Source organism: Conger conger, chromosome 1, assembly GCF_963514075.1.
Source record: "Conger conger chromosome 1, fConCon1.1, whole genome shotgun sequence".
NCBI classification, from domain to species: domain Eukaryota; kingdom Metazoa; phylum Chordata; class Actinopteri; order Anguilliformes; family Congridae; genus Conger; species Conger conger.
Genome location: NC_083760.1, coordinates 27,824,299 through 28,112,656, shown reverse-complemented (window position 1 = coordinate 28,112,656; position 288,358 = coordinate 27,824,299). Strand labels below are relative to the sequence as shown.

Below are 288,358 nucleotides of genomic sequence, written 5' to 3'. Positions count from 1 at the left end.
AAGCTTTTGTAGAGAAGAACACATTGCCAACTGCAAAACCATGGAGGTGGCTCTATTATGCTTTGGGGTTGTGTGGCAGTTGGGGGCACAGGTAATATTGCTTGAGTGGAAGGAAGAGTGGATTCCACCAAATATCAATAGATTCTACAGGCTAATGTTCAAAGGTCAGCCCAAACATTACAGTTGAAGACAGGTTGGGTATTCCAGCAAGACAATGACCCAAAGCATACCTTTGAAATCAACCATGAAGTACCTCCATGAAAGATGGTTGAAGGTTTTGGAATGGCCACCACATGCCCCAGACTTGAATATTATTGAGAATATGTGAAGAGATCTCAAACATTCCATACAGTCAAGGAGGCCAAAGAATATTTCTGAGCTAGTGTTTTGGCAGGAGGAATGAGGAAAAATTTTAAAGCGAGATTTGAAAGACCCTTAGCTGGCTACAGGAAGTGTTTACAAACTGTTTTTGTTGCCTGAGTAGGAGTTACAAAGTACTAACTGATAGGGTTCCCAAACCTTTGCACAGGATCTTTTCCTATTTGTGTTATTATGAAACTGTAAAAAATGAAGTAATCTTGTCACGTTTAACGCTGTACCGTTTAGAGGTCATATATGTTCACTTACATATTATTTGTAAAAGGTTTTCTGACCAGGGGGCCCACATTTTTGCACACTACTGTATAATGTGAACCAATTGGTTACTAAATGGGAGGGGAGGGGCGGGTAAAAGACACTCATTTCCCCATTCCCCTGTCTTGTCAGACTAAATCAAATGATGACGGAATGGGACCTGTTTAGTACATACAGCTCCTAAACGATTCTTTGTCACATGGATATAAATAATGTAGTGTGGATTGTTCTGTCAGGGCTAATCTGACAGCTTGGGGAAGCAGTCATTTATCTGATGGCGCAGTTTCAGTGAGAGTGATCGATCCTTGACGAGGAAGAGAAGAGATAGAAAAAAGACTGTCTCTGTGTGAAAGAAGATTCCTCCATCTTCAGCAGACAAGGCTTCTTATAGAAGCATCTCTCCCCCCCACTAACATCTCCCTTTCTGTATGCACAATACTGTATTTAAGAAGTATCTACTTAAAAGATGTTTCCACGCGTGTTGTTTCTATTGTACAATTCATTGGCATTCCGGAAGTTTCCACTTTTGTGCTAATGGAAGGTGTGTGATGTCAGAATTGTGCCTAAAGACCATTTTTCCCTATTTCTTAAATAAAAACACCAGCCTTAAAATTACATTGATTAAACTTTAATTTATGAATGAAAAATATTTTGTGTAAAACTTCTGTGCTCTGTTGACCTCTGCAGGTACTTCACTGGGGCAGAAATTGTTGTAGTATGCTTAAAATGTCTGCTTTACGAGTCAAGAGTAAATTGCACAAGAACCAAATTATCAAACAGATGAAACTGTTAAGGGACAGTATTAAGCAGCTTGAAAATCATTTCAGTACTCACCTGTAAATGGAAAGACACCTCTTTCATTGGACTCTCAAAAACATTTAGTTAAGCACTCTCTGTGCATCTTTCCAAGCCATGCGGGTCAATTTATTTCTGCACTGTGCTCTCCATGCCAGTGTTTTTTTTTCCCTATCATGATTTTCTTTTTTTACTTTTACCAGCCAATAGAGGGCTGAGAACATGGGGGCAGTCATATCCATCCAGAGGTGGCCTTGAATGCCTTTGTCATTATAAGCATGTCATTTAAAATGAATTCCTCCTGTCCTCAATAACTGAGCCTTTACCTTGTTATAGTGTACTCCCCCAGGCCCCCTCCCCACTACAACCACAAACACACACACATACACAGACAAAATTAAAAAAACATATGTTTTGCCAGTGCCACATCACCCTGAAGAAAATGTATGGGAGCACAACATGTTACAGTGTCCTTGAATTGCTGTACAGAAGAGCATCTTGTTTTCCGGTCTTATTAGCCACCATTTGATATCACTGGAGAAGTATCAATCCAACAACACAGAAGGATAGAAGGACAGAATGTCTATCTTTGTTACCTTTTCAGTGTATTCTCCACACTTGGTCCAATTGTCAGCAAGTTAACCAATTAGCAGGATTTATTTTTTCATTTTATGGTGTCTATAGGCATGGTGTCTATACACGGTGTCTATTGGCAAACAGTATATAGCTACAATAGAATGTATGATGGAATGGAAGACTGTACTGTAATTGTTAAAGTAAACCTTCATTTCGCAACAAGGTTGACACTAAAGTGAACAGGAATGGTGTATTCTGAAAGAAGTAAATGAGAGTTGACCTTTTCATCAGGCAACCCAATTACAATGACCTCTGGGTCAAGAATCTTGTACCATGCATAACTTAAAATGTTGATGTCTGTAAATCATGTCATGTCTATTGTATGGCATTGTTTCAATAAGGAAAACTATACTTGAATCCACATGACAAATTCAAATAGTTTACAATCCCTTTAAAGGTTCTCGCTCCTGTGTTTGCATGCAAAAAGTATCCCATTCCCAACCCTGCCTCTCCATTGCTGATGACCTTGAGCCGTGATAGCAATGAGCTAATAAACCACAGTCTAATATGAAATCTAAAATATCAGCTTTAGTGGTCGCTTTCCACACGGGCCATTCTGCTAGCTATTTAACTGACATTACTTGTGTTTGTATTTAGTTAACGAACTTAGTGAAACATTAGCTAGTGGTGATACTCGCTTCTAGAGTTTACTCAGAATGGTGTGAAAAACAAAAAACATCCAGTGAGCAACATTTCTTCGGATGGAAACACCTTGTTGATGAGAGAGGTTGTGGTGAGCAGAAAAGCAGCTCAGAGATTCTTTTCTGCTGCAAGAACAGAAGACTGAGGTTGCAGTGGACACAGTGAGGCATAGAGGTCAGAATTTGGTGCCAACAGAATGAATCCATGGACCAAACCACCCAACTTTGGACCCATTAACACCAATCAATCATTGCTTGAATGCCACAGCCTATTTTGGTGTTGTTGCTGACCATGTGCATGGTCCACAATGTACCCATTTTCCAATGGCTAATTCCAGCATTATAATGCACCATGTCACAAAGCAAAAGTCATCTCAAACTGGTTTCATGAATATGATAATGAGTTCAATGTGGATGTGGCAGAACACGAGTTGCAAAGCATGAATGGGCAGTTGATAAATCAGCAGAAATTGCGTGATGCAATCATGTCAACATGGAACAGAATCTCAGGAATGTTTTCAACATCTTGTGGAATCCATGTGGAATTGAGGCTGTTTTAAGAACAGAAGGAGGCCCTCCCCAGTATTAGTATAGCGTTCCGAATAAAGTGCTCTGTGAGTGTGTATTTGTGCACAAACTTGATGTCAAGTTGTGTACAATATTTGGTTAAGATATTGACAAGCATTCAGATTCCCAATTTGTTTTCCCAAAACTGCACCCAGATGTCCTCAAGTGTCGCCAAATCTCTCCAAATGCAAAACAGCTGCATATATTTTTGTCCAGCCACATGATCAGAAAAACTTATTTTTCTGATCATTAAAACAGATTTTTTTGATACAAAATGTAAAGAAAATTAACCTTCACATGAAAGCAAAGAAAATTAACATTTTATTCACATACTATATGAGGGTATATTTGTATAAAGCATGTACAAAAAAGCTATCCAAACAAGTTTACTCACCCTAATGCTTCCTAACCAACTTGCATAATTTCAAATATTGTTTTCTCAAAAATGGCTGAACAGATTATGAAATAAACTTTGTCGTAGCTTCATAACCAGGTTGGATATTTGGTTCCATAAATCTGTCTGTATCGAATAATTTGTAAAACAAACGTATATTTCTACCAAAGCGGAAATACGTCGGCCAACGTGCAATAAAAGTGAACTTGAAAAAAAACAACAGGTTTGTTCATGCCTTTTATTGTCTAAGTCTATGGCGAGGTAAGGGTTGTAAACCGTGAGCTTGGCGAGGGGGAGGCTGGAGCTTTATTTCCCTGTCTTGCAAATAAGAGGCTAATAAGCATCTAAACTACTGTTCTAGCTAGCAGAGGGTCTTTTCAACAATCTGGCATTGCCATTCTGTGGTTTAATTACGTTACAGTTTATATCATTATAGAAATAGGAAGGAAACAATAATTTGGGACGTTGATGAGTCAACTACAAGGGGGCAGCGTTCATAGGGTTATTGCAAATAAAAATGATCAGAATCGCAATGAACAGTTCCAACAGGAATATTTTATGTAGAGATACTGTAATGCAACACTCACAAGGTGGAGTGAAAGTGTTGTCTTCATTAATTATTTCTTCATACTTTTGTAAGCCTTTTCCATTGTTTAGCACACCTTGATCACAACCTTAATATCTAAATGATTATTACGAGAAACAATGTTCCAAGAGCATATCAATTGGCCTTAAGGAAAACAGTATTGATGGCTTCTAAAATTCAGGATTATTCTATTTATTAATGAAAGATCAGAAGTCTGCAGTATATTGTTCTGTACTACATCAAATAAATAGCATTTTGTTTAAAATCTTTCTGATTAAAACCATTGATCAGACCCCAACATACACATTTTACATGAAGAGATTTGAGAGCAATGAGAAGTACTGCACAACTAGATAGTCAGAGGTCATCATACAACGTGACCAATTATGGGATAATTGTACACATTTTTCCAGCTTACTTATCATCCAGAATCTTTTATTTTTTATATTTACATATGTCCAATGGAAATTCACTTTATAGAGTAAATAAAATGTAATAAAAATAGAAAAGTAAAAAGAAGAGACATTGTCAACAGGGTTCTTGCTTAAATGTCGCATAAGTGTGATATTTGATCAATTGTTTCATTGGCCTCTGCAAAAAAATGAAAACGAAAAAACCCTGACAAATATCATCCCTAACATTAAAATGGCCCTATTGTCATTATGGACGGAGAGATTAAATTCGCCTCATCAAAGCCAAGTATGACAGGTGACTCAATAGGTTGATGGCAAGCGCAGAGCCAAGAAGATTAGCGGGGCACTGATATCATTATTTCTGCCTATCTGGGATTCAGCAGGGAGGCAATTGTAATTTCTGGTCTTATTAGTCCTCAGTCGCTGCAGAAAAACCAGGCGATAAAGCTCCCAGTGACAGGCGAGCATTCCCGGCACCAAGTGCTGTCACGGTGACACTTACAAAATGCCAGCGTGCCTCTGTCCTCGTAATTCTCGCTAATAGAGGTTAAAACACGTTACCAAGAGGTCCTCATCAATGATCAGAACATTCCACAAATTTGCATGTTTTTAGTGAAAGTCGAATGGAAAATGCTGGTGTGCACATCTAGCAATCCTTCCACCCTCAGCTATCTCTATTCCAAAAACGTTCTCTGACGAAGACGGGCCCAGACACACACCTGGGCCGGACACACACAGAGACCGACCCGTCCACCTGAAAACTGTGGTTGCTACACCAAGGGGTGGGCCCTGTCTCTGCTCCATGGTCAGTAAGCCCAGAACTGTTTGAGACTGAGCAGACACTGCCTAGTCTTAATCACGTTAATGTTTGCGCATGTCTGTTTCTTATGAGGGATGTAAACAATGTTGGAAAATTAAGCCCTCCTTCTCAGCGTAAAGCGGTGCGTGGATCAGACCGGAATGCCGTCCGCTCCGTAACCTCGGATGGGGGGAAGAGGGAAAGCGGAGAGAAGATCTCAATATTTGAGCACCAGACACCTGAATACTCCCCAGGGGGCTTCCGACCAAAAACGACAGGCTGTGAATTTAAATATTCCCCAGGAAGAATGGCGATATCTGTGGCTCTATTTGGAAACATTGGTCCCTAATTACTGCTCATTTATAGACCAAACATCAGCTTATCACCAGGACTGTCCTTGACAGCTAAATCATCTCTTTCTGGGTGCCAAGTGACCATCACCATGACAATAATATGATTTATTGTGTTTTCCAGTCATGGCTTAATAGTTCTATAGGCAAGTCGAATGATAACCATCATATTACTAGGGGTACATATTTGCCATTTTTTAAAAGCAATCCAGCGTCATGAATGAGAGTATTAAAATAATAACATCAATCACAATCATGAGACCTAATGTGTGAAGGCAATTTTTTTTCATGCTTACAGTATTGTGACACCCACAATGGTGCAATGGAGGATTGAGAGATGAGATGAGAGTGGGATTTGTCATGAAATTATGGGCAGGGGATCATGGGTAATCTTCCTTTAATTTTTTTTATTTTTATAGTTGGCTTCACATTATCAGTCTGTCCCACAGAAAACAGCACGTTATGGAAAAGATTAGCCAAAGCCTGCTTCCTTTTTGCTGTCTTTTTTTACTCTTTTGTAGGCACTCTCAGCTGTTTATTGTCGGATGAGATAAGTGTAACATATTGGCCCACCAAGCTTTCCAGAGCACAAGTAAAAATCACTGGGAAGGTTAAAGACGATGCTTCATGAAACCAAAAGGGGGCGGAGTTAATGCACGCCTTTGGTAGCTAACCGAGTCAAACCCGTTATTTCGGTTCGTTGTGCAGAACCGAGACCTTTGAACAAAGCAACTAGCTGATGGCTCATTGTGTGACAGATTCACCAGGTATGAGGTGAATGAAACCTTAGCTTCCCATCACTACTGCTAGGCATCCTACCTTCTCACAGGCGCCACAATTATCAGTGCACTTTCCATTTTGCCGTTCTCCCCGGAGACGGCAAAGCAGACCGAGGCCCACACATAATATTATATTAAATGGGACAAAAAAAGAAAAAAAAAATCAATACACAATGCAAATGAAAGGCAGGAGAAGTAGCCACTCAATATGCATATTTTCTGTCAAGTACACTTTCTGACCTGTGGAACGGAATCCGCCGTTCAATTCAGCGCTTTTGAAAATAACAGCTGAGCTCCAGTTATTAGATCCCCATCCCTCCTCTATGTTGTCGCTGCCGCTCACAATGGCCGGGCAGAGGAAGGGGTCCTTTATATCTCCCCCCCCACCTCTCCGTCAAGTCCCCCCCCCAAGCCCCGAGATCAAGGAAGTCCATCTATGAACCGGCCAGAATTTATTGCATACCTGCTTCTCGGAAGATAGAGATACATATAAATATCATTCAACACCATCTGTGGTTGTTATTGGGTCAGCGTACGACACTGTGAAAACATTTCTTTAAAAAAATTTAAAAATTTCAAACAAGGCTGAGTCATCGGGAATGCAGATTGGCTCTTTAGTCCTCTTTTTTGCCTTTGTATTTCGAGATTAGTCACTGAATGGTGAGTGCCTAGAATCAAATAGATGTCTAAAAAGATGAAAAAGAATACAGTTTGTCAAAAGTGGTTCTGAATGGCTCTCTCTTGTGGGCCTTTTGCAATGGCCATGGCCTTGCATATGGTCAGCGGGATTTAGGCTAATACGCAGTTAGCACACCGGCTGCACTTACATGATCAACCAGTGCAGGTGCTATTTCACAGTGAGGTGGAAAATACCCAGCCAATCAGAACCCTCTTTCCATGTACATACCATAGGCAAATGTGCAAGTGTGGCAAGTCAATGCACAGACAGCCTGTGCTTTGGCTAGATTCACAACACAGGAACCCGGCTGTTGGGTTTTGTATTACTGTAAATGTGCAGAATAAAGCATCCACCATTTTAAATTGGCCTTGCTCAGTTCTGCGGAACCATTATACCTGCCTAGAATACAATACATTAACTACTCTGGTTTCTCCCTCAGGGGCCTTAAATGTACACTCTATTAAATACGATCACTGTAATTGATGTTATTTCTTAGCCGCATCCGTCTGCCCACTGGAAAGTTGAATAATTGCTTAATTGAATAATTGATTCTATTAATCCGCAAAACTGTGAGGGGACCAACCCGTCCCATGTAAGGGGCAGGTAATGGGAGGGGAGGGGGTGATTTTACATAATGGTAGAAAACGGCACATTAGAGAGGAGCTGAATTTAAACAAATGCTGGCTGTAATATGAGCCACATACTTTATGGGGCATGTGTGTTTTGCACTTTGGGGAACTTGTGTGTGTGTGCATTTGCGTGTGTGTGTGTGTGTAATAAAATTATTATTATTTAGACGCTATACCATCATCCAAGTCACTGGTTGGCAGAATATAAACAATCCCAATGCAGGATTTTATAGTATTATTATTATTATCGCTATGTGACTTACTTTGCATATATCTAGAGTGATATACACAACTTACCGTTTTGCATACATTATCCGTTTATACAGCAGGATATTTACCGAAGCCAAGCAGCATAAGTATCTTGCTCAGTGGTGTAGCAGTGTCCCGTTCGGGATTTTAACGTGCAAACTTTAGGCTACAAGCCCAGTTTCCTTACTTTCCATACACTGTCCCAAAATTTAAGCTGACGCTAACGTGCTAACGGAGCGACGGGAGGGGACCGCTGAGGTCGTGTTTCGCTGTCCTCGAGTCAACGGATCCGGGGGTGCTTGAACACCCGGGAGGGAGAGAGAGGAAGAAGGGGGGATGGAGACAGGAGGGGGTGGCGCAGAGAGAAACGGAGATGGGGGGACAGTAGTGGGGGACGGGGGGGCAGAGAAAAAGAGATAAAGCTGTGTAGAGCGATCGGGAGACATTGAAAGGGGAAGGGAGAGAGAGAGAGGGACCTCACGGGAGGTTCAGAGGAGCTGCCCATTGCTAGAGCTGATCCTGTCACTCTCCTTCCCCTCTTGTTATTTATCGCTCCATTCTGCAAAATCAGAATGACAATATCCAACCGGATCCGCTCAGCCTGGGAAAATAAATAAATAAATACAAAATCCAATTTTGTGCAGTTTGGCATCTAAATAATGATGTCAAGCCCACCAAAAATGACCTGAGAGATGCCCTGGGCACTCGTGGTCCACAGATGTAATGGTTCAAATTCTGTAATGACTGTCCATGGCCAAGCTTTGTGTTTGTGTGTGTGTATGTGTGTGCGTCTGTGTGTGCATACTTGTGTGTGTGCGTGTGTGTGTTTGCATCCTTGCATGTGTGTGAGTGTGTGTGTTTGTATGTTTGTGTGTGCATCCTTGCGTGTGTGTGTGTGTGTCTGTGAGAGAGCGATAGAGACCAAGAGAGAGGCAATAACAAAACGCTGCAGAACGCTACAGAGTGACTATCCTGGCCGTTTCTGTATTGTTTTGTTTTTGCCTGAAAGGGAGTTGACCTGAATTTGAGGTAAGTGGGCGGGGCCTCTGTAGGTCACTGTCACACAAGTCGCTGGCGGGGGGAGGAGTCAGGGTGTGCGAAAAATGACGATTGGCAGTAAACAAGAACTGGACACACCTATGCAGGAAGCACGGTGTCAGTGTGTTTTCCGACACAGAAGACCGTTTCTCCGGCAGGGTCATTGTCCATTCACGCTGCCTGGGCCCTTAAAGAGTCATATCCTGCCTTGTTTTGGCTAAAGAACACTTTCCCTCTGTATGGGCCTCGTCACTCCCCTTCCAGCGCTCACAATAGGGGGCCTTAAGCTGCCGCTGTGGATGCGCAAAGCCGTCTGCCCCGGAGGCTGCAGAGAGGACCACCAGCACACTTGGCCACGGCGGCCCGTAATCAGCCCGAAACAAAAGCACATTGAGCCCCCCGCCCTCACCCAACCGCCCTCCCCCACCCGCCCCCCGGCCACCCCAGAACCCCAAACGCCTGGTCCTGCACAGCGACCTCCAAGGTACCAACACCCACAAGGCACCAGGCCACTTCCTGTGGGCCCTTTTTCACCCCCAACACACTTACTTGTTCTTGCCTGGTTTTCCTGCTTGGAGATGGATGCTTTTGAGCTGAGTTAACTTTGAAAGGCTTGTGTTTGTGAGTGGGGGGGGTGGAGGGGGGGGGGTTATGCAAGTGCGCGCTCCCCTACAATAAGCCCTTTTGTTGTCGATACTTACTTTTGTTTGTTTACGGTTTTATCTATTTTTTTTCACGCCTTCCGCAATGGATGATGGCCAAGGTCTCAGGGCAGCCGCCCCCCAGCTTGCCTGATCTGAGTCACAGCCTCTACGCACCCCACCCACCCCTCGCCCAGTGCAGATTTTGTCTTTGTTTGGCAGCCGCTAATAGGATTAAATTGGTTACTAGCTCTATCACAGAGAGTTCCAAACCATCCCTATATTTCTACATCTCATGGGGCTCCGCCATTGTTACGTTTTTTTTTCTCTTCTTCCTTTTCCCTCCGGCTTTCGTTGTTTCGGCCAACCTCGGGCCCTGAGACGGGTAGGGTGGGGTGGTGTTTTGGGGGTTGGGGGGGGTGCAGGTGGGGGTTGGGTCGTCTACCCTCCCCGAAAATCCCAGGATTATGTCAGGGCTCATTACAATGTACACAAAAGGCCAAAGGGATCAGTCGGAGCCCCAAACAGAGCAGTTAAGTCAAACAGGGGTGGGCGAAAAAGGGGACTCTCGCTTCGCCCTGACGTCGATTACTCTTTGTGCGTTCCTGCGACTTCCCCGCCACGCACGTCGCCGGGGTTAAGGGCCGTCCTCGCGTGAAGCCGAGCTCGCCCACGGCCGACGCCACGGCCCAGAGCCGGATCCCGGAGACCCATGCGGTGCATAAAATAACACCTTTGGGCTTCCGCTTGTTTTTCTTGAGCAGGTGGCTATTAACTGAAGGATGCTAAAGGTTACCTTGCCTGCAGCTTGCCATTTCCTTGATCGTCGTGAGCGCGGTATCCCGTCAGAGAGATAGGAGAAATTACTGGAGACCGCAGGAGTGGGAGAAGATTCAAACAGCATGGGGGAGGGAGGCGACTGTGAGGAAGGGGGTGAATGTTGCACGTTACCTGAGCGCCTCCGCATTTCAATTCCGAATAAGACCTACGGTGAAGAAGGAAGCCAATGAGAAGATAACGCGGGCAGAACAATACCGCTAAGACCAAGGTAATTGCGGGCCAGCGGTAATTCCCTCTAGTGCGCGATGGAAAGGTTAAGCCAATTTGGCGGGTTTGTCAGGGTCCCGCCAGAATTTTGCACACAGGAACGAATCCTTCTAGAATCATCTAGACTGAAGCAAAAAAAAAAAGAAAACAATAGGATAGTTTGAAAAAGCAGCAGCGCCAGTGATGCTATTCGCTATTCAAAAGTCATTAGAATACAGTACACGCCCGGTAGGGAGAGAGAAGAGGGGAGGGGAGGGGTGGTCACCGCAGTGTGACCCTCGAGTGTTGAAAAACACGAGGAGCTTGTCCGTGATTGATGTTTGTGCTAATTTCAATGGGCACTCAGGAGCTGGGATGTGGTGAAAACACACATTTAGCACTGCCATGTGTACACGTACGTGCCAGGCAATATCAGAGGTAGTTCCAGTCACATTAACAAGAAGATAGCTTTATAAATGTGCATGTATAGATATATATAACGACAAACTCACACAAACTCTACAAACTATATGTAGCTGCAAACTCACCCATACTCTGATGAGACATATTTGACCTCGGAAGGATGGAGGGAAAGACCAGTTTGTTTGTTCATCCTGCCAGTGGGTCCATAAACAACCCATAGTTTTGACAAAGCTCAAATTCCATGCACAGCCTGTATGTGATGCTAATGCATAAGGAGATGCTAATAACAGCAATTTAAAAATGCAATACCGGACTAGACTTTTGCTTGAGCCAACAGAAGACATGGTGTTGTAATAATGTATAATGCGGGGTTTATTCAGATTGTTTCCTGTAGTAGTTTCAATAGGCCACACCGTTCATACCATTCGTAAAAGACCCAAACAAAATATTAGCTCCACAAACAATTTCATATGCAGCAGGCCTATGTTTATCTATCTGGTCTGGACATATAAAATCATTTCACAAAAATAGCTTTTTTTAAAGAATTGTCCCCTCTTTTCTGGGAATGTGTTCATAAATATTATAGGAAATTCTTATTTTAGCAAAGCCAAGATAGGCAGTCTACATTTCCATAGCTTTAAATAATGTCAATCCAGGCAGCCCCTGGATTGAAGCCGATGAGCCGGCAGGCACAATTTCTTCTTTGCCTACAGTCTGATAATTTTCACAGCTATTGGCAACTTGGGAATTTTTTGCAGCCTTATCACTTGGGCTCAGCGAACTTCACTCCTACTAATCGGGCCTGGAATCACTCATTCAAGGATTGCGGGATCAGGGTTTTTTTTTCCCTGGCTAGTGACAGCTGTCTGCTCCGGCATTAGCAATGCAGATGAGCGAGCCTAATAGGTTAATGCGGAACACACAAAAATTAGGTTTAATCCCCAAGCGAAATAATCTAGCGTTTTCGAATTCCTTGATGTCGGGATAGAGACGTCGCCTGTGACTCAATTAGGTGTAATGCAGATCAAAGCAAATTTACCTTCTGCCTGAGCCGGTCCCCACGGTTTATTTTATTTATTTTTTGTTCCCCTACAGTGAGAGCAGCAACGTGGCAGATCAGCTGCCCCTGTCACACGGCAGGCAGAACCCAGGGCAGTAATGACATCCACCTGACAGTGCCTGCGTGCTTGTTTATTTCCTTTACTTACTCGCTGTTCAGGTTCTGTCAGCGCATACACACACACACACACACACACACACACACACACTTGTTTTTGCTACCCAGTGAGGACACACACACATACACACACACACACACACGCATACTTGTTTTTGCTACCCGGTGAGGACACACACACACGCACACTTGGTTTTGTTACCCGGTGAGGATACACACACATACACACACACGCGCGCCCGCATTATAAAAACACATCAGCGGAACCTGCGGAGGGCTGATAACTCTGGGAGACGGGCGAGCGGCCTCCGTCGCAGCGGCTGTGTTTTCTGCCTAATTGGAACTAAGTGGCGCCCGCGTGCGGAGGCAAATATAGGCTATGGAAATATTCATATGCATGTGTTTCGAATTTGGGCATATCTCCTATTTAAATATAAATTGAACTGGGACCGCTCCGGTCCAGCCCTAATGTGGAAGCCGATGTTGGATATCTTACATTGGATATCCTGATTATTGTAATTCCGCCAACCCCCCTAACACTTTCTATTTTAAAATGTTGCCCTTTCTGTCCTGACAAAAACGTAGAGAACACATGCATTACGTGCGTGAGTGTGTGTGTGTGTGTGGGGGGGGGGGGGGGGGGGGGGTTGAGGTAAATCAGCCCATAACATGTGAGAAATTTGTATGTTTTATTGAATAAACTATCCTGTCTGGGTACATTGTAAAGATTGACTTGTCACTAGCTTCCACCACCAGATTTGGAGATTTGGTCAACATCATTGGACAGTGGCGCGTCCATTATCATTGTATAACTTTGCTGAAATCAGCAAGGATTGAAAATATTTTTTCAAATTATGTTGTTTGAAGGTAGTGTTCTTGTGATTTTGTCAGATTGCAAATGTGTACTTGTCCTACAGAAAAATATATAATTTGTGATCTGGTCCTATTCACAAAATAAGTGGAAAATCATGGCTTGAGAGCAAAAAAAAACAAACACTGACATATTGTAACTGCAACGTTGTTATTCCCAGCAACCAAATCACTGCCTTACACAGCCTTAATGCACCATTGTAAAAATCTGAAATTATGATCTGTGCAAGCTGGATTGTGCCTTCCCAGAACTAAGCAATGAACTTGCATACTCTAAAAAAGCGAGAACTTCTAATAAAGCAGTGTTTTGGATAAGTAGGCTACCGTTTCAACAAAACAATTACACCTTATCCCAAACAAAAATCAATTTAAAAAAAATAAGGGGGGGAGGGGGGGAGCAAGCTAAATAATCAGCCAAATTCAGCCATCGGTCTTGGAGTGGGAAATGTAAAAACAGCAATTAAATGTGTTAGCATATGCATACTTTTTGCATCATATTGGGGCATCTGTGGCATTAGGCTCGGCACATTTTATGTAAAATGGAGGCCGGGAAATGAATGTGCAATCTACCTCTGCGTTTCCATCATTAGAGCATAACAACTCCAATACTGTGGCTCTATGCCGGTGTAAATGGAAGAGGAAGAATTTGTGTGCCCTCGGTTGCCAAATTAATTCTTGTCTTGACATCTTAATTCTCAGTTCTTGTGTGTGGTCAAATCAGCCTACTATAGAAAAGCAATCAAGCAATTATTCCTAAATTATATTTGCCCAACACACACTGATTGGTTATTCTTTTTCTTATTGGGTAAGCTCATTAATTCTGAGCAGCTTGCTTGTTATGCCTCTGCTATTACTCCTTTCTCCCCCCTCTCACCACCCCCCTTTTTTTGCTCCCTCTTGCTCTGTCTTTCTCTCTCTCTCCTTCAGCCTATCTTCCAGCACCAGACTGCTGATGTTTCAAGATGACACGAAACTAAGAAAAGCTCCATGATCTATGGCATTGTCTATTCCACCAATTACTATTCACATTTCTGATTAACTTTGATGTGAACCTAATGAGATAAGGCCAGTTATCAAGGCGGTCCCTGATAGCAGTCTCGTTCATTTACCGTTTTGGCATCGACGAGTGACACAAACTAATGAGAAGGTGTCCGCCGGTAAACCGAAGTTAAGAAAAGTATCAGAGCCGTCTATCAGACATCGTCAAGCCATCAGTCCTTTTCTGAGAACGTTCGCCGCGAGTCGCAGAGGCACTTCACGCGGCTACAGCACTCACATATGCTCGCAGTAAAAGAAGCCACCAAGTTATGAAGGCGATAAGTGAGTTAGCACTTTTCCTCTACGTCTTTTCGCTTAACAGCTACTCCAGGGGTTTTAACGGCTATGCTAATTGCCGGGGTGTCGCGCGGGTTTGAGGAGTTGGGAAGGAACGCCCCTTCCCCCTAGCTGAAAGCATAAAATTGTTTATGCTTCGCATCTGGCTTTGTCCTAAGCTACATTTGCTGCTACAGCAGTAGCAAAACAAGCACACTAATACGTAGCCTATGTCGAGAAACGGTCGTTATGTGAACAATAGCAGGGATGGTTCTATATGCGCCAGAGATATAAGCCTGAAAAGCTCAGTGTACTGCAGGAGTCTACAGCTGCAATGATCCGACAACCTCACGTGGAACACAGTATCTGAGCAGACATTTTGTAGCAGTTGCTGTGGAGGACGCACTTAATCCAATAAACATAGCAGTTTTAACGAAATTATTTTGTCGTTTGTATATATTCCTTCATAGCCTAATTGCTTTTCATAATTTTGCAATATTAAATAAGTGAAAGCCTGATTGAACCAAGTTTAATTAAGTATGCTAAGTGTATGACATTAATGCACATGTTCTGCAAATAGGTGTATTTATTACATTTTCCCATGGGTATATTGGAACACACTAATGATTTTAATTACTCAACAGCATTTGATAATTAAATTATATGTCTTGTGGTTACATATGTATAAGTTGAACATGTTGTCATGATTTATCGATTACTATTATACATGGACTAGAACTCCTTAATATCTAAGGTATGGGTTTTACCTTAATTATAAATAAACTGTAACTGAAAGAGTGAACAAATCTGTTTTCATTACAGCATTAAATTAGACTGGAATTTGTAAATTACATGCCTTTGTTCACTACCAATCAGTTCAGTTTTACAGTTTTTAAAATCACAAAAATGAATTAATTATTGATGCACATTTTGTAATATCAATTTGCATTAAAATTACATCATTACAACAGTGTATCTGTATATGCGTACACACGTATACATATGTGTGTATGTAAGTGTGTGTGTGCACTGAAACGGAAGGAGTATGTGTGTGCGGTGGATTTCTCTGCTCTGACATTTCAAATAGACCGGTTGCAACAGGCCTTTTGATTTTTGGAGTATAAAAGTAAATAATATTTGTACATCTAACACATACTCGAGGCAAATGAGCAGCTCCTGAATGTATCTCTCTGAGCTGCTGGAGAGCTCTACAGACTTTAAAGCACGACTCCAATTAAGCCCAGCCTCATCTGGAGACGGGGAAGAGCTGAAAAGCTGAACACATAAGATAATGCGGTCGTGCAAACGAGCAGCTTTTTCTCAACAACAACAAAACTCAGAATAAAAAAATCTTGATAACTGAAAAATAGAAGGAAGGAAGGAGAAAGAAAAGTTAAATCAAAGAAAAGCAAGGAAGCTATGCTCCTTTGAAACCAATTAACCAAATGTGTGTCCTTTTTCCTTATGCTACATTATAGGGAATTGAGAGGAAGAAAGAAGAGTTACCAATGTATGGGACAAAGCAATGACCTCCTGGTTCTCTCAGTAGAGTGAGCTTAGAGAAGAGATTGACGGTGGTCCTCTAAATTAAATTCTGGCAGCCAGTTTACAAAATGCTTATCATAATCTGCAGATGGTGGCTGCCAATATATTTCCTTTTTCTAAAAATATATTTTGTATCTTTTTAAATTCAACAGAAATTTTAAACAATAATCCCCCCTCCACCACACACATACACAAATGAATTTGTCTGAGCTAATTTCACTCAGTGCTCTCTCAAGGCTAGTGACACCAGGGCTTCAGTTGAGTGTCAGACCCACGCTTGGTCTCTCTCTCTCTCTCTCTCTCTCTCTCTCTCTCTCTCTCTCTGTCTGTCTTTCTCTCTTTCCCTCTCTTTCTGTCTTTCTCTCCATCTCCTCCCAAAAATGGCCTCAGATGCCCATCAGACTCAGTCCACCTGAACCCACAATGGCAACAAATACCTGACCGATTGAAGAAAGCGTATTTGCTATTGGCATTCTTTGTACATTTCCACAGTCATTCACAAACAGAAAAACCAAGAGCTGTGTTGTTCAGTCTCCATCAATCAAGACAAATGATGACAATGAGCACCCATGGCCATACTTGAAATAAATGTTTGGCATTCTCCAAATGACAGATTGATATCCTACTTTTTACCATTTATCTCCAAAGGTTAGCTTATGAAATATTAGCTTTTAGGGACTCACCATCAAACCTTAAAAAATGGATTGTGGTAAATAGCCAGTACTGTTATTTTGTTAACTAGCAAACATTAGGAGCACAAATACAGTTATCTGCTCATTGAGGAAGCTGAATGGTGCTCCTCATATTAGCTCCTAGAGCATACTAAGTATCCGGTAGTAGTGGCTCCCATCTTAAGTCAAATTGACCTCTCTACTTTGACATAAGTAACTTTGGGAAAGATACTTGATGTAATATATGCAGTCATAGATTTTACCAGCTATTTACCAAATAATATGAAGGGCTTTTGTGCAATTGTTTAGTGCTTTGTGCTAAGGGCTTGTGTTCAGAGCCAGCACAGGCGATGACCAAATATTCATACAAGGAGTATCTGGAGTGGAGGGAAGCTATAGACACTAGGAAGCAAGAAGTTCATCTGGGGACTATTGCCACCGCATCATATCGACCGACTGCACCCGGAGCAGCGGTTCTGATCCACTCGCCCATGACTCAACCGGTGAGCATAAACACTGCAGCGTGTTATCGCCGCGTTTATGTCGGGTGGGTGGGTGCGCAGGCAAGGGGAGAACTACCTTCACTACCTCAGGACAATTGACTTTTTCAGGGTTAGTTAGAGTCCAATTTACAGCCACTTTACGGTTTTAGTTATTATCCCTGAGTACACAGGGAGGGAAAATCATGAAATCGTTGAAGATCAGATGGAGTGGGAACTCTATCGCGCAATCAGCTTTGTGTACCTGCCAGTGACTTTAGACACTCGTTCCGCTTTGTCCACTGCTGAAAAGAGGACAAAGAACAGGGCGCAATAGCCTTTCGATTTTGACAAATACAGAAATATATTATTAGCACAAATATTTGGATTATACGATAACGCAAAGAAAACACAATGTAACAATGACAAAAAAAGCAGAATTGTGTTTTTACACCAGAGCTGCATCTGTCTCCTGGCCTTTTCGTCTGTTGACTGTGGCAACGGTTCCCCCGGCGAACAATCCCCGAGCCAACGCGAAAAAAAAAAGAGTCGGCTTGAAACGATCGAGATTGGCACCCTCTTCAAGCGTGCCAAGCAATCGCAGGATGGCAAAGAGAGGGAAGGGAGAAAAGAAAAAGGGAAAAAAGCAGAGGGTCTCGCAGCTGTCCTCGCAGAGAAATAAACGACTTCCGGGCCCCTGTGGAAGGACGCGGGGCCGTGAAAGGGGCCCCATTGTGCACCCCCCGAAAAATACACACAATATCGTACAGCACTTATTTGTGTCAACTTCTTTTTTTCTTCTTGTGTGTGACAACAGGGATGTTTTTTTCCCCCCCGTAAGATTCAAAGAAGTGAAAAGGCCCACCATGCCAGATTTGTGGAGGGAACGGCTCCAGCCCCTCAGTCGAAGCACTCCACATGCCGCGGCGGTCGGGCGAGGCGCTGAAAGCCGGCTCCCATTCTAACAGTCAGCGCACCAATTCATTAACATTCTATTCTGCCCGACAATGGCAGCTGGAGAGTCTCTGACCCCTCCAATTCTTACATCAAGGTCAGTAACTAAGAAAATAAAATATGCATTCCATCCCTGGGCCCGGCGCACAATGTTGTGTCCCCCCCCCCCGCGATATCCCTGAAGCAAGGCAATATTTTCCCCTCTTTCAGCATTGAATACATTCAGCATGTTCTCAATTGGAGCACTTCTGAAAGAAAGGGCTATGTTTTAAAGTGAAATTATTATTTTGATCTTATAATATGAAAGGCAATTTCATCTTAAGGACGAGCGTTTTGTGCGGTGTTGGCAGCCTTCTTCAAGTGACCCTGATGAATTGTGAATTTGTTAAAGGAGTAACTCGTGTTCCTATCCTCTCTCTCCTCCTCCCTTGAAGCCGGGCTGTGTGAGGATTTCTCTCAATAGCACAACATTGTGGGCCCACTACAATCGGTGGTCTGGTTCGCATGGCAACCAAACCCCAGGCTAAGTCATCGGAACCACACATGCACACATACAAATGTGTACGTGAATATACGCTCAGACGCATGCACACACGTACCTTATACACGTGTGCTCGTACAAGATGCAGACGCAGAGTAGCATCAGTCCCAGCTACAAGCGGTAAGGGCCCGGATGACAAAAGCAGCCATGTCATGAACACCCCCCCCCCCCTTCAGTCGAGCATGTGTGGGGCAGACACAAAGCCTAATTAAAATACATACAGCGTGGAGCACAGCTTTAGTGGGTGTGAATGATGGTCCATCAAGATGTTGTTACGACGCCCTAGCCCCACCCACCCCTCTACACCCCCCCAGGACAGTGAGATGGCAGGCTCTTTTCACGGCCTCGGGAGTCTGCTTGCTGCGGGGGTCAACGATAATCCTTGGGGAGTTTTCCCACATTGTGCCTCAGGAGCTGGGAGGTCAAACAGTTTGAAAAGCCAGGGCTTAGTTACACATCTATTAGCAAAAGGCCTGTTTTACATTTTTTGAGGGGCCTGAGGTTTCGGCTGGCTGCTCTTTATGTGGTGCAGTAGAACCTCAGAGGTACAAATCACAAGAGTTGTGAACTGTTGGATCAAACGAAGGGGTATGGAACATGAACACCTTATTACACCTTATGAAGTTCCTTAATGTAAAGTGTAATGTAATGTAAAAGTCAAAGCATTAAACAAAATGAGTCTCTGTAAATTTATCGAAATACAGCAGACAGTGAGGCATGTCATTGTTAAAGAATAGGCTGCTATTTGTTCGAAAGTCAATAGAGTTTCATATAAAGAAGAATGAGCACAAAATCAAATAGTCAAGAAAAGTGCCCAAAGATAGCAGGTCACTGTAAATGAGATTAATTGTTTGGAAAGCCGTCAAAAAAAAAGTTCTAATCAGACCCTGATTGCCACTGGTTTGATTATTCACAACAAACTGACAGTAGCCTACTTCAAAATAAAGCAACCATCAACACCACCCTCCTTGAAAACAATAGTGCTATGTATTTTATATCACAGAAAGAATCAACCATTGCTAGCTATATAGACAATTCATTCTATATGTATCAAGTACTTTTCTTTGTCAATATTTGACCGGGATAATTAGCTGGATAATTATTCTGTAATTCAGTGTATGCTGCTTAATATGACACAGCGACTCTTTAATATTGGGGCGTCATAGTAAATTGGGAGCCAACTCCGCAATCTAAATCCGTAAGTCATCAGGAGCCGAGTTAAAAAAAGTTTTAAAAAGTTAAAATAAAATTTGAACCAACAAACAATAAAAATTTCAATTTGCTACTGAATCACTTACAGTACAGATATTCCGTTCGTGTTGTGTTTGTATATTCAAGGTTCTCATGTACCAGTAGAATGGGCATGGATGTACGATGGGGGGTACATGCCAAGTGTCGTGGTCTACACTGAAGAGGGAAACATTAATTATCATCAACTGGTTTGATTTACCATCCTTACCAAGATCTTACTGGCTCCTTGTCCAAGTAGAAAGGTTGTTAAACATCACAATGCAGCAGATCATCTGCAAAATGCAACAAATAATATTTTAAAAATCAAAATAGTCACACAAATCTTACTTTGAGGTATTGTGTTTGTAGTCGTATATTTTTTGAGCATGTATTTACTATTCAAAACCAGCCACTTAAAATGCTGCATATCCATGTTGTTACTGTCAATCTTAATTTTGACTGATGTCTGACTCCTGGCATTAAAGGCAGTGTGTGCTCGTGAGTGCAGGGCCCACACTAGATGAGAGGTGAACCCAGCTCCTCTAATTACAACAGTGCTTTGCCAGGTTCATCGCACGGGCCACAGAATGGCAGTTTATTACTTCATTCCAAGTTTCAAATGCTTAAGATAATGACCAGTTAGTAATTGGTGCTTATACCATAAATCGATTTATGCTGAATATAATTGCTGCAATTATGGTTTTATATAATCCTTCAAATTAGCATTTCCATCTCTCTTTATTTTGCACATTTTCACAGAGATTGCGACGTTATGGAATTGTAGAATTCAGTCCATCTCAATAAAGTGGCAGTACCAGGTACAGTAACATTGTTGACCAGTCACTAATTGGTGCATTACCCAGGTGGGTGCTACACCTGAGGTGAGCGTCCCCCTTCACTGTGAGGCAGAACCCCTCCTCTACAGTTTGTACTCACTGAGAAATTACCCATTTTAAACTTTTCTACTTGTTTGCCAGTTCCAGAGGTGAATTTTTTCTTTGAAACTCTACAAGGCCAGCATCCCAGAGTTATCATCTCACTGTTGCAGAAACGAATGTTTGTCGGGTACTGTACTGATGCACTTGTCCTCTGGGCCTTCCACTTCTCTTCCTGTCCTGGTTAGCTCCCTTCTCTCTCTTCTAGCCAGTTTGCTATCTTCTTTCAAGACAGTAGTGCACACCTTTGTATGAAATCTTCAGTTTCTTGGCAATCTCACGAATGGAACAGCTTTATTCTCTCAAAACAGCAATTGACTGACAGGTTTCTAGAGAAAGCGGTTTCTTTTTGCCCATTTTTAAAACAAAATTGAACTTTAGAAATATCAGAGTGCTAGATAGTGTAGCAACTGAAAAAAAGATATAAGATATGGATGAGGTAACACAGTGAGTTGTTAGTACACTGGAGTACTGGCGGCTGAAGATGAAAATGGTGATTTGCAATCATATGTAAAGATTTAATTAGACACGGTTATTTCAAACAGTAATATTAATTTGTAACATTCTAAATGTCTTGGCTGCATTTTCTTTGTTCAATTTAATGCTACCTAGTCGACTAAAAGTCTAAATTTCTTTCAAAAACATACACATTTCTCAGTGATTCCAAACTTTTGAACAGTAGTCTAAGTGTTGTGTTTGTATGTCAAAATGTCATTGTTACAGCAAAAGAGCAAAACAACCAGGAAAGGAAATTCAATAGTGCAGTGCCGCAATGCCTTTTTTCAAGCTCAGCTGCTGACTTGCAGAACATCTTGGGCCCCTGGCCGCATCTCCAAAGGCCTATAGTATGTTCTGGGACCCTCCGTAAAAGAGCTTGTTGTATCACAGGGGCAGGGTGGGAGGCCTTCAACTGAGAGGGAGCTGGGTCAAAGGCCGGGCAGTAACACCCCCCCCCCCCCCCCAAACACTCCCATATCACAACCGTGTGACAGCCTCTCCTCTGCGTTTATTTGAACTGTCCCTCCCAATTAGCACTAATAACTGCCTCAGTAAGGACGAGCAAACAGAGTGTATTCAATCCCCCCACCTCCAACCTCCACACGTCTAACAGCCCATGAAAATCCTGAGAGCACAACCTTGCTAATACATAGAGAAAGCCAAATGCATCTTGTTCTGAGCAAACAAGTGCTGGCAAAGAGGCAAAGGAAGCGTATTACAAGGCAATTTATTCTTTGCACTTTTTCCACATGAAAGAATGAAAGGGGCTATAGTGATCTGGCAGGTGTAAATTGCTGTGCCTGTTTAGAGTGAGAGCTAATGACACAAAGATATGTGAGGGTGGTGTACTGTATGTAGTCATAACACCAAATATGATTTTTACCATTATATGCAGTATATGCAGTGAGCTCCATAAGTCATGGGACAAAGACATGTTTTGTCTGGAATACAGATTTGGCTTTGTACTCCACAATTTTAGAATTGTATGAACATAATTTGCATGTAGTTAAGAAAAAAATATAGGGCAAACCTTAGACTTATCAAAATCAACAGTTTGTAACATCATTAAGGCAAAAGAGAGCTCTGGTGAACTCAGAAATCATAACGGGACTGGTAGGCCAAGGAAGACCTCTACAGACACCTGTCCGACAGATCAGAAACACTATTCAGAAGTCAGGTGTGGGTACGTCAGTGACTACTGTCCGCAAAAGACTTCACAAACAGAACAAACAGGCTACACTACAAGTTGGAGAACACTAGTTAGCTGCAAGACAGCATGTGCAGGTTACAGTTGGCTAAGAAGTAGCAAAAAGTGCCTGCAGATTTATGGAAAAAGTTTGACAGGTTGACATGTATGAGTGATGGCAAGCGCAAAGTGTGGAGGCTAAAAGGAATTACCTTAGAACCAAAGTACCCCCCTCATCTGTGAAACATACTGGTGGTAGTGTTATAGTTTGGGGATGTATTTCTGCCACAGGGGCTGGCTGACTTGCCTTCATTGATAAAGTTACTGCTGATAGCAGCACAAGAATGAATTCTGAAGTGTACATAAGTATCTTATCTGCTCAAGTTCAATCAAATGCCTCCAAACCAATTGGATGTTGTCTCATCCCACAGCAAGGCAATGATCCCAAACATACACCAGTGCTCACTCTCTTCATAATAACATTCCAAACAGTTTGTTTCAGTAAGCCTATTGTTGAGCCTATGTCTCTGAGTTTTTTTCCTCTTTTTACTCCAAATGGTTTCAATATATGCTCCTCACGTTGATAAGTGCAATATTAGATCCCAAAAGAAAAGAATCAAGACTAGATACTGAAAACTTTCTTATACCTGCACCAAGGAAGCGATTGAATATACCTGAGTAATCAGAAACAGCTCAGAAGCCAACTGTCCAATTACTTTTGTCCCGTAAAATGGAGGGACTTGTATAAAAAGGGATTTCATTCATACACAGGATTGCCCAATATTGCCTCAAATTAAATATGACAGTCTGCACTGTAACTTCATATGAATTACTTAATTTCAAATCCAATGTGCTGGAGTACAGAGCCAAAACAGCAGAACGGTCTAAATACTTACAGACTGAACTGTAGTTTACCTATCACCTACCCCACAATAGCCTTGTTACATGTGGACATACATCCACTGAAAATATTTTTTTGTTTAGGTCATGCTCAATAAAGGTTTTGACATTTATAAATACAAACTATCTTATAACCAAAGGTATAGCGTAATTTGTCATAATACATAATGAATAAACATTAGGTTTATAGTTATCAAATGTCAAGGGTTTCGGATGAATTAATTTGTACGCATGCTGCATTTTATTCATTGTTAGCACATTAACATAACAAACACCTTTAACATCTCTACTGTTAGAATATCCAATGGGCAGAGGCTGTAGTGGTCTACGGTCCATCAACTGTTATTATTTTAAATGGATTAACATTTAGTCTGTACTCTGTATAATAATTTCACACTCGAACAAAAACTACAACACATATCATCAAAATGGATTAAAAAAAAACTGTATAATTGACTTTGACGTTAACGTGAACCACAAGAGCCATTTTAAACGGTCTAATCTTGCATCATCCCAGGATTTAACAGATTATAAAAGGCAATATTTCAGTCAAAGAAATAAATGTCTGAAAGACAGCAAGAACTTATGCAGGAAGCTACAGTCTGCCCAAAAGAGCCCCAGTCTGGCTCATGTTTTTTGTTCTTTTTTTCATTTCTCCGCTCCCCCTTCCACTGTCCCACCCCCCACCCACCACCATGTCTCTTGTGTTGAATGCAGAGGGGGGATTAAAGGCAGATTTTTTTGTATTATTATTTTTTTTAAATGTGGCTCCGAAGATTAGGCCCCCTTGCCAAAACACTGTGGAAACACTTAATTGATTTCCTTTTTGACTGTTTACCTCTCCGGCAAGCCTCTTAGAGCAACAACAACAACAGAGGCCTCGCCTTGCCGCCAACAGTCCTGCCAAGTGCCTCATTAGTATTCTGAGCAGTGGCATTTGCCAGCCTGTGCGTTGCCTTGGTGACGCTGCCCACACAAGTAATGATAAATGGGGCTTTCAGACCCCCCCCCCCCCCCAACCCCCACCCGCCCGCCCCCGCCCATTCCTCCTCCTCCTCGAAATCGAGCAGGGAGTGGGGAGTTCCTGGCCAGTCCCCCAGAGGTGTGGCATGGTGTGGTGTGGACTGTAAGGGGCGAGGTGTCCATAGGGGCTTTTTTTGGACAGCGGGGGGGGGCCTTTGGTGTATTCAGGAGGAGAGGAAATGCGGGGAGAAGGGCTTCAGTTCTGGACGGCCTTCCCGGGACCTCACAGCAGACGAATGGCAGCGCATTGAAGCGGTGCTTCCATTCTCTCGGGCCTTGGCTTCCACGTGTGGAATTGTTACAAAATTCAATTTTGTCTTTTTCAGAGATGTTACAAACACTAGATTTGGGCTTTGCTGCAAGTAACCATATTCCAGCAATTCAATATTTTTCTCCTTTATTCTGGGTTTAAATGAACAAGACATGGGAGTGAAAGCGAAGGTGTAATTTACATGTACAAATTCGGATCATAATTATCACAGCTGAAACACAAAATTATAGGAATTCTGTAAGGAAGATGAATACAAATAACAAGTTGCTCTAAACCCACACACAGCATTTCTCTCAAGCTATGATAATTGTATTTTTCCTCGATCTAAAACATTTGACATCGGAACATTTTGTAAAATTAAAAAAATCATTTTGATCAACCTAACAAATTAAATCGAAAATGTTGCATAACATGAACAAATTGCTGTTTCCCCTTTCAGTGTGGAGAAAAACCTCTATAAATATGAAAATGAGGGTGTGTCTCATATCAATCCTATAAATAGCACTGCATAAATAGTGCACTAGTCCAATCAATTTCCAAGATTCAATGTCAATTGTCATTAAAAACAAATTTAATCAAAGCATATTAACTACATAATTTTTTTTATGCTTTTCTAAAGATTTTTTGGTTAATTGTATTAATTAATTAAGTATTGTCCATCTCAAACCATGTATCAGATCTGCTTGTATTCTGTTGTCAAAGGGTGTTTTTATCAACAGAATAATAGGCATTTTAAGGACAAGCCATTTATCTGGCCCAAAGCTTGTATATAGATGTGAGTCTGGAATTGGAAGATACATTCTCAACCAAGCAATTGCACGTCATCCTTGTTAAACAAAGTAAGCAGCATTATGCTCGCATTAGAGCGTACAGCCACACTGCAAGTCGAGTGCTTGGTCGAATTGGCATTCGAAAGCACTTTATGAAAACTGAGAAAATAATACTCCAAAACAGGTTATCTTTATTTGCTATAGAGATCCATCACTTGGAAGCACAAGGAGCACTTGTTGTGGAAATTGTGCCACTTTAAGTTTAATGACTTTATCTTTCCCAATTGTTTTAGTTTAATGACTAAATCTGTGTGTGTGTGTGTCACGCTTATGCACGGTTGACTTTGGGGAACAGGATATTTGCTAATTTTATGTGCTGACTTAATTTTGTGTATGCAAATTCAACTGACAGCCATCGGAATTGTACTTTGTTTTTCTGAATCACATACATATTGAATTAATAAAAAATGTTATGGAATCAAATAAAAGTACTCTATGGGCAGTCAAAAAGAATATCAGGTAGGAGTATATTTTCAAAAATCAGTTTCTGTCAGAAATGTTGCTGATAGGCTACAAGGCTACAAAAAAAATGTTTAGTTAACTTTGTAAATGGCTGCTCTATAAAAAGAATAGATTTGACCTTCCAGAATCAAGCCTGTTTACCCATCTCAAGGACACTACAAGGCAAGATACAATGGGAAAACCGAACAGTTGACAATGGTCCATTGCTATTACATACACTTTTATTGGCGTATATTATTCACACTGGGGAATCAGCGAGGCAGTGGTTGCATCACAGTGAGGTAGTGGCTTGCATAGCAGATTGTGGCAGGTTTTGTTGCAGTTTCTACACTAGTGTCGTATGCCCTGCCCCTGGTGCATGGCAATTTTCATGCACAGGTACCTAAACACTACAGTATCAGAACTTTGTTTCCTAGACTGATATCAAGAAAGAGACAGATGGTGAGAGAGAGAGAGTGAGAGAGAGAGAGAGAGAGGTCAATGGCACACACTCACGGCCTGATGTTGCAAGATGAGAAGGGGATCAAAAATCCCACAACTGCGTAACCTCTCAATCGCCAAGGGCCTGAGTAAATATTTCAGCAAAAATTTGAAATTGGGGCAAAGGGAGGGGGAAAAGAAAAAAAACTAAAGGAAGGGGGAAATCTGATCTGAAGAGAAAACATATTAGGCCAACAGGATTTAACGGTCACTCATTTAAAATTTAGTCACAGCCCCATTGTCAGCAAACAGACTGGAGAGAATGTCAAATAGCCCCAGTTCTCAATTCAGTTCTCTAATAATGTTGGAGGAGATAAATCCTAATTATAATTTTTTGCCTTTGTAAATGGTCAAATAAGGAAAAAAGGTTATGCAGAGTCCTGCGCTTCATTAGGGAAATAACCACAGGCAGCTGCTAAAGGTCCTTCTTCATGACTAAGGTATCTGGATCTCGCACACATAGTGAAAAACCCAGCACTAAGCCACAGAAATTCAGATGGACAATACCTGCCTTTGGGGCAACAAAGAATATACTCAATAAACATATAATTCTTGAAATGAATATGTTTATTGAAATAAAATGCATTTTAAAACGTTTATTAGCAAGTGGAGGTCACTTAAATACCTAGGCAAATCCCCAAAACCACTGCTAAATTCACATGGCCACTCATGGTAGGCTACACATTTCTCATATTTCCTTTTAGGTTAACAAATATTTTTGGTTTGTTTTATAATTAATTAATTATATCAAATATATCATCTAATATAAAAAAATAACTGACAAAATGACGTAGATAATTAGCTCATGTTAAATAGTCATCCGTTGCTTCATCTTGGTTTTCTTTTTGTAAGGTCATCTTGTCATTGGCATTTAAATGCAGTTTAGAATTTAGGATTTGGTTATTAGGTCTACATTCTGTCATTTTAAAATGGTGTTGAATGCTGAATGATTTTGAATTCGCTTTTTAGTCGGAGAAAAGTGTGATTTGCATGCAGAAACATATTATTATGTCCAGGGAATTATAAAACGGGGAAATATTGTTGATTCAATGCAAGAAGATAAAGGCAAGACTAGTAGTTCTTTGGAAAATGCGGTCCAAAGAAACAATCTCTTTCGGAACAGATGACGGGGGGGGGGAGGCTCCACAGGTGTGTAAACAAGATGTGTTCGTTGTGAGAAGAGAGAGAAAAAAAAACGTTTGAGCAGCTCTACAGCCGAAGTATTAATCATTCTCCACCTTGTCACTCGAGCCTTTGTTCGCTTCGGCTGCAGAACTTGGTACTATTTCCCTGAATGGAGTAACGGCGGCCCGGCGCTGCAGCGATTGCGAGACACGGTCTTTTAGGTCAGAGTGGCGCGGTAATTCCCGGCTGTTTGGAGTTATCAAGCCCCTTGTCTTCTAATATTTCCGAGGGTAGCTCCAGCAATTCTGAGGGCTCCAATTCCGTTCATCTCCACCTTGAAGGGGCGGCTGTCGTTTTAACTACGCACATGAGTACGCAATGCCGTCTCACGCGCCTGCGTCGTCTTTGTTCCCCACCCCCTGGAAAACCAAGTGCAAGCCCTTTTTTGCTGAAATACTAAGATGATAGGGGCATGTTTTTACTACTGCGTTTCCAAAATATTCTCCAAACATTATCCAAATTTTATCCTTTGAGTTTTGGAGAAAAAATCGATACTACAGCATACACAACAATATTCCATGCGGCAGTATCGATTCCTGTACGTGTTGTTAAAAAGGTCACAAAGGCACTAGTAAGGAAACATCCGAACACATGTAAACAGTGTATGCTACATGGTAATAATCTGCCACTCATTTGGCAACTGAATATGTTTTATTCTTGTAACAACACTGTGAAGCAATAATATTAAATTGTTTTTGATCACACATTTGACAATGCATACAGGTTTTGTGAGCTATTTACTATTCAGGTTTATGAGACACATTAGTTTTACTCATTTGTTATTATCATTAATAGTAGGCCACTCATCTTCAAGAGAATGGGACATTAACCATTTCACATAGAATTGGTACTGGTTCATTTGATTTTATATGAATTGGGATTCATATTCGTGTCAATTCCAACTTATTTGTTAAATCTTGGAGTCATTAAACATGCCATTTACTAGTAAGAGGCAAATACAAACAAAAAAACATTTATATTTTGTAACAGAAATTTAGCAAAATATGCTTAAAAGATACACACACGTCCATATCTGTGTGTGTGTTGCTAAAATTCGCCCAGTTGCTGTGTATGATTGCACAGTGTACATTTTAATGGTCAGTTTGGAGTCCTGTATATAATATATTTTGAGATTAAGTTCTGAGTCCCCCTTTCTGTTGTCTGTGAAGTTTCCTGCAGGCACCAAGATGATACATGCCACCAACTGGAATCTTTGTAAAGATATGTAGTCTTTGTCTGTCTGAGTGATTGTACTTTACGATGTATTATTGCTGTTGCAATCATGATTTCACAAGTGCATGTCATTATTTAGCTAATCCTAAAATCGTTTTATATAGAGATCTATGTGTGTGTAAAAAAAAAAGTAATTGTTTATATCTTATGTGAAAGCTATCTCTAGATTACAGCTGCAAAAATAAAGCCTTGAAAAATGACATGTTTTATATAAAATAAAAATAATTATAAATCTTTTTTTTTCTAAATAAACATTCATGGAATTTTGCATCTTTAAAATAACCCTATATATTTCCAGTACAAGATTCCACTGCTATTTCTTTTAAAACTTAACTGTCCCTGCCAAAATGAATCAAGTACCTCTATTTACAAATTTTAGTTACATTGCACTGGCTAAAAACTGCTCCCTAGTGCCTGCAAGAATACATTACAGAAAAATAGGTGGTCTGAACACATCTGTCTATAAGCTTCCATGCTGAGTTTTATTTGTATTTAGACAAGAGGACACAATAATGGCAGGGTGGGAAAAGGACTATGTGGCGAAGAGGAGTGGGGGGGGTGGGGGGGGTTGCGTATGCTAGTGTGTGTTAGCGAGCGTGCGTGTGAATGCGTGTGTTTATATGTGATTGTGGCTGTGTACGTACGTCTGAATAAGTATACGTCTCTCTTTGTGTGTCTGTGTATGCATATTCTTCATAGTGCTTGTATGTTGGCATGCATCTGTGTATGAGCGTGTGTTCTGTGTATGTGTGTCTGTGTGTGTACACTGCCGCTCCTGTTTCCCCCACACTTTAGCATCCCAGGTTAAACCAAACACAAAAAACAAAGGCCTTCATATTTGCGCTTGCATGTCAAGGATTACTTGTTCCATTCAATGTCCTCCCCCATTATCTGCTTATCACTTTCTGCGCTCTTTAATCTCTTTCTTGTTTCTGCTCAATGGCTTCCTCTCACTGTCTCTCCCCTCCGCAAATGTACCCTTTCTCTCCCTCTATTTTTTAACACTTACAAAACTGAAAAGGCTTGGCCCGGACCAGGCCACCTGGAAGAACCAATGGGGCTTTCTCTCTTCGCTGGTTCCCTGCCAGTTGCCAGCTGTAGCATTGTGAGCGGCCCGGCCCTAGTTAATTCCATGCATGGCGATTGTAGCCGGGTTCTGTTTACAACCACCTCCTACTCCTCCTGGGTTCCCACTTCAATTGTTCCGGGCTTCCCTTCTTTAATACTGTTTTGCAAGTTATTAAGCCCTGGAAGTCCATTAATCACAGTTCACGGCTTGCGTAAGCCCACACAACGAAGGACCGAGGAGGGGGAAGGGAGGACACGCTCGTCCTGCTGAATGAGCTTAGGCGGTGGTCCATTCAGATCCCTAACGAGATCATTACCGCTAACTAAATACAAACCTGACCCCGCGACCTGCTGGGAAATTACGTAGGGCCCCCGGTGCAGGACATTAATATGCCGGCCCAACCCCCCCCCCACACACACACACACACACCAAACCCCAAACCACCCCCACCCCCACTCGCCTGCTCCTGTTTCACCATCCCCCACCTCGCCCTTCTCACCAATAGACAGAAAACTAAACCAGCCATCAAAAGGGCCCTAATCACTGCTCTGATTGTGGTAAACCAAGCCTGACAGACATTTTCACGGGGGCCCTCAATGGTCGCATCAGTGCCACCCCCGTAGCCAGTGGTTGTCTCCTCGCCAGCCCCCCCCCCCCACACACCACCCCCCCCTCCCCAAGCCAATAAGCAGGAGAGACCCCCAGGCTTTTCAGATTACTCGACACAGTGTGTCCACTTTTCCCCCAAGACCACCTGGTAAGCTCATTTTAATACAACACCAGTTCAGACTCTCCCTCTCCTCCCTCCTTCCTCCCGCTAATTCCGCTTCTCAAGCCAAGGCACCGCCGTGAATCAGGCATAATCCAGTGACCCGGGGCCCGGCATTCCTGGTTAACACTCCTCGGAAGAGGCTGGATTTGGAGGGGATTACACGGTTCAGGTTTTTTTTCTGTCTGGTGGGCACCTGCAACAGGGGTAGCGCGAGAGGATGGAAAAAGCGGCGGTTGAAGGTGAAGGAACGATTTTACCATTTTTGTTTTCGTTCACCGGGGTTACGCGATGGCCTCGGTTAATCCCTGTACCTGCGTGTCCGGAGTTTACTGATGCAAGCCAGTCCTGTGCCCCTCCCCTTCTGTCTGTGAACGGGACGGGTGAGATTTAGGGTGGGGCTGTGTTGGGGGTGTGTGTGTGTGTGTGTGTGTGTGTATGGAGTGGGGGGTTAGGGGTGGTGTGTGGATGCAGCATAGCAACCACTGCAATCTCCCTTCAGCTCATGTTAAGATGTTTCACTTTCAGCATCTCAAGTGTTGCCACTTCAGTGGTTGGAGCTTAGCTGTTGAACAGGAGGTGTGTGTGTATGTGTGTGTGTGAGGGGGGGGATTCTTGAAAGCCAAATATCCATGCTAAACAAATAAAACTTCAACATCACACGGTAGATCTTGTTGTTTGTTTTTTTTAATTTTCAACTTTTCTGCTTCCATTTATTTTTCTGTTTTTGACAAGTACCCTCAGAGCCAGTACTTCTTGGGTTGGCAAGCAGTTCACCTACAAGTTTTATAATGCATGTTTTTTATTTTGTTGATTTATTTATTTTCTGCATGCACCCGTTGGAGCTTAGCTATTGTGTTTAATTGTTTTTTCTTTCTTTTTTTGTAAATGTATTGTGTTTTCAAATGGAGAGCGTTTAAGCTGTGCCTAGCATGTGGCCGTGCACATTTTAGATTAGGAGAAGCACAGCAGTCTAATCCTTGATAAGATCTCTCTCCACAGTTGATGTGAAATGGAGATGTAGTGACAGTCGCACTTAAATTAAATGGAAATCTTAATTTACCTGGATCACATCTCAAACTGTGGAGGGGGGAAACGTGGGGGGGGGGGGGTTGGGGGGGCGCTTCGTACTCTGACTGAAGGTATTGTCATTCCTATGCCTGAATTCTACTGTTGTTCAAGCAGCGACACTCCCATAATAACACTTAAAAAATTGTGGCTGGCAGAATAATACAAAAATGTTAAATTAGTCATTTTTACGTATACGGATTGAAATTCCTTTGTATTAACTGCTCAATCTATTGTCCCTGTCAGGTAAGAGAATAGACAGCTTTTTTCGTGTGCAGAACAGACAATTTAAAAAAACGAAACAGTCATAAGTATGCTTCTCCTGTACTTCACCCACCTTCACCTCATGCGCAGGCGTATGCACACACACACACACACACACTCACACACACACAGGTATACACACACACACACACAAGGCGCACGCTGGAGTGTTGGTTGAAAGCAGTGGTGATTGCTGCTCTATTCTGACCAATTGTTATCTCATCATGAGTCTCTCTGTCATAACGAGTGATTTTAACCCAGCTTCCAGCTCAGAGCTGCCCCCACACTGAGTCACAGGTCAGACAGGCATGGGGGTAAACAAAAACCTTTGCGAGCATTTAACGTTTGAAGTGTACAATAATTAACTCTCAATAACTACCAAGCACTCTCTGCCATCCGCCCGAGCCCAACAAACCTCGATTCCCAGACAAATAAATATGCGTGAATCAAACTCTGCTAGTACAAAGAAATAAATAAGGCAACAGAATTTGCTAGAAAGGTTGTTGGAAGAGTGATGTGTTGTGCAACAGGACTCCTCCACTAGACAGTGGTGAAGAGAACCACATTTTACCTGTCTTACAAAACATGTAGAAACGCTCAGTATTTACATATAAAGAGTTTTTTAACCACCAGCACAGGAAGTACAACCTTGAAAGAAAATGGACAGTGGAAGAAAGGTTTCTATGATAATAAATAGGCTTCTGTGGTAAGACTCAAATATGGCTTCTAATGTAACATGTTCCCCAGAACCTTGGTTTTCAAGTGTTTTTCTTTCTACTGTTTATTGTACTACCCTTGAGAAATGAGTGGATAAATGTATTGGGGAAAACACAATCAGATCAACATAAAACAGACATGCATTTGTATACTGCCCAACAGTTTAAGGCCATACATTATTTCCATAACTTTATGGTGCATGGGTATAGGCTGTGTCATTTCATAATGTAGACCCGCTGTGTTCTGAACAGAACATGGGGAAGAAGCCACTTCCACCATAAGTTCAATGTCCATCAATGGTAGTTTTTCCGCTGAGGAATGTGCTTTATAATTTGGGTTGCTTGTTGGCTATTCCGACATTAAAACAGTTGGATTCACATGGATTGGACCAATAATTATCAAGAAAACAACAAATAACTACAAAACTTCCCTGTGTTCGGAAGACCGTGTTTGCTCACGATGTTCCGATCACCGATTCATGATGTTCCAAACAGCACCTGAAGCACAACTACTACAGTTTTGGTTCTGATGCTGGCCACCATCAGAACCTGCACAGCCACAGATTACAGGGCACATTGTAATACTAAGAGTTTTATTTGGAAGTGTCCCTAACAGCCACCAGCCAATGCATGCTTATAGTTTGCAGTTAGTGTTTATGTACACCATCCCTGTTCACACAGGCCTAGCTTTGCTGAGGTCTTTTAGGTATTATGTAAACACAGTAAATACAGCTCTGTCTGAATTCCCCGGTCAAGAAAAGTTCCTGGTGTCTCTCCAATTCCACTGCTTTTTTGAGAGTATTGGAAAAAAAATCCCCACGGGGTCTCATTTAGCATCCCGCAATATTTAACATCCATTTTGTGGAGACCTCATTCTAAAATAATATACTTTTTTTCCTTCCTCCTCCAAGGTGATGGAAGATGGCGGATTATTGGAGAAGTATTAACAATGTTTGTCAGCAAAGTTTTCTCATAGAAAAACTAAGAATGTGATCTCAGTATACACCATCTTTAATCCTTCACTGACTGGTATTGTTATTAACATATAGCTCTACTGTAGACTTATTTATGAATTGACAACTCTTACCTTGCATCTATAAGTTAATAACAACTATGATTTAATAACTAGCAATCAACCTAGTGATAAGCAGGATGTTTTTCCAATATTATTTAATTTTATGTCGGTTTGCTAATCAATGCATATCATTTCTAGTAGCCCACTATTTACGTCCTCTCTTGCATGCAGTTTGATTTTGTTCTGGTCCTTTATTAAAAAAATGAAACAAAACAATACTATTGACATTCCCACATTATTGTTTAGCAATAATAAAGAAGTGGATTTTTGTTTTAAAGACCACATTTTCCCATCAGTAATAATGACAATAAGGTGCTATTGTATATTATTCCTCTAGTCAGTCTTTTTGTCATGTCGCTGAATATCTGTGGTATTTCAGTTCTTATTTAATTTACATAAGGGTATGGAACATGGAAGGTGGGTTTGCACAATGTACATGTTTAAAACAGCAGTTTAGATGCTTATCAGCCTCTTATTTGCAAAGCAGGGCAATAAACCACCAGTCTCCCCCTCACCACTGTCACAGTTTACAACCCTGATCTCACCACAGACTCAGACAATAAAAGGCATATTCTTTTTTTTTTTAAGATATTTTTTTGGCCTTTTTCAGCTTTATTGGACAGTATATAGTACAGAGAGACAGGAAGAATGGGAGCGAGAGAGAGGGGAAGACATGCGACAAATGTCAGGCAGTCGGATTGAAACCACCGACGTCGCGGCTCGCAATGAGCATGCGGTCAGTGCTCTACAGGCTGCGCCACCAAGACACCCATAAAAGGCATATTCTAACAATCCTTGATACCATTTCTCTACTTCAAAAAATTATGTTCCAATACAAACAAAAACAAAAATATGCAATTCAGAAGTTTTTCTTTTTCCCAGCAGTTTTTTTTGCATGTCCGGCAGACATAGTATTTCCATTTTGGTAGAAATATAAGTTTGTTTTTACCGATTATTCGATAGACATATTTATGGAACCAAATATCCCACCTGGTTATGAAACCACTACCGTTGTCTAACTGACATTGTAGTTTATTTAGTAATTGCTTCAGCCGTTTTTGAGAAAACTCTATTTTTGTTGGGGCTATACCTAAGCTAATGTAGCCTTGAACTGCTTCTTGGTGTTGCGTAAATGCATTACTCGGTTATTTCAGTACCAGATTTATGTAAAACATGGTATACCACTTGTACAAGGTTTCCTACCTTTTCCAACAAGGTATAACGTGTTATATTCAGGTGACTGACAGTTTAGGAATATTGCTGCGTTCGTAACCTGTAACGTTAATTGTACTGGCTAATGGGGCTAGCAGGGCTTTGGTTTACCTAATTCTGAAATAAAGTTCAATTTTAAATGTGATACAGCTTGGTTAGAGAGCTTTAGGGTGAGTAATCCTTTTTGGAGAGCTTTTTAGACACTTTGGGCATGCTTTATAAAAATATACTCTCATATAGATTTATAATATAAATATAAATATAATATAATATATATATCATATAAATTTTATTAACATTTTGTACAAATTCTTTTTGGTTTTAATAGATAAATAAGCTTTTCTGATCATTCATGTGTCTGGTAGACAAAAAGATATGCAGTGTATTGTATTTGGAGAGATTTGGGGACACTTGAGGACATCTGGACACAGTTTTTTTTTTTTTGGAGGAGGAGGGGGCATAAGCAGTCCCACCTAAATGTTTTTGTGAATCGTGCCTGATTCACCTCGACTTAACTTTCCCCATGATCTCACCAAAATGGTTTCAAATCTCCTTAATGGTCTTGCAACAGAAACCACCGCCCCCCAAAATCCCAAAGCAGTCCCTAAATATTAATGAAATACTGAGCCGATAACCCGCAAAACTGATGATATTACCGTCGACCTGCATTCACCCCATATTTTATTTCACACCGAAGCCTAATTCGGCTTTGGGCGGCTTCGTCGCGGGGGCACAGGGTTCGCGGGTCGTCGAGGCGAAGCCGGCAGGTGTCAGAGGAAGTTTGACACGGCGCGAGCTGTATCCTGATATCCACCGAATGTTTATGCTTATGAGGCCGTACACGGCCAGCCCTGCTCTCCGGGTTATGTTGTATTCAGTGGCCCCCTCCTTGGTTTACCCGGCTGCCCCCTCCTGCCACCCTGCCGGCGGGTCGGTGCGGGCAACACGATCCTCTGGGAGCCAAGGGAGTGGAGGAGAAGGAGAAGGAGGTGGAGGAGGAGGGGGGACGGGGGGGTGCGCTAGTCTAATCAGACTAATCCCGACCGCTGTCGCTCTCCAGGTGAGTGCATCTCGCTAGTCGAGGGCTAAATGAAGCGGAAAGGGTGGAGTGTTTGTTTTCCTGCTCTTTTCTTTTTCTTTCCCTTTCTTCCTCCCTCTTCTTTCTTCTCCCTCCTTCCCGGGATCGTCGTCGGAGCCGACGCCGAATTGACGGGGAAGTTTTAATTTAACGCTCCCTCCAAGCATGCAGGATGTCAACAGGAGCCCCCGGAGAGGGAAAGGAGAAGGCGAGGAGAGGTGAGCTCTTGCAGAAAATGACCCTTATAGTCTGATTGTCTTTCTTTTTTTCTGCCCCTGGAACCACAAGGGGAGAACTATAAAGACCGAGAGAGATGGGGGTGAGAGCTAATGCACTCCCTTGCCACCAATCTCCAGACCCCCCACCCCCTCCAACCAATGCCCCATCAATTAATTTACCTGGACATGCTAACAGAATCACCTGCAACGCTCACTTGCCTGTTTTCGATCCCAATGGACAACGACAGGCCCCAGTCACCCCCCCCCCCCCCCCCACCTTCTCCTATGCCCCCTCCACCCTCGCCTTTTAGCCCGGTGATTAATTTGACGGGTCCTGAGACGGCTCGGTGCTTTATTTGGTGAAACTTAAACAAAAAGACAGGGCTCTCAAAAGATTACAGCAGCGCATTAATGACAGAATGAACCATGAAATTGCTTTTTTCCCCACCTGCAGTTTCTCTGACACCACAGCAGTGGCTGCCCGTCGCCCGGGTAGAAGAGGGTAGGGGGGGTCGCAGTGTACATTAGTGTTACATCACTGGCAGAAAACAAAAACAACCTGCTCCAGAGGGCGGAGCCAGCCCGTAGCTTCGGTCAGCTGACCAGAGAGGCCTTGAGCTTATGAAGGGGACTGACACGTTTTGCAGCTTTCACACATGACTCCTTAGGAAAAGGACAGAGGCTCATTTAAAGAATGACCGAATAACAAGGTTACCCTCTGTTCGAGCTTGTGAAGCGTCTCTGCTTACGGCAATTAATTGATTCAAAGGTGCGTTTTGAGGGTCACTGTCTGAATAGGTCTTGTGTGTCCTGATTTTTACAGCAATTGCCTCCAGAAAAAAAAATCAATAATTTAAGAGTGTAGCGTCTATGTCATGCAAATCTGAGTCACACAACTCTTGAACTCACTTACTGAGACCAAACTCATTCGAATGGGCCTTTTGTCCTTACGAGCAGAAAAAGTGGAAGTATTTTCCATTTAAAAATTATTCCTTTCTTCTGAAAAATGCAAGCATCAAAGCTATACTCTACATCACTTTTTCAGAATATTTTTTTTAAATTAGGCAGCTATTTTTCCTTTTTTAATTTTATTCCCTCTTCAAATTCTGTGAATATAAAGAGAAGAGAGTTTTCTTTCTCCCGTTCTCTGTCAGCACCCTCAGCATCAAGGCTGAGATGAAAGATCATGGATGCTAACTTTAGATACCATGGAGTGAAATTTGAGTGATTAAAGGGTTCTGGTCTGTTGGTCACTGGTCTGGCTCAAGCTACACCATTCCAGACCTGGTCACATACATAATTATTTGGATTCAAATACTTTTCTGTGCTCGCTTGATCTTGCCTGGTGCAATTGAGCCAATCGAGGACTATAAAGAGGGGTTTGCACATTTTGAGAACATTTCATAGGTTCCAATACACCAGCGGTGTATGAAGCTCTGTAAAGCCTATAAGAAAAGTATTTGAATCCAAAACCATTACGTATTTGACCCCAGTCTGTGACGATTCACCTCGCACAGAGAATGGTATTACCATCAGAAAGACATCGGCAAGCAAATATAAATAACAATACTCCAATTGCTACGGTGACCAAACAGTTTCCAATATTTCAAAACCATTCAGTGGTTTTGATCCTGATTATGTATTTTTACACAAATATAAACAGTGAAATACAGTGTAAAATATAATGTACTCTCAGCAAGGGCAAGCAAGGCTGATGACAAGCTGGCTGTTCATTTTAGTGCCCAAAACTTTTTCCTTTTTTTTCTCCCTTCCCCTGTCTTCATTTTGATTGACAGGGGGTTTCTACGTAGGGCTTCAGCAAAAAGCACAGGAGGCCTCAGCGTAACGCTATTATCCCCTGTGAAGGGGAGGGGGGTTTGGGGGGGTAGCGTGGTGGGGTGTGGGGGGAGGTTAAATCCCTGGAGATGTATCCAGGCAGCCAGAGTCGCAGCGGGAGGCTAATAGACTCTGCTTCAGGACACCTTCGAGCCAAGGGGCCGTCATGTCAAGGCTCCGGCTTCTTCAAAGCCATTAAGGATCACATGCCACAATTTCACACTACAGCGGGGGCCGCCAATTTCCACCGCGCACCCGTCAGAGACCAGGACGAGTTAGCCGCCGCTGACATTTACGGTAGGGGCAACAAGTGATTAAGCAGGGCCAAGGTCAACCCGGCGTAGCATGACCGAACCAACCAGCCATTGGTATATTCGAACCTACGGTGAGATACTCAGTTTGAGGTGCAGGACTGCAGACAACTACCCTGACACTGACACACGTATAGACGCACACACACCAACGCCGCAATGTATGCATATGCATTGAGCATTTTTTGGGGGGTACTGTAGTGCTGGTGGGGTGAGGGTTGTTATCGAGCTGTGTCCTGCAGCAGCGAATTTTCCAATGCCCCACTTCAGGTTGAAGACATCTTGCTGTCAATTTTTTTCTCCGGCACTTCAACGTAATTCTCTCTCTCACTATTTCTCTCTCTCTCTCTCTTCTCACCGTCTCTCTCTCACACTATTTCTCTCTCTCTCTACCCCCTCTCTCTATCGGTGACTGCAGTATGGAAGGCTGAATTGTGTGTTATTACCCAGCTGGAGACAATATCATTACCGCATATTTGCTGTCAAGGGTCTGCAAAGAATTGTGCTGTCTTGGGCCTCAGTGATCTAAAATCCTCACACGGCACTCTGGAATTACCCTCTCCCCCGTCAGGGAGAGTCAAACGCTGGCAGTTAGCGAGACGAGTGAACAAAGAGGCCAAATTTACTCCCCTGGCTCTGAACTGCGGCAACTCATTTCCGGCAGAAATCACCCAGAGCGGGGGGCTTACAAGACCCATTCACAAGACATATGAACGTGCAGCATAACCTTTGGAAGGGTTTTCACATTCGATGTGCTGCATTTAGCGCTTTTTATTCACCCCTGTTAAAAGTGAGTGTTGCAATTAATATATAAGTGAACAAATGACGATCTGGTCCACATTTTAACCTGGTCCACATTTAAGTTAAATGCATTAAAAATGTATGATTGTTATTCATTTGCATTTAATACAGATTCTAAATAATGCAAATGAACATGGCACATGTAACAGTTTGGTCATCCTGTCAGTACTAAGTTACACCTCCTTTAGAACATATAATCTATAGTGTCTTGTAAGCCCACATGGGCCGGGCATAGTAATATTTATGACACAACAATACAAATTTCATTAATTAATTCATTCATTCATTCCAACAGTATCCAACATTTTCTTCTAGCCAGCCAACTGCTGTTAGTCTTTCTGTTATTGTTTTCTGTTCTAGCTTTCTAGCGTAACTCTTCTAGCTCAGAACTATTCTCTATGACCTTGCATACACCCACATTTGTGATCATTCCGTAGATTTTCTAAAATATTAAAATCTGAGAACAGAGCCATTCCAAATTCTTGATTTTTATTTCTTGTAAAGAACTTCAAGTTTGATTTTAACACGCTTCGGAACATTCCATACCTTCAGTTTTGAGAAGGCAAACCGAACGCACGGGTTACAGAGCTGAGGGCACAGATTGGCAAACTGAGAGCGTGGTTTGTTTCAAAACATGCTGTAGCTTGAGCTGGTGAAACCATGTCGAACCGGGAGCTGGTCTGAACTGGTCAACCAGCTAAACCATGACAAACTGGGAGCTGGTCTGAACTGATGAACCGGCCACCAGCCGTTTCAAAACCAAGCTTGAGCTGTTTTTTTCAGCAGGGAATACATGGGAAAGGAGGAAATGGAGGGGAGGAGAAATCCAGAAACTACAGCATTATGTAATTACTAACATGTCCAAAAAGAGTTGTGGTCTTTCTTGTGAAATTAAATTATCATTACATTTAAAGATAAATACATATAAGACACAAGTAAAGAATTTAGCAAGAAATCATTCATAGGACTCTAACCGGCAAAACTCCTTTCTGCAAAATATTTTCAAATTCAAACATGTTTATTTCGTGTGTCTGCCACGCTAACCGCAAGGACCAAAATTTTGATCGTTCTCCAGACAGCACACCCTCTAAGGATGAGAAAAGAAAGAATGAAATTGTTCAGAAGCCGGTTTTCACTTCGGTTGTGAAGGGTCGCACTCAAGAGATGGGACGTGTGCGGAGCAGTGTGATGAAGCACCGCATCAGTGAAATGAGGTCTCTCCTTTCTACAGCAAGGTGGCAAGGGGTGGTTAAACATTTTCTCCTCTGCTAGGTGGCTTTAAATTAAAAGCATATTGAGATATATCTTCGGTGTCAGCTCACATCTGTGTGGATGCATTTTGCATTGGAAAAGTTTCAAAATCATTCACACTCATGAGTTTCAATATTGCTTTGATATCACACATGGTGAAAAGACTTCTGTCAGGTTCGATATATTTCTGAATGGTAAGTATTGAATTTGTTTTCCTGGTGAGGGCGGGGGGTAATTTTAGCAAGGGATATTGTGTCTGCATTAAAAGTGGAACTGTGTACACAGTCAACTTAATTTATCTTTGGCAATACCACAAAAATGGCTGGGCTATCCACTTCTCTTCAGAGCTGTAGACATTTTGTAAGGCCGTCTTTACAATAAATTGCAAAGCTATCATTTTCATTTAACAAGTGCGTACGGCCCTGAAACAAGGATTCGGGGGAAACGTTTTTTGATGCGTGCTGAATATAGCCCTCTATTTTCTTTTCAGAAAGCTAGTTGCTTATAGAAGGCGATATTTCACAGAATATGAGCTCAGGCAATTGAACATCAAATGAGTGGAGAGAATGAGCCGTGCTTTGCTCTGGAGTCAGTTGAAAGTAATGCAAAATAAAAACCCATCTGATTTCACTTGCATGAGTCTGTATGCTTGCTTTAACAAACTACTGGCGCTATCTGGCATAACAGAGCACCGACTTGGAAAAGGCGGCCATAACTGAAGACTCTTTCGAGACTGACTTAGCATGGCAACAAGGGCATGCTAAGTCAGCTAAGGCGATGAGTTTTTTTGTGTGGCTGGGGGCTATACTAAAACAGCAGATATGGCCACTGCCATTCCGGTTTCAGTCGACAAACGCCAACTTTTTTTGCGCAATCACAAAACTCAGCCTTTTCCAAGCTCAACCTTTGCCCTGATGTATGCGACCTTTCTCCATACACGGCACAGACGGAACGCTTGCTGACTGGCCCACCCTCTTTGCCACCCACTCAACGAACAGTGTCATACATAAGTCTGCCAATGGACACAACCTTCACAGTATCCTTTTTGTCATACCTGTCGGTGTTTGCTTGTGGCTCGTATGCTATCAACAGTAAAGTTTGGATAAAGAACAGAAGTGATCTCACTGCCAGCCCACCACTTATTTTAACTATGTGCAATAGTTTTTTCTTTTACTTTTTCTCTCAGTCTTCAATTAACTAGTTGTTCCGTCTCAATGCCCTTCAGCAAATTATATTAATAAGGCAAACTGTAGTCACATTTATTTCCCAACTTGGCCAGTAGACGACTTGCCAATACGGCAATGTGTCTACAGCCCAATAATGATATACCATCAAAATGACAAACCTTTCACCTTTATGGTTATAACTTTTTCCGGTGTTAGTGTGTAAACATTTGGGGGAAAAAACTGTAATAACGTGATACATTAAGCTTAGAATCCAGCAAATATATACCTGCACTAAGGAAGTTATTCAACACACCTTACTAATCAGAAACACGTTAAAGACAAACTGTCTGGTTACCACTAAAATGCGGGGGCAATGTATAAAACAGAGGTAATTCTGCACAGATCACCCAATATTAAATGAAGTTAAAGGTAACACTGCAGTTTAACCTAATATTCATTGTCTCATTTCAAATACAATGTGCTGAATTAAAGCCAAAAGAACAAAAATTGTACCACTGTCCAAATAATTATGGACTGCACTGTATATACATTATACAGCAAGTAAGTGATCACTGAGTGTTTTATACATTCAGTGACCATTTTAGGTAGACCTGTACACTGGATGTTAATGTAATATTTAATCAGCCAATCATGTGGCAGCAACTAAATGGATAAAAGCATGCAGATGTGGTCAAGAGGTTCAGCTGTTTTTCAGACCAAATGTCAGAATGGGGAAGAAATGTGATCTATGTGACTTTGACCGTGGAATGATTGTTGGTACCAGACAGTGTGGTTTGAGTGTCTCAGAAATTGCTGATTTCCTGGGATTTTCACGCACACTAGTCTTGAAGTTTGAGAGTTTGCAGAGAATGGTGTGAAAAATCAAAAACATCCAGTGAGCAGAAGCTCTGCAGACAGAAACACTTGTTAATGAGAGAGGTCAGAGGAGAATGGCCAGACTGGTCGAAGTTGACAGGAAGGTGACAGTAACACCAATAACCACACAATACAAGAGTGGTATGCAGAAGAGCATCTCTGAACACACAATGCGTTAAGCCTCTAAGTGGATAGGCTACAGCAGCCGAAGATTTATAAGTTGAAAAAATATGTCTAATAAATACCTAATAAAGTGCTCACTGAGTGTATTCTCCACCAATGTGCTGATATGAAGTGGTTTTTGAAATCACATTAACCCAATTTTAATAGGATTTCAGATAGATAACATAACAAATTAATGTTTTCTTTTCAAGTCTATGCGCTAAACGGGAGGTCTACAGACTGATTCCAGCTCCCTCCTCACTGCTTTCTTTTTTTTTAATCGCGATGAAACGATAACTGATTAACAGTAGCTATCTGATCCTGTTGCATACTAAGAAATCATTTGAGAGGATATGATTAGCTGAACAATGACACAAGAACCCACTTTATTGGAGCAGTCCAGCTTTTGTGACAGAAAAAAAAAAACTAAGTAAAGAAATAATGAGTTGGAAGTGGCGCAGAGACAGGAGATACAAGGAATGACTAAAAACTGCCCTTATGGATCCCAAACGGTGGAATTTTTCAAAAAGGGCACAGAAGTGCACAGTGTGTCCGTTCTGACCACAGTAGCCCATTTATATGCGATTACCATTTTATTATTATGGGTAATTTGGATCTAGGGGATGAGGGAATAGGATGTGTTGCTCCAAGACGAATAACTTTTTTCTGGACTGGTTACAAGCACCATTAAGCCCATTAAAACAACCTCCACCCATCGGTCCCCAAAAACAAAAGTGTCTTTCTGACCATCAATGGACGCCACTTAGAAGAAACAATGGCCTGTCGAGCCCCACCAGTTTTCTCTGTAATGAACACCGAAAATCAATGAATGGTCCTGACAGCTTTGTTTTTGTACTTTGATGCCAACAAAAGCCACCATGCGCACCCCCCTCCCCCTACCTCCATACTAGCCATGCTAGCCAGAGCTTCTCCTATGCAGGCAAACAGGTGCCACCGACTTCTGTGTGCAGGTGTTTTCACTGGCAGGGCCTCAATCTGTCCGGGGCTGCATTAATCTATGACGTCACCGACAAAAAACGTTTGTGGGGGTCTTTCCGAAGTCAGACCCCCAGAATCCCCCCCCCCCCCCCCAAAACCAGACACACACTCACTCCACACCCCCTTTCTTGTTGTTTCTAATAATAGGTGTGGTGGAGGGGGGGTGTAATGTGGAGTGTATGTGTGTGGTTTTCGTGGTGGGGTGGAGGATTGCGGGGTTCTCAAAGCTGTTCCGTTTTCACCGAGTGAACAGAAAATTCAAGGATACTGCGGAATGGGACCCCGAAAGGACCGCTCCTGGGCAAAGGGCTACGTCTGCGTGGATTACACCGCCTCGCAATAGGGAGAGAAGAAGAGAGAGCGAGCCAATCTGGGGGAAAAACGGCTGGCATGTTAAACAAGCGGGCCGTGAGAAATCAAACACCACGATCAATAACACGCTCTGCTGTGAGGGGCTCACTCGCAAACAGACTGCAAAAAAAAAAAGAAGAAAAACCCACAGTGAAATTCCATCCCATCCAGCACACGCTCTGCAAAAACACATAAACATTTTTTAATCTCCTCGCAGATACTGTTAGAGATGAAGGACCTTGTTTGGTAATTTAGTTTTTTTGAAATGCAAAAAATACTTCGAAAACTTGAGCCACTTAAAGCTACGAACGGTTTTAAAAAGACCTACGAAAAGGAAAGGCATATGGGTTGTTGTTTTCTTTTTTCCTTTTCCTCCCGGTTGTGAGTAAAAGCACGAGAAATTCTAAGAGCAGTGTTGAGCATTTTAATCTGGACTTTTTGAGATAAGATAGAATGGAAGATCAGTTGGTTCACTGTGCTGGCAGGTCTCAGTGCCTCATCTTCCTCGCTGAGTATCGCTGTGAAGCAGACGCCGTCCTGTCCCATGACTTCATTTCCGTGCGCACCATTGTCTCCGGTGTCTTTCACGGGTGATGCAAAGAGGCTATTTAACCCCACGTGCCGCAGGAGGAAGAAGGTTCTCAGGAAATATCTAAATGGGATTCTCAGCTATTTCAATAGATAAATCTCAGGGAATCTCCAGTGGAAACATTTGATATCCCATCAGCCCCATAACTGAAGATAACACACTGAGCTGGCATGGTAATAGACATTCTATGGTTTCCCCATGCAGGTGTTTAGATATAATAATACCGCAAAAATGCCTTCTGAATATAAGGAAGTCATGCTAGTATCTGAAATGGTGTAATTCCGAAAATACTTAAGACCACTGGCACTGCAGTCTATATCATGTACGATAACATTTGCTATCTAATTTCTGAGAAATTAGGCATATTTTTTTCCAGCAAAACCTACTTTGGTTTCTTGTTTTTCATCATCATCCTTTTCTTCATACTATTACAACATCCTATTGTTTTATTGGTTTCACGTTGTCAATGACAATTTTGTAGATACAAAAACATTGTCGCATTGCCTCTGTGACATATGCACAGGTTCCGTAACAACTGTCCTTCTCCTTCAAAGGCTGTGTTTCATCAACACCCATGTCTACAATTACTCCATAAGCACAGAACGTAATCTCAAACTCCTGACTTTATCTTTAGGCTTAACTCTGTTGTGGTGCCTACCAAAAACAAAACAGACTGAACAGCAGTAGCTCAGATCATATAAAAATGATTACCATTTATATATGGCCTTTATCCAAAGTGTGGCACAACTGATGCATTCACACACACACAGGCGATTGGCTGCCATGCAAGGCTCGGCTCCTGAGCCAATGTTGCCCCATAGAATGTCGCCCCATACAATGCAGTTGGCAATAATATATGGCAGACTTAGGTGTCCTCAGATTTTTTTCCACTCCCAGATGCAAATTTTTTTTTCATGTTTGATTTGACAAAAGTGGACTACTTTTCCACCAGTCAGGTAAGCCCAGTACCCACTTTTTAAGGGGAGAAGCATTACCAAGTACCCTCAACCTGAATCGGCAGACATGAATCCAACAACAAAGATGATTCATTGTGGAGTGTATTACATTTTTTATTCTTCAGTTTTTGGAGGCTCTTTTAAAAAAACAAACTATTGTCTCAATGTCATTTCGGCCATGGCTCACTTTAGTAGGGTGGGTTGGTTACGGTTACCATGCCAACTCATCGACAAGAAAGTGTCTTGTTACCATGAAGCACAAAAAAAGCAAAGAAAAAAAGAATAGCTAAATAAATAAACATTTGTGCACTTTTTATACAGCAGGCAGCAGTGGGGGGTAGGGTGGTGGGTGGCGCATGGGGTGGTGCCTCTGGCATTGGGGGGGGGGGGGGTGGCGGTTAGGGGAGATGACAGCAGACCTCACTGAGGCCTACCAATCACCCCATTCACCGCCTGCTGCTACACAGCTCATACTGTCAGTTCCCAGTTTAAAGAAAACCTTATGTGGCTTCAAAGATCTTTTCAAAGCCCTAATCCTAATAGGTCGAGGTTTGTTCTGTCACATCAAACAGCAGAAAGGACATACTGGGAATAATGTGCGGCGGACTGGCAGAGATTCTTACGGAAGAAGATTGGCAGAGGATTTGCGGTACGGGGAGGAGTGGTAAAAAAAGGAAAATATGAGCGGCAGAAACGCCTGCTGCAACAGATATGAAACGGGTCTGCTCCACGCCGTTCAAAAGCTTGACATTTCCCCAAAGTTGTTTTTTCCTTTTTTTTCAACACAAGAACTTCTTTTATTCCCTCCTCATCCATTTGTGTTTGTACTGCCAGCTTGTCCAGAGTGGAAAATGCGAGAGTGTCACTCTCGCGGATTCATTGACTCGGCTGGATGTGAAAATTTCAGGATTTCAGAAAATTCTAAAAGGCTGGTCCAGGAAGCAGAATGGGGAATAGTTATTTCCCAATGCCTGTTTCTGAATAGTATCATTGAATCATTGTGCATAGCCTATATGCATAATATTCGAATCTGTGAATGTTGTGGTAGGTCTGTCTGAGCCTGTGTAGTGCATTTAAGGGGTAATGCCCCCACAATATATATATGTGTGAAATAATCATTAAATACACCATCCAATTGCCTCCTACGACCAGGCAATTCATTTTTTGTAGGGGACATAGTATCTGGTCCAACATGTCATAAGTAAATCTACAGCGCTGAAACCTAAACGACAAGGAACATTCAATACAAATGATTAAAAATAAAGAATATTTTTGAAAATATTTTCACTGCAACATGTTTTATGTTAGAATACTTCTTTGTTTATTCTCTCAGCCAGGTATCAAGAGGTTACATAAACAAGTTTAGGCCCATCCAGTTTGCCCCCTTGTGGTTGAGTCGTCAATGTCCCAAATTATAGTTGCTTTCCGACTTCTAAGATAGTAAAAACATCAATGTAATAAAAACCAGAAGATGCCGATGCCCAATGCACCGCTAGTGAGAACACCAGTTTAGATGCTTATCAGCCTCTTGGCTATAGACATTCTATGGTTTCCCCATGCAGGTGTTTAGATATAATAATATAATTATTTGCAGAACAAGGCAATAAAACTCCAGCTTCCCCCATGCCATGCTCACGGTTTACAACCTCCACCTTGCCACAGACTCAGACAACACAAGGCATATTGTAATAATCCTTGATACCATTTCTCTACATCAAAAACTTGTGCTCCAATATAAGAACAAAAATATACAATTCAGAAGTAGCAAAATATTTTTCCTGGGACTATACCTACACTAGGCTCGTCTTGAACGTCTTGAACTACTTGTTTCTGTTGCATAAATACATTGCTTGGTCATTTCAGTACTGAGGATATGCACGGTAGCCTGCTCTTTTCAAAAATAACTGATGGTGATAGGAGTGATTCATGATGGGTCAAACCTACAACTGCTGCTTTTGGCCATTCCAATGCTAAGAAAAACATCAATGTAAACATAATTATTCTTGAATACAACACAAATCATAGATGCTCCATAACTGCTCCATGGTATGACCTGTTCATCCAAGTCCTTGATACTAATCGAAAAATATTTAGTTTGAATATAACATTTAAATCCTTGTCAAAGAAATAACCTCTCTTCATGCACATATGCAAATATGCCATGTACCTTACAACCCGCTTACAATGCTCTTCAATTTTTGTTGACCTTTGAATGCAGATTAATTGAAGAAGAGTGTTCATGACAACATACATCTCTGTGACATAAGAAAATACTTACAGTACAAGTAATTTTGCAAACGCAAATGTGGCTATTATTCATTTTATCAGTGATTAGTCTACAACACACCCTTTTAACCTCATCAACGAGTCTCTCGCAAACTGCTTTACCTGCAAATTACTGACAAAGACAGAGGAAAACGGAATAATAACACCTTTGCATTCACAATTAGACCATGAGACACCAGACCAGCACCAGAAACCCAGAGAGTAACAGGTCTATATGGTCTGTTCAGCAACACAATCATTTCTATAATTTAGTGTGGATAATGGAACACCGGAGAGCAATCGGAAATGCTAATTAAACGATCGACTGATTGAAGGGAACGCCCACACCCCGAACCCCCCCCAACCACCACCACCTCCCCCTCCCACCCCCTACTCCCTGTCCCAATCTTGGAGCCGTCTCCATATCTCCCTCTTGGTCTTCATGTTTTTTTGTTTACTTTTTTTTGCCACTGCAAATTCTCGGAGAGTGTGAAAGGGGGCCGGGGGGACCGTGTCGGGGCATAACGGCAAAGCCCATCGCCACATGGCTGAAATGTCAACGGTGTATATTTATTCCACACACCCCCCCCCACCGCCACCGCCACCTCCAGACATTTTATCGGAGGCTCATGCGTCTCTGACGCGTTCCACCTGACTGATACAATCAAGGGACATAAAGATCTCGCCCGTTCGCCAACACTGCACAAGTGGCCTTGCTAATTAGCCGCCCATGGGAACCTGGCCATTGATTTCCTGTCAGCATGTTGCTCCAGGAAGGCCTTTGCTGTTTGTCTTTGAAATGTTAGCGGTGGGGTGGGGGGGGGGGCGTTGATAACAGCGAGGAGACAGGTCAGAGGCTGGCGGGGGGGAACCATCCAGAGACTAAAACACCAGTCAAAACAAGTCAGCGCAACACCCTGGGAGGGAGGCAAAGGGGTCAGAAGAAGAAGCGGAGCGAAGACCTGGGGAGAGAAAAAATGTTGCTAGATATCCCCGGCCATTTGCATTCGTGTGAAGCCGCCAGCAGAGTTAACTGTCTGTCACAGCTGATGGCAGACATTAAATTTGTGTGTCGTTCTGTTTAGTGTGAACTTTCTTGGGCGCTGGAGGTTTTGGCCCCCTGCGGACCCATGTAAAATCCCCACGGTGCTAGTTATGTCCACATTCCTCTGCCCCCTATAGATTTACTCTGGACCAAAAGCCCAAACAGCGTAGACCCAGGCAGGCAGTCTTGCAGAACCCGGCTAATGATCCCCCAGTCCTCAACCCACAGTCAGGGTTTTCTTTACCTTTAGCTAGATTAGACTTGTTTCTTTTCACTCTCAAGAATGATGTGTTGACAACAACGCATAACAAAAAAGTGTTATATCCAACATGGTTTGTGATAAAAGGTATCCCATTGTAACATTAATTGCATGTAACACAAAAGTAGTAACTTCGAAACAGAATGTGTTGAAGGTAACATGAAAGTCGTGAGACAAACAGTGTTGGATATTAACACATTCTGTTTGAGAGTGCAACTTTTCTGTGGTTTCATGCTGATATTGGCAATCAACATTCAAAATTAGGTTTCTTTCACACATATCCATTAATGAATTCATGGCTATTACTGTGGAAAAGCTTAACATTAAACATACAGATATATATACGAAAATATGTATTAGGCCTTTTTTATAGTAATGTATGCACATTTGCTGAAGTTATGTGAATTTGTGTTGGTCAAGTCACCCTGTAACTGTGGAACTGGAAAAAAACAACATGAAACTTATGTATGTTAATTATTTATATCAGATTAGAGAGTCCTGATGCTGAGGCCCTACATCCAAGGAGCCCTTATAGAATTTAATCTTACCATTCACAGTACACATATATCCACAGAATTGCAAGCAGTTCTTAGAGATTGCATAGAAGCAAAGAGCTTACATTAAAACACATTTTAAGCGATAATGCATTTCCAGCGAGGTCCTCATTTCAGGCTTCACTCATCCTTCAGGTGTACTATATTAATAAATATTATTTTAACTATTGAAATAACAAATGTTAAATAAGTACGAGAAGCTTGGATGAGTCCAATGGCTCTATACAGGTGTCCCCTTCAATAGCATGTATAGCATGAATAACGTGAATGACACCTGCAACACCTCTTCCGAGGCATGTGCTTCACCCCACAACTACACCAACCGCTCACTTTCTATACAACAGATTCCACAATGTTTTCACTGCTCTAATCACCTTTCACGTTAAAGCATGTCTAAAACCTTCATGACCAAGGTAAAAACTCTCTTCCCCCACACCTCCAGACTGAATTTGTCAAACATTTTGAATATTCAGTTTTCTAAAATGGCTTTGTGTTAAATATAAAAGAAAGAAAGATATGAAAGAAGGAAGCTGGCCCGTAGAACTTGTAATGGATGCAGAGGTGTGCTTATATGAATTCCAATGAGGTGACCTGTCTTTGAACTTTTCAAATGGTTGCCATTTGTCATTGACGAGGACAAGATGGAGACGACAACAAGGACGGCGATTCAGAGCCTCCAGCTCCCAGGTCATTGATCCAGGCAAGAGTATGTTTAAATAGAGTATTGTGTGTCAAGCACCGACATGTTGAAAAATCACAATTGGTGTGTTTTTTGAGAAATGTAATGTAAAATAAAGCTTTGAAATGCAAGGCCGGAAACAGGAGTGATGTATCTTTAAATATGAGGACATTCTTTTGTGTGTGTGTGTGTGTGTGTGTGTGCGTGTGTTGCTCTCTCTCACTGAATATCATATTAATTAATTCAGTATTTTTGGCCTTAACTGATGTGGAAACCATTTGGTGGTGGCTTTAAAAGATGCCAGATTCTCATTCAGACGGCAATTTTCAATCTAAATGAACTTAATTAAAGCAAAGAAATTTCAATTAGACATCCCCTCGCTTGTCGCTAAAGTGTCAGTCCACAACTTAAATTGGAATCAGATTACGAAGCGCGGAGTGCTGAAGAACTATTTTCAACATCGCTTGTATCATACATTTAAGATACAGCCCCCTGCTATGCACACAGCTAAAAATACCTTTTTAACTTTGCGTTAATGGTTTAATTCTCTTCTGCTTATTAATTTCACTGCAGATTATCTCCTCAGATACAAGACGGTGTTGGTGCTGCTTTAATGAAGTGTTTGCCGCTTCTCCTAAAGTATCCCACATAAAGCTGAGCCCATATAATGCTTATGTTTTAATTGCCACAGTGTATTCTCCATTAACCCAGCTGAACAATTTTAAGATGGATCTGTTGGTAACATGAAAAAAAGACAAAAGAGTAATGTGATGATATTTGCTGTCTAATCAATGAAATTCTACATCAAAGGTAAACACTGAATTATATGTGAATTGCTAAATCGCTATTGACAACTAAGCATTGTACTGTATGTTGAGATTAGCCTGTCAATTTAGGTTGAAAATGATTTAAGATTTACAAGTAACATATAAAACATTAACATTTCCAGAGAAAAAGTACCCTTCACACTTGGAATGGTTACAGGCTATTGGTAAGTATAATGGATGATGATGCTAATACTGATTTCAAAACAGCACACACACACACAAGTGCAGATAGAGGGAGCGAGAGAGTGAGAGAGTGAGAGTGTGAGAGTGTTTGAGTGAGAGAGAGAGAGAGAGAGAGAGAGAGAGAGAGAGAGAGAGAGAGAGAGAGAGAGAGACTTTGACATTGAACATTGAATAAACCTTTAGTTGATGGATCTGGATGGAGTGATTTAACCTTACTACTCCAAAGTTGATGGTTTGGTTTCTAATAGATTTTTTTTTTAATTGCTAAACCAGTTGGTACTGTAACCTGTTTCAAACAAAAATATTTGTTTGTTATATTCATCTTTAGTAGTTTACTAGTCTGGCAGTAATCACAAAGTCCTCCCAAGATGTGATTATTTTTCATTTACATTTTTTTCGTGCACTGATGCGGTATTGTATTTTGTTTTCAAAGGCCGTTTCATGTGTTTCATCGCATGACTTCATTTACAGAACATGTTTCACCTTCAAATCCTAACCGCAGACCTCCCTCTTGCTCGTTTTCACCTGAGATTTAGGCCTACGTTACATATCATCAGCCAAAGCAATTAGGTTTTTTTATGTCGCTTTATTCCATGCTTGGATAACAGTAAGTTCAAAATGTATTTAGATGCTGGCTTTAAATTACATTATAAATGGTACGCAAAGGAGATTTTTTAAAAGACAGGCAACCAGATAATCTCTTGCTTTAGTCTGCATACGTGTAATTTCTTGAAGTAAAATTGGTTACACCGAACGCATCGAAAATAAGTAAAATCCGTCTGCAATTTCCAGACAGACTAGCCTCAAGCTAATGCTGCATATGATTCTCTGTCCATGATAGTCTCTGTCATTCATAATATGTTTAAATTGCATTTGAAGCTTGCGGAAAATGTTAACGTGTTATTATTATTGTAACCTCATATAGCTCATTAGAATAAAACAGCCCGTATTGTCGATACAAGCTAATTAAGTGCACTGGATACAATGAGTATAATAGGCATACACAGAGAGCCTACTATACTGTGTATTTTTATACATCACATTATTTACAAGAAGTTAAATGTAGATTTAGTAGTCAGTCTACTGCAAGAACAAAAAGGGCAGGCCTGCTGTTTATCATGTCTTCTAAAAGAGACACAAACCATATGCCTGTTTTTTCTTTCTTTCTTTGATCCTAAATAATGCTTAAACATATGTTCCAGAATTCTCTTCAAGCCTAAGGGTATATTATTAATATTCAACATATGTTGACTTAAAATTTGCCTGCCACTGTCCCCTACACCTTAATAAAGTTTAATGGGACACATTAGGTGTTAATGGCCCTTACATGTACAAAAAGGAAAGCCATAACCACACAAGCAGAGAAGTCAAGTATTTCCAAGCTCTTTATAAGAACAGTTTAGAGAAGACGAGTGCTTTTCAAATCTTGGACTGAATTCAGTCAGGTCTTTCTCGTGGATACGTGCATTTGTTGGGTTATACCGCCACCTTCTGTTTGAAGAATCGGTAGAATTAACAGAATCGAGTTGTATCCCTCTTTCAAATAGCCTACTTAAAATGTATTTATGTCTTTTATGTTTTTATGTGATTTTTCAATACCATTTCGATCTGGAGTCATTCACTCCGCTGTAAAATCAAACAACAAGGCCGTTTTTTTTTTAAAACCGAGATACCGTCTTCTCAGTAAAAATGATGAGATACAGCCTACATAATACCCACTTTTTCTATGCATTCATGTTTTTGGGGTCAAGGTTTTCTGTATTCGAGAGGAATATCCTGGTATGGACATCAGCAGGCCTAAATGACAAATCTAAATATCAATCGCAAGTAACTTACTCAAAATAGGCTAATCAAATACTCTGAACATCGAAATGTTTATCTTTCATCCGTGAATTCGTAAAAACATAAAAGGAAAACAGCTACCACTGCCAGCGCCAACACGCACGAAGAATTGAACCAGCAGGTGTAAGAGGTTGAGATACATATTAGATCCTTGCGTCGTTGTTGCTAAGCTAGATGTTATCCTGGTGACAAGCAATAACCTCCACTTCAAGGGTTTTTTCAAAGAGAAGATGGTGATGACGGGATAATTGGGTGGGCTGTACGGGAAGTGCCCAGAAACTGTATTTCTCCCACGTGCAAGCTATCTGTTTATTCAACTCGCATAACAACAGGATAATTGAGCAAACAGGGTTTTTCCCAAACAAGCGTGGTGCAGAAGGAGCAGTGTCCACTTCAGGCGAATGAGGAACTCTTCCTTCGCGCTGGCTCGACTGGATCAAACCGACGTCTGATTTCATTCTTACTCCCTGCGACCTCTTCGCTAGTTTGACTCCCTATTCTCGCCCACCTATTCACAGTTTAAATTGTGGAACCTTGAAACACGAAAATTGTCTCCATGAAAGCGCATTGTCCTCACCGAGAGCCAGTGCTTCTTGGTCGCAACGACCTCCGGGAAAAATTCTCTCTGCTCACAGAAAGAAAGGCCTAGTACTCCAGCTGATGCTCGAGCGTTTACCTTCCACCTTTGGATGCGACGTTTAACACGATACAACTCGTTTTCCAATGCTTTGTTGCAAGCGAGGTTGGAACGATGAATGAATGTACAAGAACGGTGAACCATCACGTCACATATAGACTAGGGCTTTATTCTCGAGACTCATATACTATATGCCCCGTCTGCTAATAGATCAATGGAAATCAAATAATCTCAGGTCTGTGACCCACTCTGTGTGTCATATATATTGTAGCCTACATATCCATCAGAAGTAAAGAAGCCACGGGGAGAATGAATCTGTGTTTACTATTGTATAGCTGATACACTTTTAAAATCCTGATAATAAAATTAGTCAGTAGCACTTGGCGTCTTCGTTTTTAGCCATGTCCAGTTATTCTTTATCATCCTATTTCTTTTTTTCTTGGAGGTTACAATAAAATTATTTCCCACATGATAATAAAAACTGACAAGAAAATAAAAGCGGCCTTCATTTTTTTATACTGACATAACTGTTTTGGACCAGTGGTGGTTGTTTGAGAACATATATTTATATTTTGTGGGCTTGTGTGGTTTCATCTGATTTTATTTCTGCATATTTGTGTGGCATTTCACCCAACTACAAAGGACAAATAAATGAAAACAATGTATTTCCACAAATAGCATAAGCACTTGAAGTGATGGTTCGAAAACAACCAGAGGGAAAAGACGCCACCCGTTGGTTGTTTCGATGATGTTACGTGTTGCCTCGGGTTGGACAAAATGCATTGCTGTAGATAATACAATGCAGTTTAAAAGTGGCTGTGTATCAAATATAATATCATTATTTCAACCATTTGATTTTACAGAGGTCATCCATTAATATAACCAATGCCTATGGAGACCTTAACAGAATTAGCATTTGTGAAGAAACACAGACGTGGACACACTACACTGTCACCTCGAATCACAGAGGTAGGCTGTACATGTTGAAAAAACCTTATGCTTATGTATTTTGTATTTGACTGAATTGTGTGTTTACCTTTCGCGACTTCAGTTGACATTACTGTCCCTTTCCTCCGCCCTGCACTTTCACAATTCCAATGGACTCATATTCGATCACAGTTTGGATGTGGCTGTTTTGGTAAGCCTAGTGAACTTTCAGTTTTTATATGGTAGGCCTAAGTTAATAGCCTAGTGAGCCACATTTTAATTTGATGACTACTGTTGTCCCCCAATCGTTTAATTTCCCGCAAATTCTAATTTCAGGAGAAATCGCCAGAGAAAGCACCCAGTGGGGGAAAAGGCGCCACCTGTTGGCCATTTCAGTCGCCTTAGGTTCTTACAATTTACTCGTTATTTGGCAGCCGCTTTCAGTCGAAGGGATTTATAAAAGTGAAAAACAATATGCTAATAATTAATTGTTCAGTTTAAAAGTCAGTGTGAGGATAGAGAAGTTCCAGAGGCTTACTTAAAAATCCGATAACAATGAACAATAATGTTACACGAAATTGTTCATTTAGTTCTGCATCCTTAATTCATATTAACAACGAGTTAATGCCACTTCATATAGGAATGAAGAAAAAACAGTTAATATATTTGTTAATGGCTAACTAATTATACGTTTATCCTGTGGCTTGCTAATGTACAGATATTCATATAACCAATACATTATAAAAGTTGACGCTTAATCACTGTATTTTGTACACCATGAATTCATGATTAACAACAGCATTAGTTAATGCTAAAACATGTAACCGTATTTTAAAGGGTGACCAAAAACCGTAAATCCATCTCCCCCATATTTGCTGACTATGTGAGTATGATGACACCAAATCGGAACATGTTTTGTTGATTCCAACTGCAAATCTTTGTCTGACAGATTGAACTTCTCTGCAGGGCGTCCTAAAATGGACCCCATCCAAGTGTGATTGAGTTTGAACCAACCATTCCTCATCTGAAGCAAATATAATTAGAATGGCTGAACCAGGATTTATTCTGGTTCCAGATCACTATGATCATCCTGAACCTTCACAGCAGTACTTCCCAAACTATAGAGCGTTACCCAGGGGTATGTATGTTGCACTGTAACTTGCTGCATACAGTAAACTACACCTTATGCAAACTGTACATAGGAAAGCATATTTAAGCCCACATACATTGCTAAAGACATTTACACTAATCAGACAATACACTGAATGGGCAAACACACATGCACGGTGTTTAGCATGGTGCATAAGTTAAGTCATCATCACTATATTTGAACTTGTCTTAGGTGACAATTTAATAATAGTGGGTCACACACAAAGTGGGTCTTGGGTGTTCAATGTTTGGTAAGACTTTTCTCTACAGTACGATTCATCCACTGGCTTTTCATTGAACTCCATAATAATACGGCTAGGCCCAATATTATATATGTATCTGAGCCAAGTCCAATGTCTCTCAAGGCAGCCTTATGCATCGCATCTCTTTAACAGCCTCGATTGAATGCAAATGAGGAAAAGTTCTATACACTTTGTGGAAAGTTTAAGATGAAATTTCAGTGTTGCCTTCCCCGCCCCCGTTTTTAAAAACCTATGTGCATCTCTTCCAGTTCAACAGGTTTAACATAATTAATCCGTGTAATTTCTTCAAACAACAACTTCCCCCCTCAGAGCCTCAGCGCATTTCTTGTTTCAAAGTGGAAATTCGTTTCACTTTTTTCATTTTCCCTTTCTCTTTTTTATCGCATACTGAAATGCTAATTTGCCCATATGCTAATTATCTCAGAAATCAATTAAAACCAACAGGAAGCTGAACACCTCTTAATGCAGCCTAACCTTTAGTTCACTTTAACTGTGGGAGGCCTTTCTGCCATAAAATGAGATTTCTTTATCGCTCAGTAAAAGCTTCCAGTTAACAGGCCGAATGAATGGCAGGAAGAGGGAGTGTTACAGCCAAGGAAAATTGGGAGCTGTGACCTCTTGCCCTCTGCCCATGTTTGCCCAATGGAATGCTGGGATAGACACAAGGCAACAGTGGAGCCTACAGTCAGAGTGCAGGAAACTGGCAGGCTCCATTTCTTTGCTGGACACTTTGCCAATGCTTCTTGTGCATCTGTGTGTGTGTGTGTGTGTGTATGTGTGTGTGTGTGTGTGTGTGTGTGTGTGAGAGACTCTGTGCTTTCTAAATGCATTCATCCCCTTGAAATTGTCCTGTTGCATATAAAAAATATAATGCTCTGAAAAACAATTCCCTTTCACCAACACAATAAATATGACACATTTATGGTTCAAAATGTTCAAATTCAGACTTAATTGTGCTCCTAGGAAGGTGTAAAGCTTATTCAGACTTTATATCTTTCTCCAGCTTTTTACATCTTAAAAACATCTTCTACAGGCAGCTCCTTGGCCTTGGATCTGATCTGCTGTTCCAGTTGTGATCATTCACAAAGTTGGTGACATTTATTCTGCAATAATGTAATTGAACACAGGTGGGGTTTTAATCAGTATGGACTTATTTAATCGACTTAGTTTGTTCTCTTAGGAAAATGGAATACATCTGGCCTAATTTATGTTGTTAATTCAAAGGGGGTGAATACTTATAAATTGTCATTTTCAGATTTTATTTTGAAAATAATTTTAAGACAGTAAAATACTATATATCATTTTTACAGTACTGAGATATTTAAACACAGCAAAAAAGTAATCAAGTAAACAAATCAAAGAAATCAAAAGTAATTAAGCTACAGTAGCTATATCCTCCTATAAGACTCAGCAATTCATGTTTGTCTCCTGTAGGGGGCATACGCCTCAGGTCTTATCAATAACCATATATCCTACAGTGTTGAAACCTACATCCATCCATCCATCCATTATCTTAACCCGCTTATCCTGAACATTGGGCGAAAGGCAGGAATACACCCTGGACAGGTCAAACCTACAGTACAAGGGTAATTCAATAATATATATATATATATATATTATGACTAAAATACTTTTAAAAAAAATTCTGCCAGCTCTATTAGGTTTAGTTTTCCACAGTGAATTATTACATTATTATTAACATTATATTATATTATATCATATTATATTATATTATATTATATTATATTATATTATATTATATTATATTATATTATATTATATTATATATGGGGCGGCCGGTAGTATAGTGGTTAAGGTAAATGACTGGGACCCGCGAGGTCGGTGGTTTGATCCCTGGTCCAGGCACAATAAGATCCGCACAGCCGTTGGGCCCTTGAGCAAGGCCCTTAACCCTGCATTGCTCCAGGGGAGGATTGTCTCATGCTTAGTCTAATCAATTGTATGTTTCTCTGGATAAGAGCGTCTGCCAAATGGCATTAATGTAATATAATGTATATAGGGATGATAACAATAATACAAAATCAATTATTATTAATAATGTAATAATGCATTTGTATATTACCTGTATTTGTTTTAAGGCTTTCTTTGTTACACACAGAACAGAAAGATCACTTTCTTCTTTCCTAAGCAGAATTTGTAGCGCAAAAATGTATGTATCATTCAATGGTCATTAGAGACTACTGTCAATTTCTCTTTTCTCAAAGTGTGGAAAAAATCTATTCTTAATTGGGTAAAAGATGCTGATAAGATTCCTGTCTATCAACTGACCTGTTCTTGTTTTAGTATCTTAACCTCAGAAATATTGCAGTACTAAGGTTTGAAATGTACTGACTTCTTTGAAGATATCTTTGGGCAACTGTGTAGTATGCTTCATAACATGATACAAAAAATATCATCATTGTGATTCTTTTAGATTAATTAATGCACATAGAAATCTACATGTTACCCTGGAAAATCCTGATTCAAACTGTTCCGATAAGCAACACTAGATGGAGCGTTTGCACAAAATTCTGGTTGTTTACATAAATACAGAAGGTGCAAATTTTGGATAAAATATCTATTCAGTGATATGTTAATAAAGAATAAAAAAAAAAACACATCCACACGCTCTGACTGCTCTGTCTCTTGTACTGTAGGTCTGAACTGTCCCAAGCAGCCTCATAACGCATTTGCCTTTTTTATATTCCACAGCCAAGCAAAGTGCCTATAGAGGGAGAACAATGCTTCCAGTGCTGTGGAGAATTGCACTCATTGCTGGCTGGCTGGAGACTTGTGACATACAAACATCTGACCAAAATATAAAAATAAGTAACATATTTTGCTCACCACCACTACCTCATATGATTATATTATAGAATATATTACACGAACCAAGAAGTTATGTGCCATAATTAACGATATAAGGAAAAAATTATTTGAATATAAATATGCAAAATATATAATACTAAACTTAAGGCAACATTTAATACATTCCATATTGCAAAATTAAGTGCCATGATTTGATACAGTCATAAATACAATTGTCTGGTTGATAAAAGGTGGAACAATTTATCATTATTCACCATTATGAATGTGGAGTGCTGCAGTTAACAGATTATTGTGCTGCAGATTATATCTCTGACATAATTCATTATTTTGCAAACATGACTGTTTATATTGGCCCATTCAGATTACATAACTAGCAAATGCATTGGTCAACAGGTTTAGTACATTGCTCCATGTCAATGTGAATTAGTGAAATGCCATATCAAAATTTGCCAAAAGTCAGTTGTCTTGCAATATATTGAGACATGGTCAATGGTAACCAACCCTGTTCCTGGAGATCTACCATCCTGTAGGTTTTCTTTGCATTCCCTAATTTGGCACACCTGAGTCTTCTAATTAGCAGCTGAACAAGACCTCTAGCTATTGACCGCAGAGAATTGTTGTACATCGCTCTGGATAAGAGTGTCTGCTAAATGCCACGTAATGTAATGTAATGACTGAGGTCTGCTTTGTTAGGGTTAGAGTGGAAATTTTAATTTTATACTCCAGGAACAGCATTGGTTACCACTGTAGTAGGTTTGGCATATAAAGTTTTTGGCCCATTTAAAAATAATCCACAGAAGCATTCTTGCCTCATACAACATTTCACTTTAGTACCCGAGGCATACTATGTTCAAACACTTAAGAACGGTATTTTCCTACAGATTAAATTCTTTGCTATGCAAATGCCCTTTAGCAACAAGAGAAAATTTGGGTACACCCACCTTATCAACACAACTTTGCCATGATCTATACACAAGCAAAAAAAATATATATATATTTTTTTTTATTCTTAAACAATAATTTTACAATGTAACAGGACAGTTCCATATGTCAGCTCTTTTTTCTGTCATGTCCTGACTTATTCTGACATAATTGTGATGTGTGCCATATTTCATTTGTCATGCCATATATCAATGGGCTTTCTGACTGACTGAAATTACTGTATGTTTTCATTGTATTATGTAAACAGTCATCCAGGGAATCTGGTCACCCAAACCATAAACCAAAGATGTAAAGGTAGATTTGATAGTAGGTGCAAGACAGAAATAGTGTTAGTTATTACATTAAATTACAAATAAAGCACAAGAATACCTGCAATTGCAACATTTATGCAGTGTTGTACTCTGATAGAAAGACTACATAGCTCAGCTAATTGACTGCAGAGTTGAAACAAAATGGTAAAATTAAAATGAAATAAGCAGATCACATTTCATAGAAACAGTACACGCTCATATGACGCTAACTGAATTGGAAAAAAGATACCATAACAAATATAAAAGGATGCAGGGAGTATGTGTCACATAATGCTGTTGAGGGAAAGAAAATGGGCAAATTAATGAGGAAAATTGGGAAAAGGCTCCATGTGTTTCTGTCCGGAATTGCAGTGAATAATTTGGGATATGACTGTGCCATGCATATGCTCATGAGATCCACTTTAGAGATTTATGAGGCTGAGTGACTTATACTCTTTATAAATAGAACTGCCTCCGGGAAAGTTTGGAAACAGTCAACATCTGAATCACACTGACAAGATGTGTGCCTGTTTTTACTCTTTCCTGGTTTTATTCAGTTTAATCCTGCTTTTTGGAGCCCAAAAAGAATCCACATTAGCTCATCAAAAACCTCAAAAACAATCCTGAAGGAAACACAATGCCTTATACAAGATGACATATGACATGCAATGTGTTTTATAAAATGTTTTTTTTATTTTATAAGTAATCAGCCAAAACCTCATGCATAACTACTTACAAATTATTTATAAATAGGTTACATTGTGTTAATAAAGGTGTTATACATGCTTCATGGACGTTTTAGAAATACAAGTGTAGGTTTCAGTCTTAGAGGACTATACAGAGCATACTTGCTAAAATTATACTTATTCTATCAACTATTTCAAAGGTATCTCTACTTGGGTGTGAATTTGATTTAAAAAAATATATAATATGTTAGCCATACAAGTTTCAGAAGTATTTTTACCTGGTTGGAATTCAGTTGGATGACATTTCTGTCATTACTGTGCTGCAATGTAAAGTGAATAGTGCATTACTATTCACTGAACCAGTTTGTCATATGTGACCCGTTCTATCATAATCAGTTGTAAGTCGCGACGGCCGATTTCAAATTTGACGATTGTTTGTGCCAGATGGCTCCAATATCTCAGAAACAGCTGCCTGAAATATATGATGTAAAATAGCACGATAAACAAAAAACATCCTGTGAGTTGAAGTTCTGTGAGCAAAAATTAAAGGTGCAATAGGTCATTTCAGAATCCTAATGGTCAAGAGAGGAATAGCAGCAACATACACCTTCAGACCACAACACTGTTTATCCCTCCCCCTTCTCTGTAAACGCGCTGACGTTGAAACGCCATTGGCTGAGGGAATTAGAACCAATGAGCTTGAATTATTGTACAGTTATACAATGTTGAGTGTCAGGCCGTCAACTGTTTATTTTGAAACCCAAATTTAAGGACTATAAACACAGGCAGAGGGTGAGTCAACATGTCAGTAAGCCTTTTTCAAGGATAGGAAGGGATTTTTTTTTTGTTTTAACTTGTTTATGTGAGAGGTCAGATGAGAACAGACAGACTTGTTCCAAGTATACAGAAAGCCACAAATGCTCAAAAAACATTTGGCGTGGTGTGCAGAAGGGCATCTCAGAAGGCACAACATGTCGAACCTGGAAGCGGATGGGCTTTTTGTTTTTATGAGATCTCAATTTCTGCAGTGACATGCAGATGGTAGGGTCAGAATTTGGCTGAAACATCATGGATCCATCCTGCATGTGGTGGTGGTGTAATGGTGTGGGGAATGTTCTAGGCACACATTAGGCCCCTAATACAAATTAAGCATAATTTGAATGCAACAGCACACCTAAAGATTGCTGCTGACCATGTGCATCCCTGAATCAAATGGATACTTCCAGCAGGATAAGGCACCATGTCACAAAAGCATGCATCATCCTAATCTGTCTCCATGAAAATGACAGTCTCTTTATTTCAAAGCCCTGCACAGTCCTCAGATCTCAATTCAATAGAGCACCTTTGGGATGGAGGTGGAATGGTTTGTAAAATGAATGTGTGACTGAAAAATCTACATGTGATGCAACCCAAATTATTTATATTTTTTAATCCTTGAGCTTGACCGATTTGAATGTATAATAAAGAAAAATCGATCATTGATTAATTGTGAAGAAGCCTAGTCCTACCTGGTACTAAAATGTGTACTGAATAAAGTTGCCACTGAGTGCATATTTCAGCATGTTACACAATGCAACATAGCCTATTACTTGTGATATCAGTCTGCATGCACACACATCGAAACAGCATTGATGCTGACTTTGAATATTAAACATTGAAAGCATGGAGACATCCTTAACTAAAATAAATATTTTCAATTTAATTACATACGGTAATTACAAGGGCTGCGGTTGATCACCTAGTGGCCCAGGGTCTCGAAATAAAGAAGAGGCAGCAAGAATCCCATCAACGAAAACAAATAAATTAACAAATAAATAAACAAAACAGAATCCACACACACAGTAAATGATTGCTTCCTTTAAAATAAGAAACACTTATAACGCATATCGTTTTTTTCTCTGTTGATGTGCGTGTATCACAAAAAAACAGAATAAAAATACAAAGGCGAATTAGCAGGCTACCGTTCGTGTCACACAAGCTAAAATACTCAGTTGAAAATCGTGTCATCGTCGCCGAAAGGGTCAACAAAACAGCCGGCTACGTCCCAGTCGACAATGAGGAGGACGTGGTCACGCAGACCACGACATCGTTACGGGATTGCTCCGCTTCCGTGTTTACACACCCACGAAAAAGGAGGAGACTGGGACCAAACGGCGTAAGTTCACCAGCTAAGGCACACAACGATTTCTGGAGAAAAGTGACACATTGGGGGACTGCGTGGTAAAAGGGAGGAAACTCCTTCTTCCATAATAGCCTTCTACAGCGGAATGTTTTCTCGAAGGGGCCATGGAGACGTCAAGAAATCTACACAGAAAGTTCTGGACCCAAAGAAGGATGTCCTGACCCGGCTGAAGCACCTCCGCTCACTGCTAGGTGAGCTAACGTTAAATGACATCGAGCGCTGAACACAGGCGGTACGCTTTGCAGTCAACTGCTGGCTAGCAAGGCTAAACAATACAGCTGGGATCTGGCAAACTATTGTTTATTTTATAATGAAATTTAGTTCGCTAGACACTGTAACCTAGATATGTAGCAAGTAAAGTAATGTTTATATTTTCCCGGGGTCAATATTGTAAAGAAGTGTGTTGAACAACAGAAAACGGTCTCTTGACACTCTACCATTGTGCAAGAAGGTTACTGATTAGCTAACGTTAGCCAGTCAACCCGCATAGCATAAGGTAGCCAGCTAACGGCAAGGCACGATCATGCTTGTATCACATATAATCACAACACACACACAAAGTGCATCACACCGCATTTTGTCACAGCATTCAGCTAACGTTAACTAGCTAGCTAACCACCCTACAACAAAGCTGCTTCATAGAGTTTCTAGGTTGGCTGTCTATGGTATACCTGTGCTTAGCCACTGGAATCGATTACGTGGATTTTGGACGTTAGCATGATGGGTTAGGTGCAGAGTTAGCCAGCCAGCTTGTTAGCTAACATAACTAACTGACCAGCTTTACGCTAGTACCGTTTGACATTTTACGAGCTAGGTGATGTTAGGTAGCAATTGGTTAGCAAACTGCTAATTCTACGTTTCGGCCATTTGAAACTGTCTGGTTAAAGGAGCTTATCGTTAATAAAAACAATGGTAGCTATTATAATTCCCAATTTGGCAACACTAAGTTAACTGGCTTCAGGTAGCTGACTACATCGGAGTAGCTAGTAACTAACGCGACTAACAGATACTGGCTGTGCAGCTAGCCAAGTTATCGCTAGCTCGTTAACGTAGCTATGTAATATAGCCGCTACGATTCCCTTAAGAAAAAGCCGGGCGATGGTCTCGTGTGTTTAGTCAGCAAGATCTATAGCTTGTTAAGTGCCCAGACGTAACAACATCAAACAAAAACCCTCATGTGTCTCCGAGTACACCATTATTCTAGAGCCTTGCCGTCAACTGCATTGTTGACGTGATGCGTGCGTGAGTCTATTGACATTTGATGCTTTGTTGGTCTTGCATTGTCTTAGGTGTTTTACATCAATAGGTAGTAGTGCTGGCAAGATAATTCATTATTTTTTTCTCTCTCTAAAAAATGGTTTGCCTTTTCTTTTGTTAAATCGAAAAATGCTTATTTCCGAAACTACAGTAACTGAATAAAGAATGATTAGCCTATTTATTGGCTGATTGACACACGTAGTAAAGCCCAACTCATTTTGATAGGTTGGCACTTTTCACACTTCAAAATTATGTAATTGGCTCATAAAATCGGCCGTGTAACGATCTTAAGTTTGTTGCGTAGTTGTTGTGTTTTGATTGGTCGTAATGCTGTTTTTATGAGATGTGTTATAATTGATACAGTGTAATATATTGTGCAGATGTGAAATGAATATATCTTTACAAGAACGTCCAAAGACATGCAGGTTAGGCTGATTGGAGAGTCTAAATTGTCCATAGGTATGAGTGTGTGAGTGAATAGTGTGTGTGCCCTGCGATGGACTGGCGACCTGTCCAGGGTGTATTCCTGCCTTTTGCCAAATGTATGCTGGGATAGGCTCCAGCCCCCCTGCAACCCTGTTCAGGATAAGCGGGTGAGGATAATGAATGAATGGATGAATGAAAGAATATTTGGTCATTTGCTTTAAAACAGTTTGGTTTCAGATGGGTGAACTGCTTTTTTCTTTTAAATTATGCATACTGGAGGGTGAATTGCGTTTTCCTATCGTCTGATGACATATTTTCCTTTATCCAGAGATGAAGGAAAAGTCATTTTAAGTTGCTGTAGTTCAGGCAGCTCATATCACATCTAAGGATGCAGGTAGTGGACTTAGCGGACTTAGTGGACATCACTGCTGAGGGAAGTGCAGATGCTACTGGGTGGTTTCTTCCAAGCCAATCATAAGCACCAAATAAGAAAGGTAAGCAGTAGCTCGTTGAATCTGTGTGATGGCATTTCACTTGTGCAGTAGTAGTAGTAGACTGTGGTCTAATGCTTCCATGGTTAGTAGCCCACTGCAGCTACTGTGGCTGATATTGTTTGACTTGGCCACCCATGTCCCGTTTGCTGGCAGTGTGCACAGTTAGCATCTCGGACATGAATCTGGCCGTCAAGAATGAAACGCGCATCCACCTCACCTTCGACAGCCTTGTCAAATGATCTCAGAAAGCCAGCTGTCCTATTAATTTCTGCTAATGTCACCTGTGATGCTGTGATTTGAGGAAACCTCATCATGGACACCGGACCAACAAAAAAAAGTCACACACAAATCTGGAATGAAAAAGAAATTTTGAAAACAAAAGCCAGATAGAAAGAGAATCAGGTCTAGTGCAGGGCTGGCATGGCGGGTGTATAACCGTGACGGGCTTGGCGACGGTTGCTAAAAAGAGGATGTCCTTTTCCAGGGTGTTCGCACCGCCCCTGCCATCCACCCTTCAGTGCACTCTTGCTTGAGAGTCTTCCATTTCCACTGCTTTGATAACCTCTGGCCACCGAGGAGAGGAACGGAGGCCACTGGGATGAGAGCAGCAGAATGTTTATTTCGGCAGGCTTTGGTCTCCACCTACGGGAGATATCTCACCTTTCTGCTGATAGAGTTCAGCACACAGCCAGTTCTGAAGCTGCACACGACCACAGGAAATTACAGATGTCGGGTGTAATGCAACTTCTGATTTGTGGCAGATTGTAATCTTTTGTACGCTCGTGTAGGTCATTTGCGGCAGACAATGGGTCTTATTCACAAGTCTTCTTTGAGAAGGTGTTTTTATTTTGGTGGAATAAAAGAGAAATAAAATGAAAAAGAGCCCAGGGTGCTGTTTTGCTCTGGGCGCTGAGGGGTTATCACCCAACAGTCTGGGCTGGGGTGGGAGAACATGTGGAAATGATAGCATTGTAGCTGCACAATCGATTTAGCCCATGCCAGAGATTGGAGGGTGTTTATTTGAATAACATTGGATTTCCACAGTCCCTTGTTTGTGTGAAATTTGCTTCTGTGGCCACTCCCTCATTTGCTCTAGTTGGTGGACGCTCAGACATGCGTTCAAGACAGCGAATGTTCAGGGCGAATGTTACTGTTGAACGATTTTACATGTTTTTTTAAATGAACATTCCATTTAGTTCGCCACCAACGCATTTTGAATACAAATGGATGCGACTTAGATCTAACAGTGCCAGCTAGCTGATTCGTTGCTTACCTCGTTTTATTTTTTAAGGCAAGAACAAATATGAAACAGCCAAATAATTGTCAAATGTTGTTCTCTCTGCATTTTTCCCATCAGCAGCCATTTTTGTTTGTAGCTAATCTTAGCTAACGTTCGTGGCAAACAGAAAAAAGTTTGAATATGTTCCTGAACGTTAGCTAATGCTCTAGCCATCTTGAGTGCATGTCAGGTCTCTCCCTTGCCTGTGTGTTCTCTAAAATGAGGGCGGGATGACCCTGAGACAGCGACAGTTGATCAGCCCCAGTCAGGGCAGGGCAACTAAGGATGTTGACAGGCGATGCAGGCAAAAAGTTTCACCAGACAATTTCACCATTTTACCTGACAACTAGATATTTAGAAGAGCAGGACCAGGATGTATATTACCCGCATTGGGCTGGTGTCCCACCCTGGTCCCAGTGTTTTTTTCCTCAAGTGTGTGTGTGTGACGGCAGAGATAAGACAGGCCGTTATGCACTAAGCGTCCAAATCGTTCCTCCCTCTTTCGGCTGTGGTACACTCTTTTCATCAAAGGAAAGACTCCCTCCCAATGCCCACTTCCTGCAGGGACAGGAAGTGGGGTGAGTGATGGCATGCCTGCCTTCTTATCCCTGTCCTGATCTTCACTAAGCATGGTCTTAACATCTTAAAATCATGTGAAAATTAAGTAACATGCAAACTTAAGAGTGTAAGACAAAGCTCTTTGAAAATAAAATATGAGCACATGCGCTTATGCCTTCCAGAGAGATTGCAAGTCAAATTCTTTATTTTGATAACTACGTGCCATAAACATAGATAAACCACCATTTTTCACAAGTATTGAGATATTTCAAGTTGGACTTTGAACAAATGTGGAAATTAACATCAGTTATGGTTTCAGGCCTGTGAATTATTTCACAGTACATTTATTACAGGTTTAGTGATAGAAATGGTCAAAAATCCCTCCAAATGTCTCTAACCTTATGAATGGAAAAGACTCTTTGCCAGGGGTGTGCGCACAAAGTGTTCAACCAAGGCTGCCAATAATTGTGAAACCATTGCATTTTTTATTTCTTTAATCCCCTTTGGTTGATTCCAATGAATAATTACTTAATCACACTACTTTACACGTCATGTGTGTGCAAGACCTGGATGAAATATGTAATTGTTTTGTGTTCTGTGTTCGATCGATTTTCTGTATTCGATTTATCTTGCCTGGTGCAATTGTGCCAACCAAGAGGACCAGTAGGCAGGTTTGCACTATTTGAGAGTATTTCATAGGTTCCAATAGTACAGATGAGCTCAGTAAAGTGTCAAAAAGTATTTGAATCCAGAACAATTACGTATTTGACCCAGGTCTGGTGTGTACAACAAGGAGGGAGAGAGGGAGGGAGGGAGGGGGGGAGGGGGAGGGAGGGAGGGAGGGAGGGAGGGAGGGAGAGGGAGGGGGAGGGGGGGAGGGAGGGAGGGAGAGGGAGGGGGAGGGAGGGAGGGAGGGAGAGGGAGGGGGAGGGAGGGGGAGGGAGGGAGGGAGAGGGAGGGGGAGAGGGAGAGGGAGGGGGAGAGGGAGAGGGAGGGGGAGGGAGGGGGGGAGGAGGAGGGGGAGGGGAGGGAGAGGGAGGGAGGGAGGTAGGGAGAGGGAGGTAGGGAGGGGGAGGGGTAGGGAGAGGGAGAGGGAGAGGGAGGGAGGGAGAGGGAGGGAGAGAGGGAGGGAGGGAGGGAGAGAGGGAGGGAGGGAGGGAGGGAGAGGGAGGGAGAGAGAGAGAGACGTCACCCCCACCGCAGTAAGCACTGAGTAATGAGGTAATCCATTTGTGTGTCAGATTGCCTGGGCCTGCCAGTCTCGGTTGGTTTCGAGGTTGGGATGTTGGGATGTGTAGTTTTCAGCAGCTGGCCCTGTCAGAATTGTGGCCCAAAATCCCCCCCCCCTACTCTCAGTTTGAGGTTTATACTGTAAACTGCAAATCAACAAATTATGAATAATACTATTAGTAAACTAGTGACCCCCAAACTTCCAGGACCCCATTTACTTACCAAATACATCAACTGTGACTCACCAATGACTTCTGTTTCATATTCACAAACCAAAATTAAAAGAACGGAGAGAACCAAAGAACGGACGTATTTAATACTTTCTTCGTGTTTATTCAATGCCCTCTTGTGCAAATTGTATATAAAAACCATAGAAAGTGTGACCAACCACCACGTTACTAATTTAAGAAAACCCATAAACGGCCTCCGTCACCACGATACCGTCCACGCGGAACGCCCGTTCATGCCCCCCCGTCGCGCACTTTAACCTCCCAGCTGTGTAGTGGTGGAATAAGATGAGGTGCTTTTCATTATCTCTGAAGTACAGCGCAGAGGACACTCCTGCCTCGGTGGGCAAATAAGTGGGACAGGTGCTGTCCCAGAGAGCGCTGGGGTCGGGGGTTAACCAGGGCAGATTCTGGTTTGACTGGAGGCGATACAGAGCATCGCTGTGGGAACCGAGGTTCAAACAATGGGCAATTTCATCCTCTGTGCTGCCTTTCCAGCTGACTTACCTTTACTCTTGGGGGGGGGGGGGGGGGGTTTCAAAGCACAGCTTGCATGGAGCAGAAGTTGATTCACTGAAGCGCACCAGTATTCTGGCGCAAAGTGTCCATGTCTTCTTCATAGTGTGACATTGTGAGCTAAAGGAGTTCCTATATTGTCTCCCCCCCTCTAAGCCCATCCCTTCCTTTTCCACTTTCTCCCCCCTTACAGACTCTGATGTTTCTCAACTCCTGCTCTGCCACCGCCCTACAACCTGTGCCCTTGACCCTATCCCCTCTTCTCTTCTCCAAACTATCACACCTGACATTCTCCCATTTGTCACCTCCCTTGTCAACTCCTCCCTGTCTTCCGGCTGTTTTCCGGCATCCTCCAAGAGGGCCCACATCACTCCGCTGCTAAAAAAGCCTACTCTGGATCCCTCCATCATCCAGAACTACCGCCCGGTATCTCTTCTTCCTTTCCTTTCTAAAACTATAGAACGAGCCGCTTCTACTCAACTTTCTTCTTTCTTTTCTAACAACAACCTACTAGACCCCCATCAGTCTGGCTTCAGATCGGGCCACTCGACAGAGACTGCGCTCCTCTCCGTCAGTGAGTCACTCCATGCCGCACGAGCAGCCTCCCTCTCCTCTGTCCTCATTCTTCTAGATCTCTCTGCTGCCTTCGACACTGTGGATCACTCCATCCTCCTGTCTGCCCTGTCAGCAACGGGCATCTGTGGCACAGCCCTGGACTGGATTGAGTCCTACCTCTCTGGTCGCTCCTTCCAGGTTGCCTGGGCTGGTTCGGTATCGACACCTCGGCCCTTCGCCACAGGAGTTCCCCAGGGCTCAGTCCTAGGCCCGCTTCTTTTTTCTCTTTACACTCGCTCCCTTGGCCCTGTGATCACTGCACATGGGCTATCCTACCACTGCTATGCGGACGATACCCAACTCTTCGTCTCGTTCCCGCCATCTGATACGCAGGTTTCAGCCCGTATCTCTGCTTGCCTGAGGGACATCCAGAGCTGGATGGACAACCACCATCTAAAGCTCAACCCAGGCAAGACTGAAATGATATTCATCCCTGCTAAAACCTCTCCCCATCTGGATCTCTCCATTTCCCTCGGGGATACCACACTCACGCCGTCGGAACCTCGGCGTGGTGATGGACACCAGACTGTCCCTCTCCGAGAACATTGCGGCGGTGACCCGGTCTTGCAGGTTCTTCCTATACAACATACGGAGAATCCGCCCCTTTCTCACCCCCTACTCGACCCAGCTCCTGGTCCAAGCGATGGTTCTGTCCCACCTGGACTACTGCAATTCCATCTTGGCTGGCCTCCCAGCATCCGCCATCAGACCCCTCCAACTCATCCAGAATGCAGCAGCTCGTCTGGTCTTCAACCTTCCCAAATACTCACATGTCACCCCCCTGCTTACTTCCCTCCACTGACTGCCTGTCATGGCTGGCATCAAATTCAAAACATTGGTGCTAGCCTTCCAAGCAGTTAAAGGGTCTTCCCCAGCTTATCTACAAAAAATCATCAGACCCTACACCCCTGCCAGACCTCTTCGTTCAGCCTCCACAGGCCGTTTGGCACCTCCCCCTCTCCGAACCTCCACCTCACGCTCACGACTACTGTCTGTTCTGGCTCCACGGTGGTGGAACGAACTCCCCGTTGAGGTCAGAACTGCAGAATCTCTCCCCACCTTCAAGCGCAAGCTGAAGACACACCTCTTCAAGCAGCACCTCTCCCCATCCCTCCCTACCTCCCTGTGAACCTTAATTGTTGTCTCTGTGACTTGCTTTGTGTATCGGTATTTTTAGTTGGCTAGGTAAGCAGTGTTTGGATAATTAACTTTGGTCACTTTCGCTCTGTTTGTTTGTTTGTTCTCAAAAAAAAAAAAAAAAAAAAAAAATATATATATATATTGGCCCTCGTCCTTATCTTTGTTGTACAGGTAGCAGTTGAAATTGTACTTCCCTCTAGGGTCTTTCAGTGAATTTATCCCTGGTTATGGGTATGCACTTTGTTGTACGTCGCTCTGGATAAGAGCGTCTGCCAAATGCCAATAATGTAATGTAATGTAATGTCTTGGCGCAATTTCGCAAATGAATGTTCACAGCTGGCGAACATGTACACGTTGTTTAGATATGTAAGCATTCTCTGAAAACTCTTGAAACTGTTGTGTGTGAAAATCCCAGGAGATCAGCAGTTTCTGAGATACTCAAACCACCCTGTCTGGCACCAAAAATCATTCCACGGTCAAAGTCACTTAGATCACATTTCTTCCCCATTCTGACATTCAGTATGAAAAACAGCTGAAGTTCTTGACCACGTCTGCATGCTTTCATGCATGTACTTGCTGCCACATGATTGGCTGATTAAATATTTGCATTAATAAGCTGGTATACATGTCTCCCTAATAAAGTGGTCACTGAGTGTATCTTTACAGGCCATTTACAGATATGCTGGTTATCGTCATTTCACTCATTTACAGGTCTGCACCTCATATTACAAAAAAATACTTAGGCTAAATATTTTAATGCATGCATGTAATTGAAGGATTCCTTTTCCTGGCCAACTGTTATAGGTACACCCCTGTCCTTCCCTTTGAGATAAAGCACACTTATCACAATTCAGCATTTGCATATTTCTTTTGACAGTTTGAAAGTGACAGTCTGAAAGTCTGTTCTTCCGATCCGCGCATTGAGATGGAACCGTCATGGAAGCTTTTGTTATTCTTAAGGCAGTGGATAAATTCTGTCGCTGTGGTCTCTGCATTTTTTGGCCATTTTCGTTTGTGAACAAATAGGCCTACCCAGCATGTATGAGGGACAGACCTGGGTCAAATACATAATTGTTTTTGGTTCAAATACTTTTTTATGTTTGATTGATCTCGTCTGGTGCAATTGAGGCAACCAAAGAGGTTGGTTTCATAGGTTCCAATACAACAGACAAGCTCAGTAAAGTGTTGATGAGTATGCAGCGTGTAGAAGTGTGGAATGACCTCCCCATCCCCATGAGAACTGCTCCCTCGCTGCCCATTTTCCACCGCAGTCTGAAGACTCCTCTCTTCACACTTCACACTCCTCTGTGGGAGTCCCCTAACCTATTGCCACTTGTTTTTCACCTGTCTATCTTGTATTTTATACCTTAATCAAGTACTTTTGACTTTGTATTTGTCTCGGTACTGTAGTTCCTCAAGTTTCAGTTGTTTTGGTATAGTAGTTTGACTTGGCCTATCTGCCTTGTGTACTGGACGTATTTTCATGGCCATGTTCGGTTGTTTGTTATATGACCTTGATATGCACAGTTTTGTCGCTTTTTTGATTAAAAACGTCTGCTAAATAGAATGTAATGTCATGTAATGTAATGTAATTTGATTACAAAACAATTGCGCATTTGACCCAGGTCTGATAGGGAAGTTGCTGTTGCTCAGATTTACATTTCCAGCTTAAAGCACATTTTCAGTGAAGTGTCGGTTGCAGAGCTAGGAGAGGACCAGGAAAGCAGGAGGTGTTTCTTTCCGGTTTTACCGAAGGTCCGGGCGGTAAGCGGAAAGGAGTTTGTTCCGTTAATCATCTTTTCATTTTTTTGATAAAATGAAATGGATGTCGGCCGGCTAATGAACAGGACTGCAGGGTGCTTGTTTCATCTTCTCTGCTTTGTAGAACGCAAACACCATCCGTGTTGTCTTCGTTCGGAATTCATTAGCTTTTAAAGGGCACAGTGTCCCATGGCTTTTCCATCGTCACTGGATTCTCGCTGAGAAGAAGATTTTTGCTACAATTACAAACCTTCTTCCAAAACCTCACATGTACTGCATTTCCATGTCTTTAGCCAAGTAGCATGGCCTCATAATGCAACCCTTAACTTACAGTATATGCTTTCTAAGGCAGATTCTCCTGCCAGCCACATTAATCAGCATGCCAAAAACAAACAAACAAACAAATCCCTGGAGATATACTGATAGTCCCCCACATTTCGATTTTTAACAATTTGATAGTCCATCACAAAACAAAGCTAGTCATTTGAACTGCTCATTTGTCCATCCTTGGGGGATGACCCTACTATAATTTTATGTAAATGAATACATTCCCCAAAAAATGAGCTTGCAACGGGTGAACGATCCTAAAAATTCATTAATTTCTCAATTAAAGCGATGGACATTATTCCTGGCCTGACATTTTCAATCAGCATTATCGTAAATGCTTACGGCGCGGTAATGGAGGTTTTGTCTCGTCTGCCTGTTTGCCATTAGTGCTTCACTGCCAGTGTTTGAACAGGGTGAACACAGCCACGGCTCCCGTGACGTTTACTTTAACCGTGGCTGTCATCGCCGCGGCGACATAGAATAACTCGGAGCAGGTTTGTCATCCGATGCCACTCAGCCTGACGGGTCAGGGTCATATATACAGAGACATCAAGGACGCCGAACACCTTTTCTCCCACCCCTGTCACGGAAACCGCAAGGAAAAACGAAACAAAGTTCGGCACGTCTGTACTTTTGTAAACCACCGGTGTGGAATGCGTGCGAGGAACGTTGCTCAGCTCAGATCTTTCTTGTTCTGCCATTCCTAGCATGCTAGGAATTATTATGACAAAACAAACAAAGGGATAATAATACGGATAATATTAATAATGATAATCATAATAATATTATACCTATATAAAAATAATAATAATAATTATTCCTAGCATGCCGGGAGTGCGCGATATCATGGCATGCAATTCCGGAACCTGAAATATTCCCTCCATTTTCTAAACCGAAGTGGAGCCAGCCGGCTGTTACGCTGTAGGCGACGACGGCAGGGCCCATTGTGAACGGCTGGGCGTGGGAGAAACTACAGGTTGGGCGACATTCAGAAATCGTTAGCGGCGGCGGCGGTGTAGTGTGCGGCGTTCAGGCCGGGATGACAGGGCGGGGCCGGCCCCCGCGAGGTCTCCACAGGTTACGGCAGCGGCAGGAAGTGCCCTGACCTGATCTCGTCTAACAGTCGCTGTAATCTCCCCGGTGCTTCTGTGTGAGTCCGTTATGCACCTGTACCTGCTTGTCTCGCTGCTCAGAGCAGCCCGAGGTGCAGGGTATAGTTGGTAAATCGTCCCCAAACCTGTATCGTCTGATCGGCAGTGATTGCCAACACACGTCTACATAGAAAATGGTTAGTGGGTGGCTGTCTGTTATTCTCTTCTTTTTTCATATTCCATTATGATGAAGAAGATTTATGGTGATGCACAACAACTGGCTAGGCGGGGTTAGCACGTCAGAGACAACGCTTTTGCAGGGTGTGGTGAACGTTTCAGAGGCACAGGGCATCAGAGGTCCCTGGTTAACACGTCAGAGAGACTGCCTTAGAGGTATGTGGGTAGGGCTGATCTATCAAGAGATGCTGAGTTTTTGTGGTTTGGATGCTTCATCAGTGGTGATGCAGTTGTAAGCTTCAGAGCCTCCCTTTATTCCATGACCTATTCAGACCTAGACACTCAATCATTCAAATTATTGGCCATAAATATTGTCTAACTGTAATATTTTCAGAATACCACAATGGTATTCATACAATTTGACAATGGACAGAATTTGGCCCATTTGCACCATTTTTAAAACTGGTGCAAACTGGGACTGTCTGAGAAAGATAGAGCACTGCTTCATACCATCTAAACTATTGAACCATATAGCCGATGCTGCTTCAAACATGCATATCCTTTGTGCTGTATGAGTTGTGTGACAGCATCTGCTTCTGACACATCTGTGTGTATGTGCATGCTGGATATAGCCATAGATAAGATCAGTGAAAATGACAATTGGTTGTTCTTTTTCATCTTTTATTCTAACGAAGTAGCTAATAATAATAATATCACATACATTTTCTCTAATTTTGCATGCGGTAATATCACAACTGATTAATGTAGCTTCATCTGGCTACCAATTATTGATATTCAATTTTTTATTCTTTGCAGATTTAGACAAATTTACAGATTTGTAAAAAAGTTTGATTATATCATACTTGTTGCTCTTCAGTTTAGGTTAAGGGTGTGGCTTACCTGTGGCAGACCTTTTTTATGATTCAAATCAGAAAAACTAAGAGGCTCAGGGTTTGCACTTTGAACATATGTTCATACGTATGTATCAATACACTAGGCAAGCTTAGTAAAGCATAGAAAAGTATTTGTTTCCAGAACAATGATGTATTTTTGCCCCAGGTCTGACAACAACTTGCCATTTTTATCGTTATTTAGCTGGCGCCTTTATCCAGAGCGACTTACAGTTGATTAGACTCAGCAGGGGACAATCCCCCCTGGACCAATGCGGGGTTAATGGCCTTGCTCAAGGGCCCAACAGTTGCAGATCTTATCGTGGCTACACCGGGGCTTGAACCACTAACTTGGTACCAGTCATGTACCTTAGCCCCTAGGTTACATGCTGGTTATTGTCATTTCACCCTTAAATTGAATTAACTGCAGGGAAAATAATACCAGTAAGAACAGTGTGGATTTAACCACCCACCCAGCAGGTTCCAACTCTTTCCTGCACAGTATTGTCCCATGCTAGCGTCACTCCATGCTATCTGCTAGCGCCACTGCAGAGCTCTATTGGGAGCTTGCATAGACAGGCTAACAGATGCGCCGGCCTTGTACTGAGGTAAACGGAATATCAAAATGTTCTTTCTCTATTATTTTAAAGTGCTCCAGGGATTATGCCAGTTGGTAGCTGATATAAAAGTAGTTTGAAAAAAAAGAAAAGAAAAAGGCATCGACTTGGTCCCAATTGCCCCCTAGCATATGAGCTAACTGTATGTTGCTTGTGGGTAATTATTCTCTAGCTCAGCGCAAATAATAGGCCTCGACACATACGGCTGTAACAAAGATGACTGCAGTCAAAGAGAAGAGAACGAAAGCAACATCTGTTTCCTTTGAGCCGACGATAGTCTTTGTAACACACTGGCACAGTTTTGTTGTCTTAGCGCCTTGTCGGAGAAGGCGAGCCAAACGCCTGTTTCCGTCAGGGAGGGCGAAAACAAACTGTGACAACCGCGCATTCGATGAGCGGTCGATGGCGTGCACGTGGATGCGCCCAAGAACGATCGCAGAACGCTCAAAAATAAGGACACGGCCTCGATGGGACTGAATGTGCAGTTCTCCTTGCGATTTGGAACAGTTTATGTTTTTCTGAGAGACGAGGGCATCGGAACACAACGCCAAACTGCATGCTTTTTTTAGACATTCCTTTGGCAGTAAAAACATTATCGCAGGAAAGACCTTTAATAAAACATTTTTGGGAGCCGATAGAAGTTCCCTGCAGAGTACTGAGGGCGACATTGGCTCAGGAGGTAAGAGCAGTCGCTGGAGGGTTGCCGGTTCGATCCCGTCCTGGGTGTGTCGAAGTGTCCCTGAGACACTCGTCAGCCAGACATGTGGCAAGCCCTCCCGCCTCTACACAAGCTGCGGCACTTGCAGGGTTGGGAGTTTCTAACACTGGCGACTGCACCCCGACGGACATGGTGGAATAAAAGAACACGGCACTGTAATCCATTGGCAATTAGCATTGCAAACTGCGTAACGCAGTGAAAGAGTGCCGTGCTCTCTTTGTTTTGGATTTGGGATGGGCTCACCTGTCACCTCCCTGTCAGCAGTTTCCCATCAGACCACGGGCAACTTCCTTTCTGACCTACCTTCCTTCCTTCCTTCCTTCCTGCCTGCCTTCCTGCCTTCCTTCCTTCCTTCCTTCCTGCCTGCCTTCCTTCCTTCCTGACTACCTGCCTTCCTTCCTTCTTGGTAGTCAATTAGTCAGTCAGTTAGTTAGTCAGTCAGGTAGTTTTTTTTGTTATGACCAGGCCGCCCTATCTGTTTTGTGAAAATTCAGTGTTGATTTATTTTGTTGGCAGCAGTGAAGTGCAATGGGTAGTTAACTGATTTTGTAACATAACGGTTGCAGGTTGCATTCCCCAGTACCTTTGAGCAAGCTACTTAACCTACATTGCTTCAGTATATATCCAGCTGAATAATGAAGACGTGCTAAGGTTGCGTAAGTCACTTTAGCTAAGTGTGTCTGCTAAATGGCGGGAAAGTAATGTGTGGATTATGGCAGCTCTCACACACAGGAAGAGCACATTATGCTAGCTGTCAGTCGCAGTCTCTCTTATGCCACGGGCGGAGTCTGGCGCTTTCAGACCGAGGCCAGTCCCTGGGGTGGGAGACTGCTTCTCCTGGGGGAGGGAGGCGTGGGTAAGCTCCCAATTTAAGCCTAGTCTCCACCCAGCAGCCGAGAGGAGGCACAGCGAGACGGTTTTAGAATGTATTTCGGAGAAAGGTTTATCGGTATGAACTGTCCAGTTTTAGAACGTAGTCTCTGGAGACTGGACTTTACTTTAAATCACTAATTCTAGTTCTAAGACTAGTTCTAAACCCGTCTCTTCTCTCCTGTTTGGTAGAGACCGGGCTTTAGACAGTCGGCTGTCAAAAATCTGCATTTCCAAGGTGACACTACCCCCTGCGGATTTAGGCTAAGCGCATTCATTAAGACTGCAAAAAAAAGTCATTAAGATTTGTTCCACTTTCACTGTCTTCTTGCTGTACCAGCAGCCCACACAGTAACAATAGATTAGTCTGGAATTGAATTTCCGTTTATTTGTCTGCATCCATGTTTAGGTTACATGATGGTAATTCATAGGTTAAAACGCTGAGTTTAATTTTGTCGGAGGTTCCTGGTTCCTTTTCATTGAACAGAATCTCATAAAGTAACTATGACGTGCATTGATGGTTCAGTTTATAGGCCTAATGCTTTTGGCGGTCTCTGAAATGAACTAAATGGAGGTTTCAAGTGGTGCAAAAATCATCATTTTTAATTACTGAATTATTAAAGCACTGAAAGGAAGATGGAAAAGGCAGCACAGGAAATATGGGAAGTGTGGCCAAAAGACGTGAGCTCAATGAGAAGATCAAAGCTGGGACTTCAGTCCCTTTTCTGGGAGAGAAGTATCTCTTCAGATGCTACTCAAGAGAGGGAGTGCATAGCCTAATGCTTTCCTCAATGATGCCTCCTAAAACAAAAGAGACCGTTATTGTCACTTGGTAAGCAAACCCTATCATTGATAATCAAATTAGACTTAATCAGAATACAGAGCTGGTAGCTACGCTAATCCTGATATGGTTGTGGCTTGTTACTGACTCTGATAAGTCTTTTAAGAATGACCAAATTAAGCTTAGCCCTAAGTAGTTTAAATCGCCTCCCAACTCTCAGCAAGAAGGTCCTTTCTGTGTGGAGTTTGCATGTTCTCCCCGTGTCTGTATGGGGTTCCTCCGGGTTCTGGTTTTCTCCCACACTCCAGAGACCTTAGGTTATTTGGACAGTGTAATTGTCCCTAGGTATGAGTGCGTGAGTGAATGACGTGTGTGCCCTACGATGGTTTGGCGACCTGTCCAGGGTGTTACCTGGCTCTCGCCCAATACATGATGGGATAGGCACCTCCCGCGACCCAGACCAGGAGTAAGCGGGTTAGATAAAGTACAGATGGACGGATGTGTCACGGGTTCACGGGCAGTTGGAATGAGAGCGGATAGAGTTCTGCTAAATTTTATTGGCCGGAGTGAATGTGTGAAACAGATCTCTGGCAGACCCTTGAACCTGCTAAAAACAAGGACTATTGCAGACCCTCCGTAGTGGCACCCCTGCCATTTTAACTGACCTGCCCCACCCAACCCTCAACCCCAGTCTGGGGTAGGTGTAGCAGGGACACTTGACACAACCATTTGTTTTTGTCCAAGATGAAAAATATTCAATTCTGACACAAAAATGCATTTCAAGCCTGATAGTGGGCTGTCCAGTAGGCCCAAGTCTCAGCTGATACAGTATGTTGCATGCATAATGGATCATTATTTTATAGAATGTAAGATGAACATATTGTCCCTGAAGGGAAATAGGCTAGGCACTTGACACAGAACATATGTAAAAAAAAAAAGATGCATAATAAATACGAGGTAGAAGATACAAGAAAAGGTTCTCTATTATCACGTTGTCAGAAGCGTGTACTTCTCTAAACCTCACAGTTTTTAATATTGTGCAGTGTGAAAAGGTCATGATACTAATAAAATGGCTATCGGCCAAATTATGTTCAGGCACAGCTTCATTGACTAGTCAGGGATAGGGAAGGGTAGAATTTAAGAAGTTGAGGGAATGGTAGAATTTAAGCAGTTGAGGGAAGGGTTGAATTTAAGCAGTTGAGAGAAGGGTTGAATTTAAGCAGTTGAGACGGTTGATGGCACAGAAATGGCTTTCTTGGGGAGAGCCGTTTTTAAACACACGAGGAGTTTGTTGTTAGGCGGACTGATATTTATTGTTCAATTTGTATGAGAAAGTGACAGAACCAGTCTGTCGTGTTCCACTGGTTCCTCTGTTTTCAGCTGTGCCAGTGCAGCGGGCTGTGTCATACTGTACAGTCGATGGATGGGCTGAGGAAGCTTAGCCTATGTTTTCATTTAATCCCCCCACCCACATTTCTCATTATTTTGGTCTTGGGTTGTACCATGTAGCAGACCGTGGCTTTATGTTCTTAACCATTTGATGAGGGGCAGCCTGTAGCCTAGTGGCTAAGGTAAGGTATGTGGAACCCAGAAGGTTGGTGGTTTAAGCCCCAGGGTAGCCACAAAAAGATCAGTGCAGCTGGGTCCTTGAGCAAGGCCCTTAGCCCCACATTGCTCCAGGTGGGATTGTCCCCTGCTTAGTCTAATCAACTATAAGTCGCTTTGGATAGAAGAGTCAGATAAATATTTATTATGAATTATTATGAAGAGTAGGTGTATTGAGTAGAATTCCAAATTGCTTGAATTCCATGTTCTTGACTCCATTACTTTCAATTAGCAGTAGTGATAGTTAAATCAGCAGATTGTTCAAGTAAGAACATTGCATCTAATCGCATATTTGTCATATTACACCTTAAAGGATTCAAAGGTTCGCAGGAGGCAGAAGGCATTGAAGTATTTTGTTCTGTTTTATAAACTAGGTGCATTTTTTTTCAGAGGGATGTTGGAACGGTCCAGCGTATTTGTGTTTCGATATTGCCTGTGAGCTGAGAAGCAGGAGATGGCTTATAGCCATATATTGATGAAACAAAACACTGTTTTCCTGGGAGAGGTTGGGCTTACACGTAGAGAGTTAGATTTCACTGTTTTTCACCTTGTCATCCTTCCAAGTGGAGATTTTCTCCACAGCTTAAGAAAATGTTGTTTAAAATGAATACATACATAGACTCCCATGAAAAAAAAAAAACTGCAATTTGAGTACGTACACAATCCCTAGTCTTGTATCCTGAGCTGAGTTTGTTTGAGGAGCTGAAAAGGCTGTGGAATGAAGTGCTTGCTTGCGGCCTTACTGACTGTGGAAACCAGAGATGGGCATCTCAGGTAATTTCCCTGTTTGAATATCCTCATATTTTTCAACCGGATATTTGGATAATATTTGAAGCAAGTCCGCAATATGGACTGTTGAAATTAATATATTTACGTAAGCCTGAGGTTCCACAATAGGGAAACAACACCTGTTACCCGTCGTAAATATCAGGGATATTACATTTTTTTGATAATAACAGCGTGTACGTTTTGTGCTTTTCAATCCGGAGAAGTGAAGACGAGGAAAGCGTCAAAACGTGAATTTGGCAAATGGAATGAAGTGGTATTGTTACAGTAATACGGTTTCCAATAATGGTAGCTAGCTAGTTTGCACTGATTATTCATGTTAGTGATGTTGGCTAGCTAACATTATCTACAACGCTAGGGGGCTGCTGACAGCTAATGTTAACGTTACATTAGCTAGCTGGACCACATCGTATAAATCATATAAATAAAGCAATTTTGTTCAGTTTTCACAAATTATTTTAATATTTCATCATTGACTTGGTGAAATGACGCGGAAAACACTGCTTGCTATTAATATTCCTCAACGTCAGTAGGCAGAGTCAGAGTCATTATACACCCAGACTGAATGGGTGTTCCGGAATGGTCCTTCAACCTGACTCTGTTCTGATACTGTTCTACCCCTCGTCAACCATCCAGTTTTTCCAGTTTAAACACAGAAAAGGGAATTGAGGCTTCTGAGAAGGGGGTGCAACACTGGGGAGTATTTTGGGTGCAATAATGTGTTTGTTTTGTTTCCTCTTCCCCTCTGATAGATGATGATTTTGAACTATGAGGTCCTGTTGAACCTGCAATAAACACCCATATCCCACAGAGAATTATGATTGACATACGCTGGCCTAGAGCTGTGGAACATGGCGTGCAGGCGCCTGTGGTAACAGATGAACTGTTAGCGAACATCCTGGCTCATCATCACAGGTTTTTTTCATACCGACAGAATTCATACCACTCAATAAAACTGAGTGTTGAAATCCTTTCAAAAAAGATTACTGTTTTTGTTTTTGGTTTTGTCATGGTTTTGTCATGGTTGTGTCATGGCTTTGAGTGGCGGCCAGCCTCAGAATGGCATTAGCTCCCTGACGTGAAGGGAGCAGGGCTGCTCGCCTCAGCTGGTTGCCACCGATTTATCATTAAACTCTGTTTACGCACCGAAGACTCCCACTCCCACCTCATTTCTGCATCTGTGAAGAGCGTGCAGTGACCATTTGCTGTTCTTTCTTCTCTTACACTCAGTGTTCACTTTATTAGGTAAACCTGTAAACCAGCTTGTTAATGCAAATATTTAATCAGCCAATTATGTGGCAGCAACTACATGCATGAAAGCATGCAGATGTGGTCAAGAGGTTCAGCTGTTTTTCAGACCAAATATCAGAATCGGGAAGAAAAGTGATCTGTGTGACTTTGACGTGGAATGATTTTTGGTGCCAGACAGGGTGGTTTGAGTATCTCAGAAACTGCTGATCTCCTGAGATTTTCACGCACAACAGTCTCTAGAGTTTGCAGAGAATGGTGTGAAAAACAAAAAAACATCCATTGAGCCACAGTTCTGTTGGCAGAAATGCCTTGTTAATGAGAGAGGTCAGAGGAGAATGGTAAACTGGTCAAAGCTGACAGGTTGTTGACAGGAAGGCAGATAACCACGCATTACAACAGTATGCAGAAGGGCATCTCTGAACACACAGCACGTCAACCCTCTAAGTGGATAAAATAAATACCTAATAAAGTTATCACTGAGTGTATATTTACATACAGGTACTATGTGTACCAGACCTGAGTCAAATAGATATAATAAACGCATAATATAAACAAATGCATATTAAATGTCATATTGCTATAATAAGACTATTTTTTTATATAATTACCACATGTGGATGCCATCAAACATGCTGAATAAAACAGTCTTCCATCCAAATAACGAAGAAAGATTGATTCAGTTCATAACTTTATTCTGGTAAAAAAAAAAAAAAGGTTCAAAACTGACCGTAAGTACTGGGACAGTGGCAATTTTTATTGTTTTGGCTCTGCACTCCAGCACACTGGATTTGAAAGGAAATTATGAAGATGAGGGTAAAGTGCAGCTGATATCTTCCCTGGTGATGCTTTGCGTGGCCTGTACCACAGCCATCCTCAGTTCCTGTTTGCTTTGGTGGCTTTCGGTCTGGTCTTCAGTGGGTCTGTTGCTGTAAAACAGGCTGTAGTCATTCTTATAGGCAACAGTAATTGAGTAATCCCAAGGACAAATCAGCTGGCCCCATCCAAGTAAGTAATTTAAATAAAAGTATTGCAAATGGGACAGAAGTGGAGCTGCAGCATGGCTTAAATTGAATTGGGCTGATATGAGGAGGTACTGGACTGGGGAAGAGGACGAAGAGCTCAGTCAGTCAGTGGGCTCTTCTGCAGATTCTGGGCACTGTGCCATGTGTTGGATAGAGCCATGCCACAGGACTGGGCTGAATTGCACCTTCATCGCTGCTGCCGCCTCTTTATCCAGCACTCCTTCCACTCCTGTCAGTTCTCAGCCATGCTCCTCGCTGCAAGACGACACCACTCACCCAACCCAGTTCCCTTTCGCACCTGGGTCATGTGACTCCTGTCAGGTGTCACGCCTGTTCCATATTTTTACCACACGACATTCTCAGAGGGATATGAAGCATAGCGTTTAGCGTTTTTTCCCTCCTTTCCTCTGAAACAACAATCTTTGAGAAGTTATTTTAAAAAGTTACTTTTGCTGTGTCGTCATAGTTTACGTCGCTTCCATGAGTCCATGAGCAGCGTAAGCATTTATGTGTTTAAAAGGCTTCTGGACTGGAATGACCTTCACTGGAGCTCTAAAGAGGCAGCTGCTGTCAGCTGGCAGTTTGCTTAGTGTTACATTTGGAAAAACGTCAGTAACCTTACAGGAACATTCAACCATAAATAAATAAATAAATAAATAGAACAAATTAAATATCAATTTCTTACATATTTTATTACAAATGAAGTTTTTAGCATCTTTCTTCGGTTGCTAAAAGTCAGCGGCCCCTCAAATTGAGCACCGGCCCAAAAAAGCCAGAGGCCGTTTGGCACCTTGTGACGTTATGCAATGATTGGCTTTTCTGCTCTGCGGAGTTGTTGCAAATGCCGTTTGCTGACCTGAATTTTCAGTGGAAGCCGGGGCGGATTTTACAGCACTCAGTGGGAAGCGTGCTTTCCCGATATTCCCAAGTGACGCAATTGCTGTTGGCATTTTGCTGCCGTGTAAAAACGGATTTGGAAATAATGACCTGCAACTGGAGATGATGGCGTGAAAGGAAGTCACGAAAGATGCCCATTTCTGGGAAAACGTTTGTGTCCTGGACATTTGATTATTTATTTATTACCTTTTTAAAAAAAGAAAGCCTGTGACTAAAAACTTTGTGCAAAAACACCAATTTGATGATTTTGCAATGTAAATAAACAGTAAAATGATTGGAGTAGCTATATATAACACAATTAAAATGTCAGGAAAAAGGAATATCATACAACAAGCATTTCACAAGTATGATGTCGTGGACGGTTTCTCACTGTAGACTCGTGACCACTTTAGAAAAATATTTATTTGTGTTAAAGGTTGATCACAGGCTGTTATTACGTATATTCATATATTATGAAGAGATCTAAAGGGCCTGCTCTTTGGTTAATTCTAAAAGGACTGGCTAATACAGCATACTCAGTAGGTGCAAATCAAATATCAGAGAACCAATCAGCTTGATTTGGCCTCTGCAGATCTGCAATCATCCTTTTGTACCTGCGTAGGTATAATTATTTAAAATTACACAACATCCATTAAGCAGTGTTAAAAGCAGAGCATGGTTTATTTGGTATTGCCTCTCTGTAACATCTCAATCCCAGCGGGTGCACTGCTATGATGAATGTATGTTCTACACTGCCAGTTTGGGCCCAGTTATGTCAGGTGGACACTATGAATTCCAGACATGGGTCAAGCCCACAATTGTTTTGGATTCAAATACTTTAATAAATGTCGCTGAGCTTACCTGGTGTATTGGAACCTTTGAAAGACTCTCAAAAAGTCTGAACCCTGCCTTCTGCTCTTGATTGGCTCAATTGCCAATCAAGAGCAGAAGGCAATTGCTAGGTTGCAGGACCCCTCGCACTGGGAACTTCAGCAGACTGAAATAAGTTAGCCTTGGGTTTGCGCACTGAATATTGAGTGGCTGTGGATGTCTCTGCTGTGAGAATGTAGTCGTGTGGGATGTGAATTTGCAGAATCTGTAGGATAGGAGCTCTTCTGGTTTTCAGCATGTGAGGTTGTAGATGTGCATGGTGTGAGGAGGTAGATCAGTAGGATATGAGGTAGTTCTTAAGGGTGTGAGGTTGTATGTGTATGTGAGTTTGTAGATATGTATGATCTGAGGTGGTGGAGGTTTATCATGTGAGGTTGTAGATGTAGCTACAGAATGAGATTGTTGTAGTATAGGAGGATGTGAGGTTGTATTTTGGATTCAGTGAATGTTCTCTGTACAGTCCTCTGGGCCCTCTCTGAAGTGTTGTCAGTTAGCAGCTGTTGAGGTGTTATTGGCTATGTGAAAAAGTGGTTAGAAATGATAATCTGCTGCCAGAAATTATTTCAAATATGCAGTGAGAAACTAGAGGAAATAAACATGGTCTGGAGGCCAGGAAAGTGCTCAATTCCAAACACATGCCTTTTTATCTCACTGTGCTGCTGTGCCCCTCAAACACTGGCCTTTCCTTTATCTCACCGTGCTGCTATACCCCTCAAACACTGGCCTTTCCTTTATCACACTGTGCTGCTCTACCCCTCAAACACTGGCCTTTTCTTTATCTCACCGTGCTGCTATACCCCTCAAACACTGGCTTTTCCTTTATCACACTGTGCTGCTCTACCCCTAAAACACTGGCCGTTCCTTTATCTCACTGTGCTGCTCTACCCCTCAAACACTGGCCTTTTCTTTATCTCACCGTGCTGCTATACCCCTCAAACACTGGCTTTTCCTTGATCACACTGTGCTGCTCTACCCCTAAAACACTGGCCGTTCCTTTATCTCACTGTTCTGCTATACCCCTCAAACACTGGCCTTTCCTTTATCTCACTGTGCTGCTATGCCCCTCAAACACTGGCCTTTCATTTATCTCACTGTGCTGCTATACCCCTCAAACGCTGGTCTTTCCTTTATCTCACCATGCTGCTCTACCCCTCAAACACTGGCCTTTTCTTTATCTCACTGTGCTGCTCTACCCCTCAAACACTGCCCATTCCTTGATCACACTGTGCTGCTCTACCCCTAAAACACTGGCCATTCCTTTATCTCACTGTTCTGCTATACCCCTCAAACACTGGCCTTTCCTTTATCTCACTGTGCTGTTATTCCTTCCAGTTAGTAAAGGCCTTTCCTTTGCGTCACTATGCTGCTTCAGACCTTCAAACTCATCTCACTGTGCTGTTATACATTAAACAGACGGAGGCAAGCAGAAGAGTACAGTTCGACTGTTTACCATTTTGCTTGAAGAAGTGACTTCAGGATGGATTGAGTGATCCTTTTAAGTGGCAGGCGGGTTTTATTAGGGCATAAACATTGCAAAAGAGACACGATGACAGAGTTCACTGTAGCTCCACAGGTCTGTTACTTCCCTTCAAAATCAGACTGTTATTGTTCCACTGGAAAACCTGTTCTGCAGCCCAGCTCAGTGCAGGGATAATGTAACAGATAATGTGGCCTCAAAGAGGAGACACCCGAGTTTGAACACTCCCCCAACTGGCCTTACTGAGAGCAGCCTGACAACACACTACTGCTAAGTTTGTTATGAATGCTACAGGGCCATGTTCAGAACTTGAGGTTTAACCCTCTGATATTTGTACCTGCTGTGTATGCAGAAGACAGTCCCTTTAGAATAAACGATGAGCAGGCCCTTTTAGATCTCTTCATAATACTGCATATGAATGCAATTTATAACCTGTGATCAACCTTTTACACAAATCAACATTTTTGTAAAGTGGTCATACACTTGACAGTGAGCAACTGTACCTCTAGGTCTCTAGGTTATACGTGTGAAGTGGTTTGTTTGTAATATTCCCTTTTTCTGACATTGTAATTGTGCTTAATATCGTCACATTATTTTACTGTTCATTTAAATCGGTAAATTGTACATTTGGGGAAATTGGGGTTTTTGCACACATTTTTTGGTTGGTTTTTCCCAGAGCAGTTTGAGCCTGGATTCAGCAAAGTACTTTAACTTTAAAAGAAAAAAGAAATGAATGTATTTTTTTATCACAAAGGACAAGGACTGTTTGGTGAATTTCGGTGATGGCTAAGCTTGGCAAATTGTCTTTTTGTTAGACTGGGTCATTTGTAAGTCAAAGATAAGAATGAACGTTGATTGAATCCAGGCCTCCTCTCCCTTTCCTCCTCACGTATTTCTGAAGGAATCGGGGAAGCGTGTTATTTTTTTTTGCGGAACCAGGCGCTAGAGAAGGGGCGTTCGGCTGGAGCGAAGGCGGGTTGCCAGGTCCGCGTGAAGACACAAGTGCCAACCTGCGACGGTCCGGGTACAATGGCGACACTTCTGAAGAGAGGAAGTAGGGGAGAGAGACAGCGGCCAAATGTGCCACTATAGAGCATGACTTAGGGGAAGGAGAGGGGGGGGGGGTCAGTTACCACCACAAACGGCTTGCTTGTAATTCCGCTCAGTTAATCAGTAACCCGCTTCCAAAACACTGTGAAAAACAACCCCCCCCCCCCACTGCCACCCTCCACTGCAGCCCAGCCGGCGGGATTCTGGTGCCCAGGTCTCAGAGGTGAGTCACATGACCCGGCGGTAAACAGTCGTAAAACCTTGCTCCCTGTCTCGTGGTTTCCGACCTGGCGCAGACTCTGCCCTTCATAAAAGAGCTTGATCGGACGCTCTGCAGGGACAAGCTCCGGATAAGACTGCTGAAGAGCAAATAGTCTCCAAATGACACTGCGGTGCTCAATGAAGCATGTACACGGGAGCTATCGGTGTGCTTCTTTTTCTTGTTTTCTTTAATTATCGATTATCGCCTGGTCCTGCACCTGTCTAGAATGTTTTTTTTTTTTGGATGTTTCTTTACCAATTTTGCTACAAGCTAAAGCTGCGCGATTTGCAATGGAGAGGAATCCTCTTCACAAGGACATTCTAGATTACCTGCTAGCTCCATACCTGATCTGTTACCATCTTAACGTATAGGCGAGCGGAGGATGGGCATCCCCCCATAGACAGGTTCCTCTCGAGATTTCTTCCCATTAGGGAGTTTTTTCTCACCACTGTTGTTGGGGTTGTTTACCTCATATGCTATTTGGGGGCTTAGGGCTGATATTTCCCATGTTTCCTCCTTCCTGTGAAGCGTCTTTGTGACAGACTGTACTGTGACAGGCTATACAAATAAAATGGAATTGAATTGAATTGAATTCAGTCACAGTGCGCACCGTAACACCACAATTCTGAGCTCTTGCAGCTTCATGAAGAGCACACACACACGCACACGCACAGTGTCCCCCTGACACATGATATTCTCAGTATTGTGTATGCGCCTCAGCCTAAGTACGCCTCACAGCTGAAACTGGGGAGGAGTACGAACATCTGAAGACATGCTAGATCGGAGACGAGATCCAAACTGAAACGGCAACAAGGCCACTGTACTCAGAGTCGTTCTCTGGTTACGGGCGTAGACCTCGGACACGCAGCCCATGTCTTCTCAGGACTATATGTCCAAGCTGTCCACATCATCACCATCATTTTTCTCACGCCGAGCCACTAAAAAGGTTTGGAACTGGAAGCACACTTTCCTGGCCTCCAGTCTGTGTTCATTTCCTGAGTTCCCCACTCTGAATATTTTATGCACTCACCATCTCTTGCTGCAGCCCTTTATTTTTTAAACAATTTTTGACATCGACATCTTGACAGCTGCTAAATAAAGCCATCTATGGTGCAGAGCATGCCAGCGGAGTCTGGTAATGCAGAGAGTACACTCTCTGAATCCTGTCTACAACCTCAACAATCTCACATCCACATCCATCTTATACTTAATGCAAACAACCTCACATCCTATAGCCTCAAATTCTACATGTAAAGCATCACAACCTCTGCAGAGCTACAGCCTCATACCCTACACATCCAATGTCGGATCTACAGTTTCACTTCTACAGTTTCACGTCCTGCATATCAACAACCTCAGATTCTACACATGGCAAACAACCTTCACTTCTACAACCTCACAACTTGCACGTAACGTCGCACAACCTTCACACCTACAACTTCTAATTATACACCCCTGCAGCCTCTGCACATCTACTGTTTCACAACCTGCACATCTAATCTACAACCACAAATTCAAGCCTAACAACTGTCACATCTACAACATCACACCATACACATAAAGCCAAACAACCAACATCTCTCCAACCTCTTATCCTACGTATGAAGCCACACAACTTTCACATCGACAGCCTCACATTCTGCAGAGCTACGACTTCTGATCTGTAGTCTCACAACCAAGACATTAGATCCTGCGCATCTGTAGTTACACATTTCCTCCAGGCAGAAGGCATAAAGCTGCAGTCACATCTCTGAATCTGGCTGAAAAGTGAAAGTGGCTCAGTGGGGAGCAGTCATAGTAATTTTCATGAGCGCTTTGCATTTGCGTCGGCTGTCGGCTGAATACAGCTCTGTGCCGTCTGAGCCCGTTTGAGCCAACAGCGATAGGAATCCATTTGTCGTAAACAGGGAGGTGTAGGCGCTGCTGGATGGCTCATTTGGTTAAGGCACCATGCTGTGGTGCGTGGATGAGCCTTAGGGCCCAGAATCTGGACTGTGGTACTGATGACCTGCTGGTAGCTCCGCAGGGTCAACACACAGTTGGTGCTTGCATCGCCCAGGGTAGGGGAGGGTTCTGTTGGAAAAGGAACCATGTTTCATCGCTGTTGAGCGTCCCCTGATGGTCGATAAGGGTGCTTGCAACACCGCATATCAAAGCCGCCTATGAAAGGTTGTTCCCTGCTCTGCAAATTCAGCTGTGAAAAGGTGTAGCTGCGATGTGAAAAGGTGTAGCTGTTGGATACTGCATGTTTCGGAGAAGAACTATGGATGTCCCAGCACTCCTGAATTGGCAAGATGGCTTGTCCAGGTGCTTTTTTACAAATGTGCGACGAGCATTGATGTTTCTGTTTTCATTTTTTTAGTTTTCTCTTTATGTTTGTTTGGTTTTGATTGTTGGGATTGTAAGGCACCTTCGCATTATAGTGTGTGTGTGTGTGTGTGTGTGTGTTCAGTACTATATGTGCATGTTTATAATTCATAAGGGGTAGGAACTAATGAGTAGTCACTTCCTCCTACCTGTACTGTTTTTTTCTTTGGTTTGGGTTTTGTTTAAAGTTTTTCAAATACAAATTCAAATGTTTATCTTGGTTAGCAGCGGCTTCTGCCTGGCTACTCTCCCATGAATCCAATTTTTGCCCAGTCTCTTTCTTATTGTAGCATCATGAACACTGACCTTAGCTGAGGCTAGAGAGGCCTGCAGTTCTTTGGATGCTCTTTTGGGGTCTTTTGTGACTTTCTGGATGAGTTGTTCGATCTGCCCTCTGAGAAATTCTGGCAGGCCAGAAGATTTACCACTGTTCCAAGAGTTTTTCATTTGGAGATAATGGCTCTCACTGTGGTTCGATTGAGTCCCAGAACCTTAGAAATGGCTTTGTCACCCTTTCCAGACCGATATACTATATCAGCAAATTTTCTCATCTCTTCCGGAGTTTCTTTGAGCGTGAAATAGTGTTGTGGTCAAGACTTTGTGGTGGTTACTTCACTCTGATGGTAAGGTTCAGTATGAGTGATTCAACAAGCCTAACTGTGTTCAATCAGTGGAATCTAATTATCAATGAAATGAGGTAAATGAATTGATCGAGTAACTAAAGGTACTGTTACTATTGAATGATCACAATATGTTTTGTGTTTACGCCGTTTCCCTTTATCTAATATCATATTACGACCTGAGACCATTCAGTGGTACAAATATGCAATAACAGAGGATATCTGGAAGGGGGCAAATACTTTTTCACGGCACTGAATATAGCCCCAGGTTAGGCGGCAAAAAAAGCGGCAGATCTTTAGCCCAGATGTTCATCACAGTTCAGTTTAGGTCTCTTCCCTGAGTCCCTCAGGCAGCTGACTGTGTGGCTTTTTGTTTCGAGGTCGTAGGTCAGCGGGGAAAAGGTTTTTGCAGTCAAGGGCAGCGGTGAGGCCCCGGCCCACAGACCTTCCCTCTATTGTGCGGAGGTGAGCGGAGGCCGCCGCAGATCGGAGCGGAGTTCCGCCACCCGCCGGCTTTCCAAAGAGCGAAAGGAACAACCGAGCCCGGCTTCCCCTCTCCCCCCCCGGCTAACAATAGGCGTTCGGCCACGCTTGGCCCCTCTCCAGCTGCTGGTCAGCGTTCCAGCCGGAACATCTCGTTATCTGAGCGGCGGGACTCTGAGGATGCGTCTGTCGACATCCCTTCGCCCCTCGCGGCCGCGCCGAGGCCGAGGCGGGATGCGGTTTCCTGCGGGACAGGAAGCGAGCGGGCACAATGGGAAGTGTTGAAAACGAGAGCAAGTGAGAGGGTCTGATAAGCGCATCACCCCCCTCCCAATCCCCCAAGGACTCCTGTATATTTTTGTTACTGGCTAAAATGGGCAAATTCTCATAGAAACTGTTGCTTTCAGTGCAGGCAAAATCACATTGGAGTCCTGGAGCTAGAGTGAGGTCACTTGCTTACTGAAACATTACATCTCTCTGTGGAGGATGAAAGCTTATTAAAAAGCAAATGACTATGATGAAATCAGCATTCTGAATTGAACAAGGCCCTAGAAGTATGTAAATGCATGTTCTAAATTACTATACTTTAACAGAGGGTTACCATATCAGAGGGTTGGCTGAAGTAAACTGCATACTCAGAGGGCCTTTGGTTCATAGAAGCACTGCCCAAGGCCCTGGGGACCACTGAAGTCACTGCCTCAGGCTGCTGATGGAACTGTTTCTACAGTAACATACACTACGGCAGGGCTACTCACCTCCAGGGCCAGGTGCAGGACACCACCTGATTTCACTAATGAGCTCACTTCCTGCACCAATGAGGCAAAAAAATAGGTGAAGTCAGGTGGTTTAATGCATGGTTGGAACAAGTATGAAGTAGCTAAATGATTTGTACAGAGTAACAGTTTGAGCCATTCTAGGTTTACCCGAGGAAGTTAATGCATGCTAGGATCATAATGACGTTATCAATACAAATATTGTTGCAGAAACTGCTCAATTCCGATACTTATCGAGACTCTTATCAGAAATACTCCCTGTGATCTGGTACAAAAAAAGAGGTATGTGAAAATAATGAATGGTTATTCTATTATATTATTTTTGGCAGAATATAACTGTAGTTCCTGAGGTTCTCACAAGCTAACAAATGGATAAAAATAAATACAAACATTCAAATAGTAATTGGTACTTTGGGTCAGTGGAAAAATATTAACAACCAGAAGTAGGCCTAATACAAAATGAGTTGTCAGGACACAGTTAAACTCATGAAGTTCAAACTTAGCCTAGTTCAGTATGCGGCGCAGTGCAGTGCAGATTGCTATGCTGCATTTGCATTACTCTGTTCCTAAAGCCATTGCGAGCGAGTGCGGGCAGCCAGTCCGGGTTGATGCTATCGGGAGCTCAGGAAGCTAAAGGAAGAGAGTAAAAATGGGATTTAATGAAGAGCGGGGTCCTCTGGGAGATAGAGGCTGTGACCCTTGGTCAGCCATACAGAGATAGAGAGTTAACCTCCTGCGATCCTATGCTAACACCAGTGTCCCCAGGCGTAATTGGCGCTGATGCAGCCCAGACGCCCGGGCGTTAAAGTCAGTGTTTGGACACGGCGGCCGACCGGAAAGGCCCATTATGCGTGTAGTGTGCTGGCCGGGTCGCCAGATGCCCCCCCCGCGCTCTGCCTCGCTGCGCCCGGCTGGCCTCCGTGGGAGTGCCAGGTCTCCCCCAGGTCTCTCGGGGAGCCAGAAGACGTGCGCGTTGGGGGAACGGAGTCGGTAATGGCCTCACCTCGCTAATTAGTCACGCTTGGTCGCACCTCACAGATCTCAATCTGCGCCGTTTTGCGGAATCCCTTCGGTTTCCTTGCGCAGAGTGAATTTTAATAGGCTTCATAAGCGTCCTTGTTATGAAATGATATGCAGAGCCGGTGTTTGTGGGACCCGAGACGCTCTTAAAAGGCAGCTCCGTTTATTTGTGTGTGATTGGGTCCACTGGCTCTGTATGCTGTTGCTGTTTTGCACATTTTTGCATCTCGCTGTTTTGTGTTCAACTCAGTCAGATGCCAAGGAGTGATTTTCCCGAGGAGTGGTGTTTTCCCCACATCGGGCAAGTTTGTTCAAGTACTGTGTTGTGACTCTATGAATGGCGAATAAAGATTAATTAATTGATTGATTGAGTCATTCTGATTAGCTGTGGGAGGAAACCGGAGTACCCGGAGTAAACCCACGCAGACACGGGGAGAACATGCAAACTTTGGGTTCGAATCCCCGTCGGCCGGGGCCTCTCTGTGCGGAGTTTGCATGTTCTCCCCGTGTCTGCGTGGGTTTCCTCCGGGTACTCCGGTTTCCTCCCACAGTCCAAAGACATGCAGGTTAGGCTGATTGGAGAGTCTAAAAAATTGCCCATAGGTATGAGTGTGTGAGTGAATGGTGTGTGTGCCCTGCGATGGACTGGCGACCTGTCCAGGGTGTATTCCTGCCTTTCGCCCAATGTATGCTGGGATAGGCTCCAGCCCCCTGCGACCCTGTTCGGGATAAGCGGGTTCAGATAATGGATGGATGGATGGATGGATTCTGATTAGCGCTTCATAGCAAAGATTTGAAATCTGTTTCCACTTTGGTGTGCTTAGTTTCTTTATCTTGTCAGTAGTGACGGTTAAATATCCATTTTCAATAAGCATTACCGGGTCAAAGGAGTTCTTGAAATTTCTTTGACAATAAGGACAACTACGGCATCGTTCTGTATGCTTGTGTTAGCGAGGTGTTCACTTCCCTGTTTCGCTCTTGTTTTTCTTACCAAGGTTGACATTGTTAGCGCAGGTCGGTCTAAACACGTGACTGAATCGCAGAGGTGGTTTTCAAACCTGCCTGGTAGCAGATACCAAATGCATAATAATTTCTAAAAAGCCACAATAATCAGTATCCACTCCAAAAAAAAAGCTTCTGTAACTTTGTTTTAGTAATATTTACAGTAAACAAACCCCAAGGTGTTACCTTTCAGAAGGATTATGCCTGTAGTTAGAAGGGTTCAAGAATATTGATCATTTTATTTTGGGTATGTCATTTTCAAGCTGTGTTAAAAAGGGGACGATACTTGTGGGGGTTTAAAAAACTGAGCCATCGAGCGAAAGCGTTTACCTCACGTAACCCTAAATCCACAGAGCTTCTGTTCTTTCGCCCTCGGAACAATTTACAGTGTCCCCAGTCAGGCTGTATTCGGGCAGCCTTAAGCCTAAAAGAAGGGATTTAAAACTCAAATCTGATATCGGCGTTAACATAATCACCTGAGTGACTTCACCTGGACCGGTTCCAAGCATCGCCTCTGTCCTCCTGCTGGTTGGGTCGCCACGGTTTCAGGACGACACAGAGTGGGGGCGGGGGGTAGGTTACCGGATGATTGACAACTGGAGGACAGAAGAGAAGACAGATCAGCAGGCAGCCGTCTGTCAACGTGGGAAAAAATACGGCAACCTGTTAGTAATTTGCGATATAGTCCTACTGATTTATTGCGTGCTGGTTGCGATGCGTCATTGATGCTTAAAGCAGAGTCAGAATGGCTTTTCCCTTTTTTCTGTTTCGTGTAGGCTGCAGTGTAGTATGTCAGAGCCTGTCATTGCATCTGGTGTCATCAGAAAGGATGAATGGCGGAATCGGAGAATCTGTTCTACTTTAGAGAACGGCGTGCTGTAGAAGGAACCGTGCCAAAAACGAGTCCTGCCAAGTGTTTTTATTTGAATCTGTGCATGAGTCAAATGGAACCGTGCAGTCGGTAACTGAGCGGATTCATGAGACGTATGTGAGCTGAATTTGTGTGGAATGTGGCTCATTGCCTTCTGGAAAAAACTCTGCAACCGCTCAGAAATTTTACCTAACTCGCAATTGCTAAACCACTGAAAAAACCCACAGAAAATAATTATACACCCCACTTTGATAAAAAACTGGATGTATTTACATTACATTTCATTACAGTTATTTAGCTGATGCTTTTATCCAAAGCCACTTACAATTGATTAGACTAAGATGGAGCTAATCCCTGGAGAAATGTGAGGGTTAAGGACCTTGCTCAAGGGCCCAACCGCTGCACTGGTCTATATTAGCTACACTGGGGCTTGAACCACCGACCTTGCAGGTCCCAGTCATGTACCTGAACCACTATGCTACAGGCCACCCTATATGTCCTCATCCGTCCACTCTAGTCTCCCTTGACCGTCCCTCCAGCAGGCTCCTGAGGGCTTCAGTCAGCACGTCTCCCCTTTTCAAACCTCCTGTTCCTGCCCTCCAGGGAAGCTCAGAGATATACAGTCAGGTTTATAAATATTTGAACACTGACACTGAAGTTATTGCTATTTTAGCTGTCTACCACAGGATATCGGTTTCCAATGTCCAAATATTTATGGACCTGACTGTATTACACGCGCAGCGTTAATGTGTTCTGTGCAAACAGTGCCCCAGAATTCCTTTATTCCAGCTGGGTTCGCTCTCATTGTGCATCATTAAGGCCTCCTGGGCTCTGAGCGCACGCAGGGCCGTGAGTTTCTGGCAAAGTGACAAACTCAGACGGGGCTCAGCGGTCTGTTCTCCTCATCAAACTTTCTCACGTTCTTGCTTGTGGTTTCCCTGTCTGTCACCAAAGAGCTTTCATACAGTCATAGCAATTATTATTATTATTTTTTTAATTACAGGATGAGAAGACTTTATATCAGGGGTGCACAGCAAGGGCCGATTCCACTTCTGGATTTTATGCTTATCCAACTTCGGCTTTTAATTATTTATTTGGCTGAATAATGTCTTGGTCAGACGTTTGTATATGCACCAGCTACGGCTGCAGACTGCAAGTGTATCGTAAATATTTTACTGTGCTCAAGTACAGGAGTGAACCAGCATAATTTCTTGAGTTATAAAATGGTCCACCAGGACCAGAGTTGTGCACCCCTGCTTTACATTGTCATTATATTGTCATTTGTTATGCCTATGATGATTATATTAAGATAATCACTAATTATAATGGATAGATTATAATAGATTAATGAATTAATTATCCTCATAATAATATGAAACCGTAAGATAATGCGGTTAACTATGACACTATGACTGATAGTCATTTTCTTTTGTAACTGACGGTGATGTACAGTTAGTGCCGGATGCAGGTTTTTAAACTGTAGCGGTCATGAGCTTTTGCTGTTGTCGACGAGGCGTGTAGAGTCTGCCTCAGCTCTAACAGTCTGTCCTCTCTCTCTCTCTTTCAGATATCATCGAAAAAAGTGAGCTGAAGCCGTTCTTCGAGTCCAACTGTTCTCAGATTTATTTTATCTTCTATGAAAATTTCATTATACTGGAAAGCAACTTAAAGCAAAAAGGTAAGCGCACGAAAGCGTCATAAGAAACGTCTGCAAGGTTATTGTTACGCAATTACCCACGTAGGCAAGCCATGTCCCTTGATTGATGCAATTTGGACGTGACTGTATTTTTATTGTGTTGATAATATCTAAAGGCTATGTTGACATGTGCACAGTATTCTGAATAATGGTGTTTATCCTGGTTACAGTCGTATCCTGAATAACCAGTTTTACATGCACTGTGAAATATGAGAGACGTATGCGAATATTCCTGCATACACGGTATTCAAAATATTCCAAATAAGCCCCATTGGACTATGTCTGTTATGTGTTAACCCTGTTATATATGTTCTTTTGGAGAGGTGCTCACTTTTTTGGGGGTGTTCTTTTTTGTGTTCCTCCAAATCAGCCTGTTGCAACATTATGAGTTATTTAGCTGACACTTTTATCCAAAGACATACACTTGATTTAACAAAGCAGTCTAATCAAGCTAGAACATGTTGTTAATGATCATTCTCATCAATACACCCTCTTGGAACAGCCGTTTAAAAAAGATGTTGCCTTCTTCCTTCAAGAGGACACATTGTGCCTTTCATAACTTAGAACTGATTAACACCAACAATGTAAACTTTTGAGTTAACCATGTGTGATTCAATATTTCTTACTCAATAGGAGTACTGTATTTGTATTTCTCAGCCAGAGGTACACTGTATTCCAAAGTTCCTCCATGATGCAATATTAATATTAATGACTTAATATTCTGTTTCAAAGAGGAATTTCTGATAATTGGTTACAGTTATTGGCATTTACCCAAGTCTTAAACATTCAGATTATCATTGGAATGTCAGCCTACATGTAAACATAGTTACTTTACTGTGAGTGCGTTTGAGTTTGTGCAGTCGTGTGTGTTTATGCATGCTTTCCATTTCTTCTTTAAACTTAAGAAAACTTGTTGATAGAGAACTACATATAGCTTGAGGGGCATTAATGAGATTTCGCATTGACCTTGCGTATTTCCCTTGAGTGTTTATTTTTGCAGCAGGTGCTATGGTGTGTGGGCTGCAGACTCAGCACAGTAATGTTAACCAGGCGGCCAAAGTCACTGAGGTCACACGTTTATTGTTGTCTCTGTGTTTTGTAAGGTCACACTTGCGGCGTGTAGCTAGCAGGTAGCAAAGCTGATTGCTACTTTAATACCTTTAACTACCTGTTTGACATTACCTGAATCCATCCTTGAATTGGGAAAGGGTTGATAATTCTGCCCAGGTGTATTAATGGGAATCACCTCAAGTTGCTGGTGCACCTACTGGTGTTCTCGAGAAGAACTATTATATTGTTCAATATCAATGTCGACACACAAAACCCTAAAGAACAAAACACATACAGTAGAACCTAATTATAACTTTCTCATTTAACAGCTTTTTATTCGGACTTGGGTGCCTCATGGAAATGTTTATTATTCTTTGAGTATTCTTAAGTCTGAAATGAAGAATACTCATTTCAGTGCTGTTGAAATAATGATAAATGAACTTGTCCTCCATTTTTACCTGGGGTTCCTGGTCCATTGCTGTTCCTGGTCCATTCCCTTATAAAAACCCATCAATGGCTGACTTCAGTTCAGTTATATAAACAAATCAACAGGATATCCTTTTTAAGGACTTTGTTTCCATTGCTCAAATACCCAGATGAAGATGTAACTTGAAAGCAAACAGCAACTCAGTAACACAGTCATATTCAAATTACAAGCTGCATTTACATTTGGTCATTTATGAGATGGAGACCAAATTAAAATAAGCACAGAAAAGGTTTGTGCAGCTTATTTTGTCATTTACGTGCAGTCAAATGTATTATCTTTGTCAATGATAACATTCATTTTGCTCAGTTCAGCTGAAATTAGTTTATTTGCAAGAGACAAAAACATAATTACCTGCCAATGATCAGCGATAATTCAGAAACCTGTCATGTTTGTTAATTAAGCCAAAAAAAAAAAACATATTGCTACCCTGTGATGATCTGTACAGAACCATTGTGTGTTTGCCGAATCAAGCAAAAAGTTGTTGCCTTACTCAGTTGCTATAAATGAGTACATTTGGTAACACAATTCTCTTCATTTCTCAGCTTTTCCTGAAATTTTCCATGCAATGTTCCACAAAGAAATGTCCCAACTCTTTTTGGGGTCACATGGATGTGAGCTGCGCGTTACATCTCCCTTAACAGACGGATACGACGAGCGTTGTATTTGATCGTATGACCATTTATCAAGACACATGACCGTTGGAATGCATTGTGATTCTTCTGCCTTTCTATGGGTTTTCTATAGGGCACCTTAGTCCACTATGGGTTCAAAATAGGCTAAGTCTGGGAACAAGCTAATTGGCCTCTGTGCATAAAATATTTACAATTCCTTAGCCTATTTTTGAAAATTTGTCTTAATTGCCACAAAATGACATTGATGAATTAAGTATTACATTTCAAACCATTGTTGTTCACTTGGGAAAAATGCCATTGAGATGTAATTCCATATGCTGGCTGTTAGGTTTGCCATATTCATTCCAACCTTTTGTGCAAGCAAAGGCTGCTAAGAGAAACCTGGATGAAAAGTGTGTGTGTCCCAAGCCAAGCTCAAGGGGTTAGCCTAACTCAGTGTGAGTTAATTATATGAACCTCTACAGGGCCGTCTGTAGCTTAGTGGTTAAGGTGCATGACTGGGACACGCAAGATCGGTGTAGCCACAATAAGATCCGCGCAGCCATTGGGCCCTTGAGCAAGGCCCTTAACCCTGCATTGCTCCAGGAGAGGATTGTCTCCTGCTTAGTCTAATCAACTGTACGTCGCTCTTTTAAATGCCATTAATGTAATGCCATGTAATGTCTACAACAGGGGTGCCCAATACGTCGATCACGATCGACCGGTCGATCGCAAAGGTAGTGTGGGTAGATCGCATTGCATTAAAAGAATTAGATAGCCTATCATCCATCCTCACTATGGCATGTGCCACTTGATTGGCGTACAGGGCAGCCAGTCTGAGATCGCGGTTGCGTGGTCAACCACTGCAAACTACTGCAAAAATGCAGGTGAGCTAATAACCTAGTTAGCTCCAATTTATCTCTACTAAAGAAAGGGTATAAAAATGAGTGGGGGAGCTGGACCAAGTAAGAAACCAAAAACTTACCACTTCCATCCGGAATGGGAGGAGGACTTTTTTTTCACAATGTCATATTCAAAGTGCGTTTGTCTGATCTGCCAATCTACCATCGCTATTCCAAAGAAGGGAAATGTCGAGCGGCACTTTCAGACTGTTCATAAAAACTACAACACTGACTTCCCTCCGAAAAGCGAGCTGAGAAAGAGAAAGGTGAAGGAACTAAAATCACAGTTGTCCGGACAGCAGTCATTTTTCTCACAGCTGAGCTCAAAAGCTAAGGCAGCCACCAAAGCATCGTTCCGGGTGAGTCACTCCATCATTAAGCACAAGAAGTCTTTCCAAGATGGAGAGATGATAAAAGAGGCATTCGTTGAAGCGGCTGACTCATTGTTTCGGGACTTTAAAAACAAACCGGAAATATTATCTTCAATCAAAGCTCTCCAGCTATCAAGAAGTACAGTGACACGGCGCTGTGAAGTCATGGCCGAGGACTTGACACAGCAGCTTTGGAAGGACATTGGAAGGACATTTTCTCTACAGACTCGAGAAAACCCAGCTCCCAGTGTGCAAATTGGACGGTGCGCCCGCAATGGTTGGCCGCTCAAATGTATTTATTGCCAAGTGCAGGGAGGACGATGCTTTCCCCGACTTCCTCAATTACCACTGCATAATACACCAACAAGCATTATGCGCAAAAATGCTAAACATGAAAGAGATAATGGATGTGGCAATGAAGATTGCCTGTTCTATTTGAGCTAGATCTCTTCAAAGACGGCTGTTCTGTGCGCAACTGGAGAAGGCTGACTGCGACCACACTGAGTTGTTGCTACACACTGACCTGAGATGGCTTAGTAGGGGGAAATTCCTGCAGAGATTCCGAGAGCTCTGTCCGGAGATAAAGAAGTTTCTCCTTGTCGCTAAACATGCAGAATACAACCAACTAAATGACGATTAGTGGCTGCTAGACTTGGCATTTTTAACCGATCTGACCAACATGTTTAATTTAGAGCTGCAGACAGAACCGTGGTCAATATGATCAGCTCAGTTAATGCTTTCAAATGAAAAATGCAACCTCTATCCTCAAAGCTCTGCAGCGCCATGAGTCAGCCTTTTCCCACATGAAGATTATTAAGTCCAAATACCGTACCACCATGAATGATGATCATTTGGAAGTCTGCTTGAGGATGGCTACCAGCAGCTACTGTCTGGACTATGCAACCCTGGCTGATTCCATGGAGTGCAGGGGCCTCATTTATAAACGTTGCGTAGGCACAAAAGAATGCGTACGCCACTTTCTAAGCAAACTTTGGCATTTATAAAAAACGAACTTGACGGGAAAATGTGCGGTCCTCCACGGAAACTCTGACCCATGCGTACGCACATTAACTGGAGAAATGAGAAACTGTGCCTTTAATGCTCGTGACGTAAGACCAGGAAAACGGGAAGTGAAACAGGATTTAAAAAGGTATAAAGATTTCCGGGAGTGGGTATGGCTGCTGTAAGGACGTGCTTCGTCCCTGTTATACTTATTAAAGTGTTGTGTTGTTGAATCTCGCTATACGGGTTCTCTCCCTTCATAAGTGCAACACAGCATTTGGCGACGAGAGAAGTCAAAAATGATATACAACAGATATCACTGTGTAAAATAAATCGAAATTGTTTGTTGTTGATTGTACTCTTAAAGGGTTCTGATTTTCTGCATGTTTACACTAGGACTCGGAACTATACTGTCCTCCCAGGTCCTATTTGCACTTGTTCTTGTGTTTAATTTGCACTTTGTTGTACGTTGCTCTGGATAAGAGCGTCTGCTAAATGCCATGCAATGTAATGTAATTAAATATTACCTCTCACGTATCATATACGAAGAGTTAATTTGCAAAAACGGATAAAAGCCTCTCTTACAACGAATAAACAAACAGCTGTTTCATTGATGCTCCCTGGAGTGCCCAAAAAATATGATTTAGGATGATGAATATAAACGGAGATGTTGTTGTAAAATAATCCCTCAAATATGTAGACGAACTGTTAAACAATACTTCATGTTATTAAATGTATTCTCATAAATAATATGGTGAACAGTCGGACAAATTGCGCTGCACTGATGCCGTTTACAATGCGTCAGTCGGGCAGATACGAGCATAGTTTAATATATTGTTATCATATTCATATATTATGTTTTATAATGTGTTTATTGTTATACATTTTTGTTCGTTTTATCTCTTAATTTTGAAACTGTGTTTTCAATGGTGCTAGACAAATAACGTGTATTATTATTATTATTATCATCGTCATCATCACATTCGTTGTGCAGAACTGTTCGTCATTTACAATCAATCAGGATAATTCCCACACCTGTAGCTTTTCAGAGGCAATCAAATGGCTGAAATCCCTTTTCTTGGCCTTCTTTTCAGCGTTTGCCATTGTCGTCTTCGTGAAATGCATATTCATTAGGGGTGTTTCACTGCCTATTTATAGGCAACTGTGGGCGGGACATGAAGCTGGCAAAGTTGCGCCACATTTAGAGTTGATTGTGATTTATAAAGGAAAACTGGCGTGGGACGTGCGTATGCACTGTTTTATAAATCAGAATATTTCTTTGCGTACGCACGTCCTAGGTTTCATGCTTAGGCAACCTTTTAACGTGAATCCTAAGCACAGTTTTATAAATGAGGCCCCAGGTCATCAGAGTAGGGTAATGACCAAAAATGTACAGAGTTGTATTGTGCCATACGGGTTCATGCAGTTATGCAAGGTACACCAACATCGATTGTATATATGAAGTGTACTCAGTATATATATAAATAAATATATGTTTAGCATTTTTTATGTAGGTAGATCATTTTGACTTGGTCATTTTAAAAGTAGCTCGCAAGCCGGAAAATTGTGGGCACCCCTGGTCTACAATTTATCCAGCATACCTCAGTCCAAAAATTAGATGGGACAAATTGAAATCACGCTACTTTGTTTGATCGTTATGGTTAAATTCAATTTATATGGGACATCTCATCATGGGATTGCAAGCTGAGTTGATCAAAAAACCGACTCCGGACACATTTCCATATCTACAGTCTGTGGACATGCTGTTTATCTTGCCTGGTGGAGGCTGCCTAATGACATGACTGTTGTTCAGGCAGGCCTGGTGCATCAACCTCATGTAACCACACTTGGTGTCGCAGTACAGTGCATTTTGAAATGTGTGTAGGATACAGACGTGGTACCGATTGCTGCAAAGTTTCACCTGTTGCATCATTCATTGTGCAAGTCAGAACTGACATTTTCATGCTCTTTAAAAGATGTTGTAAGAATTTAATCTGTATTGCCAGACTTCGCAAATACAGTAGAACCTCCGTTACAACCTCAGAGTGACTGGCTGGTCAAATGCACTACTCATACACAATTGTATCTTATCAGTAGCAAGCTCTTTATTATCACTTACAGTTCAGGTGGGGATTAAACTACATTTTTTTAAAGCAAAAAAACCCCCCCTGAAATGCTATCAAAATTGTCAAAGAGACATGCACGTTGAGAATATTGTGTGGAATAATCAACTATTTTTTGATATTGAGAAGGACCAGCGCAAAATTAAATAGTTCAAAGATTGTGGGTGAATGAAAAGATATGTGATTGTACTCCAGGGGAAAGTGCATATCTATGGGGACTCTGTCTCAGTCTCTGTCTGGCAGCTATATAAAACATTTAAAGATGTCAGATATAAGCCAGTCCTGGGTGAAAATGATATGGGTTTTGATTGGAACAGCTGACAGTTCACCGAAGGAATTTTGGGGCAAAATCTCAGTTTCAGTTGTTTTTCAAGCTCAACACTCTCTGTCCCATTATGTGTAATTACATGACATAATCATAATTTGATATGGCATGTGCCTTCCTGTTAGGTGAAAGAGTGCATGACATCACTTAGCATGGGAAAGTCATAGGGAATATCAGACTGTGAATTGTACATAATAATAATAATAATAATAATTATGATGATAATTAAAAATACAAAGTAAAGTCTCTTTCTCTTTTTCCAGGGAACAAATCGCAACGGGAGGAGCTGGACTCCATTCTCTTTATTTTTGAAGTAAGTTCAACTTATCACACACACACTCTCTCTCTCTCACACACACGTACACACACACGGACATGGTCTTAAAATGCAAAGAAATAAAAAACTATTAGAGAAATTCATGGTGCAAGGTATGGGAATGCCGTATTTACATCAATGTAGCAAATGAAAAACAATAAGTATAATATCCATCATGTCATGACCACTATCAGTGAAGTTCTCTAATATCACGGAAGCCACTAGCCGCTAGCTGCACTGAAAATGACCCTCCGTTTTGTCGTGTCCATTTAAAAAAATCATTGGTGACAAACTAAATGAAATGTTCATTTAAAATCATTCAGCTGTAACTGTTCGCAGCGAACATAGTTCCCGGCGAATCTTTGCCTTGTTGAACGCATGTCGGGTTAAAAACTTATCAAGGATATAACAACAGTACCTCAGACTCACACCCAAAACCTTTGAGTTAAAAGTCCAGTTCTCTAACAATTATAAGCTGCCGGTCAGTGCTGCAAAAGTCTCTTCAGCAGGTGAAATGTGTGTAAACATGCTAATTCCTTATATACATACAACCTTTGCGAGCACACGATAATGCATTTCTAAATACAGTCTCGTTTAGCAGGGGTGACCTCTGGCAGCTCCGCTTCCAGATTCTTCTCCTCAAGGATCCATGCACACAATCTTTTTCATCTACTTTACCCTCCAGGGGTGTGAATTATACTGCACCATACCATGTTCTTTACACTTGGTGCAAAATAACAAAAGAAAAATGGATGTAGTTCACTTTTTCAGAAGTGTTTCCTTGCTTTTTGTGCTGGGTTGACAGGAAACAGGAAATGTAGCTAACGTGGCAGAATCTTCAGTCTAACTGTGGACGTTATGACCTGTTAAGCTGGAATAACGAGTTCAAGAATAGTGTTTTACAATGCTATGCATTTGAAAGTCATTGAATGGTTAACTTGTTTTATAATGACAGTTAAATGACCCTTTAAGTGTACAAGTGCCGATAGAGAAGCTGGCAAGCAAATTGTTTTCTATTTATGCGACAGTCTGTGTTCAACTGGGTTGAATTTGTGTTATGTTATTTTTCGTTTATGTAATTAAAGTTCAACATACCTAGTATGTTGTGTTAGTGTTTTCATTATTGTGTATTGAAGTACGTGGGTGCCAATTAGATTCACCTTGAAGACCGAAATAGAAAAATGCACCATCGGCCCATTGACGGTCTGTATGTTCTCTCGGCGCTGTTGGATTTCAGTCTAGTTTTCAAGTGTTTCAACCGTCACCTAGCACTGTAAGGATTCAAAAATGTTCTACAGACCAGAATCCATAAAAAAGACAAAACAAAAAAGTCTTAAATATTTATGTCATGTCCCTTTCAGGAAGAGGAAGTAGTGAAATCCGCTTAAGAGTAGAATGCATTTGGCCCTCTTTCTCTCTCTATCCCTCTCTCGCTCTGTTTCATTTCTCCCTCTCTTTCTCTCTCATTTTCTGTTTCTTTCTCTCCTTCTCTCTCCCGCTCTCACTCTGTTTCATTTCTCCCTCTCTTTCTCTCTCATTTTCTGTTTCTTTCTCTCCTTCTCTCTCCCGCTCTCACTCTGTTTCTTTATCTCCCTCTCTCTCTGTTCCTCTCACTGTTTCTCTCTCTGTTCCTCTCTTACTCTGTTTCTTTTCTCCCTCTCTCATTTTCTGTTTCTTTCTCTCCTTCTCTCTCCCTCTCTCACTGTTTCTATCTCTCTCCCTCTATGTTCCTCTCTCACTCTCTCCCTCTCTCTCTGTTCCTCTCACTGTTTCTTTTTCTCTCCCTCTCTCTCTGTCCCTCTCTCACTCTGTTTCTTTTCTCCCTTTCTCTTTCTCTCTCATTTTCTGTTTCTTTCTCTCCTTCTCTCTCCCTCTCTCACTCTGTTTCTTTCTCTCCCTCTCTCTGTTCCTCTCACTGTTTCTTTCTCTCTGTTCCTCTCTCACTGTTTCTTTTTCTCTCCCTCTCTCTCTCCCTCTCTCACTCTGTTTCTTTCTCTCTTCCTCTCTTCCTCTATCTCTCTCTCTCTTTCTATTTCTTTCTCTCTTCCTCTATCTCACTTTCTGTTTCTTTCTCTCTCTCTCTGTTCCTCTCTCACTCTGTTTTTTTCTCTCTCTGTTCCTCTCACTCTGTTTCTTTCTCTCTTTTCCTCTCACTCTTTTTCTCTCTCTGTTCCTCTCTCACTCTGTTTCTTTCTCTCTCCATTCCTCTCACTCTGTTTCTTTCTCTCTCTAAGCTCACTGTCTATACGGAAGTGCACATTCAAATCTATTCAAATGTGTCCTGGCCTTTGTGCAAATTTCCACCATGTAATGTGACCTGGACATTCGATTACAGTGAAAGTAAAAAATAAAAAATAAACATTCTCAAGAGTTGCAGTATCGATTTGTCGTGGCTTCAAATATCCGTTCTATAATAGGCTAATTATTGTTAATGTTATTGCATTTATTTTATGATTATACATATCAATTTACATGCAAGTGTTAGTATTTTATTTTAGTGTTCTTAACGTGCCGTTAGTGCTATGAAGAGGTTCTTCTGCACAGGAACACACCACAGTTTTGGTGGTAGGGGGGGTTGGACTAATCACAGGAAGATACCCCCTCCCTCTCCCCTCCCCCTCTAAGCACCAATGCGTCCTCTAAAAGCCGTGCGATATGTGTGTGATGTGACTGACATCTGTCCTGAGGGCTTGTGTTTTGCCGTGAGGCCAGACAGATTACAGTGCTTAGGGTGAGCCCCTTTATTGTGTGGGTAAATCATTGGGGGGGAAATGTGGAATCATCCTCCATGCTACTGTTTGGGAGGAGGTGGGTGATGGGGGGTCTTTGTTCTTTCAGCCTCCAAGAACAACCCCCCCCACCCCCACAGCACCCTTTGTGTCTGGTCCTGCTCTCTTTGAATGCTCATGGTGCTGGTGGTTTGTGTGTGTGTGTGTGTGTGTGTACATGCGTGTTTGTATGTGTGTATCTCTGTGTGAGCGTACATACGTGTGTGTGTCTGTCTATCTGTGTGTGTGAGAGCCACACATAAATATATAGTGTGTGTAAGATGTGTTCTTTGTTTGTTTATGTATGTTTGTGGGTGCACTGTATGTGTGTGTGCTAGATTGAGGATTTGCTCCTCCCCGAGAGAGCAAACAACAAAACATATTGAAGATATCAGCATGTTTGTTATGCATTTCTCCTTATTTTTCTCTATAGTCCTTTGAAAAGTTGAGATGCTGTCAGCCCGGTCCAATTTAGATATTTCCTATCTTGTTTAGGATTAGACAAGCAATTTCAGTAACCCCCCCTCATATCCACAAGTAGCGCTTTATAAAGCTTTCAGAAAAAAACAAGATAAGAATGGCTTACCCTGAAAAGCAACAACCTTTCACCGCAAACCCTCCACTAACACACAATACAGTGATGTCAAAAGCACACAGAAAGTGACTATTAAAGGAGTCAGTCAGTAGTTATGTGTAGTGAGCTATCTGTAATGCTAACTGTGTACTTCTACGTTTAGTGTTTGAAATGTGGAGTGGGGGGAAGTTAAGATCAAACATTAAGATAAACAAATCACATCAGACTATGAATGCCAAAATATGGTCAACATAAATATCCCCCGACTAAATTATGTGTCCCCAGTGAGTTTCTGACTTTGGGTGGGCTTGAAACCCTGTGACTCGTCATTTTTAAGACCCCCCCCCCGCCATTCCTCTGGCACTGTGCCTATTCCCGGCTCGAGTCCCGCTTCCGGACGGAAGCGGAGAGAGAGCAGGAAAGAAAGCGCTAGGCATCGGAACAAATGACACCGTTCTGAAACCATTCCTGCACGAACATCTCTTTATCCCATAGCTGCCACTGCAGGTGAACGGTAGAAAATCGATAGCTGCAGTCTAGGTGCGGCGAACACGGCGATTTCTTCGCTTCTTGGTACATCGAGCCGATGACTTCCTCTCAGCGTCAGCAGCATTACCCCGCCGCTGTGTAGTCGGTCGATCGATATGTCAATATGTGAGTACTGACCTAGTGGACAGCTCGCGGTTCGACCACTCCCGACTGCTGCCGCTCGCAAAACGGCTAAATGGTCACTTTGTGGTCACTTTGCCCCGCCCAACCATAACTTCCAAAGGATGCATTAGTGTAACTGTCATTTGATGGTTTATGTGTCAGATGCAGTTATTGGCTCTTGCCAACAATTGTTCCCTCCACATAATGTATTATAGCGTGGTGACATGGAGTGATTATGGTGAACGTTTCCATAGAGCAGTGGTCTATGCCATGGAGGGCCATTTTCACGCACACTAGTCTCTAGAGTTTGCAGAGAATGGTGCAAAAAACTTTTAAAAACCAGAGAGCAGCAGTTCTACACACAGAAACACCTTGTTAATGAGAGACGTCAAAGGAGAATTGCCAGAGTGGTCAAAGCTGACAGGAAGGTGACAGAAACGCAAATAAGCACACATTACAACAGTGGTATGCATCTCTGAACACACAACACATCATAACTCTTAAGTGGATAGGCTACAGCAGTAGAAGTCTAAAAACAAAGTCTAATAAATACCTAATAAAGTGCTCGGTGAGTGTATAATGAATATACACATAGTCATAGTGTAATGTGTTATTTGTGTTGTCTAAATATCAACAGTCCTTTATATTCTGTGCCTTTATGGCTTATGTTAAATGCATATGGCTGAATGACTAATAGAAATCAATTAGGGTAGCATACATCGGTTGGAGTGAAAACCTGCATCCACACACCTTCCGAGACAGCGAGTTTGAGACCACCGACACAAACACAGGGCGCTGCTCTGTGGCGTTATTTTACCCCCGAGCTGAGCGAACGCCCACGGCCGAGAAAACGTGCGCCCTCTCCTCTCCACGGCCGCACAAAGGCCGCTGTGTTCCCGCCCTCGGCCGCGATGCCCGGCCCTGCCCGCTGCCCCGGCACCGGACAATGGCAGCCCTGTGAGTCCAGCCTGCGCGTCAGGAGCGCCCCGGAAACTCAGCCGTTTCTGCGGTATATCCGGGGGGGGTGGAGGCTAATGGGAATTCCACCACCTCTGCCCAAAAACACAGCGATTTGCAGCCTTAGTGGCTAAGGTATTTATCTGGGACCTGGAAGGTTGGCGCTTCAAGCCCTGGTGTAGCCGCAATGAGATCTATGCAGCTGTTGGGTTTTTGAGCAAGGTCCCTAACCCCGCATTGCTCCAAGGGGATTTGTCCCCTGCTTAGGCTAATCAACTGTAAGTCTCTTTGGAGAAAAGTGTCAGCTAAATAACTGTAACATAACGTAATGCACTGTGATTTTTACGCAAATGTCCGCCTTTCTAATCCCAACAAAGGGTGAATGGGTTTAAATTGTATTTGTTTCGGATTCAAACGTAGCTTGGAACAAATGAAATAATCCCAAAGGTGTAAACCCCGCCCATCTGCTTCTCCATGCAGGCTCAAATGCATCAGCATGTCAATACAGCACTGAAAAGTTGAATCCAAAACAAACACTGTTTGAACTGTTGTTTTGTAGTTCTGGCAATACTGGATGGTTGGTTGTTGAGTATGACTGTTTGACCATGTGCCTGAAAAGCTACAGTATGATTTATATTAGGTGGTATCTGAGCCATTTTGAGCAATACACAGTGCTGGATTATGTTCAAATATAGCTAAGATGAGAGGTAACCATAACTGTGGTGGCTAAAGCAATCTGAGAGACCAGGCCTAATTCAGATTCACAGATCAAGTAAATCCTGCTGTGGTTTGAGAGAGACTTTTTAAAGGTAGCAAGCCATATTGTAGTTAGCCAGGCAATGGAATGTAACATTTTGAAGACATTATTGAGTTCAACTTAAATCTAATGGCGCATTGTGTTATCAGAAATAAACATGGAATTGAGCCAGGACTACTCTATGCAATGTATAAGCCTGGAAATTAGCACAGTGCTGGCACACACATACACGCACATATACACACACACACACACACACACACACACACTTACCGGCATACTGTTATTTACTGTACTTATCTGTGGCAGCAGGTGCTACAATTGTAATTTCCATTTCGTGCTGAAATAAATATCAAGTGCCAAGGCAGCCTGATTTTATTGGTGTCATTGGCCTTTATAAAAGTACAATGAAACAGGGTATCCACCCAATTTTCAACGAAACTTTTCTCTAAGTACTAAAAATAGAACTGACCAGGGTGACTTAGAGAATGAAATGCATAAATACATTAAATAGGTTAATAAGAGTTGGCTGCAGAAAAAATTCATTCTACTGTATAATAGTACAGTACATATTCATGACTATTGTCATAAGTAAGAACACATGGTGAAATTTGACAAAGAGCAAACAGACCGTTATATTAGTAAGGTAAAAAAAATAATAATAAATTGCCGCCTTCTCTCCGACAAAAGTTGGACCTAGGAGATCTCTTGAACCTGTCTCCAATACTGCCTTCTCTAGGGTGAATATAAACACCAAAAACGCTCCCTCCCTCGATATGTTGTAGATTGCGTTCGTTTATTCATGCTAATTGACTCCCGGAGCTGCAGTTAATAAGTGAAAATTGAGATCGTTCATGAAACAAGCGTGATGCGTCCCCAGTGTCGGTTGCCTCTCAATGCCTCGCTTTCGAGATCGGTGAGGAAGAGGCACGTACGGAACGTGAGCGGAAAATAGCAGCGCTGCCTATTTTCCGCTCTCTGTTGTCCTTCAGTTAATTCGCTCCGGTACATTAATGTATGGAGTTCAAGTGGTACGCTGTCGAGGATCAGTGCTTGGAACAAACTGTCAGGACAGGAAAATCTACCCTTTTACGCATGCATGCATTTGGGCTTTAATGCATATTCCACAAAACAAAGTTAATCATTAGAAAAAGTAAAGTAAGAAGGCCTATATTATGGCAATTTATGTGCACTTTACACACCAGGTATTTGTGCTAAGCCCCAGGAATAGCTTGGTTTATTAATGTTTTAAACTGTTAGTTCCTTTTTTGTCTGTAAGTGCGAATCGATTATTCTACTCATGACTTAATTGCACACCAGACTCCCCAGAAATAACTGTGCTGTGCTTTCAGTTCATCCACTGTAACAAATTCCTTGACAATCATGTTTTTCCGGCTGACAATTGTGCATGTAAATTGCTGTCTAAAAATATGCCCATGTTTCTATTACTTTTTGAAGTAATTAATGGAAAAAAACTGCTCTAATTTTAGTTCAGGGCAGCGATGTTTTGAGTGTAATCAAATTTAATACTGTGGGTTTGGCACACACATTTAAAAAAGGGGGTAAGCCTTACTCTCTTTACACTTGGGGAATGCCCCCCCCTCCATTTTGGTGACTTATTAGGGGTCAAAGCATGAAGTGCTGGAACCATATTGATTTTGTTCTGTTTTTTTTATTTATTTCTTTAATTATTTTTATTTGCTAAAACTGAATGGGCAGCAAAAACTGATTGTTGGCTACAAAATTTGGCAGGTAGGTTGAGTTACTCCACCACTTCTCAGGTTTTTGCACTGATGCCTATCGGCCCCTTGGAGACGCTGTAATGCAGCCATTTTAGCCCATAACTCCTGAATTGTTTGGTCCAGAATCAAAATAATTTTTGCCCCAGGTTTGCCCCCAAACCTGTTTCTGACACAATCCTGGTCACTATGGATTTTTGAATGGTTTATTTTTCTCTTTTTCTTTTGCAATTGACAAAACCGTGGTTAGCACAGTTGCCTTCCAGCAAGGAGGTCCTGGTTCAAAACCAGCCAGGTCCTTCATCATGACATTTAGTCCATGTGTATTGCTGCTCCATCAAAGTCTCTGTGCTTGGGTCGCTTTGATGCAAGATTGTTTCTGAACTCCTGCAACGTCCCAGACATACACTTATGTAAAAAAATTTTGAATTACTGAGAAATTTGTTTTTGAAAGAAATCAATACTTTTATTCACCTAGGTAGCATTAAATTGATTAAAAAATACAGGCAAGACATGGATAAAGTTACAAATTTCTATTACTTTTTGAAGTAATAGTTTTTTAATTGAAACATTGCATTTGATTGGAAATCCCAAATTTCAGCAGCCATTACTCCACTACCGTGTTGCATCATCCTTAATTAATCATGCTAATGTGCTAATTTGGTACTAGAGAAACCTCCATTTAAATTACTGTAAGTGCAGCTGAATTGTATTGTGATCTTTAATGAAGCTAAATAAATGTCTTTCATTTGTTTCACTATCTAGTACACTGGCATTTCTAAAGCTCTAAAGTACACTACTGTCTTGAAAGAAGAGAGTAAACTGGGTCTAACCAGGACAGAAAGTGTGGTGGAAAAGTAGAAGGCCCAGATGCACAGCTGTGCAGGGGACAAGTGCAGTTTGAGAAACAGACACTTTACAGATCCTCAACTGGCAGCTTCCTTGAACAGTACACGTCAAACATCAGTTTCATCTGCAACAGTGAAGAGACTCTGGGATACTGGCCTTATAGGCAGAGTTTCATGGAAAAAGCCGGCAAACAGGAAGAGGTTAAAATGGGCAAATGAACACAAAGATTGGACTATAAGACCATTGAAGCCTATATGGGCAGAATTCTCGCTTTACAAAACTTTAGAAAAATCCTCGCTTCACTGCTGCAGATTAAACTTATGTTTTTACGGTTCAGTTTTCATATTTTATTTTGTTTTTCCCAGTCCCCCATCTCATGAGAACACACAGGGCTTGTCACCACACAAGTGACAAGAATAGTTGTGATTTATTGAAAGCATAACCTACTTGGGTGTGCATATTTGGTTGTACTTTAAAAACATGCTCTTTGACTTTGATCTGTGTTGGAGTAGGGAGCGATGCTGATGACATGTGACTCGCTTCTTTCTGAACCCTTTCCCTTGATGTCATATATATTTGCTGAATTATTGTTAGAATGATCCTGGGTATTAAAAAAATATCAAAGTCGCACACTCAAGTTCCTCCATGTTGTGTTTTCTGCAGTTGTTTTGTATGTCGCTTTGGATAAAAGCATCTGCTTAATGAAATGTAATTTTATTGCCCTGACTAAGGCATCTACCTGACAAGGTTGGTCAATAAAATACAGCAAGGAGGAACTTGTTTTTTAATAAATATCTATGCACTGCACCACTCTCATTTTTGGATGTGTCGCCATTTTGTGTATCTATAATGTTCTTTGGTATGATACTAGTATTTAAACTAGAATGTCCATATGGAGGGATGTAGAGTCTGGGGTTCAGAGGGTAGGGGCATGAGGGTATGGGCTGGACCAGGGGAGGACCAGGGCTGCAGCAGCCCACGACCTCAGAGCGGTGGTCCGGGGGTCCGGTTGAATCGGTCCATGAGCTCCTGCGGTTTGGTGGAGTGGCAGGCCCCCCAGGAAATGAAACAAAGAAGGATGTTCAGCACTAAAATGTATTGGTACGTAGAATAACATTTTGTCCTGCACTAGAGAGAACGTGGAGGAAGAAATGGTAAATGGACTGCATTTACAATGCGCTTTTATCCAAAGCGCTTTACAATTGATGCTTGTCATTCATCCATTCACACACACACTCACTCACACACCAACAGCAATTGGCTGCCATGCAAGACACCCTCCAGCTCGTCAGGAGCAATTGGGGGTTAGGTGTCTCGCTTGGGGACACTTCGACCCATCGAATTGAACCGGCGACCCTCCGACTGCCAGATGACCGCTCTTACCTCCCGAGAACTTTGCAAGAGAAAGTTTCACCGGCATTATTTCCGGAGAATTCCAAAGTTGGGCGCGACAGAAAAGCACAGCTTCCGACCTTCCGAAACCTCCGAAAACCCCCCCCCGGGACGCCTCCGGGAGCGGCGCGCGGCGGCGGTGTGGCCGGAAACCTAAGCAGCGGATCATGCAAATGGGCCGGGCCCCGCCGGCCGGAGGGAAGGACGGCCGTAATTCCGCATCTTTATGCCGGGAGCCCGGCGGCAGATTACAGTAACCCCTGCCGGGGGAGTCTGCGCGGCTTCCGGCGACTCGTTTTTTGGTGAGCGAATCTCCGCCGGCTCAACCCCCCGCTGGGCCTCCCTCGCTCCGTCTCGACTCCTCCCGGCTGCGGAGGGTTTTGGGGGGTTTTGGGCGGGAGGAGGACGGCTATTACCGCCCCTAGAAAGACCCCGGAGGGGCTTAGACGAGACTCCCCGCGGTGCCTTCGCCTGGCGTAATTCGTCCGGCTCTTCCGCGGGCCCTACCGGTACGGTGAGCCCTTAAGCCTCGCGATCGATAGCCCAGCGAAGTCTTTGCGATGTAATGGAGCTGTGGAGGTGAGTGCATTAAGGTGACTCCCTCCACCGGGACCAAGCGCAAACCGGCCTGGTTCCCGCTCCTCCTCTGCGCTTCAAACACTATAACTGTTGTCACAAGGGTTGTCATGAAGTTAGCTCTGTGCCGCAGAACCGCTTATTGCAATTCAGAGGATGGGACTGGTTCTCCCAGGATGTAGCAGTTTGAGCCGTCTCAGATTTTACTAGAAGCAGGTTAGTGTTCGATTAGTTTCTGCGTTCTCCTGCTTCTAGAAAGTAGCGGAATCGCTCAGACTGCTGTGCCGTTTCCTTCCTTGGGTTACGGTGTTCCTGGCTGATGTCACATGTGACCCTTCAGTTTGAGATATGCTGTGTCTTCCTTTTTTCCCCCCTTCCTTCCTTCCTTCCTTCTCTCTTTCTTTCTTACTGACTGACTGAAGTGACCTTGGCCATCCTTTAGGCTCATAGTCAAGGTACATGACTGGGACCCGGAAGGTTCATGGTTCAAACCCAGGTGTAGCCAAAATAAGATCTACACAGCTGATGCGCCCTTGAGCCAGACCCTTAACCCTGCATTGCTCCAGACGAATTAGTCGAATCAACTGTTAGTCGCTTTGGACCAATGCATGAGCTAAATAACAAATTATTATTATTATAAAGCCACAATCATTTCTCTGTTCTGCACGCCCCCCAAGCCGATGGTGAGGAACGTACAAGTGCGGGATGACAGGCAGCTAATACGGCTATACCACACAGCATCGTTGTCGCCCTGTCCCTCTTCCCTCCCTCCCTCCCCGAAGAGCCTCAGTAAATCGCCCCTGGGAAACGAAGGCCCGGTGTAAACGGTCCCGCCGCTCTAATTGAGCTGTAAATCCACAGCGCTGACGCTCGCCCCAGTACGCCTTGTGCCGGGTCACGACCCCCTCTCTGAACCGCCGTCCCCCGTCAATCACTTACAGGCCGGGCCCGTCATTAGCGGGACACACACCGCTTCGACCGGACCACCGTCCCGCAAAAACCTGGACGCCCGCTGCGTCAGTCTCGCCGGTCACAGAAAAGCTGAACGGCGGCACGTATCTGACGAGTAAGCAATTTGACGGCGGACTGCGTCTTTGAAGCGGCCCCGTTTTCTGTCAGACATTTGGACTGGGAGTTCTCTGAACCCAGTGTACTCCACCTTCTGTTATTTCTGGCTAGTCCCTGTGAAGTTGTCTTGGTAAGGAGTCTCATATAAGACATTTTCAACTTGTCAGACCACCTGCTGTTGAGTTCTGTTCTTGACGGAAATGGGGAAATGCTGCCTTAGTTTTGTAGCTTCTTGCTGTTAATTTTATATATTTTTTGGTTTTCTAATGCGGGCATTTTCTGCCTTATGTGCTGCCAAACAAATCTCACTGATGATTCAATTCAATTCAATGTATTTTTGAATAGCGCTTTTCACAGAAGACTGTCACAAATACAAATAATCATATGAGCCCTAAGCCCCCAGTAGTCTGTGAGGAAAAACCCTCCAACTCTCAAAAATGATATCACCTGGAGTAATAATTTTTTTCTTTCTTTTACAGAAAATTCTTCAACTTCTGCCTGAGAAAATCTGCAGTAGATGGCAGTTCCACAGTATAGGTAAGGTACCCGAGGCTAGGGGGAGAAGAAAGTGTTCTGGGTGCCAGAGAAAGAGATGACTCTGGCAGTTTCAGTGAAATCTGGGACAGTGTGCATATGAATTATATCACATGACCTGCCTCCTTTCAAGCTCCTGCTGAAGTCTGGGAATCCCTTGAAAAGGAAGTTAATGTGAAAGGAAAATACAATTTCAATTGTTTTAAATTCCATTCTGTCAGAAGTTTCTTTAAAATGCCTACTCTCCAAATTTTTGTTTTTAAGCATAGAAAAGAGTGTAACATTTTCCAATAGATACTGCATAAGTGACTAGTCCTAGCTCACGTCTCAAAAATGTTTTAGTGTGTTTTGGTACATTTTTTGCACTGCTTGCATTTAGATGCCAAATCTTGGCCAATTACTCTTGGCCTTCACTCTTTCATACAGTAGGCCAACACTGATATTGAGAAGAATGCTTTATAGCACGTTATTTTATAATAGCGGCCTGTGGAGTGTAACACCTTCAACAATAGCAGTTCAACGAATTACAGGATGAAAAATAACTTTCAGGAATTTGTCTGGAATTGTGCTTCTGTTAACTTTCATTCCACAAATGTCTTGTTTTGCACAGCACACACTCAGCCGAACACGTACAGTACTACAAGAATGTTTAGTTTAGTTTAGTTTAGTTTCATATGAAGCTACGTTGATGAAATGTCCACATACCAATGCTGCAGTGGGTACAGCTGCCATGTTTATCTCATAAATCCTCTCTTTGTATACAGTGTACAAAGACACAGGTTATGTGTAGAACACGTCTCCAGGCTCCGTCGTCTGAATCGTGTATGGGACGTACCTTTGCAGATTGAAAGGTGTTGCAGATGTGAACTGTAGCCGTAAAGCCCCTCGAAACTTTGCCTTTTAAAAACCTGCATAATTTCTCATCATCATGCTGTTACTATAAACGAACATAGTCAAGTACCCCCCCCCCTCCCCCAACCACGAACTGGAAAGCTATACCCCCCCCGAAGCACCACAAACTGTATTTTTGCTTACCCCTGCTGAAATAACTACCGACTGTACCTATAGCTGCCAAAATATTGCAAGGGTGGAAAAAGAAGCCGGGTATCCATAACTGGACTTGAATGTTTGGTATTAGAAGGCAATAATTACTCGAAGAATGAAAGGTGCATGAAAAATGAAATCGCAGAGCTCATTTGAAATGCAAATTGGTAATTAAATCACGGCTCTCTCGCACAAGCCTCCAGAGCGGGGGCCCGAGCTTGGAGGAAACGATAACCTCAATTATCGTCTCCGTTTCTGTCAGGCCCCCTCTCTCGGGGAAAAACGGCGAGGCGGGGACCGCAACCGCCAACGCGTGGCTGGCCGAGGCTTTGTTGTTCTAAACAGCGCCGCGTAACCGCCGGCAGGAAGCCGCAAATCAGGGGGCCGTGACCGGGCCACCCCACCCCCCCCGTTTCCGCTTTATCCCCCCGCACGCTCGCCCCCCCCCCCCGAGTCTGAACGGTATTATCCGGAATCCGTCGATGCCGAGGCACAGGTGCGGAGGGTCGGGACAAGACGTGCCGGGCGGGTAATCTTAACCACGCGTCGCCCTTTGTCTTCGGGTTTAAGCCTCCATTTTGAATAGTTTTTTTACTGCGCGGGGCGTTTTGCGCTGACCTGGGATCAGCTACGGAAATAGCATTTTTTCTGCCTGGTGATACACTTCCGAGGCAGGATTTCACTATCTCTGAGTTGTGCTGAGAGCCATGGCTAGAAAAAGCTGTCAGAGAGGAGGTCTCTCTCTCTCTCTCTCTCTCTCTCTCTCCTTCTCCCTCTCCCTCTCTGTCTTTTTCTATTCATCTTCTCTTGCTCTCGCATCTGGCTTCTGTCTCTTCTCTCATTCATCTCATCTGTTTCTTCTCTTTTTTCTGGCCATCATTTTCTCTCTGCTGCATTTCGAGAGCTCCATTTGACATGCAGCACTGTACACGCCATACAGCGCCTGCATGTCACCGGAGCGTAGATGGTAACCAAGAGGAATCTTATAATAATATCACATAATAATGAAATAAATTGCAATTTAGTGTTGGTTCCATATCATTCACTCTTTGACAGCTGGTGGTGATATAATACGCAGCCACAATAGAACATTCCGTCACCGTCGTGTGTAATGACGGCATGCTTTGTGTCATCCCATCTCTCATCTCTATAGCTTACATTATCTTTCTCTTCTCCCCATGCATTTCTCTTCAGTATTGCTTTTGGCTGGCTTCTCTTTCTCTCTCTCGTTCCTCATAACTGATTTCATACCATTTTCTATCTTTTTTTTCAGTCATTTCATTTCAGAGCTTTTCGCCATATATATCAGAGACCACCCTTTCTTTTATATACTTTCCAGTGAAAACAGTGCAAGTTATTCTACGTCAGAAAATAACTTGTATTTAACATTTGATTACAGAAAAACTCCATAACTATGTGCAATATCAAATCTTTCCGTATTTAGTGCGTCCACCCTTTGCCTTTATTACAGCTTCCATTCTTTTCAGGAGACTTACTCTGAGTTATTTCGAAGCAATCCACAAGAATATATTTTCACTCTCGTAAACACCTCCAAAGATCAGTCTGAGGAGTTGATTTGCATTTTCACCAGCTCTCTATCCTAGTAATCCCAAACGCATTCTGTGATGCTGAGATCTGGACTCTGGGGTGGCCAGTCCATTGTTCTCACACCAGCAATACCAGCAGCTTGATCTTCTTAGCAGTCTGCTTGGGTTCATTATCTTGCTATAGAATTCATTTTCTCCCAGTTGCCCAGAGGGTATTGCATGCTTTTAAGATTTGTTTGTATTTATCGGCATTCATGAAGCCTTCAATCAAATCAAAATAACCTACTCGAAATGATGTTATACAGTCCCAAACTTGACCCTCCACTATGCTTGAGTAAGAGTTATAGACATGGTTTCAAGTGTCTTCAGGTGTATTTCAAGTACCAAAAAAATACCCTTTTTAAGATATAACAGAGAAGTATCAACCATATAAATTTTGTAAGCCTGGTCCAAAGGTGACTCAATTTTGGAGCGGAGCAGTGTATCAGAACCTCAGCTTTTCCCGTGTCATATACATGTCCTCGGATGCCCCAGTTAAGCATTAGCATTGTTAACAGGTCTTTCCCATTTAGCAGTTCTTCCTTTCAATTGATTATTGCCTCTCATTTTTCCTCTAGGTTCCATTCTGAAAAAGCTTTTGCACACGGGAAACTCCTTCAAGGTAAAGTGTTTTCTTTTTCTGTATTTCTTTCGACCCTCCCCCGGTGTAGAGGTTGAGGCGTGTCTTACTAAACGGCCGTGCCAGATTCCCGCCCTCAGCCAGCCCCGCCACTCGGGCCCTCGAGCTAGCCGCTCGCACCGTCGGATATTAATTAAGGGCCTGCAGGAAGCAGACGGGCTAACATTTAGCTGCCGGCGGGGGATGAAGCTATCAGTAAGAGACGACTGGCAGAGATGGCCTGCAGCCTGCCCGCCTGGTCTAATTAATATTTCATAATATCCCCTCCCCTCACACACACACACACACACACACACACACACACACACACACTCCCAGTTCTGCTGCTTTCTGCTTTTCTGCCCCTGTCCCCGAAAACCCTGACGCCTACACCCCGCACCTGCGCACTGGACTCCCAGATTGATCCCAGATTGTCCCACAGCGCATAACCCTTTTGATATTTGTAACAAATATTGATAAAATAATATTTAATAGTAAAAGTTTACATTTTGCGACTGCTTCTTGGAAGATTGAAAGATTGCCTACATAATGAACATATGCTCAGGTATGGACCTTTTTGTGTTGTATGTTGACAATACAATATGTAATTTCGCAGGAGAGGAATTGCTTCTCTGAATGTGCTGATGTTGAAACGTTGAAGTCAACATGTCAGTGAGCCTTTTTCAGTGATAGGAAGGGATTTACAATGGTCTTGCAACAATGTTTTAACACAAAAATCTTACCTATTGTACCTTTAAAGCACGTGTAACTGCTACAGTGGCTGTCACTGCTCACTGTTAAATTTGTAAGGACTGTCTGTGGGGCATATATAGGAAAAGGCAATTATTTTCTTGACTCACCTGAAGCACTGTCACGACCCACAGCTTGCGAAACACTGCTATAAATGGCTATAAACCCCTGAACCCCTAAACCCCGGTGTTCTGTGCCTATCTCACTGCTCAGACTGATGCTGTATTGATTCAACTGCTGTTGTGAGACAGTTTAGGGAAGATGTCCATCCCAAAAACTTCTGTATTATATACTGTGCTCTCCATGACGACTTTATTAGGTAGACCTGTACACCGGCTTGTTAATGCAAACATTTCAGATCATGTGGCAGCAACTAAATGCATAAAAGCATGCAGACGTGATCAAGAACTTAAGCTGTTTTTCAGACCAAGTGTCAGAATGGGGGAAGAAATGTTGTCTTAGTGAATTTGACCGTGGAATGATTTTTGGTGCCAGACAAAAATCATTAAACAGCTGATCTTCTGGGATTTTCACTTGCAACAGTCTCTAGAGTTTGCAGAGAATGGTGAGAGAGACCGTGGTCCTTGTGAAAGACAGTGGCCCCTGTAAGAGACTGGCCCCTGTGAAAGGCTGTGGCCCCTGTGAAAGACTGTAGCCCCTGTGAAAGACTAGCCCCTGTGAAAGACCTTGGCCCCTGTGAGAGTCTCTGGCTCATGTGAAGGACCGTGGCCCCTGACAGAGACTGTGGTCTCTGTGAAAGACCTTGGCCCCTGTGAGAGTCTGTAGCTCATGTGAAGGATCGTGGCCCCTGAGAGAGATTGTGGCCCCTGTGAAAGACTGTGGCCCTTGTGGGAGTATGTGGCCCCTGCGAAAGACTGTGACCCTTGTGAGAGATTGTGACCCCTGTGAGAGACTGTGGCCCTTGTGAGAGGAGTCTATGGCCCCTGTGAGAGACTGTGGCCCTTGTGAAAGACTGTGGCCCCTTTGTGAGAGCGTGAGAGTATGTGGCCTCTGTAAAGGACCATGGCCCCTGTGAGAGACCGTGGCCCCTGTGTGAGACCATGGCCCTTGTGAGAATATATGGCCCCTGTTTGAGACCATGGCCCCTGTGTGAGACCATGGCCCTTGTGAGAATATATGGCCCCTGTTTGAGACCCTGGCCCCTGTGTGCCCCCCTCCTCAGATCCGCTGCGAGGGGATCCGGCTCTTCCTGCTGTGGCTACAGGCGCTGCAGCAGAACTGTGCGGAGGAGCAGTGCCTGATCTTCGCCTGCCTGGTGCCGGGCTTCCCCGCCGTCCCCTCCTCCCGCGGGCCCTGCACCCTGGACACCATCATCTACAACCCCTTCTCCAACCCGCCTGATGGTGAGCCCCGAACCCGCCTCCTCCACCACAGCGAACACCCGGGACAAATACAGCTTTATTTTATCTTATTTATTCATGAATGTCATTGCCTTCTAAGGCAACAGAATGTGTCCTCTGCATTTGACCCATTCTAGTAACTCAGGAGCAGTAAGTGTGGTGCCCAGAGACAAACTCCAGTTCTGAGGCCAGTGCCTTGGTCAAGGGCAATGGCAGTACACCATGGGGCAATTTAGACTCTCCAGCTAACCTAACCTGCATGTCTTTGGACTGTGGGAGGAAACCAGAGTAGCAGAGAGAGTAGATTATGCAGTCGGGAGAGATCAGTCAGAATTTTCAGGTGTCTGTGGGTCTGTGCACTAAGAGCTGTGTGTGTCTGCACTTAGAGCTGTGTGTATTTGTGCAATAAGAGCTCTGTGTGCACTAATCTGTTTGTGTACATTTAGCTGTCTGTGCACTAAGAGCTGTATCTGTCTTTGTACGAAGATCTGTGTGTGTCTGCACTAAGAGCTGTGTGTCTGTGCACTAAGAGCTTTGTGTGTCTGCATTAAGAACTGTGGGTCTGTGCACTAAGAGCTTTGTGTGTCTGCATTAAGAACTGTGGGTCTGTGCATTAAGAGCTGTGTGTGTCTGTGCACTAAAAGCTTTGTGTGTCTGTGCACTAAAAGCTTTGTGTGCCTGTGCACTAAAAGCTTTGTGTGTCTGTGCAATAAGGGCTGTGTGTCTGTGCACTAAGAGATGTATGTCTGTGCAATAAGAGCTGTGTGTCTGTGCATTAATAGCTGTGTCTGTGCACTAAAGGCTGTGTGTGCACTAAGCTGTTTCTGTCAGTGTACTAGGATTTAATTGTGTCTGCACTAAGCGGTCTTTGTACAAAGCTGTCTGTCTCCTCGCTAAAAGCTAATATGTCTGAACCCCCCTGCAGCCAAGGTGGTCCCAGAGGAGATCACACCGCTTGTGCCAGCCGTACCCGGGGAGAAGGTGGCTGATGACCAGACCTGCTACATCCTCCAAACTCTCCTCAAGTTCATGGTCGTCCAGGTGAGCCCGAGCCAACGGCCTGCCCGTGGCCTTCCCTCTGCTCAGTGCTGCTGGTGTGCTCTGTGCCCTAACCGAATGTGGGGTGTCCTCTTCCTGCTCTGTGTGTGTTACAGGCCTCCAGTCTGGAGTGGAGGAACAGAGAGAACCAGGACAGCGGTTTCAGGTTCCTCTTTGCTCTGTTCAAGAAGTACTACCTACCCCACCTCTTCCCCTCTTTCACCAAGCTCACCAACCTCTATAAGCCCCTCCTAGGTGAGTCTGTTTGTGTGTGTGTCTCTGCCTGTGAATCAGTGTGTGTCTGTCTGTTTGTGCCTCTGCCTGTGAATCTGTGTGCGTGTGAGTCTGTGTGTGTGTGTGTGTGTGTGTGTTTGTATGTGTGTGTGTGTATATTCCTGTACCTGTACGTGCGTGTGAGTCTGTGTGTATGTGTTCCGCAGTCCCTGTGCCTGTGCGTGCGTGGGAGACTATGTGTGTGTATACCTGTGTGTGTGTGTACCTGCACGGGCGTATGAGTCTGTTTGTGTGTGTACCTGTGTGTGCATGTGACTGTGTGTGTGTGTGTGTATACATGTACCTGTGAGTCTGTATGTGTGTGTACCTGTGCGTGCGTGTGAGTCTGTGTGAGTCTGTGTGTGTGTGTACCTGTTGCGTGCATGTGAGTCTGTGTGTGTGTGTGTGTGTGTATATATACTCCTGTGCATGCATGTGAGTCTGTGTGTTTGTGTGTACCTGTGCATGCGTGTGATCTGTGTGTGTGTGTGTGTGTGTGTTTGTGTGTGTGCGCGTGCGTATATATATATATATATATATATATATATATTTATTTATTTATTTATATACACCTGTGGTTGCGTGTGAGTCTGTGTGTGTGTGTACCTGTGCATGCGTGTGATCTGTGTGTGTATGTGTGTGTGTGTGTGTGTATGTTTGTGTGTGTGTGCGTGCGTATATATATATATATATATATATATATATTTATTTATATACACCTGTGCATGCATGTGATCTGTGTGTGTATGTGTGTATGTGTGTGTGTGTGTGTGTGTGTGTATGTTTGTGTGTGCGTGCGTATATATATATATATATATATTTATATACACCTGTGCGTGCGTGTGAGTCTGTGTGTTTCCTGCGCACGTTTCCCTTGGGTAATAATCTATGTGGGATGAGAGTCGGTGTGGAGCTATAAACAGGCTCTACTGTGTGGAATTCCTCTCGGACTCAGTCACGTGACTCAGGAGATCCGATCCTTTTGTCTCCTCGCTGTGGAGTCTCTGTGTTCCACACAGAAAGCCCAGCATTGGTTTTGAAACGGCAAAACCGTTTAAAGAGAGGCTAGACCCCAAAGCACCATGTTTGTAAAGCACAATAGCTACTCGTTTAAAACAGAGACAACACCAAATCAAAAGCTTGACCTTTATGATAATTGCAACCTTTATAGCTACTGAGAGAGCGGTCTGTTCTGTTCCCTGGTTTGAACATAAATATCGATTCAGAATTCACAGGCACATAGAGATTAATATATTTATATCACAGCTTAGATGGATACTCCTTCCTGATTGGCTCACAAGTGTGCGCATACTGTACATATGTCATTTATAGTGTACAGTAACTGCACGTTAACTGTCTGCCTCTTTCTTCTTCTGTCTGTCCCACAATCATTTTTTTTTCATCCACTCTTTTTAATCCCACATTTCTTTCCTCTGCCTCTCGTCTCTCTCTTTCTTTCTCAATTTCTCCTCTCCAATCCAGTAGAAACAAGGATGTAAAATGACACTACACAGCTCACGTTACCACATAATTTTAGAATACACCACATAACACACATTCTTTTCTTATCTACACTTGTATCATCTCAATGTTGGTTATTAGTTTTTAAACCTATTAGTTTTTAAAAACAGTGTTTGCTCTTTTGCTCTTTATCCTGGTTGTTATGTTTTTATCTACCACATGGAAATAGCATTGCCCTGTTGCTGTCATATCAACATTAAAAAGATATGAGCCACGTTTTTTCCTTGGAAGCATTTCACTTTGCCTCTGAAAATGTGTGCTTCCGCATCAGGTATGATTCAATAAAAAAAGACTGAAAGAAATCAAACACCGCATTCCAGAGATAGTTCTTCCTGCGCTTATAAAAAAAGATATATACCACGATGGCTATATCGCCCAGCCCTAGGTCAAATGCAGAGTACAAATGACCTAATTGTAAGAAAGTATATGTGACCTACTCACAAATCTGTCGTATTGTCCCCAAAGGGGTTTACGAAAGAGGGGAATGTAGGCTTTCTAATGATACCAAAGTTATCTCTCTACTCCCGATATCAAGGGAGTTGTGTCCCGTTTGATGTTGAGTGCCACTAAACCATGTTTTTGAGAAAAACGGCTTCAAAGTTTCGTCATGAAAGTTACGTGAGGCTGGGAGACTACTGACACTGTGCTGACGAAACTCTAGGGCTATAACTTGTCATCTTATGTATAAACCTTTTAAAACAATATTTTTAATCTGAACATTTACTCTTGGCATAAAGACACACAGACGATGAAAGCAAATACATTAACATCTAGCCAGAAACACAGCTGTGGTTTGTTTGTGACTGGTGAAACGTGACAAGCTATAGCCTATAGCCTCCAAACAATTTACTTTCACTTTGACATCTTGCTTTTAAAAACTTAAGAACTATATTTTTACTCTGAATTACTTACTCCAAATTATTTTATCCAAATACATCCGCTTTGGATAAAGGCGCTATATAAATGCCAACCATTTACCAAGATATTCTTCTACAGAATGAAGACGCAAGCCTAACACAGCCATAAATAGACATTTTTATCGATTTATGTGAAATTGACCGTCATGACTTATCACTGATTAACAGATAAGGTCACATATCTTCTTCATGTTCTTCCCAGACCTTCCCCACCACAGACCAAAGCCCCTGTACGTCCCGGTGACCCGGAACAACGAGAGCACCTTCTGCACGCGCGACCAGTACCTGGCTCCCCGCGTGGCCTTCATCACCTGGCTGGTCACCTTCTTCCTGGAGAAGAAGTACGTCAGCGCGGCCGCGCCCAGCGCCAAGAACGGAGCCGAGGTCCTGCCCAAGATCATCCAGGTGCGCGCGACTGACCCCAGACCAGCCTTCCTGGCCAGGGCCCACTGTGTTTCTGCAGCAGAGCTGACCCTGGATCAGTTTAACTGCCCATACACTGGTCTGAGCCACTGTATTTCTACAGCAGAGCTGACCTTGGATCAGTTTAGCTGGCCGTACACTGGTCAGAGACATTTTGTTATCACAGCGCTACTGACCCTGGATCAGTTTAACTGACCATGCACTGCTCGGAGCCACTGTTTCCACAGCAGAGCTGACCCTGGATCAGTTTAACTGTCCATGCACTGCTCTGAGCCACTGCGTTTCCACAGCAGAGCTGACCCTGGATCAGTTTAACTGGCCATACACTCCTCAGAGACACTGTTTCCGGCTGTCTTCTCTTGAGAAGGGTTTTAGTCTTGTAATGAGACTTAAATTGTTTTTTTTCATCTCAAGTTGGTACCGTGGCAAAACTGTCTCACCTCATGTTTTCTCAGCTCAATGCTTGTCGAAGTTTGAGGAATTGAAATCAGATTTTAAGTCTCAATGTTATAGTAAAATACTTGGCAAGATTTTTTCTGTAGTTTTTCCAGCATAAGCATACACGTACCACATTTTTCACAATTCCATATTACTATTCTTCAAGAAGAATCTTTAGCTTGGATGGAAAGTGAGCGGCTGCTTGTTGTATGTCCGCCTGCACAGACCGTGACTGCAGGCAGTGGCGGTCAGGAGAAGGTTCCGGAGCCGGAGCCCAACGGGCCGGCGGAGCAGGAGAAGAACCACTCCAACAGCAGCACTCTGTCGGACCGGCGGGCCAGCACCTCCAGCGTCTGTAGCGTGGAGGAGGAGTACCGCGGCGTCTACGACATGGTGCACTGCATCCTGCTGTCCACCCGCGACAACGTCAACTTCGTCAATGAGGTCTTTCACCAGGTCGGCCCTCCCCACGCCTCCGTGTGTGTGTTTGTACCTGTGACTGTGTGTGTGTGTCTGTATATGTCTGTACTTATGTGCTGTTAGTCTTTGAGCCTGTGTGTGTGTGTGTGTGTGTGGGTACTTGTGCGTGTGGTCTTCAAGGCCTTTCACCAGGCCAGCCTTACCCGCTCATGTGTCTGGATGTTTGTACCTGTGTAGGCCTTTCAGTCTGTGTGTGTGTGTGTGTGTGTGTGTGTGTGTGTGTGTGTATGTGCCTGTATATGTCTGTACTTACTTTGTGTGCTGTTTGTCGTTCAGCCTGTGTGTGCAGCTGTGCCTGCATGTGAGTCTGTATATGTCTGTACCTATGTTTGATCCTGTGTGTGTGTGTGTACCTGTGACTGTGTGTCTGTATATGTCTGTACTTACTGTATGTACTGTTTGTCTTTGAGCCTGTGTGTGTAACTGTGCCTGCTGATCGTGCCTGAGGTTTTTTTGACATGTCAAAACCCAGTCGGGAGCCTGTAAGCCAGGCTCAGAACGGTATCTCACACTGAGTGAGTCGTGACGTTAAAACCTGAGGTTTTTCTTACGATGTGGTCTCGATATGAAAATATCAGTCTGGAGCCCACAAGTTGTATACCCACCTTCATTGAGTGCTGCGACAGCCCTCTGCAATGGACACATTCTCTCTGCGGCATTCTTCATATGGACAGATCCCCGCTTACCTTTATTTGTGTTGTGCTGCCCCCTTGTGGTTAAATTTGATATCTAAAGCATGCAGTGTTTTGTTGATACCCTTTTACATTACATTACATTACATGGCCTTTAGCAGACGCTCTTATCCAGAGCGATGTACAAGTGCAGATCAAACACAAGTACAAGGGCGAAGAGGACCTGAGAGGACAGTACAGTTCCGAGTCCTAGTGTAACCATACAGATACAATCGGAACCCTTGAAGAATACATCAGCTTCCAAACTAGTATACCACAGTTGGCAGCTAGAATACCCTGAGTACAACAATACAATAACTAATACAAAAAACAACAATATCTATACAACTATATGTGCCATTACAGTCTATGGCGTATATAAGGTTAATCATGGTGGTGAGTTAGGGAGGGAAAGGTGTAGCCTGAAGAGATGAGTCTTCAGTCTGCGCTTGAAAGAGGTCAGAGACTCTGCCATTCTGGCATCCACCGGGAACCCTTAGGGTAGGGATCATCAAACTCTGCTCCTCAAATCCAAATCCAGCCCTGGTTTTCTTTTTAGTGCTACTGTTTGGCCAGGCTGTCCTCACACCTGACTCCCAGGTAAAGGGAGGGTGGAAAATCAACAGTCCTCAGCCCTCAGGGAGTTTCTGATCCCTGCCTTAGGGCCTGGGTTACCTTTAGCATGTGAAAAACCTTTTAGCACATACAAAACCAGTACCATGTCCAATGATTGGTCATGGCATTTGTTTTTCACCAATCATTGGCTGTGGTATTAGTTTTGCATGTGCTGAAAGGTTTCACACATGCTAAAGGGGTTAGGAAATCAGGCTGTTATCATGCTAAATTTCTTATTGTATTTTTTTGCTGCCCTTAGCATTTTATTTTTCTGGGTTAGTCATCTCTGATTTTCTTCTTCCAGCTAAATTCTGAAAGGATTTCATTGAATTATTACTTGTTTATAATATGTTTTGCAGTGACTATTTGGTTCAGTATTTTTTAGTCGATACTTTTTTCATGTAACGTAATCATATGAAGCCTGGATAAGATACTGTGTTGTGGCATGAACGGGAATGTTACTGAGACTGCCTGTCCACTCTGCAGGCCTTCCTGTTGCCCTCCTGTGAGGCCTCAGCGACCCGGAAGGTGATTAAGGTTTACAGGAAGTGGATCTTGCAGGACAAGCCAGAGTTCATGGTTGAGCCGGAGAAGGACAGCCAGGAGGAGGTGGAGGAAGCTGCAGAGCAGCTACTGGAGACGGAGACTGACAGCACGCACACACAGGTACACCTATACCTACTTACACACACCTACACATGCACCTTACACACTCGTACACACAGCTACTGGAGACAGAGACTGACAGCGCGCACACACAGGTACACCTATACATACTTACACACACACAGCTACACACGCACATTACACACTCATACACACAGCTACGGGAGACAGAGACTGACAGCGCGCACACACAGGTACACCTATACATACTTACACACACACCTACACACGCACCATACACACTCATACACACAGCTACTGGAGACAGAGACTGACAGCGCGCACACACAGGTACACCTATACATACTTACACACACACCTACACACGCACCTTACACACTCATACACACAGCTACTGGAGACGGAGACTGACAGCGCGCACACACAGGTACTCTTACACACCTGTACACGCACTTTACACACACCTTACACACTCATACACACAGCTACCGGAGACGGAGACTGAGAGTGTACACACAGGTACTCTTACACACACCTTTCACACTCATAAACACAGCTACTGACAGCACACACACACAGGTACTCTTACACACACACCTACACACACACCTTACACACTCATACACACCGCTACTAGAAACTGAGACTGACTACACATGTATCTGCATTATTATCAATTCTATTGCTGTGTCTGATGTTCACCAGTCCGTAGCCTTGGCAGGCTGTTATACGTGACCCAGGGAATGGCAGTGTCGTGACTCTCCTCCTCTCCTAGGCGTTGGTGACTCACGGGCACAAGCGCTCTTCCAGCTGGGGCCGGACGTACTCCTTCAGCAGCGCCATCAGCCGGGGCTGCCTCACCGAGGTCAACAGCCAGCCCATCAAGGCCGGGGTCCAGTCCACCCTGCAGGTGCCCGCATCGTGCCCGTCTGTCTGCCCCCTCTGCCCCGCCCGTGCCCCCCATATTCCACCCCTGCCACTCCCGCGCTGCGTCCATCCTGTGCATCCCTGACGCCAGGCTTCGAGAACACATTTCATCCACAGTTTTACACTGATTTCTGGTGGGAAACCAGACTCTAAAACCACTGTAGAATTATGCTTAACAGGGAAAATCATTATTTGTGTTTTGCTGAGGACCCCCAGTGGTGAACTCTTCAGGGTCCCAGTCATTTACTGTAGCCATTACGCTACACATTGCCATTTGTAATGCACGTTTGTAATCTTACACTCTCAGAAATAACTTGACAGCGGAGGTATATTTTTGTTTTCGTCAAGGATCAAATTTCCCAAATGTACCGTGAAAGTACTGTAATATTCTCATTGGGTACAAATGAGTCGGTTTTCAACACAAAAAATGTGCGAATTAATTATACTGTATATTACGGGCTAGGGGGTACAGTGTTATGTACTTATTGGGTACTGCCCCAGCGGCAAGCATTTGTACCTTTTTAGGTACTTTCTGTACCTTTATTTCTGAGAGTACTGTTCAACTGCTGTGATGTCCATCTGTCAGTCAGTAAGCGAATCAGTTATCTGGTGAGCAAGCCAGTGAATCATTAAGTGAGTAGGAGATTCAAGTTACTGCATCAGTCAATGATCTAGAGATTAACTTAATAGGTCACAAACTGAGCGAGACTGACTGGGTCTCTAAGTACTTGTAAGTGAGAGAATCCATAAGTGGGTCAGTATGTGAATGAAAGAATCGGTGAATGAGTCGGGAATCAGTGAGTTAATACTGTGAGTCAGTCAGTTAGTGAGTTGTTCAGAAAGTGAGTGAATCAGTGGATAAATAATGGAGGAGCACTGCGGTTCATAAGGGTTTTTTTTTCTGTCGAAGCCGTGGAGCTTGCACTTAGCTGGCAGCCAGTTTTTGTTTTTTTGTGCTTTTGCTTACTGGAATCGTATTGGCTGGGCTCCAAAGTCAACCGGTCACCAATTGTTTTCCTCTGCCAGTGATAAGGAGGCAGGCCAATGGCACCTCTTTGTTCCGGTCGAAAGCCCTTCGCCGTTTGAATCGGTAAACTAATTATAGCCACCATGGAGGGAGGCATCTCCGAAAATGTGCGGGTGTCAGCGGAAGATGCCGATAGACGGATAAACATTCTCAGCGCAGCGACTTTGGGTTTAGAAAAGTGCCCTTCTGCTTGTGTGCTTGTGGTTATGGGTTGTTGGAACATTGTTTTTAGAACAGGGTTTTTATCTCTTCGCCATAGTAAATCTTGTGAGTGGCTGAGGATCCCCACTGCAGTGAAATTTTTAATCGTTGAAACCTTTATCCAGCACACAGTACGGGCTGCTTTTCAGTGGCTGGTTGGCAATGAGACCAAACATAAAACTGATTTTTATTTCTAATGAAAATTTAAACAGTCGCTAACTGGCTGTAATTTTTTGCTGAACAAAATTCACACGCACAAACACAAAGTCATCACAGGGAATGGAGTTTTGAATTGATATTAGGTTTAAAGGGCCGCTTTCACAGATTAAACTTAGTCCTGGACTAAATTGAGTTCTGTATGGAGCATCTTCATTCAAAATATAATTTAGTCTAGTCTTTTTAAAATGTGTCGGTGAAACTGGCCCAAAAAGTTCCGCTCATGTGTCAAAGCAAGACTGTAATTGTTCAGAAATTGCTGAAGCGTGTGCCTCTAGTACTCTGAAAGTCTGGTACTGATCGGGGAACAGGAATTTTATCTGGCCTTCACAAAGTGACCCACCCCATAACACTATTCTTAACAAGGATAAAGGATAACATAACATAATGATGAGAACAGGCCATTCAGCCCCGTAAAGCTCGCCTTTTTCTACCACTAAACTGTTCCTACTGCTTAGTTTTACGAAAAGATTTTATCTGGCGCCGCATCATGAAAACCCCCAGTGTTTCTGCCTCCGCTACATGTCCTGGCAAGCTATTCCCAACAGTGACCAGTGTGGAAAAAAATGCTTCCTAATGTCTATATATAATGTCTATAAAATAATGATTTCCGTTTTGCTGAGGAGCCCCAGGGGCGCCCCAGGGGCGCCCCAGTACGCGAACCGCTGGGATACAGGAAATAGGGTACGCTGGTCACCATAGCAACTGCGTTTCTCCCCGTTCCCGTGCGGCAGGTTTTCCTGACCAACTCGGCCAACGTCTTCCTGCTGGAGCCCTGCCACGACGTGCCCAAACTTCTGGAGAACCAGGTGGAGGTGTGCAAGGGCGTCCTCAGCATCTACCGCCGTATGATCATGGACCACACCATGAACAGGAAGACCTGGTCAGTCTCACACCAGTACACAATATTAGAAAATGTACATAAGTACTTAAGAATGATAAGTCATAAGAAGCAAGTCTCTGTCAGACCAATAACTGAAAGACTGTTACTGAAGTTTTGCAAAAATACTTTTTTGTATTATTTGCTATTATTCTTAGTATTAGTATTATTATCTGGGTTTTGCAGGCCCTGGCTCTGTTGATTAGTAAACAGCAGGGATCAGCAACTCATGGTCCTCAAGGGCTAGGAACTGCTGGTTTTCCACCCTCCCATACCTGGGAGTCAGGTGTGAAAACAGTCTGTAGCACTAATTACCCAGGAGAAAAGAAAACCAGGGCTGGATTTGGATTTGAATGCCAAATCCAAATCCGTTCATGATCCCTGGTCTACAGTTAAGTATCTCTGTCTGTGTTAGTTCAGCTCAGGGGTTTTAATGGACGGATCTCATGGAAGGTGATTGGAGGGCTCACAGAGTGCATGCTGGGATGTGTCCCTGCAGGGAGCAGATGCTGCAGGTGCTTCTCAGGATCACGGAGGCTGTGATGAAGCGGCAGCAGGAGAACCAAAGAAAGGACACCTTTGCCGAGAGCCTGGCTGCTCTCCTCTTCAGGGTGAGGGGATCCAAGACCTTACATACTGACCTGGGAACAGTATTGTGCCAAGAAAGTAACTGCAGGGCTTTGTTTGCTGACCTGGGAACAGTGTATAGGGTAACACATCAGCCTGCTCTCCATCAAGGCGTATCAGCACAGATCTTTGACAACTGCTTCAGGCTTGTATATGTCTGCTGTACTTCAGACAACTTGTGCTCACCACTGGGCAGATTGCCTAAGATTCAAACTTTCTTTCAAACAGCCTAATTCATACTCCTCAGAGTAGAGCTCTGAAAAGTGTATTGGCAAATATCAACATCAGATTTGGCACACTTTATAAAGAATGCTTCAATTCCAGCATGCCGATGTGTCCTATTTTGGACCAAATGTCTTATCATTCTTTCAGCAGAGCTTGTCCATAAACTGTTTAGCTAGCAATGCGCTAACAGTACGAAGGTAGTGGATTTGAACAAGGGGGATACACATACTGAAAAGTGTATTACCCAAGTTTTTAGGGTGCGGTGAACCGAACGCAAGGGCAACCCCTTCACTCAGTTCCACCACCTCCTCTTCCATCCCCTGTCCTCCTCCAGACCATCATCGTGGCGTGGGTGAGGGCCAACCTGAGCGTCTTCATCTCGCGGGAGCTGTGGGACGAGCTGCTGAGCGTGCTCTCCTCGCTCACTGACTGGGAGGAGCTGGTGAGCGAGTGGTCCAGCATCATGGACTCCCTGACGGCTGTGCTGGCCCGCACCGTCTACGGCCTGGACATGAGCAACCTGCCCCTGGACAAGCTGAGTGAGCAGAAGGAGAAGAAGCAGCGGGGCAGAGGTATCCCTCCATGCACTCAAACATCAGCGTAGCATTATGGGGACCGCATATATCATTGTAAGCTTTGTACACTCAAACGTGCAGCATTGTGAGGACAGCAAGTCTCTATCATTTTACGTACTGTACACCCAAAACTTGTGGGGACCACAAGTCTGTATCATTGTGAGTACTGTACATCCAAAACTTGCAGTATTGTGGGGACCACAAGTCTGTATCATTGTAAGTACTGTACATCCAAAACTTGAAGTATTGTGGGGACCACAAGTCTGTATCATTGTAAGTACTGTACATCCAAAACTTGCAGTATTGTGGGGACCACAGGTCTGTATCATTGTAAGTACTGTGACCACAAACATGCAGCATTGTGGGGACCACAAGTCTGTATCATTGAAAGGGATGGGCGACTCTGGGATTTTTGGAGTCGACTCCGACTCTCAACTCCAGTGTTGAGAATCGATTCTTCGACTCCCATTAAATGACCCCTATTGTTGTGTAATGGAACGCCTATTTAATCATTCAAGCCTGGTGTCAGAACCAAATCGTAAGGGACATTTGAAACTTCATATTTAATAGTTTTCACCACTACACAGAGTGTAGCTCACAGATCTACTGCATTTGATTGTTTTCTCACCTCGGACACAAAATTGACTCACCACTTTAGCTCAGAAGGTAAGAGCGGTTGTCTGGCAGTTGGCAGGTTGCCAGTACGATCCCCCACCCTGGGTGTGTCAAAGTGTCCCTGAGCAAGGGATTCTAACGAGCTGATTGGTTCCTTGTATGGTAGCCTATTGCCGTTGGTGTGTGTGACTGTGTATGACTCTGTGTGTCTGTGTGTGAATGGGTGAATTGCCTTCAATTGTATAGTGCTTTGGATAAAAGGGCGATATAAATGCAGTCCATTTACCTCACTCAGTTGAATTGAATGCGTCTGTCACTGCACCAAATGTGGTTTTCTTTGATGCAACATGCTGATCCTTTAGTCAGTAGGCATGCTTTTCAGTTTTGAGAAAAAAAATCTTGCACATGGATATACATACACGAAACATTAATACATGTTTCAATACCATAAGAACGCTCAATATGGTCTTCAATGTCGTTCATAGGGTAGTATGCCTCACTTGTTATATTAGAATGTATTGTGAACTCAATACATCGGCTATGCAGTACAATTATGATTGATGGGTTTCATTTTAAGCCTCACACGAATGTGATAGTGACTTACAGCATACTGCACATATTTTGATAGATTATTCAGTAGCACATGTTTGATGTGTCATGGTAAATAGGAAGCCATTGTTGACTTCTTTAGCCTGCAGAATTGACATTGATTGGTATTGATTGTGGAAATGATTGCAAAATTGCCATTATGAGTTATTGAGTGGGACCCTATTGATGCAGTGCAAATAGTATGTGAGGGATATGAAGAGCAGGCACAATTAGATGAAGTACTTCAGCATGGAGCGGAGCGATTCACACAGATGCCCAGAGCTAATGCGGCCAGTCAAATCCACCTGCGCTCTGTTATGCTGGCGTGTGTGTGTGTGTGTGTGTGTGTGTGTGTGTGTGTGTGTGTGGGTGCACATGTGTGTTTTTGTGTGTGCATGTGCGTCCCTGCTGTTGGTCCCTGTAAATATATAAAAACTAGTAGTGTAAGTGTGTATGTGTGTGTGTTTGTGTGTGTGAACGAGAAGGTTGTTGGTCCCTGTAAATATATAAAAACTAGTGGTGCGTGTGTGTGTGTGTGTGTGTGTGTGTGTGTGTGTGCGAACAGTAAAACAGGAAAGTTTTAGTATTGCTTGTAGGAAAACCTGAAAATAAGATACTGTGATGATGTTGATAGGTCACAGACATCAGGAAGTGATGGCACGCGAAGGATATGCAACAATTAAACAACTAAACATGACTACTTTCATGTAGATAACATTGCTGTGACCCAAACATTATGGTGCCCTGAAATTGAGGGACTATGTATACACACTTTCTTCTTCCCTCTAGGGTCTTTCAGCACACTTGGTTATGGTTATGCACTTTGTTGTAGGTCACTCTGGATAAGAGCGTCTGCCAAATGCCTGTAATGTAATTTTATGTTATGTAATGTAACCCAGCTCGAATCTCTGTCTGTCTCTCTCAGGGGTGATCAAGGACTCCCAGACGGCAGCGTCGGTGGGCCGCTCCTTCTCCCTGAGCTGGAGGAACCAGGGGGACGGGGTGCAGGAGCCCATGCGCTTCCGCAGCGCCACCACGTCCGGTGCCCCTGGGGTCGAGAAGGCCCGCAACAGCGTCCGGCAGAAAGCCTCAGGTACACCACCGCCACAGGTCGCGGTCGTTAGCACGGACGCTAACCTGTCCCACTTACTGTAACACGGGTACATATAGTCAGAAACAAATGACATGGCAATAACCCACAGCACCGAGAGTGCTTTGACACAAAATGGCCGCCTGGCACGCTTATACACGGTAAATTCAGTTGTGTTTTGCACGTACAACGTTACACAATTTGACTTAAAACGCTATTTATTATTATTTATTTTATTTGTTGAACATTATTTATACAGGGTGGGTTGACTGAGCATGCATGCATTTTTGCAGCAATGTCCTGTTGATGCCCCCACAAGTAGCCTAATCTGCAGGCCTTCGTATTGTGGGAGAAAATCTGGGTACTTGTAGGAAACCCACCAGGCATGGGAACATGCAAACTCGAGGCCTTTCTGCGTTTCAGAACTCAGTTTATAATTAAAAGTAATCGCACTCTACTGTTTTATGTTCAAGCTGTATTCTTCGGTAACGTTAGACACCCTGCCTTACGTATTTAAAATGCTGTTAAAGTTGTCCCAAGTGTTCCTGAGAGGTGACCTTTTTTTGTATTTCTCCCAAATTACCCATAATGACTTGCACTCAAGTGAAGGCTTGGAGTCATTTCCCAGTCTGGTAATATTCGGCTAATATGCCTCCCGGTACAAACGGTGTCTCTCCCTACACAAAGGCGCTATTGACTAAAGTGTGGGTTGAAACAGTATATTTGGGCAGGGCCTTTATGTCTGCCCGGGTGTTCCTGAAAGGCGGAATCGTGAAACACAAAAGAAGAGCAGATGGTGGCCATTGTCCCTCTCAGATGTCACCAGGCAAACCGCAACATGTTTCTATGTCAGCGTGCTGACAGACTTCCACCTTTTTTGACAGGTTGCAACCCCTCCCCATCCCCAACCACTTGCCATGTAACCTCATAAATGATGTCCGCAGTAATTTAGAAAGGCCACGTTTGTGAATCTGGTTCAGAGTTCAGAGACGGCGTGGACCTGAAAATCGGTTTTCAGTTGTTAGCCCAGGTCAAGCTGCACTGCTTTCAGAGCTGACCCCTGCTTTGAAACGGTTGATAGCTGGTTGACCAGTTCACTCGCTGGTTGACCAGTTCAACCAGCTCCATAACCAACATGGTTTGACCAGCCCAAGCTATTTCATGCTGGTCATAGCTCGATTTTACACCAGGGATCACCTCCAAATCTCGAGTCATTTGATGGTATGAATTGAGTTTCACTGAAGAGCATCACGTCGGCACATATTTGTACTGGAAAAGGGAAACCTTAAAAATGTATTTTAACTGTGAAACCACCAGCCGTTTCCCCAGCTGCGATAAGGAGCTTGTGACAGCAGCAGGTGTGACACTGTACACAGCGGGAAAGGCCCCCTCAGTTAAAGGGCAAACCAATAGTCAACACGTGCGTTCTGAGTTGAGTTGGGGAAAGATACCGTCTGTGGGAGGTTTTTGGTATTAATTCTAACAACCTTTCTGAAGATTATAGATAAAGCCAGCTGGGATTATAATTCTAATCTTGACTGGTTTCTAGGCAAAGCTGGTTTGTAACTGGTGTAAGCTGGTTAAGGTGGTGGCCACATTGAGTATCGGCTGATCAGCTGGTCGACCAGCTGAAACTAGCTAGAAAAATTGAAAACACATCTTAAACCAGCTTGAACAGCTTAGGCTGGTTTAAACTGGAATTTTCAGCCGGGAAGATGTTTCCCTCTGGACATATTTTGATTGTTCTTGACTCTTGCCACCCACTGCAACAGGTGGTGCAGCACCTGGTGTTTGCCTAAAAGCTGTAGGATGTGGGCGGCGAATTTTCCTATATGCGCGGAGCCACACAACCCCGCGTTGCGCTATGTTTAGCGTTTGCGGATGAACGCGTTGACTGTGTAGGTTAACAGTTTTAAAAAACGGCGACAGTGAAAGTGCTCATTGCCTTCCTCCGTTCTGCCACACACAGACACACACACGCACAAACACACAAATTAGCGATCGCATCTCCGCAGCACGAGTGCCTCGTTGAGTTTGGAGCAGATGTAGTCGGCGCTGAAGGAGCCCTCTCTGAAGCCGCCTGCCTCTTGTGCGGAAAGCGACATGAAACGCCGCCGTCTCGGATTCTTCCTTTCGTGCCGCCTAATTGGATTTCGCACGCATTGAAGTTCAAACGCGTCCAAATCCCCCTACTTAAAAAGAACCGGGAACTTCAATCGCCGAGCCGTCTTAATAGTTTCATTAGGACCGTAATTAATGCTTATTAAAATGCATAAATAGGTAGGGCTGGCCAGGCTTGCAGAATAGATGCAATCTTTAAATAAAAACGGAGCTAATTAAAACACTGTTTGCAGAGAATACCACTCTTCTCTTTCATAGCCGTCCTCTCGATTATACTTGAAGTGCTGTCTAGAAACAATACCGAAATTGTCCCTTATCATGACGAATGGTAAAACATATATGCTACACGATATTTCCTTTGTGGTGCTTGAAAGCTGCCGCAGTGCCAAAATGGGTATTAGTGACAGTTTAACAATATCACAGCGGGTCCATTATTTTAAATCCATCACTGTTTTAATTTAAGATATGATAACAGATTATGTTAATGGTTCCCGTAGGCTGCACTTCTAAGTACTTTTCACGGAGCTGAATCTAACACGAAACTTGTCTGGAATATTCGTCTTGTATCAATTATATATCTATACATTGAAGTATCATTGAAGTAAATCTGTCATTGTATCTGTAATTGAATGTGCAGATAGTTGGGTGTGATATATCATTTTTGGAACAATATTAATGAACATGATTTTTTCATGTCAACAAGTGACTAAATTCGATCTAGTTTCTAGTGGCATCCCTGGTGTAAAATCCAGCTATGACCATCTTGAAATGACCAACTACCAGCTGTAGCTTCAGCTGGTCAAACCACGAGCTGTCTGAACTGGTCTGGTACCAGCTATTTCAAAACCATACTTGTGCTGGGTTTTTTTCAGCAGGGATGCCGTTCCTCCACAGTTCATAGTCTTTTAGAAAGTTGATTGCTTTCGTCGAATCTTTTATTTAATTTTAATCAACTCACGAAGGCACAGCACTTTGGGAATCCAAATAATTATTACTGAAATATAGATGTTTTCATTGAGGAGTCCGCTCTGGGACAATTTGATTGTTAAACCGTATTCTATTCGGATGTTATCTTGAAATGATGCGCACGGAGCCGTTTTCTCGGACCTACACTTCCTTCTCTCGGCCAGATTTTTATTTTAAAGATTCTCTTGAGAGGCACTGAACACATGCTACAGTACCAAATCGATTTGTGAATGGAAAAAAACAACAACTTTGTTTCCTGTCCCCCTTTTGTCTGTGATGTGACTGGTTTTTTGTGTGTCCCTCTCTTCGGCTGCTCTTCCGACGGAAGCTAAGCGAAGCCAGTCTATCAGCAACTGCGTGCACCTTTACGAGGCTTTGCCCGCTACTAAAAGCGTCCCTCTGCTGCTGCACACTGTCAGCTCTTTCTTACCTGGCATCTCTTCCACCTCTTGCTCTCACCGCCTCTCAGGTACAGTGCTCTGAGGGCTCTTTAGTCCTCTCCCTTTCTTCCTGTCTCTCTTTCCCCCTATCCTGTGCATCTCGTTTCCTGATATTCCAATCCTGTCATTTCCTGATATCCAGTTTCAGTCCGCCTATTCTCTTACACTTTATCCTGATATTCCTCCTCCCTCTCCTTCCCTGATATTCCACCCTTTTTCCTTTCCTGATATTCAGTTTCAGTATTCCCCTGTCCTGCTATTCTCCATGCTCTTGTGATTTCCCCCTTTCCTTTCCTGATGCTCCACTCTCCTGTCCTGATACTCCACTCTCCTGTCCTGATACTCCACTCTCCTGTCCTGATACCCCACTCTCCTGTCCTGATATTCCTCTCTCCTATCCTGATACTCCCCTCTCCTCTCCTGTCCTGAAATTCCCATTTTTCCTTTCCTGATATTCCTCCTATTGTGATTCTTTGTGCGTGGAGGGCTTTAATGTTGTCATTGAAGTCATTTACTGCAGTTTGGGGATCTGTGTCACTGCGCCAGCTGCAATAACGGCATGTGTGAATGCTTAATTCACAATCACAGCTATGGGGTAGGCAGCTATAATGTGGGAGAGGCAAGAATTGAATTAGGGGTGGATGTGGATAAACCATTCCAGAGGGGTTGTATATAGGCGCAATGCATTCTCAGAAATAAAGTGACAGTGGAGGTACATTTTTGTTTTTCAAGGATGTAAAATGACCAAATGTATTTCACAGTAATGCTCTCTTTTGGGATAAATGGGTACATTTACCATGCAAAAAAACTACACATTATTCATATACAGTATTGCTGGCTACGGGTACAATTTTATGTACCTATATGGTACCATCCTAGGGACAAGCATGTACATTATTAGGCACTTTTCCTCCTTTATTTCTGAGAGCGTGCTGCGGGCAACCTGCCGACCTCATCTGACCCATTCCTCCCCCCCTCCCACCCCAGATGTGGAAGAGGGCCAGCTGTCTGAGTGCGGAGGCGAAGGAGAGCTGGAGGACGGAGACGCCCCCCTCCCGCGGAGCAGCAGCACCTCCGACATCACCCAGCAGCCTTCCGACACCTTCCCAGGTCCGCCCCGCCTCTCGCTCCCTCATTGGTTGATTTTTCCCTCTCTACCGACAACTGCCAGGTGTTTAGATTGGCTCAAACAAGTTGATTGACAGCATATGGTCATCCCGCGCCGTGATAGGTGTGGGTGTTGCCGATCGCATATGCAAACATGTACAGTATCTCATTAAGGAATATTTGCCTTTATTGTAAACTTTCACTTCCCTCACTCTTTGTAGGGGTTCTCAAACCTTTATGCAAGCTAGTTTTCATCTTAACCCTAACCATGGGGTGGCCTGTAGTGTAGTGGTTAAGGTAAATGACTGGGACACGCAAGGTCGGTGTAGCCACAATAAGATCTGCACAGCCGTTGGGCCCTTAACCCTGCTTTGCTCCAGGGGAGGATTGTCTCCTGCTTATCAACTGTATGTCACTCTGGATGAGAGCGTCTGCCAAATGCCAATAATGTAATGTAATTGTAACAAGCTACGAATTGAATACTGTTAGGGCCAGTTTCAGAGTCCTGGTCCTAAACTAAATTATGTTTTGAATGGAGATTCCCTGCACAAGACTCACTTTATTCCAGAAGTAAGCGTTATCTGTGTCCATGAAAATTACGCTTAAGGTACTACTGAAGGATTATTTACCTGCCATGAAGTATTTATTTCTCCCATTCTCTCAGTCCCATGCTTTTTAATCAGACCATCGAGTACTTGGTACTGTAATGTGCTGTATAGTAAATTATTCCTTCATAAAGTGGCTAATTGATTAAATTATAGGCCGTCAATTGAAATGAGTGGGGTCTTAACCGCTGAAAGACTGGACACCTGGTCACTTAAACTAAATCTTGTGTGGGTTTGGAGACGTATCAGCATTGCAGAATAAGGGAAAATATAGAAGAAAGTAAACGCGTGTCTTCTTCAACAACCTTGAAGCCATTGTGTGGAACAAAAGCTAGTATGCATGGGGTGGGCACAAGGACTGAGTCTGAGAATCTTTGAAGACGAACTGAGGAGTGATGCTGCCCCCTGGTGGACAGGAACAAATCCACACATACTGGTGTGCTGCAAGTGTGTCCAATATTGTGAGTTTGGGAGCCATAATATAGGATCCATTGGGTTGTGGGAGTGATTAAGCTGGGCTGCAAGATGACACATTAACTCTGACTATAAAGTAAATATAGTATATAAGTATAAACTATAGCACACTTTCTGTTAACATTCATGTTCATGTTGTGCAAGAGGGACAGCCTACTTGCTGCTCTTTTCACATATGTCTGAATATTTTAATTCCAAATTGAGCATACTTTTACATTATTGGCATTTTGGCAGACGCTCTTATCCAGAGCGACGTACAGTTGATTAGACTAAGCAGGAGACAATCCTCCCCTGGAGCAATGCAGGGTTAATGGCCTTGCTCAAGGACCCAACGGCTGTGCAGATGTTATTGTGGCCACACCGGGGATTAGAACCACCGACCTTGGGTGTCCCAGTCATTTACCTTAACCACTACGCTACAGGGCGCCCTTCATACTTCATCGTCATGCACAATTCTAATACAGCACAGGCAAGGAAACTTATTTACACAAAGTTTGAGAACAGCTGTGCTACAAAGTCCTTGTTCAAGGGTCACATTACAGGGATTAATGTCTTTATTGGTTGTCCTATACACCTAATAAAGTCAATAGGACACCTTAGATATGCATTCATCTCTGTAGATAGCTTGCCTCACTCTGTTGACTGCAGACAATGTGATGAGCATATATGGCCTCATCTGACCACAGGGACTTCTCTGTAAATGGCCTGTTCTGTTCACCTGACCTTCTCTGTAAATGGCCTGTTCTGCTCACCTGACCTCATGACCTTCTCTGTAAATGGCAGGTCAGAAGCGGGAGTACTCTCCAGCTAACAGCATGGACGGCAGGACGGGGGTGTCCGAAAACGCTGTGGCAGCGAGGAGGGAGGGCGAGCCACCCATGGTGAGAGACGGTCACACAAAAACAAAACACCTCCAATATCTTCTGCCATTTCTGATCTTTGGTGTGGGTTTGACAGGGTCCCATGAAAATCCCTGAAAGACATCAAATAAGAAAACTAAATTGTAGTTTAATTATGAAGAATTTAATTATATTCTTCATCAAAATCTCATTTTGTCTCGCATTACATATTGAATTATAATACAGGCATTTAGCAGACAAAATGCATAACTGGGTACAAGTGCGCTGGAAACTGGGAATTACAGTTCCAAGTGCCAGATGTGACCTCATAGATAAGAATTTGGACCATGTAGTGTAACCTGTTGAGAAAAAAAATGTTTTTGTCATAAATATTGAAGCAGACAAGGTTATCTGAAAGACTAAAGTATGCATACAGTCCTTGATTCAGTTGCAAACATTTTGATTATTTTTCCATTCTGAATCTGAATATACGGTGCAATCCATGACTATTTGGACAGTGGTACAATTTCTATTCTTTTGGCTCTGTACTCCCAAGGCATTCGATTTGAAATTAAATTGTGAATATGAGGTTAAAGTGTAGGCTGTCACCTTAAATTTTTACATCCATATTGGGTGATCCATGTAGGAATTACATCCCTTTTTATACATAGTCTCCCAATTTTATGGGACCAAAAGTAATCGGACGTTTGACTTCTGGACTGTTTCTGATTAGTCAGGTATACTGAATCACTTCCATGGTGCAGTTATAAGAAAACTTTCAGTATGTAGTCTTGATTCTAGATTTATGAGTGCCTTTAGAGTCTGTTACTGTTTGTCAAGAGTTGTGCCAGTGACAGTCAAGGAAGGAAAAAGGAATTATTTATTTTCCCTGAATGGCTTCTTTTTTTGAGGGGGGGGGTTCTAAGGTTGGATATTAATGTTTTTCTCTGCACTTTCAGATTTTCATTCGTCGGAGCAGTAGTCCTGTTGAGCTGGACTACCCTGGTGATGGGCAGATCTCGTTTGGCAGGACCAAACTTCGGGAGAAAAGTGAGATCATAGCTAATCCTTCAATCTCTCCTGGATCTATACTGTGTTTCTATAGTCTATATCAGGGATCATCAACTCTGGCCCTTGAATCCAAAGCCAGCCCTGGTTTTATTTTCTCCCGGGTAATTCATGCTACTGTTTGGCCAGACTGTCTTCACTCCTGACTCACAGGTAAAGGGAGGGTGGAAAACTAGCAGTTTTCAGCCCTTGAGGACCATGAGTTGGTAATCCTTGCCTAAGATCTACAGTTGGTTCTTATGCCACCCATGTACCCTGTTTTTCTGTAGTCTGTTTCCATACTACAAATCTACACTGTTTCTACTCTCCAGATCTCACCTCTGTTGCTAATATCTGTACATTCTCTAAGTTCTACATGCTGATGTACAGCAGTTTCTGTTGCTGGTTGAACCATCATATGGAAACACTATTCCATCTGTAACACACTGTAACCTTGTACAACTGACGTTTTAGTAGAATAAGCAAAAGGGTCAGAGCTTGTTTTTTGATGTTCTGGTACAGTGAATCGAGCTTCGTTTGTGTGTGGGTAAATGAATAATGAACTAAACCCTTGTTCTGTGCTCTGTCTGGTGAGTCACTCGACGGTTCTCTGTCCCCGCGTAGGCGAGAGCATCAGCAGCGAGACGTCCAACGGCTACCTGAATGAGTCGGATGTGGGCCTTCTCACGTGGCAGGCCTTCGAGGAGGAGCACGACTCCCACTCTGCCCACGAAATGTCCGCCGACGCAGACTCCCACAGGAGCCTCCTCCTGAGCCACACGGAGGCGCTGGCAGGTAACCCGCCCTGGGGGGTCCGGGGGTCCGTGGGGTCTTTGGAGTGGTGAGGTATTTCATTTAGGGAGTTTGGAATTCTGAGCGTATCCATTTGGTGCGGTTTGCAAACTCTAGATTGTTAAACAACTTGACTTCCATTGCGGTTTCAGTATCTCTGATGCTAACCAAATCGTGGTGGGAGCTAACAAAGTGTGGAAAGGGGGGGTTGGGGGTTTTTGAATGTTATATTTGGAATAATAGGCTGTTTTTGACTCTTCTGAAATCATCATAGATGATTTATACCTGAGAGAGGCCACAAATCACCAATTCATGGGTGGGCATGGAATGGGCATGCTGGCACTGGTGAGCCATATGGTAAAACTTGTGATCAGTGGTGAGCAGTGTGGTAAAACTCTGTTGTGGGGTAAACTGTGTCACTGTCCAGATACTTATGAACCTAACTGTATATAGCAAGTGGTTTGGAGAGCAGTTAAAGATCATACCTGTGAACCGTGGTGGGGCGCACACAGATCCTCTGGTTCTTTGGTCAGCTGCTGGGAGAGCAGGACCTCTACTGTAACCACACAATGCGGTGCACAGGGTACACGGCGTGACTCAGCCGGGGATTATCTTCCGGCATGTTCCTAAACCGCCGCCGACTTGTTCCCAGCGGCGGGGGCCAGCTGTGGAGCGTCTGGCTCCACCGCGGCACCGCCTGACCTTTGCGGGGATTACCGAGGTCTGGCCCCCTGCCACGTCTGGCTGTCTATGCTGAAAACGATCCGATGGACAGCATCCCCTCCACCCACCATGCAGATCAGCTTACCCAGCTAGAACAGGACAGAAAGCATGTTGTTAATAAAGAAGGCTCAGGTGGGCGCTACACCATACACCTTCAGGGAAAAAAAGGTACGACAAGTGCTGAAAAAGGTACTAAATCTTGTGGCTGGGGTGGCACCCTATAGGTACATAAAATTGTACCCCTTGCCATTGGGTTAATAATGAATTTGTACCTCTTTTGTTTGTAAAAGGTACTTATTTCTACCCAAAAGAACATTACATTATATTACATGGCAGCGATTTGGCAGACACTCTTATCCAGAGTGACATACAATAAAGGGCCAAAACCATAATCAGGGACAAGTGCACTGAAAACCCTAGAGGGAAGTATGGTTCCAGGTGCTAGATGTGACCACATTGATAACTTGAACCCTTGTTGATTAATTAGATAACAAACTGACCCAGAAGAGGCAATTAAACAGTTTTGGCAAAAATAACACTAAGAATAGTCAAACAAATATACATACAGTGCCCTTCATAATGTTTGGGACCAAGACCCATTATGTCTTGATTTGCCTCTGATTTATTAATATTTTATGAAAGGGTATTTTTATACATTTCATGTAGAAATGTCAGTGTTTATACATAGTCCCCCAATTTCAGGGCACCATAATGTTTGAGATGGTTGTAATTGCTCAGGTGTAATTGCCTCCTTAATGCAGGTATAAGAGAGTACCTAGTCTTTCCTTTAGTCTTTCGATCACCTTTGGAAACTGTTATTGCTGTTTATTAACATGAGGAGCAAAGTTGTGCCAATGAAAGTCAAAGAAGCCTGAGAAACAAGAATAAAACGGCTAGAGACATCGGCCAACCCTTAGGCTTACCAAAATCAACAGTTTGGAACATAATTAGCACTCCTATTATGTTTGGGGTGAATTTGACCCCACTCAGTGTTTGACATCTCTTCAAAACATTACATTACATTAATGGCATTTGGCAGACGCTCTTATCCAGAGCGACGTACAACAATGTGCAAAGTGCATACCCATAACCAGGGATAAGTGCGCTGAAAGACCCTAGAGGGAAGTACAATTTCAACTGCTACCAGTATAACAAAGATAAGGAATAGCGTCTATTTGATCATCAGAATTTCTTTTAATACTGCACCACAGAAATATATGAAAAAACAACTTACCTAGCCAAACAAAACTAACAAAGGTATCATCCTAATAACACAAGTAAATAACACAAGTAAAGACAACAGTTTTCAGGGAGGTGGGGAGGGGCGGGGAGAGGTGCAGCTTGAAGAGGTGCGTCTTCAGTCTGCGCTTGAAGGTGCTAAGAGATTCTTGTGCAATTGATGGTTCTCATTCACCCATTCAAATACACACTCACTCACCATTGGTGATTGGTTGCTATGCAAGGTGCCATTTGGGAGTTAGGTGTCCTGCTCAGGGAAACTTTGCCACACCCGGGTCGAGATCAAACCGGCCTTACCTTCTGAGCCAATGTCACCCCTAAGGTGACCCAATATGGATGCAAATACCCTGAAATTAGATTTCATTTTAAATTCAATGTGCTTGCAGACCCAAAAAGAACCTGGAATTGTGTTCCTGATCAAATACGTATGGACTGCACTGTAAAAATAAAGTATGTTACAACTATGAAATTATGCAAATGCACCAGGGTGCAGGAGTAGGGTTCCCTTCTAGCTAAAACAATACACCACCAGCACAATACAAGTCTTCAAATTTCATCCTGAAATGTTTTAAATTTAGGGGGTCTTCTCTGCTGTTAAACTCAGGAAAGGGCCATTTTTGTCCCTGATGACAACACAAGGGTTAAAAACAGCCTCTGCATATTCACCTCTCCTTTGTGTGACTGTTATTCATTCGCTGGCCGAGCACAGAAAATGATTCATCCTAAGGTAGCTTTTAATAGAATATTCTCACCTTTCTCTATCGCTAGACCCCCTGATTAGCTCACACCAGAGATGGTCTGCAAATAGCCAATACTTCAACAAAATGCACATTCAATTAAACTGACGTATTTAATGTAATTACATTTTATTTTTATAGCGCTTTTTACAATACAAGATTGTCAAAAAGCAGCTATACAAAGAGCCCATGCCTAAAACCTGGCAAGGAAAAGCTCCCTGACTAACAGGAAGGATGACTGAGCAGAACCAAACATTTGTAACCAGAAACCACTGTCATTAGTACAATCAGTAGCCATATTCTAGCCATGTAGCTACAATAAGGAAACTAATGCAGCCAGGTAACGCTGAAGAAGCGTCGTCGCTCTAACACTATTGTGGTGGAGTAGCTTTAGCTGCCTGTTTGATTCCAAGCACGTTCCGAATGCAGGGGGGGATTAGGCTGTTGGGGAGAGGGGCCTGTTAGCGCATTAGCGCATCAGGCGGGGGTGACCTGCTGTCTGTCTGCAGCTGTATGGGAATCTCAAGTGGCTTCTCTCCCCTGTCAGCCTGTCAAGAACCCCTCCCTCCCTCTCTCAGTCCCCACACCGTCGAGCCCCCTTCACCTCTCTCCGCTGTCCGTCATTCTGCGACGGGGCTCCGCATTGGTTGGAAGCACTCGGAACGCGGAAAGGGGGAACAGGGAAGGCGAGCCAGAGGTGTTGAGGATGAACAGCTGGCCTAGGCAGGTTGGAGCGGTTGGGGGCTGTTGTGGAGGGAGTGGGGGTGATTATTTATTCAGCTCCTGGCAGATGCTCTCATCTGGTTTATTGGAACAATCGCTGAGACGCGCTGGCTACTTCGAGCAAACTCTCGCCAGCCGTCTGTTTTCGCCGCAGACTCCCCGCATTTGTTTGACTGACACAGTCCCCCAACCCCCCCCCCTCACACCTCCACACACTCTCAAACCTGGCCAAGCTCTCCAGGAGAAATCATTGCATGTCCATCCACCAAAAACAAAATAAAACACAGGACGGGTCTGATTTTAACCGCCTGGGAATATGAAGTGAGGGACCAGACTATTTCTGTTTTTTTTTGGGAAAACAGGTGGTCCTCCAAGCCATAAACAGCAATTCCCCCCCCACACTTCTGCTCTAATACCCCCCCCCCTCCTCCAAAGTCCAGAATGCTGTCATAGCCTGCGCTTGTGTGGAGTAAAATCCTCAGCACTGGTCTCGTGGGCGAATCGGCCTCAGCTGTGTTCACGAGGGGTTTGCGCTTCCACCTGCGCTCCACACCGGGCAGTGAGTGTGGATGTGGCAGCAGGGCCGACCAGATAGCCTCCATATCTGGACAGGACTTAGCTCACACAGGAAACGGTTTGGCAATAGGCTGCACTTCAACCGAATATGCACATTTGTACCGTATTTGCAGGGATATCATTTCCTTCAGTTAGGGCACAAACCTGTCTGATTAGTTAACTTTGCCTCAATCCTCTCTTAAAATTGGTCACGAATAGGTCAAAGAAATTGGTAGTTAGCGTTACTGTAATATAATTTTCTTGTTAATTATTTCATGGGTATAACAGTGCATTAGAATTTACCTGTATGCTGTGTGCTCGAAGCAGAAAACTGAATTATTGTGAGAATATGTTACATACTTTATGTATACATTTTGTTTTTGTTTTTTTACAATATCATGAAATATGTATTACTCTCAGTATGAATAGGGTCTTTTTCGAGTGAACATTTTTGTTTTATAAACTATATGGTTCCAATGAGGGGTATTATTTTTCTGCCTATGAAAGGCAGGCAACTCTCTCAAACATTTAAAGACTATTCAACCCACCCTTAGGGTTGTCAATGTACTTTAAGCTTGGATTAACATAACCAATACCCTTTACAAATCTACTGGTAGACCCAAGAACCATGGCAATATGTTTGCAGACAACGTATTTAATTAAACCATTCAGGTTTTCACCTCCACTCAGACAGTTACGTCATTTTGCTTCCCAGTATCTGTAGTAATTACGTTTTTAGTAATTTAGAAGAAAATATACTGTACTAGAAAATAAATTCAGTGGTTTCACTATAAAGAATTACGTGACTATATTCAAGTACAATACTTACAGGTAAATGTGGTGGTTAAACTTTGATGATAACGTACATGTATGTGTAAATTATATACATTACATTTTTTAGCTATTTATTTGCATTTTTGTTTTGGGCAAATGCTGTGAAGATTGAAACAGTGACTCTCCATTCGTGGAAACCAAACAACGAAACCAAAATCTTCATAAAAATACACAAGATCTTAAAATCTGCACTTGGCTTCCAAATTGCCGCCAGAAACGGACCCAGCCCTAAATCCCTGCCACCTGCATAGGTGACCACAGAAGTGCCCGTTGTTTTGGGTCTTTGTTGTTCATGAGCCATGCGTTCATTCATTGTGAATGTGCTGCCATTGTTCGGTGTCGTGTCCTGAGATGTTCTCTCTCAGCAGTGTTTTGTCTCCCCACCCTTTAGGTTCTGAGTGTGCCCTCCCTCCCCACTCCACACCCCCATCCCGCCCCCAGCACCCCCCTGCCTCGCCAGCTTTGCTAGTGCCCCCCGACTGCCAGGACTGCCCCCCCCTCCTGGAGGACCCCATGCACCAGTCTGTGTTGCACTTGCCAGAGGACCGGGGTACTTTCCTGTCCCTTTCCTGTTCAGTGGTGCCTGTGTCAGTGACTCAGACCGACAGTACCGTGCAAAAGTCTTAGATCCCTTCAATTTTTTAAAATGTAAATCTGGTCTTGTGTATGTTTACATTACATTACATTACATTATTGGCATTTGGCAGACGCTCTTATCCAGAGCGACGTACAACAAAGTGCATACCCATAACCAGGGATAAGTTCGCTGAAAGACCCTAGAGGTAAGTACAATTTCAACTGCTACCTGTACAACAAAGATAAGGACAAGGGCAATTTTATTTATTTATTTATTTTTTTTTGAACAAACAAACAAACAAACAAACACATGTATGTGTTTATCCCTTTGTTTTCTGTATTTGTGTGTCCAGTAGAAAAGAGCAATTTTGAGATTTTAGAACATTCATTTTCCAAAAAATGTCACAGAGAATTTTTAATATTTTATTAAATAAAGTGATACTTTTCAGCTAAAAAAAACTTGATCTGGACTGTGAGCATTGGGCTGGTAGCCAAAATCTGCAGAATAATTGTGATAAGTTATCAATATATTTGGAACCACTTACAAACAGTTTTTCTTATCTGGGCAGTTTACATAATTGATGCAGCTTTAAAGGCGGTCACAACAAACATTGATTTGACTTTTTTTCACTGTTTATTTCTCTTTATAGTACATTTTCCGATAGTTAGAAAAACATCTTTATCTTTTTCACTTGTGCCTTAGACTTTTGCATAGTACTGTGCCTGTGACAGTGACTCAATCCAATGTTTGTGTCAGTGATTCAGTCCAATGTCTGTGTCGGTGATTCAGTCCAATGTCTGTGTCAGTGATTTAGTCCTATGTCTATGTCAGTGATTTAGTCCTATGTCTATGTCAGTGATTTAGTCCTATGTCTATGTCATGGACTCAGTCCTATGTCTGTGTCCGTGATTTAGACCAGGGATGGGCAACTCCAGTCCTGGAGGGCCGGTGTGTGTGCAGGATTTTGCTGCCCCCAGTTACCCTGGCTCAATTAGCTAAATTACCCTTATGCACCATCACGGATTCACTCGTAATTTAGACCGCAATAAAATGCTACAAGACAAGAACATTTATCAGCTGCTGTTTATATCACGGAATGTGGCTATACATGGCAGATCATGTAAATGATTTGGATAATTAAATAATTAAGAGCAGAAGTTGGTCTGAAATCCAGAAACAGATACAGCCCTACTTGCCCATCCCTGATTTAGTCTCATGTTTGTGTCAGTGATTTAGACCTATGGTTGCCTGTGTCTGTGATTATGTCCTGTATCTGTCAGTGACTCAGTTCTTATTATGTGTCTTTGTCTGTGACTGAATCCTGTGTCTGTCACTCGGCCATGTGCCTCCGTCTGTGTCAGTCTCCCAGTCCTCTGCCTGTGTCTGTGTCAGTGTCTCACTTCTGTTTTTGTGTCTGTTAATGGCTTAGTACTAAATCTGTGTCTGTAATTATGTCCTTTATCTGTGTACCATACCTCAGTCCTGTGTTTGTGTCAAATGACTCAGTCCTGTGTCTGTCGATCACTTAGTCATATGTCTGTGTCAGTGTTTCAGTCCTCTGCTTGCCTGTGTCTGTGACTCAGTTCTATGTTTGCCTGTCTTAGGGACTCAGCTCTGTACTTGCCTGTGTCAGTGACTCCGTTATGAGTCCTATTCTGTTACGTTTGGCTCATTTTCCCCATGTCCCCATGTCATATACCCATTCCTGTGTTTGCTTGTGCCAATGACTCAGTCTTGTGCCTGCATCAGTGGCTCAATTTATTGCTTATCCCATCCCCTTTCTCTTTTACTTACACCTCTAATATTTCCCCTTGTCATTATTTTCCATTGTTCAGATTTGGTACGACATATTGTTTTCTAGTTAGGTCATCTTAAGGAGCAATGTTCAAGTTACCATCCCCAGTTAAATAATCGGTAGGGAAACATTGCAGCAATGGGATTTCATACATTTATAATTAGAGCTGGACTCAATTTTGTAATGTTGCTAGCCTTGCACAGCTCAAAGATGTGGTTGAGGTGAAAACACGGTCTTGATGTAGCATAAGGGAGACCCAATGGGATAATAATGGGATAATAATGGGATAACAGTGCAGCATACAACTGGGTGGAGACGGTCAAGGCTGAAGATCATATTAACTAAGCACACAAAGGACCACAGCCATACACTACTAACACTACAGCTCTAATACTAGCTAGCTAACATCACATCAGTTAGCTCACATCGGTTTTACATGTGAGGCTGCCTTACAGATCAAGTGGTTTTTATTTCACTGCATCTAGCATTCTGGACTTATAGCTAGCTAGCTTGCATGGTATTGATAATTATTATCATAGTCTGATATCATGGGACTGATAGCTACTTAGCTAGGTAGATTTTACACACAAGGAGAATGTAATGTAGCTAAACTAGCTCCATTCTGAATTGGTGAAGATCGCTACTTCACGTGTTGGCTAACAGTCATATTGTCAATATTGTCATATTGATAACTGCTACTGATTTTGTAAGTGCATAAAAGTTTGTAGGCTAAATGATAGCTAGTTATCACATGAATACTATCAATACGCGATTGCAAATACTGGCATTATAGCAGTGGCATTGTTATAAGTGTTGCTAGCTTGCTAAACTGCTATGACAGCGAACCAGCTGGCTAGCTCTTGCTACCTTACTTGGATATAAAGCATAAAATATGCTTTATCTCTGGCTGACTTAAAAAAAATGCATTTTGAAGGGGTTCAGTTTCTCTGTACTATATTTCTGCACTTGCAGCCAGGATAAATATGTTTTATCATCTCTAAATGGGTCTATCGTTGCAAATCCCTTAAAATATAACCGTAATATTGCTCTTTAGCCATATGGTCTCTTTGGTCTCTTTGTTTGCTCTCTATAAAGTTATTTATGAGTACTATATGTGTAAACCTCAACGCTGATCTCGCCTCATCCTCACCCAGCCAATCATTTCTTGCCTCCCTCCTCACCTCATTTCAACTCGCCTCACTGGACTGTCTGGAGAACTCTGGGTAGTGTGGTTCTGGGACCAGTGATTTTTGCGGGTTATCAGGAAGAACAAACCACCAAAAAAAGTTAATTTTATAATCATAAGTCAACATATTGTTTTTTGCACCTGAGTTTTTCCTGATGTTCCTGACAGGCACTTTGGCATGGGCTGGACTGACAAGTACTCACATTTCATGCATTCTGCTTTTCATTGGGAATACAGGGAAATATAGCCAACGAAGAGAAAGCTAGCTTCCATAGCTTTAGGCTAGTTTGTCCTCAATAGCAATTTTTGATGTACAAATTGCATGTATAGGGAATTGGAACCAAGGAAATAGGTAATTTAGGCAAACATTGTTCACCCTTAAAGACACAGTTTACTCCAGTTACTTTTTGTCATGCGGTTTTCCTTTCAGCCTTTTAATTGAATATATGCAGAATACCAAATCTGGAACCTTTGTGGAAATGCTGCATCTTTTCCGTGGTGCGATTGCCCCTGATTTGCGCCTTATTCTACAATGCGTAGTTTATTTCAGGAAACGAGTTGTAAAAACCCTTTATTCCAGCACACTTGAATAGAGGGATACTCTTATTCAGAATCTTCCGGAATAGAACGAGTGTGTCTTACTGGCGGATACCTGTCTGTAGCGCGAGTGAAAGCAGGGCGACGTACAGTAGCAGGCCTCGCGGGCCCACCCTAAGTCCAGGGGCGTCACCCTCGTTCTCGCTGCCCCTCTCTCCCGCAGACAGCAGCGAGTGCCTGACGGATGACATCAGCATCATCGCCGGGGGCAGCCTGACCGGCTGGCACGCCGACTCGGCGGCCGTGCTCTGGAGGAGGATCCTGGGAATCCTCGGAGACGTCAACGGCATCCGCTGCCCCAAGATCCACGCCCGGGTGTTCACCTACCTCTATGACCTCTGGCGCAAGCTGGCCAAGGTACCGCCGTTTCTTTTGCCCAGTCGCCGTCTGTGACTTTTAATCACGGTTTTATAATCACTTATTAGATATAATGAGATGCATTCATAATGTATGTGCCATTATACAATACACTCTGTGACCACTTTATTAGGTACCCCGGCTCATTAATGCAACTATCTAATCAGGCAATCGTGTGGCAGCAACCCAATGCATAAAAGTGAGCGGATATGTCAATAGGTTCAGTTGTTGTCGAGACCAAACATCAGAATGGGGAGGAAATGTGATCTAAGTGACTTTTTCTGCTCTCTTTGTGGTTTCACAGCTAGTTTAGTTTAATTGGGTACAAAAGAAAAAAGAAAAGCCAAGCAAAACAAATCCTCCGGCATGGCGGACTGACCTCTGCTTGTAAAACTCCATAGGCTGGGAAGAACATAACCCATACCTGAAAAGTGGAGGAAGAACTAATTCATTAATGAATTATTCTACATTTTTTGGATTTTCAGGCACAATTCCTAGAGTTTACATTACATTACATTACATTAATGGCATTTGGCAGACGCTCTTATCCAGAGCGACGTACAACAAAGTGCATACCCATAACAAGGGATAAGTGCGCTGAAAGACCCTAGAGGGAAGGGAACTGGTACCTGTACAACAAAGATAAGGACCATGGCCTATTTGAATTTTTTTTTTTAAACAAACAAACAACAAAGCAAAAGTTACCAAACTTAACTAGCAAAAAAGTAAATCACAGAAAGACAACAATTAAGGTTCACAGGGAGATAGAGAGGGATGGGGAGAGGTGCTGCTTGAAGAGGTCCGTCTTCAGTTTGCCTTCCCTTGAAGGTGGGAAGAGATTCTACACTTCTGACCTCAAGGGGGAGTTCATTCCACCACCGTGGAGCCAGAACAGACAGTAGTCGTGAGCGTGAGGTGGAAGTTTGGAGAGGGGGAGGTGCCAAGCGGCCTGTGGAGGCTGAACGAAGGGGTGGCAGGGGTGTAGGGTCTGATGATTTTTTGTAGATAAGCTGGTGAAGACCCCTTAACTGCCTGGAAGGCTAGCACCAATGTTTTGAATTTGATGCGAGCCATGACAGGCAGCCAGTGGAGGGAAGTAAGCAGGGGGGTGACGTGAGTATTTTGGAAGATTGAAGACCAGACGAGCTGCTCCATTCTGGATAAGTTGGAGGGGTCTGATGGCGGACGCTGGGAGGCCAGCCAAGAGGGAATTGCAGTAGTCCAGGTGGGGCAGAACCATTGCTTGGACCAGGAGCTGAGTCGAGTAGGGGGTGAGAAAGGGGCGGATTCTCCGCAATGTTCTCGGAGAGGGACAGTCTGCTGTCCATCACCACGCCGAGGTTCTTTGCACTGGGTGATGCCGTAAGTGTGGTATCCCCGAGGGAAATGGAGAAGGTGCAAAAATATATATATTTGCTGAGCAGCACTTCTGTGGGAGAAAACGCCTTGTTAATGAGACAGGTCAGAGGAGAATGGCCAGACTACTTCAACCTGACAATAAAGCAACAGTTACTCAAATAACCACACATTATAAGAGTGGTTTACAGAAAAGCATCTCTGAATACGCATCATGTCGAACCTTGAAGTGGATGGACTACAGCAGCAGAAGACCAACTTGTCAATCTAATAAGTCTAATAATAGGTGCTTATTAAAGAAGAATAAAGTAGCGTATAAATATATAGCTATATAATAGCACAATAAATAATTCTGGCACAAAGTGGCCATTGTGATTTGGAAATGTATATGCAGCCATCATTTACATTATTCTACTTTATCAGAAATGCCGTTTTATATTAAACAATGATGACATTAATGGGGGCGGCAACATTTACCCTCCAGAAATTCAGTTTGAGGCCCCTGGCCGTATGCAGCACTTTAAATACGTGCCGTGAAAATCACAGTCCTGATTTAAGAAGTGATTAATAAGTTGATTTGTGCCTCGCCCTTGAGAGCCTTATCAGCGCAGTGTCCTTTAGACTGTCCGAGCGCAGGCTGTGGCTGGCCAGCGGTCAGGTAAAAAGCAGCCTGTCTTGTGATTGCAGATCCGGGACAATCTGGGAATCAGCGCGGATAATCAGTCCTCCCCACCCCAGCCGGTCCTCATCCCGCCTCTCCGCATGATGGCCTCCTGGCTGTTCAAGGTGAGAGCCACGCGCCGAGCCGACCCCGGATAAGTACCACAAAATGGCCAACGCACGAAAAGCACTTAAAACGCACTTAGAAAACACTTACAATACGGTTACATTAATTGGCATGAACGAATGTAGTTGTTAACTAAATAGCTACTATAAATATAACTAACAGCAACGCTGTGTCTCCTGCTGTGTTTATTGCAAACACTTTCCTCACTCAGAAAACACTTTACAATACAGTTACATTAACTGGTGTGAACAAATGTTGTTTTTAACTAAGTGAATACTATAAATAAAACAATAACACCACAGCACTATGTCTCCTGCTTTGTTTGCAACTTTATTGAAAAAAATGACTTGCATTTTGGACATCTCTGTCCTTTGTCAGAGTCTTGACGTGGTCAGGTGTGCAAACCTTTATTCTTAAACTAACGACTGAAAAGTTAAGCAGTTTGACTTTGTTTATGAATTTGTACATCATTAATTCATGTTAACAACTACATTAGTTAATGCCAATTCATACTGGAAATAAGAAGAGTGAACGTATTTGCTAACGGTTAAACTAATTAAATTTAATTTGTTAGCTAATTAAATGTCTATCCTGGTTTGCTCATTTATACATATTCATGTAACTAGTGTACTAGTTCGTTGTTAACAAATGTAAAAGTTAATTTCATCCATAATTCATATTTTTTTACATCAGTTAATATTTGCAATTAGTTAATGGCGTGACCCTAACACACATTTGCGGCCTTTTTCCTCCTCTCCTTACAGTTATGTTGAATTATAATAAATAAATCATAATTTGTTATTTGGATGACGCTTTTATCCAAAGCGACTTACAGTTGATTAGACTATACAGGGGCCAATCCCTTCTGGCCCCTGCTTAGTACAATCAATGCTCGGTTAAGGGCCCTGCTCAAGGGCCCAACAGCTGTGGAGATCCAATAGTGGCTACTCAGGAACTTGAAACAACAACCTTCCAGCTCCCAGGCATGTACCTAGCCACTAGGCCACATCCTGAATTGTTTAGTCCAGTGGTGTTGTGATTGGCTGGAACTGTGTTCTCTTGTCATTGGTCTGTTCTCTCTCCGCAGGCCACCACGTTACCAGCAGAGTTCAAGGCGGGGAAGTTGCAGGCCTATAAGCTGATCTGTGAGATGATGACCAAGCAGCAGGACGTGCTCCCCAACAGTGACTTCCTGGTGCACTTCTACCACGTCATGGAGAAGGGCTTCAACAGTGATGACCAGGTTGGTCTGGGGCATGTGGTCCTGACAGAGCACTCATGTTGTCTTTCACAAACAGTGGCTTCAGAAAGTATTCAGACCCCTTCACGTTTTGTATTGTGTTTTAGATTTTATTTTAAATGTATAAAAGTTCAATTTTATTAATTTTAGCAAATTTATTAAAACTCAAAAACAGTATTTATTTAAATTAGTATTTGTTTTGGGTTCAAATACTTTTCTGCATTTCACTAAGCTTGCCTGGTGTATTAAAACAAATGGAATGACCCCAAAAGTATAAACCCTGCCCATCTGCTCATCCTTGCAGGCTATAGACCACAGAAAAGTATTTAAATCCAAAACAAATATTGTTCTCACACACACACACACACACACACACACACACACACACACACACACACACACACACACACACACACACACACACACACACACACACACACACACCACTGTCTTGCAAATACTCTGGTGCCCACATCAAAACCAGTTGTGTAGTTCAGTTCAGGAACACTAGATGGTGCTGTGGTGAAGGACATCAGTGAGTATGGATGGTCCTTGGGCCTGATGTGAGTCAGACAAGGATCAGTGACCAATTTTAGCAACTTTAGTGCTGCAGCTCTGCGCGGTTAATGTTAAAATGTTTTAGCATTAGCTGTTTATGAGTAGTTAATTGTAGCGTGAAGGAGCCTTCAATGCCCTCTGAATTTCTTGTCCCAGTAATCAGAAAAGCTGCCGGTGGAATTATTTAATAATATGTGGACTACAATTGGGACACATGGGGAAGATATTTTACATAATTGATTTTTGTTCATCAATATATTAACTAATTTGTACAATTTTGGAATTTGGCATCAAGTGTACCAATGTCAACTGGTCATCAAGTCTACATCCTGTTTTTGTTTAATCTTAAATTGACAGCAGTTTTACATTTTAAAGTGAATGCTGCCAAGTGTTTAGTTTCCATGGAACCTTTAAAAACTCATTGAATTTAATTGAACTGAATTCTGTGTATTTTAATTTATTCACTCAGCACTTTATAGTTTTGTATTCACATCTAAAAAATGTAGCTTCCCCTAATTAAAATCTTCAAAAACCAAGCTCTCAAAAATTCTAGTTCCATTTTCCCAATGCCTGAGCCATATCCAGTATGTTTTGAAATTAAAATCTTTTCTGACCCTTATCTTCCATACACGACACTCCAAACAGGCTGTTCCTTTGAGAATAATGTTGTCTCTTCTGAAACAAAAAGAAGCTATCGGTGCCTGGGGGGGTACGTACACTTTGCAGTTCCCTTCCTTTGTCTTTGGTGTGAATACACTTGCATTCTGACAGCGGAAGTGAAGCTAGCTTAATTGAGCACCTCCCCGTGGCCGCTTGATATTCAATCTCCTGGAGCCTGTGTGTTAACAAACCATGGCCATCACTTGTGTGCAGGAAGGGCGGCCTCACAATAAGAAGGTCCTGGGTTCGAGCCCCGCCCAAGCCTCTCTGTGTGGAGTTTGCATGTTCTCCCCGTATCTGCGTGGGTTTCCTCCGGGTACTCTGGTTTCCTCCCATTACTGACTTTTTCTATATTTTTACCATTGTCTTTACATTGAAATGGTGGCTGAAACAACTATACCGCAGCCAACCAACAGTGAGCAACGTCTCCGAAACCAACAAAAAACAGGAAAGAGCATCAAAAACGAAGACTGGTTTTGGTTGCCTGGTTGGGCCACATTGCGCCTCGCTAATGACGCTGCGTCTTCTCCTTTTCGTGTCGTAACTCACATTCTGCGGTTGAAGCAAAAGGCTTTTCCCCGAAAGCCGGCCCATGTGAAGTGCAGGTGTTAGGGCGTGTTCCAAGAGAACGACTGTAGCATAATGATACCGATTGCAGGCTTCGTCTGTGAAATGGAGAGCTCCCTCTGCAGGCTGAAGCCTGGTAACTACAGCCTTTGGACCTCATGAGCCCCCTCTGCCAGCATCTGAACCGGAGGAACAGGTGAAACCTATTCATAAGCCATTAGCGCCCGGCATGGCTCCGGGCTCTGGGCCCTGACTGGCACATAGAGGCCTTCCACCTCCTGCCCCACTGTGAACCGCCTCGACCCCACGTTCCAGTACCAGGAGCCCAGGGACAACACCTCCGGCAGTTTCAGTTTTAAAGCCCCCATATTTTACACCTTTCCAGTGTTTTATTTTAGGTCCTGATATCCATGAGAAGATGTTTGTATGGTTTAAGTACCAAAAACTAGCTCTATCTAGTTTTGCATTTCTATTCTCCAGCGCCTCCCATGAGCTTTACCAAGAACAGGCTATTTTAGTGACTGTCTTTAAGGCTCATTGAAACCTCTGTTCTGATTGGCTGGCTAGCTCCTCAATGAACTGAACACCATGTGTGCCAAGCACTTGGGATTGGTCCAGCTACAAGGTGGGCCATGCTGAAGATGGACATATGCAAATGTACGTGAAGTTGTGACATCATAAAGTTATGGAAGTCCCTCAAAAACACTAGATTCTGTCCAACTGTTTTTATGTAAATATTGAATTTGCGCAAAACAGCAGGCCACATACTGTATCACCATGACTAATCACTTATAAATACGGGGAGGCAGCTCCTTACTAAGACAAACCACTTATGGGCGGGTGGAGTTGAGGCTGTAACTTTGTTTTGATCTGCCACACGTTTTTTTTTTTACGATCATCATCCGCACAGCACGGCTTCCGTCGCTTGGAGTCGAGAAGCGTTGGTTGCCATACCTTTGTGGCACGTTTGCATTAGTATCTGCCCGCTCCTACCACCACCAGCACTAACCCCATACCACACACACACATTACATTACATTACAGTAATTTAGCAGACACTCTTATCCAGAGCGACGTGCAATAAAGTGCAAATCAAAACCAGGGAGAAGTGCATTGAAGACCCTAGTGTGTTTTTAGACAGAGGAAAGTACAGTTTCAAGTCCTAGAGTGAACACATAGATACAACTTCAACTCTTAAAGAGTACATCAACTTTCCAACTAGCATACCATGGTTACTAGAATAATTATATAATTATATAGTTATATAGTAATTATAGTATAACTAGCACTTGTATAACACACACACGCACACTCACACACGGTGTGTGCTAGAGGGCCGAACAGCGCTAGATAAAAAAGGTTTTACAGAGACAGGAAATAAGGGCTGTGTCCCCATGCGCGTATTCCCCCACCTCCAAGGTTAGGCCATTGTTTCCCCACCTTCAGCTCGCAGCTCCATCGGCACCACGGAAATAGAATAGCATCACTCATAAATCTAATGGGGTTTGGGGGAGTGATGGTACTCTACACGTCTGTCAACAATGGGCCCGCGTTGCTCCTTTTGTGGCCCGGGCTAAGACCGCCATTCACACGGACGCTGGAAACCGCCGTGCTTTGTTCATGTTCCACGCGGCTCTTCGTGCCGCCACGGACCGTTCTTTTCATTTCATCTTTTGCTTTTTGTTTTTCCGGCGCTCTGCGAGGGCGCTGTCGTTCCGCACCGCGGGAGAGGTCGGGGACCCGGCCAGGCGGGGTTCTGCTCTTTCGATGTAGCTGAAACGGCACTGAAAAGACTGTCTTACTGTTATTGTTTTTTCTCAAATATAAAATATTATGGGGTTTAAGTTACTGCTTGACAAGCGAAATATTCAAATCATTAGCAAGTCTTGAAATGAGTCTGTTAACTGTTAAAAGTGACTTAATTTTTAGTTTTTTGTGGTGCAAGAAAAGACTGTCCATGACTTTCGCTCGCACTACCAAAACCAACTCAACAAGCAGTGTAGTCTTGTAATTCGTATTTAGATCTCTCAAGTAGAAAAGATTGTAGGTAGTTTGTTTTTAGTCTGTTTTTACTGTTTGCTTTTCAAGTGTTTTTAGTCTCAGAAAAAGGCTAAAATACTTGTTGAGTTTGACTTCCAGTAGTATGCAAAAACTTGGGCGCCCCTTAGTCTGGCATTTTACAATTAATATTTAAGTGAACAGAAGCAAACCTGACCTTGAAATGGAAATGTTAAACATGACGCATTTCTTGACGCATTTCTTGAAATGTTTACTCTCATTTAGTACTTCGTAATTCCTCCTCTGGCAACTATAACAGTTTGTAAACACTCACAAGTCTTTGATGTTTAAAGTACATTGTATTGTTTTCATGTGAATAGTGTTTTCTACTGTTTTTGCAGCTCTTTGTGGGTTCTTCTGAGCATTTCTCACCAGGTCTCGGGCCATTCTATCTGAAATCTTTCTTGATTTTCCAGACCTTGCCTTGAACTGTTCCATTTATCTTCCATTTTCAAATAATATTTCTGACAGTGGAAATAGGTTCTTATAACCTTCTCTGTCTTCCATCTCAATTCTGAAATCCTTGGACAACTGTTTAGAGGAAGCCACAGTTGTTAACACCAGACAATAACAACAGCCACTGCAGTTGGATACTTTAGAAGGCGTGGAGTTACTTCAGAATAACAAGTTCAGCCCTGGAATTATAGTCACCTGACTCATTGAAGGCCTAACGAGAAAATTAGCTGGGTCTAATCTAACTAATTTATAGTTACTAAATTACTAAGAATAATTATCCAAAAGGGTTCCCCAATTTTTGGATAATTTTTTATAATTTATAAATGGTAAAAAATGAAAAGAAAAAGCAATATTGCTTTAGAATTTGCAGAAAGGTTTCATGTTTAACTCAACTCTAACATTTAGAGTTTAGGTTTGCATTCAATCACATACAGATTCATTGTAACACATTAAAAGCACTGTATTTTGGGTTTACAGTACGGTGCAATTAAGCTGATGTGATGTGATGTGAAAGATACCGTCAACAGTGACGTCCTCTTTTAGGGAGCTTTACCTTTTTGATTTTATTTATTTATTCCTTTTTATTTGACCTTTAATTAACCAGGAAAGTCCCTTGTGAATAATAATCTCTTTATAGAGGGGGCCTAGGCAGCACACCATTACCAAGTTACAAGAGTTATGAGAGAAGATAGAATAAAAAAAGAAAGAACAAAAGCATGAAAATATAAGGAATACATACAGTGTAGAGCGGATAAACGATACAGTAGTACATCAAGCTGAGGAAAGGGACGTGCATTCTTCAGTTACACAGTCATTTATCATGGATTTGTGGCTTAAGTCACAAGATTATTAAGATGGGGGTGGTTTCTGAATGTTCCATGCCCAGGGTGCGAAATAAGAGAAGGCTGTTTTAGCTAACTCTGAGACGAGCCTGGGTACATGGTAGAGCTGCCATCTGCTAGAAAAAGACTGATAACAGTTGGTGGAGGGTGATAGGAGACTGGACAGATATGAGGGGAGATTTATGATTTACCCCTTTTATAAATAAAAAGATAAGAATGTCTCCTTAGACTTAGGGGTGATCAGGAAGTCAATTTATAGAGGGTACAGTAATGTGTACAAGATAAATAATTGGCTATAAAACGTAAAGTATTGTGGTACACTGAATCTGGACGACCAGTGCTAGTTAGCACTACGTAAAGCTACTTGATGCTACAAAATCGGTATTAATAAGTTGTTGCCAGTGTTCACGAATGGTTACTAACACTGTTATGCGGCGTATTGCAACACCTGTGACTGGCCGAATTAATGTTTTTAAAATTATTCCAGATTTTTCACTTTTGCCGGTACAACATATAACGCTACTCTGTCTAAAGACACAAAATAAACGCTCCGTTCCCTACTAAACAAAAAAATTAATCTCTACTTGGCTTCTGCTTCTTGTTTTTTGTTTTGTTGATGGGACGACAGGGTAGATTTGGTTCACGCGTACAGGTTCACGGTGAGGAATATGGAGAGGGTTAAGCTTGCCTTTCAGATTGGCGGTAATGCGCCTTTTGTCGCCGTCGTCGAGACCCACTGCCAAAGCCGTCAGACGCGGGGCCCTTTTTTTCATTTCCACACACAAATTTTCGAATTGTGTGTCTCTACTTAACCGCCACAATGGAAATGTTTTGCCAAGCCGCCATTTCCTTTAACATGCTCATTTTGTGCAATCATCCAGCAGTTTGCGGATGTTAATTACCACCGACTGTTCCTCACATTACGCTCCAAAGGTCAATTACAGCACAACGAGGGGTGGGGGGTGGGGGGGCTGGTCCGACCAAACACTTTAAGCCAATTTTCTATTTCTGCCACAGCGTGTTTTCTTTATTGCTTCTGTGTGTGTTTTTTTCCTCTCTCTCTATTCCTCCCTCTCCCTCTCTCCACCCCCTTCTTTCCTTCCGTCGTGTGTTTACAAAGCATTCAATTAAAGTGATTGATTTACCAGGTAGCGAGCAGCTGAAAGCGGCGGCTATTTGCCGAAGTGTGCCGCGGAGGCGGACGAGGGTGCCGGGCCTGTGTTTGAACTGCCTGATTTTATGCTGGCCAAGAGATATGGGGGCAGATGTTTTTGGGCCCTTTGCTTTACCTGTGTGTGCACAGACACGCACACAGGCATACACACACAAGCACGCGCTCACACGCTCGCAGAGACACGCGCGTAAGCGCACACAGACACGTGTACGAACACAAACAGGCACACACAGACACAGGTGCGCACACACACACACGGATTTTACCGTCCATCCCTCGCATTTCTGGTCATAAAAGCGGGAGGAACACTCTCTGTTTTCTGCCCGGAATATCACCACAGGATTTCCTGCACAGAATCCCACGTCTGTAACTCAATTTCATACCAATTTTTTAAATTATTAGATTTTTCAACTGGAAGTCGTGCAGCCAGACAATAAAACATTACAGTAATCAAGCTGAGAGGACACAAATGTATAGACCATTTTTTCTGCATCCTGGAGGGTTTATTTAGAAATGTTTTTCTTTTGGAAGAAGGCCACTCTTCTGTTGTTATTGATGTGGGACTGAAAATATAAATCTGATTGATTGTTATGGCAAAGTTTCTAACTTCTTTAGAGGAGACAGGGAAGCCATCTATATTTGTAGAAAACTATAGGGCTGTAATTGATTTGGGACCTACCACCAATATCTCAGATTTTGTGTCATGCAAGCCTTCACATCTTTAAGACAGACCTCCAATTTGGCCAGCCAGTCAACTTCACCTGGTTTAAAAGATATATACAGTTGCATATCATCTACATAGCAGTGGTAATTAACACCATGCCTGCTTATGATGTTCCCAAGGGGACGCAAAGAGAAGCAAAGGACCCAAAACAGGTCCTTGAGGTACTTGAGGTACTACGAAACAGATCTGTCACATGAATAACATTTAAACCACAAAAGGGCTTGCCCAGTGACACCGATTTATTTTCCTAGCCTACTGAGGAGAATATTGTGGTCTGTTGTGTCAAAGGCAGCACTTAGGTAAACTATGACAAGAACAGAGATGGTCACAATCAAGGGAAACAAATCATTCAATACTCAGGCAAGTGTTGTCTCAGACTCATAAATCTCTCATATGAATTATTGTCCTGTAAGAAAGAAGATAGTTGGTGAGCTACACTTTTCTCAAGGGTCTATGATTTAAATGGGACGTTTGAAATACATAATCTATAATTAGCCTTGCCTGTAGAAACCAAGTTTGGTTTCTCCATAATCCGCGTCTCCGGCTAGAACCTAGCTAGACACCGTTCACCTTTCAGCAAAATGGTGCCTAGAAAGCATTTCACTGACTTTTTCAGCACGCAAACGTTCACTGAGAGAGACCAGGCTTCCCCCCCTGCCACAGGTCTGGGCGGAGGGTGGCGGTACCTGGGTTCTGGCCGCGGTTACAGGTGCCCTCCCAAATAGAGAGGCCGAGATTGGGACCGCCTACAACCCCCCCCCCCCCCCCCCCCACAGACACACACACACACACACAACCTGCGGCCCATCTGCCACCCCTCTCAGAACCTGTTTGCTTTGGGGGGGGGGGGGGGGGCTGTTGGGTCGGCATCGTCCCACCGCTCTGAAAGGGGGCCTGATTAAATATTAACCCGCTTCGGCACAAGAGAAAGCCACCGCCATCGTCGCTACACCCCACTGTACAGACGAGGAGCTTTATCACCTCCCACCATCCCTGTTTAATCTTCCAGGAAAAAGCTCTCCTTTTTCCCCCTTACGATGGACCTTTGTTCGGTTCTGATATTTGCTGTCGAGGGGGGGTTTTAGTGCAGACACGAGCCACTTTTGACGTTTCGTTTCCCGAGCTGCCTGTGCGCTGTGTGCTCTGGGCCACGCGACGACATCCCCGGCTTATAAATGCATAAATGATATTACACCCGGATGAAATACCGAGTGTCCTTTTGTCAGACAAAATAATGGATGTTTTTTTCCATCAGCAGTGTTGAGCGTTCACAGCGCGGCCAGTGTTGACCATTACGTTTCATGTCTTAAAAAAGCTTAACAGCATTAAGGAAAGCTAGCCTTCTAATTAGTTGGGCTTTTTGTGGATAAGATGCGCGATATTGGTCCGTAAGGGTGTTCATACTATCATTCATGTCATTGGTATGAAAACCTACAATTAGGTGCTTCATTCCCAGGAAAGGGTAACATATACCAGTGCTCTCTTTCGTCTCAATTATGTTATGTTTCTTTTGGTAAGCATATTTCTTCTCACTGTTTTTTTATTTATTCCTTATTTCTCAGCCTCATAATGGCTTCATTGGCACAACTAGTCCTCATGTTGGCAAAGCCAATAAAAGACGCAATCAAAAGCCTAGAATTAAGACTAGATACTGAAAGCTTTCTTATACCTACAAAGGAACCGATTTGTATACACCTAATCAGAAACAGCTGAGAAGTCAACTGTCCACTTACTTTTGGTCCCTTAAAATGGGCTGACTATGAATAAAGAGAGATGTAGTTCCTACCTGGATCACCCGATATGGATGTAAATACCCTCAAATTAATGGTGACTGTATGCACTGTATATCATTCCTTTGTTTGTAAGACACGTTAAAAACCTCTAACCTGTTGCTTAAATTACACCCCAGGATAGGCAGTAGTATGTTGTGTAGTCATGTAATCTGCCCCTAGCCCCAAAGTCTCCAGAGACACTGCGTAAGTATGTGTGTGGAGTGCGAAAATGACTGCTGTCTTTGCCAGGATGTCCTGAACACGGTGATCCGGCACTGCTCTCCACGCTTCTTCTTCCTGGGACTGCCGGGCTTCACCATGCTGGTGGGAGACTTCATCCAGGCGGCCGCGCGGGTCCTCAAATCAGACACCTCCGAGGTGAGTCCAACATGCCGCTCCCACCACCGTAACCACCCGGAAATCAAGCTCACCTCTCATTGGTCAAGCCATCCGAGGCCTGTTGGGTCTGCCAGTGAACCTGCAAAACTTTCAGACTACTGGGTAAATACATCATTGTTTTGGATTCAAATACTTTTAATTTGTTATTAGCTGACACTTTTTATCCAAAATGACTTGATTAGACTAAGCAGGTTACAATCCCCCTGGAGCAATGCAAGGCCTTGTTTATGGGCCCAACACCTGCACATATTGTGGTTTGAACTGCTGACCTTCTGGGTCCCAGTCATGTACCTTAGCCACTAGGCTGTGGGCTGCCCTGCATGCTTGATTGATCTGGTCTGGTGCATCTGTCAACCAATCCAAAACAATCATGTATTTGACCCAGGTCTGCTCAGAATACTGCTTTGATTTGTGGCCACAACACATACAGTATATTTGTTGAGAAAGTTCAGAGACGGGCAACTAGATTGGTCCCTGGTCTGAAAGGAATGGCTTGTGAAGAGAGGTGTAAATTTATTTCAAAGAAGACTCAGACAGAGAAGGTTTAGAGAAGATTTGACCGTACCATTGGTAATGATTAGTGAGGTAGATCTCAGTGGCTGTTTTATGCTAAATTCTGTGAACTGAGCCAGATAGCACAGGAAGAACTTGGATGAAAGCATGTTTCACACTGACACCAGAAAGAGACTCTTCACAGGGGCAGGGTTTTTAATGCATTGCATAAATTGGCAGGGTTTGTGGTGGAGACTTTCCAACTTGCTGGAGTCTTTCCAAATGATACACTGTGATAAATTATCTCTGGGTCTTAGGCAGAGTTGAGATGAGTTGCCCTTCTGTATTTATTTTTCCTGTGGCCTTCGATGTCCTGGTCTGAGTCAGTGGAGCTCATATTGCCAAGTGGTGACCATGCCCTCTTTTTTAATTCAAGGCCCCGAGGGTTGAAGCCCAGACGATTCTGGGGTCTCTGGTCTGCTTCCCCAACCTGTACCTGCAGATGCCCCTACCGCAATCTGTACCAGGAAATGGCGACATCAACGCAGGCAACGAGGGAGTTAAGGTTCGGCAACTGCTTTTAACCAAATTCAGCACCATTCAAATTTGGTTCACTTAGTTTCTGACATTCACACTCTCACTTTCTCAGTCTCACTCACTGACACATTCACTTTCTCAGTCTCACCGACACTCACTTTCTCAGTCTCATCACTGACACACTCACTTTCTCAGTCTCACTCACTGACACACTCACTTTCTCAGTCTCACTGACACACTCACTTTCTCAGTCTCACTGACACTCACTTTCTCAGTCTCATCACTGACACATTCACTTTCTCAGTCTCATCACTGACACACTTTCTCAGTCTCACTGACACTCACTTTCTCAGTCTCATCACTGATACATTCACTTTCTCAGTCTCATTGACACACTCACTTTCTCAGTCTCACTGACACTCACTTTCTCAGTCTCATCACTGACACACTCACTTTCTCAGTCTCACTCACTGACACTCTCACTTTCTCAGTCTCACTCACTGACACACTCACTTTCTCAGTCTCATCACTGACACATTCACTTTCTCAGTCTCACTGACACACTCACTTTCTCAGTCTCATCACTGACACACTCACTTTCTCAGTCTCATCACTGACACTCACTATCTCAGTCTCACTGACACATTCACTGTCTCAGTCTCACTGACACTCACTATCTCAGTCTCACTGACACACTCACTATCTCAGTCTTATCACTGACACACTCACTTTCTCAGTCTTATCACTGACGCACTCACTTTCTCAGTCTCACTCACTGACACATTCACTTTCTCACTCTCGCTCACTGACACATTCACTTTCTCAGTCTCCCTCACTGACTCATTTACTTTCTCAGTCTCACTCACTACACACTCACTTTCTCAGTTTCACTCACTGACACATTCACTTTCACAGACACTGACGTCTCTGCTGTCATTTCCACAGGACTATCTGATTAACATCTTGCTGCAGACGGCCCGGAGTGAATCATGCGAGAGAGCCAGGTATGACCCCAGCCCTGTATGTTTCAAGAATCGGATAAGAGATGTATATTCTATATGTATATGTAAATATGTTTATTTTCATGTAATGCTGGAAATAAACAGAAAGTTTTAGGATTAAAAAAAAATAAAAATCAGTCACTTCAAAGCCTTGCAAGAATTATTTGAAGACCAAAGAAGAGCACAATTCCCAACCACCTGACCTCTTTGAACATTTTTGGGGCACTTACGACAGACAAAAGCCAAGCATTCAGTAACATCACAAGATGCTCTTTGGAACATTGTCAAATAATGCTGGGATAACATGAGTCATCACATTTGGTCCAGGACTCCATGCCAGCTTGAGTGCACGTTGTCATTAAAGCGAAAGGTGGACATACCAAATACTAAGAAATTCTGTAATTATTGTCATTTTTCAATGATTCAACTTTTCACTCAAATTGTTATGCTGATAATGTAATTAGTAATGAAAACATTTGTAGGGAATTAGAAAAGGATGCAAAATAGAAGCATTTTTCGACTGTATGTATGTATGTATGTAACCCCACCCCCAACAACAAATGTATCACTGCTGATTCTATATACGACAATGTTAAACATAAACAAATGAATGTATCTTGTATCAACCTTGTTTTATGTCGTATCACATGCATTCTATCTGTATGTCTCTTTTGGAAACCTACTCTCTACTTACCTCTCGCATTTTCTATTTGTATTTAAAACCTGGTTTCGATCTCCCCCAGCGGTGGCTGTAGTTAGGCCAGGTTTTGCCGCTAAGTTAACTGCTAAGTTAGCCGATAACTTACTGTACATGCGAATCACCTCGGTCTCTTTCAGGTGCATCGCCATCTGCAGTCTTGGAGTTTGGATCTGTGAGGAACTGGTGCAGCAAACACACCACTCTCGGTTGAGGGAGGCCATAAACATCCTTGGGGTTACACTAAAGGTGAGCGGCATTATTTCGCGTAATTATAATAGCTACAAGAAACCGCATTGCTTATTTTATACAAAACTCATACACCTTTCTCTCTCGCTTCTTACGTACACGGAAGTATGCATGACGATATTCACTGCCCCCAGTGCATCTTGCCCTAAAGGCCTATCCACACTAAGAACAGTAACTATGAATATGACATTTAAAAAATCGTTCTCAAGTGAACAAGTCCGCACCACAACTATAACAACAACAATGGTGACGAAGGATATCAGAGCAATTTGGGATCGCTTTCAGGAGTGATTTTTTATTTCCAACTGCATAAACGATAAAACACTAACAGCCGATCAAAATCCAAATCAAAATGGCAGGCGACATAGCCGCGAGACGATTCACACGTGATCGTTCGGCAGTGTGGATGCTCACATCTTTATCGTCGTTATAGATATAGTTCTTGGTGTGGATGGGCCTGAACCCCACCCCCTTCCCAGTATCCTGTTGGGCTAACACCTCCTTCTTTCTCTCGCTCTGCCCCGCAGTTTGGGAACAAGCTGGTGGCGCAGACGGCCTGCGACGTCTTCCAGCTGCTCATCTCCCACTGGCGGCATCTCCAGAGAACCGATCGCTCGCTCCCCAAGAAGATCACAGAGGTAACGGCGAAAACGCAGTGTCCCACTCAATTGGACCGACTGTGGCAGCCTGTAGCCTAGTGGCTAAGGTACATGACTGGGACCACGAAGGTTTGTGGTTCACGTGTGGTGGCCACAATTCAAAGCAGTATTCTGAGCAGACCTGTGTCAAGTTCATGATTGTTTCGGATTGGTTGGCTCAGTTGCACCGGACAAGATCAATCAAGCATGTAGGGCAGCCTGTAGCCTAGCGGCTAAGGTACATGACTGGCACCGGGAAGGTTTGTGGTGTTGTGGCCACAACTCAGTGCAGTATTCTGAGCAGACCTTGGGTCAAATACATGGTAAATGGTAAATGGTTGGCATTTATATAGCGCCTTTATCCAAAGCGCTGTACAATTGATGCTTCTCATTCACCCATTCATACACACACTCACACACCAACAGCGATTGGCTGCCATGCAAGGCACCCGACCAGCTCGTCAGGAGCATTTGGGGGTTAGGTGTCTTGCTCAGGGACACTTTGACACAGCCCGGGCGGGGGATCGAACCGGCAACCCTCCGACTGCCAGACGACTGCTCTTACTTTACTGCCTGAGCCATGTCGCCCTGACATGATTGTTTTGGATTGGCTGGCTCAGTTGCACCAGACAATCAAGCATGCAGGGCAGCCTGTAGCCTAGTGGCTAAGGTATATGATCGGGACCCGGGAGGTTGACAGTTCAAGCCACGATCAAGTCCGTGCAGAATTTGAGCAGACTGAGTCAGGCCCTTAACCCCAGATTGCTCCTGGGGAATTGTCCCCTGCTTAGTCTAATTTATCCGTAAGTCACTTTTGATAAAAGCGTCAGCTAAATATCTGTGATGAAATGGACAATTTCCTACATGCCCCAACAATTTGTTCTTTTTCTCTCTGTCCCTTTCTAGATTTTTATAGCCACCATCACATTCCTTTTACCCAGTGCAGAGCACTCAACAGTGGAGGCTGATAAGAAGGTAGGCTTAAAGCAGGGGTGGGCAATTTCGGTCCTGTGCTTTACTGAACAAATGTTTTGTCTGTCCCACTTCAAATATATACCGTTAGCCAGTGCTTCATTCAGCTCAGGCCTGTGTCTCTTACTGTCATATTTAAAAATGGAACGTTGACAAAGGAACCTACTCGTAGGAATGTTGGATGTAAGAATAACCCTGATTTCTAGAGGGAAATCCTGATGACGGAATTGTTCCTTTTCAGATGGGTTTAAATGCTCTGCGTGTAATAATAAAGCTCTAAGAATACTTTTTGACTCAAAGTATAGTAAAAATACAGCATTCAATTCAAGTTTATAATATAGAATATCCATTGTTTACTGTAAGTAATTGTTATAGCATTCAATTGTGGTTCCTAAATTATATGCAGTACGTAACATGATTTCACTGTACAGTGCTACTGGACAACTGCTGTGTTTTTGTGCTAAGCAATGTGAGAAATGGTCAGATTTCTCCTCTGAAATCTCTTTTGCAATCTTCTGTAAAGACTGATTTTTTTTGTTTTTCAGAAGCCGATTTTGCTGTTTTATGCAGTATTGTGTCATTCCATGTATATATAATAAAATAAATCAATATAGATTTTACCATAAATATTTTATAATATGTTTTCACTAGAATACAGCCACTGCTATCCTTATTTAGAGTAAGCAAAGCAGGCCCTGCCTCAATCATTAGCTAGTCGTAGCTGTTGGTGAATTGGTTTTGCGTTTTGATTTGTCATGATGACGGCCATTTTGAATCTTATGTTAAATCTTAGCTGATAGTCTCGCTGCTCCTCTGTGCGCTGGACTGGTGTATGGCCCTCCCTCTGAGCACCCTCCTGGAGCCAGTTACCATGCTGCCCGTGCTGGATGACCCCCCATCCCACAAGGCCCCTCTGCTGGACTACATCTACAGGGTGAGTACCGCCAGAGATTTGTGGGAAATGTAGTCATTTGACCTTGATTACACTTTCAGCAGTAAAGTAAATCTGCCACTTCTTCTCCTTTGAATATTCCACTTTTTTTTTGAGCTTGTATTAATCTGCCCAAAGTAGATGGAGGGGCTAAAGCCTGAAAGAAAAGCAGTTGGCCATTAGTCATCAGTTGCCGGGCAGATGCGGTCAGGAAAAGAGGCAGCTTTAGGCATGTCAGCCGAGGGGGAGAAAAATGGGCAAATTATTGAAATGCGCCATTGTCCGTTTGATAAGCTGCGGCGTTTATTAAAGCTGTTCCCCAAGCTGAAACGGGACCCTCCTTCTCATGGGTAAACTGGCAGCTGGCTCTGGGGAAATCCATAATTACTTTTTCAAAGCCACTCGTGTAAATACTTTAGAGGGTTATTAGGCACATAGGAGCATTGACTGTTAGTGGAAAACCCATTGCGAATTTCAGGTTTGGATGCTTCCATATGTTTTGTTTATTCTAAAACGACAATTGAAGGCTAGTGGAAAAACAGGAAACAAACACACAAAAAACATAAGTCTCACGACATTCAGTCACGACCAGTGCTTTCATGAACACCATCTGCATTTGGATATTATAGGCCACCCCTGTTAGGTATGTAGATGTAATCTTCTGTTCAGTTGCCGAGTACGTGCATGATTAAAAACCTGTTGTCTGTCTTCATGAATATACAAGGTGAACATCCCGGTATTCATGAACCAGATGGCATGGTTCTTGTGTCACATGCGGCATTTGCTAAACCTGTGTAGGATGAAGCCATTTAAACAGAACTCGCTCCAAGCTCCGACCGCTGTTGTTTTTGTGGTTCATATCGAGTGGTTTTTGGTAGATTTCATCTTCAAAAGGCTTTAGAATTTAAAAAATGCGGAGAGAGAGGTGAGTAAATTGACATCAATGTCGCACAAAAGGGACACGTCGCACCACTATAATGGATGTTCTGCCTAGGGAAAGATTGCTTCAGGTGAACAGTCAGAGCAGAGAACATTCCGGATCAAATAACAATTCTCATGCACCTCAGTGGATTAGCTGCAGGACCCAGACTGAACTAAATTGAAATTAATGACTGCACTTCCTGGATCCAAGACATTAGGCATTACAGCCTTATGCTTTGGCCCTAGGAAGAACAAAGCTGTTCATTTGCAGAAGGAAGCAAGGCATGGCAGTTGAAATATAATTATTATTATTATTATTAAGAATAAGAACAGCAACAACAACAACAAAACAAGAACAACAACAATAATAAGTAGTGGGAAGGGACAAAAACATAAAACAGTATCTTTGCTTTTCCGCAGCAACTTTTTGGATTATGGTTAGGTTTCACCCATTCACACTCCTGAATGAAAATGTAACATTCTTTTGAGTTTGAATAAGGCATTCAAAAAAGAAAGGGAATGCGTATGCTCTCGTACCCGGCTCCCCATCTGCCCCTGTACCCCCCGCACCAGGGCCGGCAGCTGCAACCACCACCCGACCCCCTCCCAACCCCCGTGGCGCACCGCAGCCTCCCGTTAGCCGGCGACGTCATCGGCGACCGTTGCTACGCAAAACCGCGCATAACTCGGTCGCCGAACGGGAACGCGCTCGGGCTGTGGTGTGGCAGCTGGCTCACCCAATAATAAACTGTTCCTTAAGCCGCTCTTTGAAAGGGAGCGCTACGGCATAATGGCCCCTTCCCTCGGCGTCGACACAATGCGGGGGTGGAACGGCGGGCCGGCAGTGCCACCACTCCCAGCCCTGCGGGCAGAGAGCGGGCGTGTGCGCTGAATGGGATTAGCGCTTCATTTGCATGGAGGTTACTTTACACAATGACCTTACAAAGCCAGCCCATGCCGCGTTGGACAAAAGCCGTTGTTCGACGCACACTTTTCAAACTGTACTCTTTTAAAAGGATAACCCGCGTTAGTAAAGCTTACAATACCATCAATTAAAAGTTACATTTCAAGGAATTTGTCAACTTTAGCTTCAACCGACCCCTCTTTGTCCGTTTGTCCTTGGTCCGTTTGTCCTGCGGACCAGACCTTGGTCAAATATGTAGTTGTTTTGGATTCACATAGGTTTTTGTGCTTGATTGATCTTGCCTGCTGCAATTGAGGCCGCTGAAAGGACCAGAAGGTGGGGTTTGCACTTTTTGAGAGTATTTAATAGGTTCCAATGCACCAGACATGCTGAGTAATGCGTGGAAAAGTGTTTGAGTCCAAAACGATTATATATTTGACCCAAGTCTACTGCGGACCAATGACATCCAGAAATGGCGGAGCAGTGTAGCATGGGTATTTTCACTCCCCCTCGTTTGCCTCCTCCACGCTCTTCCACTTCGCGTCCTAATTACGGAGCGAGTCTCCGGGGGGTACGCGATAGGTACACCTTGTACCGTCTCACGGGGGAGGAGGCCACAGGGAAGGGGGGCGCGTCGACTGCTCTCCTTGTTTGTGAAGAGATGAACTTTACATAGCTCAGCTGCTTGTAAGCATGTACTCCCACCCCCCTCCCGGGACCCGCTTCGTTACCGGCTGCCACGGTAACGGTGGCTCTAGCGTACGTGCCAAAGAGCACTGAGCTTTAATGAAGTCCGGGAGGACATGGCCAGGTGGATGACAGGAAGTGGGAGATGGAGCACGAGGGCACCATCTTTGGAGCCAGAAAAGCCTTTTCGGCCAAACTGAGTTACTGTTAAATATTGATATAATATTTGATATTTTTACATGTTATTTGTGCTGTAACGTCTCATAATCTTGTACATAATTCTCAAGAACAGTTCATGATCTTTGAACTGTTAATGATCATTGTTGCTGAAATAGTAGTAGTCTTTGACCAGGTCTCTATTGTAAAAGAGATTATTTATTTCCACATTTTCCTGATACAGTAGAGGTTAAATAAATCAGATGTCTTTAATTTTGTATCTGTAGCATGATGCTTTAATGCCCCATGTCATATGGCTCTATATATAATTATAGAAGTCAAGCTTTACACAGGAATAGTAGTTGGGGAAAATACAGAGCCAAAATGCATATTTCTGTCTTTGTTGCACAGAAACTGACTTGTCTTTATCTTGTGTGGCAGGCTATCAATGCATTTTAACATAATCAAACGGGAGCTAATTGTTGCCATGTCGATGGTGTTTGAAAACATCAGCTGTGGGGTTTGGGAATAGTGAGGTCTAATTATAATAATCTCTTTACGCTTGGGAGAGGGTGTCTTGAGGGGTGTTGAACTGGAATTTGATGCCGATAACGAGACGTAGCTGTACACTCGGAATTTCAGATAAGATTCAGACTTTAAGATTTATCTTTATAAAAGCACACAGGAAATTGACCGCTTGCATTCATGATGAGATGATTCATTGTAAGGTATAAACTTAACGAATCCTGTCAATCGAAATTTGACAATGTACATTGGAGCGTGAGATCAGAGAGCTAGCACAGCAAGCCTCGGGTAGTGCCTGCATTCTGGCTGGTGTTTGCACAGGCTTTTCTGGGCCTGCAGTATTTGGAAAGTCTGGATCGGTTCTTGGGTGCAAATGGGTGTGATTTTGTTTAAGATGAGCACACTCAAGAGCCTTCTCTTTCAATTCTTTTGCGACTAGTTAGGTGCAGATATGACGCATTCTGCCCCATAAACATGAGTCTTGTGTATTAAACGGGCACAAGGACCGGAAGCACAGTATGAGTCAGGTAGACGGCACGCATTAAGGTGCACTTCTCTTCTTAACCCCTTAATTATCACCCCTTTTCTTGACATTAGCATTAAAATAACATACCCAAAATAAAATGGGTACTATTCTTGAACCCTTTTGACATAATCCCGGTCTCTTCTGTAAGGTAATCGTTTGGGGTTTGTTTTGTGAGTCGGAATTGCTCCATATATTACTAAAACAAACTTACAGAAACACAGTGAATGTTTTATGCTTTTTTCTCACTGAAAAGCTGTGGCTGGTGCACTTAGAAACACAATGGAGCCAAGTCACAACACTGGACAAATCCCCTTTCAAATTTGAGATCAATAACACCAAAAATGAGCATTCTGCAATGTTTTTTCTAATCTATGTCAAGGCAGTTTTCCAATTTGAAGACTCCAAAAACTGTTTGCACTTCCCCCCACCTGTCACCTTCCCCCTACCTCTCTGTCTCAACCTCCCTCTCCTTACAGCTATTCTCCCTCAGCAACAAGTCGAGAAGATCTTAAAAAATAAGTACGCTAATAACGAGAATACCATGTTATATACAAATATATTCACTGAGGTCCACTGATTGAAGTTTTTGTCAAATGCCAAACCCCCATCAACAAGTTAAACATATTCCATCATTTTTCATGCTATTTACTATTCAAAAGCAGGCTGACTCTGGTTCCTTATTTATAAGCATACTGAATAATAATGAAACATTTTGAAAATGTATTGAGATGCTCACCAATGTAAAATGGGGTCATGTCTCTAAAAATGAATGAATGTTGTGGAGTCAACAGTGTTTTCACTGTCTTCCCCAGAAATATTATACTGCACTGCAAAAACGTCTATCTTAACAAGTGTTCTTAGACTAAATCCTGTGAGATTTTTTTTTCTCTCATGTATAAAATATTAGCTCGTTGTAAGTTACTGTTTTAAGTGAAATGTTCTTGTCCCATGAGGTAAGAGTCCTGTCTTATCTCATTGGAAACATTTTTGTCTTATTTAGAAAATAAGTAAAATAAGATTTAAAGTCTCCATATGTACTAAAATATTTTTTGGTTTTTGCATTGCGCACCTGGTATTATTAACCCGTATTTTGACCTCCCCCAGGTACTACACTGTTGCGTCTCTGGGTCCAACCTCCACACTCAGCAGAGCCACTACCTCCTCAGCCTGCCCGACCTCGCCGCCACTGACTATGAGCCCTTCTTGGCCCTGGGCAACGTCAAGAGCTCCGAGCCCCCACCTCTCCACTCAACCGCCGACTTCGGCAACCTGCTCACTGTGGCAGAGGGTAGGTGGACAGGGAGTCCCCCAAGAGCTGTTGGCAGAATGGCCAACTACAGACATGTTTGGCCGGCTAATTTTAGATGTCCATTTAAGGTTTACTAATTAATTTAGTAAAACTATTTGTTCATCGGAACAAATTTTGCGATTGCTACCTGACTACTTTTCTCACCAGGCTGGCTACTGAAAGATTTGGGGAACTACTTGGGTGGATCCTCCAGGTTTTATTCGGTCACAACAATCAGCTGAATGTTTTGCTGCAGTTCCTATGAAATCTGAGTTGCTTATATGGCAAATTGAACTAGGCAAGTAGCATGCTGGCTAAGCGCAGATAAGATAGCGGGTCAACCCAGAACCTGGGTAACTCGAGCAAGAATGGGCATGTTTGTCCTCGTTAAAATAACAGAGGCAAGCGCACATTAAAAGTATTTCACACAGGTGCTAGGTACAAAAGAAGAAAAGCAAGTTAGTAAGAAAGAAGAAAGCAAAGTTTGAAACTAATACCTGTACTTCTGTTAATGTTCCCTGGTTATATATTTGACTCAATTTGCAGGTTTGTCCTGGACCATAAAATCCAGAAGCCTTTTTCTTACTGCTAGTATAATGCAGTCTCCTTCATGCACCGGAGATAGCTCACATTACAACAGAACCGTCTCCCGTGCCATTCATCTTAGCCTCTCCAAGACACAAATAATAAAATGTAATCCACATATACAGTACATATACGCATAGCATAGTCCCATTCACAGTCACCCAAAATTATTCAGCAAATACATGCTGTCACAGTGTTACCACATTTTCACCCTGTTATCATCCCTTCAGCCTTAAAACCAGATGCTGCTGCTATTCTGTGGTGCGGAAAACCCAAGAGCAAATCCCTGAAGATGGGCTTCGGCATTCAAAAATTAAAACCTCTTTCAGTTATCAGGGGGTGGGGGGGATATGTGTGTGTGTGTGGGGGGGGGGGGGTAAAACTAATGACAACCAAACAGCGGCTAATGCACGTAATGCGTTTCCTCGTATTGATTAAGGAGCTTCAAAGCCCGAACGCGTACCTAAAAGCAAGCAAGTCCGCTAAACCTCGATCAGATCACCTGCACTTTGATGGCCGCAGCCGGCACTGATGGTAGTGTCACAATGCAAGCACTTTGTTTCTTTTTCTTTTTTCTTCTTCTTTTTTGTACTCTTAATAAGGAATGAAAGGAACATATCCCTTCAGTCTGAATAGTCATAGAAGCATTTACATAACTCATAATTCAACATCAAGGTAAATAGATACCTATTCATGGCATTATGGAGGCGAGGCTCTCATTATCTTAGTAGCGGGAATCTTTTCACCATTGTAGTTGAATGGCCTTTTTCAAATGTGTCTTCAGTGATTAGGTGCCATGTGCAACGTGAGAGCATGCTAAACTATTGCGGGGAGGGTGGGGGTGTAATATGAAAATAGAAAAGCTTTTAGCAATTATGACTGAGAGCCATGTCCATTCTGCTATTATGAATGGTTGGGGGGGCAGGAGTGGTTTTCGTCAGAGTCAGGAGCTCGGAGATGGCCCTTAGGTAATCTGCAGAAGCTTCTGCACCCTGCCAAAAGTACAACTCATGTCCTTTTGAAAAGTGCGCATTACAGGGTCTGTGCAGAGGCCAGGCCCGGCCCTGGTGATGTGTAGGTTCAACTCGGGAGGATTGGAGAGCAAGCCAGGCAGCTATTCCAACTGACCTATTCCAGCTGACCATTGGCTTGCATGTCTTTTGTGGATGTCTCATTGGAAATCCCTGAAAACTCCTTAGGTTTAGAACATTAAATAACTTTACTGTTTTTTAAAATGACTGTATTTTGACATGCTCTAAAGATATTCTTATGTTGTTGTTCATGTTTATGTTTTCAGAATATGTGATCACAATCATACTTTCCAGGTTTATCCTGGTCCACATTGTCCTCAAAATGGTTGGGATGCAGTTGATTTGAATGCAGTTCAGTAGCTGATCTCGGAACAGAATTACCCTTCTAGGATATTGAGACAATTTTATGAACAGTGTTTCAATGAATATCAGCAAGACTTGCGATGTAGCCCGATGTACAGTTTTATGTACAGTGGGCTCCAGAATTATTGGCACCCCTGATAAATATTCACGAAAAGTGCTGTAAACTCAAAAATAATTTGGTTATTGACATAAGCTTTATTTTCCGACGTGTCTCATAGTATGCTTTATTAATGATTCACTGGGATCTTGGGATTTTTTAAATGCATGTATTTCCCCAAAAAAACAGATTCCACAATTATTGGCACCCCTGGTTTAATACTTTGTGCAGATTAAATGTGTTGCAATATAAGTATATCATTTTCCTGTATATTTGAACATAAAATATGGAGCATGTTGTTTATTATATGCAGCCTTTGTTCTCCATTTTTATTTAATTCTGGAGCCCACTGTGTCTGTCAAAAATAACGATTGGAACCTTGAAAGGTGGCATAGGCAAATAGGGAACCCTGTGTGCTGTTGCAGTTTGTTGTTGCGGTAATGCTAAAGGCAACAACTTCCCTCCCTTTGACCGCTACAGAAAAGAAGAGACGGAACATGGAGCTGATCCCGCTGACGGCTCGGATGGTGATGACGCACCTCGTGAACCACCTGGGCCACCATCCGCTCAGCGGGGGCCCCGCCCTCCTGCACAGCCTGGTCAACGAGAACCACGACAACCTATACGTGGAGTCATCGGAGCTGTCCTCCGACGTCTTCAAGAGCCCCAACCTGCAGCTCTTCGTCTTCAACGACAGCACGCTGGTGTCCTGCCTGCAGATCCCACCCGTCACAGAGACCTCGACGGACCCCCGCCCGGGGGCGACGGTGTCGCCCGAGGTCAGGGTGATCGTGCGGGACATCTCGGGGAAGTACTCCTGGGACGGCGGGGTCCTGTACCGGCCTCTGGAGGACGGGGAAGCGCTCCAGGGAGCCGGTTTGGTGTCGAGGCCTCTGGACCCCGGCGCCGACCCTATCCCGGACGAGCCCCCTTCCCTCTCCGGGTGTTGCTCGGAGGACGGCGAAGATGGGGAGGACGCTCTGGACAGCCTGCTGGAGAGCCTGGGTCACACCAGCCCCGAGTGCCTCCCCCAGCCCCGGCTCCAGCTCAACCAGCCCGCGCCCTCGCCCTTCGGCATGAACCCCGACCAGGAGGCTGCCATCACTGACGCCGTGCTCCGGCAGACCCAGCTGGAGGGGGAGCACGTCCGCCGCTTGTGCGGGACCCCCGGAGTCAGAGCCGCGCCCCAGAGGGAGCCCGCGCCCCAGGACCCCAAAGCACCTTTCTACTTCTGCAGACTGCTGCTCAACGACCTGGGCATGAACTCCTGGGACCGCAGGTAAGACCCCCAGGGATGGGCTGGGTCATTGGGAAAACACCGTCAGATAGCTGCCTGCAGACACCGGTCTTTGCCGGAAGGAACGAGCCGACCCCTAAGTCTTTGCCGAGTCGTTACCGTTATTTACCATGGCCTTCCTATCCGGATAACCAGGAAGGGTAGATTTCAGGGACATGATGGCAACTATTCAGTGAGATCATTTCGCACTGCTATTCAGTAAGATTACTATGCACTGCAATTCAGTAAGATCAATATGCACTGCTATTTAGTAAGATCACTATGCATTGCTATTTAGTAAGATCACTATGCATTGCTATTCAGTAAGATCACTATGCATTGCTATTCAGTAAGATCACTATGCATTGCTATTCAGTAAGATCTCTATGCATTGCTATTCAATAAGATCATTATGCATTGCTATTCAGTAAGATCACTATTTGCTGCTATTCAGTAAGATCACTATTTGCTGCTATTCAGTAAGATCACTATGCACTGCTATTCAGTAAGATCACAATGCATTGCTATTCAGTAAGATCACTATACATTGCTATTCAGTAAGATCACTATACATTGCTATTCAGTAAGATCACTATACATTGCTATTCAGTAAGATCACTATGCACTGTTATTCAATAAGATGTGGATTCATCATTGTGGTTGAAAAGCTTCATTTTGTTATCCTATTATTATGTTTCTTTTGCTTCCACCACAATGACATTTAAGTCAATACCAACAATTTGTTCAATTAGTTCAAAAAAATGTCAAGCGAAAAATGGCTTGAAATAAGATAATATTCTCTGCTTGAGAGAAGAACAAAAAAAATTGTAGGTCACATTAAAAGACTAAAACACTTTTTTTGCAATGAGAAGTAATATGTTCTTTAATATAATCAAATTAATATTCTGTTTATAGAAATGCCAAGTAGACCCACCTTCAACACTGGACTGGAATTATAGAGTGGATTTTGAGACATATTTTGTGCTTGGCATCGTCTGACATTCAGAGCAATGCATTATGATGCTTTTACATGAAGTGGAGCCTTTGTGGAATGCTTCTGCATCTGCGGCTTTGATCTCTGATCAAGCGTTTGCTGGTCTCTGCCTGCCGCATTCTCTTTCTTTACTGTGTAACATTTTCTGTGTGTGTGTGTGTGTGTGTGTGTGTGTTTGTGTGTGTGTGCATGCATATACACTCACTGAGCACTTTATTAGGAACCTATACTAATACTGGGTAGGGCCTCCCTTTGCTCTCAAAACAGTCTTTGTGACAATTCTTCGTGACATGGATTCCGCAAGATGTTGAAAATATTCTGTTCCATGTTGACGTGATTGCGTTGTGCAATTTCTGCAGATTTGTCAGCAGCACATTTATGCTATGAATCATCTGTTCTGCCACATCCCAAAGGTATTCTATTGGATTTAGATCCGGTGCCTGGGAAGGCCACTGAAGAACATTGAACTCATTGTCATGTTCATGAAACTTTTGAGACGACTTTTGCTTTGTGGCATGGTGCATTATCATGCTGGAAGTAGCTGTTAGAAGACGGGTACACTGTGTCCATGAAGGGATGCACATGATCAACAACACTATACTGTACAAATAGGCCGAGGCATTCAAGCTATGTTTGATTGGTATTAACAGTGCCCAAAGTGTGCCAAGAAAACATTCCCCACACCATTACACCACCGCCACCAGCCTGGACTGTTGACACAAGGCAGGTTGGGTCCATGGATTCATGCTCCGTGGATTCATAGATTGGCACCAAATTCTGACCCTACCATCTGTATGCCTCAGCAGAAATCGAGATTCATCAGACCAGGCTACGTTTTTCCAGTCTTCAACTGTCCAGATTTGGTAAGCCTGTGCCCACTGCAGCCTCAGCTTTCTGTTCTTGGCTGACAGAAGTGGAACCCGACGTGGTCTTCTGCTGTTGTAGCCCATCTGCCTCAAGGTTCAACATGTTGTGCATTCTCAGATGCATTTCAGCTCACCATAATTGTACAGTGTGGTTTTCATAGGAGGTTGTCAAACCAGTCTGGCCATTCTCCATTGACCTCTCTCATCAACAAGGCGTTTCCAGCCGCAGAACTGCCACTCACTGGATGTCACTTTTGCGTGTGAAAATCCCAGGAGATCAGCAGTTAGAGAAATACTCAAACCAACCTGTCTTGCACCAGCAATCGTGCCACGGTCACTGAGATCACATTTTTTCCCCCATTCTAATAGTTGATGTGAACATTAACTGAAGCTCCTGACCCGTATCTGCATGATTGTATGCATTGAACTGCTGCCACACCATTGGCTGATTAGATTATCGCATGAAGTAGGTGTACAGGTGTTCCTAATGAAGTGCTCAGTGGGTGTATATTCGTGTGTATGCACATGCATGCGTACATGCATAGGCGAGTGCATCTGTATGTGTGCTTGGGGCTATATGCAATGAATTTCTTTGGGCTACATGCAAGTACATGCAAGTTTTTTCTCCTTTTTTTCTTTTCTTCTCCATCAGGAAAAACTTTCACCTCCTGAAGAAGAACTCGAAGCTCTTGAGGGAAATTAAGAATTTGGATTCAAGGCAGTGGTGAGTTCTTCTACCGTGTGGCGAGATGCACAGTGCCTCTAACGAGATCAAAAAACCTCCTTCTCTCCGGTCGTGAATTCTCACTCAAAAAGAATCGCCCCGTGTCTGCTTTTCGAGTCTCGGTCGTAATGACTTCTATTATGAACCCACCCACCCCCCCCTATTTCAGCCATCTTTATCACACCTCTCTCGGCGAAAAGCCAGCTCCGGGTCGTCTGCTCTTAATGAAACCGCGGCTAAATCTTTAAAGGGCACTCGAAAGGGGACGCGTCTTAGCGCCCGCTAAAAGCCGCTAGCCTGCCCTAATCCACATCATCTCTGGCCTGATCACAGCCCCGCGCTGTTCGGTGCACGCGCTGATCGATAGGCACTCCAAGTCGCTAATTACCGGGCCTTGTTAAAGAATACCCGGAGGACCGCCTGACACATGGCAACCCCGGTGAATCACGGAGTGCAGAGCTGCTCAGATTTACCGTGGCTGAAAGCACTTCCTTGACAACGGAGAAAGACACGTCGAGTCTCCTGAGGGGGTAAACGATTGCAGCTTGCCAGGAGGTTTGCCACAAAGGAATAAGAAAGCGCATCTCAGCACTGTGGCAGGAAAAGGCGATTAAAATGTTTTTTCCGCCGTGTTGTGTGCTTTGTTTGTTTTTTTTTTTATTACTATTTGGCTCGCGCGTTAATCCTCGGTCGCCAAATCATGGCCTCTTCAAGCGGGGCTGGAAATTGAGCTTGTCCGTTCGGCCAAGGCGAAGTGCCGAAAAGAGAGCGCTAGCCCGTCGGGCGAGTTGCAGTTCAAAAGTGTGTGACGTGCTAAAAACCGAAAGTCATGCTCAATTGCGTATTTATCGCTCATATTCCTATACGTCAAGATGTGCCCGTGGTGTCATGGTGTCAGTCTCTCCTTTTTTTCGACAGTCGATTGAGTTTCCCTGGCCCCAAACCCGGATTAAAAGTGGTGAAATTGACATACCCATTAGCAGCTATGTCCTGGAATATATTAGAACTACCCATTTTGCACTTCTTCCAGTATACACAGATGGCTCAAGAGCCCCAGAGGCAGGGCGTACAGTGGCATGTGCCATACTTTAATACAGGGGACTGTGGGCATCTTACAGATGGTACATCGGTACATACTGCGGAGATGGTAGCTATCCAGATGGCACTTGGCTGGATAGAAGAGCTAGTACCAGCTAAGGTTGTAATCTCCTGACTCCATGGCAATATTGCTTAGCCTGTTAACATTCCAGTCCTGCCGGATGGATCTATTCATGTTGTTGTATAGACTGAGACGGATAGGGACAGTTTTCTCTGGGTGCCTGCACATAAAAGGCAGAAACCGCATCGCTGCAGGAATGTTGTCGTGACAATGTTCGTATGTCTTGCAGTCGAGAGACGCACAAGATCGCCGTGTTCTACATCGGCGAGGGCCAGGAGGACAAGTGCTCCATACTGTCCAACACTGAGGGGAGCCAGGCCTATGAGGACTTTGTGTCTGGACTGGGCTGGGAGGTACAATTTACAAACACACACACACAGACACACACACACACTTGGTGCTGACACGAGCCTTTTTGTGACCCTAAGTGGGACATCTTTTGAGGATTCACCTTCCAGTGGAAGCTGACCTACTTACCCACCAACCTGTATGATTTGAATGTGTAAACTTACTTCTCTTCTGCGTTACCGACCATGACACAGACACAGCATCTGAGTTTCAACTACAGTTTGTTTGAAAAGTTAAAACTTAGTAGATTAAGTACAATGCTTTGTACTTTGGAGCTGAAAGGCGGAATGAAATTGCTTCCACACTATTTGAAAAGGAGGAGGGAGAACGAACTTATCTACGACTACCAGGTTGAAAGTTGGCTAGGTGATTGGCTTGGTTGGTTACGATCTAGTAAGCAGACGCATGTTATTTTTCTGATCAAATTTAACTGACAAAATAGATTAAGATATATTGAATGTACTGTGCATTATTTAAATAATATACATTCACCTTGGGCTCAAACATTTTCATATTTATCTGTAATGCACCTATAGCAGGTTGTGCTATTTTTATAAGCTAATACATAAAACCAGCCTTGTTTATGTTACTATATAACTGATTGTAGTTCATTTACACAAATGGTAAATATAAGAAATGTTAGATTAGCAAACTGACACATAGAATATGATGCTTAAAAAAGGCATTACATGTTTGTTTGGTCATTTGTATTGACTAGTATTGTTTTGGTGCTCTCAATTTTTTCTGATATGTTTCTGCTTCATGGTCAGGTCCTGTCAAACATCCTCCAGCAATCAAATCTATCAGAGACAATAGCTGGATTTCTCAGAATCTATTCATTTTGGGGTGCCTATCATTTTCACTTTTCGTACACAAGTGCACTTTCTGCATTCGCACACGCATGCAGTCACATGGCAGGGGATGCAGATTGTGGTTGGCATTGGAGGCTCAACATTGAACAAAGAAAAGAAAATAAATTAATATACCCACACATTACACAATAGCACAACACATCAAGGGAAAGATGCTTCTGCAGAATAAAAAGTCTAAATAGTGCCCTCTATGGATAGAGGAGCACATAGCACTATTTGCAGTTCTTGAAGATAAATCACCTGTTAGATCATTGGAGCAGGCATAGAATCACACTGCTGAATGTGTTAAAATCAAATCAATTTAAATATGACGGTTCGCTCTGCTGTCAATAATTACTGGTATAGTTTGGAAGTTTAAGTTGAGTACTACAGCTGGTATCAAATTACATCACTAAATTATGATGTGAGGCATTAATCAAGACTAAGAGACACACAGCACACTAACCATTGGACATGTTAATTTATGGAAAAGTACATTTGCAACAATGCAATTTTTAGCAGTAAATAATTAGAAATTAAGGAACTTAAATAAATATGCTTGCAAATTAAAGCAAGCAAGTGCCCCTTAGATAAATCTCTGTAGGAGAGTTTATAGACTAGCTTTCCAGCCCTGCCATTTTAGCTAGCATCGGAAGGAGACTGTCATTAACCCAACCAGCACCAGGTCATGACTTTGACTAAGCCGTCGTCAGACACCGTGGAAAAAACACCATGCATCCATGCATGCACATGCACTCAGACAAAATCACATGGCACTAACACCATGAAAATGAACACAAAATTCTCCACTGCAAAGTTAGTGTGCCTGCATGACAAAAAAGGTTAAGCGTATTTGTTTATGATACAGTATGTGTTTATGGTTGTGTGTTCGTGGTTCTATTGCGTGGAGGGTGAGTTTGTGAGTTTATTTGTTTTCGTTTGAGGAATGGGTCGTGTGTTTGTTAGCATTCTTACAGGATACTCTGAGAGTGTTTGTGTGTTTCTGTGCCTAGGTCAAATACGTAAATGTTTTCGATTCAGATTTTTGTACACTTTACTGAGCTGGAACCTTTCAAATACTCTTTAAAAAAAATAAAAAATAGCAAACCCTGCCTTCTGGTAAATTACAGCAGGCAAGATCAATCTAACAGAAGTAGAGTGCAGAAAATTATTTTAATCCAGAACAATGACATGTTTGACCCAGGTTTGTTGCCTGTTTGGTATGGATCACATGCTTGTGTGGAGGGCTCTCTTTGTGTCTGTGCTTGGTCATTGTTTTTTTAGCATGACAAAGTTGGCTTTTGTCTGTGCTTGGTTGTTGTTTGTTAGTGTGATGCATTGGGTTGTGTCTGCACTTGGTTGTTTGTTAGTATGAGGATCATATGCAGTTTCTCTGCTTGGTTGTAGTTTGTTAGTGTGAGGGCTCTGTGTGTTTCTGCGCTTGGTTGTTTTTTGTTAGTGTGAGGGCATTGTGTTGTGTCTGTGCTTGGTTGTTGTTTGTTATCATAAGGGTGTTGTTTTGTTTCTGTGCCTTGTTGTTTGTTAGCATGAGGGTGTTGGGTTGTGTTGTGTCTGCACCTTGTTTTAGTTTCTTAGCATAAGGGCATTGGGTTGTGTTGTGTCTGCACCTTGTTGTAGTTTGTTAGCAAATGGGTCTTGGGTTGTGTTGTGTCTGCACCTTGTTGTAGTTTGTTAGCAAATGGGTGTTGGGTTGTGTTGTGTCTGCACCTTGTTGTAGTTTGTTGGCATAAGGGCGTTGGGTTGTGTTGTGTCTGCACCTTGTTGTAGTTTGTTATTGTGTAGTTTGTTATTGTTTGTTGTGGGGCAGAGCGAGTGACGGCCTTGTTGTGACTGGCCTCGCCCTGCAGGTGGACCTGGCCACGCACTGCGGCTTCATGGGCGGCCTGCAGAGGAACGGCAGCACCGGACACACCGCACCCTACTATGCTACCTCCACCGTGGAAGTCATCTTCCACGTGTCCACCCGCATGCCCTCCGACTCTGACGACTCCCTCACCAAAAAGGTACCTCCCCACGTCCCCACAGCCATCCTTCACACCCGTACAACCCAGACCAACCCAGACAAAAGTGTAACTGTTTTGTATTCGAATACTTTTATGTGTTCGTGTGTTCACACACTTTGTCTGCACACATCCACCTGTACCAGCTTACAAACTTACCTGCATCAGTACATACCCACCTGAACCATGTTACACTAGAGGTGGGGGAAAACATTGATACAAAATAGTATTGTGATACTTTGTGGCGGCAACGATGGATAGTTTCTTGAAACATGTATATTTTATAATGCACCTTATTTTTGTCATGATTTTAATGCAGGGCACGCGGTGACAAACCACCCTAAATAAAAGCATTGTGAACAAAGTATCTTGATAGTGTAGTATCGTCAGTTACTCCCACCCATATGTTACACACTTACCATTGTCTGCTTGAACCACTTAACCTACACCTAGCCACATACTTACCTTTAGCAACTCCAGAACTGCGTAAAATACGTAATACTACTTTTCTATGCTTTACTGAGCTTGTCTGGTGTATTGGAACCTATGAAATACTCTCAAAAAGCGCAAACCCCGTCTTCTGGTCCTCTTGGTGGACAGAGTTGCACCAGGCGAGATCAGTCGAGCACAGGAAAGTATTTGAATCCAAAATGTACCGGACCCAGGTCCGGCCTACACCTGCTTTGGGTTCACGGAGCTGCACGGTCAGCAGGTGCTAAAAAAGCGTGTAAAGTGCAGCAGAAGCGCTGCAGGCGGCAAACGTATCCGTCTTATTCAAACCCGCCGCTCCAGCAGCCCGCGCCTCCTCGTCCCCCCGCGATCGCAGAGATGAACAAGCCAGATTCCCCATGGTTCCCGTCGATTACCAGGCCCGGAGGCCGCGGGGGGAGAGGAGGAAAGAGCGCGCGGCGGTGAAGAGGCGTGTGACGGGCGGGTAATGAGAGCCATTCGTCCTTATCGAGCCGTCTCTCCGCTCATCGTGACCGGGGCCCGGATTCAGCCATTATCTCCGTGAGCCAGGGGCAGGCGCAGTGCACGCCAACGGGGCCCTTCTATCTGATCCTCCCCACGCCGGCGGGGAAATCAATAGCCGCATCAGCGTGGGGCCCCCGACTCGCCCCGGCAACCGCGGTTAGCGCCGCGAAATGAACCGCCGGGTTCCCAGCCCGCGCCGGAAATGTTATCATGCGCCGTCCCGCCGAGAGAGGAAATTCATCTCGGCCTCCGCCCGCCGCTCACTACCCCCCCCCCCCCCCGGCTGAAATGGAGAGTCCGACCCCGTGCCGAAGCTCTGCTTGGCAAGAACGGAATTTTGTCCCTTTTTTCTGATGTCGGATTTCTCCGCCCGCCTCGACTGGGAGCGTCGGAGGGTCCGGCTCGGGCGGGAGTGTGCCGTCGGCTCTCCCTGGCTCGTTTGAGAAGGCGAGGTGTCGTAATAGAGCCCCCCTGTCCTTCTGGCCTGCCCTCCGCCCCTTTCCAAAACGCCAGAGGGGCGAGGGGAGCCGGTCCAATCGCAGGGGCGTCTCAGAGGCCGAATGGCCATTTTTACAGGTTAGTCTCTGCCAAGCAAGTTCTTCGGGTCTCTGTACCAAACAAGAGCCTGGTTCTCATCCTTGAAGACAACATCTCCCCTCCCCCCACCCCTGGCGATTTAGGAAAAAACATCTTGAATTCCTCAATCCAATTTTGGGAGCAGCTGCCAGCTGTAATGTGGTTATTGGGGGCCTGGGGTACAGCCTGGTGTCATGGTGACAAGTGGCCCCCGCTGTGACCTCCGTCCGCAGGCCCCAACAACAACTCCTACCTAAAATTGGGAAACATGTATTTTTCAATTATACAACTAAATTAAGAATTGAGCACAAGTATTTGACAACAAAAGATGGGTGCGCTCTAAGAACGTTGCTAGTGTACCCTGACTTCCCTGTGAATTTGTTGTGGCCATGACCGTGGCAGTAATGTCAGCAATGTCAGTTGGAACTATAGACCTGTAACTGTTTATCCATATCTTAAACCGTGCATGCAAGGAAACAGAATGAGCTGAATTTACATTGCTGCTCAGAGCCTGTTCTTCCAGAGTGTCATTTTCTAATTCCATTAATAACATGTTTGCTGTTGTTGGCTGACATGTTCATCCATATGCTCTCCCTCCGTTGGTGTTTTTCTTCAATTAAACACTTTGTTTTCGAGCATGATGCATGGTGACAACTCGATTGTTGAGATTATCATTTCTGCGTGAATGCATTTTTGAAAGGTTTGAGAGATGTTTCTGCTTTTTCTTTCTCAAGTAGAGATCTCTGATGTCGTTATTACATGCTTGTGCCTTTAATTACTCTTTAATTAGCCTGCAATAGCATGCATGCTAATGAACTGCCATCAATTAACCCTGTATTGTCTGTATTTAAAACTCCTGTCGTTAATTAGTGCGACCTCCTGTTTAATTACTTTATCTTGCAAAGTAAACTAGAAAAAGCCTCCAGTGTGTGCTGCACTGACAATAGTCAGTGTTCTATCGTCCCATATTAGAGAAAAACATGCATGCACTCTTACTGACATTTGAGAATTGCCGTTAATGTGTTCAACAGTTTATCGTTGTATTGTTGATATTTTTATTGACTTATTAATTAATTAATTTATTTTATTTATTTATTTTTATTTACGCGCACAAGCCATTGACCTTCAGGGCACACGTATCCGACTCGTGAAAACAGTGTCATTAGCATGTTGTGGATTTGTTTAGCATTAGCCCGATTAGCATAATTATGGGTTTAATGCAGAATCTGTTAATTACATTTTTGATGGCGAGGGCACGCATCCTTAATGGCTCATTAGTGCCCATCTTGTCGGCAGATGTGTTTTTCCCCCCTTTCCCGTGGCTCAGAGTGCTGTCTTCACCACCTATTGTACACGGAGCCAAGCTCGGGGCATTAAATAAAGAGCATGACTCCCGGAGCATGCCTCTTCCCCCCTACTCGCCCCTCGTCGCCGCGGGAGAGCGTGGCTCCGGGTTAAAAACGGCACCGTTCCTTTAAAAAATAAAAAACCGAACAAAAAGGGCCTCCTTTATGCCACACGTTCACCGTGTTCTTGTTCACTTCTTGGTCAGAATAGTCTCTCGTAGTTACGAGAGACTATTCGTAAAACTGTTTAGAATTTTATCACTGGCTCGATTCGCTTTCTTTTTCGACTGACAAAACTGACGGCCAGTTTTGTTAATATTAACAACTCAGCATTAAAGCTATTTATTTGTTTTATTGGTATTGTCCCACACAGGAAAGAAAGAATGCCATATGTTTCAAATATAAGGTCATGTATTTATTATACATGGCAAATTTACAGGACCATAAGTATTTGGACAGTGGTAAAATTTCTGTTCTTTTGGCACTGTACTCCAGCACATTGGATTTGAAATGAAATAATGAATATAATGCAGATTGTCGTCTTCAATTTCAGTATTTACTACATCCCTATCAGGTGATCTGGGTCAGAATAACATCCATTTTTATGCTTCGTCCCCCCATTTTAAGGGACCAAAAGTAATTGGGCAATTTGTTTCTTGGGTATTTCTGAATAATTGGGTATATTCAGTTGTTTCCTTGGTGCAGGTATAATAAAACTATCAGTATCTAGTTTTGATTCTAGCCTGTTATTGGTGTTTGTCAACATGAGGACCAGATTTGTGGAAGCCATTAAAACATTGAGTAATTAGGAAAAATAACAGTCAGACCATCAATATGCTTACCGAAACAACTGGAACATCATTAAGAAGAAATAGCACTGGTGTATGTTCAGGATCACTGCCATGTTGTGGGATGATGCACCTTCCTATGAGAGGCATTTCATTGAACTTGGGCAGATATGGATGTAAATACCGTCATAGTAAGGGTGGCAGTTCTGCACTTTAACCTCACATCCATTGTTTAATTTCAAATCTAATGTGCTGGAGTGCAGAGCTAAAACAGAAATTTTACCACTGTCCAAATACTTTACAGACCTCATTGTGTATGTGGATTCTCAAATATGTATGTCATGGATGATTTTCATTTCACATCTGCAATTGGTAGAAAACTGCTCTGCGATTGGTAGAGAACCAGACTAATATATATTTTTAACCAGTGCTGTAGATTGCCATTTTGGCACATTTTAGTGCAAACAGTCTGTTTAATCTCCCTTAAAAATGGTTATTTATTTTGGCAGCTGGCCCAATGGAAATGTAGGCTACTGTGGGTACACCAACCTACTGGCCCAAATTAACATCAAGCCCTACTTAGCCGGCCAACATCTTATTCAATAGGCTACTAAGCCTTTAGAGTGGTAAACCAAATGTTTTGTTTTGGCACTGTAGGCTAGATGTTCTGCTGGTTAGCTAACAGAACAACACATGCAACTTCAGTGAGTCTTAGCTAAACTTTTTAAAGTTTGATTTATTTAGTGATAACATTAGTTATTAATGCCGATAGCAGGCTATTCAGCCCAGCAATGCTCGCCTTTTCCTACCGCTAAAGTGTACTTTCTGCTTAATTTGCTCAAAGCTAATATCTAACACCTTATCAAGCCTGGTCTTGAAAAACCCCTCAGTGTTTCTGCCTATTTTGTACCAATGTCCAAATACTTTTAGACTGCACTGTATATTCTATTAATGGAACAGTCCAACACCCCCCCCCCCCCCCTCCTTGCTAATCCGTTAATCCATGTCTCGCACCCCCCAGCTGCGTCACCTAGGAAACGATGAGGTCCACATCGTGTGGTCGGATCACAAGCGGGACTACCGACGGGGGATCATCCCCACAGACTTTGGCGACGTGCTGATCACGGTGTACCCCATGAAGAACCACATGTTCTTCATCCAGATCATGAAGAAGCCGCAGGTACGTCGTGTTGGACTCGCTCCACTCCAGCCGAGGGGAGCTTTGGGAGCAGTGGGCAGATTTGAAGGACCTCAAACTCGGGACCCGAAGGGGTTTTCTGGGACAGATGTCCAGTAACCTTCAGGATTGACCGGAGAGTTCTGCTCTGAATTCATGCATTCTCTAACACACACAAAACACATTAATGCTCTCACAAACACACGCACACACAGTGTACAGTAACAGTGTGGGTACAGTGCCATATTATTCGTTGGTAGTGAAAAAAGATGTGTGTATGCACATGGAATTGATGTATATTCGTACTTTGTCAGAACTGAGGGAAACAATGGGAAAAGAAACTTGGTGAAAGTAGCAGAAAATGTCTGATGCAAGCTCTGACTGTGTGTTTACCCAAGGCTGCGCTTCAAAAAAACACCTCTCGGTTGCCGGGACGTTTTTTTTTTTCACGGGTCTGCGGGCTGCGCTCTAATCTAGCGCGGGCGGCGTTGGCCTTTTGCAGAACCCTGTCCATTACCGGCTGTGTCGGCATGCTGCCTTTCGTGTCTCCCGCCTTTAATCTTCGCCTCTTCGCCGGAGTGCACGCGCGCTCAGATCTCAGATGCTCTCAGACGCGCTCTAATGCAGGAGGGCCTGATCTGGCAGCCGCCTGGGCGATTTCACTCCTGCCTGTCTGCCTCCACCCTCAATAGAAATAAATAAATAGTTTTTGTCACTGAGTTTGCCCGGTGTATTGGAACAAATGAAACTATCCTAAAAGTGTAAACCCTGCCCATCTACTCCTCCTTGTAGGCTCAAATACAACAGGCAAGATCAATAGAATGCGGAAAATATTTTAATCCTATACAAATTGAACCCAGATCTGCTTTTAAAAACTGTACCAGTGCCTAAACGGTACCAAAACTTCTTGAAATTAAAGGGCAAATGACAACATTAAAAATTTTTATTTTTCGTTTTAATGATGTTTATAATTAACTTATAATTTATGCAGTTTCACCTTTGACGTTAGCTAGCTTGCTAACAGTACCCGCTCTGGTGGAGCGAGTGTAAAATTAGCTAGTGAAGGCGTTTCAGGAGGCATGGGTGAGCGTTGTGTCTGTTGCCTGTAACTTCCTTTTTCAGAACACCAGCGAATGGTGAAGAGTAGTGAATGTTTCAATCAGCAGTGCTGCCTAAAGGAGATTTGTCTTGAGGAAACAAGTATTGAGATGTGCATTATGGGGAGGGTTTAGATTTGTCTTGAGGAAAGCGAGTATTGACATTTGTGTTGCGTAAGGGGAGGGTTTATATTTGTCTTAAGGAAAGCAGGTACTGAGATTTGTGTTAAAGAGAGCATTTAGATTTGTCTTGAGGAAAGCAGGTATTGAGATTTGTGTTAAAGGGAAGATTTAAATTCGTGTTGAGGAAAGCAGGTATTGAGATTTGTGTTAAAGGGAAGATTTTAATTTGTGTTGAGGAAAGCAAGTATTGAGATTTGTGTTAAAAGGAGGGTTTAGATTTGTCTTTGTTATTTTTTGGATCGAACTTCATGTGTTTTGCCATTTGTAGATTTGATGCTTTAACTTGTTGACAAACCTATGCACTTGTAAGTCGCTTTGGACTAAAAGTATCTGCTAAATGACTAAAATGTAAATGTAAATTACTGGTGCTAGTGAAATATGTTTGGGGTGTCAAACCTGAGTCAACTGTGCAATGCCTTTTTTAATTATGACTTTACACAATCCATGAAAATGTATGGGCACTTGCACAGAATCGATCACTTTGCTGTCTGACTCGATATCTTAAAATGGCAGAACTCCTTTTATTGGTTCTGTTTTGAATCAGAGACTTATTTTCCACTATGTGCATGTTTTGTGTGCATGTCTGGGTGTGTTTCTTTCAGTGGATTTTGAGTGTTTGTGTGTATGTGAGTGGGTGTGTGTGTCTGTGTGTGTGTGTGCCTGTCTGGGTGTGTTTCTTTCAGTGGATTTTGAGTGTTTGTGTGTATGTGAGTGTGTGTGTATGTGTGTATGTGAGTGGGTGTGTGTGTGCCTGTCTGGGTGTGTTTCTTTGAGTTGATTTTGAGTGTTGGAGTGTTTGTGTGTATGTGTATGTGAGTGTGTGTTCTGTGTGTGTGTGTGTGTGTGTGTGTGTGTGTGTGTGTATGTGTGTTTGTGTATGTGTATATGTGTATGTGTATGAGCATGTGGCGTGTGTGTGTCTGTGTCTATGTATGGGGTGTATGTATGTGTCTGTATGTCTGTGTGTGTGTGTGTGCGTGTGTGTGCGTGTGCGTGTGTGTCTGTGTGTCTGCATGTGGGTGTGTGTGTGTGTCTGTCTTGATTAATTAGGCAAAGTAATTATCCTGAACTGTGGCTGCGTCTTAGCTCAGACAAAACCGTTTCTTTCCCCCTCCCACGGAACAATAGGAAGTCTGTCACCATGAATGTCCCCCGCACGTCACAGATGCACCAGGACGGCTCAGACAATGAGAGCCCCCTGGAGGAGAGGGGAAAGAGGGGGAGTCTCTGGCCAAACGTGGGCAGAGCTGGGGGGGAATGCAGCCCTACCACCATGGCCACCCCGTCTCCGCGGAATCCGGGCACGGCTACGTGATTGGCTGTGCCCTGCCACCAGGGACTGGTCTGATTTTCTCTGCCCAAGATGGAGGTTTTAAGTGCTACTGAAACAGCTGGGGGAGAGGGAGGGGGGATCTGACAATGGCTTAATCCCTGTACTTGAACCAGCATTAATAACTTGGAAGAGTGCTGCGTAATTTGACATTCATAACAGTTTCTGGGTCAACAGCTATTAAGCTTCAGTGAATTAGGCCCCCTCCCTCCCACACACATACTCAGACCAAACCTTATTCGAGTTGTGCACTATTGTGTGCTTTAACTGTGCTCCTGAAATTTTCACAAATGTGTTGTGTATTTTTCTCTGGTCCTGGGGTTGTCTCTGAGGGAAAATGGGTTGGAAACTGTGCTTTTTTTATCAACAGGTATACTAATAAGCTTCTGTGTTTTAGGATTTCTTAAACCAGACATGTGCGATTGGGAAGTCTCCAATTTCCCCATCTTCTGTGACTGAATTGCAATCTGCGAATGTTTTTACCAAATGATATTGCACATTTAATTATTGGGACTTTATATTGGTAATTTGCTATATATTCCAAATTTTTATGTTTGATATGGAATTATGAGGCAAAAGTTCTGAACATGGCGGCATGGATGGTGCAGTGGGTAGCACTGCCGCCTCACAGCAAGAATGTCCTGGGTTCGAATCCCGGTCGGGTGGGGCCTCTCTGCGTCTGCGTGGGTTTCCTCCGTGTACTCCGGTTTCCTCCCACAGTCCAAAGACATGCAGGTTTAGGCTGATTGGAGAGTCTAAATTGCCCGTAGGTATGAGTGTGTGAGTGAATGGTGTGTGTGCCCTGCGATGGACTGGCGACCTGTCCAGGGTGTATTCCTGCCTTTCGCCAAATGTATGCTGGGATAGGCTCCAGCCCCCCTGTGACCCTGTTCAGGATAAGCGGGTTAGGATAATGAATGAATGAATGACTGAAGTTCTGAACATTATATTTTATGTCTTCCCCAAACAAAAAGCCATTTTAGAATAAAAGCAGGTTTTGTGGTTAGTCTTCCCATTTTTGATTTGTTATTTATTTATCATTGCGCACTTAAGAGTGAATTTGCAGTCTTAGTTTTAGCCTTTGCTTTTTCCTTTTAGTTCGACATAAAGAAACATGAAAATGAGGACATTGTCTTTGAAAGGAAAGCAAACCATTTGGACTCAATTCAACATGTCAAAATTGGGCATGTCAAAATGCACTGAAGACAAACTGCAGTTGATGACTTGGTGAAATCACTGGCAGTCATGTTGGGATGAAATCACCATACTGGGTTGAAAGTGTCACAATCTCCCATTTGCAGAGGACTGGGAAATGCTACCCTGCAAGACACTGCGGCCTCGTTAGCTAAACAGCCTCGTTAGTAAACAGAAAAGCAAGGTTAAAATTAGTTGGAAGGTAGAGCAGTGAGTCTGTAATTACAAAACAAAATTGAATGACAGAACAACTTTCGTAGTACACGGAAGCGTCTTGTCTGCCTACATGAGAAAACACATCCAGACTCCTTGGGTGGCACTATGCAGGAGAGTAGTGTCCAAAACACACTTCCAAAACAACCAAAGAGCTCATCTGTGAAAGTAGGAAACGTTCCCTGTTCAAATACTGATCAAATCCTGAAGATGGGCCTATCATAGACTCTGCAGAACAAGCAGGAGCTGAACAAAAAGCTTGGAAAAGCATCCGAAAAGAAGTTTGGTGACATCACTGGGATCCAAGTTTGAATCAGTTACTCTGAGAACCACTAAATACTCATTTTGCTCAGTTTTTATACTCTCCTATTAGCAGGTGGAATACTGACCGGTGGAACTTGTTTACTAAATGGTTGAACTTGTTTACTTAGATTATGAAATAACTAGAAATAAGGTGGCATTCTGTATTTTGCCTCACATTCAGATTTTTATCTCAAATCCAGATTGCATCAATATATACTGTCGCAAAATAACAGTTTTCATAGTCATAGTTATGGAGGGAACTGCGTGTTAAATTGAATTGAGTTGTTTCTTGCATGAAGGCTGGTGCAGTGCAACACTTCAGCCGTTGTGCTCCTTGCATCAGTTAGCAGAATGCTGCAGTGTTTGTACAACGTTGCAACAATGTCATCAGACTACGACAGCGTTACCTCAGCACTGTGCTTCCTCTCATTAGGGGTAGTTATATTAAGATGAGTTCATTCCGGAAATGGATGGACCAAATTAGTATTAAAAGCATTCTAATAGGGCATTCGGTCTTCGGTCTGCACTGCTTGTTCCTTAAAGGTACAATTTTTGTTGACATTGTTACAAGACCATTGTTAAACCCTTCGTAACGTTGAAAAATGATCACTGACATGTTGGCTCAGCCTCTGTCTGTGTTTATAGTCATTAAATTCAGGTTTCAAAGTGTACAGTTGGTGCACCGATACTCTGTACCGAAACATTGTACAGCTGTACAATAATTCAAGCTCATTGGTTGAAAATTGGTTCTAATTGCCACAGCCAATGGCGTTTTGACGTCAGCACGTTCACAGAGACGGGGGAGGGATAAATAGTGTTGTGGTTTGAGGTTGTTTGTTGCTGCAATTCCTCTCTTGACAGAAATGACCTATTGTACCTTTAAGAAAATGAAGAAATGTGCCGTTAGCTAACCCTTTCGTGGGTGTTGTATCCGGTGTAAGGGTAATTTTCTTAATTGATTCTTAATTGACAATGTGTGTTAACATAAAGACAATCACGTGATTACAAATGACCTTTCAGTGATAATCCTTTTTACTATTAGACCACTTTCTGAATTAAGTGCTTACTATGAGTCTTTCTCTGGCTCTCTAGCAGACAGACAGCCTTTGACCTTAATATCTCTGCCTATCAGCTAGCACATTCTGGTCTTACAGCAAGGTCAACAAGGGGTATTCAGAAGACAAAATACTGATAAATGTTCGTGGCCAGCTTCATGTCTTTTCGTTTTGGTAAAGCCCCCCCTTCTGGAAAAGGGTGTATAAGAGTCTTACTGTGTCTGATGCAAATCAGAAAGCCGGTAAGCTCTCTCACTTTCTGTCATTTCTTTGCAAATAAATACGAAAGTTAAACTCAAGTATATAGATATTGTTGTTTTTACTGGGATCTGTTTCATCAGATGATGCTCACTTGTGAAATGTTAAAAAGGGCATTTTTCCCTATCACCGGCGATGGCTTTGTTCAGAGACACTCAGAATGGCACTCGAGAAGGACTGCTTCACCAAACAGCTGCTGTTGTCAGACATCGGATGAAGCAGAATTCTTGTTTCCACTACCTGCCAACACTGTTAAATAGAGGAATTCACAAGATAAAGAGGCCTCTGATTTCTACCGTTTTCAGACTAGGTTCAGGGCAGGGTCGGAGAACGACGCAGGTTCAACTTCACTTAAATGCTATTTCGGAGGCACTCTTCTTCAGACTTAGTTGCAAGCCAATCTGTCCAATCTGAACCCGTGGTTCCTTCATAAGTTTGACCCCTTAGCATGGAGCTGTGAACACTTTGAACTGGTTAAAACCAGTTCTCACTCACGCTAATACTAAACAGGGCGGCCTGTAGCGTAGTGGTTAAGGTAAATGACTGGGACAGGCAAGGTCGGTGGCTCGAATCCCAGTGTAGCCACAATAAGATTCACACAGCCCTTGAGCAAGGCCCTTAACCCTGCATTGCTCCAGGGGAGGATTGACTCCTGCTAATCAACTGTACATCGCTCTGGATAAGAGTGTCTGCCAAATGCCAATAATGTAATGTCATTTTTCTTTCTCTCTCCAAATGCATTTCGTAGCACATTTCAATCAATGTATGTTGAATTATACACTATAAACCAGAATTTTCAATTGGAGTAATGTATATTTACTCCAATTGAACTGTTACTGTACAGTAGCACACATACACTCAGTGAGTAATTTATTAGGTAGTCCTTTACCTTTGGCAGCAACTAAATGCATAAAAGTATGCAGACATGGTCAAGAGGTTCAGCTGTTGTTCAGACTAAATGTAAGAATGGAGAAGAAATGTGATCTAAGTGACTTTGACTGTGGAATGATTGTTGGTGGCAGACAGGGTGGTTGCAGTATCTCAGACTCTACAGTCTCTCGAGTTTGCAGTGAATGGCACGAAAAACTAAAATCATCCAGTGAGCAGCAGTTCTGTGGGAAAAAATACCTTGTTAATGAGAGAGGTCAGAGGAGAAGGGCCAGACTGGTCAGACGTGACAGTAACACAAATAACCATGGACTACATGGTTATTTGCAGTGGTATGCAGAAGTGCATCTCTGAACACACAACGTGTCAAACCTTTTAAGTGGATAGGCTACAGCAGCAGAAGTAAAAAAAAAAAAAGTCTAATGAATACCTAATAAAGTGCTCACTAAGTGTACATGTGCAAACACACACACACCACAAAGACCCAGTAGACACAGACCAAGGCCAGTCACATAACCTCCTTTCCATGTACCGGTGAGGTTACAAACTAATTTAAACACCATGCTTTGACTGCCTGAAAAGCCACGTCGACTTCATTTTTTCCTTTGCAAATCTTATTGTTACCTCCCAGAAAGGCAGTGAAAAAAGAAATAACAAAATAAAGTCGTTCTGAAGAACGAATCAAAAAAAGCGAGTCTTTGAGATGGGCCCATTTGGAAGTCATTTCTTTTATGCGCAGCTGGCTTGGCCCCCCATGTCGTTTGGCCCAATCTCGCCAAACGCACTCGCTTATTTGAAAAGCGGCTTGCTGACCACTCACACAGAGCTTTACATAAATCTCTTCGATTTACAATAATTGCCATTAACCCTCATGTGGCGTTCGGACCCGTTTAAATTTTTCAAGAAAAGAAAAGTGATACTGGAAATTTTTTTTTAAACCTGAAAGTCATTGGCCTTGGCTTATTTGTTGTGAAGAACATGTAAAAGGAAAAAATAAAAATCATTGAGTAGCCTTGCTCCACCCAACCCGCAAATTTACATCCCCGATCCGATGTTCGGGTCAATTTGACCCGGGAATAATGAAAGGGTTGAAACTGTAGGTGAAAACCCACAGGTCATGGTAAATATGAACCAAAAATGGGTCTTCACTTCTTTTCACACTACCTTCATTGCTCTCACACCTCAGCCCAACACTCAGCTATGGACATACTGTGAGCACCGTAATTCATTGGACAGTGACACATTCCTTTGTTACTTTGGTTCTGTACTCTAGCACTTTGAATTTGAAAGAATACAATGACAAAAATTGCAATGAAGTTGAAGTGCAGACTGTCAGTGTTAATTTGAGGGCACTCAAATGATTGGATTAACAGTTTAGAAATGATTGAACCTTTTGTATATAGTCACCCCCCCCCCTGTTTTTGCGCATCAAAAATATTGGACAGTTTAACATAATGTAGAATAAAGTAATCATTTTTAATATTTGGTTGCATATGTTTTGTATGCAATGACTGCTTGAAGTCTGTGACACATAGACATCACCAGATGCTGGGTATCTTCCCTGGTGATGCTCTGCTAGGCCTGTACTGCAGCCATCTTCAGTTCCTGCTTGTTTCAGGGACTTTTTGCCTTCAGCGTGTAAAATGCATGTTCAGTTTGATTCAGATTCCGTGATTGACTCGGCCAGTCATGGATTGTCCATCACATGAAGTGCCGTCCAATACGTTTGGAGGCATTTGGTTTTTATCTGAGCAGATAAAATATTTTTGAACAACCAGAATTCACATCATCAATGAAGACAAGTGAGCCCCTTCCACTGGCAGCCATACAGTCTCAAGCCATAACACCCCCTGTTACACGGAGAAGGTGGTATGCTTTGGATCATGGGCATTTCCTTCATTTTTCTTCTCCACAGTTTCCTCTTACCATCACTCTGGTGCATGTTAATCTTTGTCTCATCTGTCCATAATACTTTGTTCCAGAACTCTTGGGGCTCTTTTAGGTGCTTTTTAGCAACCTGTAATCTTGCCTTTCTGTTCTTCAGGCTTATCGATGGTTTGCGTCTTGTAGTGTACCCTCTGTAGTCCTGTTGGTGTAGTCTTCTACATATCGTAGACTTTGACGCATCTACACCTGCATCCAGGAGAGTGCTTTTGATCTGTTGAGTGCTATTTATCTGCACTTCAACCTCATTGTCATTGTATCCTTTCAAACTCAAATTTCTAGAGTACAGAGCCAAATTGAAATGTCCACTGTCCAATGTACATGAATACTTACACATACACTCACCAATCACTTTATAATGTATTTATTAGACTTTTTTTTATAATTAGTGAAATCAGGTGGTGTAGCGCACAATAGGAGCAAAGTGCTTTTTCATATTTTTGTTTCTGTCTATTCAGTGTTCTTTCAATTTCTTACTAAATTGATGATAAAAAATAATTGTGATGATCACAAGAAAACACTTTATAATCATTGTATAGCAGATGGATTTTTATTTTGAAGGTATGCTTCCAGGATCAGTGGTTTGCCATTTTGAGCGGGTTTCCCCCCTCTGCGGGACTCTTTTCTGACCTCTTCCTCCTCCCCTCTTCTCCTCCGCAGGTTCCTTTCTTCGGTCCGCTCTTCAATGGCGCCATCGTCACAGGAACCTTGCTGCCAAGCCTAGTGCGGGCCACCTGCATCAACGCCAGCAGAGCCGTCAAATCCCGCCTGACCCTCTACCAGAGCTTGTATCCTTTGTGTCCTCTTCTTCTTCCTCCCCAAAACCCCACTGCTCTGGGGGGAAAAGAGCAGAAGTGTGCAAAGGTGGGTTTCAGTTCCTCAAGAGGGCTTCTTTTACAGCTTTATTGGACAGCAGCGCTACTAAACCCCGCACAGTGTCTGCAGGCATTTGCTTCTACTAACTGTTCTATATAAATAAGCCAGCAGTTCAAACTTATCCCTTAGTCTGTGGTCTGTTATTTCTCTAGTTATTCATCTAGTTATAAACTTCTCATCCGAACCTAGACTTTCTTTCCTGAGAGGGTACATTGGTTAGCTTGAACCAAGCAGGTAAAGTAATTAGTGAAATCAGGTGGTGTAGCGCACGGTCGGAGCAAATACCTGTTGACACTGCAGCCCGCAGGACGTGGAGTTCAGTAGAGCTGGTATAGAGAATATAGGAGGAATATAGGAGGAACGCTTTTATACAGTATAGGACGAATGTCTCTCTTATGTCTCCTTACTGGCCCCCCTGGGGATAAATCGTTTGTTTAATTGAATTGAATGGGTGAGAGTGAGACAAAGGTTGTGTGGCCAGAATCGAACCGCCGACGTTGTGGCTCACAATGAGCATGTGGATGCTGCTCTACAGGCTACGCCACGGAGAAACCCCAAAGAAGTTGTTTCGTGTATATGACCTCTTCCCTGAAGTGTAGTGTGGGCAGTACTGTGAAGGTGGTCATTTGCGTGGCTCAGTGCTGACTATAATATTCACGGTCTTAATTTATTTATCTTTTTTTAAGGTCAGTTTATCATCCAGCGACAGAACGCAGCAACATTTTTACTGGTTTCTACTCTGGCCGATTCTCTCCGGTGCGATCACAACCACAGTCAACGTCGAGCGACAATAGAACTTTCGCAAAGGTTTGGTCGAGAGACCCTCTGCCGCTGGATCTCAAACTGGCCTTAAAATCATGAAAAAAAAGAACAAATCTGTGAATATTGTTGTCCGCACTGAGCCACACAAATGGATTAGCGTGTTCCTCATACATGCGGGCGGTCGAGCAGCGATGGAGGTTAAGAGAGAGAGGAGCGAAGGATGTCGTGTGGCAGCCCCAGCACACCCCACCCCCTGGTACACCGTGCAATGCTCGGCCTAGCCGGGAGCAAAGCAGCCCGGCTCCCGTTTCCATAGCGACCTGGCCGCGCACCACAGAAGCCAAGTTCCCTGTGCTCTTCTCGTTTTAGTTTAGTTTTTTGTGTGTCTGTCCTGGCTTCATGACAAAATCAGACAGTTCTTTAAAGCCGAGGCCTGTCTGTTGTTTGTCTGTTCGTCGAGGGGGGGGGGGGCAGGGTTTGTCGAGTGACCAAAAAGGCCGAGGGAAGTAATGTCCCACACCCCCTCTCCCACCCCCAGACCGCAACAGCGTCCAAAGAGAGACAGCTTGCAGCACTCCCAACCGCCACCCCCCCCCCCTCCTCAGATTTGGGGTGCTGAGGGAACTACAGGGTTCATTCCGGGTTTCCCTAACCTCGGATCAGCGCCCTTCCAGTTGGAGGGGCCCGAAAAGAGAGAGCCAGGGGTATAGCGAGGTCTCTGAGAATTCTCTGCAGATTTTTTTCTCTCCCGTTGACCCCTCCTCCTGTCAGTCTGTGCATTCTTTTCATTTGTCCCCGCCCCCCCCGAGGGACTTTAATGAGATTGGCCGTGTGGCAGATGTCACTCATCCGGAGCCAAGCGATTTATCACCCAGTAAAAGGCCGGCAAAGCCCGTCCAGTGTCCCTGATACAGAACAGGAAGCGGCCTCTTGGCAGTCATAGAAGAAGATGAAGAATATATACTTTATTGAACCCCATGGGGTATTTTGCTGCATTTGACCCATCCTAGTTAGTTAGAAGCAGTGGGCAGTCACCGTGCAGCGCCCGGGGGGCAATGTGGGGTTAAGGGCCTTGCTCAAGGCCCAACAGCTGTGTGGATGTTATCGTGGCTAGGGGCTTGAACCATTAGCCTTCCGGGTCCCTGTTATGTACTTTAGCCCCGACACTACAGGCTGCCCCCACCTACCTACCATTCCTTCACAAGAAGAGGGGCGAGATCCTGAAAAGAACTCCCCGAAAACCTGCAGATGACGCGTGCGATTGCTTTAAATGGAAATCTTCCTTTGTTTCGGTGTAATCCTTGCTTACACTGAGTTTAAAAAACAGAACAGGAAGATCTCATTTTGGCTGCATTTCTATAAATGAATGGGGGTCCTTAAGAGGAAATTATAATAGTTTTTTAGGCCTGGACAAAAGACAGATCAGACACAGTAAATAATCACTTTTTTATTCCCCTTGTTTTTTGGAAACACAGGCGAACGGTACGCCATGTCTCCAGTGTCACTGACAGGAGAAGCTGGCGGGAAAGCCACCGTACGGAGAACTACTTTAAAAACTAAACGAAACGTCTGCGGCCTCATTTCCCCTAAACGAAGCGTGAGATGCTCGGACACGGCGAGCTGTATTAACAGGGCTCGTCTGAAGCATGATCGTACAACCCGCGGCTAAATCAAGAGCAGCCCATTACCGAGACAAAAGAGGCCAAGCGCCAAGGGGTACATTTCAACAGTGACTGAGTCCCATGTCTCAAATTCCTCCCGTTGCTTGCTAACGGGGGTTAACTCAGCGTTCAATTCCAACTCAGACAAAACTATTAGCATTATTTAAAAGAATTCCTTTTGTTAAACATAATTTTTGTTTCGTTTTTTTCATTCAGTGGCTTCAGAAAATATTCAGATCCCTTGCACTTTATTGTGTTGTCAATTTAATTTTGAATGGATAAAATTGCCAGTTTTCCATGAATCTATACTGAATAACCCATAATGACAAAGTAAAACATGTTTTTAGAAGATTTTGCAAATGTATTAAAAATGAACTGAAATCTCATGCTGGAGGTGCTTCTCAGTGGCAGGGACAGGGAGACTGGTCAGAATTGAGGGAAGGATGAATACAGCCAAATACAGAGAGGTCCTTGAAGAAAACCTGTTCCAGAGTACCTCAGACTGAGGTGATGGATCACCTGTCAGCACGACAATGACCTGAAGCATATAGCCAAGACAACCTTAGAGTGGCTTTGGGACAAGTCTCTGACTGACCTTGAGTGGCCCAGCCAAAGCCCAGAATTAAAACCCATTGAACATCTGGGATGGGATGGGAAGCATCCCATCCCATCTGACTCAGCTTGAGAGGATCTGCCAGGAAGAATGCTCAAATCCAGGTGTGCAAAGCTTGTAGAGACTTACTCAAGAATACTTGGAGCTGTAATCACTGCCAAAGGGGCTTCTACTGTACAAAGTACTGAATTAAGGGTCTGAATACTTACATAAATGAGAGAGTTCTATTTTGGATTTTTTATAAATTAGTAACATTTTATTAGATTTCACTTTGTCATTATGGGTTATTGAGTGTAGATTGCCTGGCAAAATGGCTACAACTCAATAAAGTGCAAAAAGTGAAGGGAGTCTGAATACTTTCCGAGGCCACTGTCCATGTGTACAAAAGCAACATGTGTATGGGTATGCATATAAAACTTCTGTGTAATTGCTGGCTGTCTTTAAATCAGGGATTTTGTTTTCCGAGAGAAGATAGCTCTGCCTCTCTCTCTCTGTCTATTTCTGTCTTTCTGTTTCTGTTTCTTTCTCTCCATCTCTCTCTTTTTCTCTTTCTGTTTCTTTCTTTCTCTCTCCGTTTCTCTCTCGACGCGTAGCTCTCTCCGTCTCGCTCCTGCCCACTCGCAGCCCCCCGAAGCGCACTCCCCACAATGCCGGGGCGATCCGCCGCTCTCCAAGGTAATTAGTTTAATATTTCTTCAAAGAGAACCGCACGACCCCCATGCGTGAGCATAAAGGACTGCATGGCATGGCACGTCCTCGTCCCGCATCGGCCCAGTAATGAAGAGGCTTCCAGCAGGCCGTCTCCTCCGGCACAGGATCACTTGTGCTAATTGGATTTTGTACGGAAGAATGACCGCTAGCACGTCGACGGATAGCGGGATGAGGTCCAGTCCGTCCTCATCCCGCCATTCCGGCCCAGGCCCTCCCCTCCCCCGGTGAGCTGCGTCTCAGGGCCGTGGCGGTCAGCGGTAGAGGGAAATACGCGATAACGTCGTTGGATGTTGCGATGACGATGTGAGGTTTATCGGGGTAAATATAGCCTATGCCCACTGAATTAAAAAAAGTCAATACATTATTTCCAACATGCTTTCATTGAACAAATTGCATGTCTGAAACAACAGCCATTTAACAGAATATCAATTTAAATAAATAGCCCTGAGCCGGGTTTCATTTGAAAGTGCGCTGACTCTCTTCAAAGTTGAATCTTTGAAAAAATTACATTAATTTCAGAATTTCTTAGAATTTAGTATATCCACATTTTGCTTTAATGGCAATGTGGACAAATTTGTGCAAAACTTGATGAGTCATGTCTGCATTATTTGATAATGTCTCAAATAGCATATTGTGATGTGACTGAATGCTTTTGTCAGTCTTCAAGTACCCACATAAATGTTCAATGGGGTTGAGGTCAGGTGAAGATTGCTCTTCTGTGGTCTTTACTTTTACTTCATTTTTTCAAAATCGTAAAACTTTCTGTTTATTTCCAGGATTACATGAAAAAAAAAAACCCAGATTTCCAATGTGTTCTCAGTCTTTTGGACCCCACTGTGTATGCATAATATACAATTCATATTTGTAGGACCGAATGTAATGTCATTAGAATAATTTACCGTTAAAACGTTTTTATTGGTTTGGCTTTTCGCTCGGCTTAGTGGCAATAGACAGAGGCGTGGTGGTCATTTTGGCAGAGTCTGGCGGGAAAAAGCCTTCCCCTTTGAAGCTGTGCTGAAGGAGGCAGGGGAATGGGCAAGGTTCGAGCGCTTTAATCTTGGGATCCTCCTTGCGTCGCCTCAAAGACTTTTCATCCTACTCCCCATGGCCCGTTTCCCATCACGTAGCGCAATCTGCTAAAACCATCTCTGTGTCTGAGAACTATTACACTATACAAGGTCACCTGCATTCATGTTCTCCCATACCTTCTGATCTCACTATGTTTATTTCAACCTGACAGTTGGTTGCAACACATACAATGACCTCCATAATGTTTGGGCAAAGGCATATTTTTTCTTGATTTGGCTCTGTACTCCACAACTGTGAATCGAACAGTTAACATGTGTTTAGAATGCACATTCTCTGCTTTTATTGAAGGGTACTTTTATATATTTTGGTTTAGCAATGTAGAAATTACAGCACTTTTTAGACTTAGATTCCCAATTTCAGAGCACCATAAAGTTTGGGACTCAATAGGTTATGTTTACTATGATTGGCTAGTTCATCAGATTCAACAAATGCTTGTAACCTCTGACAACTGTCATTAATGACCACAGACACATGATGAATCCCACCTGTTGGCAAATTTATTTTGTTTTGGATGCTTCCTCTGTGCCTCCACACTTTGCTCTTGCCATTTTTGTGATAAAAGTCAATCTTGGTCTCTTCTGTCCACAAGACGGTTTTCCGGAACTCTGCGGAACAATAACCTGGCCATCCCATTTTTGCAGCTAAATAGTGGTTTGCATCTTGCAGTGTAGCCACTGTAGTTTGTGAAGTCTTTTGTCACACATCCTTGCCTGCCTCCTGAAGACTGTTTCTGATCTGTCTGTCGGACAGACGTAATAAAAACATTGGCTGTTATTACAGTTATTTCTCAGCGTGCAAACGGAGTGTCCAACCCTGGTCCTGGAGACAAGTTTATTTTCACCTTAAAATCAGCAGCAGGTTTAGACCTCAGTTTCAGTTAACTTTTCAACCAACACAGGTTAAAATCGATTAACTACATCTTGTACGTGCTGAGTATCAATGAAAAACCAGGCTTGGGCACCCCGACAGTATGTGAATGGGGTACTCGCAGCCTTCCCATCAGGGTGTAACGACCTTGACACCTCCCTAACGGCCTGCATCGGTCCCCCAATGGTGAACCCCCCCTCCCCTGCTGGTTTCCTGTCGCTCTCTTTGGAAGGGAGATAGCAGTGTTTTTGGGGGTCTGTTGGTCCTCATGATGATAGGATTCAGGGGTGGGCAGGGGTGCTGGGCAGCCTCTAATAGGTGCGATGAAGAGCCACTGACCTTTATTCTGAAGTGCTCCCTCCCCAGCGGACAGAATCGATAAGCCCCCACGTCCTACCCACCCCCTCCGGTTGTCGATCGATACCCATAATCTGCTCCTGCCCGCAGCAGGTCATGCAAACGGCAGCTTTTCGGTGGCATGATGGTGTGAGGAAGACCGTACACACACACACATTGTACGTACACACACACGCTCACACCACCCCAAGAAAGAAGGAATCAGAAAACAACGTTCACGCTCCAGAGCCTTTCAGCGTTCTAATGTTATTCGTTTCAATATCCCTCACTACCCCCTAGCAGCAGCCGAGCAGATCTCATCATCAAAGCTTCAGCCCCCCAAGCACCTCATGCACTCCAAAGGACAAAGTAATATTCAGAAACATTTTCATATTCATAAACGCTAACATACGGAGCAGACGGGCACCTGTTTTTGTTTTCTAATCTCTTCCCTTCAACTCGGGGTTACCAAGGTACATTACATTACATTACATTACGTGGCATTTAGCAGACGCTCTTATCCAGAGCGACGTACAACAAAGTGCAAATCAAACACAAGAACAAGTGCAAAAGTGGACATGAGAGGACAGTACAGTTCCGAGTCCTAGTGTAAACATACAGAAATTCAGAACCCTTGAAGAGTACAATCAACTTTCAAACTAGCATACCACAGTTGGCAGCTAGAATACAACAATACAACAGCCAATAAAAACAACAATACCTATACAAGTAACGATATCTATACATAAGTGCCATTACGGTCTAAGGCTTATCACGGTGATTGTGAGTTGGGGAGGGAAAGGTGTAGCCTGAAGAGATGGGTCTTCAGTAGCGTCCGCACCCAAAGAACTTGGTATTTGCGTAACATAAGTATTTTCAAACTTTGACACAGACTTTCTCGCTCCTATACACTCCAAAGAAATGTACACCCACACACAGGAAGTTTACACACGCAGGGTGGGAACAGCAGGGCAGCACAGGAAGGGTGTCGTCGTGACGGGCCTTCGTTCTGATTGGCTGTGACTTGAGAGGTGCCCTCGCCGGAATTTTCCTGTCCAGGTCCATCTTCAACTGACAGGGTGAAATGAGGTGAATGTAACTGGTTGACTGTAACTGGCCAACTGACCAAACTCATTTTCCGTAATTATTCACTGAAGAGAGAACATTCTGGAAACCCCACCCCCATCTTCTCTGACACCTATTTTGACCCAAAGCATACCCTTTTCAAACAAAATCTAGAGTAACGTTCACGCCTCTGTGAAGGAAATGTCGGCGTCTGAGAAAGTGAAAATTATAAATAGCTTTGACACGTGGCATTTCAGTCACAGTCACTTTAGCACTAATTTCAGAACGTTAAGGTTTTTTTTTCAGAACTGTAGACACAAAACAAAAGAGTCAGTTTTCAAAAAAAGGGCCGGTGACCACACCCCTCCTCCATCTGCACCTCCCCCTGGGTCTCTCCTCATTGCAGGGCTTAAATTTACATACCTCTCCCTATTCCCTCTGGCCCCTGAACGGCAGACCTGATTTACATGCCAGCACTCCCTCTGTTTGCGGTCCCAAGTCCGGCACAGGGAGGAGAGGAGAGGAGGAGGAGACACGGGGCGGGGGTAGGGCGTTTACGTGGAGGAGGGCTCCGGTTGTCCCCGCCCGCTGAATGTTTTAAGTTAATCCCATTACCGCTGTAGCGGTCTGCCGTCGCTGCTGCTCGCTAGCCGACCAGCTGTTCCCGCTGTTCCTTACAGCGTCCGATGTGTTTGGATCAGCAGGTCCCCTTTGCCTCGCACGCCCCACTCCTCCACCTCCTCCTCGTCTTCCTCCGCTAGGGCCAACCCTCGGCCACTGCCCTATGTTGTGTCGGGCCTCTCCTCTGTGTAGCATATGGTGTCCAGCTCCCGCCCGGCGTCCATTTCTAGCGCTTTCTGCCCCCCCTGCACGGAGATTCACAGCGTTACTCCTTTTCTCTGTGTTCACTCTCACTCTCTCTCTCCATTTCCACTCACCTGCCTTCATACCCCCTGAGGCCGTGCTTTGGTTACCCAGGCACTCCTGCACAGGTAGGCCTCTCTTAACCAGGCTGGTGACAGCTGAGACAAAATGGTGGATGCGAAAATGTCTGAAGGGGGGATGATTTTTTTGTTTTGATGGGTCGAAAACAGGCGAGGCTGAGTTTGGGAGTGATTGGTAGGGATTAGTTTGCTCCAACAAGATGAAATCAATCGATCCTCTTTTTTTTACAATTTTGAGGTTACTCCTTATTTCATTACAGGACAGTCTATGGTCTACGCAATTTCCCTGTACTCGATTTTCTATCCTACAAATTGTTTTGATGGAGGCTTCTCATCAGGGCTTGTCTTTATAATTATATATTCTTCTAGTAAAGAATTATTTATAATTAACGAATGACGTATTATGTATTTTACTTGCGATAAAAATTGAGATTGTTCTTGCTCCGATACCACGGGGGTCTGTTCTCATTACTCTTCGACTCGTGTCTCATTTAAATTTCTTCGCTGCCTTTAACGAGGCTGTCGGCAAGAGGTCAATGTCGTATCTGTGTTCTTTAAACTTGAACCCGATACAAAGGCACGCTTAGCATTCAGCACGACATGCTGGACAGCTGTCTGTTTTCCTGACACCCAGGACATGGGGTTAACTCTGTCACCCTTTGTTAGCTTTCAAGGGATTTTCCCCCTCTTTTCTTGCCTTTCCAGTTGAAGTAGAGATGTCAGGTACAGTTACACAGACCCCACATCTTTATTTTCACTCTGTCAGGGGGAGTAATGGACAGGAAGTGCCTCCTGTTGTTAACTAGCCTCCACTAAAACACTCGCAGACACACAAACACAGACACGCGCTCAGACACACGCATTCTCAGACACAAACCCACTCACACACACACACACATTTACAGACACACAAACACACACACACACACACACATAAATTCTCAGACACAATCCCATTCACACACGCACAGAAACCCAGACACACACAGACACGCATCCTCAGACACAAACCCTCTCACAGAAGCACGCACACACATTCACAGACACACTCATGTACACCCACACACGCATGTACACATATTTGCAGACACACACGCATGCTCACACGCGCACACACACCAGTCACAAACCAGTCTGGATAAGAGCATCTGCCAAATGCAATTAATGTAATGTAATGTAATATAAACCACAAACCACAACATGTTAATGTATTTGCTTTCATGGTCTGTTTGTCTTAATGTCAAGACTAAATGTTCAGAATAAAAATATAGGTGTAAAGGGTTTATGCTTAAGGTGACAAGTTATAGGCCCAGAGTTTTGTTAGCCCAGTATCAGTAGTCCCCCAGGCTCAATTCTTGCGAAAAACTTTGAAGCCGTTTCTCTCAAAAACATGGTTTGGTGGCACATAAAATGAAACACAACTCCCTTCAAATCTGGAGTAGAGAGAAAACCTTGGCATGGTTAGCTTACATTTCCCTCTTTTGATTAGTTAAAAATACCTTTTGTGGTCAATACGACTGTCTTTGATGGCACAGGCCACATTTAGATACTGTCTGGATATTAGTAATCAGTAAATTTAGATACTGCTTTGTACTGATTTCAGAGATCGGTGAACAGAAAATAAGGAGACTGCTGTTCAGTGAGTTTGGAGAACACTGCTCAGTCACTTAGGAGATCGCTGATCCCAATCCCCTCTGTGATTGCTGGGCCTGGAAACCCATTCTGTTGCCCCAGGAAACATGGACAATTCTGGGGACCCTTTGTCACTGAAAGTATGACTCTTAACAGAGATATTCCCTTCTAATGGGTGGGTGCTGAGCTCTCGCTTCTTTGGACTGCAGCTGCACAGACCAGAGGAAGCTCTCTCGAGCTACAAGGTGGTGGGTGTTACGATTTCCCTGCCTTATGAAGCGGTGCCTCCATGGGTGATACTATGAGGGTTAAAAAACAGCCAGTTGGCGCTTGAATGCATTGCAGGTTACTTTCTCCCAAGTACCTGTATATGAACTTGTATTTTTATAACGATATGTCCTCCAGACAAAACAATAACATGGCTTGTTGATTATCGGTCTCTTTGAAGTTGAGCGCTTCCAGATGATGTTTGATTTAGCTTGGGAGAAGATTAGAACTTATGCAGTTAATGCATGTAGCTTGCATATACAGTACACTGTTCTGTGTCCTTTATTCTTGTTTCTCTATGCCATTTTTTACTCCAATGCAGAAAGGCATTGTGATAATATATTTGTGGTATTGGGAATGTAATGTTTGCATTATGTGAATGTGGCGATATGGTGGCAAATGAGTGTCCCCATTGGGATGAGTAAACTTATAAGTTATCTATTAAGACAGGCCAAAAACCTTGGTAGAGACCCCTGTTCTCTGCTGAACCCGGGAACCGAGGGCACTCCTGTTCCCTGTTATCCTTCTGACAGGCTAACAGCCCCACGCGGCCTCACGCTCCAACCTGTCCCGTGTTTTCAGAGGAAAAATATCTCGCCCCGAGCGGCCAGCGCATTTAGCGGGCGAACGGGAGGAGCGTCTAGCGGTCCGATCCGCTCCGTGAGGAGGGCATGCGTGTCTCCCCTTTGTCGAGGCGGGAACCCGCCGCGCCCCGCGTTCGGCAATTAGCGCCCAGCTAGCTGGTCCATCTGCTCTTACCGAGCCGCGATTAATGAACTTTTTCCCTCCTCCCGGTCGCCTTCTCTGGCCCCGTGAAGAATTGACCGTCTTGGCGGGTGATTTGCAGCCTCCCATCGATCCGTCCCCGTCTTCCGCCATTTTCCCCCTCAGGAGCAGGAAACCGGTATTAATCAGCAGACATGGTGATCCGGGGCAAATCCGAGGGCTTTTTTTCTTTCTTTTTTTTTCTCTTGAAACCTGCTTTGGTTTCTGTAGGATGTGGAGATACTGTAGGGAAAGTGGGAGGGAGGGAGAGGAGGAGGGAGGTGGAGGGAGCTCTGTGCCTGGGACGAATCTGTGGTTTCTCGTCGGCCTGCACTCAAAGCCTTCAAACGATGCCGAAGCCTCCTCCTCCTCCTCCGCCAGGCTTAAAGACGTGCTGAAAGTGAGAGCAGCACTAGCTTCCTTGATATGATGAATACGTTTGTGAAGTGGCCCTGTCGGGTGGAATTTTTGGAGGGCAGGAAGTCAATTTGACTTAGCAGGGCAGTAGCCTATTGTATGGCTCTGGAAGAATACGTGCCACGGCGTGAAAAGCTATTGATTGGAGGTGATCAGGAAATTGACCGACATTTGATCTAAATACCCGCCCACAAGTGGAAGTGGATGGAAAAAAACTTTTGTGTGCAAATACAAAAGTATTACAATTTTATAATCCTTTTGGAATATATATTTCAAGAGGTGGTCGCTTGGTTATGAAGAATTGACTAAATTGACGAAAAAGTGAATTTTGATTCCAGCATGTACGGTTAAACCCGTTCCTTTCGGTCGCCACGGGCAATGGCACGGGCACGAGGCTCCCTCGATCACCGCCCACGCAGTGGCCAATGCGGCGCCCCCCCTTCGTTTTGGCTAACGGCAGCGGTCCGTATTTCACGGGCGGAACTCTTTTGTTTGTGGGACAGCCGGCGATAAGGATCCATGCTTCAACAGGCCGTTCCTACGATTCCCACAATGCAGAGGAAACGGCCTTCAATCACCTGCTATCTGTACAGAAGTGATTACCATTCAGCCTCGCGGGCTTACGGGACGAGACGCCAGGCTCTCCCTGAATGAGCGGGCGGCTCTCGACGGCGTAACGGCTGAGATAATGCTCGAGTCCACAAGAAACGGCCCGTGTTCAATCGCGCCGGTAAATGTCATCGAAATGTCAGCTCTCGTACAGCCTACGAATTTTACCTTTAGTTTTTTCTTTTTCTTTCTTTTTTTCTTTCTTTTCTCTTTCTTTGCTGGTTCTAGAGGAAAACGTGACCTTATTTTAGTTTTGAAGAGCAGACTGCCTCGACCGTCCTTGTAATATCTTTTCCCCCCTCGACATGACTGCGTCCATCCCCCTCCTCCTCTGTATTTTATTTTAACGGCTGTTTGAATTATGATATTTTAAAAGCGGAATTAGTTCATTATTTATTAGCCGGACTTTAATGACGCTTTAAACAGTTCAAAGGCTGGGCGCCTCCTCGTCCGTTCCCGCTCTGTTGCTTTGTTCAGGCACACTCCCTCCCCCACTTTGATGTGTTAATGACAATTAGCCGTCCGTTTGTCGTGAAGAGCCACGCTTTATCTCAGAGGCGGGGGGTATCTGTCGAACACGGGCGTGTCCTTGCACCTGTGTGCTCTCCGTGTGAGAATTTATTTATTTTTATGTATTTTTTGGTGGGGGGGTTGTAGAAGCGGGTGCAGAAATTATCCTCGGTGTTCATCGGAGCAAAAAAAATTGCCCTGTATATTTTCCAGGTTCACTGCGGATGGAAAACTCATTCTTGGCGCCTCAGTTCATGTCTTTGTTTATTTTCTGCCCGCTATTTATTTATTTTTTACTTCTCAATTCCATCGGCCTTTCCACGTAACAATAGCTGCGCATGACGAGATTTTCTTTTTTTCACTGGCCGCTAATTGCTGCGAGATTCCTCGCGGATTCTGTTCCGTTGATCTACGCGCATTGTCATTGTAATTAGTGTCATTCGCTACAGATCCCTCTGCCAAAGGAGCTTCACCAACGAAGCTTCGCAGAAAACAGACGTTGCGGCAACCCACCCCCTCCAAACCTTTCTCCCTCCCGTCTCTCTATCCCCGTTTCGTGCTAATTCCTCCACCCCCCTCCCCCCTCATCTTCGTTCAGCCTTACCCCCCAAATCTGTTTTGTGCTTTCATGAAAAGGTCCATTATAATCCGGCCCTCCCCGTAATACAGACGGGCCGCTGAACAGGGAGTGGGGCTCCATTTCGGCTCTAGACGTTCTAGACGATTCCAAGAAGCCCACTGGTACACCGCGTTATTTAATTACCTGGCTCTTCAGAGGTCTTAATTTTAACGAGTTTTTAACTGCATTGTCTTCAGACCCCCGTCAAAGACATACTGTCTGCGGCCAATTGAATGCTGAATGGGCGTATTGGGCCGGGGGGGGGGGGGGGGGGGGTTGGGGCGAAATGCGGGGCTCTTTAGTAACCTTAGCATGACTAGTTAATGTTGCTGAAGTAGGACCACCTGGCGATCGGACTGTACAGTCAGCTGTCGCTGATGGTCTCCCATTGGGAGGACCAGGTGCTTGGCCCTGGCTCCTAATTGTTGCCGTGTAATAGTCCGCTTGACTGCACAGCCTCGCTCGGGGCGAGGATTAAGAGGGCCGTCACCGACGCAGAAGTCTTATTTTCTTCCCTTCTTATTTTTCTTTTTCATCCTCTTTTTGGCCATACCAACCCCCCCCCCCCCCCCCTCCCCACCGCTGAAGAGGGCGGCTGCCGTGAGAGGACGCGTGGTGGTCTACCTCCGTACTTGGCCCTCCTTTCCAGAAGCGGGCGAAGACCCCCCTCGAAAGGCGCGAGGGACGCTGGCTCTCGTCTTCCGAGTTCTCTTCCCCAAGAGTGTCGCCAGTCACCAGTCAGGCCCGTTTTGTCGTATTTTTAGGCATGAGGTTATTAGCAGAGACCCGTAAATCATACCTCCTGTAGAATTAACAAAAATATATAGCACCTCGGAGATGACAGATGGCCCGGCGATGTCGCCTCTACATATTTATCGTATTTGTAGGACAAGAGGTTGGGTCACGTCCTTAATTACGGTGAAATATTAATGACGCTCTTTGATTGTGTCTAGCAGGGGCTTTGATCAGGGGAAGAGGCTGTAATGCAGAATACCCTTCCCCCCACCCCCCTCGTGACCTCACCTCCCCCCCCCCCCCCCTCTTTACCGCCACGGTGTGTTTTTTTAACACACACATCATTAACGCGCTTGATAAATACCTCCCCGTTGCGGGGCCACGAAGTGTCGACGTTCAATTTGCGGGGCGAGCTTTCCGCCCGGCTGGAAAACGGGAGAATTCTGGCTCTAAACGGAGGCGCGAAAGGGCCGGGGAGGGGCGGGGCCCGCGTATCCCGCTAACAAATCGTGCTCATTCCTCAGCACATGCCACAAGCATCATTAAAATATCCCCCCCCAACCCCCGCCCCTTTAAAGTTTAATTACCACTCTGTAGAACACTGCATGTTATCGTCGGGTTAAACTAGGGCCCTGGCCGTCAAGCCTTTTTTCCCCCTGCCAATTACAACGCGGGAGTCTCTCTCCGCAGTGGGATGGACACCCGTGTCGCTCTGCCGTGGTCGCCGTGGTTTGTTTTGCGCAGGTAGGTGTTGAAGGGGTATGTTTTTTTGCGTGTCTCACTGTCGTACCCCAGCTGTGACATTTGCCTAGTGCGGGGAGTGGATGTTATATTACCTCACTCAACAGTTTGTCTAGCATCAGTTGTCTCATTAATGTCTTTTTATTTTCAGTTGTATGTGCTGGGAACTGTAAGTGGGAATTATACACATTAAATCATCACATTGACGCCGTATTATTATTATTAGTATTTAGTACTAGTATTTGTATTATTATTATAATAACAATAAAAGTAAGCGCATCATTTCAGGTGCAAATGCTAGTAAAATGGGACTGTAGAGCCCTGAGTAACAATATTTAAAACAACAGCAATATAATAATAATAATAATAATAATAATAATAATAATAAAAAAACTAAAAAAATATTTCATTTGTCCAGCACCTTTCCTTTCCTTTGGTCCCCACTCCGACCCCTAAGAACCAGAGTATCCCAACATGACTTTGTTGTCCAGTTCTTGTTGGCTGTTTTATCAGTCGAAAGATGTGGAGAGCTTAGAAAGTAGTGTGAGTAACCACCATTATAAAGACCTGCGTGCATATTCTTCATGTTTTTGACGTCATCATGGAGCTTTTTATTTGTGTTCCATCCAGTCATACAATTCAACAACAATTGCTATTTTGATGGAAGTATGCATATTTTAGGGTCTAAATGGCTGTTCGAAAAACGACTTCCCAAGTCCCAGTTAACACAGAGAGCTGACCGTAGGAGGCATAGGGGGAATCTGGCTCTGTGGGCAGGGTTAGGGACTTAAAAAAAAACCTACACCACTGCTCTTAGCAAATGTTTTGTTGGGGTTTTAGATAGTAATACCAGGAAGAGGACGCTGATGCATGCGGGCCTTTAAAAGGAGACGCAGCAGTCTGGCAATCGGGGTCAAACCGGCTGCCAGGGACACCCTCATCTGGGCGGAAGCAGTTCTTGTCTGGCCTCTGAAATCTGGCGACAGGGGCACGCATCTTCACCAGGACACCGTAGTTTTTTTTTCCGCCCGCCTCAGCGGTAGCTGTTTCCTGGTAAAGTCGGGGGGGGGCTGTGAGGTCGCCTGTGACAGAGGGTCGTTTAGGTACTCAAGTCCATCCCGCAGAACATTGTGTTTTTGCTAGCCGCGTGTGTTTGAAATTTGGTTTCGGTCATTTGAAGCCAGAGACGTCCCTGTGAGACTGCGCGCGAGAGAGAGAATAAAAAAGAGGGAGAATGAGAGAGGGAAAGGGAGAACGGCAGCTTTCTTGAACGCCTCTGCTGCAGATTACGCCCCCCCCCCATGCGCAGTCTGCCGCCGTGACAACGGCCCTGCTGCTCCCATGCGGAAGGTTCCGGAGCTGGTGGCAGAGTCTTATTTTCCAAACGTGGAAAATTCAGAGCGGCAAAATGACGGAACTCCTGCTTTTAATGGAGGAGAGGACCAAGGCGGATAAAACAACTGTTCCCAGGAGAGAGGAAGCTACGCGCATCTTCGACAGCACTGGGCGTCACCACACGCCTCAAAACCACAGGACGGCAAGCGGCCCTAAAACAAATATACGGTTTATGGGAATTTCTTTTAGTCAATACTAAATAACAAAATAAAGATCATATACGGTTTATGGAAATTTCCTTTAGCCAGTTATCAATAAATAAATAACAAATTAAAGACCATATACTGTCTATGTAAATTTCCTTTAAGCAATAATAAATAACAAACTTCCCTATATACTGTTTTGTCAGTATATGCTCACTCTGAGTGAGTGAGAGAATGAGAGAGTGAAAGAATGAGGCTTGAGGCCGCGCCTTTGTGCCTCCTGCAGCCGTGGCAACGGACACCCGAGGGGCCTTGTCTGGTCCCTCACCGCTCACCCTAAGCGGTGTGGAGGATCTCGGGGTAGAGATTGTTTGTGATGCTGGGGACCAGCCCTGATTCTGCGATTGTGTTTGCAGCTCCCAAACAACCCTTATTGTCAGACCAGTGAAATGTTTCCTTTTTCTTTCTGCTAAATTCTCGTCATTTAATTACGATAGTCAATTTACTCGATAAACGGCATTTTGATAAGGAGGTGGGTTGTACCTTGCAATTTTTAGAGGGGGCAATAATTTATCTTAGTGTACAACCATCTGTGAAGTCTTTTCTTGAATCTAGAATTTGACAGTAAAATAGCCGGCATTAATTCAATTGTACTCTGAGAGTTGATGTACCACCAAACCTTTTACTGTGTTGGGTGGATCTTGAACATAAGCAGAGGTGGTGTGTTTGGAGGTATGACACAGCACAGAAAGGTGGCCTGGGATTGACGTACTGTGAAGACGCTACAGACGCAGCGTTCGTGACAGAGTGCTCTCCCAAAAAGCGAGTAAGAAGCCAGACTTCCATGTCTCGCTTGTTAAAGCAGGAGAAAATGCTTTTGGAAAAACCCAGCTGCCAGCACACGCACAGTAATACACCTGGGAGGCCTCTGTAGGCTTCTCTCTCCAGTCTTCAGAGAGCTTTCTCTCTCCCTCCCTCTCTCCCTCCCTCCCTCTCTCTGTCTCTTTCCCTCCTCTCTTTCTGTCTCTCCCTCCCTCTCTTTCTATCTCTTTCCCTTTCTCCCTCTCTTTCTGTCTCTTTCCCTGTATTGCAGTAGTGGGGAATAATTTTGAGTTGAATGTTTGAAATTTTCTAGTTTGTTTCTATTTCTTGGTTATGGCTCATTTTTTGGATCGCTGCAGAGTGATTAAGACTGGTTTTAAAAGTCTCTCTCTCCCTCTCCCTCTCTCTTTCTCTCTCTCCCTCACTCCCTCTTTCTCTCTCTTTCTCTCTCTCACTCCCTCTCTTTCTCTCTCCTTCACTCTCTCTCCCTCTCTCTCTCTCTCTCTCTCTCTGGAGCTAGGTTACGGGTCATTGAAATACACCGCTCGCCGGGCTAATTCGGGCCCGCATATTCACCGCGGACGAAGCCCAGCCATTGTTCTGGCAGGATCTGCCAGCTTTTATCTTAAACAGGCCGACGAGGCGCACAAAGGAAACCTTCAAAGTAAAAGCGCCCGAATAGCACGCCCCTCGCAGCCGTAAGGCCGGGGACTCGACCCTTTGTGTTTAATCTCATTGTAACTTTCCATAATGTGTTTCTAATCTCGGCCTGTTCATTACACTCCCCATTGTCTTCCGTCACATATAGGCCCGCTTGGGTGATCGTCCCCGGATACACGGGCAGGCTTATTTAATACACAACAAACCGTCTTTGAAGTCACAACAGGTAACCCCCCTCCCCCCACCCAAAACAACAACAAAAAACCCCCACTATTGACCTTTAATCTAAAAAAAGCAAAACATTAATGCACAATGAACCGTCTTTAACAGGTAGTCCCCCCCGGCCCGCCAAAAAACTAACAACAAAGCCACGAAAAACTGAATTATTTTTATCATTATAGTCTTTCTGTGTAATCCTAATTTAAACAATGATATTTAGAGTCACAAGTCCTTCTGAGGATAATACAAACCTACCCAACGTCAGGATTGGGCCAAATTTCTTAAGCTACATCCCTCTAACCCTCTAACTGAAATGTTGTCAAATTCACAATTACAGGTATGCTACAGCACATCAAAATTTGACAACCCAGTTTATGGGTATCTGTCTGTATAATATAACTTGATATTCTTTCATTAATCATTGACCACATTTGATTATAATCTCAAACAAAAATGTTGTGAATTTGTCATTTGCAGATACTCACCAGTAACGATGACTTCACTTAAGGGTTCAACAAGTAATATTTTATGGAGTAACCACGATTGTTCTTCACAAAATATGGTCGATCTCTTCATTTTTTCCGACTGTGTGTTAGCTTTTACACATTTCTCGGTAGAGCAGAGCAGCCGTTTTACTGTAAGATTAGGAGGTTATTGGTCTGTTGGGAGAGGTGACGGGTGTGATGGATACATAAAGACCACAGGAAGAGGGCAGGGGAGGCTTTGACCAGCCTCTTCATAAATACCGCTGCATTGGCAGCAGGCAAGACAGCTCCGCCATGTCTTGCCGTTAATTTGAGCTGCCCTGCTCGCTGTGAGTGATGTCACAGTCATAACTCCTCACTCCCTGCGGGGTGGGAAAAGGAGAGGGGGGGGCGGCGTTCGGGGATGTGTTCAGCCGTGCTAATGCTGAGATAGATAGTGGGGAGTGTTATGGGGGGGGGGGGGGTTGGAGTGAGAAGGAGAGAGAGGGAGAACATCCCCTGAAGGTTCAATTAACCTGTCCTTCGCTCTCGGGTTCCCTGGTCTCTGCAGCGCACTTAATTAGACCACTTGTTAAAGCGGGGAAAAAAGAGAAGAAGAAGAGCGCGTTCTGTGAAACCCGGCACACCGCAATCCACCTGGGAGGACTGGGTCATGCTGAGGCTCTCTCTCTCAATCTGTCTCTCTCTCTCTCTCTCTTTCTCTTCCCCTCTCCCTCTTTTTCTCTCGTATCCTCCCTCCCCCTTTCCGCTTTCTCTCTTTAGAAAATGTTTTTACTGGCTTAATTGCTCCAATGCCTGTATTGCCAAAGCATGCTTATATGTAAAGGAACCAAGCGTTTATTACTGGCAAAGGAGGAAGGAAAATTATTATTGAGTTACAGTGTTGTTAATAACGCATATGGTGAGTGTTGTGTCGGTTTTGGTTTCCTCTCAGATAAGCTCTCCTCCGTAGTGCTTACGCGTCCCCGGGGCCGTGACGCAGAGGCGATGAAACGTAATGGCCGCCCTGTGCATTGTTTCAGTCATCCTGCAGGATTAGGCTACGTGCATGCTAGCTTTCGGAAACGTTTGAAACTAACCTTGATCACCATATGCGGTCCAGGTAGCATGTTTTCTTGACAGCAGATTTGATCTTTTGAATAACCTCTGAGAGGTTTTAAACTAAAACGCTTTTGAAGCCCCTGATAGTGTGGCAGTCTTAAGGAGCCAAAACTGTTTTCGGAAGGGGTTTTTGTGGTAGTGTATACAAGGCCTCAGTCTTCTCTTCCTCCCTCAATCTTTCCCTCTGTCTCTTTCTCTCCCCCTCTCCCCCTCTCTCTCCCACCCTCCCTCTCTCCCTGTATCCCTCTCTCCCTCTTTCCCCCCAACCTATTCTCTCGTTCCCGTAATCACCTCACACCTCCCGCCGGGCCTCACGCCGTCTCGAGTTTCACGCCTCGGCCCGCGCCCGCTCACAACAGGTCCCCTCTCGCGACCCGCCCGTAAACAGGTCCCCACCAATCAACACCTGCCGTCCCCGCTCTGCGTCAGCCGCCCAGCCCTTCAACACCGGACCCCCACCCGCCTGCCCAACGTAAACTCTCACTTTCACCGAGCTGGCCAGGGTATCTTCGAAACTCCATCCCGTACCGCCAAATTTTACACTTCACCTACATTCTTAGTCATTTAGCAGATGCTTTCAATCCAAAGCGACTTATAAGTGCATAAATTCTTCAATAAGTTAAAAGGATCAAATCCATAAATGGCAAAAAACGGCTGAAGAGCAGTTCTAACCGAAAGTCATCGAGTTGAATCACCTCGACATCGCTTAACGAAGCTCCCGCCCAATGAAACGTAATGGCCGCCTAATGAAACATAAGGGCCGCCCTACTCATTGTTTCAGTCGTCCTGCAGGATGGGGCTACGTACACACAAGCAGGTTTAGTTTCTAAATGTTTTGGAAACGTTTTAGTTGAGAGGTTTTAGCTACCTTGACCAGTTCGTACACATTACTCAAATTAATTTTGTGGTTATCGAAACCTATGCGGCTCATGCTAGCACATTTCCTCGAAAGTAGATTAGATTTTTTGAGAAAACGTTTTCAACCCTACCTCCGAGGGGTTTTAAACCAAACCGCTGGAAGTGCGGACTCCCGCCCGCTGGAAAACAGAGCGGAATTCAGGCTCCGCCCACACTCCCCCTCCGCCGCGGAGGCGTTTGGCACCTCGTTAAGCCGCTGAAATTAATTAGATGTTTACAGGGTTCTTAATGAGGTTTCAGGATGCGGGGAGGGGGAGGGGGGGGTTCATTTTCCCACTCAAGAGGAAGTAAGGTGCTCCCGGAATGTTCCGCGCCACAACCCAGCTAGCGCTCCTAGCGTAGCTCGCATACCGGCCCGCTGGCGGTCGGTTGCCCTCCTCCAGCGAGTCTCCGGGACCTCGGCCCTCTCCCAGGCTCCTCTCCAGGCAGGGTTGAAGGGCAAACGGGGAGGTCAAGCACTGGTGTTTCTGAGGTTAAATGGGCGAGCCTTGGCACGAATGCCCATCCACTTTACCGGCCGGTTTTGCGGTCGTAATTAAAGAGAACATACGGGATGGGAGTTTCCAGGGAATTTCTTGGAATTTCTTGGAAAACTGGCTCCGAGAATGCCTGCATGTTTTCAGAAATGAGGAGCATTCAGTCATTCAGTCAATTACTAACAGTGTTTCACCCATAAATGATGGATGTTTTTTCTGGCATGACGTACTTGAACAGGCTTTGACAGTGTGTGTGGTGGTGCGTTCCTTTTGGAGTTATGTTTGCTTAACATTGCAACCTTAAAATCTGAAGAGCCTCGTTAGGAGATGGAGGCAGATTGAGTGTGCTGTGCTGCATTTTGAAAGCAGAGAATAACCTCTCAGTTACTTAGCTGAGGCTTATATCCAAAGCGACTTACATTGATTAGACTAAGCAGGGGCCAATCCCCCCTGGAGCAATGCAGGGTTAAGGCTACACTAGCTACACTGGGGCTTCCAGGACTAACCTCCCAGGTCACAGTGAAGAGCCTTAGCCACTAGGCTCCAGGCTTCCTTGGAACAAGTGAAATGACCCCAGTGTAAACCATGTCCCTCTTCTCCTCAATGTCGGCTCAAATGCTCCAGACAAGATCAATAGAGCACAGAAAAAGTATGTGAAACAAATACTAGGTCTGAGAGAGGGGGTCCATGTTCTTCAGCCACATTGCCCCCTATTCCTGATTCGTTGAGTGGCACATCCGTCAAACTCACACCTCGTGACTGGATCTACGAGGGCGGCTGCAGCGCCCCTCCCCCTCTCCCCACAATCCCCCCTGGAGCACGGCCATCGGCCATGGCCACATCCCGACCTTGGCTTTCATCCTCTGGGACGATTGACCCCCCGGTCCCCCCTTAAGCACCCCAACCCACCGCACCCCATTGCCTGCCTCACCATCTGGACTGAACAGATCTGTCCCGACCCACCCCCACCGGCACGGTCCCAGGGCATTGCAGTGTAACAGCTTTCACTTTCTATAGCATAGGAGATGGAGATGCAGGTTTTGCATTTTTTGGATTAGGATTTCTGTCGAACGTCTCTGGGCGAGACGTCATCTACCACTGCTGTCCTTGCGAGTCTCCGGGAGAGGACAGGAAGGCAGGCAGTTATCGTCTTCCATCTCCCTTGAAAGAACATTGCACCTGGGTGTTTTCTTTGCGGCGAAATACAATTCTTCATATTTCTTTCATTATAGCAGCAGTTTGGGCCGCAGCAGGTGTTTCGTTTTTTTTGTTGTTGTTGCTGTTTTTTGTTTTTGTGTGGAAGGCCCTTTCTGACTCAACACTGAAGTCTGCCTTTTGCTGGACTTCACCGCGCCCTGCCGAAATTTCACCCCCATGTGAAACTTGCTTTTAACGCGCGTGTTAGGAATCCCCGAAACATGACTGCATTTCAGCAGTAAAGCGATACTCCTTTCAGTTATGTGCTTCAGGGATGACTGCCGTCCAAGTTGAATGTCAACATACCAACCTTCACCTGCCCAACTGCCCAAAAAATCCCCCACATATCCAATATCTACTGTATGGGACTGTATGATTTTTCTCATTTTAACATTACACAAAATAGTTGCATTTGCAAGTAGTGGGAATACAATTTTCGTTTTGTGAATTTCCGAAATGAGATTTTTTGCCTTTTGGAATTATAGTAACTAGTTCTTTGCTGTAATAGCCAGAGGCCAAAGAAGCTTTGCTCGCTCCATAGCCTTTCCGGTAGTTGTGATTTGGAAGGATACGTTTCTGGCTTCTGTCACTGTCTCGCAGGCTCATTGCATCATGGGTATTCCGGTTACACGGGCAGCTGCAGCCCCTGGTCTCAGATGTTGGGGACGGTCGATACGGGGCGGCTCGCCTTCGCCCGCTAACTCTGCTGCTGGCCTGCCATTTCCAGGGCCGTTTCAGCGAATTACCGCCAACGGGCAGGGTCTGCAAGCCTTACCGCGAATCCTGAGCCACCGTCCAGAGGAACAGCCTGTGCTGCACAGTGAAAAGAGGGAGAGAGGGAAGGAGGGAGTGAGAGAGAAACTGAGAGAGAAACTGAGATTGAAAGAGAGATGGAAAGAGAGAGATTATTAATAAGCAAGCCCATTTTGGTAGGCCTGTACGTCTGTAAAATGTATGTCCACCTATATGTTCGATGGTGTATGTTCTTTTTCTGTGCTTTGGCAACATAAGCTGTATCTTGTCATGCCAATGAAGCATTTTGAATTAAAATTTGATAGATGGGGTGACTCGTAGAGATGGGGGAGGGGACGAGAATGGGAGAATGGGAGGGCTTGAGGGTTTTTGACCACACTGGGGAGTTTTATTTCCTACCTTATGCGCACTATTTTGCAAAAAGTGCTATACAAACAATGTAAAATTGAGATGGGGGAGGAAAAGGAGAGAGCGAGAGAATATGCCAATACAGAGCAGTCCATAAGTATTTGGACAGTGGTACATTTTTGCATTTTTGGCTCTGTACTTCAGCACATCGGATTGGAGAACGAAACGATGAATATGAGGTTAAACTGTAGAATTTGAGGGGTATTCACATCCACATCAGGTAATCCCTAAAGGAATTACATCCCTTTATACATAGTCCCCCCCCCCCCCCATTTTAGGGGACCGAAAGTAATTGGACAGTTGGCTATACGTCATGTTAATAAAGCAAATTGGAATGGAAGAATCGCAACAGGGCTGAGTTTGATGTCTAGCACCGAAACTCGGGGCGACGCTGTTAGTGAACACTGACAACACGGGGCCTGGTCCACTGGTTCTTGCGTCTGTACAACAGGTCAGTGGATCGTAGCGGCTACTTTAAGCCAGGGAGGAGAGGAGGGTGGCGCGGGGGGGGTTGAGCGCTATCAGAAGGACACCGGATGCCCCAGCTGGAGTCAATATTTGTCGAAGGAATCTCAATAACAGCCACGCAGGAGTCATCTGCATGGGAGATAATGGAGCGGCCATATGGCAGTGTTGACCCAGCGGGATCCGGCCTGTTCTCCCCTATGTTTGCTGCCCCCTTCCCTCGCTGGCCTGGGCTTTTGTGTTTGGGTTTGGGAGAGGGGGTGGGGGTGGGGGCAGCGGGGGCAAGGATTGATGGGGGGGGGAACTTAAGCGTGCCGAAATGACGTCATGTTCAGAGGCTGTACCCACTACCTGTGAGGGGTGGGGTTGGGGGTGGGGCAGTTTCTTGCCCACAACATCTCAACAACTCCCTGTGTCTCTCTTTCTCACTTTCACTCTTTCTCTCTTTCTGTCTCTCATTCTGTCTTTCTCTCTATTTCTGTCTATTATTCATTCTTTGTCTCGGGCCCTCTGTCTTTCTCACTCTCTCTCGTCGTTTTTTTTTCTTCTGTCTCTCTCACTCTCCCTCTTTCTCTTTTACTCTCTGTTTCTCTCTCAGTCTCTCTCACTCTCACTTTCTGCCTGTTATTCTCTCTCTGTCTCTCTTCTTCTCTATCTCTCACTCAGTTTCTCTCTTTCTCCCTCTCTCTCTCCCTCCCCCCCCCCCCCCTCTGTCACTAATACCCGCGGTACCCTGGAAGTGACCTGCTATTGTGACGTGACCCTCGTCGCCATGGCAGCAAAGCCCCGGGATGTTCTTTCTGGCTTCCCCTTTTCCAAGGTCCGGAGTGGGAGGGGGAAAGAATGACGAGGCAGTCACAGTGACCCAGGCTCTAGACACTTTAGCCGTTCCCATCGACCATGAACGCACACAGTTCAAATTACACTTTCTTTCTTATGGTACCCAGAATCCTCCAGTTTGAACTACACTGAGGGCCTTTTGCATGTTCAAAACCTTTTAGCGGATTGGCGCGAAACATATAACATGACCAATCATTGGTGATGTTATTGGTTTTCCTTGTACTGAAAGGTTTTGTTTATGCTAATGGCCTTAGTATATCAGGCCCTTAAACTTTTATATAAGTTAGATAACGTTTTTATTATTATTATTATTTTATACGTTAATGATGACAGCAAGCCACTCCGTATGGCCAAGCGTATGGTTTTGCCGAGTGTAATATATCAAGTGTCTCATCCTCGACTGAATGTTCTAGAAAAGCCAATTCCACGTGTTGACAACACGGCGCGAAAGGCTACATCCCGATATTGACGATAAGTCAACACCGTCGTCGAAGGCGCCTCGCGAAAGTGTTTTGGCAAACAACACGAAGTGAAAATAACAAGGGTAAGCCAGGAGAGAGCAGATGCTCACACTATAGATATTTACCGCATAGCACGTCTGACTTAGCCGCTATTTGAGTGCATGAAGGGGGTGGGTTAAATAAAAGGGCCTCTTGCCATGTGCCCCCACTTCACCCCGGGCCCCCTCCACCCTCACGGGCCCCCAGTCTCAGGTGGTCATCAGGCCCCGAGTTTAGACAGGGGCCCCTTTCAACAATTTGTCACGGCTGCCCCGAGCCCCCGCCCCCCCGAACACCGGCACGCGCCAGCTAAGCATCGCCGCGCCTGTTTGCCAGACGGCCCGTGGGGCCCGACGGCCTGCTGTCGCCTGCGGCCGGCTGCCGCGGTGACGCAGGGTGGACTTCCCTGGCAACGGGCTATCGCCGAGCAGGAAAAGCAGGGGGGGCCCCTAATGAGACCTGGGTCCAAACCAGCGAGCCCCCACCTCAGGAAAGGCAGACCCTTTCGCTTTAGCCCTGAGGCGCCGTGAGTTCAAGCCTGAAAACACACGAGTGAAGCTTTGGTGAAGCTTTGGGGAAGCTTTGGTGAAGCTTTGGGGAAGCTTTGGTGTTGCTTTTGGATTTTAATGACCTCTCCTCTTGAATAAGGTGCTTTTTTGCTATAATTTCCCTTTGGATTGTTTCCATTTTTATGTCACTGTGCAGGTCTTTCACATTTCTGTGCTTGGTTTATAGTTGGATTCTAAATGTACAAACTTTCATTGTTATTATATTTTTATGTTTTGGATGTGTTCTTCTCACTATGGTGTTAATATGTTTTGATTGTGTGATCCAGTTGCTTTGAGTGTGCTGTACGGTCTTGTTTGGGCTGTTTCCTTAACCCCTTCCTGTTCAGCTATGAGGAGCGGGCACTGTACCTGGAGGCCATCGTACAGAACCACAGAGAGGTCATGACCTTCGAGGATTTCGCGTCCCAGGTCTTCTCCCCCTCCCCAAACTACTATGCTCTCAGCGGGACAGGTGAGCCCACAGCTACACCCATCCACCCTTCCACACTCCTCAAAACTTCACCCACACATACCTCCTCCCTCCTGCCTTTATCACCGCCTCTACTCTCCTACGTACAGACACCTCTCCACCTATCCTCCATACTTCACCCATACACACCTCCACCTTCCTGCCTATTTCACCAAATACACCCCCCTATCTATCCTACGTACATATACCTCTCCACGCATTTTATTTTTTAACAAACCTTGAGGGTGTAATATTGGTCGTAAGTTGGCCTGCTTGTCTATACTGTAAAATAAATGTACTGTAAATTTGACAGTAACTTGCTGGCTTACTGTTATTACAGTTTTACCCTTCTACACCCGTACAACTTCCGCTTAACTACAGCTCCATTTTCTGTGGTGCTACATCCGTACATCCATTCTCCGTCTGTGGTGTCGGGCCGTACCTTTACCTTTTCTCAAACCCTCCTCTCCGCCTACCGAATCACTAATGAGTATCAATGAAGAGCTTCCCAATCTGGCTTTTTCCTGCCTCTTCTCTTTACTCATTTGCAGTTCAGAGTGTAAAACCGCGTAAAATCATTTTCAAGACGACTCTTTTAAGCTTTTTGGCGGCCGAGCTCGACCAGTCCGCTCCGTTTCTCACTCCGTCTTTATCTTTATGGTGCCGAGGCTACACTAAGGCTTCACAATGCTAAGTCTTTAACCATTTCTTGTATCTAATATTTACATCCCGGTAGACACATTTGAACTGGTTATAACCATGAATTATGATAGAGGAAGATGTTTTGGAATAAGCTGTAAAAGGGTTACCATGGTGAAGAATTATCATAATATGGTAATGATTGACAAGGGGAGAATGATCTTGAGGTCTCTCCGGTCGGTCTGGTACCTGTGTGTGGCCCGGTGTTCCCTGCTGTCTCATTTTCCAGCCTGCTGTTTACCTGTTTGATCCCACTCGCCCGCAAACAACCCTAACAAACAAATATCCAACATCAAACTCATAGGAGCGCCAAAGAGTAATTCAATTTCGCTATTTAATCACCTGCAAATAAAGTTAGACATGCATCACCGTTTAACACTGCTGGCCACAGTCCACACATACTGTGGGTTGCTTGGCTGCAAGATAAGAGGCGAATGTTTTGTGTGTGTGTGTCCGCATGTGTCTGGTGTGTACGGTGTGCACGGTATGTAGGTACGATGTGTGTGCGTGTGTATATACGTGCGTGTGTTTCTAATGAGTTCCTGTGCATGAGTGATATGTTACACGCATTCCTGTTTGTACGTGTGTGTAAGTGCAAGTGTGTATGTACGTCATTTACGTGCATTTACGTGTGCTTGTGTAAAAGTGTGTAAGTGTGCTTGCATTTTTCTGTATGTCTGTGTTTGTAAATGCACATGCAAGTGTGTGTATTTGTGTGCGTATAAACGGGTGTTTGCATGTGTACACTGCAAAAAATGTCTTAATCTTAATCTTGTAACAAGATACCATAAATTACCATTTGCTTGAAAACTTAAATGTTCTTATTCCATTGGAAAATCTTGAAACGAGTCAAACTGTCTTACCGCAATGCCAATATTTTGTCTAATTTGGCCAACAAGTAAAAGAAATAATATTTGGCATCTCAATGTGTTGAAATTGTAGTTCTTTTTTGTTTTTTTGCCTACGCATGTCCACATGTCGTGTGCGCGTTACGTTTCTGTGCACCCCTCTAGCCACGGCCCATGTACGACAGAGCAGATAAACAGACGGTCGCACCACTAGAGGGGGGGGGGGGTGATAATAATTAGCATAATTACGCCCCCCATTTCCCAGAGAGGCGTGGAGAGACTCCGTGCTGACCTCCGGCGACCTTTCACCGACCAGAATGCTAAACAGCCCAGGGACACGGAGAAGCCCATAATTACTAAGAGCTGCGGCATTCATTCCTTTTCTCTCCGGCGCATCGTTTCTGTACGCGCCCGGACCGCGAGACCGATTCTTTTGTGGCCCAGCGGAGGGAGACCGGGCGCGGCGGTGAATAGCCCACCTTTGTGCCGATTGTCCGTGGCGCTGGAGGTTTTTTCCCCCGAACGGGAATAAACATTTTCTTTTTTGTTGTTGGCAAAACGGCAGATTTGTTTCACAGCGAGGCGCGCTGGCCCTGCATAAAAAAAATTGTTCATAACATAATCAAGATTTAATGTAAGCACCCTCTCCGGGTTCATTGGGAATTCATTTTGAACAGGTTTTTATTATCTTGGGCCGCGAGAGCGTGAATAGATTTACAAACATTAAGGCCGGGGCATTGTTCGCGTCTTGTGTGTGGCGGATCTTGGGGCTTTTGTCCGCTGTGGGTTCGGAATCAGCTGTCACACAATCGCAGGGAGGCACGCACACACTCCTACACACACACGCACACTACAACAACAATAAAAAAGTGAATTCTCCAGAAAGAGAAATGTAGCTCGGCCAGAGGGTGCGCCCACACACACCTTTATATGCACTCTAGTCACTTTATTTGATCTTTGACATTATTTTTCTCCAGTTTGTTTCAGCCAATAGAAAATGACTGTGCCCCCTAGCTCTCCTAGTTAAAATGTCGTGCTACACTGAAACACACCACAAGCCCAGTCAGTAACAGTAGAAGCTTCTGGAAGCCTTCAATCCATTTTTTTTTCTTCCATTTATGTGCCATTCACAGACTTTGTTAGGGCAAAGTGAAGTGACCGACAAAAGACTATTGTTTGTTAACCGTGTTCCTTTTCTTGACTGCCGTCTGTAGAGCTTTTCTCTGTTTTCTGTCGGGTGGGTATCTGGGCCTGTCTAGGCTTCATATGGCTGACTGAGCTGTGGATCAACATGGGCGCTCATACAAGAGAGACAGGAGAGAGTCATCCCTGCTGAAAACAAAAACAGCTCAAGCTCGGTTTTGAAACAGCAGGTTGCTGGTTGATCAGTTCAGACCAGCTTCCTCCTTGACATGGTTCAGACCACCTCAAGCTATGTTTTGGCCGGCTACCAGCTCAGACAAGCAACCAGCTTGTGGTTGACCATCTCATACGCAGCTAGACCAGCTTTATGACCAGCTTGGCTATGCTGGTTGACCTGCGCATACCCAGCTAGACCAGCTACATTTTTGGACTGGTCAAACTGGCATAGCCGGATTTCAGAGCTGGATTGCTTGACTTTTTTCAAATTTTTACTTCAGGAAACGGTGGGAGATGCACACATATCGAAACATTACTTACACCTTAGGGTAAGTGGCCAAGCGTTAGCTAGCCGCTTAGCCTGCTCAACACAAGCCAACTTACATCAGCTTCAAGGGTGGTGTTTCATTGACAATTTAATGCGGACCACTCTTTCTCCAGTCTTTTTTAAAGCCAGGAAAAACACCAAATATACAGCTCCAATTGGCTAGCCAGGCTATAATTAATGTCTAATTTTGTTCTGGTTGCAGATCTCAGTATAAATGTAATGAATGGAATGGATGCGCTGTAATCCATTTCTTAAAAGGGCAAAGGGACTGATGGAGACTACCTCACACGGTGTGTGACGGTTGAAACTCTATGGGTGTGTCATGATGAGATTTGGGTCTTGTTCTGTGTGTGTCGTGTTTTTGTCCTCTGTGTCTCCGGCTTCCCGTTCATTGTCCGCTAACATTTCATTCACAACAGCGTCCGGGCGTTGGCCAGGGATGTTTTGGGAGACGGACTATCCTTGGGCCAGATTCGATTGTAAGCCTCTTGCCCGTTTCCTTGACTTGGCATGTCCCTCCTCCTGCCCCACCCCCCAAAAAAAACACCCCCAACTTGCTCTATGCCAGAAGCAGGATGGTTGAGTTAGTTGGATGACTGCACTGAGTAAACCCCGGACCCCTTCCCAAATCCGGAACATGGACCGAAATAAAAAGAGCTATTCCGGGCTTTACTCAGCGCAGTTATTCAGCTCAGCTGGTAATCCTGCTTGGTGATATATCCCCTGGTTCTTTCACAGGTCTCCCGCATGCATTCTGTAACCAGTGTTCACCACATGACTGTAAACCAACTGAGGCTCACTGTGCGAGTTACTCGCATGCCTTCAAAGTGTCTGGCCTGCTCAAACAGGATTTATTCTATTTGTTTTTTGTTATTTATGTTTTTTTTGCTGTCTTTGCTGTCGTTTTTTTGTGATTGAGTGAGTGAGTGTGAGCGAATGACTGTGTGTGTGAGTGAGTGGCTGTGAGTAAGTCAGTGACTGTGTGAGTGACTGATGGAGTGTGTTTGAGTCAGTGACTGTGTGTGTGAGTCAGTGACTGTGTGAGTGACTGATGGAGTGTGTGTGAGTCAGTGACTGTGTGAGTGACTGATGGAGTGTGTGAGTCAGTGACTGTGTGAGTGACTGATGGAGTGTGTGAGTCAGTGATTGTGTGAGTGACTGATGGAGTGTGTGTGTAAGTGACTGTGTGAGTGACTGATGGAGTGTGTGAGTCAGTGACTGTGTGAGTGACTGATGGAGTGTGTGAGTCAGTGACTGTGTGAGTGACTGATGGAGTGTGTGTGTAAGTGACTGTGTGAGTGACTGATGGAGTGTGTGAGTCAGTGACTGTGTGAGTGACTGATGGAGTGTGTGAGTCAGTGACTGTGTGAGTGACTGATGGAGTGTGTGAGTCAGTGACTGTATGAGTGACTGATGGAGTGTGTGAGTCAGTGACTGTGTGAGTGACTGATGGAGTGTGTGAGTCAGTGACTGTGTGAGTGACTGATGGAGTATGTGTGTGAGTGAGTAAATTAGTGAATTTGTGATTGAAAGAGCATGAGTCACGAGCTGGCCATCTGTTAAGGGGAGCCCCCTGCATGCTGGTCAGCCCCGCTGACTGTCACAGCCACACCCAGCACTCCACAGAGCCCACCCCCCCCCCTCCCTTCTCTCTGTGTTTTCCTTTTTACTGCCTGAACATTTAGCAGGCCGTTAGCAATACCAGCAAAATGCAATATGCACGCACACACATACATACACACACACACCAACAGACACACGTACACAAACAAACAAACAAACAAAACACTATGTTTCACTGAGGGAAAGCTGTGTTTGCAATAAACTATGTTTGCAATATGGCACCACAATGTTGCATGTACATAAGGGTGTGAGATAAATGTTCTGAGCTGCGTGTAACTGGTGCTTGGGGAAAAAGGTATGCGTGTGTGTGTGTGTGTGTGTGTGTGCATGCATGTGTGTGTGTGTGTGCATGCGTGTGTTTTGCTAAGGAATTTTTCGGGAATGTCACGTTTTGTTGCCCACGTCAGACCTGCCTAAGAAAGGCATTGTATTTCTGTGGGATAGAAACCGACCATCTGCTTAATGGCAGTTAGTCACCATTTGCAGACTGATATTTAGGAGCTTACCGGCCGAATACGCCAGCGTGGGTCTGCCTGCTGCTCTTTAGTCAGCGTTAAAAGTAGCCGTGGCATGAAAGGAGATGTCAAAACCACAGCCCCAAGCAATTATCCGTTGAGTAGGTACAGACCAACAGAAGCCGGCATTTGCTTAGAGATTATGGAGACATATGCACACTGTAGCTGCAGAAGGTGCTGTAGGGATACTTGTGGTGGTTCCTTGCCCCAGGGCTGTAGATTTCAGCCTGTATCCAGATAACACCAAAAGGTTCTCCCAATGTTCCTGGAATGTTTTGTCAATGTTCTAACATTGGCAGTACATGGAAGCAACTTTGTGAAAACGTTTTGTATTAGCTGGGCAAACACTGGCACCGCCCCTCCCCTCAATCTCCCACTTATTTTCAATTGCAACTGGATTTCTTGTTGCATTCCCTTTCTGTCATATGTACTGTACAATTTTGCTTTCGTGCCCAGCGCATCAGTACGTTTACAGCTTTGTTTCGGCCGCATTACTCGGGAATGAGCCGTGTCAGAGCCACGCATTTCCATCTGCGTTTAACTCCGAGGAGCGACCCACTTAATGCCGACCGACGGCTTTGACTGATAGCTCCCGTCGACTGTACTGTAGATTTGATTTCAGGGCGCAAGGCTACACCCCTCCCCTTTCCCCCTCCCTCACTGAGCTCCGCCCCCATCCACAGGCTACCCACAGAGCTGGCTTTTGGCTTTGATACAAAAGAGCCAATCAGGGGTGCTCTGTCCAGTCTTCAGTATGCTCTCAGATAAATATTTCTTAAAAAGGTATGAAAGCTTGTCACTGGGGTGGTACCCTGTAGGTGCTTAAAACCCCTAGCTATGGGTTTAATCATTCATTTGTACCTTTTTTTGCTTGTTAAAGGTACTTATTTGTACCTGAAGAACATGATTGTACCATTCAGGAAATGTGTTCTTTAAAGTACAAAAATGTACATCCACTGTACCATTATTTCTGAGTGTAGTCACATGTCTGGGATACAATGTTTTTCCAGCTCTCTCTTCCACCTCTGTACAGCTCCTGAGATTCTCTACAAACCCACTGCTTTGATCGTTCTTTTCCCATTTCAAAATGTAGATAAGGAGTTTTGTAGTCAGTGTTCAGTAGCTGCATCAATTACAGTAAAAGCCTTTTGTTTAAATGTGATTTTAACTGCAGCACCTGTAGCTTCAAAAGGTCAACGTGAAATTAGCTGCAATGCCTTCACTTAATCAAAAAAAGTCACACAATTTAACTCTGCTCCTCGCTAACTGATTATCAGCTCCTGTCTTTAACTGCCTGGTGCTGGCTCTACCACATAACTATGCATTATTCAGGTATTCTCACTCTAGCTCTTTCCTTTTACAACATGATAATTCAATACTGATAAATTGTATCATTCTACTTCATATAACTGGTCTTGGCAAAGTTCATGAAACTTACTAAGTAGGCTGTCTGTTATTTTTTTTTGTTATTTTTTCTATTTGATTCCAAATCAGAGAGAATTCACACCCCTCATTTCTTTTCATTTTTCGGCACCAGATCCCTAACTTCACTGCACCTATCGAAAGCCGGGGTAACACTTTATTTTACCGCCCGTTACTTACATAGTACTTACTGCGGTAAGTACACAGCTACTTGTGTAATTATTAGGTAAGTACTTTGATTTCAGTGGTAAGTACTATGAAACAAAGTCAGTATGTGCCAAAGGTAAGGATATGTAAGTACATTTTGCTGCCTGTTTCATTGTACTTACCTAGAAAATCAGAATAGTTACCTGATAAGTACCTGGTATTTCCCTGGTAAGTACTGTGTAATTAATGGGCTGTAAAATAAAGGGTTTAACCCTCTTGGTTGTAACGCTGACTAACCCTGGCACATGCTCACAAGCCGTTCGGCTAGTGCTTCGATGGCGAAGGCCCTCCTGAGCTCCCACAGGACTCAGTGTGTCAGTGCCACAGTGTGTGTGCTGCCTCAACGTGACATTTTCCTGTTTGTGTTTTCTTTTCTTTTTCTTTTAGATTAAAATATGTTAAAGGTCCGATTACGGTAATTGACGAAGGTAAGCCCCGCCCGGAATCCTGTGCGCCTACTGAGGCCACGCCCCTTTGCCAGTTTGCTCATTTCCTGTTTTTTTCCCCCACCTTTTGTACGACTAACCTTTACTTACTCACTGCTTTTTTTGATACGAAAAGGCAATGGTACTGTTGCGGGGTTTTCTTTCGCCAGGCTGATGATTATGGTTGGCGCACGGCTGGCAAAAAACGGGGATAATTAACACCTGACTAAGTAGCAGCATGAAAAACCAGAGCGTGGGGCGGGGGGGGTGGGGGGGTCACTAATCGCAGCTCTTTGCTCGTGCATGTCTCAGCTTTAACTCAAAAGCAACTGTTTTTTTTCTGCCCTCCGCTCCTGTTTTTTTTTTTTTTTTTTTTCTCCATGTGTGCCTGTTTCGCCTTGGGCAGAATCTGACACTAACACCTGCCGTACTGGAAAATGTCTTTGTCATTTAAGCTTTGTCTGAGTTGCTGCGGGGGAGATGGTGGAGGGAGGGGAACGGGAGAGAAGGGGGGGGGGGGCGGCCAATGGGAAAGCGGTCCATTTTACTTTTCCCTCTTTCTTTTTGCTCTGAGCTCTATAAGCATGGCGCTCGGCGGTCTTCAAGTGGCACGGACCAAGAGCGGCACGTGCTGCCTTGCTCTCCGCTGTCGGCTTGGCTTAATAAAAGTGCCCCCCCCGTTTCAGCTTTTTTGTGTGTGCGTGGGGTGTGTGTGTGTGTGTGTGGGGGGGGGGGTGTTGAACAGCTGGGGGGGGGCGAGACAAAAGGGAAGAAAGCCGAGTTGCAGGAACCTGGAGGTGCGTGGGCACGTCCATAAGCCAGGTGTGACCTCCTCTGCTTGTTTGTCTGGGCCATCTCTGGGGGCGGTGGGGGGGGGGTGGAGAGGAGAGGAGAAAGGGGGTCGGAAAAAATGACAGAGGGGAAGGGCTGACCAAATATCAGCACACTTCCCAGCCCCCTGCTGTTCTGCACAAACACTCACCTTCAGCGTGCCGCAAAATTCGGGGGAAAATTCTGTCCAAGGGTTTCACACGTTTTTTGCTGGTTTTATTCATGAGGAACGCATGAAATTGAATGTGATGATCTGTTTTGTGTCTGAGCTTCGTTGAAAAAATCATTTGTACGAGACGTAATGCTGCAAAAACATTTTTTCCACCGTAAGATCTGTAGGGAAACGCTTATCGAGGTGTTCTGACACCTGGGACCAAACCTAACGCTGTGAAATCATGACCCTGCTTTACACCATGGAAAGTGTTGTGACTGGGGGGTGTATGTACAGCAGTCTGAATACACACCCCTGAAAAAAGAGCTGTTTAAACAAGACGGCCCACCTGTGAACAGCAGTGAGTAGAGCACGCTCTGGAAGTGCTCCATGGCATCAGCGTTCGTGTATGAATCCTAGACAGGTGTTCTTACTCAGGCCTTCAAATGGAGGGGAAGGTCTGACTGAAAATCAGCTTTCTCACTGCTGTTTTACTCTCTCGCCTTTAGGGGCAGCCTAGTGGCTGGGGGGATTGAAGAACTGTGTGGCTGGAGGGATTGAATCCATCAACTTTAAGTCGCCGTGGATAAATTAAGTGCTCTGTTGCAAAATTCAAGATAAAATGTATGACCATTTAATGTCATCAGCCTCTCCGCCAGTCATCTCTGACCCTCCTTTTTACCCTGCCCCACCCCGATCATCTCTGAACCCTCCTCCTTACCCTGCCTCTCCCACCAGTCATCTCTGACGTTCCTTCTTACCCTGCCCTCCTACCCCAGTCGTTTCTGACCCTCCTCCTTTCCCTGCCTCCCCACCCCAGTCATCTCTGGCCCTCCTCCTTACCCTACCTCTCCCACCAGTCATCTCTGGCCCTCCTCCTTACCCTGCCTCCCCACCCCAGTCATCTCTGGCCCTCCTCCTTATTCTGCCTCCCCACCCCAGTCATCTCTGACCCTCCTCCTTACCCTACCTCCCCCACCAATTATGTTAAACCACAGAATGTGTGGGACTACGTAGCAAAAGGGAACTTTATAGTTAAGCGATATATGATGGGACGATGGATATCACTACATTGTCACCAACATTCCATTATCTCTCAACTTTCATTTGGAAAGTCGTTGCTCATAAACAGTATAAACTAAGATGCATCGCTAAAGTGGAGTCAAGACATGGAAGCTAGGTGATGACACTTCGCTAAAGATTATTACAGATGAGAAGGTTGTCATGAAGATTGAGCCAGCGATGGGGTCAAAGTTCAACACAATTGACGTCTTAGCAATGGGCACAATGATGATAGCTAGGACGTCCTATCATCCATCGTTCTTGTATAGATCGAAAATCGTTGTGACCGACCATCAAACACAATAATCACTGGTCGACAATCGCTGGTCTCGGTGATCGGTACAAACGATGATAGCGAGGACATCAAATCGTCCATCATTCTAATATAAACCAAAAACCGTTGTGACCGACCATCAAACGTGATAATTGCTGCTGGCAACAATCAAACATCGCCGAACTAAACCAGCCTTTAGATGGGGTGGGGCAGGTGTGGAAAGGCTGAAATGCTGGAATGCGCACAGTAGTTGCAGAAGGTGCTCTAGGGATACTTGTGGTGGTCCCTTGGCCCAGGGCTGAAGAAGCCCTGTGCATCTCAGCCAGTAAAAACACTAGCACCGCCCCTCCCCTCCCTCTCCCGCTGCCTCTCCCAAGTGGAAGTCAGCAGTGCCGATGTCCACTCAGCAGAGTGCACGTTTCTTTGGCCATCTGCCGTTCCTTTTAGCTCGAGGAACTTGAGAAGATTCAAAGAGGGGTGGAAAAAAAACTAAGGGAAATAAGGCAACCAGATGCCATCTTGACAATGCTGAGGACTTGTTTAATCTCAAGGCCGTGTAAAGGCTTGGGAGTACTGGGTGCTTCAGAGATGTTGGGCTAACTGAGCGATGAGCTTTTTGCTACATATTACAGTTTTGCACCCCAATATGTGCTTCTTCTTCTTTTTGAGGTAGACCGACAATTGGATGCAACTTCTTAATAGAGCACCCTTAACCTGATTCTTTATTTTTCTGATGAAAGATTAATATGCCCATCTGTTCTCATTGAAGTAATTTTTTTGTTTTCCATCTTGCCTTTAAGCATAGGATAAACCTACATTGTGCATTTTTGTCTGCATACCGCTCTGGCAGCAAATACTGTAGCTAAAGCCATTGTTTGTACATATGCCAACCGGAGAGCTTGTCATCCCTATTGTCGCAAAATAATAGCCCAGCATCTTTGCTTCCCAGGGATTTTTTATGCTATTGGTTTGTTAATTTTCCATTCCATTTTGATTGTGTATTTGCTTCAAATAAAAGGGGCTTTACACCAAGCATGCTGGTTTAATTTGTCCGGTCGGAACGCGTTAACAATAAAAGTTTCTCAAGAATTGGGTCACTTGAAAAAATGCTTCATTTGATAGACTTAAAATGCTTACATCATTTTGTTGTGCCTATATTGATTAGGCTTTCTCAAATTAACAATTTTTGGTTCATTGGATGAAACTAAAACATTTAAATCAAGAAAAAACCTAAAAAAAAAATATAGGTGTAACACATTGATGTAAACATTTTAGGTATGTCCAATTAAGCATTTCTTCAGTGTATGCTCGGGATGGGGCATGTGACTAATGACTGGTTTGTTTACAGATTGAATGCGAGCAGCTTCAGCTGTACACTGCAAATGCTTATGAAATATGCTTTTCGGTGTCAGCACATGCATGGCGCGATATGCGGTCCCGCTGATTATGCTGCCTGCAATGCGACGCGAGTCTTCAGTGCATTAAATATGCCTTGGGTTCAACAGTGTTGAGTTCTCTCGGGGGTACAGAGATGCAGCTAAGGCCCTAGGGAGGGAATGGTGTGTGTGTGTGTGTCAGGGGGGGAGGAAGGGGGTGGAGTGGGAATGGAAAGTAGGGCGTGGAGGCTCTTTTTTTTTTGGGAGCGTCACCGCCTGACTGCACTATTCACCCCTGTCCCCAGGTTCCCTCAGCGGCAGCACGAGTGCTGAGCTCAGCGTTGCCGTAGGAACGGACTCCGCCGACCAGGTCTCCCCCACAATGCCGCGTGCCACAAAGAACAGAGTTTCCGGAAAACTCCGACGTTCAGCCAGCGCTATAAGCAAATCCTCCAACTGAGCTCTTCCCTGCAAAAAAAGTGATTTTTGTTGTTTTTATTTCCATGTAATTCAGCTCTTAACAGTTTGTTTTAAAACCTCACACCCTCACGACTGCAATGTTTGTTTTGTGTTTTTCGTTTCTTTTTTTCTTTTTTTTGGTTTGTTTCTCAAATATAACTGGGCACACACTGGCAATGTTTTAAGTTAAGAAATATGAATATATATATATATATGGTTATTAATTAAGTACATTTCTGATTGTGTTGTTGAATTGTGTTTTGTTCATTTACACGTGACACTGTGAGTTTTAATGGAATTTAGGAAGAATCAAATGCTAAAATGATTGTGGGGGGTAAAAACGTATGACTTTAGACTTACCATTGTTCATAGCGAAATGATGAGTCAGAAGTAGGCCTAGTAGTCGAGTAATTATTCAGGGAACTGAGTAAAATATTTAATGATTTTGAAGTATGAAGTTATAATACATTTGTGATATTTCTGATTGTGGCAAAGGTGTGATTTACAGTGGTTTCCAAACCGTACTAGCGGGCTGCACAACACAGGGAAACGTTCTGTGGAAATGGGAACGAAGAGCCTCTCTTTAGGGCCGTGCGATTCCATCTCGTTGCCTGGCTTTCACGAATGCCTCACGTAGCTACACCAACAGGTAAACCGTTAACCTGAGCCGTAGGCTAGTTCCCCGTGGAAATCAAAACCATGGAAACGTCAAGCCCTCGCAGGTCGGAAAAGTCCAATCTGTTTTTATCCACATGCTGTTGTTTTTTGTTTGTTTATTTAATTATTGTAACATTTGTTTTGGTGCCTCTGGATCCTTTACAATGTGATTTTGTTTCCTCTTAATGAAAATAGTGGTCTTCTCGATACTGCTGTCTTAAACACTGTCAGATCACCACCATTGCTGTGGTGAAATAGCCTATTATTTATTTGCTTGCCCTGCTCTGCCTAAAAACACTCTCCACCAGTGGTTCCAAAGCTGTGTGTCACAAGACACACCTGGGGGAAAATAGGTGCTGTCTAATTTTTTCCGTTAAAATTCTCGCTGGTCAAATGAAACACTGAAGCTTTCGTCGTTACTGTACATGAGGTCGTTTTCACATTCCAAATTGAATCACATATATGAATGTGCTTGTCAGGCTACATTTTAATAGATTGGTTGTGGATAATATATTCATTTTTTTGAGGTCATGGGACGAAGAAGGTTTGGAAACCACTGCCCTACACTACCTGGCTCCTAATTTGTAGTGCAGACGTATATTTTACGTTGTGAAGTTTGGAATGCAAACGGACTGAATAACAATGTGCTTCCCACTGAGACTAATCTAATTTGATTGCTTTTTTTAATTTCTATTTTAGATTTATTTCAGTGGATTCTTTTTCATTTCCTTTTTATTTTTGCTTGATTTATGCAACTTTACTGGAATGAAAAGACTGCATTTGTGATTGTGTGTAATGTGGTTTATCCTGTGTTGGATACTTGTAGCCTGTAATGAATATGGTTTTTATACAGGTCTCGTTTTGGACGTTATCTTCGTTTCTCGTCCCTTGAAGCTGCAAGACATTATTATTATTGTGACATTCCCGCAGACTTCTTTTTGCACTTGTCTTCAGTGGTAACCTAAAATCAAATGGGTTTTTTTTTTCTTTCATCGGATGTAAAACGCTTTAATTTTTGTTAGATTTTTTTTCGTTGTATAAAGGAAGTAGCCTAATATCCGAGATGGTTGTTTAGCGGTTGTGTTACGGTCTGTGTGCGCTGTGCGGTCTCAATCCGCCACAGGAGCCTCAGGTTGAATCCGTGCTCTGGCACGCGTTTCGAACGCCGAGCCTGGACCACCAGTCGGGGCTCGTGAGCGTACACGTGCGTGTGTGACACCTGGCTCCCGGGTCCCCGGCGCCCAGAGCGGTCTGTTCGCATCATTTCTCTTTCAGGAGAACTCCCTCTGTACCTGACATTCTCTTTCAAAATCATGAGACAACCCTATCCCCCAACTCTCTCTCTCTGCCCCCCCCAGACACAGCAGTGGGGTCCTAGCATACATTTCATTGGTTTAAAATGGGAGCGAGGGTAGGAATGCAGTAAATGTATAATGAGAGCAACAGTTGTGTATGTACAGTACATATATGTATATATGTGAATCAGGGTCCCCAACCACCTTGCCGGCATGATGACAAGGCTAATGCAGTGCCGTTGTCTTGTAGCAGCAGCCGTCAGGTGTAGACATGGCAAACTGCCTTCCTTCCTCCCCTGGTACCACACTACTCAACTCACTCTGGCACCCCCCACCCCCCTCGACCCCCCTCGACCAGTGTGGTTGCCATTGGAGCCAGGTGTTACAGGCACTCGTAAGCTCCACTGGAGCTGCAACACTGTCTCGTTGCACTATATTTGCCTTGCCTGTACATCTTACCTGTAAGTTCTCTTCTGTTTCTGTTAATTTTTTTAAAATTTTGTTTTAATTTTGATTTTATTTTCCAAGCACTGATTTATAACATAGGAGACATGATCTGAGCAATGGCGCTCAAAAGAAAAATGCTCACTATGTGTTTTTAAAAGAATGTATGCAAACAGTGACCTGGATGAAATCAATGATTTTTTTTGCCTGACCAGTAATGACAGATCACTACAAAGCCCTCCCAAGGCAGGTCTTTTATTCACCAGAGGTAGAAGTTAAATGAGCTGAAGTAAATGTTGCCGTTTTTTAAAAATAGGGAGGCTTACTTTTATTCAACAGATGGGTCAAGATTGTTGATGTGATCAGGGCCAGGGTTGTAGCTTCTTCAAACTGGTCAACTCGTGAGAAGCTTCATGAAATAGCTTGTGTTAATTCTAGATTTTCTGATAGGAAACCTGATTCATTGTTTCATCTGGAGATTCCTGTTCTAATGAAAAAATATAAATATATAAATGCTTGTAATATAATCTTTGTAAAAGAGGGAGAAGGAAAAAAAGCTTGAAATTTCATCTTTAATTGTTAACATATCAAACTGTTTTTAATGATAAAAGTCATGTTTATTAGAAATGTGCAAATTGAAGCATTTCATCAAATAAATTTGAGAATTCCGTAAAAAACCATGTTTGATTTTCATTCGGCTGCACTCAAAAAAATCATTGGATTAAAAAAATAAAAAATAAAAAACAACGAACACTGGTTGCAATATTAAGTATATGTGATGTGAAATGATTAAGTACTTGCTACAATCAGGTCAAGTCTCATACTTAATAATATTGTGTGCAATCTGTCTATTGTGTGCAATTGTCCATGTCCATGACTTCAAGTAATCTTTTTTGAGTGTACATTTGACAAGTAATTAATTCATTATTGAGAAAGTGAAGGTGACCGTCCGTCAGCTACCTGTACACCCACTGCCTCGGAAACCGCTCTTTATCAGCCTTGTTTGCTCAATTTCTATTCTCACGGACGAACGGCCTCCAGTCCGGGAAGGCTGGAGAAACGTAAGGTCAGCCGCCGGAAACAGGGATGGGGGTTGGTGATCATGCCGTTGTCTTGGTTTTGGCCTCTAGACCTGGGAGCAGCAGAGGGGTAACCTGACTCCCCCAGCCATCTGTCCCCCCCTACTGCGCCGGGCTTTCTCCTGAAAGCCAGTGGATAATAGCCCCGGCTCACCTGTACTGGCGCACAGATCTCGCCTCCTCTTGCCGCCAGGCCGTGCCAGGGGTGGCGGTTGACGGCCGGGGGACCGTTGCTTTGGAAACGGCGGGAGGCCAGACCTGCTGAATTGGTCCTCTGCGTCATCCAGACACGCTGTGACTGCGCTGTTGCCACTGCCGTCATTTTCACCAGAAAAGGACCCCGTTCATTGTTACTCCGTTTATGTTTGATAAATTCTGCGTAGTACTGTGTGCGCTGTAAATGTAAAATTGCTTTTAACCCTTTAAGGTATCGCTCCTGGTGTTGACACATGCTTCAAAACGACATACCCAAAACGAAATGGTTACTATTCTTTAAATCTTTTGACAATAGGCATACTTCTCGTCTCTCCTGGAAGGTAACCATTTTACCACTTTGTTCCAAGAATCAGAATTACTCTAAATATTACTAAAAACCGAAGCTCAAACACAGTGAAAGTGGAAGCTTATTTTTCTCACTGAAAAGATTTAGTTTTTTGACTGGATACAAATTGTGCACTTAGCAATACAATCTAGACAAGTCACAACATTGGACAAATCTCCTTTCAAATTTCAGCACAATGTCACCAAAAATGAGCATTCTGCATTGCTGGGTTTTTTTTTCTACTCTATGTCTAGTTTTCCAAAAAATATGTCTGGAGACTCCAGAATGCCGCATGGATACTGCATTTAAACACTTTCCACAATTTCACAAGCTATTTATTATTCAAAAGCAGGATGGCTCCTTATTCATAAGCCTGTTGAATAATAATAAAAGAATTTGAGAATGTTTTTAGATGCTCACCAATATAAAATGGGGTCATGTCACTGAAGATGTCCTCTTGTGGAGTCAATGGTGTTTTCACTGTCTTCCTCAGAAAATATTTTTCAGATCTTCTCCAAAGGAAGCCCTCTATTTAGACAATGGCCATCACAAAAAAAAATTTTTGTAAAACGTCAACCTTTTTTGGCATAAAATCTCAAGAAGTGTTTTTGCCGAAACGTAACAGTTTGAGCATGTGTATTGAAAATGCTATGGTTTCCTTAAGCAGACAAAACATTGCTCTGTTGTTTTATGAATGCTTAACAAACAATGTCATTCACTAAAATTATTTTGACTCATCTTTTCAATAGCATGTCTGTAGTCGGTTCTTTGAAGAGCTGAAGTTATACAGAATTTTCTTACACACTGATGATGCACACATTTTCTATGCAACTACGTTACCGATGCTCATCAGACATGCTCGTACTTGGGCTCATCGTGTTCTAGAAACCATAGACAAAACTTAGATATTAACATTCCTATATACAAGTAATTCCTCCAAAGAAATTCTAAGTAAGCAATGGATATTCTGTCGATGTTTCCCTGTGTTAGCACTTTTTTAGAATGAGAAACTATTTTGCATTTGGTATGCTAGACGGTTGTTGTCAAAAGGACACTGACATTACCTTATTTCTTGTAGTGTGTGGTCCCCCCACACTTGTTTTACCACCCACATAAAATAGCTTGTACAGACAAAACCTTGAGTTTCTTTGAAACGGTATATCGTGTCACCATAGTGATTGAAAATTGAACCATAAAAAAAGAAATGAATGCAAAAGAAACCCCACCAGCCCAGCCAGAAGCAGCCCTTCAACCACAGATTTGTGTTATTTACATTTATTAATTTGACAGACACTTTAGTTCGAATTGACTGAAAGCAACATGGCAAGAGTTCCAAGAGCAAACTGAATAATAGAATACGAAGACCAGGCCAAACAGAGAATTGCATAACTGCAATCTGCTTCGGGCTTAAGACTGGAGAACAAGTTGTTCCATGAGAAATCCTAGAACTGTTCATTGACGTTATTCAGTCCTTAAATCTAAAAAAGTTGACTTCACTTGACTCTGCTCAGGTCTTTACTGTGGTCAAGGACCCAGATACTGTAACAATAGCAATTTCTCAGTGGGGAGTCAACTGTTGTCTCATTAGAATATATAATTGTATTCCTGATTTTAAATTGACTTGTGTGTTGTTGTTGTTGTTGTTGCTGCTGTTATTTATGTAACTAGGTCTTCCTTGCCCTTTAAATTCAAATCTCTTTTTCAATTACCTGAAGGGCTAATACTTGCGGAAATTTGCAAAACACGCAATTTCTCTCATCTTCTTATTTTAGTCAGCAATTTGTTCTTTGTTACATATTCCTGTGCAGCTTAAAGCCAGTCAACCATGTGTACTCATACTTTAAAGGAATAGGTTAATTTTCTTTGGATTTTTTAAAAATGTGTCGTTTGTGGTTATTTGGTTTAAGCTGACAGTAACTCAGTCTGGCCACTCACTTTTTTTTTTTTTTTTAATCGACCATTCTCTGTAACCTCTAGAGACTCCCCTGCATGAAAATCCCAGGAGGTCAGCCATTTCTGAGATACTCAAACCAGCCCATGTGGCACCAAAAATCATTCCACAGACAAAGTCACTTTGATAACATTTCATCCCTGTTCTGATGTTTGGTCTCAACAACAACTGAACCATGACTCTTGATCATGTCTGCATGTCTGGTCTACCTTATAAAGTGGTCACTGTGTGTATACACTACCATTTAAATTTGGAATCACAGAAATGTGAACAATTTCTGAACAATTTCATACAAAGGTGTTCTCTACTGTCTTGCAAGAAGTGGATCTAACCAGGACAGAAAGAGAAGTGGAAGGCCCAGATGCACAACTGTTCAAGAGGACATCAGAGTCTCTAGTTTGAGAAAGTCTGTCCTGTCGAAAATAGGTCTGTCATTGTTGCACATGGAGGATTCTTTGATGAACAAAAAGTAAGAAGAATAGAACAGTTCTTTGAAATAGAAATAGTAGTTTGTAACATTCTTTGATGAAAAGTCTGTAAAAATGTCTGTGAGTCTGAACTTTTGAGTGATATATTTTTCAAGATTACATGTTTTTATTGATCCATTGATTGATCCAAGCAGCATTTGTGTGTGAGATTAATATTTTAGATATTTATTTAGGTTTCAGATGGTCTGAAGGATATGATACTCGAAGGTTTGTGGTCTAAAGCAATAGAAAATTCACTTCAGGTAACTCAACTTTTACTGTAACACTATATTTCCTGAGGCTGTGTTTCTGAACACCTTTATTTTATTTTGAATTACAATGACTGAAAATAATAAACACACTTTTGAAGAGAGGATAGTTTGTGTTTTGTCCTTTCAACAACAACAGCAATAAAGATGACTCGAACCATGGAGATACAGTTAACCATGACTTAATACATGGTTAACTGTATCCGAGTCAGCGTATCAGAATGCACTGACCCGGAACTAATGTTGCGTTATTGTATCAATACTCAATGTCAAGGCAACATAAAATAATGCCAAGTGTAAAGGCAAATATACACATCACATTTCCACATACATAACAGTATACATACACTCAGTGAGCACTTCATTAGGTATTTATTAGACTTATTTTTTTTGCTCTCCTACTCCTGTAATGTGTGGTTATTTGCATTACTGTCACCTTCCTGTCAGCTTTGACCAGTCTGGCCTTTCTCCTCTGATGTTTCTCATTAACAAGGAGTTCTTGTCTGCAGAACGGCTGCTCACTGGATTTTGTTTTGTTTTTTGCACCATTCTTTGCAAACTCCAGAGAATAGTGTGCGTGAAAATCCTAGGAAATCAGCTATTTCTGAGATAGTCAAACCCTGTCTGCCACCAATAATCATTCCACAGTCAAAGTCACTTAGATCACATTTTTTCCCCATTCTGATGGTTGATATGAACATTAACTGAAGCTCCTGACCTGTAACTACATGATTGTATGCATTGCACTGCTGCCACACAATTTGCTGATTAGATAATCGCATGAATAAGTAGGTGTAATAAAGTTAAAATGTTCCTAATATAGTGCTCAGTGAGTGTACGTGCAGCCTCTGCATGCTTTTCTGGCTTTAGACGACGAACACCCAAATCCCCTATACCTGCCATAAGAAGGTCAACAGGATGCCATGGAACTTCTCTAGAATAGGGGGGCTGGGCGGGGGTTGATTGAACTGTTAAAACCAGATATGGGTTACAATTCTTCATGTGGCAATTTAGCAATGCCATTTACTCTGTATTTCTTTTCAAACAGCATGCAGAGAGGCCTCTGTAAGATTTGATGTATTTTGTATTATTTTGTCGCCAGCCTTTCAGCAACATAATTCTGTAAGACCTCTCACCCCTCATGGATGAAGTAATTTCCACTGGTGCACACTGGCATCCCATTTTTCAACTGTGACGTGTTGTGCGACATGATGGGTGTTTTTTTCCCAAAAAGTAAAATTGATTCGTTTGTCAGAAATGCGATCCTAAATTCCCCAGAACCTAGTAGGCTACTGTTTCCTCTAAACGGTGAAAAGTGATTCAAGCATCTGGATGAGCCATATGTGGTTGTCAGTTGCTTCTTTAGTTTATGTTTTTTTTTTGGTTAACGCTTGTCCCTTACGGAAGCAATAGAAATATATCACCATTCTCCCGACTTGCATGGTTAAGTTAAATGAAGCGTATAAATGCGCCAATACGTTTTACTGGCGCATGTTGCATTGTTTTAACTGAGACTCTGAATCTACAGTTCTGCGGAAAATTACTGTAGCCTATTAACCACATGCATTCAGACTCAGGTTTACCCCTAGTTAATTGTTTTTAAAACTGAAAGGGCGTATGCTCTAAATGCGAATAATATCACAAAATATTAGAGCTGAGAGCCTATTGTTGATGTGTTCAATTACCTGACGCTTTGCGGGGAACGTCTTGTTAATTAGGATCTCCATAAGGGCTGTGATGGTGTCAGCCTCTTGAATAGCTTCATATTAGTCATATAAGTGCTCCCGTTGATTGATAAACTAACTGTATTTACTATTAATATAAATGCCATGTGTTCTTGCAGGGTGCAATTCCAATGCACGTGTAATGTAATGGGAATTTACCTAAAATGTTAATGAATATCTCCAAATTCACCAAGAGTTCAAGAGCGAGTTTCCAAGTGACAGTGACATAATTTAAGATTAGGTGACAATTCAAAGACAATGTTCCGATGAACAGCCTCTGTCATAATCAGGAAATGTTAAAAAAAAACTTGATGTGGGGGCATGGTAAGTAGCCTATGGGTCAGATATTATATGTAGTCTGTTCGTGTCCGTATAGCCTTTATAATCGAAAAAATAAAAATTTGGTTGTTGGCTCCATTCGTTTTCAAGATTATATATGACCCCTGCCCTACATCTAAAATCCTGATATGGATACACTATTGGCACGAGCCTAGTTACAACAATTTTTCATTGATCAAAGTTTCGGTGGTGTGGGTGGGAAAGAGTCAGACTATTTCAAATAAGCACTTTTATCATTTTGGAAAATATTTTTGTTTATTGTTTTAATGGATAGGCAACACAGTTGGAACATACGATTAAAGCGCTAGAAAAGCTAACATTTAAGAAAATAGCCTGTGAATAGAAAAGACTGCGCCTAAGAGCTTTACGTTTTACAAGAGCTGTGTAGATTGTAGTAAATTTGTAAACCATCTACAACATTTAAAACAACTTATATATAAATATGACAGAGGAAACATTTGGCTACGACATAAAATGCCAGAATGACTCACCGAATAAATCACACAACACAATAATTTACATAAAATTATCACTTTTGAATAAATAAATAAATACATATAATGAAGAAACATTGCAATCCGATTGATAACGATAATAAAATATGTGCCAACTTCATTAGAAAAACAATCATTATTTGACAACTTTTTTAAGGCAGTTTTACAGCATCATTCACGTGTTTAAGTCTAAAGGCATTTGTGGCTACACTAAATTTAAATGAGTCTGATTTATTTCAAGATGGGGCAAAATGTCCAGCGTTTCACAAGCTATAATAAAGCTAGATTGAAAGATACATGTACAGCATGTGAATTAAAGGCTTTTATGCCAACAGGTACACCTACATTATAATAACCATTTCTTAGGTCTAGAAGCTAATACATTAACACGTGTTCAGCGGTCCTAGAAAAATACTTTTAACAGTCAATCTAACGTCTTGATTTTTTTCTAATTGAAAAGAAATCTGAAAATATATGCTTCAAGTTATAGTTCCATAAAATTTCGTTAGCCATTGATTGGTTTGAAAGGAAAGGTAAACCCTCCGACACATAGACAACCTGAACTTTTGTGCTGCACGTAGTTCTTATTGTGGTGGAGGTGCTACTCTTTTCCCAAGGCACGACTTGTGTTTAGCAAGCAGGGCGCACGGGCATTTGGAGGAGGATGACCTGCCTATTTTCCGAGGGGTGGCATTTGTTAATGTGCCTTGTAAGTCCCGGTGAGCTGTAGAAAGTGGTGGGGCAGTATTTACAGGGGAAAACTTGGGACGTGTGCAGCAGGCGAAGATGCCGCTCTTGGCTAGCCCTGTTGGGGAAATTCTCGCCACACACCGGGCATAGCAGACATTCCACTGGGCTTAGATTCAAGGGACCTAGGCTTTGGCTTTCGTCTGAAACAGAAATCGGGCTAAGTGTCTCCTCCTTCACCGCGTTTTGGAATTCCTGGTCTTCGTGTATTTTATTCTGCAGAGATTGGTGTCCCAAAAGATGCTTTCTAAGGTAGGCCTGGCGCTTAAACTTTTTCCCGCATTGGTGACAATCGTAGAGACCATCTTCGGATCCGGACTCCGACAGACCGGGGCTGGGGGTGTCCCTGTCACTAGCAAGCTCACTCCTTGTTTCCTTTTCGTCTTCGGACATAGCCTTGATACTTGAAGGCATCTTGGCGATATCAGTTTTGGTATTCTGTGCAGCCGATATTGTTGCGTTTTGCGGTCTAGGTTTGTGCCAACGCCTGTGTGACGCAAGATTTGCCGGGCAGCTGAAGACTTTGTCACATTCAGGACACCTATATTCAACCCTAACTATCCTGGAGCACTTGTGCTGAGCTAAAGAAAACGGGTCGACATATTCTTCCTTGCACAGCTGACAGATGAACTCGCCTAAAGGCTTGTTTCCTCCGGATGACAGTGGTCTCGGCTTTAGATCGACCGGACCTTCTTTTATTTTCAGACCAAGCACGGGCGAAGTTGTAACTTCATCTTCGAAATTGAGCTTTCTGATTGCTTTTGGTTTCTTCGCGGCAGGTTTCCCCTTCCGCTCATTATCGGATGATGGCCTTTTGATGGCGTTCCTGATGGCAGTGGCAGTGATGCTGCTGGTGGTACCGCTGCGGTTGCTGTTGCTGGTGCCAATTTTTAAGTCCACGGGAGCAAACAGAAGCTGATCTAAAGTGGTGAGAGCGGCGGGTGTCGGGAATGATTCAGCGGAAATAGGCGAGCCCAGATTGAAACTTCTGTCGAAATATCTTCTCTCGTGCTCTTTACTGACAGGCCGGGTGGGGCTGTAGAGTCCTTGGTACACAGCCTCCGGGTTGCCGAACTGGATAGGTTTAGCATCCGGAGCCGCGACTGGCGTGTCCGCCACCGGCTTTGGTGATGCTCCTTCGTGGTCGGGGCTGGATGCGGCGGAAGCTGGTGAGGGCTGCTCGCTTTTTCTCAGCAAAGCCTGATCTTTTTTTTCGTCGCTTTCCTCATCGCTGCGAATCCTGTAGGAGACGTGGGTTGCCTTTCTGTTCCTTTTCACCAAGAAACCTTTGGGCATCTTTGCGTTTAAAAACAATAAAGGCACGAAAAAAGATAGGTGCCAGTAAAATAAAACCCTGGTTTACTGGGAATAAGATGCACGCTTGAAACTTTGAATCCGACTGTATCTATAGTCTATTGATCTTTCTCTTCCTAAAATGCTTTCGTCTCCAAGGCATAGCTGCACTCTTTTTAAGGAGGAATGATGCCATTGTTCTCGCCCCTTGTTGCCACATCCCCGACCAATCAGATGAAACGAAGATCCCTATGGATTTGCTTGTGGGAGGGTAGAAAGACTTGGTTTCGGGGGGAATGTAGGAGGGTTTGCAGATTGCTTAGCAGATGTACCTGCGGTTTATTATATTACTGTGCGTTTTTTCTTTTTTGCCCCTCCCAGATAAAGGCACACGCCGTGTCCCTCCTCTTTTTACGGTCTGATGAGTTTCTATACAAATGCGCACGTGCCCCGGCTTTGTGCGTCTCCTTTGGGGATCGCTGAGCTGCCAAAAGGAAATGTCTGTCACTACCACAATCATCAGAATTTACAATTAAAATGGTGTGCATGATGGGGGTGGGGTTGGGTGGGGGGGTTCTTCCAACTGAAATTGCAACAAAGAAGTTTTAGCTGCCTGGACTATAAACTATAACATGATGTACAAGTCCTCAAGGCAAAGAAATAGCACATTGATTTTTTTTCACGATTTAATGATACATTTAAGTTGCATGAGAGTCGCATAAGTTTTTTCGGGATTTAAAAGCCATTTGTTGTTAATAACAGAGTAGGCCTTAAATAACGGTCAAAATAACTGCTATTATTAACATAGAACGGATGTTAATAATAGCATCCGTATGCGCAAAACCTGAATATGATAAGCATTTACGCCATTTGTGTGTTTGTGTATGGGGCACTGACACACAAACAATCCATTGCATAGATAGTTAATATAGCCTAAGCACACACTGTGGCACGTGTCCCATTCGGCAGTTTAACACGACTTATAAATCAGAAGTCTTACGCATACATAAATAATAAGAGAGCCTCACAACACAATAGACATGTCGGCCCAAGCTGTATGTCCCGTTTGCGTTTGAAAGGCAAATTGACCTCTTCACTGTGAAATGGGACTCACAGACAATCTGGCCCAAAGATAGGCGCGTGCTGAGTGTAATCAGTGCTCCTAACAAAGAAGACCATATCCAAGAGGGTCAATCCATGGTGATCCTCCCCATTGAACCCGCACAACTGCCACTGGTCTGATGCTGCTCCGCGACTTTAAATAAAATGTGCAGAGATGTGCAGACGAGAGAGGCAATGAAGTAACGGTAAATACTGAAGCAGTTTGAGGCAACTTGTTTTCACTGAAGCCACCCCGATGATCAATTTTGTCTATTGGGAAGTTAACGGTTTGAAACCAAGTTCGTGGTGTAGTATTTCCTTGAATCTTCGATTAATACATTTGCTAAGCTCTTGTGGTGTGAACGTAGCTTACCTTAAAAGTAGCCTATTCGTCTGTGGCTGGAATATATTTTACAGTCTTCAAACACTCATATGTATTAGTGCAATGATATTAACTAACAGAAATAGCATTGTAATAAACTAAGACAGAAAATACGTCGCATATAGGCCTACTACTACAAAAAGCTCTGATCGCGTGAATACTATGATATCTACTAGGCCTACTACAATACTATTATTATTATTATTATTATTATTATTATTATTATTATTATTATTATTATTATTATTATCATGGCTACTAGCCTACTTCTAGCCTGGTACTGCTACTAGCCTACTAATAATCGGATAATAATAATAATAATAATAATAATAATAATAATAATAATAATAATAATAATAATAATATAATTATAACCAGAGGAATGGCCACTTTCTTTGACTACTGAGTAATTATTGTCATTATTATTTAATGTAATCTATTAGCAGCATTCTGGTTAATATATAGCACAATACCAGAAAACATATAGCTTACATAGATTTTAAATATATACATAAAAGCTAGTTAATATCAATGTATTTTAGTCATATTTCTGTTTGAACAACAGACATATGAAGTGTGAATTTACATGTAAAAACTCTTAAACTGTGAATGCAAGCATAAGGTTAAATTTAAATTGCAACGAGTCCAGTTCTTTCAAATACGAGGTAGGCTTTACACGTATAGCTAGTTGATGTCTAACAAATAATCATAAAATGCATGTTTCTTATTAAACGAAGACTGTCTAGACGTTAAACAGTTAGCTTCAATCACAGCACATAAAGTTTATACTAAATTGAAAATTTCCCACTGAATTCCGGATATACAGTAGGTTATGTGCGACGGCGTGTTGAATGCATATTTGTGTGCGTATGTGCATAGTTGGCACGTTATTTCATTGGACGACTGTTCTTCGCTGGAATTGCTCCTCGTTTCTAGGCAGGGCTAGAATGAAGCTCTATCATCTCTCATTGTTCTCCTCATTAGCATAAAGCTGCACTGGGACCGAGTCAAATAATTACACAAGCAATGAAGCTGACATTTCCCAGAGCACACGCCGTTTCATTTACGCTCCTGATTGATTAAGATATACATACAAACAATCCTTACAAAAACGCTGACACAAGACGCGCTGTTGCGGCTCGTGTAGACTGTAATTACATTTCAGGGAATTGAAATGACGCTACTTTACGCGAGGAATCCCTGGTGCACATAGTATGAGGCAGTGTAAAGTAGCCAAATCAATATTCGGGCATTATAAATGAGAACACATTACAAATATTAAAGTGGATGCACATAAAAATGGCACCATCGGTTAAATACAACAGCTTATTAGGCTATGAAACGAGTCGACTCTGCGATACCGGCGTTGCCTATTCCGTCCACAAGTATTTTTTAGATCTATCGTTTTCAATAAGAAATGCATTACATTATAGTTTGTTACGCCTTTAAATACTGAGTTTGTCTCTGTGTTGCGTTTCGCCATGTCTTTTAAAAGCTTGGTCCGTACGCTACAAGAACGCGTACTCTATCTTGAGGCGAGGGCATTTTGAAAAGTTAAGGTAAAGTGCACAAAGTTGTTTTAATAATAATATTAATACTATTAATAACAATAATAATAGGCCTAACAACAATAATAACAGCCTACTTACAAACCAAATTTGAACATGTATTATTTATGGGTGTCTAAATATGGTTATAGCTAGCAGTTTAGTGGTGTAGAGAGCAACACGGTTTGATGGCATTTTCACAGAAATTACTTCTGTCTCTATCTTTCTTTTTAAAACTCGTGCCGACTCGCAAGCGTTTGTTTCGGATGCTTGTGTGAGTGTTTGTCCAGTGGCGCGTGCTGCTCGGCGGGAGATGTAGGCGACTCATTAGCATACAGCTGCCCTCCCTCCCAAATGTACACACTATCCACTTTCATTCACCCAGACCTTATCTCTCCCGTCGAGTCGCTCATAGTGCCCCACCTTTAAAACAAGAAAGGGTCTTTAAAAAATCTGTATTAAATGTTCAGGGGCAGAGATTCTAAATACGCTTGAGATTATCCTAGGCTTTAAAATACCCGCTGAGATTTTTCACCAAAAGCTTTCTGTGACACTTTGTGTGTCTACAGATGGGTCATAATGAACTACTTTACTTGTAATAATGTATTTATGCAATATCTATTGTTGGCTACAGTTAGGGTCAAGGTGAAGATGCATAACTTGAATAAATCATGCGTGTCAAAAAAACCCAGTAGATTTCACATTAGACAGCCAATAGTACTGAGCAACACCGTACAACAGCCTGAACTTTTATAATCCATCCACATGTGGCATGTGCTAAATTACATCATAGTGTGATTTTCAAATAAGCCTACATTAGCTAAACTGCTGAATGCTTTCTGAGGGGAAAAACTGAAAGCCTACAACACATTCCCACCTTTTGTATTTTTAGTCCTGAGCCCACAAGGTTGGCCATGGCAGTGGAAATCAATCCAATCAATCAGCCACACGTAGGCTACATTATAGACGATGCACAATTTGCCGTAGATGGTAAACAATGATGTTTCTGTGTGGCTTATGGCACATGGGTACTGTCAATCTTGTGGATGATTATGAAGGGTAGGCCTATCGGGGGCAAACCGACTTTAACAAATTTGGGCAGATTAAATAATGTGGTGCACTTCCTGTTTATGACCAACAAAAAAACTAGTGCCTGAAAGCGCACGGGACTGCGGATGGGAAACAGCTAAAACACACATGCGCTTACATGCACCCCCCACCTCCCCCAATATGAATGAAAACCTGTGGCCTATTTGGTAAAAAGTGACAAACCGCTCCTAGCATGTCACAAGCTTGTTTGTTCATGAAATATCCCCCCTAAGAACAGCATGATCAATCAATTATTTTAATGGATGTTCTTGATGTTCAGCCAGCTCCAAAAATTAAATTTAAAGTGGTTACATTCAGCTCCATGGCAAGACCCAGTGAAGAATCTGGATTTAATCAGAGCTAGAGAGGCTGATTACCGATTTAGGGTGGCTTCAGCCCTGGCCTCCTGGCAAAATAGGCAGAACAACTGCACAAACAGATTAGGCGCACAGACAACGGAGCAAACGTTTTGGGGTCATGTTTTACATTTCAGCAAACGATTGATGATGCTAATTCATGGTCAGACAAATTATATCAGTGTTTATATCGCCATGCTCTGTACAGGCTCTTTATTTAGGTCTCAGACATTTTTCTCTCATATCATTGTTTTCACACTAAGGTAAATGGATTTCATCTTCTGTTTCTGGCCTAATCTTTTGGCTAGATAGAAAAATACCAAAGGGGAGAAAACTAGGGGTTTTATGGTGCAGTGCAATACTTCAAAAGATAAAGAATTCAATAAACCAGGAAATCTGTAGCACAAACCATGTCATATCTTCAGACACTTTCTTCATAACTGAGTGAATGGGCCTACCTGAAAACAATGGAGTGACTTGCACTGTCACATGATGCGCTTCTCTGTACGGATAGGCCAATGGTGTGCTACCTGTGCAGCACACATTGCGCAGAGACATGACCCAAACTTCTGACTGAAGTAACTAATTCAAATGCTATACACTTTGTTGTTTGCTAGTCAAGCGGTCATACAGTATGGCGATCCCTCAAGATGTTTTTTGCAGTTGCAAAACCACTTCAGCTGTTGCACAGGATCAGAATTTCCACAGTGTGTTCTGCAGTTGAGCAGTCTGTGTGACAATTGGCTGGTCAGCGGAAGAGTAACTGTTTAGCAGTCTCACAGTGTGTTCTGCAGTTAGGGAGCCTGTTCAGTAGTTACACAGTCTGTTACTCGATAGCACAATGTGTTCAGCAGCAGCCTGCCTTCCCAGCTGGAGACTGGGATGGAAGCCAGGGGCAGTCTCCAGAATGCCATCCCAGCTATTTCTGGGTACTCTCACCACCCCCCACACTACCACACTCAACTGGCTAGAGAAAGACCTCATTATCAGTGTCAATTACTATTACCCAAGACAGGAAGGATAGGGGAGTGAAGCTTCATGAACCCTACAATTACAGTAGTAGAGCCATGATGATGTAAGCAGTGTGTCACCATTGATTTTACTTTTACTTATACTTTCATGACAGAGCATTTTTGATCGGTTCATTAAAGTCAGTGGCTGTCTGCCTGTCACTGCCCCTAGCATTATTGGACCACACTCTTGTGATTAACAAGTGTGTCTCTCCTAGTATTTTCCCACCTGTACATAGTGCACTCAACCAGTTCACAAATACCACTGCTCAAATGACAATCTCCTGTTTTCTCTGCTCCGCAGCGTGTTATTTTAAATTTTGTGTAATTTACTAAACATTTCAAAAGACTCAAAGCAAGCACAGAAGTCATTCAGGAATATATTTAGACCATTTTTTCAGAAAATGGAAAATTATACAAAGCTGCATACTTTTTAATGCACTGAAAAGGGAACGATTAACAGCATGTTTTTCGAAACAACAAATGTCAAGCCAATTTGTGATCACACTAAGTGTACATGAACAAAGCATCAAAGGGAGAACCTCAGAAATGCAGCTGAAAAGAAAAATTCAAGTTACCAGAATGTTCCAATCTGCCTATTTACAGCTAACTCATTTGACAAAGCCTCACTTCAAGGAAAAGCAAGCCCAGTTTTAACTGTCACACAATAGTCTTACAAAGGTTAAGGTGACTGAGAAGACTCTTGTCAATTAGACGCCTGTAATCTGCCTACACCTGTTGTCAGCCCAGCTGTACTTGAAGTACCTACCTCCTGACTGCAGCTCAGCTGGGTGACCACAGAGGAAAAAGAAGCAATGGCTTGTATTTTCTCCAGCAATCTGACAGATCAAGTCTTTAGAATTATAAGGTTCTAACTGAAAAATTTAGTATGTTGCATATTTGGCATTGGGCATTATAGATAAGTTCTACAAAAAAAAAAAAAAAAAAACATCTATATATATATATATACTGTTTATAAGTATGAAAAGAATCTAATTTTAAAAGATTGTATCTACTAAGAGGCAATTCACTTTGCTATCTTTGAAGCTCAATATCTCAAAACCACGCCGAAAATTCCAAGACTCTTATAATTCCAAGGTCACAAGATGTTGCAGAGAGGTGAAGGGCCCACAATTTGACATTCCATATCTGAAATAAAGCAAAAGGGAGAATGAGCGTTTGCTTTTGAATATTTAATGGCGGGTGTTGTGGCTGGGGAGAAACAAGGCAGAAAAAAGGGTAGAAACAAGGCAGAATCACATTCTACACTGAAATCAAAAGGAATGGAATGACTGGTATTCATAGTACCATGCACACAGCACTGAGGGTTGCTGGAATGTAAGGGAGAAGGTGGTTATTTTAACAATTAACAAGGTAAATATTCAGTGGAAAAATACACGCTTCAGATATATCTCAGAAGGGATTTCTCCCGGAAGAGAATTGAAGATATTCAGTGAGTGAGACGGGTGCGTGGGGGTTGGACCCAAAATGCACGACTCAGAAACAATAGTAATATAAAGACCCCTCAGGGCTTTATTCGGGACGAATCCCAGGAGAGTAGTCAACACAAGCAAAGTCCATACACGTAGATCCAGCCAAACAAAAAGTAAACAAACAAAAAGCACGGTGCCGAGGGAAGAGGCAAACTCGTAGTCGGTAAACGTGCAGGGAGGTCCGGTAGCAGGAGAGCTGTCAGCGGGGCTGAAGTACAGGCGGACGGCAGGCAGAGTCGTAGTCGAGGGCGATGCGGAAGTCGAAACCATAAAACAATCAGCGAGGCAAAAGTACAAAGACGGTAGGCGAGGACGTGGTCAAAAACAAGCGGTGGTCAACAAAACAGAAATCAATAAACTATGGTCGGTAAACAGGCTTGGATCGTAACGTGTAATCAATAATAGTAATGCTCAAGAGTTGCTTTGGAGTTCAAGAGGCAGACCTGAAACGTGACAGTGAGGCTGGATAACCAAGCACTTTTTGTAACCCTCCTCCCACCCTAACTCATTATCCCACACAGCATGTTCAGCAGTGCTATAGGTGCCTGACTTGTGATTTGTTAATTCAGTCTGACCCTCTTCTCCCAGAGAAATCAATTGCCTTCTTCTGAGTTTCTTGACTGTGTTAAAGATTTTTATCAGCATCACTGACGACTCCTGTGCAGATAAGCTAAATGATGAAGACAACATCAGAGATGCTTACTCACCCCAGTGGATCAGAGTAAGGACAACCCATCGTGGCTTTAACAGACACCCACTATGCGATGTAAATTCAAAGTATATTTGTGGAAGTTAATCATTACAGGGCTGGGAAAAACAAAGTATCATTTATTTTAATTGTTACTACTGTCATTACCAAACCAATGTAAAAAATATACAGTAAAAACATATAAGTGAATTCGCTGGGGTTGTTGCAAACATATCAGAGAACTTGCCACAGTTCTTCTGCATACATTGGCTGTCTTGCTTTCTTTTAACTCTCCAGGTTATCCAAGACTACCGCCATTAAGTTTTTATTAGAAAAGTGGTCTATTGCATAATATTTTACTTCACTTTACTTTAATGAAATACAAAAATACTTTCTAACATTACATTTTTTGGGGAAAAGTAGCTATTTTCTACTGACACACTAATGCAGAAAAATAAACATCCAAGACCAAATTTGTATAATATTGTTTTCTCAGTCACCTGCAACTGCAAGTTTCTATTGAATGGAAATGAGTCCATCTCTGAATCTGTAGTAGTTCTGCCATATTTCTAATGTCAACTCCAGCTCCAAAGACCACATTATCTTGTTTTTCCTGTCAGAGAGAGAAGCCTTGGCCCTGTTAGTCATTTATCTAAACAGTTTTCATAGTGACACACTGGTCCCTGCTGTAAGAATGAATGGTACAGCCTTTGCTGTGGTGAATACTACATTGAATGGTTTGGTGAATGGAAAGGTGACAGACAAGAGAGCAACTGATTAGTGGGAAGGCATGTCTTTGATTGTATAACAGACAACAGCAGTAGGCTGGTGAAGTATGATAACAATAACCATCAGACTCTGAAAGGAAAATTATTCGATCACTGACACGCAAACAGATGTAATTCCATTGGTGGTTTGACTGTTTTCTCTAATGCTGTGGAACTTATTGGAAATCCCTTGGCAACAATCTTCTATGGAGCAGTCTCTGTTCTTCTATTGTCAGCCATTACTTCAGTGAAGAGTTTTAATAATTTATTGGAACTATTAGTTCAATTTTTCAAGTCCTTTATCAAAAAGGAAACTCCTCGTGGAGCCAGAAATCCAAGTTTTAAGTTGATACCAATCATGAAGTTGTCCTGGCTAAATTCCCAAACCTGCTATCTAATCATCCCCTGATTTAATTGGGTAAAAAATTGCTGTGTGGTGAGCATTCTGGTGCAAGATGGCTGCCATTACATCACCCAGGTGGGTGCTGCACATTGGTGGTTATTGAGGCGAGTTTCCCTGTCATAACCGTAAAGTGCTTTGAGTGTGCAAAAAGTGCAATAGAAATGCATAAAAACTTTTTTCCTTTCACGTGGGCTTTCCAACCATTTGCCTGCACTTCCTTTTCAGTGAGCTATTGACAAAGAATTGCAGTATGCGAGAGGATACACTGGTATGACTGTGAGTTTGAAGTAAGCTCGCAATTATCCTTGCTGTGATGCTATAGATGAGGCATCAGCCAGGAAGCACTGAAGGCGGAACAACAGTCTGCTAAAGAGGAGGTACACTCTGACAAATAAAGGTAAGAAATGTGCCTAAAATACTCTATAGGTACATACAATTTTAGCCCTAACCAGCAATATACAGTGCCTTGCATAAGTATTCAGGGGACCTTTACGCATTTTGCAGTGTTACAACCTGGAATTGAAATGGATTTTTTTTACCATTTGATTGACACAACACGCATCGTGTTTTGAAGGAGCAAAATACTTTTTGTTGTGAAAAACAATAATTGAGACAAAAAGCATACATCTGTTGGATGCACAAGAATTCACACTTTATTCTTGACCTGTTTGGTGAGCTCCTGATCTTCGTCATGCTGTTTGTTTAGTAATGTGTACAGGTGTTTTTATATTGAGATTAAATTACACACAGGTGGACTCTATTTGACTAATTATGTGACTTCTGAAGGCAATTGGTTGCACCTGATCTTAGTTTGGGGTTTCACATATGCACTCAACACTTTTCAGATTTTTATTTGTAAATAATTTTGAAAACCATGTAATATATGTAATATACCATGTTACTGTACTTCCAGGGTACATTTGGGAAATATGATCCTTGAAGAACAAAAATGTACCTCCACTGTCACTATTTGTGAGAGAGAGTGTAGCTTCTGTCTACACTGCTCCATTTGAACTACTAGAAATGTTAACCCTTTGAAGAGTGGTGAACCAGTTATATAAATCCCAACCATTTGTTAACTTTAAATAATGGTTTAAGCTTAACAAATGGTTAGCATTTATATAGCGCCTTTATCCAAAGCACTGAACAATTGATGCTTCTCATTCACCCATTCATACACACATTCACACACCAATGGCAATTGGCTGCCATGCAAGGCACCAACCAGCTCATCAGGAGCATTTGGCAGTGAGGTGTCTTGCTCAGGGTGACTTCAACACAGCCTGGGCTGGGGATCGAACCGGCAACCTTCCGACTGCCAGACAACTGCTCTTACTGCCTGAGCCATGTTGCCCCATTAATAGTGTTTTTGTTTTTGTACACCATTGCATTGGAGATTGACAGCAGCATTGCAATGTGTAGTTAAAACATTATGTGATCTTACACCTTAAAGGGTTAATAGATCATTGCATCTGTCGGTATTTCAAATAAAGCATTGACACGCGCTTTATGGAATTCCAATAGGAACCATTGTGTTTGTGCTTGTTTTATGTTCGTTGCTCCCTTGGAAATACACTCCTAAATGCTTTTCTTCAATGTAGCACATCACCCAGCTACAGAGAGAGCTGCAGGTGTATTTCTGGTTTATCTCGTTTTTTAAGGTACACATCACTTTCTGGTCTTTTTATGATATGATTTCTGTTTTTGTGCATGCTTCATCCAATGACTCAGTCAGTTTTTGGTGTAATTATGGGTATATTTTATTAGAGAACATTCGGACAAACTGCTGGCTTTATAATAGAGAATTTGGGAGTCTGTGGTCTAAAGCAAGAATAATGTTCTTCAAAACTCCAAAGAAGCGCACAAATCCAGTCTGGGACAACTGAAAACATATACTAAAAATAATATTTTGAAAATATGATAAATGTCCCTTTAATCAATGAATATATGACTCATTTGATTTTTATGCTCACCTTTTGTATCAGTGACAATGACAAAGATAATCTATAATAACACGCTTGCAAAGGCATAATTTTCACACCCTGTTCCATTGACCGGCAAATCGGTAACTCTGAGGTTCATATCTAATATAATTTTAATGTCTATCTGCTATTGTTTGGAAAAAAATAATAATAGGAGAACATAAGGGTGTGTCCTGGACATAGCTAACAACCACTTAGTTAAATTGGTCTGCATTCTGTCATATAGAAAACCTGTCTTTAGTAAATTTAGTCAATTATACACAACCTCAGCAGTCATATTATAATTGTGTTTAAGGTTTATATTGGTGTAAAGGGAAAAATATCTTTCCCATGCTGCTAAAAAACAAAATATCCAATGACGCTAAAATGAGATTCAAGTAGTGGAATGCTAAAACCTCATTTGCCTTGTGTCCATGGAGGTATGAATCCACCACTCTGTTTCTGTTGATCAAATATGCACCTCTTTCAACCCTCCCCACCCCCACCCTCTCTCCACTGTGTTCACCTTTATACCCTCCGCACTTATCTCTGTATTCATGACCAGATCACAAAGCTTCTGTACAAAGCCTGTTTTTTGAAAGATAATAAGGAAGCCGGGACTACACACTGCGCTGTACTGCTCTCCCCCTGCACGTTCAATTATATCACAACAAGAGCTCTCTACACTGCAGCTGTTACCGGAGGGGGCTAACGCACACAAAGAGAGTAATAAAGACAGATTATAGTGTGGAACAGAAAGTGTTAATGAGGAAGGGAGAGGAAGAGGGGGATAGGGTGAGTAGCGTGGAGAGATGGAGATTAACAGTTATGTGGAAGGAAACAGATAGAGATAGTAGCGGTGAGAGATAGGGAGGATGGAGAAGGACAGAGAAGGAGGGGAAATACTCTTTTCCTGTGTCTGTCTCACCCTCCATATCTCCGACAGTACTGTTTCAGATAGAAACATTTAAAAATAGAGGGTAAGAGTAAGAGGAATGAGTAACAGATAGAACTAGAGTGTAGTTGTGAGAGAGTTGGTAAAGATAGCTGCAAAGAGGAAATGGCCACTAGACTAGGTTAATGCAGTTTTTGAAAGTGATGTCTTCTAACAGTGATGGTTATGGGTTACTGCACACGCACGCACACTCCTGCCTTCTTATTTTAAGTATATGTATAACATACACTCTGTGAGTGCTTTATTAGGTAGGCCTGTACACCAGCTTGTTAATGCAAATATTTTATTAGCCAATCATGTGGCAGCAACTAAATGCATAAAAGCATGCAGATGTTGTTCAGAGCAATGAGCAGCAGTTCTGCGGGCAAAAATGTTAAAATGAGCAAATGCAAATAACCACACATTACAACAGTGGTATGCAGAAGAGCATCTCTGAACACACAACGCATCAAACCTCTTAAGTGGATAGGCTACAGCAGCAGAAGACCAAGAAGTAAAAAACTAAGTCTAATAAATACCTAATAAAGTGCTCACAGAGTGTATGTATTGACCGATTTCGAATGTGTAAATTGATCAGAAAAAACATGAAACTGTGTAGCTATCTGGATCCAACGTTCAAAGCAAATTGGGCACAGCTGGTAGTCTAGTTCTTTGCTCGTGGAATGGAATGGACATTGACTGCGGTGTTTGCAGCCTCCAAATGCAGGTCTCCGCCGACTCCATTGACCGCAAAAATGCCGAGTGATGTAATCGTTAACTTGATGAGACCGGAGCGGACAGTTGCATCATCAGCTGAACCATGAAAGATGTTGGATGGGAAGGGTAATTGACCTCATCCATCCTTTTCTAATGACGAATGTGTCTACAGTACCGCCCTCGACGCACTTCCTCAACCTCCACATTGTTCTCTCATTGCTCTGACAGATTCTGGCCTGATCCTTTGGACGTTAACCCTCTCCGTGCGTAGCGAGACAGAAAGGCAGGACTTACAGGAACTCTGTTAGTAAAGGAAATGTTCTGCACAATATAGGGGGTGTCGCTGTCCTTGGTGCTGAAAACTGCCTCTACTACGGAGAATGAGTAAAAGGGAGAGAATAATTCAGAACTCTTACGCAGACAGCAAGCGGCTCCGGGCCGGATCTTCCAGACCGAAGTCAGCCGATACTGGCACATATCCGGTCCGGAGTCACTTGCTATCTAGCGACGGTGTCTGTGCTGTGCTCACTTGCACTGTCCTAATTTCATGGATTAGTAACCGTGAATGAACTCATTGCATTTGAGAGGAAAAAACTGCACGTCGGCAACTTTGTTTTCGTTTAAAGTGATTGGCCGTGGATAAGTAGTTGCTCAATCCGCCTAACTATCGTTTACGATGATGAGGTCCAAACAGTGGAACTCTCTCAGTGAGACCACGTCTCAGTAATGGATAAATAGTGTAACTTAGAAGTCTTTATTTTCATCTCGCTCTCTGTCTCTGATGCACCAATTGGCATAGACTGTACATAAATAGGCCGATTGCCTGAAGTTTCAGGGCAGTCAAAAATTGCTCCTCTACCTCGCGCTGAAGTAAACGGTGTTTTTATGGAAATTCGGAATGTCACGTTTTCCAAACAATGCATATTCCAAATTGACATCCTCCTCATTAGATACCATAATTTGAATTCTCTCATAATTGGGCTACTTCCTTGATTACGAAACGATCCCCTAATTAGTTAATATAATAGGGTTAATCAGGCTCTGCTCGCTGCACTTATTTTCTCTCAGAAAGAAAAAAATAGACTTAATTAATTATATCAGTCTTTTCATCAGCGGAGCACTGCTCCCTCCCAAAATTAATATCGTGTTGTAAATGGAAGGAAGAAGCCAGTCTGCCCCAGACAGATGAAAGATTTCGCTCAAATTAATTAAGTCCTAATTATACGGTGGGAGTTGGGAGCATTTTGCATAATAAGGCACATCAAATGAAATCAATCGTAGCGTTACCGGCAGCAACGCCATGAGCCCTCCTGATGTAAAAAAAATAAAGAAAAGAAAAAAAATGTCCCTCCGTAGGCGGTAAGCCAGCAGGTAGTCGCGATGATCGTATTTGGTGAAAGGAGAAGGGGGGGACAAGGGCACAGAGGGGACAATGACAAGAACGAGGACGCCGTGTCTCAATCTAGAAAGCGCCGAAAGCTGCCTGTGATCATTGCGATATACTACCAAGGGACCGCTAGTGACGACAAACATGACATTTACATCAGTGCATCGATCAGTCTGCGATCGGGCTGTCGTTCCTTTGCCCTCGGGTAACAAATCTTCGAGGGCCAAAAGGCGAAATGTAACCGAGTAGCCCATTTACTATTAAAGGGGGAAATACAGATGGTTTGATACAGGTTTCCAGCAGACATCAAAGGCAAAGGAAATTCAAAATGTGTTGCACATTATGTGAGTGTACATTCCGGACAAACCTCGATGGTCAGGCTCAGTACTCCCATTATCCCGAATGTGAGGTAGTGATTTATCCGTCTCAGTAATCACTGCCTCGATGACCAAACAGTGACCACTGTAAACTTGGTGTGTGTGGAAACCATTGATCAAACTCAGGTGCCCACAGACACTCAAATCGAAATTTCTCTGCAAATTAGATAGACTTCAAGAACTACAATTCACAGCAAGCTCCTGCACAAAACACCTCCAGATGATGCAAGTCATCTTCACAATGAACAATGAACATTATTTGTGTTATTGTTTATAATACAGAATGCATCTCAACTTTTTTTTAAAGAGGGCGATACATGCATTAAAATGAAGGACCAGAATTATAGTAGCTGAAATGAAGTCTATTTTAATGTTAAGAGTTACTATTCAGAGACAGAGGAAAATTATTTGTTGAAATAAAGTCTTCATCAATTAATTGACTGTGTAATCATTATGATTTCATGGCACTTGGATTAAGATTCCGTGGACTGATTTGCAACATGTTTTCTGTAATCATGTGATCAGTAATTACAGACTAATTCTGTGCCTCCTCTCAAGACAGTGGGATTAGAAAATATGATTACCTAATCAAATCAAGGTAGTGCTCTCGACTACATCATTGCTCTTTGTTTGTATTGCTAGTACAGCTTAACTAAATTGGTGAAATGACTGAAAACCAATTCTACAAAATACTTTTCAGCCAAATATTTGACGGGAGCTGTTGGAAAATGAGTTCATTAACAGTTTTAGAATCAGAATCACTTTAATCGCCAAGTAGTTTTCACATACAAGGAATTTGCTGTGGTTAGTGGGTGCATGCAGACAACAAGTGGGTGCTTGTTGACGTTGATCATAGGGAGACAGTACGTTAATGTAATGTGTCTATGGGGGTGGTGTAAGGGTTCTGTGACAGTGGGGGGTCCCCCGGGCCTTGTTGATGAGGCCAGCTGCAGTAGTTTTTTTAGTAAAGTTTTGTAAAAAAATACTGTATATATATCTTGATTGGTGCAGGTGCCAAACATTTTTATGACCTTATTCTATTTGTAGTCTAATCTAGGACTGTTTTATTCACATTTGTATTTATCTTGATTCTGTACTTGTTACTGTCCTAATTCCTTACTGGCCTGGCCTATTTGTCATGTGTACTGGAAACAATGTTCATGACTATACATTTACATTTACATTTTAGTCATTTGGCAGACGCTTTTAATCCAAAGCGACTTACAAGTGCATAGGTTCTACCATAAGTCAGAGCATCACATCCAGAAACTAGCAAAATACACAGGAAATGCTGTTGTAAAGATAGTTGTCATCAGAAGTCCTTTTTTTTTTTTTTTTTGGGGGGGGGGGGGGGGTTAGACAAGGATAGGGATATCAGAAAGGAGGGGCAGGGGAAATCAGGAGGGAGGACTAAGGTAGAGTTTGAAAAGGTGGGTTTTGAGTCTGTGTCGAAATAGGGGGAGACAACTGATTATTTGTGAATTGTAGCTTATACAGTGGCGGCACGGATGGTGCAGTGGGTAGCACTGCTGCCTCACAGCAAGGAGGTCCTGGGTTCGAATCCCTGTCGGCCGGGGCCTCTCTGTGTGGAGTTTGCATGTTCGTGTCTGCGTGGGTTTCCTCCGGGTACTCCGGTTTCCTCCCACAGTCCAAAGACATGCAGGCTGATTGGAGAGTCTAAATTGCCCGTAGGTATGAGTGTGTGAGTGAATGGTGTGTGTGCCCTGTGATGGACTGGCGACCTGTCCAGGGTGTATTCCTGCCTTTCGCCCAATGTATGCTGGGATAGGCTCCAGCCCCCCTGCGACCCGCTTTGGATAAAAGCTGAAAAAAATAGAATGTAATGTAATGTAAAGGTGCCAACAATGAACCGTCTTGTGTCTCTAGCCCTGGCCAGCTGCCTTGTGATCATGGCTCTTAACTGGTTCTGCTGCCTATACATGACTGTATGTTTGTCTAACCAAGCCCTGTAGGTGTATCTAACCCAACTGTGTGTGTGTGTCTAACCAGACCCTGTATTTATGTTTATTGGGACTGTGGGTGTGTCTAATGTAACTGTGGGTGTGGCTAATCAGACCCTGTATTTATGTTTATTGGGACTGTGGGTGTGTCTAATGTAACTGTGGGTGTGGCTAATCAGACCCTGTATTTATGTTTAATCTGACTGTGGGTGTGTCTAATGAAACTGTGGGTGTGGCTAACCTAAATGTGGGTGTGGCTAACGTAATAGTGGGTGTGTCTATCCTGAATGTGGGTGTATCTTACCAGACCCTGTAGGTATGTCTAACCTGACTGTATGTGTGTCTAACCTGACCTTGTAGTTGTGTCTAACCAGACCCTGTGGGTGTGGCTAAACTGACTGTTCGTGTGTCTAACGTAACTGTGGGTGTGTCTAACCTGACTGTGGTTTTGTCTAAACAGACCCCGTAGGTGTGTCTAACCTGATTGTGGGTGTGTCTAACCAGGCTCCATGGGTATGTCTTACCTAGGCCTGTGGTCTTGTGTAACTTTGCACTGCTCCCCTGTGGCTATAGCTATTCAGTTATTCAGTGGTGGTAACACCAGGGTCTTGTAACCTTTTTCATTTGTTTTGTGCTTGCTGTGTCCTACCAAAACAAATGTCCCATGCTTCATTTTCTCATACTTTTTTATTCTCTTTTTGACTTCACACAAGGCTCAGGGTGGCACGGTGATGCAGTGGGTAGGTATTGGGTTTGAGCCCCACATGGGCCTCTCTGTGTGGAGTTGGCATGTTCCCCGTGTCTGTGCGTCTGCATGTTTCCTCCGGGAACTCAGGTTTTCTCCCACAGTCCAAAGACATGCAGGTTATGGACTATAGATGAAAATGAGCTCATTAGCTTACTCTGGCACATTTACATTGATGTGGAAACTGAAAAAGTTAATTAATGTGCACTGTCCCTGATAAATAAATAAATAAATAAATAAATAAAATAAAATCAAGACTTCAAATGCACAGGGTATTCTGTGTGTTAAATGTTAAAGGTTGCATACTGGGCGTTTTTGTCTCAGAAAAAGCCCCAGGTGCCATTGTCAATGCTTCTCTTGTGGTCTCTGCTTATTGCACAACGTCCTCCCGGGTCATCCCAAACCACCTCTGCGTTCAGGAAGCGTGGGGTGGCCATCTTCAAATGCCACTGAGAAATGGCAGCTGCTCACAGCTCCAGAGTTCAGCACCTGACTGGTGCCTGTTGTTCCTGTGTTCTCAGACAGCGGAGAGAGCTTGAGACGAAAGAAAGAAAGACAAAAAACTGTGCTGTAGACAGTGGGGAGACCAGCTGCAAATTTGGGCACCTTCTCATTCCTGGAGATGACAAAGTTATATAACGCCATATGAAAGTGTGTTCAACTGAGATGTATAGAGGAAGTCCTCATGAACAGAGTGCTGCTACAGTTTTAGGTTAGATTTTTTTCCGCCCTATCAAGTTACCATATTACTACCATAACAATATTTCATAACTTCACAGAGAACTTAATATGTATGCAAATTAGTGGAGAGCAATGTAAAAATTATTTTGTAGTTACAACCAATTGCTATGAGTGAGCATGTGCAATTCACTTCATATCAGAAATTAGCTGCTTCGGTGCTACAATGGAGCCCAAGAATATACACGTTTGCGGAGATCTTTTCCTGCAGAAAGAACATTATGTTCTTAAATTCTCATTCTTGTAATCTCACATATTAATTTAAATGGTTACATATTGTCTTCTCGCATATTCATATTTTTCATCTGAGAACCCCCAAAGTTCATTTTAACAGGAGGAAATAGGGCAGCTATTTTCACAATTAGACTGAACAGCCTCAAGCCACAATCATCAGGGGAAACAAATTTTGCTTCTCCGAGCAGAGCTCGCAAAATTAATTATAATGATGGTAAATCAGTTTAAAAACCATTTGGACTTATTTCCCCTTTTTTGTATTCTTATGTTCAATAACCAAGAAACAGTCTAACCAGATGAAGCCCGGTAAAATACTTTTCTTCATTTTTCAACAGGACCTCCCATGCAATAAACCTTAAGGACTACCATGCATATACTTTCCCTGTTATATGTCGGAGTATATTCTACAATGTCAGGGTGGATGTACAGACGGTTCTCCCACCAGAAGAAAAAAGGACTCCCAACAATGAAATGAATGTTATGGTGGTGAGGTTCACGGCTGATGCTATTTGTTAACTTGTGAGCTTCCTGTTGTTTTGACACTTTCATGACCAGACACTTGGCTACTTTGGGGAGTCAACACAGTAAAATGACCAGTGTTAATTCAACTCACTCAAGTCACTGTACAACTGGAGCCGTATACTCTGAAAAAGTTTATTTAAGACTGAAAATGTTTTGCTGTGCAGGCTTAAGTATTTTGTAGGATTATGGCATTGCAGGATTAATATCTACATTTCCATCTGCTTTATCTTTTAATGAACACATGTTTGGAGGTACACAGGAATGGCCTTGAATATGAAATTGTTTGCAGAAGTATGAATGGGAGAATATTCGTTTTTACCATAAACCACTAAATGTGGTAGGTTATTGCTGCATCTTCCCTTTTTGGCCTTTTTAATTGTTTTTCTTTTTTTCTTTTTGGGGTATAGAAGCAAGGGGAACCCTCAAAGATTATGTGCAGATTTTCTGTTCTCTTTAAATAATCATACTTCTTCTGTAAAACCCTTACCAACATATGCTCTGTCCTGGGTAACAGCATGCTATAGAAAGCGAATTAATTAATTTGTTTGTTTGTTTGTTTATTTGACAGATGTTCATGTCCACATTGACTTATGGGCTAGCATGGCAATACAAACATATCAGTGAGAAAGTGTTAAAAACTGTTATTCTGTGGAGCAAAATACTTACATCATAAAAAATGAAGACACTTCCCAACAACAATTTATTAAAGCAACTGTACTGTAGACGGTTAAATCATAATGTTGATTACACCCAGACAGTGATCTATGAGAACAAGTCTAACTTCATACCACCATACTTACAGTCAATATTGATCTGAAATGTTCAACAAATATCCTAATTCAATAGGCCTAATGGACAAAGCAATTAGATTCTGTTTCAATAAGGACAATGAGACAGACTTTCTATCATTGCGTTCTTGTATGGTTGCATTTGGTTTCCTTCCACGCTGAAAACTGAATCTTTAAATTTATTACAGTGACCTTACCATCAGTGTCTTACATTTTCCATCAGAGAGAAAGAGTGCATAGCATCTCCGAAACGCACCGTGTCAAGTTTCATCTCAAGTAGACTGTTGTAGACTGGTCTTTGAGCATAGGGCTAAGTAATAGACAACACATCATGAAGCAAAATGGACCCAAAAACCCAAATGGCATCGATGTCAGTGTCAGACACTATTTGCGAAGCTATATATATATATCTTTTTTTTTTTGTTTTTCTTGCCAATGTTACATTGCTAAAAACCACTGTACCACACAATACATATAGACAATACAACTTTAATGTTAGCAAGATAAACAAAATACACATATAAAGGTTGCTAGTAGAAACACGCAGAGTCATTTATATCTTTACTTTTGACTCTGACGCTAGTTATTACGAGATTTTAATTTCGACGTTCTGAGCTTTCACAAGTCGGCTGTTTGATGTAGACTAGTAGGCTATTTAGTCACACCATTTTCCAGTACCTCTTTCTGTTATATAAAAATGTAGCCTATTACAAATCTGTCTTGAATGATAATTGTTTGAGCATAACCTCCAGGCCCCACCCCCAAGTTCACAACAGGACAGATGGATTGATTATTAAAATGAACCACGTGTCCACCTGCATTTCGACTGCCCGCCCAAAGTCCCCTCTAACCTCCCAGCACATGCCAGCAGGGCTGTTAAAGACTCCTCTCCCTAATGACACCCCTTGTCAGGGGACACAACTTCACCATATTCATCAGCCTTTGGATTAGCCTCCTTATCAGTCAATGCCAGCTGCCCGCTGTGACCTGGGCTAAACCAAAGGGCGCAGGGAGGGGACACGGCTGGCCCAATCCATCTCTGTCTGTCTGAGGAAGGGGGTGGGTTGGGTGACTTGGATAGCCTGACTGGGGGAGGTGGGAGTTTAATCTCTGTGAGTTTTTCAAGGGGAGCACTGACACCCTGCAAAAGGAGAACTGGACAGCGTAGAGCCGGAGCCTCCAAAGACAGCACCCCATCCTCCATCTCGCATGATCTGTTAAGTGTCTGCACGGCAATCCGTATAGCGGGCGCTAAAAATTTTATTAGCCCAATCCATCTCTGCTCGAGTGTGTGTGGGGGGGGTGCTGTAGTTCCTGACCTTACTTACAGACTTGGCCTATATACCTTGTGTACTTGACTTATGTTCAAGGCTTTACAACTAATCATATGTGAATTGTACCTTATCTGACCTGTGCTGTTGTTTGTTTGATGACCTTGATGGATAAAAGTAAAAAAAAAAGAAAATAGATTTAAGGTAATGGAGAACATGGATAGCTGGAGGCAGGTGACCGCCGGTGCAGGAGGTTAGGGTGGGTAGGCCTGTTGGAGATGGATAGCCTCCAAGGACACGCATCACTCATGTGACACTCCGTCACGCATTATCTATTAACGTGTCCGCGCTAACTATTTCATTAGCCGGCTAATGGAAGCGGACGCCGCGGTTGCTGACAGGCGCAAACAGTGCAGCGCTAATGAATGCCCCCCTGCGGCGAGTTTGCTGCGCGCCAATGGCGGGAAGTCGAGCCAGAAGTGCCGCTCTCCTGTTCACGCCTGCCAACCGCCCTGAGCGTTATCACACGGCACCTGCACGGCAGCATGTGCTAACCGCCCCTTATAGGTGGCTATACGCTAAGTGAGCGCTTTATTAGGTAGACCTGTACACCAGCTTGTTAAAGCAAATATTTAATCAGCTAATCATGTGGCAGCAACTGAACGCATAAGCATGCGAGCATAGTCAAGAGTTTCAGCTGTTTTTCAGACCAAATGTCAGAACGAGGAAGAAATGTGATCTGAGTGACATGGACCGTGGAATGATTGTTGGTGCCACTCTGCTGATCTCATGGGATTTTCACACACAACATCGGGGGGTACACACCCCACATCTTGTTTTTATGAATGAATTATACATTATACATTATGTTTCCTCTCTCACACACACTATCTCTCTCTCTCTATCACACACATTATCTCTCTCTCTCGCTCACACACACACACACACACACACTATCTCTCTCTCATTCTCTCGCTCACACACACACACAAACACACACACTCTCTCTCTCACACACACACACACACACACACACACTATCTCTCTCTCAGACCAGTGTAGTGTAGCATTGGCCTGCCCCACGTTGCTAGGCCCAGTTTATGACCCAAAATAAAAACAAAACTGAAAATAAAAAGCCACGAGCAGTGCTGGCCTCAATTACCACATTACAGTATGCATACCCCTTACACACCAACAATTTTTCTTTACGAGTCCTCTTCCCACTCCACTACAGGAATCCTCAGGTCTTCTCGGCGAACGATAAAAAGGAGAAAATGTTGGTCAATCCCTCATTGATACCTCTGCAGTACGTTCAACACTCCCGGTGAACCCCTGCATCTGTTAATAATCTCTCTCCAAGCGTTGCACTTTAATTAGTCATTGGGCGTTAATAATAGGGTGGTTCATTTCCACGGCACCACGTTTGAGGGGAACCAACAGCAGATGAGGACAGAGAGACGCTGGCCGGGGGTCCGCTTGGCTTATCAGCGAGCCCCTCGTGGGAGCATGGCCCAAGGACCCCCAAAATTCCTTGGTAGGTCTGTCTTTTGAAAAGGCCTGATTAAAATGACCTTGCGCACCCGCTTTAAGCCTCCCTCCGGTTTCCCATTGGAGCCATCTGTGCAAACCCACCTTGGATGAGGACACACAACCAGACAGCCTCCCCTTAAGGCCTTCTGCTTTCCATGGAAAGATGGTGAGAATCGAAGCTATTCATTAGTGGAGGGATAATCAATATCAAAACCCTGGCACGTGTTATTCCTAAATGCCAGTTTTTCCTGGTTTAAATTCAAAATACCTCCTGACAGTATGCTGCTATTTGTTTTTGTTCTTGTTATTTTGTCTTTAGGCTTTATAAGTTCTGAACATTCTGTCAAAAAACTGTTTTAAAAAAATCTATGAAAAATATCAGTGAAATGTAGCACATCAGCATGTTCAGGTCTTGAATAAATCAACAATCCTCCTTTGTCATAGAAGTGCAAATGTAGTATCTTCACAAACTGAACCATGCCCAGTGCCTACAGTCTCCTGTTTATTTATTTTTTTGTTGTTGTTGTGTGAAGGAACATTTCTCATTCACGTGGCCATGAGCATGTCCTACATGAGGCTGATTTCCCACTGTAAGACTAGAGCCCTACATGAGGCTGGTCTCATAGTGTTACAGCAGAGGCCTACATGAGGCTGATTTCAGTGTTAGAGTATAGGTCTACATGAGGCTGATTTCACACTGTTTGAACAGAGGCCTACATGAGGCTCATTTCACACTGTTAGGGCAGTGGCCTACATGAGGCTGATTTTACACTTAGATTATAGGTCTACATGAGGCTGATTTCACACTGCTAGAGTTTAGGTCTACATGAGGCTGATTTCACACTTAGATTATAGGTCTACATGAGGCTGATCTCACACTGCTAGAGTATAGGTCTACATGAGGCTCATTTCACACTGCTAGAGTATAGGTCTACATGAGGCTCATTTCACACTGCTAGAGTATAGGTCTACATGAGGCTGATTTCATGCTGCTAGAGTATAGGTCTACATGAGGCTGATTTCACACTGTTAGAGTATAGGTCTACATGAGGCTGATTTCACACTGCTAGAGTATAGGTCTACATGAGGCTGATTTCACACTGTTCGAACAGAGGCCTACATAAGATGCAGATGTTCATACAGCAGGCTGTTTTCACATCATTCTTATTCTTTATTCTTTATTCATTTTATTCTTAATTCTTGCTCTTAAACAGTAGCACAAAACAGAGATCAAAACACATCTTTTACATGTCACTCACCAGTATCAAAATATCCCTTTTGAAGATGCCAGCACAGCACAGAGAGACAGAACGTACCTAAGAGCTGCAGTAAGAGGCGAGCAGGTGCAGTCAACTGTAGTCACAGGAAGTTGCATAACATTTAATGGAAAAAAGCAACAGACGACGCCGTGCTATGACCGATACACAAAGTAACCCGATGCTGTGTTGACAGAAAGCGGACAGGTGCTTTAACCCAATGAGAAGAGCAGCACTTGACACAGGGCATATATTTGAAGGCTAATGCAAAGCTTCATGGCTTGTTCCTAACCTGCCTCACAATGCCAGTTGCCATGATACCAAACCCAGGCTTGCAAGGGGCTTCAGCCAAGCGGCGAAATGATTCAAGGTTTATTTGCTGACACGCAGAGGGCTGCAACATGAACACTTGAGGGATATGTGCCCGGTGGACGAAGTTCAGGCACGGGTCACATAGCTGCGTCCCTCTTCACCGAGTTCAGAACCGCAGGAAGTACAGCACTTTGTAAATCTTCAAATTCTGTATGTAAGGTCCAAGCAGCAGAGCTGAATAGTGGATTAATATTATTAAATTCCCTGGTAATCTAATTGAAAATTATGTTTTTTTGGTTTTTTTTGTTGAATGCTGTGTAGCTTTCGTTTAAGAAGCTGCACATGACTCATTTACAGTATCACACATGCGCACACACACACACACACACACACACACACATACTTACATACCCATTTTAAAAAAACATAAACATAAGCAAACTAAATTTGATTAATTTTATTTTGGACACTGATACATCCAGTCATTATTCAATCTCCTGTCCAAATCAGTACCATTTTTATTGGAGAAAAGATCAACTGCTTCAGAGGAGTTTAAACATTAGTATTTCTTTACTGTGGTAAATTTTGTTCTTTGTGTTCCTCAAAAGTGATGTGGTATCGGACAAGTGATCCTCTACAGGATTTTATAGAGGCATTATACCATACATGAAAATGAAATTCTGTAATAAACACAACCATCTCCCTTTCAATGTATCCATTCTTGCTAACAAATATGTCTCATAAATATTTACATGTACCGGTAAGATATTTGCAAGCTTGGAATTATCTGAGTAAAAATGCTCCTTTCGCGAGTTATACATCCGTGATTAAATATGGCTGGTCCACTTGTTTGAAAGCACATCTGGTGCCTCACATTAAAATGAGATTTTAACAATGGAAACAGAGAAGGAAGCTGCCATGTTGCATCGCGGGCTAATAAAATAGTCTTCGCGTGACATTTACCTCTTAATACCCAGCCAGATTTTGCCCTTTACCGTAGTCTTGCTGTCCACTGTTCCTCCTCGTAAAACACAAGTGATATTTGAAGTGGCGCACATTCACATAAAACTGCCATCTTTCGCACGAATCAATAGGAAATCCATTATATTGCAAAAGCACTGAAGGGGTGTACTTCATAAATCGCTTTTCAAATAAATGTAAAATACGCAAATGGCGAACTTTTTTATCCGAATTGGATGAAAATAGAAAATAACCCGTGATTTACAGATTTTCCAAGACAAGCATAAAAAAAATAAAAACATTTTTAGATAAGTTATATTGTGTCAGTTCCTATCACCAACCACAGGTGAGCTAAAATTGGGGGTTCTTATTATATTTGTGGATTAACAAGTTAATTCATTATATTAAATATTATAAATATTCTATATTGTAAAATGTGCCAGTGGGATTACCATCACTACCAGTTAGCTTTTCACTTGACATTGTCTTTAATAGAAAAAGTAATACAATATTGTTACGGGCATACAAAATGGGCTACAAAACTCATAAACACGGTTTTTCCAATGTCTATAGTTTTAAGGCTATACAGTTTAAATGTAATAATGTGCAGTTGGACGAAAAAAAAGAATACTACGTGGGTCCTATTGCAAAGCTCATTAACTCATATTGAGGTGGTAATATATAATGCACAAAAGAGAAAAGCGAATATTGTGGTTACAGCCAGGTACACACTCCCCTAGTTCTTGCACGGAACACGCCGCCTGATCATTTCCAGCAAATAATTGTCAAAGAAACAATCAATTAGGGTGTCCATTAAAAAGTAACGCCCCCTTGTGGTAAACATATACGTACGTCAAATACATGTTACAGGAATAATTTACATATATCTCTTTAAAACGATTTAAAATATACATGATATTACAACGGATCCACATATTTAATTTTTATTTTGAGCTATATTCCATCCAGCTATATTATTTAGCATCACACAGTAATATATAATTTTTTAATGACCTCATAGTATCGTAACCATGTATTGTGTGAAAGCACTGAGTGATGGGTTCACATGCAATTAGTTGGTGCGATATACAAGATATAAAAGAGGTAACAACAAATAACAACTTGAATTTAATTACGGCAGTTGGCACGACTCCTTATTTTTCCCAACAGCAGACACGTGTTACTTGCCATATTGAACTGTGGTTAATTATTATGAATCATTTTTGAGTGCAGAGCGGATCTGTTGTTTCCCCTACTTTTTCAACGGGTAAGCCTTAATTAAGAGTGCTCTTTCCGCGAGCCGAAGACAGTGGTATTTGCCCATCTGCAGCGCCTGGCACGCAGCGTTCCGCGCCACACCAGCTGCCTTCTGCTGCCTTCCGCGCCCACCTGATCCTGGGTGCCGCGCCTGGAGGGCGAGTCCGTGCCAGGCTCTTCGAGCGGATAGGCAATCTGTCGCTGCGGGCGTGCGGGAGCCACAAGGCTCGGGGCAGATGTCAGAGACTGGGCAGAGGTATTCTGACGAGAAGGGGCAAGGCGTGTGCGGATTGGGAGCACCACTCTCCTGTGTCGCTGCGGTACAGCTGACGGACACAGACTGTCGCCGCAGATCTCTGTTTTTTTAAAAAAAGGTGAAAATCACGATGGGCAACGGCCTGATGAGCAGGCCCCTTTAGATCGAGCGAACCAGCCGTCTGCGGCCGCTGGCACTGATGAAGATAATTACAGGCGTAATTACATTACCATCTCTGTGGGAATGGATGAAAAACAAGTGGTTGGATTTACGGGATTTCAATGTACAAGGATTTTCCCCGGGAGGATATTTTCTCTGAGCTAATCACGAAGAAGCACAATTCCACCGCATTAGAATTCATCTCCCTAATGCAGTTAGAGCTCTGCCTGGCAAACCCTTCCCACCCCGATCTCCGACGACTGATCCCTCTCTCTGTTCGCTTACAATAATTCTATTTGCGCCCTGTATCCGCTGAATCTGACTCATGTTTGTACAAGGTAATTAGCAGAGGAGGAAGTTTCTGCGGGGTGAGGAAATGTTTCCTTACACCATGACGTAGGCCGACACGAGCCTGTCTTCTGAACCTGGGCACTGATGGAGGCAGGGAGGGAGGGAAAGAGAGGCAGAGGTAGCCCAAAAGAGAATTCTTCTGTTTTAAGTTCTTCTTCTTCTGTCACACAACACGATTAAAAGATAAAAGGAACTACATGTGTATAATACTACTACAATAATCGAATGACGCATTATCAATTATGTTATGCATTATGCAATTATGCATTAGCCCACACTAGTAGTATGTGTGTATATACAGGCTAGACAGAACTATCTGAACATGTAAAAGTACAGAAATTTCCTATCAATTGATGGCGATTATTCTTATATAAATTGTTGTACTCTTAATTTACAAAGAAATAACTTATGTCAACCAATTCAAGCCTGATACAAACTGCCAAAATAATCTTCAGAACCTTAAAACCCACCACAATGGTGCATATGGAAGACTAATTTACATAACGTTGTACTCATTGTAAGCTATCGCACCTGAGATCTGCACAGTTGATGCAGCCAGTGCAGGCAGGCTACAGTTGCCATATCAACCAAAGGAGTTGCTAATGAGCAATGAAGGAGGGGTTACTCTGCTGACTGAAGTTCACCCCTCCCAGGGTGACAATATGGCCAATTACACATTGCCTTGTGGGACATCCATCCGCAGTTGGCGCTGGCATGGTCTGAATTCAATCTGGGAAGTAAACACTGCCATTGAAGTCTACACAAGTGCCTCAGCCATGTGTGCCACCCGGGAAACCGTGCCACCTTTAAGACTTTTGAAGATACCTCTTAACACTCAAGCTGGTCTTCTGTTGCAGTGATTTCATAAGCTTACCAGGAAGTCGGGGGATACTGAGAACACCTGGTATAAACCACTGGATTAGGATGTGGATTAGACAGCACCCAAGACTAAATTGGTCAGCAGTGACACAGTCTGCTTTTACAAGGAATCATGGGAAATCTGAAGCTACAATAAACCATCTGCTGAAAAAAATGCAAATGCAGAAAGAAAGAACAATGTACCATTACTTAAACTAGTTCAAAATAAAGTGAGCATGTGTGTGGGTGTGTGTGTGTGTGCATGAATTGTGATGAAATATATGTGCAATTAAAGTGTATATTACCCAAATGCATAGAAAAAGAATTATATAAATGTAATAAAGAGTGAGCCACTTTTATAATCATATGCATATCCTATTGGGGAAAGATGGAACTTATGAGACAAAATGGTGCCATATTCCGCAGGGGGAGGGGAGGAGGGAAACGAATGTGGAAAGATTGGTTTGGCTCGGCCTTAGCCGAATTGCCCTGCGGGGGGGGTCGGCAGCAGCCACACGGGCAGTCTGAGCTTCCGTGTCGCTGCCCGAGAGCGGCCAAGCCGTTGGCACCCCTTTCCGCGGTCTTGCCGCCTTCCCTCCACTTTCTGTCAAGTCGAGCGTCAGGCTCATACATTACGCGACCGCTTGTGGCGGTCTGTCGCTGCGCTCCGTGTTTCAAAAACAGCTGTGAAGCACGGCAACAGAGAGGCAGCCAAAACGCCGCCAGCTGAAGACCATTCGCTACCTTCCCCTTTACAGAGAGAATCGCTGATACACGCTGGGGACTTTTCAAACCTGCCAAATTAGAAATAGATGAATAATGTCATTATTCTTGAAAGAAAATCTACATCCCAGTGCAGGTTTCACTTCATCCATCTGAAGTGTAGGCAATAGTTCTGAACACCTGTGCACTCATTATGTAGGCATATAGTAGCTTGCAAAAGTATACATGTATTTTACAAACTGAATGACTAATTTATTTAAATTACATTGTTTTTGCTAATTGCTTCCAGCTATGTAGTCCCACCTAGCTGAGAGTTGTGTCCTGTGAACAGAAATAGCATGTGAAACTAGCATAGATCTGTGCATGGATCAGACCAGTCATTACATTTTTTGGAACAAAGCATGGTGCAAAACAATTACATTTTTAGAGACTGTAGCTAGGATTTTTACTTTAAGCAAGTAAACCTTTGTAAATGATTACAGGCAAGTGAAACATATGGGGAGATACATATAAATACATTTAGTGTAGTGTTTTGGTACTTGCTGAACTGATCAAACTTCATGAAAATAAAAAAAGCAACTACATTTAATAATTAATCAGTTACTATTAACTGCTGATTGCATCCAATCTTCTATATGCAACTAGTTATCGTAGGCCAAAGTTCAATAATTCATTTATCACTCATTTGAAATAAATACAAGAGAAAGAGTTTATTCACAGTTGAACATCATTTGATTATTCATATTATATGGTATGCTGGCTTTTATGTTCTCATCTCTCATCATCGATTTCAAGTGCATCATGGAACAATGTGTGTGTGTGTGTGTGTGTGTGCACATGGCACACACACCACAATGAGCAAGTCAGTAAACAAAAGGTCTGACCTGATATTTATGCCACCAAGATAATCCTATGGAATGGAGTATTATGAGAAGTTGACTTTCATTTTAATATCTTAGTAATTGGGGTCCAAACAGTGAAGCTGTGTAGGCACAAATGTGTTTCTACGTTTTCTTATTCATCATCATCATCATTATCTTTTTCTTCTGGCTAGGGTGTCTATGGCAGCCCCTAAAACTGTATGGTAAAAACCTTTGAAATTTGGCACACTGATTGGGGACAGTCCCATGATTCTTTTCACCAAGATTCATGTCTCCACCTCTAGCGCCACCAACGGGTCAAAGTTCTGAGGTACCATTGGATTCCTTAGATCAAGCCGAGTTCAACGTACCCATTGACATCCATATTGGATTTTCCAAAAAAGTTTAGAAGTGTTCGGCAATCACAGCCAATCAAATGCAGCGGCAAAGTCAACAAACAGGAAGTGAGCTCATATTTCAGCAACACTTTGATGTATCAACACCAAACTTGGTACACAGACTCGCAATCCCATTTTAAGAAAGGAACCGTAGTTTGACCACTGAGGAGCACTGCAAAAGTAAAAAAGCATGGGTGGCCTGTAGCATAGTGGCCTGTAGCATAGTGGTTAAGGTAAATGACTGGGACATGCAAGGTCGGTGGTTCTAATCCCAGTTTGCCACAATAAGATCTGCACAGCTGTTGGGCCCTTGAGCAAGGCCCTTAACCCAGCATTACTCCAGGGGAAGATTGTCTCCTGCTTAGTCTAATCAACTGTATGTCACTCTGGATAAGAGCATCTGCCAAATGCCTGTAATGTAATGAGTAATTTTTGATTTTAAAAAATATTCTCATGTCTGATGATAATGTGAGAGGTCTCAAGGCCGAGACATAGCAACTTTTCATATCAACCTAACTGATGCGGCCACCATATTGGATTTTATCGAAAGGTTTAAAACATTTTCACAGGCCACAAAGTTTGCCCAATCTTCACCAAATTTGGCACAGCTCATCTTCAGACTAACGCTCCAAAAACTCATTTGATGCAATTTTGATTTTTAAAAACATTCATCCATTACAGCAAAATCAAAGGCAAACCATAAACATGACAGGAGCTCATATTTCAGTTACACCCCATCTTTGGTCAATTGACATAAAACATTATCAGTGGTTACAGCCACACCTTTAACATGATCTTAGCAAGTTGCCATGGCGACCCTGCCCTGCTGGAATGCTTGGCCCCCTTCAACTCTGGTTGCAGGTTTAATCTCTGTTTCTTTTACTATGGAATATGGCATTTGTTTGGCTCCATCTTGCGACTTGGACTCATAGCCAAGTAATAACATTTTAAATTCATTATACATCGTTAAGGAATTAAATTATTATAAATTAATTGCTGATGGTTGGTTGATATTAATTGAAGGGTCCAAGGTAGTCAGGTTGGGAGACCGGAATCATATAATATGCATTCTTGCAATAAGTACTGAATAGAATACTTTAATGAACTGCTTTCTCACAATCGTGAACTACAAAGTTTAATCACACAACCATATAATTTCCATTAAAATAATTATTTGGTCTGTAATTTTTTCGGGTACTCAGATAAGCATTTTAAACTTTTTAAATAGAAAATTCAAGAACAACTATGCAGACCAATAAGAAGAGAATTATTTGTGGAAACGAAAATAAATTATTTAAAAGAAAAAAAGAAAGAAGCTGCCGACACCGTTCTCTAGCTTTGTATCAGATCGCGGTTTTGAACATCGCACGCATTCACACAATGGTAGCGGGTCGCAGTTGTCTGGGAACAATATGTTCGATGTGAGCAAGTTCTGGCGGAATATTACACGTCATCTACCATATGTGCAATGAAAACATGCCAGCTTGAGTTCCAGGAGGAGGAGGGAGGATCTGTCATTTTTTCAGTCCTGGTCCTCCAGCCCAAATCCGACTTCAGTGAGCAAGGTGCACGCATTTCCAGAGCTGACATTAAAGTTTAAACAGTCCCCTCTGCACCAGACTGCTGAGCAAATGCGGCAGACATGGAATAGAAAGAAAGGAATAAGCTGAAAGAGAATACCCATTAGCTCTTTTCTGGTGATGACTACATTTCCCGTTATGTAAAGTAGGAAAACATGATGTTGATTTTTATTGTATGTGTATATTTGAAAATATGTGTAGCCTATATATGTATGTTATTTTGACAGATAAACATCTAGACATTATACCATAGAATACTTATTTAAGATATAAAATTTATTTAAGACAAAATTATTTGAAGTTGGTTATTGTTTTTGTCATAAACTCACAAAAGCTTGTTAACTGTGTGTGTGTTTGTGTGTTCTGCAGGAACAGTGATACTACACCAAAGACACACACCCATTCAAAGATAAAACTTACGTGATACTGCCCCACCGTTTTTGTACTGTGATAGATGTGATACAAAATAATTTTAAATAATAGCCATCTAAAACACAGAATTCATTAATTAATTGAGCAACCAGGCCAGCCTAGTGCCAGCACTGTAGCAAACAGAATACAACAAAAGTAATGCAATCCTTACTGTGTCGATTGAATGGGAACTGGTAAAAAACGATTAAGATTTTTAATTAGTGAACAAAAAAAAAAGTCACTCGACATATCTGAAGCAGATTTTTTTTTCACAAGAGAAAGTAAAAAAGAAAAAAGCTAATTAAAAAGGGACGTGAAAAACCAATTCAGTTTACTAATTTATTTTAGAATTTTATTCGTATTAATATGCTTTTACCCATTCATTGATGTTTTCCTTCGTATTCTCAATGGAAGTATTCTTTGCTGTCCTCAAGGAGGATGTCAAATGAACAAAATGAAAACTGACCGTAGCCATAATTCAACTTGGGCCTTGGCAGCTTTCCTGACAATTTCCATTTGCATAATCTATATTCTGTAGCGCCATCTAGAGCCTACTATGAGTATTACACTACTGTATACTGCCTGTACGGAAGTGTACAAGCGACATTTGAAGATGCCCTGATGGTCCAGCAGTCTATGTTGAATAAAACTATTTTTTTCTGTCTCAATTTTGTTGTAGAATTATTGTTTTTAATATATTTTTTTAACTTTTATTTGATCTTAAGCATTGTGTTATTTTTTGTGGAATTGTGTGCACTTTGTGGTTATTGTATTTACTGCTGTAAAGCACTTTATTTGTATAGCTAAAATTATATTACATTCGTGGCATTTGGCAGACGCTCTCATCCAGAGTGACGTACAGTTGATTAGACTAAGCAGACTAAGGCCCTTGCACAAGGGCCCAACGGCTGTGCGGATCTTATTGTGGCCGGGGATCAAACCACTGACCTTGCGCATCCCAGTCATGCACCTTAACCACTACGCTACAGGCCACCCACAAAATAATTGTTTTATTTTTATACAAGTACTTATGCATATACTCTGGGTGGATTCAGATCCAGTTAGGAAGGACAGAACACTACAATTCCACATTCTAGGTAGACATTTGTAGACATTTAGTCCTGGGCAGGGTATTTCACAAAACAGTTATCCAGCTAACTCTGTAATCCTACATTGTGAAGCAGGGCCCAGGAGTCATACCCAAATATCTAACGCAAACAGCCCCTGGATTAGCATGCTGGTTCAGTTCCTACACTGTATTTAAAATGCTTTGGGATTTCCTCTCCTTTTAAGATTTAAAGGTACAATAGGTAATATTGGACTGCTAATGGTCAAGAGTAGTAACAACACCCTCAAACCACAACACTGTGTCCCTCCCCTTTCTCCGCAAACACGCTGACGTTGAAAAGGAGCTTTAATTATTGTACAGCTGCACATTGTTTTGGTACAGTGTCGGTATGTTCTGAAACCTGAATTTAAGGACTATAAATACAGGTAGAGGGTGAGTCAACATGTTAGTGAGCCTTTTTCAATGATAAGAAGGGATTTACAATGGCCTTGTAAAAATGTTTTAACACAAAAATCTTACCTTATTGTAACTTTAAGTTTCTCTCACATATATCCAATTGTAGATGTAGTCTGTCATCACTGCATCAACCTTCCTCGATTCAGCAGTACAGATAGGCGGCTTGTGTGTCCCTCTAAAGAGTCCATAGATTCAGTCTTCTTGTCCAAGAAGGGGTACGTCGACCACAAGCATTACAAGCGCCAGAAAAGAGTTTCCAGTCTCAGATTAAGCCAGACGATTACAGGTTTACAACCATGAAGTCTTTCTATGAATATGATGCCCTCACTCTTGCCACATCAATTCACAATAAAAAATAAAATAAAAAATAAATTTTGTCATTAAATCCTGTAATGACACAGAGGAGCTGGATATTTTAATGAGGATTTATTATACTGGTTTTTCAATGCTTGTATTAACAATAAAAAAAAAACATTCTAAGTAACGCTGTGACTCTCTAATACAGATACAGCCTGCTATCCCCTTTTAATAAAAACATGAAAAATAAAGCAGCTACGTTATTTGGTTCAGTTCAAACGCGGTGCTCCGGACATAATTCTGCCCTGAGAACATGCAGCAGGAGGATGGGAACAGCCGTTAGGCCCTGAGTGACGGGCCCAAGGGTGGAGTGGTCAGGTCCCACCATCAAACCTTGTGTTCTTCTCTTTAGCAGTCTGCACTATGGACCAACAGCGTACAAATCTCTGTACAAATTTCCAATTGAAACGTATTATAGATTTTTTTTTTTCTGTGCTGTAACTGTGCACCTTTTCAAAAACAATAATTTAACGGGCCTTGATTTTTTTTTTTTTTTTTTTTGAGCAGAGTGGGGCACCGGGAGAAATTTGGGGAAAGTCTGGAGGCTGTGCAGGGAGAGTCACAGCGCAGGGTTATTCTATATCCTCAGGTCTGACTGGGTGCGGGAGAGGGACGATGGACTTTTTTTCTGTGTCTCTGGACAGAGCTTTCCTCATATCTGTGGAGAAAAGACAAAGTGAGTGATTCACCAAATTCAGCGAGAGTGGCACTACAGTTTACCATAGCTACAATGCAATGCAGACTATTTTGTTCATACCAAATCAATCTGCAAAAGCCAAAAAGGTCTTACCATAGGCATCCTCATCTGGCTCCCCATTGCTGGCTGAATAGTACTCTATGACCGTCCTGTAGACACTGTACCCCAGCTGCTTATACATGTTCACTGCTACCTGGTTGGACACTCGTACAAACAGATCCACAAAGAAGCCTCCTTTCCTACATAGACCAAACAAAAAACAGCCATATGAAAACATCAGAATCATGTATGTTCACGCTAAATTCAGAGGTAAAAAATCCATGAGTGAAGTTTCAAAAGGAAATGTATGGTGAACTCAAAGGCAGGCTGACAGAGGCATTAAAAGGGAAGTTCAGGAGGAAATTCAATAATGTGCATGTAAATAAATAAAAACATAACAAAGCATAAAAAAAAGCTAAATGACAGCCTTTCAATGTTAGTGGACTTGGAACAATATTTTATGATGGCAGTTAGGGACACATGGACAATTGGTTATTAATGAATAATAATGTCTCTAATAATTATTTATAATTAGATACAAGAGCACGCACACACAAACAGAAACAGAAACACACACACACACAGACAGACACACACCTCTCAGAGATCTCCTCCAGCAGTTCCATCAGCTTCCCTGCTAGTCCCAGTCGCCTGAACTCCGGAGCCACGGAGAGTGCGGTGACATGACCATGCCACTCCTCCCTGGCCACGGATCCTTCCGCCTTCCCCATGACTGCACAAGGAAACACCCAGGCTTCAGCGTAGTGCAGACATCACCACATAACACGCATGCAAGGTCTTACCATATACAGTCAGCTCCAAAATGTCCAAGACAAAGACAAATATATATATTTTTTTCTTCATTTGGCTCTGTACTCTGTTAAGGAAATATATATATTTTTTATACAGTTCAGTTCCACCATAAAGACAAGTCTACACATACATGACCCTAGTCCTGCAGCACCACAAACTTTCTGATTTCACACACCTGTAATCAATTTCAACCAGTGACAAACTTTTTTTTCCCTTTCTTACATAATACAGTGAATTTGGCATTGCTGAAATTAACATAAGATAACATTTAAAATGTACATTAATAAATCACTCAACAATTAGCATATTTCATACAATTATCGTTTGGTCCAATCACCTCTAGTGATATGCAGAGCATTAGGCCAAGTGGAATTCTATGTCATGGAGGATCGTAGTCCAGAAACCCCATCAAATAAAGTCACTCATGTTTGAATCTTTGCGTTTAGCTTATTCATGCATTTCAGCTGCCCGTGGATGTCAGGGAACCATCACATGAGTACTTACTGTAGCCCATTAACTCTCCCCCTGGAGCCTCTGCCACAATGAAGTACTCAGGCCAGTGAGCCAGGTACTGCAGGTAAAACGGGATTCCATACTGCAGCGTATTGTTAAAGAACACAACGTCCTACTTTTTCTGGAAAAAGCACTACTCTACATTTGCGAGGAAAGGGCTGGACATTGCTCATTTTGTACTGAAAACACACAAACGGTGCCCAGTGGTAGGGCAAAATGTGTTATTTTTGCTGTATATTTAAGGCACTTTGATCAAATGATGAATGAAACAAAAGTACAGACAAGCAGCTTTTACATGGCATTTACATGTGTATACGTTTTACACCATTATAAGGAAGCAGCTGTGGGTGATCATAAACATGTAATAAAGTAATAGTCTGTAGTTATAGTGGTTGCATAGCCTTTCAATGCAATAGCTGCCTCAATCTACAAACCATGCACATCAAACACTTGGCATCTTCCTGCAGAAATTTTCATTAGATCTTTGTTACAGGGGGTTTCTGTCTTCAGTAAGTGAAATGCATGCTTATATTTAAATCATGTGACAGACTTGGCCAGTCGAAAAGTTTCTACTGGTTTGTCTGCACAGGCAGTGTGTTTGGGGGTCGTTGTCTTATGCAGGATGAAGTGCTGTAAAGATGAGGGAACAATCCATGGAAAGGAAACAATTACTAACAATCAGTAACCGTTTGTTTATTTGGTACAGCTTCAAATCGTGTTTGTGGAAGATGGTAAAACACATAGCCTATGCATGTAAATAGCATAAATAAAAGCCGATTGTCTGTACTTCTGTACTTCTGTCTCTTAACCATATTTTGACCTCAAATATCCTGTCTTTCGTAATCCTATATAGCAAAAACAACATTTCACTCTACTGTTACAATATATGTATGGAGACCATCGATTAAAAACACAAGCCTAAGCACTTTATCTTTTGTAGTTTCAAATGCCATCTAGCAAACTTGAATTCTGCAAAGATATAATTCACAATGGCTACTTTGCTCTTGTCAATTATGCAGTCACCAGTACAGTAACACATTAGGATCCACAATGTAAACGTAAACTGCCAAAAAAGGAAAGACATTTAAAAAAAGTTAAATAAAATGCATTGAACTGAAAGGATACAGTTTCTGTCAATGGGTCGAGGTTACTACAAGACACATAAAGCATAAGTTCATTAAAGTCAGACAACATCAATCCTCAATAACAAGTCAGATCGCACACCATATAGCTCATTAATGTCAAATATTTATTAGTGGCAGAACAAACGTATAAATGAGATAACCTAGTTATTACTGCCGAGCCAACTTGTTTCACGAGTTTGCATGCTAACTAGCGAGCTATTTGGGTTACTTCGACTATTAGCTAGTGGGTTGAGTCCAGCCAGCAGCACTGGAAAAACATACGAGCAGCAGTTTGGTACAGTAGCTAATGAAGGTACTGGAATATATTGAATGCTTATCAACAAGCTTACTAGTTAACCTAGCTAGCTAACTAGCTACAGGTTAGCTAGCTACATGGCTAATTGGTAATATATTGCACTAACGCGATGCAACAAAATGTTCATACACTCACACAGGTACAGAAAAGTCTTTAACTTAATATGTGCTAACTCACATATTGTTGAATTTGAACAGATCATCGCAGGTAAAAGCCCGTAACGTTGTCATTTTCCCCTGCAGCACTAATCTAAGAGCGGAACTAAAATATTTGCCCTTTAAACTCTAACCTTCTTTTTCCTGGTGTTTAATGGTTATGACGGCTATGAAAGCCAGGAAGGTTCATTACCGCCACCTTCTGGAATGGAGTGTCAACCGCGATTATTAATCGACATTTCTTATTAAAATTCTATCAATTAACTTTGAAAATACTGAAATAATAATAACAATAAAAAATAAAAAAAACCGCAGATAAACCTATTTGTAAAATGTCTAATAACATTTTATGGTAAAATGTAATGGTAATGTGAAGCACATTTCGGTCACATTTTATGAATGAAAAGTGCTATTCAAATGTTTATTAATATTTTGCATCTTCTTGTGTACAGTGGTATGCAAAAATGTGGACAGCAATGGTCAAAAAGCCTTTCACAATTAATGTCCAAGTGAACAGGAGTGAACCTTATCTCGAAATGGTACGAAGTGAAACATGACACATTTCTTCACATTTTGAAGCAAGATTAATATTCATTAAATGTTACTGTTTCAAAATAATAAAAAAAGGAAAAAAGCCCTGTGCAAATGTTTGGGAACCCTGTCAGTTAGTATTTTTTTCCTTCTCTGGGCCACTGTAACAGCTTGCAAACGCTTCCTGTCGCCAGCTAAAAGTCTTTAAATTCTCTCAACGGGTGCCGACTTCAGCCTCACCAAGTTTATTCACATTCATATAACAATAAATATATATATATAGACATATATATAACAGTGGGATGCCTTGACCACTGAGTTGGAGTAGTTGTGTTTATTTTTTTCTTGCTCTCTGCGCATCCGAATGTTAGACTGGCCAAATATGGTATGCAACCAAACATGTAACCAATCCAGGAACTACATACAGTACAATGCTTACACTAGGACAAGCATGTTCTTGCTTGTTGCTGTTCTTGCTGCTGCTGTTGCTGCTCTTCCAGTTGCTTTCGAAGAGGTTGGATTTCTTGTTGCTGCCATGCTACAATAGCTCTGATGTCCTCTAGGCCAGTGTTTCTTAACTGGTGGGTCGCGACCCAAAAGTGGGTCGTGGAGGTGTCCTGGGTGGGTCGCGGAGGGATGGTGTCAAAAAAACAACAAAATAAAAACGCATTCTTTTCATGCAACCGCTTAACGTTGACCCCAGAGCCACAGAGATAGGCTACCTAGGCCTACTAGTTGACCCAAAACCTTTTTGATTGGCCCATGCCTGTTGTTGCCATGGAAATAGAATGTTTTGTGACATGTATCAATCATTTGAGCGGTAAAACTTTAGCGAGCTGTCATGGCGAAACGAAAATATGTCCCAGAGTATTTGAAATATGGATTTAGATATGTTGAGGACAAAGGCGTCCAGAAACCCCAATGTGTGGTGTGCGGTGAATTGCTGGCACAGGAGAGCATGAAACCCTCGAAACTGAAACGTCACTTGGAGACAAAACACCCGACTGTCAAAGATACACTGTCGAGTATTTTGAGAGTTGAGCTTTCATGCGACCAGACGCTGAAAAAGAAATTTGGAGAAGTAAACCTCTCTCACTTCTGGTGCAGTGTCACGGCTGAGTATTCCTCCTTGGCTATCCGTGCAATTAAAATCTTACTGCCCTTCAGCACTACTTATCTCTGTGAAAGTGGATTCTCCACTCTGGTCCAGCTCAAGTCCAAGCAAAGAAACAGGTTGGACACTGAACATGATCTACGTGTAGCTCTGTCTACCATAGTGCCTGATTTTGAGTCTCTGATCAGATCTAAAAAGCATCCCCAGTTCTCTCATTAATGATCCTAAAACAGCCTAGGCCTAATTTGCTCATTGTTAAAACAGCCTGTTCTGGTCTTTTCATTGTAAATCTGGTCATTGTAAAAGGAGGTAGGCCCACCTCATATTATTTGCAGGGTTCACATCCAGTTCATACAGTGTGATTTCAAATCTAAATTGATGAAATGTTTGAGTATTTTGCCAATGGATATTTTAATACAAATGCCAATGTAATATCATATGTGCAGTAATATTTTTGAGAAATAAAATAAGTTGTCTTGAATGTAAAAAAAGTGGGTCGCGACCTAATGACCATACGAAATTGTGGGTCCCAAGGCCAGACCAGTTAAGAACCACTGCTCTAGGCCATCTGCAACCCTTAGTACAATCTCATGATGCTTTTCCTCACTGAAGTCATCTGTTAAACAGAAACAAAAAACATGAAAATGCACATCATGTTCCCCTCGAACCTCATCAGAAATGCACTCTCCTGCTCTGTGAAACCCACAGTCAACCAAGAAGAGGCCAGGGAAATAGACAGGCAGACAAGAGACCAAGCAAAGAGTGAACTGTGGCACCAGAGTCAGGCAAGGAAGGATCACAGCATCCACATCTGACCAAATGAACAAAAAGACGAATGTGCCAGCAGTAGCAGCGTACAACCAAGACAAGTTCACATCTGAGCCAACTAAGTATGAGCCAACTAAGTATTGCTCCTCAATTAAATGCTAGATGGCAGTGTAACACAAGATCTCACCTTTCCGTTCTTCTGCCTGATCCGTGGTTTTCATCTTGTAGTGCACCCTCTGTTGTCCTGCTTGTGT

General features: G+C 43.1%; 3 protein-coding genes across 8 annotated transcripts; 1 reads left to right on the top strand and 2 right to left on the bottom strand.

The window, feature by feature from the left end:
* Nucleotides 1–63,344: 63,344 nt before the first annotated feature.
* ralgapa2 (Ral GTPase activating protein catalytic subunit alpha 2) lies at nucleotides 63,345–240,543 on the top strand. 6 transcript variants are annotated; one of them, XM_061233542.1, is made up of 42 exons: nucleotides 63,345–63,579; nucleotides 96,286–96,396; nucleotides 103,549–103,598; nucleotides 115,412–115,469; nucleotides 118,675–118,718; nucleotides 120,649–120,829; nucleotides 121,752–121,867; nucleotides 121,981–122,119; nucleotides 124,778–124,980; nucleotides 125,662–125,892; nucleotides 127,689–127,868; nucleotides 128,605–128,739; nucleotides 130,935–131,083; nucleotides 131,580–131,691; nucleotides 132,267–132,504; nucleotides 134,636–134,803; nucleotides 138,216–138,356; nucleotides 139,315–139,437; nucleotides 141,297–141,394; nucleotides 142,312–142,402; nucleotides 143,024–143,194; nucleotides 148,394–148,552; nucleotides 152,321–152,514; nucleotides 154,558–154,656; nucleotides 155,745–155,900; nucleotides 164,958–165,086; nucleotides 166,036–166,164; nucleotides 167,082–167,140; nucleotides 167,975–168,083; nucleotides 168,611–168,721; nucleotides 169,628–169,696; nucleotides 170,487–170,627; nucleotides 175,448–175,631; nucleotides 178,188–178,986; nucleotides 181,496–181,567; nucleotides 182,956–183,079; nucleotides 185,794–185,949; nucleotides 190,653–190,811; nucleotides 199,934–200,061; nucleotides 225,770–225,894; nucleotides 233,280–233,320; nucleotides 237,317–237,456. In XM_061233542.1, the coding sequence occupies exons 1-41, from the start codon at nucleotides 63,474–63,476 to the stop codon at nucleotides 233,282–233,284; spliced, it is 5,952 nt and encodes a 1,983-aa protein (XP_061089526.1). In that variant the 5' UTR covers nucleotides 63,345–63,473; the 3' UTR covers nucleotides 233,285–233,320; nucleotides 237,317–237,456. The 6 variants fall into 6 exon arrangements, with proteins under 6 accessions (XP_061089526.1, XP_061089510.1, XP_061089520.1 ...); XM_061233526.1 differs by lacking the exon at nucleotides 233,280–233,320 and having other exon boundaries at nucleotides 237,317–240,543; XM_061233536.1 differs by lacking the exons at nucleotides 138,216–138,356; nucleotides 233,280–233,320 and having other exon boundaries at nucleotides 237,317–240,543.
* A 5,964-nt stretch (nucleotides 240,544–246,507) lies between these two features.
* Nucleotides 246,508–248,942, bottom strand: insm1b (insulinoma-associated 1b). The gene has a single exon (XM_061261976.1). The coding sequence runs from the start codon at nucleotides 248,771–248,773 to the stop codon at nucleotides 247,361–247,363; it is 1,413 nt and encodes a 470-aa protein (XP_061117960.1). The 5' UTR covers nucleotides 248,774–248,942; the 3' UTR covers nucleotides 246,508–247,360.
* Nucleotides 248,943–282,088: 33,146 nt separating this feature from the next.
* naa20 (N-alpha-acetyltransferase 20, NatB catalytic subunit) lies at nucleotides 282,089–285,849 on the bottom strand. Its single transcript, XM_061250063.1, has 6 exons — nucleotides 285,714–285,849; nucleotides 285,222–285,246; nucleotides 284,088–284,178; nucleotides 283,368–283,503; nucleotides 282,825–282,970; nucleotides 282,089–282,692 (listed from the first exon to the last, which is right to left on the bottom strand). The coding sequence occupies exons 1-6, from the start codon at nucleotides 285,764–285,766 to the stop codon at nucleotides 282,607–282,609; spliced, it is 537 nt and encodes a 178-aa protein (XP_061106047.1). The 5' UTR covers nucleotides 285,767–285,849; the 3' UTR covers nucleotides 282,089–282,606.
* Between the last annotated feature and the right edge of the window lie 2,509 nt (nucleotides 285,850–288,358).

Bases quoted from the DNA above. Each gene is read 5' to 3' on its own strand.
- ralgapa2 (XM_061233526.1), top strand. From the start codon at position 63,474: ATGTTTTCTCGAAGGGGCCATGGAGACGTCAAGAAATCTACACAGAAA. The intron at 122,120-124,777 runs GTGAGTCTGTTT...TGTTCTTCCCAG, and splicing joins CCTCTATAAGCCCCTCCTAG to ACCTTCCCCACCACAGACCA. The intron at 132,505-134,635 runs GTATCCCTCCAT...TGTCTCTCTCAG, and splicing joins GAAGAAGCAGCGGGGCAGAG to GGGTGATCAAGGACTCCCAG.
- insm1b (XM_061261976.1), bottom strand. From the start codon at position 248,773: ATGCCCAAAGGTTTCTTGGTGAAAAGGAACAGAAAGGCAACCCACGTC.
- naa20 (XM_061250063.1), bottom strand. From the start codon at position 285,766: ATGACAACGTTACGGGCTTTTACCTGCGATGATCTGTTCAAATTCAAC. The intron at 285,247-285,713 runs GTGAGTTAGCAC...TGTGTCTTGTAG, and splicing joins CTGTTCAAATTCAACAATAT to TAACCTCGACCCATTGACAG. The intron at 282,971-283,367 runs GTGTGTGTCTGT...TGGTCTATGTAG, and splicing joins CTGGAGGAGATCTCTGAGAG to GAAAGGAGGCTTCTTTGTGG.